A 288,358-nucleotide genomic window follows, 5' to 3' on the forward strand; every position below is an offset into this window, starting at 1 on the left:
TTCATCGTGAGATGTGTGCGGCCGTATTATATATATTTTTTTCAATTTCGCTGTCAGAAACGTCAACTTTTGCGAGCTTCTCGTGGCGAATCCCCTCGCATTTCAAATGTAAAATTTTGTACGGAACCCGCTTTGTATCTGCACTATCTGAAAGTAAACTATCTAACAACTATTTAAGATTTGTTTAAGCTTGACCTTAAACTTTCTATGCTATCATAGAATCCTAAAGACGGCAAGGGAATAAGTCTCCGCGTACGTATACATTCTTTTATTCGCCTATGTTTGCACGCGGCTTAGCCCTGCAACTAAATCAGATGTAAGCATGGAGGCCCGTCTTATGCAACTACGACCACAATGACTTGTGGAATGCTTCGCACGTGGCGCATGATCCATTGCTCATGTAGTCGTCATGGTGGTCATTTTTACAGCGTAAGCTGTTACGGGCTCATTCTAACAGCCGTTGCGGTTGGCGATTGGTTCGCAGCTATCGCCGGGAATGAGAAATAAAAATGCCCAGTTCCCACAGGGATCGAACCCAGACCGGCCACGCGGAAGTTAGCTACTCTACCGCTGAGTCACGCCCCAACAGGCGTCTTAGCGCATAATTAGAGACGCGACGTGAGATGTGCCCCGCGTAGCGCCGATACGTGCACACTTTTCATTGCAGTTGCGTAATATTACACCAGGTGGCGCGCCATGTAGCAGTCGCACATGTAACGGTACAAGGTAGATAGGGAAGTCTTGAGAAAGAAAAGGAAGAATAATTAGACGTAAAAAATGCTAGAATCAAAAGCCTGTATGGCATACCTAATTAAAACAGACTAGGCAACAGCGTTTCAAAGAAATGGCTTTATGTAATAATGATCACTATCGTGTCACTCGTGTCGCTTATCATATATGACTCGTGTCACTGTCATATCGTGTCATCACAACTTGAAATGCGCACCGCATAGCGTCGATACGTGCAAACTGTTCAGTGCAGCTTGGTTATAATTCCACCAAGTCTCCCGACATGGAGCGGTTGCACGCAGCAGTGACATGCAGCAGTTGTACGTTTCATGTAGCTGGACCTGGTCAACTCAAGCAGGCTAGGTGACTATTTGTCACCGCGTCATTTCAAAGGGTATGCAGACAAATGATCATCTTCATCATCAACAGCAGCATCCTATCGTGCCGCATGTCAAGGTATTTGACACCTGTGCCGCGTACACTCGATACCTGTGTTTACTCTTCGGTATACGTTATGGCGCCTCTTCGCAAGGTACGAACCCTCTAGTGCGCGCTGCCAGAAATGGAGCTCCAATGGAGGCGCTCCTCCACCTCACGCTGTGACTATCCCGCGTGAGTGGCGCAGGCCTGTGACTTTTTCACATCGCTGCGTGTATATTAGCGGACAGACTTTGGGTCCCAGGACATGCTTAATTATGGCAAATGTTGCTTTTGCTACGCAATATATTGTCCGGAATGATCAATTTGCGAAGTCACAAAGCGTTTAGAAGCCAGAAGCACCACGTTTTAGCAAATCCATCTTTGAAACCCTCTTTCCAATGCTGACTGGATCTTCATGCTTGCATCTCCCACAGACACTCGCGCCGGATTTACGGCTAGTAAATTTTGTAGGAGGCTACGCCAGCAATTCTGATGTTGCTGTTGCAAGATGTAGGTGACTGGACACGGGCTAAGTGTATGTTGTCTGTATTGCTAGGAAAGGCATTTACCCTCTGTAACATTGAAAAGGCCGACAACCCTAGTTGTGATCACTGCAGCCGCGAGGGTAACCTTCAACTGATTCTGCGTGACCTTCCTCGCTGCAATGCACAGAGACGCTCGATGCACTACAGCTAGCTTTGATCGCATGCCACAGTCGAAGCACGCCATTTTGGGATGCCGAGCTCATAAGTCATCGCAGCGGAAGGCGACGAAAACACGGCCGCAGTTTTTAGTGTCAACGGCCGTGCACAAACGGCTGTAGACTGAATTCGTGTTCGCTGCGGTGCGTCTGATCCTGGGTCGTGATAACCAGGCGGCGATAGGGGCCGCCGGTGATGGTGTGTATGTGTTCTCCGTATCTCTCCACTTGTTTTGATCCTGCTACCACCTCCTCCCCCATATAACAGTCTAGGGTAGCAAACTGAATTTTCTCTCTTCTCCTTTGTCTCACTTCTCTCTCTCTCTCTCTCTCTGTCCCCTATGCCCGCCACGAACCACAACCACGTGACAGCAGCTTACTGTGCAGAAAGAATAGACACGACAGAGGGCACAACGAGTGCACCGGGGCGCAGTTAGGTTCCGACGATGCTGCACCCTTTTAGTTGAAGGGATCGCACAGCGAACGTACTTGTTGCCACTCCGTCGCAGCAGCGTTGCAGAGGACGCGGCCGTAGAGCTGCACTCGCATTCGGGGAGAAACATAGAGACGCCGCTCGCTTCCCTGATGGGCGTAGCGGCGCATTAGCGCGATGAATTTTTTTTTTCTTTCTTTTTCTCGGGCGAAAAGCCGGGTGACGAGCAGAGGGTGAACGCAAAGGCCGCCGCTGGCTGCGGTTATAACATATGCATGGCTTCATCAAGGAGGACAGAGAAGCGGCTTCCCGGATGGCCGCAGAGGAACTATACATGTCTGCGGCGAAATGGAAACAAAGGAAATGCTACTAAACGCAGAGAGCGAAAGCTCTATGATTTACCAGAGGAGAGAAGAAAGTGCGTGGTGTCCCCCTGCTTTTGGTGGTCGCTTCTTGTGGCGTTGCTTGTCTGCTTGTTGCTATGGTGTTCTTCCATTGGTGGTTGCTTTCTTCGGGATTGCTTTTGTGGCCGCATTGGCGTTCGCTTTGTTGGCGGCTGCTCCAGTTTACATACTAGAAAAAAGGAGAAAGAAAAGCCATTCGACGGTAGGTTTTACAACTGCAGCAGTTATAGACTCTTGACTGGTTTTCATAGATCTGAAGTCGTGGCCGTCGGTATTAGTACCCGGCACTGTATTTTTGTGTGTGTTTTAGTGGATGTTTTCAAACAGCGTCTTCTTGGTGCGCTAGAGATTTATGATCATGGCGAACGTTTTACAACGCGAAAAGATGGATGACAGGTTCGGAAAAAAAAGGTGACGCACACCGGGAACTCATGTTACGTGTGTCTATTTCTTGTCTTGTCCTTCGTCTTTTCGCGCAGTGAAAGTTTTCTCTTGAAACCGCGGTGGTTCAGCTAAGATTGTGTGCAGACGTGTATCGGCACATATTACCAGTACGCATATGTTACCACGTATATATGTCACACCAATACATTACCGATAAGTAATAGTACTGCGTAATAATATCGCATCCCGGAAACAATCATTGTTAGTCAGCAGTTATGCCTACGCGTCAGTAACTCATATCGGCCAGAGAGCCATCGCAGTGTATGCATGGTCCCAAAGATATCATGCTGCACGTGTCATTTAGGTAACGCATGCGACCTTTTGCAATGCATGCGCAGAGTAACCTCTCAGCGTTGTTAAAAGCAGGCGGCCACCAAAGCTTGGCTATCACTCCGCGCATGGATTTTGAGATGGAATGGTACACGTAGTTCGTTGCACTTTCCAGTAATTTAGGTACATTACTTAAACGAACTGTTAAGAAATAAGTTCTTTTATATTAGTAGTAATCGAACAGATGATCTGCAATGTGACTCGACATCCACGTGTTGTCGATATATGTCGTGATCCATATAGCACGCCATCCCTGTGTTCTATGGTGCAGTGTGTCCTTGATGACTTTTTTGTTTTGCTTCTTGTGTGTGTCTTCTATCTTTATTTTTTACTCAGTGGGGTTTATTTATGATATTAGGATAACCTTCCCAATGGTCGCTTATTTTCCAAGGATCACATAACTTAAGAAACAGCGATGGCAGCAACAATCTTGGATTACAGGGAAAGTTATAGTTACTGTCAAGTTATCATTAACATATTGTATCTTCTTGTTGGTCGTCTATATTTTAATTTTGATTCAGCCCTAACTAGCCTGTTGCAACGCGTGGCATGCTTTCAAGATAGATCAACTGGATAACTTCCTAACGAATGCATGCATGCACATAACTCGGCTAACGCAGTAACGTGAGAATTGCACGTGGCTTCACAATGTGCCCTTCTCAAATATTAATTCCTTCTGTAGATTTTTTTTACCGCTCGACAAATCATCTTATGCAATTTCACTAACCAAATGGCAAAAGATATACATATTGCTTACTTCACATGCAAGTAAGGGATCAAGGTTTCTGCATGTTCATCGCTTTCGCAATGCCTCCGCAATAGGCGCATTTTTCATACTTTGCTGAACTACCCAAACCGCAAGAAAACACCCTAACGTCGCGGACGTGGGATCGCTGTTACGTATACCTCGAAGAAACAGCATAGGCGAGCTTTCTTGCATAGTGGCGCAATGCAGTGAGCTGTTTAACTTGAAAGGATTACTTTGTGGTAGCTAGAAAGGAAAGAAAGCTAGACAGATGGAAGAGGGCTTGAAAAGGTGATGCAAATAAATGAATACACGTTTCAGCTCTTGGTGACCTTGAACAAATTGTGAAATAGCAGCGTCTAAGGAAGCGTTGTGTCTCCTGTGCTGCTGGTATATAGGTAACAAGCACAAAGTGAAAGGTGCAACTATTTTGTCTTTTAGGAATACTTATAACAATAATAACTAGTACCATAGCAACTCAAGCACAGTAAGATAAGCGGCTGGCTTTAACCCCATAAGTAATTGTATGTTAGCGCAGATATAGTTAGCACACATGTGTGCAACCTCTGTCACGTCACCTGAACGAAACTATACCGTGGGTTTCAGCAACGCGACTACCTCATATTATTAAACTCGAAAGATTCGAGACAATTTTTCCTTCTTTTGAAAGCAAGCATCGTAGCAGCCGCGCACAAAGAAAATTTTGCGATAATTGACAACACTCTAAAATACGTATAGACCCGTTGGCGTTTACCTTAGCGACGAACACTGATCGTCATCTGCCTGGCTTGCTTTCTTTTTTTTTTTCACAACTCCGCACCCGCTACTTTCCTGTCAATAATACCACATCACGCCGTTCGTGGTCCAGCTGGAGGTACCTGGTGCGCAGGGCTAAAGGAAAGCCACAAGGCATAAATTACGTTTATTGTTTTAGAACAAGATAACCTGCAAAAGGGTGCAAGTTCTTGTGGGAGTGAATGCAATTATTGATTGCGAAGAAATTAGTAAACGCTGAATTCATTGTCTTATGCGGCAGGCCTTAATTGAAGAGTTCAGGTTAGCCACTACTCAAACCATAGGTATTAAAGGGCTCTGGCGCAACTTTTTGCCAATAACTTACCGCCTAACATTAGTTTGCAGTAATCGAGAAATGCAGTTTTCATAAATACGAAACCTGCCATAAAATACACTGTCATTACAGTAAATGCTTTTTTTTTAACTTGACACCATGCCAGGTGGCGCCCGCACCTGGCGCCATCTGGCATAGCGCCATGTGCCACTGGCATGTTTGTGGCGTGCACTACCAGGGAGGCCCGTTACTTTGCTCTCGACTGCACATGAACGTTTTCACATTTCACCTTCATCCAAACGTAGTCGCCGTTCCCGACGTCGAACCCGCTACCTCGACCTCGGCTACGCAATGCTACAGCCACTAAGCTATTTTGGCGTGTCAGTTAACGTCTTCATTCTTCTTGTTCTTTTTATTACAATGCGTAACTTGTTCGTGACGAAAATAATCAGAAGAATAAGAATGGGCTGGGGTGCGTTTGGCAGGCATTCTCAGATCATGAACAGCAGCTTGCCATTATCCCTCAAGAGAAACGTGTATAATAGCTGTGTCGTATGAGTACTCACCTACGGGGCAGAAACCTGGCTTACGAAAAGAGTTCTACTTAAATTTAGGATGACACAACGAGCTATGGAAAGAAGAATGATGGGGGTAACGTTAAGGGATAAGAAGAGAGCAGATTGAGTGAGTGAACAAACGCGAGTTACTGAGATCTTAGTTGAAATCAAGAAAAAGTAATGGGGGGCATGGGCAGGGCATGTAATGAGGAGGGAAGATAACCGATGGTCATTAAGGGTTACGGACTGGATTCCAAGGGAAGGGAAGCGTAGCAGGGGATGGCAGAAAGTTAGGTAGGCGGATGATATTAAGAAGTTTGCAGGGACGACATGGCCACAATTAGTACATGACCGGGGTTGCTGGAGAAGTATGGGAGAGGCCTTTGCCCTTCAGTGGGCGTAACCAGGTTGATGATAATAATAACAAAAAACTTGTTCGTGGCAGCGCATTAACCGTACTGCACAGTTGTACAAGCAGATACCTAATTTTATTGATTGCTTTCACTCATTCACGATTTATTTATTTTTTAGCTTTCTTGCTCTCTGCCTCTCTGGGTGTGTGTATAAATGTATTTTCATCTAGATAGTGGCAAAGTTCACCGATGTGGTTTTAAAGCCCCAAAAGTTACCCGAGATGCATGACTTTCCGTCTCACGACAAAATGCGGACTGCCAGAAACGCCGTAATGGAAGGGACCGGATGAATTTTCGCTACCTGCGCGCAACCAATGCTACCAGAAATAGTACGGGCCTTTTTTATGTGCGTACTGTTTGTTCGCACTGTGCTCGTATACTACAGTATACCGGCATATACGAGCATTCTTTATGTTTCATGGACACCGTAAGAGGGTACTGAATCCGGGAATTCAACCCGCAACCTGGTGCTCAACCTCAGAATTACATAACGACTGAGCCAGCTGAACAAGTGACGACGTTTGACTACAACTCGACACAAGCACAACCCCTATTAAAGAAACACACTATCCCATATATCCTATATCCAATAATTCTATATCGTCGTCATATATTACTGTACAGGGTATATTGGTTTGCCTAAATAGTATACAGAAACATTAGACAGTGGGCTAGTTGGCAAAACATAGAAACGTTATGCGTGGCTTTGCTATTGCAAACACCGGACACCAGCGGAGCTGGGGGAAAGCCAGTAACGTAGTACCAAACCACACACAAGACACACGAGCACCGGCAACGCATCGCCACGGCGTCCGCCAAACGCGTCTGCTACGGCATCCGCGATTCGCGTGGCAGACTCCGCAGTGGACGCCGCGGTTGTCTCTAGTCTGTACGGAGACGCGGGCGAGGAGGACATCGAGGCACCCCAGCAGCCGCCGGAGAAGAACGCCCCTCCTGCCTCGCCTGACCCCCCTGCCTCACGCCGCAAGAGAGGGCACTCATCAAGGCCGCGTGCCTCGCTCGCGTGCGTGACGCTATTTGTCCCCCGCTAGGCTCCACCCACCCTCGCCGCATCGCTACGCTGCACCATGCTATATTTATACGCCGCTTTCATTCTCTCCCAGGTCTCCCTCCCCCAGCTCGGCGAAGCTGCGCACGTCAAGAGAAATCCGGTGAGGTTCTAACAGCTCCACGGTAGAAATACGTGCGCAAACACTACGAAAACATCAGACTGAAGTAAGTACACAAACACAGGACGACGTCAGACATCCTGTATTTTTTGTACTTGCTTCAGTCGAGTCTCGTAATAAGCTGGGTGTGAGACCGGGCTAGTTGGTATTTGATGCTGAAGTGACTAGTGCAAGAGTGGACACGGGGCACTAAAAAGGCGAGAAGGACAAGCGCAAACTTCCAATTGGTTTTTATTATAAAAAGGTATGTATATATACTCTCGCGCACTTGATCATAATCAGTTACAATCGTGCAAGGCAACTTGATCATCACAAATAAACAAGAGCGCACCATGGCCGCGCCAAGGCTTAAGGCGGCTTCCCATATACAGACTCCAGGAATGCAAATTCTTTAGCAGTCAATGCTAGGGATGGTTTGCTAACTCAGTTGCCTTCTTCGATAGCCGCTGCCTCAATGATGAGTTTAGTGTTTTCTTGCAGGTTGCTTGCTGTTATTTCTGTTCCCTTGCACGTTACTTGCGATTATTTCTGTTTTTTTTTTCGAGAGTGAATGACATTTGCATTGGGAGCAATGGATCCCAAGGAAACCCTCTCTCCCTTTTTGAACTTTCTGATTATGTTCCTGCAGTCTAACGTTTAGGCACCTTCTCACGTAACGCTGCCCTCAAGAGAGAGGTATGCCATACACTACTCCTCTTGAGCATCCGACGGAATCCTTTCTGTGAGCAATGTTCCATGATTTCGATTGTTTGCTGACAGGACTGGTTTTTGCGCATAACTGAGATAACTTGTGGGGCGCGGAAAGAACGATCGAAACTCCTGCCTTTTGGCCTATTTTATTTAGTTTATGCGAGATAGCGTGAATGTATGGTATCACCGCTAGATTCCTGCGAGCAGTATCACGTGGGCCGATCAAGTGCGCGAGAGTATATATACATGCCTTTTTGTAATAAACACCAGTTGGAAGTTTGCGCTTGTCCTTGTCGCCTTTTTAATATCCCGTGTCCACTCTTGCGCTAGTCACTTCAGCTCGTAATAAGTTTTGCAGCGCACGAATTTTATTGCATGAAATTCATACGCAAAAAAACAAATCAGCGCGAAAAACAAACATGGCAGAACGCCACAGCACCATTGCGTTTAGCAACCTGTGCTTGGGTTTCTCTCGCACTTGGCTTCAGCTGTGCAGTAACGAAACGCCTGAGCTGCCATCTTGTGGGTACATGGATCTTTCTTAAATCTCAAACGTGCACCCCATGACTGCCGCTTTCTTTTATCGTTCTCTTTCTCAGCGCCCGTATTGCAGCCGCGTGTACGCGGCCGATAACACGACACGAGATTCGTTCGCTGCACTCGCTTCCGGTAACAACTTCCGGGCTACTGACAACGCAGCGAGTCGTAGGGAGTCAGGCCCACTCGCCAAGAGACGCCCCGGTACATCGTGTCCACCGCTGCATTCGCGAAGCCCAAGGAACAGCAAAGCACATTCGCGAAGCACAAGGAACAGCAAAGCAATCACCGGGACGGGCATGAAGGCGTCCCCGAATCTTCGGTGAGGCGGAAATGATAGCAGTGTATACATAGACCGGCGCCTAAGATGAAAAGATAAACTTGTCGAGATGCGTAAGATCAAGTGACACAGAGAAGGGAATCCACGACGAAAAAAAAAAAACCTCCTTAATCTCAATCGCCACCCAGAAACGAGTGCTGCTGGACTTTTATTTCGCGTTGGGTTTGGGGGGAAGCAACTCTGGCGTCGCAAAACGCTCTCCCGAGTTCTTTCGATGTCACAGGCCTTTGCTCGGTTTGCCTGCCGCCTCAAGATTGTTAGTGCAGTTTCTTCTTGTTTTCAGCTTGTTATTTTTATACTTACTTTTGTTCTTTTCCTTGTGCGTTGCAATTACCTGCACCATTTTGCGTTTTCCTTCTAATGTTGGCAGTGATTATCTTTTTGGGGGGAGGGAGTAGGCATCCCTGAAAGCTGCTGAGAGCCTTTAGATTGTTCACAAAAGATGTCTGACGGCTATCACTGCATAACAGTGGCATTTCTTATTCTGCGCTTTCGCGGCAAGAGGCACTCGGACACAGACTTTTATTTCTCTCGTTTTCATTTTACTGTGGTTGCCGTTATGGCCACCTTTATTTGGCTCTGGAAGCGTCTACGGAAATATATATGTGCCCCTAAAAGTACACATACACGCACGCACATAAAACAGCGAGAAGCATTCCCGACGACACAATTGTGTACGTCAAGTTTTCTCTGTTTCTGTGCGTCATCTTTGTAGCAGTTACTTCTTTCGGCAAATGATAGCGATGCCAAAGAGCACTTATACAAACCACGTTTCCTGTAGGCCACTTGCGGGCCGTAACCATAGTGATTCGTAAGCTAAAATTGAAAGAATAAAGACCCGTTGGCTTAAAATAAAAGCCCTGTTTATTCGATATTGTTGGGATTATGGCTATGTAGGGTGTTCCAGCTAATGTTAGCTACACTGTTTAAAAAATGAAGATCCAGGAAACACGTGGAAGATACGAAGAAAAAACCTCCGATGTTCGGTCGTCAGACCTTGCTCGAAGACCGTGGGTCCCTTAATCTTATCTTGCGCGGTCTTTTCTTTTTCAACCCATTTTTTTAGCGGTTTGGCTAACGTCGGTTGGCACACGCGGTATGTACTAACAGCGCAGATATACTGGGTAGATATACTATATAGATATAATGTATAGGTCTATTTATACTGAGGAAGGACACGATACAACGCCAGCTTCCAACAAACGGGGCCCATTTTGTCAAAATCATAACTATTTTCGATATAACGCGCCACCAAATTGCCCTGGTCGTTCTCATTACCTTAACTCAATTTTCAAGGCAGCTTCATCTCCGCACTGTAAATTAGTTTCGCGCAATGTTTGGCTCGATAATCAAAGTTCCTCCGCTTTTAGGTAACGGCTTGAAATTGCTGGCCAAGTTGCGGATTGTCTGTGCACGTACGCAAGAGACAGATGCGATAGGCTTGACAGGAAACACAGTTTAACCGCTAACGGAAGCAAAAAAAAAAACATGTTAAACCAAGCTGAAATAGAGCCTTCGCAAAAGCGCACTCGCAGCGCTACACCACTGCAGTGACAAGCAGTGGTCGAACAGAGGATGTCTCAAGTGTTCGCCAAAGTTTCAACTGACGTAGTTCTCTTCGTCCGAGCAATGACCCTGACTACGACAAGTCACCTTGTCGAAGCGTCTCCACCTCCCTGCATGCATACCCATCACCTTGTTTGTATTTGTATTACTATAGTCAGATTTCGCATTCTTACGATGGATGCGCCCTACCATCAGTAGACCCCTTTCTGGTCGCACGCGGACAGCGTCCAACTGGATGAGTTTTCGAAATCGCAAATGCAATTACGTGCAACCCGAAAAAGGAGTTAGCATAACTCGGCATGCTCAATGTATAGGCAAATTGAAGACACATGCAGTTGTCGGTACACATAGGGCCCCTCCCTTCACTAATCTGTGTTGACGGAAGACGAACCAATGCGGCAGCCAGTGGCTCACTTGAGCTCCGTCTACGCCCAGTGACGCGGTATGCCATTAGCATACATGTCACATACATGTCAGTCTCCCGACACATCCGCAGCGAAAGACAAGAAATGGCGCGGTCTAGTTGTCGCTATACCGCTTTCAGGAGTGTGTGTGATAGCGATCCACGGTGGCTCATACGTCTAATGCATGAGATCGGGTAGTTGGCGTCAGCCGCCCTGTCATTTTGACCGGCAGCAGGGGATTAGCGAAAGCGTACCTCTGAGGAAGCGGCTTCGTGGGCAGCGCAATGAAACATGTACGCGACATTGCTTGCGACACGCGCCATCTCGTCGCTGATATACGGAGGAGGATAGCTGACAGCGATACTTTCTTTCGAGACACATGGAGTGAGGGGAAGGGTGAGCTTCGGCCTGCCGATATTGGAAAGCCACAGCGCTTCGTAAAACCGACGCTGCAAATAAACCGACATTTCAGTATATAATGGCACGTCGAGACCAAGGCAAGGAAAAAGACTTGCCCAAACATGCGAGATCCTATTGGCCTCGATGTGAGCTAAAGTACGTATTTACAGTTCGGCAGATGAAAGCAAGTCCTAAAAGACTAAAGGCAGCTTTTATTCCCTGTCCTTGCATTGATTTCGTAAATAAATTAATAAATGCCAAGTGAATGATTATTGATTTATTAGTTGAAAAACACAAGAGCAAGTAACTTCAGCGAGCACACAGGTGCTGCCTTCTAAATTGCTAACAAAGAAAATTACTCAGATGTAGCGAACATGTTTGAACCTTTGTGTAGCGACGCGTCTGTGAAGCGCACAATTAAATGCTATAAAACCAAATGCGTACAATTGCGTTTACTGTAATTCTGTGCGACGAATAACCTCACGAAATGTTTACATTTATGCACAACACAGGTCACAACTTTATATTTCACGCATCGCTTATGTTCATGAATTCACACCACGCGCAAGCAATGCCGAAATTGAAATAGCAGTTCTTGCGAATGCCCGCTCTGACACGGGGACGTAGTGACGTCAGGAGAACGAAGGCGGCGTTTGTTGTTTGTCGAAGGAAGAATGATGAGGAGGACGTGGAAATCGCTGGTGAGGTCAGCTCTTATTCGCTCGCTTTGTTACAGCGTTAGTTGCCACATGCAAACTGGCACGCACACGTGATTTAGCACGCACTTGCAGCATGGTGTCCCACACGCGGCAATCGCCTGAAAGAGCGACTCAGCATGGGTACGAGAATACTGTGGGGCCTAATGGTTAAAGCATCGGAATCTTGTGTCGGAAAACCGAGGTTGAATCTCACCATTAGGCATGTACTTTTTTTATTACTATTTTCTGCTTGTGACCTATTCGGCAAGACGATGGCGGAGACAAGGACAGTAATGGCGCCAGCAGAACCAGCCTCAAAGCCACCGTAGTCAGCAAAGTCGGGGTATGTTCACCAAGAAAGGAATTCGCTTTAAAGAAAATGCAATGAGACATATAAATCCAAGGTCATTCCGCACTGCGAAAGTGGATGACCAGCGGAGCTGTAAACATCGCGGCAAGAAATGTTCGAAATCACTCGTATGTTGTTGTCAAGGCAAAATCGGTCACGCACACGGCAACTGGAGCCAAACGTTTTGTCCACGAAGTCTATGGGGAATCTCACATCCGCACCTCTATAAGCATCAGCCTTCCGAGCGTAGTGCCTCCGTCGTCGCGCAGTATTTATCGCTTCGCAATCTGAGAGGCCTTCCGCCTGAGCCCGCCGCTAACGGGCATCCTCCTCGGCACGCTCCTCGCTGGTTCGGACCACCCGCCGCTCTCGCTCACGATGACGTCTGCGGTCCCGATGTTGGGCCTCGTGAGCAGCTTGTTCTTCGGCGGTGCGCACTACACTCAGCCTCCCCATACGGTAGAACGCTGCATACGAACTGCCAATTCGGTTCTTTGTGCAGGCGCGGAAATGCAACGGATGACGTGTTAGCAACCGCATGTCACACCAAATGATCAAAGCGCGCTGCGGCCACTAGCGTTTCATCGGCGCAGACAAACCGAGCAGCTGGCTAAGTCAGGAGCTGGGGTGACTGTCAAAACCGCATTACGTCCACACTTCGCGGCATCTAGAACATCACCCGTTGCCATCAGATCGATGTCGAACCACAGTCTGTTGCGCACCACACCGCTTTGTGCCTGTCCGAGATATGTTTGTCTTTCGGCGGTCCCTGCGCTGTAGTCGCTTCTGCATGGATTACAATGTAGCCCATTCTCATGCTTTCGCGCTCACTATACCATCTGTGTAGATTAAAACGAGAGCGCAAGATAACTGCTGCTCGGAACATCTTCGCACTTGATTACATGGAAGTATTAGGAGCAATTGTTCTGCCACCGGTTTTCCAACATGGAGTAGTCCCAGGCCAACGTCTCGCTTAAATATTTTCGCTTGTCTTTTTCATAGAATTTATTATGCCAACCCTATTCTCAAAGACAAGTTACTCCTCTCTCCATGTTATATATCATCACGCACTGACCACAACTTCAAGGTAGAAATACCGCTATGCCGAGCTGGCCTTTCTATAAATTCATTTGTTGCTCGAACTGGAAATGACTGGAACCATCTCCATGCCTTCAGTCACCGACGTCAACAAACGTAAGAAAACTGCCACCGATTTTGTATGCCCCAGCTCTCTGTAATGCCTCTGTCCCTGAGAGTACTGAAATAAATAAATAAATAAATAAATAAATATAAACTTGAATTGAGCCCCTGCAAACAGAAAAAAAAATGCATCAGAGTAGTTTCAGAATCGATCGCGTTTGAACTTATAATATAAATGCTTACAGCACGTCCGTCAAAAATATAACTGTAATGTAGCGCCCCCTCTGCAAAAAATAAAACCTAATTTTTTTTTTAACTTAGCGCAGTCTACCGAATCATGGCGCAGCTGGCCGCAACCTCAATTCACCTCTTTCAGCTCCCAAGCCCTGCTCTTCGCAGTTGTTAATGTATGACCTCGGAAAAACACTGCAAGTAATTTATTCTTCCGGAAAGCGCACTTCCACCTCCCCCCCCCCGCCCATCCTCCTCAACGCTTTACCTCCTTGTTCAAGCCGCCTGAAACTCGTCTTCCGGAATCGCAAGCGGCTGCGCCGAAGAGAATGAACCCTTCTTGCGTTCTACTGCAGAAAAGTGTCTACGACTGATCAAATTTTAAAATACATTGTGAACATCCCCGTTGGGAAGCACTGTATTTACTCGTGTAAGGCCGGCCCTTTTCGTAATTTTTACTGGGTGTAAGCCTTACAGGAGGCAAACTTATGACTACTCACTGAAGCCCCTGAGCTGCTCGCTCATTCTACTGTGTAAATTAATGCAACCACTGGCCGCCAAGTAAGAAGTCATTTTCTGCGGCTGACCGGTTTTTCGGACGTGGACTATAGTGTCATCTTGTAGCGGCTTGTCGAAATTAACCAGCACGCGAGTACTAGCGCGACCCTTAGAGAAACTTTTTTTTTACATTTTGGAACTCCGAAGTTGGGGGCGGGCGTTACGCGTGGGTGAGGCTTACATTATTAAATACGGTATGTTAAGTGTAATGTAGTGCCTTCTCTCCATATCTGAAAGTTGCAATGTGGAAAAAAAATTGTTTTGTTCTACGTGCCAAAACCACGATAGAATTATGAGGCACACTGTAATGCAGGGACTCTGGATTAATTTTCACTTCTGGGTTTCTTGAACGTGAACCTATATTTGGGTACACGAGCGTTTTTGCATTTTTTTCCTCCAACGAAAGGCGGTTACCACGGCCGGCAACGAACTCACGACCTTCAGTTGAACAGCGCAACGGCATATGTCTTTACCGTGAACGGTAACTGAACTGTGGTGCATTTCCTGCAAAAAATAATTATTTCGGTATAGGTTGAAGCGTCTACCCAACGCCTACACAGGGTGTTCCAACTATCATGCACCAAGATTTAAAAGTATGCAAATATCACTTAGCTGGACAGAACCAAGGTATACTGTTGGTTGTCGCGTGACTGGCCGATCCAGGCACTTTTCGTGTATTTGCGGGCCTCCATCAAGCTCGGAACAAAACACTTCTTTATAGTGCGTATTGAGCAACAGAAAGCTGTATCAGGAGTTTTTTATGTTGCTCTGCAATTTTCTCATTGACACATTTCATCTAATTATAATATTTGAGAAGTTGATTACTTAATTAAGACTAATTATGTAATGAGGTAGCATGCAAAATATAATCTGAGCACTTCGAAGCGACGTCAAACAACATTACCTTGGTTCTGTCTAGCTACGTGGAATTTACATGTTTTTTCAAACCTTGGTGCATGATCGTTTGGACACCTCGTATAACCACTGTATTCCTTCCTTCGTCAGCCCGCCCACGGTCTGTGGGTTCGAGCGAAACGAGTAGCACATTGCAACACGCTTACGCTGAACTAGGCGTTTCCCTGTTAAAATTTCTCCAACTTGATCGCGTGCTCTATAGTTGCGGTTTGTAAATAAGAACAGCGTTTCTCACAGCCACCAACAAGGCTTCCCTAAACCGATTCCCACAGCGCGTGGGATCCGCACATTCAATGTTTAATATAAAGCCGACTACCCAACAGCTATATAATGATTGCATTCTCTTTGTGCTATCACCTATCCGAAAGCTTCGATAAGGAAACGTGAAAAGGCTGGAGACCCCTTTTGGCATACCACCTAACGCAATTTTCGTACGCGAATTCCGCAGACTACCCCGCTTCGCCATTGATGTATAATCGTCTCCTAATCGAAGCACGTCGAGAAGATTAGTGCAGCGCGAAGGACAAAAATTAGGTGCGCAGGTATTCGCAGACAATGACCTGTGACCCCTAGGGCATCGATTAACCACGCCGCTCTTCTCAAACTGTCGGTAAGCGGCGATGTCATAGATAATTAAGGCAAACTCCGGTAATGGCTTCGCGAGTCATTCCATAATGCGACACGGGGTCAATATTTGACTAGCCAGTCATTCGACTGTGCTAGTTCCATGCTGTGAGCCAGGCACTGTTGTCAATCGCGTCATGGTCGTGGCGGGAAATGTGTTGGCGTTTTCTGGTACCGCCACGTAAATGTGGAATAAAAATGCAGGGAACTAAGGCACCAGCGCACTTGCGGGGCCTCCGTCAGACTTAGCTTGAACACGAATTAAGAGCGTTTTCATACGTCCAACAGAATGAGGCTACATATTTCTGGTTGAACACCTCGAAACTGCTAGCTGAGCTAAACGAAACGGAGGTGGTTCGGGCTATCTGGTAATGCGCGACACCTAAATTCTTCGCGCATAACAGGACAAACGATAACGCAAAACATGCTTGTGCCTGTCGCCTTGCGTTGTCTTCGGCACTATTCCGCGCTGAACAACTATATGTATTACATTATAATGCGGTTTTCTCTCCACAGCTTTGGTTGTTTGCTCCTTAATGATTTGCTCCTGGGTGTCAAACTGCTGGGCATGTGTATGTTTTTCTGAGTAAGCTTGAGGGCACTAATACATAGCGAACCGCATCGGGACCTCCTGTGCCTGTTAAATTCTCCGCCACTCTTTCTAGTAGGTCTAGCTGCTCGTCCTCGCCTTTCTGTCTCTATATACATGCTACCCTGTGTCTACGGTTACACCAGAACCTCATTTACGCTATTGGTCTCCATTCACGATTGCCTTTTTTTTTTCAAGTTGCGACGTTCATCCTTGTGTTATAATAAAGTGCAACTGTCATTCTTGCAAACGAAGACAGGGGAGTGCAATCCGCAAGCCTATCGTGGACAGATTAACTCGACAAATCCAGTTACATTGGGTGATGATATTCGACCTCGCCAAAGCAATCTGGAAAACTTTTGTCTTCGGTGGACGTAGCCCGCTCAATTCGTTCACGAGAAAGACCAGGTCGTCGCGTCCATAGAAACCGACCACGAAAAGCGCGAACGTAAACTCGAGTAGCGGACATCCGCACAGCATCTAATGCTTAAGGTTACTGGGATCTCCTTTTTTCTCTCTCTGTTTATTTTAAGTAAAGACGTTACAAATAAAATCCCTTCGCCGATTTTTGATGCCAATACGCAACTCTCTGAACGTTGAGCGAGTCAGTGGCAATGACCGCGTCAGGGTTCTGTGTAATAAAGCAATAAATTACGGCATGACACCTATACATGTAATGTCGGCTCATAGGTATCCCAAAAGCACAGAAAGTTTTTATTGGAGTAGCACGTGATATTCAGCGGCTTTTTGGTTTTCTTAAAACTAGATGATCGTCCTCTGAGTGAACATGTAGAGAGTACTGGAGCACCGGCCCCACCGATCATCGGCTCAGAAGGCAGAGAAGGCACTTTTGTGCTTTCTCAGAACGTCTGGTTTGCACGAGCGGCTTGGACTCAAGTACTGTCCGTACACGTCTCTATACTCTCTCTCACTCTCTTTTCTCTCTCTTCCCCTTCTCCCTTCGCCCAGCGTAGGGTAGCCAATCGGACTTTTGACTGGTTAACATTCCTGCCTTTCTTATAACCACATCTCTCGCTCTTGGTTTTTCTAAATTACTTGTATTTTTTGAAACAACATTCTTGAGGGGAGGAGGAGGAGGAGGGCACTGTTCATGGGCCCATTCTGCGCCGACCCCCCCGAATATACATTCGCCACTGTAACAAACGGGGCATAAAAGCCTTGAATGTATTTAGACGTGTGTCATACTCCTCGATGTACATACGCCTCTCGTCAAAATTGCTCGCTCGTCTACACAGTACTACATCTTCCTCCTCCTGACGAAGAGAGCTAGCAGCTTCAGGCGACGAGGCCTAGCGCGTGTCGTCCGCTACTGCTGCTATCTCACCAGTGCAAACAAGATTCGCCTCATTTAGATACAAGCACTGGTGTGTACTTGCCTCATTTTGATTGTTTCATTTAATTACTCTCATAAAATGAGCAACAACTATCAGTCTTTATGCTGACTAAAGATCTTTTAGTTTTACTTAAATAAAAAACAAGGCTAGTGCACTAACTACTGCAAGGATTCTATAGATTTGAGAAAAAATAGAGGATAAGTAACACAATAGTGAGTGCCCTAGTTAGAGACTGCCAGAGCCGACTTCCCCCTCCTCCTCCCCACCCCATCGGCGTGCCTCGAATTGAGATAACGGTTTCGCCGAATAAAACGTCGAAACTGAATTTTCCTTTTTGCGTAGCAGCATACAGGATCAACTTCTTAAGAAAAAGTTTAGGCTTTATCAGAAATCGCATTTCACATTCGCCTAACTTTGCACGAACACAGCTGCATGCCAATAAAATAGACCTAAGCAAAACTCGAACGTACATTTCGCTCACATCGTGAAGAGTGAGCAAAATCCCATAAACTGAGACTGTATATAAAATATCAATCCTCGTAGCCAATTAGGTATCTCGAAATTGGTCACGCGGATCTTTACAAAGTAGCATGGATTAGTAGCTTTATGGTGCCCATGAAAAATGCCTTCGAAAATTTTATTCCACGAGGCGAAACTCGAACTCCTCGCCCTCCACAAAATCAGAACGATTCCACTGATCCAGACTTGTGCTGCCATCTACTGGGCTCTTGTTTACCTGAGAAAGTGCGAGTGTGACCTCCGAGATGGTCGGCTTCGTGCGCGATCGATGCCTTGCAGAGCGCTGGGACATCAGACACCATGGCAGAAGCCAGTGCGGCATCTCGTCTTGCTTTTCGAACCACGGACAGAGTTAAATTCATCTATGACCAACATCATTAAAGTACACCTGAAATGCAGTAACTATCTCACGTTCTGAATCGGAATTCTTTTTTTTTTTGTCGACGAACGCTCGGGAAGTTGACAATGTCAAAAGGCTCAACACTTGGATGAACTGAATACTGATTCAATCTTTTCACGCTGCTAGTTGGAGTTACGGAATTAGAAATAGGCAAGTAATAATGCATATTTGATGATATCAGATTTCGGGCGACACATGTCTATTACTCTTATAAAAATTCTTTCCAGCGTCTCGGAGTTGTCACTTGTCCCCGTGGGTAAAGCCATAGCATTTTGGCAAAAGTGTATTTCAGGATCAAATTCCGCATTACTATCAGCAGTGTTCTTAATTAAACACAATTATGGTTTATTGCATGAACATTAGCATACAAGTTCATATTAGGCGTTCGCAGATAACTATATTTATTCTTGTTTAATAACAGCACGCAGATGCTAAGGTAAACTACGTTTATGTCCATCAACAAACTACAAAACAAATCCATAACAGTAGTGATCTGTCAAATTTCGGTATACTGCGGCCGATATCTCATACAAGAACAAATGAAGGATAGGTGAGGGTAATCACATTATAATCGAGTGTAGCACAAGAAATTTCAGAAAAAAATTCAGTTTTTTTCTATTGGTGGCATTGCTGCAGTTACTTGCGTGATTCAGTGCATGAAACGACGTTTTGTTAGCAAATTAACTGCAACGCCAATGTATTTCTCCGCTAAGTTAAGGAATTTGTATGTCGAAACTGGTGTCATCTTGAAAATTCATACCAAGTTAATCCACCTTGCGAACTCCACAGCTATAATTTGTAAATTCCAATGTTGGCCATAATGTAATTAGCTAAAATTTTATTAGTGGTTTTTTATTAATTAATCAATTTTCCATCTGAATTTTTTTCCAAGTATTGTCCGCCGCTTCGAGTAGGCCAGCTCGCAAACTGGAATGGTGATATCTGCTACAGGCAACAACTAAAGATTTTTGAAAGTGTTCGCTGAAACACCCTGTATATACCTATACTACGTTGCCGGGTCACACCCCAGAATCATCACAAAGCGGGACATACGCAAGGCACATGGCTGGAGCACAAAATACATTAACTTTACACATATGGCCATGATTGCTAGTGGTGGCGCCCTGTTGCGATGGTAGCACATTTTGTGAATCAGCATGGCCTCCGTGATCGGATGGCGCTCGCTGGCCCAGTGCGCCACCAGATCCTCAGAGGCCTCAGAAACAACTACGTCATTCTGGTTCCTTATTGTAGATGGCGCCAGAGATCTCGGAACCGCGCCGTTCCCAACCGATAGGCAGCCGTAGCGGTGGCTGCGCGTAGGAATAAATAAAAAAATATGTAGATACAACGCTGGGTGTTGGAATCTTCGTGAAACGAAGCTTTCGTGATGCGGTTACTGAATTGCTTATAAATTTGTTCATTTCAATCGTGTGTCTATAGCGCAAGGAAAACCAGCACGCACATGGGCTCTCTCGAATACGTGTGCTACGCATTGTGACGAATCTCATATTGGCTCTTCTTTCTTGATTTCTTCTTATTGATGTTATATGTATGGGCCGCTTCTTCGCCAATCCCCCGTTGTGGGTTCGTGCCTATAATGTGACAGTCACGAAGGTCAACAACACGTGGCGAAAATCTGAATGAACTGGTTCGCATTGGCACGAGACAAGAAAGCGTGCATTTGGTACCGCCTGTTGTAAGTCGCCTGCAGTTGCCACTTTTACAACTGCAAAAGTTGTACTTTTTCCTGTGGTACATGCTGTGCACGTCGTCATTTATAGGTGCTTTCTAGGTCATCAATATGTGATATGTTGGCCAGTGCTTGCATGTTTCTTGCGTATGGTTGAATCAGTACCAAGTTAGATAGAAAAGACCGTTTGTGGCCTAACAGAGCATCGGACTGATTTGCTGGGAGGCCGAGCTTCGATCCCACGATCAGGCCACGTGATTCAAACTACTTTTTATAAGTATGAGCTGTGCATCATGAGAGCAGCACCCAGCGGCCGCGGTCAGGAAAGCCAAGTACGGCTCGCAAAAAGAAAAAGAAAAGCTTCGCTTTAAAATAATCGACGCTTTGCGACGAATCAGTGAAAGCGCATTGACTCAGCACAGAGACAACAGTTGGAACGCGATTGTATCAATTGAGACATTCAGCACGGAATTCCGGCAGAAACTTCCGAAAATGATTGTCAAGGACAACGTTAGCTTCCTTGAAGGTATTCAAAGGAGCTGACGAAATTCCTTTTTCAAGGAATTCTGTTGAGTTGCGGCTTCGGCAGCCACTTTTCCAAGCTCCCTCGAACTGAAGCGCCAGCGTCTTGTTACGATTCTCTTCATTTTCCATTATTTCTTCCCTTCGTCATTGCCTTTCAATTAACCGCGGCCCCAATATCGCCATCGTTTTCCCCACAGAAAGGCCGATGTTAACAAATGGACGCAATCGTACGGAAAGAATCGTCACAAAATACAGCCCCATATGCTCTTTCTACAAAGATGCCGAACGGGACAATTAAGTTGCGAAATTCCTTCTTTTCTGCAAGTTGCTTTCTTAGAAATTCACCATATCTTTTAAACACCAGTTGCATCAGTCATAAATTCGCCTACTTACGCAGTTCAACCTGCATTGGTTTCTAGTTTTCTTGTTCCATCAGTTAGACAAGCGACTCGATCTAAATGTGTGGCCTGTTTTCCGGTGTCCTCTCTGTCAGCGCTACCGCAGGCTAACCAGTCACGTCTTAAGACCTACTTTGCGTTTGTCTTCGAATGTTTATCTAAACTAGCCCGAGCAGTTCAACCGAGTTGTAGGCGTACTTACATTGCAGGTGTTGCATGTGATGACCGTGATACCATACTTTCTACGGGAGCGAGTAGTCATGCATCCTTGGTAGACAAATCACGTTTACGCGACGAAACGAAATAAAACACCGCCGTAAAGATGGTAATGACCGTAAGGCGTCGATATAGACCCGATGACCGCAGCGCGATGTAGTTGCAAGTCAAACAGATCCATAAAAAAAAAACCACTGCTGCCAAAATTCCAAGCTTAGACAAACAAAATTATGCCGAGACCATCCACTCCACATGAACTGAATCTCAGAGGCCCTGCCCACTGTGACCTTGCCCGCTGCTGTGTTTATCCGCTGTATGTCCGCGAGGTAGCGGACGAGGCATCTGAGATCTAGTACTAAAGAGATTGATTCCGAACAAGTCCAATGTCAATAAAAAAAAATAACTTCCATTCGTTGGGCGGTTCTAGCCGGATAGACAAGAAATCCAAACTTGCATAGCCAAGCCAAGCCTGTGGAGAACGCAGCAGCGGAAGTCCGGATAGTTCTACCCCCGTCTACTACCCACTTTAGGTCAAATGGCGGACGGGCTACAAATTTATTTAGGTCACAAGGGCTTATTTAACATGGACTATCATCAAAGTGGACGAGCACATTTGATTTCCGCCCCACTTGGAATGCGGTCGGCACGGTCGGAAGTCGAACCCACGGCCTCGAGCTCAGCTGCAGAACGCTACAGCAGCTGAGGCTCTCTGCGTGTACTCGGTCGAAGTTTCAAGGCTTTTTTTTTATGAGAATGCTGCTGTCCATACATTGTCTCGTTGGGTTTTTTTTTCGCTTTGCTTCCGAGCGCAACGTTACGTGGGCTCGAGTGACGGCAGCGATGGCCGTGCTAAGCTTTTCTGCGAAGCATTGGGCGCGTGTCACTGTAGTCTGCGTGGTCAAATTTAATCCGGAGTTCTACACACAGCTGTCTCTCATAGACCCTCTGTTGATTTGGGACGCTGAATGCCAGCAATCATTCGGGACGCCACGAAATCCTGGTTGGCGTATCGAACCAGTGACCTCGTATAGGTAGTTTCCACGTCGTGCCACGGACGTCATCATCTGACCTCATTCACAGAATCGTCTGCCACGTTAGCGCTAAGTTTGAAACAAATGGGTCAGATTAAGGATCAGCTTCCCATCCCATTACTACGCAAACGTGTCGGCTGTATGATGTCGTGGCAAACAGAGTTTCAAACAAAAATAATTCTACAAAGCTCAGCCACTAAGGCAATGTTGATCCATACAGGCGGGTTTGTCTCACCTTCGTGTGTGAGGGTTCAAACGTGCTTGTGAAGTTACTTATTACGCTTTATCTTTGTAAATTATGAAGCATTCACTGTACTCTAAAGGCAGCGAGGAAATTAGTATCTGCATATGCGCTCAATCATTGCGATTATTTGCATTCATAAAGCATTCGGTTGTTGAAAGTGATGAAACTGCATGGTCACAAAGCCGGTTAAAGCTTCAGCAATGTAGTTAAGGCACCTCCATCATTCCTGCTTTCGGTGAACCCCTATTTTTGCAGGTCCTATTGACACTAGCGCCACAGATCCCACTAGTTAGAAACTGTATGGTTATGCACTTCATATCTTAACATATGTAGCCCATCTGAATTTAATTGCAGGATGCTTTAGACACTATATAACAGCCGTGGGTGCTTTTCTGGCGTTGTGAAAAAAAAATGGACGAGGAATAAATGCAAACAGTACACATCAGTTTCGTTAAGGTATCTCAGTATATTTATTCTACACATACGAAAGAAAGTAAAGAAAAAAAACAAGGAAAAAACTCGGGGATCTCACACACAACATTCAACATTTTGACAGGCCGCTCGACTCTCAACACGGCAATGGTCTCAACTCCGCCGACATGTGACAGAATGGAGCGAACAGCTGAGGCTGGAACAAGCAGCATTGCACGACTCGTGCCAGTGTGTGGGTTGCTGACAACCCACGCATTCTTCGGGTTGCCTCACGTTAGCAATCGCGGCGAGAATTGTTCGGTTAAGGGCACAGAGCAACCTTGACTTAGGAAAACCGCGAGCGTGCGTACGCTGGCACGAACCTCGTTTAGTGTAAATAATGTTTCGTATTCGCATTTCTATATCTCACACTTACGACTAGACATCGGAGCTAAATAATTTTCCGGCAAAGGCTAGAAATAAATGGAAACACAAGTGTAGCAGATATTTAAGCACGACGGTTAGGGAATATAAAAGTACAAAACGCTCGCGAGAAAGAGCGGCACAAAAAAGGTTGCGCAAGGTCCTTCAATACACCTTGAAAGCACGGATGGTTAGCAAAACTTCGCACGACATATACTGTATGTTACGTCAAAAAGCATTATCGTGATAGTGAGTGACAGTTAATAAATGAAGGCTCAAGAAACGAAATTTCGCTGGAAACAGGTGGCTGCATGTTTGGGGGGGGGGGTGCTTACTAGCACACAACTTCATAGGCGAGGATTCAGCACTGCAGATGAACGTGCGCAATAGCTATGTACACTATATAGAAGAAACAAAAACACACACTCTGTCCATATACAGTTGACTTGTTTGTCTTATGTACAAATGTTATGTATGTATATATTTATATGTAGCTCACAACGGTAACTGACAAACAGACTTTGTGAGAGTTCATCTGCATTGTACAGTTCGTAATGATGCACAGACCAGCTAAGTAATGTAACATACAACACTTTCTTTGTGCTATGTTAGCAAAGCTGTCACAATTGGAGAAACTTGTCCAGACATTCAGCTCGCCAAGAGTGTGTGATAGCACAGAGATGACTAAACAGACAGTGTGAGGTCTTTAGGCCAGTAAAAGAACGAAAATGAAAATGTAGAACATACAATTGCATATTTGTGGATCAGGCTGAAGTTCGCTAAACAATTGTTAGTCCACACTTGCACACTAAGCTCCATTGTTATAGCAAACATTAAATAATTATTTAGGGAGTGGTTAGAGCGTTCGCTTCAACAACGTAGCCGATAATTGTTTTACCGATATAGGCCTTTCGTAGTGTATCGCATAAAAAACTTTTCTGTAGGAGACTGATGATATATTCAAGTCATATTGTTTTGAGAACTAATGAGGAGCGGCGTGTTAAAGTGGGGCATACTGTACACTAGCAGATAACATCCAATGAGAAAGAAAACTTCCTAAAGGCGCGTTAGAATGTGTTAAAACGAACAGCGTAATTATAAGAATTAAAATGTTAAGAGTTACACGATCGCAACAAAGTTTGCTTTAGATGAAAACCCATGACGTAAGATGATCGGTATAAGTAAAACATCATCAAGGCGGTCGCTAAATAGCTGTTATAGACGCCATCTTACTTGCGATACGATGCTTATCTTTTCAAGAAGGACAATCAGAGCACGATATCAACGGCAAGGACAACACGGAATAAGAAAGTATGCAAACGCGTTTACTCGGAAACATTATCTATCAAATTGCACTTCTATTTTGGTGAATACGGCAACACTGGAATGCATTTCGCTTCGATTTCCTTCTTCCTGTTGTACAACGGAGTCACCTTATCACATATGTAGTCGTTATATTCACGTATTTGTGAAACCTGTTGTCTGGTTCAATGCTTTTCTGAAGAAAACAAACTAATTGTAGGTAAAATTACAACACTGAAGTTATCCTAGAGGACATAGTTTACATGATTAGAAAGGCGGCTTTTATTGATCCTTCTACATTTGACCAATACTTTGATCTCGTCATCATATCTGTGCATTTACCCTTAGTTCCTTGCAGATATACGTGACTTATATGTGAATTGTTCGCACATAACTTTAGTTACACAATAAAATACAAAGCTACCTTAGTTGCCAATTACCGCGGTAAATCTATTTAACAGACTCATTTGCGCGCGTTCTCTCATACCGCTAGATTTCGAGTAAAGCCTCCAAATTTTAAATGTGCGTTCACAGAAATTGCCAGAAGCGAACGCATTATCGACAACAGAACGATTATTACATTAGATCAGCACCTTATAACCTTTCCTTGCGGCCGACTCCTATGAGTGACGATGGCTATTCACAAGTTTACGCAAGTAAATTCTTAAGTTCTGGAAACGTCCCGCTCACGTACTCGTAAGTCCAAGCAGGCTTGTCAAAGTCTATAAGCATCCGGATAGACTTTTTACATTAAGATATGTTTATCTGTAATACATTGCCTTTTCGCCTCGCATAGCGAACAGACTGATACAGTCACACAAACACAAATCGACGCAAAATAACAGTCACTGTTTGTGTTTGGATAGGTTACAGTGTCTCACAAGTACGAGAGTCACTGCGGAAGGCCCGAGCAGGAACTGGGCCACATGACACAATTACCATATGTAGCTGCGTGGTGACACTTCTCTATATGGCACTCTTTCTCCTAATCTAGAAATGGATGAGTCTTCACAACTAAAAGACAGACAAGAGGGTGGAACATGTGTCTAAGTACTATAGAAATGCTCACTCACTTGTGTCTACCAAACACACATACGCAACCTGACTGTAAATTTTCAATTACCTGTACAGTTGCGTATGCTGCCGTTTCGTAAACCCATATCAGTAAACAACCAGTACGCGCATGTAGTCACTTGATATTCCGTGCCTACTTCCATCCATCTTTGCTTCAAACGTTTCAGTGCTTCCAGAATCAGAAAAGTTCACCACCCATTATTTTGGACACGCTAGCAAAAGTTGTTTTAGAGGTTATTTACAGCAAGGAGGTTTATCTCCAAAGCTAGAGCTACAAGCTACGTATTAGATAAGTTCACAATGAGCACGGTGCCCCAAACGATAATAATCGAATAGGAAGGTTGCATCGTATCGATAAAAAAAATCGCCAGGCCGGTCGTCCTTGACTACTTCGTTTGTTGCCATCAGCACCTTCATAACGTAAAACTAATGTGCCCAGTTCAGTAAGGAAGCTTTGATAAACAAAATGTAAAACTGCAGTTTCGGTCCTGTTCCGTGTACTGCATTTCTGTTCAAAGTTGAACCGAAATGCCCATTACTCCTGCGACATCTTATCCCCTCAGTGCAATGACCAAGCCTTAACTAGCTTACATTTACACATTTAATAAAAATAATGTAACATCCGCGCTGACAGAAAACGCAAACCCATTGGTTCACCGACCCAACCACTCATGAGCATGTCAGGCAATAGCCATTAGACATTAAGTGGCTTAAGTACTTGTGACAGAAACTGTAACGTTAGCACTGACTACCGCATTGAATTAAAAGCAAGCCCAAAGGTTCATCCTCTACGAACAAAGCAAGCACAAAACTGTAGAAGCAGTCCTATGGACAAGGCTTCACATCAGCCAAACTCTTCGCAACACGTCAAGGCGAAAGTCTGGCGGGGTTGACTTACATGTACTTATAACAGAAGCTGTAACATTAGTATTGACTTCCGCCCTGAAAGGAAAAAACCCAACGGTTCATCCTGTAGAAAGAAAGCAGAAAACAGATGGGGGCATAGTGATTGAGAAGGCCTCATGGACGGCTCAACCACTTTTCAGCACGTTAAGGTGACAGTCATGAGGCCTTAACTAGTGTACGCACTTATGACAAAAGCTGTTAAGCCCGCGCTGACTGCCGTCTTTGAAGAAATCAAGCCCATCGGTCCACCACGTGTGAACAAGGTGCAATACAGGGTAGGAGAGGCAGACTGCTAGACTAGGCCTCATGACTTTAGCTTCCGCGTCACTATGCGGTCCCGAGAGGTGTCGTGCACTGCCGACCCGTTGACGATCACGTGATGCCCGTTCTCGGCCAGCAGCGACGAGGCGTTGTTGGCGGCAGGGCTGCTGCCGCGGCGTCGGTTGCGGCGCGTCTTGGAGAACTCGTCGCCGAACACGTCGCCCGTGCGGAGCGCCGATATGAGGTCGTCGAACTCTCCCTTGTCGTCGGCCGTTGCCCTGCCGTTGAGGGCGGCGGGTCCACCGGCCTTGAGGCTGTTGATGGAGCCGTTGAGCGTCGCCGAACCATTGGCTCGGAGTGCGGCCAGGCCTCTGAGGGTTCCGTCCTTGCGTTCTCGCTTCTGCAAGGACAAAACGGAGGAATAAAAAAAAGAGCGTAATGACTTAAACGGATATTACATACAAACGGTCAGTTTACGCTGATAAAGCGGTCTTTGAAAGCTATTTTCGTGAGTGCCGTGATAATGGGTTGATTCTTATCAGATTAAAATACGGAGAAAGTTCAATTTCTTTAAAACTTCGATATGGAACTCCAGTGCCGGTATGTGTGACGAAAGAGATTTGAAGGTATTTATTTCGCATTTGCGCCTCGTTGGCTCAGTAAAAGCTCGCGAAAGTTCGCAAAGTTCAATTTTCGTCTTTTGTAGAGTACAACGTAGTCCGTTTTTACCAATTAACAAATAACTGGGCCCTAGCAGATGCCGTCAGCTATCTACCATGTCACGTCGAGCTTGTTTGGCCACTTCAAGGCGGCGTCGACACCCGCCTTTCGTTCTTGCGGACTTTTGGTTTACATCAGCGCCTTTTATGGTAAGAGTGGCTTCTTGGTATATTGCTGAACGGTAAATTGTATTACAGGTAAAATTCCTTTTCTCTTTAGTGTCCCTTTAAATCTCTTCGGGCACTGTGTGCACAGTAGTATATGCCATATTAATGCCTCGAAAGCAAAAGCACCGATGAATAGCAATAATACAAAACGCGAGGTACCGCGAAGCCGACGCGTTACGACAACGAAGAGCCGCGGATCCTGAGCTTCGCGTGTACCCCTCTTCAAGGTAATGGAAAGGCGGTCAATTTTTTGTCATGAGCTCACGTAACACTGTATTCTATTGAATTCCTTGACGAATGCTAACCTTGCTCACATTCCTCAAAGATGTTTTCTTGCTTCCTAAAGCACATACTGATTGCAGGGAAATGACAACTTCATTCCGCGCTATTAGAATATGAAATTGTGTTCCTTACCCCATCAAAACATCTTCGCCTCTTTCTATTTTTCAAAATAAATCAAAAACATATTTTTAGTAAATACCCTATTTCACATGCATTCGCATGGGTATGTTTCTACTCCTTTTTTTATTTTCCTAGTGTGGTTTGTAACCAATTTATGACATAACGACGTGCCTTCACTCGTATATTTTCACTGTTGGTTAGAGTTTCTATTTCTGGAATAAATTTCTGGCGTAGTAAATAAGACAATTTTGTCTACTTCGTGTTTCTATAATTAGAGTGAATTGATTAGTTTGCCTTTTCACTTTTTATGTTTCTGCCTATTTCTACAGTTGGTTCAGTTTTCTATCGTCTTACATAAATTTCAGTTTTTCAGCTCGTTTGTAATTTCCTTCTATCAATTACGTATAGAGGGTACCGCTACGTTCACCTGACGATGCGACCCTTTTCTGCATATTTAATTTTGTAATAATGTTTTCATAAACTCAAATAAACTTGAACCTTGGGCAGAGATGAACCGCGGCCTTGTCCTTGGGTTAAATGTCGTGGTTCATATCTCAAAAGGGGGCGTACGGGTATGTTTCTATTCCTTTTTTTATTTTCCTAGTGCGGTTTGTAACCAACTTATGTGATAACGACGCGCCTTCGCTCGTATATTTTCACTGTTGGTTAGAGTTTCTACTTCTGGAATAAATTTCTAGGAGTGGTCTATGAATTTTCTTTGTTCAACCACAGACGGCCTTGTCGTAAAGCTTCCACCGGGGTTGTGCTAGCGGCCGCAAGTACCGAACCTCTAAAATATTTTGGAGGACGCTTAATCTTCGCCTTTGAGAGTGGAAAGCGGTAGCATTCAAAGATCCCTGACTGTTTCTCACGCTTCCAAGCCACGGCGGCTTATGTAACCATAACGTTTACTGGGAAACGCTGACAGTGAACGCTGCGCATGTGGGCGAGCTTTCTGGCAGAAACGCGGCTTCCTGCATGGGCCGCGTATGCACCGAAGCGAGCGCCATCTGGATAGTGTAGCAAGAAGCCGGGCACGCCGCCCTGTGAACAGTACAAACGCTGTAAAAGGGGTTTGCGCTTCGGCGTAACAGATTTATGTTTGCTCGTATATTCAAATTACGATTCGACGCTATCATGTCTGTAGGTTATGTGTAAGTCGCACTTTACGATTTTTCTGACGAATTTTACATTGAGAAATTCAATTAGTTTAGTAATGTCCCTGCGCTACACAGAGAGCCTGCGCGGTTAGGTACGCATAGTTCGGAAATATTTTTCGCTCAAAGACAGTCGGCGCTGGACGCGGGATGCCGACGCCTTATATTCTGGGACACGGGGCCCTTAACGCTGCCGCACTGATAGGTACAGCTCCCTGTCCACCAAGTGCCCGGCCATTATATGACCTAAAAGCGTGGAAAATGTGTTTGTCCTAAACCCTTTGCGTTTTATGGTGCTCATCGTTCAATGTAACATTCGTCACTCTTACCTGGCCTCGTTCTTGAACAAAAAAGCGAAGTTGCCTTCATCTAAGCCTCTCGACGTAAGCTGTACGTTTGGGAAACATGGTCACTTTATGCACACAACACAATCTTCCAGCGCAAGTCAAATCAAAAACATTTTAAGATGTATGCGTTCATCAAACGTCGCCTGTTCTTCGGCTGAACGCACGAAGTGTGGGCCGCTCCAGCTGCCGTTGCTTCAACGCAGCGTTCTCTTCGGCAGAACGAACAAAACGCGGCCTCCCCATCTGACTGGCAGGCCAGAACTGGGGGAAATGGCGGGCGCGAGGCGAGCGAACACACGATCACAACCTTTCCCTCCACCGGAGAGAGAGGACGCCTGTGAGTGGCTCGCGCCTTGCGCTGCGTCTACTTTTCCATGTATATAAAACCCCGCTTTAGTAGGCACGTCTGATGAAGCGACAGCGGCTACATCTGTTAGCTTCGGGGTCTCGCAACCAGGAGGTGGGCGATTCGAATCCGCCGCCCGCCAAGTAATGTTACATTCGCGCGGCTTGTGTTTTTTCGAGCGGCAACACCAACACAAACACCGACACGAGTGGGGCACTAGAAGCTTCGCTTGAAAAGCTGTGCGTTCTCGGTGGCACCGGGATTCAAACCCAGTACCTTCCTAATGCGAGGCAAGTGCTGAACCGGGGAAGGCACCGTTGCTGTAACTTCTTGAGTTGAGAGTTCGTTGAGAGTAAGAAAAGAGCAGCAGCAGCACGAAAACTTCCTTTCTTTTAGATTTTAAGGAGGAAAACCCAGTTCCCTGAACCTAGGCTAACGATGATGAGAATGTCTCGCCAGCTGCGACCCAGTTGTTCTCACCTCGGCCTCTTGCCTGCTGCGCCGCTCCTCGTCCTCCTTCTTCCGCCTGAAGTTTTCGTTGTCGTTCTTGGCCTCATTGAACGAGACCAGGAACGAGTCGAAGATGCTGAAGAACTCATCGGGTGGCACCTGGACCGGGTCTTCCCCAAACCTCCGCGCAGTCTTCTCGTACTGGCAAAATGGAAGAACAGAACAAGGCTCAGGTTACAAAAAAATTCATACGTCGGTTAAAATTTGAGCAAGAAAGAAGCTAACCGGAAGATGAGTTAAGAAGATGTGATTAACAGTGGCGGGACAAGGAATGTCGCTAAAGCCACACGTTTGGACAAGCAGTCTTGCCTTCGCGTTGCTGCCCTGTTGAAGACAAATGCGCTTGTTGAAATGTTTGCTTCAGGGACATTCTTTGTCCTACGAGCATTAATGCGTCGGCTAAGCGCTTAGCATTGCTTTCCTTTCTTTCTCATTCTTTTCTTAGTGGAGACGACACACCTCTGCATATATACGATGCTCGTAAATTTCTTTTCGTGAATGATGCAGAAAGAAAGTATGTTTAAGAGACTACGTACGGACATTTTCCAATATGGCGACCATTCTAGCTCATCGTGTTTATGAGAATTTCCTGGGTGGTAGACTGGGTTTCTAACAAGAGTATATTCACGGCAACGCCCACCGTAGTATCACCGCCTGAGAGTGTTTTATGAAAGCTACGCTTATTTATTGACGCTATGTGCGAAAAACTGTGTCAATATCTCCAGAAGAATAGTGGTACGTAGTTCTAAAATAATAATTGTTGTTGGATGGCCCAACCAAAATTACTAATTTTCCGCCTATGATAAGCACATGTTCTTGTGAGGTATTGCCCCAAGATATGCTCTTGTATATCTCACCTCCTCCCTCTCCTGTTATATTTCAGTAGCTGTAATACCTTATTTCGTTTCTACAGGTTAAAGTATGGTCAGCACTTCTTCATGAGCAATAGGCATAATAACTATCGGGATTTTGAAAAGTTGGAACGTGGCTACTCGCACAATATTAGCCGTACGCTGAAATATATATTTGCATGTATTATTCCTGACAAGCGTCTCGCCGAAGTATTCTACTGTTAACTATGGAAGTCGTACAGCACCCTAAACATCCGTATAGCTAGGCGCAAATGTTCGGCATGGTACGTAACACGCTGCGAACTCTTTTGTCCATACTCACTAAAAACAACCAACATCACGGAGCACCCTGCCTGCCTGCGTGCGTCTCTGTCGGGCAGCGCTAGCTAGATGTCGCAACGATACTGTACCTCGCACGTTTAAGCACAAAGGCGCCAGACTGGCCGCTCGCTCACACACATACCGTCATATTACAGTTCGATTTTTTTGGATGGTCTGTGTCCGAGAATAATGGCATACACCACGCTATAAATCCGAGGAGAGGTTGCAAGGTTCAGGTGTGCAGTTGGCGGGATAATTCGCAGAATAAAGAGGCCGCAGTGAGTGTCATCTGCGCAAACACCACTCATGTCCTCAGAGTCTGTGCCGCACGCCGTTTTTTTAGGCGTTCTTAAAGTACGGAGGCACTCGCTTTCCCTTTTTATTTGGTCTGAGAAGCGTTTCTTTCAGTCTTAACAATCAGGGATGAAGTAACCGAGTACTGCGCGACAATATTCCCGTCAAGAAACTAACCCTGCAGCAGGGTACTACTCACCCTCGATTTCATGTCGAGGAAACTGTCCTCCAGCTCCGAGAATTTGTACGTGGCGCCGGTGATGAACTCTTTCATGACGAGAACGAACTTGTCGCCTGGCTGGGCCGGTTGTCCTCGCAGAAAGTCCAGCTCCTTCTGAACCTCGTTGAGGCCGGTCTTGAGATCCCTGATCTCTCTCTCAAGCTCGCCCAGGCTGCGAAGGAAGTCGTTAAGATTAAGATCGGCACACTGAACCTGTAAATGCGTCTACTTGCAGTCTCCATGCATCATGGTCATTTTGATGATTTGTGAGCTTAAAAGCAGTGTTAAATATGGCTCAGAAGTAGTTGTAGCTATATGCCATTTTATTCAGCTTCTTTATAAGCCCATAAGTGCTTCTAAATGGTCATGGCTGGAGTGGTTCTGATAATAATTCTTGCATTGTTAAAGGATAAGCGAAATTTTGAAGTCTAAGCATATTTTTTTATGGTGGGCGAATATTCGAAAGTTGTAATTCGGTTTGAACATTACACACTAACTAATTGTATTCGAAAATGAACCATTTCGTATTTTCGAATATCCATAACTAACCAGAGATACCGCAACAACCAACTGTTAAACTTCGGTTAGTGTTCTCCGTCTGCTAAAAAAAGTATCATAATTTATCGGAAGTGAAACGAAAACAAAAGCTTTCGAAGAAATTTAGAAAAATAATGGGTAATGCGAAGCTTCGTTTAAGGGTACATTACAAGCTGTAACATTCGTGTTTAGTCTCTCATGTTGTATTTCTTACAGCCTAGTCATGGAGCAGTTACATATTAATGCTACAGCCAATGATATTTTCCTTACCCAGAACGTCTTATGTCTTTTGCAGCCATGCCTTTAACATTTTTATAACTTTTGATACAGCAACTACTCATTCTTGCAAGCGTTGTTTTAGCCAGGCTGTAAAAAAATTTGAAAGGTGATTTGTGTAGTTTATATTAATAACAATTATTAATCTTCTGTTTAAATATCATAATGTCTCCGATAGTTTGCTGTCCTTATTGCGCTACTACATACTGTCGTGGTGCCTAATTATACCTAATGTACTTGCTGTAGATATATGCGCATGCACTGGGATATTCTATATTCGGTACTTAGTGTTCGTATTCAATTCGCACTGAAATAGTTTATATTTGTCCACCTCTAATATTTCGCTTTATTTTACAAGTTATTTAGCAAAACTACCGGAACCTGGACTCAAAAATACTGCTACGAAGATTAATTTTCTCATTAGCTCAATACCTGTTTACATATCTTCATTCGCAATGAAAATATATATAGCACAATAATAAGAATTTCCATTAAAACGCCCAAACTGGGCAAAACTGACATGGCATGTGCTGCTCCGCAAGGTGAATTTCAGTATTGTGAATGAGCTTTTTTAAAAATTCACGCAAACGTTCTAACGACCTCACGTAAGTACTAAACCAACGTAAGCTATCTGTAGCTTTTAAAGTGTAGCAGATAAAGCTTACGGCACAATACATATACTTTTGGTGCAAAATTACAAAGTAGACTTCGTAGTTGTATATTTTGTTACATTCAATGTTCGTTGGAAGCTTCGTGAAACATCTCAGGCTAAACAGTCGGTGGAATTTACCTCTCTGTTTTATCTGCAATATATTTTGTTCAGAGTGGTTTACATGATTTTGACATGCAAAATTGCTATTGGTACCCGGAGGGTGATGCTAGAAAGTGTTCTTATTACGACTAGATTATAAATGAGGACTAATTGCACAATGTTCAAATAAAGTAATATATTGACACTCGCACTTGTTTATCTCTTCACCCACGATCAACCATTACGAAATTAGTGCTCCCCGCCAGAGGCGCTTTTATGTTTCAGATCTTCCTTGAATCTTGTCACCGATACCATAGCAAAATAATCTTGTCCGCAATCAGATTACATGAGGGAGGAGAACAGTGGTGTACATTCTAGATAGTGCACAAGAACCATCAATTACGCTGGAATGGATGATGAGCCACGGTGTAAATATCCGACGCACTTGACCCATAGATCAGGTCTCAACGAAATACAGCTGTGCTCGCCACTATCGTGGTGTCTGAGTGTACCTTGTTTCTGTGGGCATAAGTTCGATCAATAAAGAGTTAGTTTCGTGACACTGAGTCGTGCCATGGTCGGGTCGTTCAGCATCATGACAATTTGACAATATGTCCCCACCACCTTAGCTAATACGCTATGATGGTCATCTTCTGCGCATGAGCAAACAGCTATTTTTAAAGTGTGTTGTTCCTAACAGAAAAAGAGTGAGGCATTCTTAAATATTCAAGAAAATTTCTCTCTCCATGACAAAATCATTTATCCGTTGACAATTTATTCTAAAACAGCTTTATAGATTTACCATAACTACATTGTCACTGCTGTCTAGCTACAGCGCAAATTCTTCAAACATTTTTAAATATTTCTTGGTACTCACTCAGCAGAACAATAACAGGGTAACAAAACTTTGTCAAAAACAAAGATTGTCAGCTTTTTCAGAGAGTAAGCGTTTTTTTTTCTCATATGATAAAAAAAAACGTTTTCTATACTCACTTCACTTTCGCTGCTCTCTTAACGTGGTGTATGTCCTCCTCCAGTTTCAGTGTATCTTTGAACTGCAATTGAAAAAGTTCAATGATATTAATACATTGCGCACAAATTTCTTAAAGTAAGCAAGAATGACAGCATATAATGGCAAGAAAAATTCTGCCAAGTGCTACAAAATGTATCGGGAGCAAGGAATAACTAAAGGTTCTTCCTGTTCATGTTCCATTGGGCTCAGGTTCACTTCCAACGGGGCAACCATATTTGATACTGTGTCCCGTTGAAGACATATTTCACATGACCGGGCTGCTGCACTAAATATATTGCCATTCGAAAATTTGTGCTTACCCTTAGCACCAATAATTTGTTTGTAAATTCTCGAAACCAAATGCCAAATTGACTGGCACTTTGGCTGACCATACTTGCATAAAATTTCAACAGGACTCGAGTACTAAACGGCTATCTATTTTGCAAGTATTTGTCCTTGGTAAGCTAGGAAATACCTCTGGAACTCTGCAGGCTAAGTCAGCAGAGTTACTGAAAGCTTTTAAATTTTTTAAATTATTGAAAACATTTAAAAATGTGTTTATTGATCTAGATGAAGGACTGGTTTTAATTGTCATCGACAGCTGTAGGAATGTCCATCAACAACTGGAGCAGGAAACATTTTACCTATAGGCAGCAGACTTTAATCACATGACCGGCTAAAACACGAAAATAGTGGTTGAAGTAAACTATAGCGAGACCTATATGGTGAATGTTAGTGAACTGAAGAGCTAAGTGGCTTGCTGTTGCGTTAAGACCGCAAGCGTAGAAGTAAACTCCAAGCAACTACTTTGACATCAAACAGAAATCAATTCAACTTTTCCTTGTAACTCAAGCATGAACACTTTTCTGGAAATTGACTACTCACCTTCTTCTCTAGGGTCTCAATTAAGTAGTGAAGCAGGGTGTAGTTCCTGTTGGTACTGGACTTGGTGTCGGCAAGGTGGTTAAGACTGGACAGTTTAAAACCCACTGCATTCCCCCGCTGGCCGCGATTCATGTAGTTACCGAAAGCCAGCACAACCTCCAGGAGTTTCTTGAGCCGTTTGCTCCGTTGTACCTCCTTCGATGCTTCCACAACAGCTGAAACACGAGATGATCGAATGAATCATGTGGACCGTTAGCAGTGCACAACCGTAGGCGTAGGTACCGTGCACTCAAGGCACTCAAAAAATTATGTAGGTCTAAATAGCATGCTGAAACCTATGTCAATCGAAGCTTCGGGGAAGTGGTTCAATATGTGCTGTATACGTTTAAGTGGGAAGCATAAAATTGCATCTGCGCTCTTCTTTTTCAACGAGTGATCTCATGGAACGTTTATGCCCCGCCCAGGTTACAACATTATTGTCAGGCGTTCATTATGTTTATTCACTACAGTGTTCACAAGCTTGACCGAAGTGAAACCACCAGTTCAAGTGGATACACACTGTCCGACAATGGCCATGCTTGATCCTTGACGTAGCATGAATTGTGTGACGAGGTGTATGAAGATAGTAGAACGATACACATCTACATCTCAGATAAACTTATATCACAGCCAAAATGTGCAAGCACATTTAGGACTTTTGAACTCCCTGTGTGAGATTGCCCAGGGATGAGCACATACACAGTGGCCAGACAATGGGGGTTGTATAAATAGTAGAAATTTCAAAGAAACCATTGGAGATCACACTTAGTTTCGTTAAGACGTCTGTGTGCTTTACAGGTACTTATGAAGCGGCACTGCTTGTACATGTTTTATGTCGTTATTTACCACTTGATTATGCACAAAATAAGGTGCATGCACTGACACTACATATCAGGTCAACATGCCATGTCTGTATAATCCGGTATTCATACAATATGTATGTATGAATGTATGTATGTATGTATGTATGTATGTATGTATGTATGTATGTATGTATGTATGTATGTATGTATGTATGTATGTATGTATGTATGTATGTATGTATGTATGTATGTATGTATGTATGTATGTATGTATGTATGTATGTATGTACCCACAAAAAATACTGTGAGATACTGACAGGCAGAAAACCATGGTGGGTTAGGCAAAAAAACTGCTGTAAAACTCGTCTGCCTACAGAATGTATTTGTCAAACTTCCTGGCACCTGTTTGATACGATGCGGCTATTGCAATCAGCCTACTAATTGCTTGATACCTTCAGCCGCTGGAGAATAAGAAACAGCCAAAAGGGCTATAAAAAGTGCTTCATTCTCTTCTGCGATATGAACTGACATCAGCAGAGCTCGTTTTTCCAAATTCTATGCATAACCCAGCATTTTCGTAACACTTTCTTTTACCATGACCAAAGAGAAAAAATATTTATAATCAGTAATAGTAAGAAGGTTTATTTGAGCACATTATACCAAACAAGCTCGTACTCTTGCTCTTTGAACAGCTGTAGTGTGCTCAAACACCAGAAAACACTATTTTAGACTTCTCGTTTAAAAACCGAAGCTGTGGCTCACATCTACATACATTAAGTCAAGCATTTGCGTTTTTGCCAACGTAAATTGTTCAAGCATGAAAAAGTAGTATAGTGTGATAATAATAAGTTCATAGCACTTAAGTAGCTCGGAGAATTAGAACGTTTGTTTCAATAGCATTAGTGTTTCGAAATAAAGTATACACTGTTTCTTTAAATATACCACTGGTAAAGCTGCCTGAAAGATGCACATTGATATGCCAAAAATGAGCGAGCGTAAATTTAATAAACAAGTGTGACGAATGCTGGCCAAACTTTTGCTTTGTCCAAGCTAGCGCTCTGAACTTTCGTATTCATTACGCTATGATAAATGTTGATGGTTCACGTATATTACGCAGGTTCGGGCAGCAAGAATGCTTGCGAAACTCACCAACGATCTTCGGTTTGCAGTCCGAAACTCTTTCCTGGAACTTTTTCTTGTAGTACAGCGTCTTCAACCGCTGTTCGTAGTGAATTATTCTGGAAAAGATCAGCAATACATTGTAATCGTTTAAGTGCCCCCTGCAAATTTAGTTTGCACGAAGTCGAGAGAACAGGTTTGCAACCCTTGGAGAGCAGTTCGTAGGAGCCTCGTGATAGGATCACAAAACGTACCATAAGTGACTCGATCATTTATAATAAACAACCCTGGTGAACGCTAAACTGCAGTTTAATTGTTATCATCAAAATTCGAACTAAGCTGCCCTAGCAGCGACTACAGAAGACACTGCTGTATTTATATATGGGGTCAATCAATATTACCTTAGGACTAATGATATAACAGAGTCCAACATATTTATACCGTTATACCGTGCGTGATGCTTACCTGCTGATTTCATAGAGAAATCTGTCAGCCTTCGCCATGCTTTCCATCTCACTGCTGTGTTCCTCCAACAAAACTTTTTCTTCAGGGCTTGGAAGGAACTTTAGTAGCTGTCACAAAGGGAAATCAAATATTTCAGTTCATTTATTATCTGCCTTCGCTGGCGTACCTTATTAGAATTACAAAAGCTTCAAATGCTGCGCCGTAAACATGGATACATAGCCATCAAATCGACAGTGAAACTTTTCTAGCATTCTTCAGATGTCACCAAAGATACGGTTGAACACCTTATCACCTTCTTCTAAATGATCGCACTAATCTTGAAAAAACAGATCTTGCAGCATGACAGTGGACACAGGGGGAAAACCAGAAGGACAGAGTGGTGACTAACAACTTGATACTTTATTCACGGATGCGGCATATAAGGACATGTGGAGCACAACAACAATTTTGTAAGAGATCCCCATCAACGACAGTCTATATACTTTGTCAATGGTGACAAGGACGCCATGCTGAGACATGTCTCGTCAAGGTAATCGTAACCCGGCGTATATCTTTGGTCAAATTACTCAGCAGAACTACAGCGCGTGGCCGAAAATGAAACCGCACGTTGTCGCATCGAGCCAGTGAAGTATCGTGATGCGTTAGATCTACCAAACACACAATTCTGGCTTTTCTTGTTACGCCCCTGGAGGGCACATTAATGCGATAATGCATTTTGAGTGCTGTAATGCGCAAATACTTGGCTATGGGGCTCACCTGTTCCACCATGTCCTTAGGCAACTGGTCCTTGGAGTCCATCGAGAGGATGGCGCGGCAGATCTCGTCGTTGGTGAGTCTCAGCTTCGAGAGCAGGATGGTACAGTTCTGGGCCCGGCGGCCATCGATGAGCGAGAGCTCCCGGACCCGAGGGCTTCGGCACGTGAGCGCGGGGATGTCCTCCAGCGAACCGTTGGTCTGAAAGTAAATAGGGGTTGGAATCGTGAGGTTGTTTTCGTCGATGCTTAGAAAGTCACAGTCTGTAAAAGGAAGTATCTATAGTAAACGTGTACCTAAGGATGACACGTGAAATACGGCACTACCCATCTCAAAGAGAACTTGCGCAGATACTGTTTTTGAAAGGGCGCCACTACATTGGGAATGTCGCACCATCTGAGCTGTTCATCTCGGCTCAGCTGTCAGGCTGGTTGCACTAGCGTTTGGCTTTACGAGAAAAGCCGCTCGCCGCGCTGCGAAATTGCTTCTATAGCATCTTTTCGTTTTAAATTGTGGCATGTGAGTGTGTACGTTATGTGGTTCTGTTCTCTCGACGATTATGATGTATATTGCTGCCTCTGCTGACAATAATTTCGCAAATTGTTTCGGTTATTGGGGCATCAGCTGTGCCCTACAAATTTCCACAAAGAACTGCGCTGCGGTCTCTCACTATTATAAAGAACATACACATCGCTAGGCAACTACGATGCGCTTGGCACAACACAAAAAACAAACATTTTTCCCTGTGTTCCCACATATATTTCAACTTATTTATGTCGGACATGTGCTGTCGTGCACTGGATAAATAAATCTTACACGTAAGTGTAATCATGTAGCGTATCAGAAGAGTGGCATCCCGATATCTTTGAGCATCATTCAACAAACAAGTTAGAATCACTACTTCACAATGGCCAAATCACAACTGCAAGCTACCGCTGGAAAAGATGCCGGTTCACTCCCCCTCGTAGTTCACACGGCGAAGAGGTGCGCGTCGCGGCGGCGAAATTGCGCTGAGTTTAGGGTTACGTTCCTCCTAGCCCCGAAAATGGTAGGATCGATTACGTTCACACATTTCCATGGCGTCACAGCGAAGGCGTCCTTCTCGACGACTCTCAGAAACTATGTTTTGGAGTGCAGGAGCAGGCAAGCGTAGTGTGGTTTTGTGGGCGAAACGTGAACTGAATTCTTAGGTTGTCACTGAGCATAGTCACTCCATAATGAAATGTATCTTTTACTTTTTACTGTTATGCCAGTACCACTCTGATCCTCCGATAATGTGAGAGGGATTCCACAAAGTCGATTTTTTTCAGTCTTATGGTTGTTGTACATCAGGTTACGGCACTAATAACTGAACTCCTCCCGAGACATGCATTCTCAGCAAAAAATGTCTGTTCATCTGCCATTCCAGCAGAACTAAGGTCAAATTTAGAAGGATTTCTTTTCTTCGTAAGTTCTGTTTGACATCGTCCGGACCCTATTGCTAATAATGTGTCCACTGTCCCGATTGACTAGCACGCGCTTTGAAGAAAAGTACTACAGTAAGAAATTTCTTGCCAATATCAATTTTTCTCTTTCTATAAAAATACCGTTATCCTTCATTTACAAATGTGAGTAGAATGATGTCGAACAAGTTGAGCGGGTACATTACATACCCCGCACCCCTGCTGCTTCTGATATGCTGAGAACGTCCTGTCGATGTCGGCCAGGTCGATGTCCTTGTACAGTTTCGTGTCGTCCAGTTCAGTCCACACGGTGCCGTCAACCCTGGCCTGCAAAAGTGAAACAGGCATATAGATACTAAACCTCACTTCACCTTCAGTTTGGCATAATGAGGTTGGATATAATTGTTACGCTCCTGCAGTACGCCTCGAAGAGCACAGCTCTCGTCAAGTTCAACGAATCAAGGTATTGTTACGGCATTCAAAGCGTTTCCACCACAGAGTTCCTGCAAAATTTGACAGAGAGAACTCTGGCACCAGTGCCAGATTTCATAGGAGGTGCAAGAACGTACGGTGGTTCAGCTAGCACGGGAATAGTGTGGAGTACGTCGATTTCACTAAACGCCGTCATTATGGCTTCAAATTGCTTTGTGGCTTTGTATATACTGTATATACTTTGTAATACTGTGTTATACGTGCAACACTTCGCAATGATTACGAATGTACGCTGAGATTAATTTCCTTGCAGCGCTTATGAAATGTGTTTGTCCAAACCAAACGGCTGTTCGCACAAATAGATGAAGGCTTGAAGTGAATAACACCGCTCGAACAAGCCAGGCTGAGGCTTTCCTGATCCGCACACTATTGATAACTTGTTAACATATTTTTACATAGTTACTCTTACATACTATCTCACATTTTGTGGTGGTTCCGGGCTCGGCGGCCTCGGAAAATATTCGGCCGCTCGCGTTTGCTGGAACACTTGGCAAGGAAACAAAATTTACTTTCCAATTTAATAATTCACATTTTACTATTTTCAGTAATTATTAATTTTCACTTTACAACTTGCTGTTTTCACTTCTAATTATTCACTATTAGTAATATTTTCATTTGCAGAACTACAAGAAGCACTCATGGGTGCCTGAGCGCGACCTAAGACAAGGGCCAAGAATCGCTTCGCATTCCACTCTCGGTTCGTGGGGAGTTTCATACTTCTGGAGCTTAGCAGCTTGGCACTGCTATTTCTTCCCACTAAACTGAGCGGGCTACAAGAAAATGTGGAAGTTGGCAGGCGCCTCCGTAGTATTGTGACACTGGTGTCAAAGGAAAGCTCCTTTGGAAAGCTACAAAAGCTGCAAGCAAGAAGCTATTACAAAACTTACAGGTTCCCCCGAAGGACGAAGAATTGACAGTGATGGTAGGGTGCACTAATGTTCTCTAAAGCTCCTCGCGGTGCGCGAAAGCTCTTCAGCCGATGTTATAACATTACACAGATGCGACATTTCAGCGCGACACTACACGCGAGGCAATCTCTCCTATGCAGCAGAAACAGGGTCCTGGAGGCTACCAGGCGTCTCACAGTGCTGACATAACGAACAGTGCCGACAGTCCTCTGGTATCAGCTGCTGGAGAAGTATAGTCCGGAAGCGATGCGTTGGAACATGCTGCTTCAGCCGTTGGTACGGCAAGAGGTTTTGGGAAAAAGGCTTGTCTACTGCACCGATTTATGTTTGATTCGGCATTCAACCGTATACGCGCAGCGTGTATACAGATCTGCGTCCCCCCTGCCGTATTCATTGCGATGTGAATGAAACACGCGCCATCACATTCTGCTTGCGTGCCCGATCTGCAAGAGTCAAAAGAAAGTAAACGCGGTCGCTGTGGCCGGGAATCGAACCCGGAACAATGTGCTGAGCATCGGAACGCCATTGACACTGAGCCACGGTAGCGGGTACGCTTAAATATGATGCACTTTAAGTCGACACCACTACTTACTTCTGGCAACTTGGACCAGTTGAAGGACTTGAGAGGGTTCGTTGGCTGTGGAATGTTCTTGATCCTCGGCGTCCGCGTCGAAGGCGGAGGACATGGTGGCGGTGGTGGTGCCATGCCCATGCCTGTGAGGGGAAGTAAATAAAAGCAGCACCCCTCCAGTCAACGAGTTGTGATAGTCCGCCAATAAATGCGTCGAAGTTGAATCATTCTATTCCAAGCAACCGCAGAAAAGAAAGTAAAGCTAGTAAGTGAATCCAATTTAAAATTTAGGGGTTCCTCATAATTATCAAAATAATAAAACTGATAGCACGCGTTTAGGGCTAGATGCGCTCGGCTTTTTATGTGAATGCACAGAAAGAGACGACGGCCGTGTGGGGCGAGCACGAGCAACAACAACCGTCTTCTGCCTCTTCGTCTGCTCATGGCTCCCGTAGTTCTCACTACGATCACTCCCCGGCGAAAGAGGAATCATCCTGGCGACATCCACTAAGTGTACAGCAAACAGTGTCCCATTTTATTGCGATAGCAACTATTTAAACACTCTAAGCGAATTTCTGCCGTCGTCGCCGCCTTGAGGTTCAGTACATATTTAGACATATGTATACTGTACGCCTCGTCATGCTGTATGACATGCGATATATGCGGATGATATTGCCACGCGGTTCTATCGCTAAAGTTGCACGTACCAGGTCCTACATTCCTAACAAAATTATTCCTCAGTATACACTCACAGCTCATGCCTTGTTTCTAAAATCTTCTCAGGCTTAGGTATTAAAAGAGCAAAACACCAACATAACTCACACCTGAAAATGATGTAATTTTATTGGCGCAGCTGTGCAGCTACGTCCGGTATCGGTTGGGTAAAGAGGTTCGAAACAAAGCCGTTACGGAAAAGTGGTGGTAAACTCGCTAAGAAAGATGTTGACTTTTTTTTGAATAAATATAAATAAAATTGTCCGATGGTGGAATTCAAGCACACGACCCCTGGTACGACAGCCCGTTTTCATTTCGCTACGTTTACTCCAATTCATGCTGCCGCTACAACTACAAGTATTACAGCTCGCGTAATATTCTAACATGCTGCTATCGCATTCATTGTTTCGCCCTTATGGCAAAACTGTGATATGTATTTTTGTCATATTATAAACAAAATTTAGCTGCCGGCTTCTGGCTCGCGCAAGAGTTATTGGCTAAAGGCATAACAATTAACAAGAAAATAATTCCTTCACCATTGTTACGGGAACGCGGCCCACCCAGCGTCCCGTGAATCATGTTACTGCCTTCTGTGTGGAGGTCACGTGTAGCAGTACTAAGCGCGCTTAATTGAACTGGAGCCGCACTGAATATTCAGAGGGTTCAATTTACCAGGAGAGAAACTTCGGATGTTTTTTACTTGCCACAACTCGACAGAAATGGCAAATACAAGTCGCGCGCACAGATCTGTGCCTTGCGACCGAAGGCAACAGTATTTCTTTTTTTTCAACTGCGAAAGCAACGTTGCCGCACTCTGTCCCACCAACACAGTCAGTCCAGCGAAACACACAGTTCAGCCAGTGAAGGACGATAACCAGAGCACGTGATCCGTGGAATGAAAATATTGAGGATGAAGTGGTGTGCAATGGACGAGCTGATCTCTCTGTCGGACGCACAGCTGATAATCTTTCCTGGTTTGCGGACACGCGGGCATGTGGACGAAGTCCAGAACTGCGCACTTAGTGACACCGGTATATCGTGGCACTGCTTGCCGTGGCTTCATCAGCCAGCCACGAGCCACGATTCAATTCAATGCAATTCAAGTTATTTCTCTCTCATGCAACAAATAGGAGCAAGAGATAAAGGCTATGTGGCCTGACAGAGGCTCTCGCTGCTGTTGACCGTCGGCATACAGTTATATTTCACATTCCATGCAAGCATGTTTACATGCATTGTACGCACGTTAACTCATTTGAAATCGCTCATTTCAAATTAGTAACTATTTCGGAAGACCAGAAGCCCCGTTTTGTAACGCACAGGCTTGCTCAAGTAAGCTGCAACTTTAAGCAACTATCCTTCTCTGAAGCCACAATAGGACAAATCCTAACTGCTCTAGGATGTTCCAGCACTGCGAGGAATGTTTGACCCTTGCGAAGCTAACGCGGTATGACATACGGTCGCAAGTTTAGTCCGGCTATACTCAAAGTGCTAACCAGTGATGTTTGCAGTAATGATGATGATTATGATTATAATGATTTATTGGCAACCCCTTTTACACGGAGCGGTGACACATAGTCACCGGCCCGTTATGATGATATTCATCACGACGACGTGTGTCATTCTAAGTCAACATACACTTCACAAAGTGTTTGAACATCTCAGATAAGTTAGCATTTGTCTTATCGAGGCATCATCATCATGTTACCATCGCGTCAGATACCTTACCTGGAAGCGGCGGTGGAGCCGGCGGTGCTCCATTCGATGGCATTGGTGGTGGAGGTGGTGGCAGCGTGCCCATTGACCCGATGGAGTGCAGAGGGCCACAGGGCAGGCTTCCGCGGTGAATGGACAGGCGCGAGTCCTCGGGCAGACCATTCCTGATCGTGCTCTCGGCATAGCTTCTCTCCCGTCGCTCGGAGTCCAGCTGCAGATGAAGCATCGGCATTAGAGTAAAACCTTCCACAGAAATCATGCAAAGACTTCTTTCTACAATTTTTTTTTCTGAATGCCGGGCAACGGAAAAAGCAGCTCCAAAACACACCCGGCAGAAAGTATTCTCTGCCCCAGCATTTTTAAAAATTTTATTGTCGACGTTGCGTTTCACACATCATGTAGCCTTTGCGCACGTTGTTCAAACTCATTGGGTGCTTAAGACGTCAACCCCGAATAGTGCTTATTAGGTCCTAAAGCTAAATTTTCCCAATAGTCGGATGATTCGAATACTTCGGACAAAACCTAACTTGCATGAACGATTCTATGAACAAAATAATTTATTCAACATTTTGTTAGCACTGAATTGAATACGTTATTACTGGACTAGTTCAACGGATAGCCCAGAGCTGATCGGTAAAGAACTGAGCATAGAATTGACGCAGCGTATCATGAAAAGTACGTACCAGTTATTTCACTAAACATGGTCAAGGTACAGGCAGTATATTGAATACAACAATGCCCATATATTTTCTTAGCAGAAGCAACGACATCGAACAGAGAATAAAGGTAGTAAGTCGTGCGCCTCGTCAATTTACACTACGCATAGAGTGCGCTCTCAGAATACTTTCCACAGTCATTCAAAAATACAGCACGAAAGGCTGTACAGAAATGGTCACCTTTTGTGTCATTTCTCTTATCCTGTACTCGAGTTCTTCGATTTTCTGCTTGTCCTCCAAGTGGCTCACCGTCTCTCGTTCCAACTTGTCCTTTGTCTTTGCCAACGTACTCTGGAGGTCCTCCTGCACAGGCAATTCACAGAAATGTGCCATTTGGAAGCCTAACAACAACCAGCACAAGGAAATACAGCAAAGCATTTGCCATCGGTATTTCCTAGCAGCCCATTCCACGCACGAAGACTAAGTTGGTATGGTCGTGTAAAAGCGCTTCATGCGCATCGCGGGATTAGTGGCCGATCCGATGTAGTCATATTCGAGCTTTCTACAGCAACACTTCTCAAATGGGCGAACGTTTATAGTCAAACCAGCTAAATTTACTTGGGAAGAACGTGCCACGGACTGTTAAACCTCACCATGCCCTAGCGAACTGACAGTGCATTTATGTGGCAAAACAGAGGAAGCAGTGCGAAGGAAGCCGTCTTCGCGATATTACAGCAAAATTTTATTTGTAACCTCAGAGGGATTCTATTACCCTCAAGGAACCTTAAACTCTGCAAATTCTCAACTACTTATGCACGGCAAGTGTCTCTTTAATGAAATTCTATCTGGATGTAGCTAAGCTGTAACTTTGTCATAAGACTTCTGTCTTTATAACATCAATCATAATAATCCTAATAAGAGATTATCCTATGCTATTGAAATTGTAGATTTATTTCCATCAATGGCAATAATTCTAGGTTTAATATTTCACGTTGCCGCACTGGTTTGTTTTTTCATTCTTTCGTTCTCGCAACCTGCGGCGGCAAGAACTATCTACTCGTTCAGCATAGTACTATGTTGTTTGAGTTGGTGCATAGTTATTTCGACGTACTCTGGGGCAAAGCTCCAATATGTCTTGGTTCACAAACTACCCGCTTCATTCTGCAATACATCTACCCTCAGATAAATAACAAAATTAGTGATATTCGTGTTCCCCACCTTTTCTTGCGTACTCTGTTCCAATTCTTGTTCCTTCTTCACAATTTGAGTCGCGAGTTCGATGTTTTCCTTCTCGAACTTCTCGGCGTTCTCCTTCGCAATCCTCAACTCCTCCTCAGTGGCAAGCCTAAGAAAGCACGAAGATTCAATTCATGACGACAAAAATGAAAATGCGCGAGTCTCAACTTTTACAAGCACAAAACAAGCACGCAATGATTACCAATTCTGCATCCAGAGTCGCGAACTCTGCTGCACACAGAATTCTCAAACATATGTTCATGCTTAAGTGCGAACTTAGCAAGGCTCAAGGCACAGAATCGAATGACGCAATTGTCTGCATAAAACTAAAGGGCGTCACGCATGATGTAGAGAAGTTAATTTCAAAACTGCGAAAACTACCGGTGCTGTAACACAGTAATAATACTTACTCCTTGAGTATTTTCTTGACGTTAATCTCAATTGGGGCGAGATCGTAGTTCTCTCCATTTTCTCCCTGAACAACGATTTGCTGGACGATTCTGTCGAACAGTATCCAATGTTCCGCGGAACCTCCAATATCTGGTGCGAAATAACAAAACGAGATATATAAATCTGTCGCATTTTATTGCAACAACAAATTTGTGAGCCCCGCTTCTATTGCAGGGGCAAAACTAAATGTTGAACACAGCGACTGTGTCGTTGCGACAATTGTACACTTTGAATAAGCAAGTAAAAGAGCAAAAAACAAGCAAATCATGTCAACACACAAGCGACTCACATGGACCACAAAAGAATACGGAAGGACCTCAGTTTTCTTGAGTGCAGAAGCTATTCAATAGATACGCTTACAATTCAAAGCACGCTTGATTTGTCGGAAGCTTTGAAGGCACTAAGCGAGTGGCGATATCTGTAGCCGGGTCCTGACAGGACTCAGGTCTTCATCTACAAAAAGTAAAGCTCTAAAGCACAGGAATGTGAGAAGGATAGTCCTTGTGAGTTTCTGAATTTTTTACAAAGCAAACGCTCAAGAAGATATACCCGGAAATTTCGAATGATAATGCCTATAGCGGGGCTCGTAGTGTCTCCGAAACTTTCGCCTTTAGGTAGTGGTTTTCCTTTGCCTATTTCTGATTGTATTGATGACAGCATGTGTGACAGCGGCTGCTCTACCTGGTCGGTGAACCTATGGCATGGGAGTTTCTTTTGTACATTACCAATACGCTGCTTCATTAGAGGACCAGATCACATACTGATTACAGTACCATAAGACATAAAATAATCTTATGGGGATAACACCGCAGGCGAAATTAGCTAAGCGGGGAAATCTGGCAAAACCCTACAAGTGGCTTAGCACTAACTTTCACTGTACGCATGTACGAGTTCCAATTATCTCTTGGAAGCAACTAAAGCACACGCAAAATATCAACAAGGGAGCTCTGTCGCCAGTTTATCAAAAAGTACTCAACATTTTAGTAGTAGTTAAGAGAAGACGATCACTTTAGTGAAATTACGTTTTCTTGAGTCAACAAGCCCTGAATAAATGCTCAACGGGTAATCAAGGTTCAATTTGGTCGAGACGCACATCGTAAAGATAATGATAAAGAAGCTGGTGGTTCGGGTGATATGGTACTGCATACCAGTGCAGCAACACATATAGACCATGGACAAAGAAAAAGACCAATACAAAAGCACCATGATCAAGATTTTTGAAATAGTGCTTGAGTGCTACTTACAGGGTATAAGCAGTGCATGATGAAGTAATGACAGAAAGTGTGGATATGCAGGCGTCATGCAGAGCTTCTTTTTGATGGCTTCCACCATCGCAGTACAGCTTTTAGTGTCTACATGCGCCTGGAAGATGACAATAAAGTCGAGTTGTGAGTCGCAAAAAACGTTTCGTGGAGAGACGCTAGCGCTCCTCGACACGAATCGTTACAATGTCAACACCCACCATGTCAAATTTTCGTGCAAGTTCCTTTTCATCTTCGATCCTGACCATGTCAAAGATGTCAAGATGCCTGAAAAGATAACATTTGAAAAATGTGTAACTCTAATCCTTTACTTTTACTTTTGCGGATATTAAGCAGCTATTAGGCAAGGTAACTGGGACTATTTTTCTTTTAACAAGTGAAGCTGCTTGTTTTCCATGATTCCAATCGTCTGCTTTCTTCGCAGAGCGATAATGCGCTGTCACGCGAACCGCGCGACGTCCATAGACCTTGGCGCAGCATGCTTAGTCATGGTGAACCACTGCCTGGCTTTTTCACTACGATTTTTCCCCTGTCTCTCCCTCTAGTTCTAGCTCTCTTTTCATTTGCGATGGAGCAATAGTTGTTCGCCGGGTCAGTGTATCATCCCTAGGCGAAGAAATCAGACAATGGAGAGGACGGTGGCATGCACATTGCTGAAATTGCGAAACCTTCTTCACGACTTTTTTGTTGTTGTTGTTGCTGTTGTCGTGCTGAAAGCGCCTGACAGCGGCTTCCACGTTAGAGTTTATACTGAACACGACAGTAACAATCCTGCTTACCCTAATCACTTTAGCGTCCATATAACATCCACTTTCCAGTGCTAATTATAGGTATACTAATCTTCAGTGCCACACTGGAGATTTGCTCACCTGTCCAGCGTAGCGTTCTCGTGTCCTCTCAGTTTTTCGATGATGGGCTGGATGCCGAGCATGAGGAACTCGTAGCGCAGGTGCAGCCGGAATTCCAAGTGTTCCTGGCCCGGACCGTAATTCAGGATCGCGTTCACGAAAGACATGATGGCCGTCTTGAGGTTCACCTCATCCTTGTACACGCCTGTGCTCCGGTCCAGGTCATTGAGCACGGTCTGCGCACAAACAGCAAGACGGGTGGTCAGAACATTGACTCGGTAATTGATTGACTGATCACTCAGTGGTCGACAATCTGATGAAATACCGATGTTAATAAAATAATTCGTCAGCCGTTTAATTAGTTTAACATTCCGAAGCAACGTTTTGGATGTGCCATACGTGGGGATTTCTCAAACCTGTAACTTAACGGTGATCACAGACGCAATTGTGTTAGCGTCAATGGAACACATAGTTGTGACCGGGAATCGAACTGCGACCTCATATTTCGCAGCAGAACATCCTAACTATATTGAGCCACCACAACGGGTTAGAGTGAGAATGTCAGTCACTGTTGAACTTTTACGTAATAAGATTTCAAATTGGGCCACTCGGTAACAATTCGCACTCCAACAACCCCACTTACCACAAGGCAGAGCTAGTCGCTGTTAAAAGTGGTGCTCTATCGGAACGGAAACTTGCTTTGCTCAACATATTCTCGGGCACTGAAAATCCACATGGCGGAAGTTTGCGAATTATTTTGGACCTGCTGTCGGTCTTCAGTGTGAACCGAAATCAAGATAAAAAGGACTTTTCTGGGATCATCCTCCATTAAAACAGGCCGCTGCGACAAGCAATCGAGCCAACAGTGCTGCCAGCCCTAGGTAAATTTCTCTAGATTTAGTTATCGTCAGTCTTGTTTGGAGAAAAAGGGAAACATATTTGTCCAAACCTAGGGAAATGTCGCCTTAAGAAGTGGAGGAAAGAAAAACTCCAAGTCGTGAGAAGCTACTGCTGCTATGCCATGTTGACTGAAACGTGTAACTGCTAATGGGACCGCGTGTTTGCAGTTCATTCACCACGAATTTCCAATGCTGCTGCAAGCTAAGCACGAGTTCTTATTGTACTGCTTCGCAGTGAACGCATCTCACATAGTAAATGTGTGTGTAGGTGCCCTGATCGCTAACCAAGCACTGCTACTGCGCTCTTACCGTTCGGACCTCTAGGGGTGATTTTGATATTTCTGCACTTTGAATATAGTAATTATCTCTAAGCAGCTATACAAACGTCTTGCTGCAGCACCAAACAAAGCAGCACAGGCAAATCTCGGCCTAAGCGCACTCATACAGCGGTGAGCACCCGACTCTGTGCGCGTGTACTGAAATTTAGCGGGAACCGCTAACAGGCAGAGCAACCTTGGAATGAGTTCCAGTGGCCACGTGTTTGGGCGAGTTTTTGCATAGAGAAAAGAAAAAAAACAAGTGGCCTCTTATTTGCGTGCTTCGCTGCAAATGACAAGCAAGCGCATAAGCGTGGTAGTGCTACATCAGTACATGACACGCAGGAATTATTTAATGTACATGTTTGACATTGTCCTCGTGAAGGGGCACACTGTTTTTACCCTGTTAAATTCTGTAAAGAAGGTCCAGTGGCCATCTTCCATGTAATTATAATAAGGTGCCATGTCCATCTTGGCGATTTGCTGCTGTTCATTGCTGTTTAGCATGTAGAGCAAAGTATAAATCTGCTGACGTGTTCTGTAAATGTGAGCTTCAAGCACTAGGCTTTATTAGCCTACCTTGCACTGGGACGTAATTTCAGTATGACTGCAGCAATATTTTAAACAACATATTAAGCCGTACGAGCCTAGAAATAAACTTAAACGAGAAAATTGCCAGTCTACTTGCATAACGCTAGTAATAAATTACCTTTAAGAAATCACAATGCCAAAATAAACCACACCGCATCTTCCAGATCTAGAGAACTCTAGATAATTTTTAAATCAAATTTGTCGGTAAACTGACAACTGAAGTTGGCAGCACTGCGAATGGAATAGCTAATGCTAGGCAGCCGACCACCACATTTACCTATCCACCGCAAATGTCGCCTTGCTAAGAAAAGTGCGCGTGAAGCTGTTCTGAAAACTCTATTCACATCATGTAGCTACAAGCAATGCAACACAGCTGGAAACATCAGGGGCAGACAACGCTACACGTCTTCGCCGTCTCGTCTGTTTTGCGCTTTCTGCAGCCATGCATGTGTACAAACCAGTCCCACTGGTTTCGCAGAACGCAGATCGGATCGAACATCTGATTCAGTATACACATTAGTGTAACGCGGCCCAGTGGCACCGAATCACGCTGCACACAAGGGCACTGCACCTCATCAGCCAGGCAGCTCGTTAAAGCAGCCACTTTTTAGCCTCAGTCGATAGTCCTGAACTGTGCAGCTGAAGCAAATATGCCAACTTCACAGAGTGCTCGTCATGCTCATTGTCTCGCCCAACATTCTATGAGACCTTCATCTATCGATGTATTGGTGGTTACAATGGTACATGCAATATTTCCTTCCACTGGATGGGATAGATAAAGAAAATCTCGCTTAATTAGAGGTGACTACGTCCCTGAATGCTCATCAAGAACACATGCTTGATGTTTATAGATGGCGGTTTTAGTAATGCATCATTGAAACTTATCGTAACCATCGCATTATCCGCGAAAGAAAGAAATTCAGTTAATTCCCAGTCTGAAAATCCACGCTGTCTTGGCTTTCCTTTTCATGTTCTATCAGTTTCAAGGACTACAATTTGTTTTGAGGTTAGAAGACATCAGTGAGAGAACGAAGAAACGTTTTAAAGCAATTTTCTTCCATTCTTGACAGTGACTGTGCCACCGGGCTGCACTACTCTACATAAAAAACACTTCCTCATCTCAGATTCTGTCGCTCGTCTGGTAAACTAAATTTGAAAAGTCACGTTACTTAAGAAGCGCTTGGAGTATTGCACTTTGATCAGTTCCCGCAAGAATCACAGGGACAAAGTCACGGTGGCTCACCTGGAATCGCGTACGTTCGTACGCGTGCTTCTGGTAGTGCAGCATGGCCTCGAGCACTTTCCGATGGCCTCCGGGAACGAGGCACATGGCGCCCAGGATCTCAAGGACAGCGATCTTGGTCTTGATGTTCTCGGTGCTCAGGCTTTGCGCTATGGTGTTGATGGCCGTAGGGTGAGCCAGAACGTGGGCCCGGCCGTTCTGCAAAACGAAGAGGACAAAGAGGGTTGAAGCTGAGTAAGTTGTTCGCTCTGATGGCTACGATGAGCTCCACTTCGTGCCATGGTGGCAATGGCGCGAATTTGCTATATCTCTTGTTCCTCCATTAAGCAACTGTGAAATCGTTGAAAGGACGTACAAAATAACAAACTGCACCTTTGCACTTAGTGTCAACTAATGCATAGTATTCCTCTGCTCCGATTCCATTGTACTTGTATCTATTATTCATCTCTCTGTCACTGCGACAGTTCTAGTGTCCGGCACCATGAGTGTTTACACATATCTCTAGAAAAGGAAAATAGAGCGGTTAAAAGCGAATGAGTGAAAGGTAATTTTACCTGCAACATTACTGTGCAAAAACACGAGTCTGCCAAACTTCGTCAATACACCAAAGTCTCGTTGTCGCTTCATTCCATCGATTTAAATAATGAATCGCCATTTCTTATGCTACCCGAAGATAGAGCTTACGCCATTAAGCATCAACGTGCTTCAGTATTCTATTTTATTAGCTCAAATCTACATTAAACACAATGGCAGCGTGTTAAATTTTTCTTATCTACAAGTGCTAAGTGTCAAAATTTAGAAGATTGAAGATGCACTTTATTGCCGTATATTTAGTGTACTGTTGAAGAGTTCTGAACTACAAGGTTAATTCCCGCACGTAAGCTGCTATATAATTAGAAGTTTACATTAGGAAACTTGCTTGCTGCTTTACTCCACCTCAGGCGCCGTAGAATGCTTCGCTCTTACCGAGTTGTTCATCAGTGCCTTCACGCATCCGATGAGAGAGGTGTGGATGGGACTCTGAGCCGTGTTGTAGTCCATGCCGACCAGGAAATTTAAGAGGCAGATAAGGCCATCCTGGTCCAGAAAGCGAGTCACGAAGCTGCAAAGACCAATCACTGAGTTAAGAATACCACGAATACCGCAGCACTCTATATTATTGGAAACGCCATTCATTCATGTGTCATGTGCTAGTAATCAAAGATTTGGGGTGAGATGCAGCATAACAGTCCACGAGTGACTAGGAAAGAATTTATCAACAATGGGACGAACAGGAACATACACAATGCTGATAAAGAAAAGTGTCCTTGTCAAAACGATGACACCAGGTGAGCATAATCTTGCTCGGCCACACTTTAGCATCAAATTTACATCTTACTGTGAACCTTTTATCTCGTTACTTGAAGAACATGAAGTGATTTTGTATATGCTATACCGCCTTGTGCTTCCACCACCATGCTAAGAGAGAAAGTTAATCGAGTACGTTGGTGCACATTAATTTTGATGGTTAACTGAAGTATTGGTTGCAATTCAGTGTTCGCATTTCGTCCATTCATTTCCTTTCTCTTGGCGTTGTCGCGATGTGATGATGGAAATAACGCTTATGACTGGATGAATGAAAGCGAAATAATTTTGTGCGAAAATAATTCGCTAGAGCCCATCTCACGATGAACGTCTACATTAATGCGATTAGCAGTGAATTAACGTAGCAAATCGCTTCACTTTTTCCCGATTAGCAAGAATTGGTGGGGTAGATGACTGTACGCATTTTTCAGTTTGAAGCAAGGAAAACAGCATCGGAAAAGGTACACGAAGAGGACGCTGCAGGCGTTGTACAGACAACTAATTTTGGATGTAGAAAAACAGATTCATTTATTCTAATTGTTGCAAAACATTTGTTAGATTTCTGTCTCACGTCGTGTCGTACGCATAGTCCTAAGAGAACCTTCGAGTGAATGTGCGTTGACCGCCAGTTTACGACACAAATTGAATGTTTATTGAGTCAGTACTTCGGCACGTGTGATTGATTGATTGATTGATTGATTGATTGATTTTAACGTCCCAAAACACTACTGTGGCTATAAGTGAGGCCGCAGTGGAGAACTATTAATTGACAACCTAATTGTGTTTAACGTGCACCTAAATGTAAGTACACGAGTGTTCTTGCAAACTGCCCAATTGGACCACGACCTCATGCTCAGCAATTGAACTCTACTGCTACGGAACAACCGCAGCTGTTGGGATGAACTAATTTGTTGGAGTGTCTAAAGGCGTCACTTTCGTGCACTAAATCTGTTTTAGAGAGGGAATTCGTTTGTACTCTTCTGTGTTGTGCCATGTTTCCCGAGCATGTGCATCATGCTAATGAGAATGTTGCAACAGCGACGCTTTTCTATGATGCATGCTCCTTCAACGACTAACTTGAATTTTGTGGTAGCTATCTTTCGATAGATACAAGCAAGAAAGCGATTTGTGAACAGACCTTCCCAGATGCAGTGCATCTCTTGGGCTCTGCCAAAAGCATCTCTGTGTTTGTACCACTACTATCGCAAAATTTCTGCAGTCTAGTACGAAGAATTCTGTGCATATGTACAGTAACATATGAATTCATCTTTAACCTAGAATGACAAGCATTTGTTGTGCACTTTTATACAGCCTTACCTGTTCGGTTGTGTACGGAGTGCAGTTTTGAGGTTATCTAGAAGTTTGGCACGGGTGTTGACTTCCTCCTCTTCTCGAGGAAACAGTAGCTGCAATAATAAAAGAAATGTCCAGATAATGATCACGCACTTTATACGAAAGAAAAGTTGCAGTATTAATGAGCATAAGAACCAATGTGCCTACAATGTTGAATTAATTTATAATGCTGATAAAGGAGTGTTATATGAGAGCTTTAAGCTTCTCAAAGCTAAACATCACAGAGTTACAGGTGGTTCCAAGATGTACTTCAGGCATAAATGTAGTTGAGGAAATAAATTAATTTGTATGTGAAAAGCACAGTGACGCAAGATCGAAATTCTCACAGAACGATCTTTCTTCAGGCACAAGAATTGTAGGAGGTTGAACGGTGTGCTAAAACCTCGTTAGTGTTTCCTCTACATAAATTTATATAAGACAGAAATCTTTAGGCCAGCAATGATAACCTATCACTGCATGTAACCCAACCTTACCATTTGGATGATTTTGCTTAACTTCCTTTAATATATTTTCATTCGTTTAAGGACACAACCTTACGAAGAGGATATGGTGTGATTCGAAGAATGTGAACTTGTTTAGTATATCTCACATCGTTCAGGCATAGCCGAGTGACCTGTTCGCAAACAATCTAGGATCTACGATGTCGGCCCAGTCCTGTTCGTCTCGGTTTTTGTCCCAAACCACAAAACACTGGTACAAAAATAGTTCTCACTTTCTCTAGTGAAATTCACAATAGAGCCGTCACAAAACACGGTAATTCGTTTCAGAATGTTGGCGAGATCTGCCGCAGCAACCTTGTTTGATTATCTGTGAGAATAAACTGTACAAAATTCATACACACTTAAGCCCTAATACGAACAGAAAATCGCCAGCTGCATAGTGGAGCCAAAATATTAATTGAACGCAGTTCAGCACTAAATTTGCAGAAGATAGAAAAAAAGGCACTGCGTCAATGGTCATATTTCCTTTAACTAATGTGAATTACAGCCAATTTACTTTTTTTTTCTTGCGGACTCTTTAGCAAACAAAACCATCCAATTTCTTCTGCACAGATTACATTATTGCGCCCTTACTAAAACTTGTCGTTGCGTATTATCAACTTCAGTCGTCAAAAGTTTAGCAAATCGTTTAAAACAGCGCATCAGCGTCAGGCCTGACAGCTTCTAGCTCTGCCTCGATTTTCTTGTCAGGTAATGACTTGCCAGGTAAGGACTGAAACACGACAAGGAATTGCGTGTTCGATGCTTACCATGGACATAGCGTTCACTCGTTCAATGTAGTAATCTGGAAAATGGGATGATGTTGTGTCGTGCTGTTCCTGCAATATGGAATTGAAAGAAAATATATAATATGCCCATGTAGAAAGGATGAAACCTTTTCTTTCTCTCCCGAGGTAATTCAGATTACAAACAACGGCCTTCTTGGCGAGCTGGCCAAGCCTGGCAATACAACTTTAAAAGACGTGAATATATTCACAAGTCTACAGTGCCAGAAAAAAGAAGGAGAGGAAATTACGTGAATTTTGACCAATTGGCTACTTTCACAAAGGCAAGAGAATGAAGCAAGGAAAGAGCGAAAGAAAAGGCACAATAGTTTACACAAGCGATGCGCATTGCTCAGGACACTGCGTTTGTATTGTCTGGCACTTAAGTATTCTACAATCCCAAGGATCAATTATCACCGCCACGGCCAAACATTTTTGCGGCTACCGAAGGATTAAGGCATTTCCCAGCATTCAATGATTAACCCTGTCTTGGATCGCTGGAATCCACATTACGCCAGGAGTTTCTCAATCTCATAACACTACGTCGTCATCTGCCGTACGCGACTGCGCTTTCGTTCCCTCGTCACCCATTGTGTAACACTAATACAGAACAGGTACTACGCGTACAGTAATACAAAACAGGGTGTGCGCATTACATTGCTTGCCCAAGTACCCTTATTTATTTGAATCTTCACTAGTATACCAACTTGGCAAGATAAAAGCTTGGGCCAGTTGCAGGCCATCCTAAATATGCTTGCAACGTGATGTGGTGCTTAAGTGTGCCGTAAATTGCTCTCATCGATAGAGTTAGTTAATTTTAACATAAACGTGCTTTTCAGGTGAGGTAGAAGCGACAGCGTTTCCACCTGGTAGGATTGCATGGCAACGGTGCTTCAGTACTATTTTTTTTTTCATTGCACAAACCTATGTGAGTGGTATTTCTGCGAATAAAATCAATTAGAAGTCACTGATGTCCGTTTTTATTGTCTCGTGTGTCTGCCAACGTTTAACGTTGCGTTGGTAGCAAACTTAAGATATCAGCTACATTAATTTGCTTTCTGATCACTACTGCCGTTTAACTTTATCTTGACGTTACATCTAACAAAATGGTATACCCGGCTAGACAATCTGTGCTGAACTGGCTTAGATGTCAAGCCATTTAACGACAGCGAATGACGTGACACATTTCTTACCGTTTTCTTGCTGAGATAAAGCTGCCACTTCTTCTCCGACGGCAAGTTGAACATGACCTCTTTCTTGGCGGCCGTAAGGTCAAGTTCATCCTGTAACAGAGAAAACGGGCTATCTTACAACACATTGGTACATCTTAGCGTCCACCGATCTCTGACTACTCACACATCATTGAAAATTTTACAACAGTGTTCGTTCACAGTAAGCTACTCATATCTGACAACTGAGAGGAATGAATAAGTGGTGTCTAAATCCACGTCCAAGTGACGGCCCTCTGTGGGCAACATAAATATAACCCGAAGGTTATGCTTTTGATATTTGCAAGCACCGGGCGTAATTGAGAAGCCGAGAGCATTTCATAGACAACATTTGTGGACCTCACTTATAGTAATGTCAGGTTATAGATACTCTTTAAAAAAACTTTTCCGACAGAGCTCGATTGGCGTCGCCATGATGTCCGGTGGACTGTTGCGAAACCAAGTTGATCCCGCGTTGCTCGCGCTCAAAAAACACTGCACCAGCAGAAGCACGTGCGCTTTTTTTTTTTGTCTACTCACATAGTCGGCAAATTGTGTCATTGGCATTGCTGACACTCTCGCTTTTCTGAAAATAGCTTTTATTCTCCATATCAGATATTCCTTGCAAAATATTATGAGATCTGCAGAAATCACTGGACCCGATAGGACTAATTGGTCCGCTCTTGGGTATTTCGCCTGTGTGCGAAGTCATGTAACTCAGGACTTACGAACCCAGCGCTTCATGCTACTACGCCAGACGTGTAGCATCGCGCGGCACAACGACATGTTCTGAGAGTATACTTAATAAACGCTGTTTAGCTATGTACTTCGCGCATTTTCGAAGGCCCGGACAATATTAGGTGCTATAGATGGGGTGCAAGTCCGCACCCATGCGAAGGCTCCATCTAAGTAGCAGACCCAGATCTAGATGGCCATAATTTTGCAGGTTGCATGCGCCGGAAATTATTGGGGAGCCGTAAACACTCCAACTGGCGCTTACTGATGAAACAGCGCAAGCTTTATGCACTGCAGATATCACCAATGCGCAAACTTCCCTGCAGGGACACATTCTTTAAACAGAAATCTTGTCTGTGAAACAGTCAGTCTCAGTCTTCAAAGGTCCTGTGAAGCGTTTATCGGCTACGAGACCAGTGACAAAGATTGTGCTTATGTGCTTGGCGTCCGAGATCCGACTGCGCTCTGGCAACCGTTGCATCCCATAAAGAATGTAGACCTATTGCATATTGCCCACACTGGATTACCGCCACAATGCTGAAGGATGGACGTGCTGGCGATCGCAGGACGTGCGTATAAAGTTACGGACCACGTGCGCTCTACTACGAATCCCGTTTAGTTTGCTGCGCTGCTCTGGCATACAGATAGCGTGTTCGCCGCATACGATGGTGTAGCAAACGAAGACTTAATTCCTCACAATGGGATAAGTGAAATTTCTTGGCATTCTCCTGCAATGCACCACGATTGTGCAATCGACTACTACAAAGCGAAAGCGGCAACGGGGACAGGCCTTGACGGCAGGCGCTGCAGTTTCTTTGTCCAGTCTTACAACACTATGGATTCCGCTAGACCAAGCTACAGGAAAAAGAGGGATGCAGACAAAGAAGTGCTGCATGCAGCTACATCTTATGCAGTAAGTGGCAATCCCACTTAGTCGACCTATAGCACAGCCGATGTAGCCTCGCAAGCGTTAGAGTATTCGGCCACACAGTCGGGGTCAGCTTGTCGCAGTCAACGTTGCCCGGCATATGCTTGGCTCAAGCGAACTTCGCTGCTGTGGCCTAACGCAGCTTTAGGCGAGTGACGTAGCTCAGCAAGACGATTGTGTAGCTCACAACTGTGTAAAACGGATAACTAGCCATATGTGCACTGTACACATTTCTCCAAATATAGCGTTTGACTGGAGAATTGGCTCCACTGTTAACTTTACTGTTACTATAAGTGTGACATACTGACGAACGGTCGGCAAGGTGACGAAGCTGCCTATTTCCCAAGTGAAGTCGTTGCATTAAATGCCGCATTAAATTTTGCGCACTTCCGTATACGTCGCTACCACGGGGTCTGCACACGCTGACACTGATTGCATAGCGACACGCAGTTGTGTGTTGGCATGTCGACTATCAACGAAGGAACGCTGGAGAAACCTGCAATTGGAGCCTGCCCGCGTCCATCCCTCGCAATGGCGCTCGAAAACCAGCTTCGCCTGAGTTAAAACTCGTTGGCGGGCTAGTTTGTTAGAATCCATGATAGAGTGTATAAGCGCGACTGAACGAGGACGTAGAAAGAAACAGATACACAGGAGAGCGCTTCACTTGCAACTATAGATTTTATTTTCGCACGCATCGATATATATGTATACCGTACGAGCGGAAACAAACGTGGCAGTCTATGTTTTCATCACCATGCCTTGCACACGTGTACGGTTCATCGATATGCACCGCTGAATGTTGTTTTTTCCTCTCACGTTTGTTTCCGCTCGTACGATATATGTATATATATATATATATATATATATATATATATATATATATATATATATCGATGCGTGCGAATAAAATCCATAGTTGAAAGTGAAGCGCCGTCTCTGTGTATCTGTTTCTTTTTTCTTTTTACGTCCTCGTTCAGTCGCGCTCATGCACTCTATCATGGATTTGCCTCAGTGCAGCACAGGGTTGTCCACATTATACAAGTTCCCTGTACAAAAGGGGAACTCCAGTTCGATTGTTCCGCGAATACAGAAATGACGGTAATACGTAGATTTCTCAACCAGCATGCTTCTCGCTTGAGACGTTCTTGTGGAGTTGTTTATTACGCTTCATCTTTCTGAATTTCGAAAAACTCGATTATCTTTAACTCAGCAAGATAGTACGGTTCTGAAAACATGCATTATCACTGCGATTTCCTCCACCTGTAACGGAATCTTTTGTTGAAAATTATCAATTCGAAAAGTCAGTCACATTGCTGTTTCCAGCCATAATGGCGTAAGGTTTAAGTTCACCCTGCGCAACTCCAGATATTTCCACACTGACCGAACCACCGTACTTGCTGCTCTCGCAGACCTCTAGCGCAAGATATCCCCGCTATCAATTTTTCTAAGAAGCTCAACGCAAACATGTGATACCGAGATCCGCGACCATGCTTTAAAACAGCGCCGGCAATCTCGGAAGCCACGCTGCGTGGGCGTTCACGTACCACCAGCTCGGCGAACTTGGCGTTGAGCTCGGCCTCGTCCGGCATCGGGTGCGTCGGGGTGAGCAGCGGTGGCGGGGGCAGGGTGACGACGCCGTTCTCGACCACGTGATAGGTGATCTCCGGAGGCTCGTCGGGCCCCGATGAGAAGCAGGAGCACAGGCTCGCCGCCGCGCCACCACCGCCATTGGCCTTTCCTCCTCCCGCGCCTCCTGCTCCCCCGACTGCACTCGCCCGATTGCTGGCGACCCCCCGCCGGCGTCGAGCGGGCATGGCCGGCAGTCCTCCGGGAAGCGAGAGTACTAGTTGCTGCAAGAGAGAGAAAGAAGAAAGAAAGGTGAGAAAAGTGATGCTCGTTTGGTTGTCTGTAGGCCGGAAGAACAAACCTGACACTCGCAATCACTCGCCGATATTTTAGCAGGCTATGTACACACACTCCCTCGCCACTCATACTCCCCGACACTCACACGCGTACGCAGAGTCACTCCATCTATGGTGGGACTCTGCGTAAGTACGAAGTGTAACTCTGTGTAACTACTACACACCCGTTCACACTTACCGGTACTTGCGCTGCGCTAGTACTTGAGTCCGCTAACCCACTCACGGGCAATCACCCGCACACAAACTCACGCTCGGTCACGCTCGCCGACAGCCATCTACGTTCATACTCACGTACACTCAATATCACCCTTAGTTGACTTTCCGTTGATACTCAAGGTACCAAGCACTCACTCCCGTTAACGCTCACGTCCGCTCACACCGATTTTATTATTTAATTTTATTTTTTGCAATAGATTGTTACACTCTGTATGTATAACTGGTCTTCTCTTTATTGACTACAACTATTGTATGTGTGTCTGATTTCTGTACCACTCGTGTGCTACTGCTTGTAGGTGTTTTCTGGGCACAATCAAGCTGCTCATGCAGCTTTTTGCCAGAAAACCCTCCAGTTGAACCTGGAAAATAAACTTACTTACTTACTATCTCGAGCTTGTGGAATGAGTATGGAGTGGGTGTAGGCCAGTGCACTCGAGAGGATGCATGCCGGCCTATGGATTGTTCGTATTAAAGGAGCGGTAACACGAAGGTCTATAGACTTCACATAATCATCAACGCGCGAACAAGGGATTCCTTTAGCGTGGAGCCAACGCTTCGACGAGGGGACAGTACGCAGTGTCTGAACGGACACTGACGAGAAAGAACAAATTAGTTTACTCTGTTTAAGTATTCGTTCGCAACTATTTTCCTTACTTTCTCAGCAAGTGATTCATTATTAAAAGACAAAATGCAAACCAAATTTTCATTTTGTTTTTCAGTCATTCAACCGAAACTTCAGCGCCAGTCCGTCCGAGTTACGTCATACATTTTGAATGGCTAAGTAAAACTTCTCGAAACTTGCCGAGTTCCGAATTTGGCGCTTTTAAAACGGAGCGTCGTTAATATTTACTTATGAATAACTAATTGGGCCCGAGCAGATAGCCGTCAAAATTTATGACGTCACGGTGAGACGGTGCGGAAACGTCACGGCGGCGTCGCCACCTGTCTTTCGCTTTTGCGCCTTTTATTGCATGACTAAGGCTTTCGTGGTATGTAATGGGCTGGGATAGTTTAATAACAAAGCTCATATTATTTTTCACTTTTGTGTCCCAAGTTGCTACCGGTCGTTGCAGGTGGCCTGCAAATAGATTAAAAATTATGCTTTCATGTAGAATGCCCATTACCCATTCGTCATATTTGACTGAGGTTCACGTGTGGTACTGACTTCCATGCAGAAAGCTCTTCAATTCCAGTATGGAAATCCCCGTGATCGTTCCAGCGTTATGCAAGAAATTGCTCAGTACGCTAATACATGCGTACTCGAGTCAACGCATCCGCACCGTGCGAGCGACGAGGCGTACAATGCAACCCGATAAAAAACCGTGCGAATTCTTCACGTGATCACAGGGCGCTGAGGCCCAAACCTGTTTTTTAGGTTTAGAAGTTATCGTACGTCATCCATGACGACGTAAGAAGTCGAACGGAAAGAAAACGATGGCGAGTTTTGCAGTGAACCGTGGTTCAAGGATGCGACGTTTCGCATAGGAGTAACACAATCATTCAAGATTTGCCGTTTGCGCCACGGCTCGGAAAAATAGTCGAAGCGTTTCGGTGCAACAGTTATTTCTCTTTCGTATTTTCTGTTTTCTGGTATTCCGACTGCCACAGTACCGTGCTTTAACGTACCGCTTCACGAAACAAACCTTCCGGTCAGCAGACATTAGGCCAGTTGCACTTTTTGCGTCGTTCAATTCCGAGCTTGTATTCAACCATCACTTATAACCATGGCCTAACGCTGAGTCTTTTACATTTCTGGGCGACCGCAGTTAGTCACTGTAAGTAAATGTGCCATGTCCCAGTTAAATACTAGTCTACGTGCCCTCAGCTATTTCGCAACCATAAGTTTAGTCAGCACGTATTAAAGATCAGTATGTACTCTGCACTTTACGGAACACATCTGCATCGGCCAGTCACACGACGCCTACCAGATCCGATTCATTGCGAACTTTGCGCTGAATATTTCGCACCAGTACATCACCCAGCAAGTGAGGTGACTTTGGTGCAGGATGCATTCTATTCCGTGTAATTCAGTGAGCTCGTGATCTTCCTTTAGGTAGCAGCGTTTAAAACCCTCACGAAGGATACTTTCTGGTCATATATAGCTGACATATCTTGTGGCATGCTACCTGATCACTTTCTCACATACATTTTCCGTTCACCAAAACCTTCCGCGTAGCCATGGTATTGTCGTCTTCGCTCCTTGTTTAAATTGGCCACTGATTTAGAAAGCTGAGCCGATGACATCGAGATCAGCATATGAAATCGACCCCGAAAGCACGCCCCAACTACCAAAGCCTCTCACCCCCCCCCCCCTAAACTATTTAAAAATATTTAGGCAGAACGCATCAGATAATGAGTGACAGTCAAGCGATAGCTACCCGGTAGACTTGCCTTATTGGTTAGCTATACTGGTTTAATGCTATCAAGCGCGCGAATTCAGTGAAGTAGCACTGGCCCCCCCCCCCATGATCGGCGCTCGTTACAAACCACATTAAAACGTAGTATCACCATCGGCCCAGTAAGTCACCGTCTTTCATGGCTCTGACTACGGGATCGGACATGTTTGCTCAGCCAGACCGTCTCCCGAGCAAAGTGGGCGGAAGAGCTGTGAGCACTGTCAAACTGTAAGCACTGGGGCGTGTCTTTACATAAAGTCGTTGATTCACCAAGCATTTACCTCTCGCGACGGATCGTCGACGTGTGTCCGGGAAGCTCGGGTCGCCACGGCTGCGCATCTTTTCGCCATCGCGTTCACTCGACGTCGTCACATCACACGCGGTACCGCGGCAGATCAAACCAGAAGCGGCGCCACCGCTGACGATGGCTTCATCACCGTCGACCAGCTTGCGACACATTCGCTGAGGAAAGCCCACTCGATGAACATAGCGTCACCAGGAAAGCGTGCGTAAGGAGCGTCGAACGTTTCACCCTCGGCACCAACCAACAAAAAATTATTTCGAACAAGCTTTTGTCTCGTCCTACAATCAGCACCGAAGCAGTATCGGAAAAGCGAAGTAGCGCGCCGTACGAGACAGGAAAGGTCAGGGGGCCACTCTGGCCACTCTGCGCGTTACAAGGTTCGCGAAGCTGGAAGGAGGATGGCGGCACGTAAGGAAAAGGACGGCGAATGTGACAGCACGTGACTACCTCGTCACAACTATGCGATCCTACGACTCTCTAGAAAGCAGACGCTGATCCCTCGGTGAGATAAGGGCTTCGACGATAGCGCCGAAGTTGCCGAGTCTCCGTTGCGGCTGTTGATAATTAACCTTGCCGAGTCATGTGCGGGCAGGCAGTCAGACTCGAACTTGTGACTAGTACACGACTAAATGAGAAGTCTTCAGCGAATTGCATTTCTAATAACGGTGATGCAACCACCACATCTGGAAACATCCGACGCTTATGCGTCCATACAGTTTATTCACACAGGCAGAAATATCATTTTAACAGACATATAGCTGGTTATTTTCACCTCTTCAACGGGGTACACGATGGGCCGATGCTTCTCATATTGTCCTTGTCATATTCAAGCATCGAAATAAGAAACTACTTAGTCCCTCACTGCGGAAATTGACATTTTGCTAATGAAGTCGTTTAGCATATCACACGTTCCCAGCATGACACCGTTTTTCATGTCTGAACGAATCGTTGACCACAATGGTAGCTTGAGTTAATTTTTTTTTTCCTACAACCCCTACCCTCGCTTTTTCACTGCTTAATATGGGCCGATGACAATACCTCTTGTAAATGTTTAACACCGCTTTTCTTTAGGCGGGCCGAGAATTGCTATCTATGTCCATTGAAGAGCTTCCTTGCAAGCTTTAGCTATCAATAGCTTGAACTATGCCTTTAACTATCATTTTAACTATGCGAAAGGAGGTGCCGTAATTGCAGTAACTAACTGGCCAAAAGAATCACAGCACTAGGACAGCGCACTTGAATATGCATTTTCTCGCTGCTCGCTCCGGCAGTGTAAAATAGTGTTACTGTATATGCTATCACAGGTAGCATCTTTGGTAGCATATACAGTAACTCTAGCGTTAAACGAATATTAACTCCATCTATCAATAGGTTCGCTCCTCTGCCTCTCACAACGAATTGCCCTATACTGCAGTATATAGTTTGAAGCCCAGCACGTGATGAATCAACAACAAATATGTGCTTTCTTTAGTTACATTTAAACATGTCACACATTTCGCATTGCTCCTTAATTCAATAATTTGGCTCTGACCTTTTTCTCTAGTGTAAAGTTGTATATCTGAGCACAATTTTACGAGAGAAAAAAAAAGCACGTTATTTTCCGAAACAGTAAACCTCTGCACCTTCCTGACCCCTTATCCCTTACTGTGTGCAATCTGCGTCAAAAGCTTGCGGTATGCAGGCTCCGTGAAACAGCCGAATTTATTCCCAATACTTTGCCTACTACAATTAAAAGAGTACAAGGACATAAATTGCTAGCGTACACTGGTTGAGATCAAGCAAATCTTAATTAGGCGTTGCGTGCCTTGTCTAATGAAGTTTTCAGTTCTTTCTCACAATGGGATGCGCTTGGTAAACTTTCGACCCCAAGTCTACACACCTTTCGGCCGTTACCAGCACACATCCCTGTCTACTGCGAGTACGTGACGGCGAGGCACGTTGGCTTGAGCCTTTACCTGCTTTTCGCTGATTAAAGATTGTTATCGATGCATGCAAGCGCGTTAATTACGCACATCGAGTAACTCCGATCAGCGCCCTAATTGGGCCCAGCTCGGCCTCTTAATTCGCGATCTTTATCGGAGCATGCTTCTGATTCCGGCCACAACGTAGCCGTCTCAGCGACCCACCGTTTCTTCGAATGGTTATCGTGGCGGTCGTTGCACGACGTAATACATTGTAGGCCACTCATGACTTCTCCGCCATCCGGACGAGCGGCGTGTTGCAACACCACGTGACCTGCATTGCAACGGCAGATGATCGGTGCATGTATAACGTACAGTAAACGGTTGTGGCACGACGACGGATTCATCGAAACGAGTGACATTGTTATCCCCTAACCCCGGAAGCTCGCATCGCGGAATGGGGCCAGAATGGCCTGTCGTGATGGGCCACAGGGTTGTTCGCACCAGACGTTCTCCAAGGATGAAGTCGAAACGCCGCGAACTCGGATGACAGGAACCGCGCCGTGGTTGCTTAGTGGCTTTGGTGTTGCGCTGCTAAGCACGAGGTCGCCGGACCAAATCCCAGCCACGGTCGGAGGTCGCATTTCCACGGGGGCGAAATGCAAGAACACCCGTGTACTTAGATTTAGGTGCGCGTTCAAGCACCCCATGTGGTCAAGACAAATCCGGAGTCCCCCCTCAATCAGATCCTGGTTTTGGTGCTTAAAAACCCGTAATTTTTTTTTCTCGGATGAAAGAAGAAGACGTTCGTTTTTATTCTCGCGGCGTCTTATCGCCTGATTATCTCACAACTCATCTTGCGCACACCTCCCCGTACGTCACCACCTCATAACATCGATGCTCGCCTTGTATATATCTCTAAGCCCTACATCGCCTCATGATCTCGCGACTCGCCTTGCGTATACACTTGTAAGCACAATGTAACCTGATGAATGACAGACGTAGCTGTCACCGCTCGTTGTGTACCTAACGAGGCGTGGCGCGTGCAATATGAAAGAGCAATACGAGCACATGGATGACTGACGTAGAAAATGTACTCAAGCCTTGCTATTATCCACTTGCCCTCTGATCCACGAGTCCAAATATCGTTTATTAACACGCGCTATTGCACGGCATATTTCGTTTGAACGCGTGGCGCCTCGCCTTCAGGTCTTCGTTAGTTTTGCGCATTTTCCTAGTCGCTGTTCTTCCTTTCTCCTTTTATTGCTTGCTTCCTTGTTTGCTGGTTGCGCGCTTGGTCAAGAACTGCGCAGTGTAGTAAAGTAAGGCTAATGGGGGCCTTTCATGCAAAGCTTCCGAGTCCCACAGTGCACTTTGCAACGCCACGCGTGAAGCGCTTCGAACCGCGACGTCAGAAAAGTGTGTCGATGCCTCCTGGGAGGTTACTGAGTTACGAAAGCGTGAAGGTTATCAGCGCCGTGGTTCACCTGTTGCAGCTTCCGTTAAATTACATTAATAGCCTCCGCCATGACAAGCGTCGCTTCTGCCAGACCTTCATGCTTATCGATCTCGGAGGCCACGTTGAAAGCGCTCACTCGGATCAGCGGTGCGAGGTCGCGATCTCAAACGTACCGGCCCTTACAGATAGCGTTGATCCGTGCTGATGACGAGAAACACGCGGAAATTCTCAGCATCCCTAGCATTGTCGCGTGAGTGTTGGTGCGGCCGGCGCTTGCGCGGTCTCCCCACCGAGCTCGCCCCAGCCGCCGGTGTCCGACGCCAGATGTCGACACGGATAAGGCGCGCGCGCGCGGCGCGCTGTCGATTTGGTCGCGCCCTGTTGTTGTTGGCCGCGACGTTTCGGCGCAGGCGCGTGCTAGTCGGCTCGAGCCTCTCTCGCGGCCGACCGCCGGTCGAAAGGGGTCAACGGCCATCGCGTTTCGCCAGTCGATCACGCGTCGAAGACAAGTGCCATTGTTTGTGGCCCGTCGACTCTGCCTGGCGCGCCGCGGCGGTGGGCGGTAACCCTTAAAGCCTGTTTCAGAGGAAGTAACAAAACGATGTGCGGACAAGGAAGAGAATTGAAATGAAAAGGCAACGAAAGACGGGGCGCCACGACTGCGCGCATGCGCAGAAGCAGCCCCGCGACACCGAAAGTGCAGAGAAAGGAAGCCGAGTGGCCGGTGCCGCGTGCCGAGGAGCAGGATGAAAGCAACCAGACCATAGAATGTGCGAGCTCGTGGCCGCTGCAGTACAACGGCGGCGATGCAATGGTGACGCAATGCGGCGCCGTCCCTGTGCGTACGGCTTCCTCCGCGGTGAAGCCTCGAGACGGTATTATGCGAACGGCGGTGGTTGCATACGTGTAAGGCACGCGAGCGCAAGCATTTTGCGGTCGTACGCGCGCTTCTTTGATGCGCAGTACTCGCGCAACCGGTACGACGCACGAGGAATTCCGCGGTTGCGCTTACGCGTCGAATAATGATGGACTCGCGCTCCGTATACGTGCTAGCCCTGAAGCGAAGACATGCGCTCGCATGGTTTATACGCATTCGCGTGGCCCATCAACGACCTCGCCGCTTGTAATGGCGCAGACCATTCCTTTGAAGACGTGTATGCGCATACGTGGTGGCACGCTTGCGTGAGTCTGTCGAGCCCGCAGGTGTCTGCAGGTTTACTATACAGTGAATCTTTTCGCGGTGCTTGGACACGTGCGGGTGCAACCGAGTGATTTCGAGAACGATAACGCTATTTCGTGGTGCGAGAGATGACGGGGTGGGGGGGGGGGGTGCGTTGAGCAGCCACTTCATTAACGGCGAGAGGGGATAATCGATTAAGCTCGGCGCGCTGTGGCGCTTGGGGTCATAAGCGAAGGTAGAGCTGGTCCCGCTTTCAATTTGTCCAGATCGAGCGCCGCTCGATGTGTTGACGAGTGCGCGTGGCTGTGATGTAACGCTCATCAGGAACTCGCGGAAGACATTCGGCTTCTCCGTCGTTGAAAGCGCACCCTTCTCCTTACCGGTTTATACGTAATTCTAGGTCGTCTTCGCGAAAGCGAATGTGTAGGAAATTATGTAATGAAAAACAAGTTTTGCGGAAGCATTTAACGTCTTGCACAGTGTCTTGGAGGAAAGTGAATTATACTTTCAGATGTACGGAGTCCGCGAAACTAGAGAAAATCACGTCGCATAGCTCTGCTTTGTAGATTCGGGTATACACTGGCATTTGTGCTCGAGCTGCAGTTTCTTGGACGCTGTCTGATAGAAAGGTCGCCCTGACGGTCTGACACGGTACCTCCTATTGAACTAACAGCATATGTGAATATGAGACTCTTATTTCAGGTGCTCAGTGGCTATGGTGTTTGGCTGCTGAGCATGAGGTCGCGGGATCGAATCCCGGACATAGCGGCCGCATTTCGATGGGGGCGAAATGCGAAAACACCCGTGTGCTTAGATTTAGGTGCACGTTAAAGAACCCCAGGTGGTCAAAATTTCCGGAGTCCTCCACTACGGCGTGCCTCGTAATCAGAAAGTGGTTTTGGCACGTATAACCCCAAATATTATTATTATTATTTCAGACTGTTTCAATAAACCAAACCAACCAAATTTCTGCTAAAGTAAGAGGACCAAGACGGGATGGCGCAGGGTAGAGGCGATTGGACATCTATGATAAATTCATTTGCTCTGTTAACAGATATAATTGTGGGTTCGCCCTGATAATTATTATGATGATAGTTCATGATGATGCCCTGACCATCCTAAAGCGACCATGACGTCGAGGGTGCGACAGTTTGGGCGCGGCAATAGCTATAATAAAATTCGCCTCTCTTTTTTGTTTGCCTGTTTGATCTACCTTTTATTGTCGCTGAATGATTTGTATTCTTTTAAAAGAATACTATGGCAATCGCATTTGCGATCGCCATAGTGATATAGTACTATTGCACTTCATGAAGGTCCTTTAGGTCTTTCAATGGTCAGCTATCGTTTATACGTTTCACGATTCATTCTCACGAACAGGATGACCTCGTTCCGACTCAAGAAGCTCCCTTTCTAGAACTGAAAAAATAAAATAAGGAAAGAATGGAATTCGCAAGAGAAATTGACACGCATTGTTTGCTTTACTCCACGCCTTTTTGCGAGCGCAGATTTCGCGACTTTTCCCAAGCCATTCATTGGGCAGAGACTCATACACTAAGCGCGTTTAAAGGCGTCTGCAGCAAAGGCATACCCATCGAGTCAAGGGGATTAGCCTCGTCGTGATGTTTGTCGCCATTTTTATGCTTGTGGACGAAAACTTTCTACTCCGTGTCAAGACAGCAGGCGACAAACGCGCAAAGGACGTATAGAGCGTAGCGGTCAGTTCATGTTCTATTTCTACAGCTCCCTTCAACACCCTCCCCCCGCCCCTACTCTTTTCTTCCCTTGCTATAATACTGCCATCTATGCCGTTTTATTTGTGTATTCTCAGTCGTTATCGGTCTTTTACAGTATGTTTCAAGTTAACAGCCAGCGAAGTGTAGAAAATGAGTTTCCTGAGCTTTTTCAACATTTTGTTTTCTGTCCGAGCTCTTTATTTCATTATTGGCTTCTTCCCACTTTACTGCCTTGCTGCTTTTCTTTCGTAGGGCGTTCTGTCTGCTTATTCCTAACAGTGTCCCCAAACCTCCCCCTGCAGGCACTGCTTGAGAGCGTATTTGCTCTATATTTTGCCTCGCTCGACGAGAGCAGCTCGGAAAGACGGCACTAGCCACCCTGAGGAGCCACTGTAGGCATTGGAGCAACGAAGAACAAACACCTGGTGATCGTCTTGCCACGGTGCGCACGAAGACTGTGAACCAAACGGCCGTGAAAAAAATAAAAAATAACGATATTTCTTTGTGTCTTTTGTTTACTCTATCCCAGATTGTTTGTCTGTTTCTGACCGGTGCACCACTTCAAATGTTCCTTCGTGCTTGTTTTCTTAACGCTCAAGTTCGCGGGAAACGAACCGTTTCGAGCGAAGCGTCAGTGCCGAACTTCGCAACACATAGCCGATCGTCAGGCGTGGCACGCTTCGAAAGACGTCTGCCGTCGATCGGGAGTGCTGCCGCTTGCCTACGGAAACGCTCCGGAGATACTAGCGGCGCTTTCAGGCGCTGCCAAGCGAGCGCAGTAAACGATTAACGGAAGCGACTACTTCGGCTTTTCGAGGGCTGCGACGATACATTATGCGTGCTTGAGTAGCCTATAGTGGTTTCTAAACGGTAGTACCGTTACAAAAGGACTGTGCAGGTAGCCATGCACACACGTGCCTTAAAGACAGGGCGTTTGTGTTTAGGAGGGCTCCCGGGAATGTTGTGGGGGTGGTGGTGATGATGATGATATCGATGTCACCTTCTCTCAACCGGAGTGATCGCAACAGCTGCTAGCTTGCTTGAGCTACTTGCGTATCACCGTATAGTAATCTAGCATCCTGCCTATGTCTGATTGATCTCATAATATACACCTACATGCCAGCGATGAATACTGTCGCCATCTGTCCTCCACTCTTATTGCGATGGATACTCAAGACAAATTTTAGCCTTCGTCATCGCCATGAGGTTGCGTGTAAAGTCTAAGTGCGATAAACGACGAAAACCTAAATGACACCTGGTGGGAGCGCGCCCGCGACGCTCATTGTGTTTCCTTCAGTTCATTCACGACAGGCGTCGTTCTGATTAAGTCAAGCATGGGCTTCAATTTGGAATGTATTTTCGAATACGGGGGTAAGTGACCATTTGTGACCACCCCATTTTAAAAGCATGCCAAGGAGCCTTCATCATCACGAGAAGCAGGCCAACCGGGTTGATGAAGCAGGGAGAGCGGAGAGCCGAGCCACGCGAGTTTTATATTAGACGTTGAAATGCAGATTGATTATCATGTGAAGGGATGTGTTACGTGTATACAATCGCAATAACATATAAGGCAAAGAAAAGAAAGGCTCAACAAAGCGTCGACGCTAAACAAGATAAGGTCGACGTAATATAGGAAATTAAAGTCAAGCGCCATCCACTGACTGGCCGCAAAGCAGCGTCCACCATCTTGATAATGGCGCGTCAAAATTAAACTGCTGGCCTGATAGCACAGCTGCTGCTATCACCCTCGTACTATGATGTTCCACCCCTGCTGTTCACTGCTATAAGCGAAGTAAACGATCCGTGGAGAGATACCGGCCACAAACTAAGGTTGCTTATTCTCAGTTGTGGGCACAACAAAACGACATCCGCTTGCTAAGGACCGATACGACGGCGCCAATGGAGAGGATGTTGCATACTGGGTGCTGCTGTGAGCAGGCAAGAGTAACATTTCTCTTACGCCTTATTCGATCTCTTGCGTCATTACTGTTATTCGCAAAATACTACTCCTCCCCTCCGCCTCCCCCCTGCACCTCAGAAAAAAAATTATTTCTGTTACTTTTTCGCCCCCTCATGCAGCTTTGTTTAAGTTTTAGCTCAATGGCAAACTACCTTCCGTACTAAAAATTGTTTAAAAATGTCGTTTAGTATGTGACCGCGACATTTTTTTGTGCTTTTCGTAACAATGCACTGTGAAATTTTAAAAATTTTGGCTGCTAAAGTACTTGATGCAAATAGAAAGAAATTACCGACGAATACGTTACTTCCTAATGCGAAATTTGAGCGCAGCAAATAAGCTGTTTCACCTTTTCGATAGATTGAGGCAAAGAAATCGAGCAACACATGTATGCGCTATCACAGAATTTTTTTTTATTTTTCACACGTATTCCTTTAACAAAGACTCCACTAGGTAAGCTTCTGCTTCGGCGGCACGCACCTCTGCATTCTGACGGCGACGGCGCTGGGCCTCTGCTCTAGCAGCTCGTTTAGCAGCAGCAGCAGCAGCAGCAGACGGAGGACTTCCATCGGTCGTCTCGCTCATGGCTCAGAAAGAACTGGCAGATAATTTCGCAGTGGCGAACGGCAGCGGCAATTTCGGCTCGGGCGGTGCACATATACAGATCCGCCGCCACCGATCTGGCTCTCTGATTGCCACCGCACAGGGCGAACGGCAGCGGCAATTTCGGCTCGGGCGGTGCACATATACAGATCCGCCGCCACCGATCTGGCTCTCTGATTGCCACCGCACAGGGCGAACGGCAGCGGCAATTTCGGCTCGGGCGGTGCACATATACAGATCCGCCGCCACCGATCTGGCTCTCTGATTGCCACCGCACAGGGGTTGCATTGGAGGAGGAGCGAAGAAAGGAATTAAGTTCGAGCCGGCGCTTTGACAACCGGAGACTCGCAGGAAGAGGGGGGAGGGGGGCCGCGTGTACACCCAGCGGCAAACGATGGGGGCAGAAGCGCGCGCAGCAAGCGGACAACACGATAAAGGGAGGAGGGAAGAGATAGCAGCGACTGACTGATGCCGCTGACGCCGATAGTGAGTCAACCCCAGCTGCGGAGTCGGTTTCAGGGACAACGCCGCCGATGCCGACACAAACAATATGATACCCTCGCTTCCGCAGCGCTAAGAACCAGGTCTAGCCGTGGGAAGGTGGTCACGTATTCGTCGACGTGCCGGGGCCTACGTGAAATAACCGGCGCGTCGGCAACTGAAGAGCACCCTATCCGCCACACAAGAACAGGGGGGGGGGACCCTTTCCTCCTCTTTCTGCATGGCGGCGACGGTGTTCTATGCAGTCACGTTATCTTGACTCTCTAGCGGCGTCAGCGGCATCCAGCGGTATCAGTCGGTCGCTGCTAGCGCTGGGGGGATGAAAGGGGGGCGGAGCTGGTTACGAGGCCGACGACAACGCCGACGACGACGCGAAACCCAGGAACGGACGCCAAAGAGCTGCGCTCTAAAAAAGAACACATCGCGGAATGTTGCCGCATACATACCGCAGTAATTTTTTTGCCATGCCGAGTGAAAAACGACGAACTTTCTATAAATGAGCACGATGTTCACGAAAATTGCATTTCAATTCATGTTGAAAAAAAAAACATCCGCTTTGACACAATAGTATGAGCGTGTTGTAGAGCTTTTATTATTGCCATTTATTCACTGAGCATTTCAAACAGCTCAGCAAGGTTCATTAAAACAGAATTACTTTTGGCAAGCCGGTAAAATTCAAAGTTGGTTATTAAGCCTGTGGCACATTGCTACTGTACATCATAAGAGCAGTGCACTAATGGTAGAGATAGACAAGACACGCGCACTCTATCCCCAAGCTGTCTTTTCTTTTTTAGCCTCGGCATGCATTTGGTTTACCCTTTCTTCTTTGTCTACAAATGAATTAGTACTAAAACCTCAACATCGCAGCGCCTCTTCCGAATATCTTTGACCCGCAACTATTTCAAGGCCACAGTTTCAGGTGTGCTTTTCTCGTATTCGAAGATGTTAACTTAAAGGACATTACGGAATCTTATAAATTCTTATCAACAAATATTTATGTTAAAGTCGCCCGTAGCGTTAAATATACCTGGGGACAATACTTCCACACAAACCAGAGCTAGCACGGAGGCTTTTCAAGACAGCATGCGTTAACAGCACCTGCAAACATTTGGCTTCTTTGGCACTGAATTATCGTGATCTTAAAGCGGTCATAACCTCTCTGTTGTAACCTGTCTGATGCTATCGGCACCACCAATGAAATTCCTTATTCACACACAGTCCCTACAATATACAACCTCGGCCGGGTGTAAGTGCAAAGCGGAAAACCACGACTCCGACGCTTGTACGACCTTGCAGCGAGTTGGCGCTACGGCAGTTATTCAAGAAGGATAGCGGGGAACCCACGAACGCTGAAGATGTCTAGGGAAAGGGGAATGTTCGTTACAGTGCGCTCAGAAAAAAAACCTCTCTTCGTTTGCTCCTCTCAGCCAAGTGTCGCCTACCAACGGGTGATTTTTTCCCGAGTCCCCTTCCACAGTACATGTTCTTTCAAAGACTTCGCTTGTCCGAGCTCGTTGCTCAGTTTTTTCGCCTTCGTGCAGTCTTCAATGAAGGGGCTGATCCCCGGGATGGTGCAGTCTACAGTGTCCATGCGTATGTGTCACTTGTTATGTCGCCGTGCCACTGGGTATGTCCCATTGCGGTGATCGTCATGCTGCTATCGCCACGTCATCGTTATCATACACTCGTCACATCGCCTCCGTCGTTCCATCGACGAATGCGTCCAGACATCACTTGGACTTTCGGATCATTTTGGGAGCGGCCCAAACATCACTTTGTGAGTGTGTTCGTGGGGGGAGGGGGGGAAGCCGAACGCCAGGCCGGGGTACACTTGTGCCCATTTGAGCCAGTGGGTGCCCGGCGGCGGTGGAAATCGAACCCACACCCTCCCGCAGCCGATGCGAGTGCTCTACAATTAGACTACGGCTGCAGTAAATGAGGCTGTCGGCATTCGATCGCAGTTGTACAGGTCTTGTCAAGTCGTTGTCGCCATATAGTCATCGTCATGCAATTTATGTTTTCGTGCTCGTTCCATTGTCATAATTCAAGCTTCGCGAAACGTTTCTCGTCATACCGTCGTTGACAAGCTTTCGTCATATAGTCATCGTCATGCAGCCTTCGTCACGTTGTCGTCATCACACACTTGTCATCATCCCATTGTTCTCGCCGTCATTCCGTCCTCGTCATTACGCCTTTGGCTGCACCAGTGTGTACACAGAAAGCCGGAGAGCGTTGGAGAACCGTAGAAGAACGTCGAATCGAAAATGCTATAAAACGTCTTTTAGACTGAAAGGTCATGCAAGAAGCGAGACTTTCAAACCCTCACGCGATTCGGCCTGTCAAGCGCACACCACCAGTTGACGCTTAAACATTCGTCTTTTGCACACTCGTAACCGTCATTTGAGCTTCTTTAGAGCGAAAAGCTTTTTTTGCCTATTTCTCGCGTTCACTGGTTGGTGGGACTTTCGACTTTTCCCCGTCGATGCAAAGGGCAGTCATGCTCGCGTAACCGAGGTACGCTGCGCGTTCACCACCGAGTGAAAACGAACTTTTTGCGACCTACACGCGCTCCCGTGTGAGAGCATTGTGGCGACTAAAAGTGGCGGGGAAACGCCACACTGAAGATTCGGGCAGCGGTGCTCGACCGGCATTGTGCTGTTCTTTTCCTACATGCCGCCCAATGTCACCGGGGCTGTCCTAAGGGTTCCCCGCTATCCTTCTTCATTAACTGCCGTAGCGCCAACTCGCTTCAAGGTCGGACAAGCGTCGGAGTCATGGTTTTCTGCTTTGCACTTACACCCGGCCGAGGTTGTATATTCGACGGACTGTGTGTATGCCACAGAGTATGGTGAATAAGGAATTTCATTGGTGGTGCCGATAGCATCAGACAGGTTACAACAGAGAGGTTATGACCGCTCTAAGATCGCCGATATTTCAGTGCCAATGAAGCCAAATGTTTGCAGGTGCTGTTAACGCATGCTGTCTTGAAAAGCCTCCGTGTTAGCTCTGGTTTGTGTGGAAGTATTGTCCCCAGGTATATTTAACGCTATGGGCGACTTTAAAATAAATATTTGCTGATAAGAATTTCTAAGATTCCGTAATGTCGTTTAAGTTAACATCTTCGAATACGAGAAAAGTACACCTGAAACTGTGGCCTTGAAATAGTTGCGGGTCAAAGATATTCGGAAGAGGCGCTGCGATGTCGAGGTTTTAGTACTAATTCATTTGTAGACAAAGAAGAAGGGGTAAACCAAATGCATGCCGAGGCTAAAAAAGAAACGACAGCTTGGGGATCGAGTGCGCGTGTCTTGTCTATCTCTACCATTAGTGCACTGCTCTTAAGATGTACAGTAGCAATGTGCCACAGGCTTTAAAGCCAATTTTGAATTTTACCGGCTTGGCAAAAGTAATTCTGCTTTAATTCTGCGATGAACTGTCGCGATGGTGCGGCTTACAACTTCAAACGGTATAGTGAAGCGTTCGGGAAAGGTAGCCCTTGGCGTCTCCCCCCCCCCCTCCCTCTAACACAGTGGCGGCTGCAAGAGATGGCTCCCATTGTGCGAGAGAAGCTCGGCAGTCACTATCCGCGCCCGCGCCGCTGGGGACAAGACACGGCTTGTACTCGATATACCGTGTCGCAGAAAATCTGGCGTCCCATGTCGGACGTCGCATCGACATAAAGATTTTCGAACCACGTATACCCAGACCTTCCATGGGATGCAAGGAATTGACTGAACCAATTGAATTTCTCAAGCTAGAATACGCGGAAACATCGTAAACTACGATTGCACACAACCTACAGACACGATGGCTCTCGGATTGTAGTTTGACTACACGAGAAAACTCAAGGAAATCCCTTCACACACGCAAACCGGCTGCGGCGGCCGCCATCTTGCGCGCGCTGCCGCGATGGGCGTCTTGGGGACCACGGAGCGGCCCACCCGGTTCCTTGCATTAACTCCAGCTGGCGCTCGCCTCCGCCGCAGCGCAGCCCACGCAAGAGGACGTGGTCCCACCGCAAAGCTCGCCTTGATGCATAGCGTTCGCGGCAAGCGTTTTCAGGTAAACATTACGGTTATATGCTCTCCAGTTGCCGGAAGCGTGAGAAGCAGTCAGGGATCTTTGATTGATATTAAGTTCCACTCTTGAAGGCGAAGCTTAAGTGTCCTCCCAAATTTTACTTCCTTTGCTACGGCTACAGATGTCCTGGTTAATGACACTGTTCTGTAGGGAATTACGCGAAGGCAAATTAGTTCTGTGGAAGCCTGCAAGATTTAGGAAGGTTCACGAAAGGAGAGCTTCCAGTCCACCCGGGATTTATGCAATAAAACAGCAAACGCTGCTCAAATATCTAAAGTGCAATATGCGCGCCCTCAAGCACATCATTCATTTAATAAAACAAATAGCTTTCTAGAAGCGTCTGGCTACTCACTTACATAGCCAATCATCGCGGATGGTTTCTGCATAATGACAATGCCATAGCAATTAGGCTAATGCTCGTGGCCCGTTTTGCCTATCGCTGTCGGTGAAGTAAACACAAAAATCCAGACTTGAAGGCATAGCTAACTGACAGGTAACTCTAGAGGGATGCTGACTGTATTGATTAGGACCTTAAGTCACTGAATTGCTTAAACCAATTTTGCTCGTAGCATTTGCAGAGCTTTGTGCAACGTTACCACTTCAGAGACTCTCGGTTCTGGAGTGATAGCTGGTCTTCCCAATATATAGGTGATGCCAGGTGCGAACATAGCGTTGAGCACAGAAAACAAAGAAGAAGGAAAAGAAGTTTGAATTCGTCAAAGCAAACCGACATAACTATTTTGCCTCACGAGCCATTTCCGCCACAGCGCGCAGTCACTGTGTTAAAAATAGGACTAAGCCATCAAATCTTCATTCAGCCACCGCTATTGCGGGAATCGCTATTCGATAGATTCCATCGACAGTACTCACGACTGCTATCCAAGCCGCCTGCATAGACTCCATTCGAAGATTCAACGTGTCCACAGTGTCAGCGGCGTCCGCCGTTCATCGCCTGATAGTTACAATCACCGTTAAATCGATTCGCCATGCTTCCGGAGTCCATCGGAGGAACATCTGGGTCAGTGTACGCCGAAGCCCAGGCGCAATCGTCAGCGTAAGAAAGACACGCGGGTTCAATGACCCTAACGCAACGTGCCAGAGTTACGAAGGAAGGAATAGCCCCACGGAGTTTCCTACAGCATACTGAGATTGCAATGATTGTGACGTTTCAGCAACTTGGCGCGCGTGCGTCGCGGGCGACCTTTCTCGTTGTCGTCAAAGTGACTTTTCTGCACCTCGCATCTTTTACAAACTTGCGATTTCGTGCACACTGTGATGTGCTCGCGTGCGCCTACCGCACGTCGAGTTTTCTGTGAGGTACATCTAAATTATAGTTTAACTCCGGCCATAGTGATATCGCATTAAAATTTACTTTGAGGGAACTCCCGCGATGATGTCCGCAGAAGCTGCATGCATGACTATATGTATGCATGTATGTAGCCAGCATGGGAATGATCGGTTGATTTACAGTGCGCTGATTAGCCCATACTTCATGCTTCTGGCGTTTTAAAATGAATTTGTGACTTTGCCAATAGATCATCTTTCAGAAAAATATGCGGCGTTTAAATTGCGACAACGCGGTTATGATTATGTATGTACGCTAAGAATAATTGTACTGCTGCCCATGAGTGCATCGAAATTTATTAAATAGAAACCGTAATAAATGGCATCCCAAGAACGTATGAAGCCACTACAAGCGCGAATGTCGGACAACTCCATGCACTACTCATAATTCCCATCGTTGCTGAACGATTCGCCGTGCCACAGTTTTGCCTAGTAAATTACGTTTGAAAGCCTTTATGGGTTCGCTGACCCCGATGCAACATCCCACAGTGACCAAGGAATGGGCCTAGACGAGCCTCTTGCAGACCTCCTGCCGTCTTCGCCATTATCATGCAGAGGCTGGCTCGCATGCCAGCCTCATCGTTGTGTCGCATACTCATTGTCGCGTTGCATACTATAGCGTGCTTCGAAATTGCCGGAAAGGGTGGCGGAGGGAAGAGGGAGAAGGCGGGTCGCCGGAGGTCACGTTCGCCGCCGCCAGTGAAAGTGCTTCCCCGCTGATGACCGGTCATCCGTGACCGGTCGCCCGGAACGCGGCCGTGTCGGCGATGCGCTCAGTCGAGCGACCATCGGCCAACGATAGCCAAGCCACTTCCGACGGACTCGTCGCCTGGCGCATGTAAGCGCAGTGCGCGTGTGTTCTTGCGGCTGTCTTTGTTTGTTTCCGGTTCCAGCCGCACTGTGACGTCCGATGCCCGGGGTCGAGCGGCCGTGTCGGAAAGACGGAGTGGCGACATTGTCCTCTAGTCGCTGGCCTTGTCGGGAGAGACGCCGATGAAGCGTGCATGGCAGGGGAACTCGAGCAGTCACCGTCTGTACAGGGGCCCGTATTCTGAAACGATCCACTTCGGCGATACTATCGCCTCGGACATGCCTTCGCCATGCGCGCGCACTGATTGGCTGTTTTAGCAAAATCGGATGAGCAACGTCATCCGATTTCGCTCGACCAGCCAATCAGCGCGCGCCTGACGGTGATACTATCGAAGTGGATCATTTCGGAATACGGGCTCAGGTTGCGTCCAGCACCGCTCACGTGTATATCCGCTCGAACCAAGTAGCCACCGCCAGGCGTCGCCCTCGTTCACTGAAGCTCCTTCATAAAGTGCGCTCTAAAGAGCCGCGAACGGACAGCCACCGTGCATCATTGGAGTGTTTTAACGTAGCCGCGGACCCACAAGGGACGCCAATTTGAAATGAAACACGTAATCGATAGCCAGCCCACTATTCGTACAGAAGTGCAGAAGTACGGCAGTGCAAAAGTATGCTCTGGTAAAAGTCAGACATCACTTAATGATTTCTGGGGTTTCACATTCCGATACATTACCTGGCCTAGACAAACACTTTAGTGGTAGCCCCCTGATTCCGATTACATGAGATCCTTTAACTTGCCCCGAAATGTTCCTCTCCATATCTCGCCATCCCCTCATTTGTGGCGAAGGTAAAGCAGACCCGACAAGTACGTAGGAACCGGAACCTACAGGTGGGCTAAGCTCCGCCATAGTGTAGTGGGCTGCAACTCATTTAATTGCTTCATTCATCGTCTGCACATTTAACAGAATAGGGTTTCTGCCTCTTCTATGCTACGAAGGCAATAGTACGGACGCTCGCCACGCATTCCCGCCGTCGGCGCCGCCGCCGTCACGACTTCCCGCTATCGTCGCAACGGCTCGCCAATGCAGGGTAGCGTGTCCAGAGAAACACGAAATGCGTTTGGCTGGAAACAAAAACTTTGAAGTGGACACGTGGTCAACATCCCGCTCAATCTGCTTGGTGGTGGAGCCGGGACAGCATTCCACTGGCGGGCATGAGCCCTGGGCGCGCGCAAATTATTGAGTACAGATGCGTTCCTGCTGAGCTGCTGTATGTATGCAATGGTCTCAGCGGGACGGCATAGTAAACTGACTAGCGTAAGCAAACTACCCTTATCTCGCATTTCACTGTGCGCAGACCAACGCCGGCGGTTTCCCGTCAGTCCCGTCTCGTGCACCCTCCAGGTATATACGACGTACGCCTGCAACTCCACTGGCTCCGCTCCTCCTCGCGAGAGCGTTGTGAGACGCCTGGTAGTGGCCAGGGTGATGTTCCTTCTGCAAAGCACGCAAGGTAACTGCCGCTGAGAGTCATGTGTACAGAATTAGGTGTCATTTCCTCCTATATAGATCACCATCAGTGGTGGTTGCCTTGTGCGCTGCGTCACGCCAACACATGGCACACTCCCGTATTCGTTTATAACACTGTCCGAGTGAGTTCTCGCGCAACGCTAAACCTAGATAACGCTGTAAATGCTTCTCGCGCTTCGAGTGAAACCCCCAAGCATATATCCTTTGTTACATGTTTCCGAGTAATGTCTTTCCCATAGCTTTAAGGGCTGTAGTGTTACACGATATTCATTTCACTCTCATATGCTACTTTTTTTCGCGGAAACAGCGCAAATTCATTAAACTCCTCTTTAATGCCTTTTAAGCCATTAGGTCAATAATGAAAACTTACTTCTCTATTATTAGAAAAAACACAACTCCCCGGCGATGCAAGGCGCCGCAGCACAGATGGCTTGGGATCAGTCTATTCCGTTCGAATTTCTTTAAAGTGGGGTGAAATCATTATGCCCTCCATTTGTCCCAGATATAAGCAGACGTTAGTGCCTACATGAGGCCGCCGGTTCCTCCTCTTCTCTGACATAATAAACGTGCTCATAATGGTCATAACAGGAACAAAGACGATAAAAAGGAAAGAGACAGGAACATCACTTCTAAAGTTCGCGCACATAGAATATAAACGTTAAACAAACATAAATGCTGACAAAAATACGAATGTTCTTATGCAGTTGCCGGTGAGGCCCGTCCTGAATGCCACGTACCCCAAGCACTCCCCAAGGCATTCAGAAGAGCTATAGCCACAGAAATGAGAAAACGCAAAATTAGGTATACATCGTGTTTGAATGAGAGAAAACAAACAATAACAAAATGCGAGCGAGAAGAACGAGGCTCCGTCTCCACCAAAATGCGACTCGGGAGTCGAACCCACGACCGCGTGTTCAGCAGCGTCACATCAACTTGGCCGAACCCGCGCAGATGGAAATGAGTAAGCACACAATTCGAAGCCAGTAGAACACATCTGGCAAACTGCTCAACCGTAACGTCACCGTGGTAATCAGTCGGTAAAGCGGTGACGTCACTGCTCAACGGTGACGTCACCGCACTAGCACTGCGAGCAGCGGGGAAAAACACGGATCGATACGGAATCCGCCTTGGAAAGCCGCTTTCTTTCGGCGCTGGGAGGCAAGCAACTGCCGACGCAGTGCGAAGCCTTTTCGAAGAAAAGGAAGCCGCGACGCAGAGGGGATTGTGTTTTCGCATCTCGCCGCGACAGTGTAAGAAGTGGTCGTGGTGGCTATATGTCCCGTTTCCTGTTGTGCCGGGCTGCGCGGACCCAGCTAGACGAAGGGGGGGGGGGCGGATTTTCTCCGCTTCGCTTGGGGGCTTCAGCCACCCCGGATAATCCCCCACCAAGATCACGTTGCAACAGCATTCGCGCGAGGCAAAACCGTGGTGCGGGTTTTTTTTTCGCCAAGCCGTTGGGATTTACTCGCGAAATAAAGTTACCCAAAGAGGAACAACTGCTTCGGACTTGCGAGAAAGATTGGTCTGCCGTGATAACCTAATCGGTTAATTGCTTGCGATACTGAATTTGTATATTTTGCATTGTGTCGTGGGAACGTGAATGAAGAAATGGAGCATGAACGCGATCCGCACGAGGTGACCGAGGTTACAATCCACCTGTACGTAATAGGGAAAAAAAAGGATAGCAGACTACATTGCTTGATCTGGCTCTGAGCTTATTTACTGTGACAGCAGCATCATTCCACTACTAAAATTTTTCGCTACTACTAAAATTTTTTATTTTCGCTTGCCTACTGTTTTCCTCAAATAACTGCCTTAATTCACCGCTACGAGGAACTATAGAGATGAACCCAGCGGTTAAAGGTGCACCTTAACCATGGTTTGTGCAGGTAAGAGTGCCGCCGCATAAGAATGCATCAGTTTAAAGAATTTCAAGGAAATCAACATTTCGATGCTATTTAAAAGGCTATTTTAATCGTTCGATAGTACAGAAAAAAAATAAGAATTTCGATTAGACAAATCGATTCTGACATTACTCCTTCGTGATGTAAGCAACGCCCACTCCGTGTGACATTGTAATGCACTTTGTGGAGCTCTAACTGCGTGCATATGCAGACTTTAGCACTCTTCGACTTCCCCGGTGAGTAGGCTAGAATTATTTGGCTAAACTATGGAGCTTTAAGAAGATTTTATTCGCAGTTGTTTGACCAAATGCCGAATTTGCGTAATTCGCTGTGCATCAATTTCCCGTGGATTAATTTCGGCCACCACGGTTTCCTTAATGCGCAACCAAAGCCCAGCACTCGATACCGTTTCCGGATAAAGCGCTTCATCGTTTTTGTATATACTGCTACAGGTTCTCTTGAGTACTTCGCAAGACTTGTAACTAGACGCAGCGCCTACAGGTCGATAACTGCACCATATACCTTTCCTTTTACAGCAAAACTGTTAAAGGCTAGTTCCCCTAGGATCGTGCCAGTGGATAGACACAAAGATTTCCATGCATGGGCCGATCCCGAAGATAGTGCAATGTCGGGCCGATCCGCGGCGGAGGTGCAGTTCACTATGAAGGTTCGCCATACACAGCTTTTTCTTTTTCATATAGGAGGTTCTGGCCAAGTACTGCACCAGGGTGGCCAATCCTGCTTTGGTGAGGGAGTGCGCGTTACCGGTTCTGGTCACCGGGATCAGGCTGCACTCCAGGCCTGTTTATGCAATTTTATCAACGCGCAGATTTTTTTAATCCGGTGGAAAATTTCGCGGCACCGGGATTCTAACCGCGGTCCTCTGCCTCTACGCCACCGCTGCACTTTTGTGTATAACGGCTGTGTCTTACCAGTATTCACGTACGGGGCAGAAACCTGGAGGCTTACGAAAGGGGTTCTACCTAAATTGAGGACGACGCAACGTTGTACTAATGATAATGATGTAATAATTCCGTTGTAATAATGATAGATGTAACGTTAAGGATAAGAAAAGAGCAGATTGGGTGAGGGAACAAACGCGAGTTATTGACGTCTTAGTTGAAATCAAGAAAAATGAATAGGCATGGGCAGGACACGTATATTGAGGGAAGATGAAACGATGGTCATTAAGTGTTACGGACTGGATTCGAAGGGAAGGGAAGCGTAGCAGGGGGCGGCAGAAAGTTAGGTGGGCGGATGAGATTAAGAAGTTTGCAGGGACAACATGGTCACAATTAGTACATGACCGGGGTGGTTGGAGAAGTATGAGAGAGGCCTTTGCCCTGCAGTGGGCGTAACCAGGCTGACGATGATGATGACGATGACACACAGCTTCGCTATCCTTCTTCACAGAGTCGAAGGCCATTGAGTTTTCTTTTTCCTTTTAGGGTACTATTCACCGCGATGTTCACGATACGTTGTGCCATTTGCCTGCTCGACAATTTTTCACCCGTGATAAAAGAAACATCAGCGAGTCAGAAGCTTTCCTCATACATATGACAGGCATGCCCCACACTGAGCCTCGTGAGTAGGAAGTTCCCCAGTTTCGTCAAACCGCGTGCGGCACAAGCCGCAGCCGTTCTGACAAAAGCGAAGCCTGCCACGATGGCAATTTTCGCAGCTGTCATTCGAACTTACTTTACCACGTCATCAGCCAGTGCTCAGTGAAGCTTGCAGCCAGATAGGGGCTGCGTCGTTCTTTTTTTTCTTTCACGGTTATCGACGACGAGGTCCAATCATTACCGTTCATCGCTAAGAGGCGAAACACGAGTGTTGCAACCCGTCTGCCCTGCGTAGCGTCGTCTGCTTGCACAGACGGAAATTTCCGGTGCCGAGGCGCCGTCCATCTTTCAACGCCGGAAAAAATCTTTGTCTCGTGCACCGACTGTCTCGTCTTCACCGGGGCGTCTTATTTCCGGTCATGCACACGGAACGCAGTTTTTGCTGTACTGTGCTAGCGCTCCATGGCAGGAGGGGGGGGGGGGAGGAGGGGTGTTGAAGCGATTCGCGCCTGGCTCGGAAACTTCCTGCCTACCTTGTCTTGCGGCTACGGCATTGACGCGGAAGTGTTGCGCGTGCGTTACAAGCCAACTTCCGGGCTGGTTCCGGAGCGAGATTTGCTCTTGACTGTGGCGCTGCTCGGAAGTGCCAAGGTCGAAGGTCGTAGCGCCGAGCATGCGGCTTGAGAAGCGTGTCCGCTTGATTATTAAGTAGCGGCGTGTTAAGCGACCTGTTCGCAGACTGGATTCCCATTATTGAATATGTGACAGCTGCGCGGTCACGAATTAAAAGACTAGCGCCTCTTGCAATTCTCTTGCTGTTCTTTGTGCGGTGGCGTTTTGTTTTGCCTGTAACTGAACAATTGTTCGAGGCGTGTAGGAAAATTAAATGTGAAAGGCCGTAATTTGAGGACACGTTCTCTGCAAACGAGGTAACGCTGCCTGCTAAATTTTTTGTTTTGTTTTTTTTTTCCTTGCAAATCTTGAAATTGGTTTGTGCAGTCAGCAGGGCTGAATAAAGAGTGAGTGAATATTGTTGACCTTAAGAGGCTCGTGTTATAATGTTGCTTGGTCTTCTTGACTAAAATGCAGTGGTCGAAGTTCTTCAACGCTACCTGCTTTCTGAGATGCTGATGCTGAATATCTTATTAATTGCAGCTTTTTCTTTCTTTTTGCATTGTTGGCAAACTGGCCCTGTGCAGGAAGTCGGTATTCTGGGGTTCATTGCTGCTATTCACGCTAATCAACTTTGCGCTATTATTATTAATATTATTATTACAACTTCTCTTTTACTGAGTTTATTTCAGGCTGTTGGTCGTACTGGCTACACGCAGATGGATATCAAAGATGGATTGAAATGTGGATATCGTCCTCGTATCCGACTAGAGAAGACGGCAACGAATCTCAATTTCCGCACGAAAGCCTATACACGCGAAAAAAATATTCCATAACTACTGCATCCACAAAGGACAGGAGAGCCTACGGCTGTGACGTTCTTTCGCAATAATTTTCCAAACACACCATGTGGCGTCAAATCCACGGCCTACGACAAACAGTCCGTGTAGGAGATGTGCGATACCCCGCAAGCAGGCTTTCCCGCGCACTTGGTGTGAGATAGCCTTGATGGCGGACTTCAGGCTAGAGTCGCCATTAGGGTGTCAGCGTGCTTGCTGCTCACACCATTCCTGCTGTCCTCTCTCCTTCGCACCATTCGAGCTTTGAAAGCGCCTGTCTCACGTTGAACAGTGCTACAAGCGGGGACGCGACCATCGTGGCTAGGGCATGTTAGAGGTGTGGGATAGCCTGCTCACGAAATTTTGCATATTTTCTGTGGAGCCCGCTAGATGACGCGATTGCTCCTTCGCACCCAAGAGCTTTGACGTCTACTTTCCAAGTCGCGTGCTTCCCTCTCGGTTACGCCAACTCTTTTCTTCTCAACTACAATGTACTTCTTGCGACTTGACAATACGCTCCAAGCTGCGTAAAGAGATTCCCGCTATTAAGCCTCTCCGGGGATAAACCAGCAGGTTTCTCCGTCGTGTAGCAGTAACGACGACAGCGTCGTTTGTTTCTGGCTTACCAAATCCTAGAACAATCCCCATCCCCACTTCTCCCCCACCCCCACTTTCTGAGCACCCAGTGGAAATATACACGTAAGCGCTGCCACGATGAGGTCACGCAATTGCGAATTCAGCTCATTACGTCCCGTTACAACATCGCAGTAGAGAACTCCAATTACTCGGTGAAGCCGGGAGAGGGGGAGAGGTCAGAACTCTCCACGAGTCATGGTCGTCGCTTGGCAATACTTTGCGGCTTCCGGTTGGTTGTATTTTTTTTCTCGCGCACTTATTTCCTTCTCGCGATCGTTACGGTCGTAGCTCCTTATGGTTTCGTGCTCTGTTAAGCATGGAGAGCCCCGTCGCGTGTCGCTTGTTTCCGAGACGATTAGCGTACCGCCGCTATCTGGTGGGACTTGGCGTCCTTGCGGGGTTGAAAGTTCGTGTAAAGTGCGCCGTCGGTCTCCCGTCGCCAGTCGCGTTCCTTCCTTGTGCTTACATTGTATAAAGCTGGGCCAGTTTTTGTGTGGACGCATTGATGTTCCTGGCGATATCCCTTTCGTAGGAATTCCTTGCGCGTGCTGTTAGCTTGAGGAGCGCCACTGTGGAAGTCAAAAGCCGACAAGCCGCTGCCTCTGGACAATCGCTTAAGGTTTCTGAGGGAGAGAGAGAGACAGATGAATAAAAAAAAAGAAGTGAAGGCAGGGATGTTCACCAGGTCGCACTTGGTTTACTACCCTACACTCTCCCCACTGTGGTGCCGAGGAAGCCATCAGCCAAATTCTGCACAAGTGTCTGCAGTATTGTACACAGAGAGGTGCACTTACTGCCGGGCTCAACAACTTCGACAACCTCGGTCAGAAGGGACAATCCTCCAACGCAGACGTCGCTCTGTGTTCCAATCAGAAGACTGCAAAAGCATTACTGTGCGTTTTGCGATCTACAAGATTCAGTGAACGCCTCTAGTAGTTGGCGCATTTCTTCCTGTCTCTTTCTCCTCCTTCTCCCCCTCCCTTCTTCAAAACCCCTCTTTCCTCTAACCACGTGCGAGGCAGCAAAGCGAATATTGGCTCCTGATTAACCTCCCTGCCGTTCTTTTCTATCTCACCCTCTCTCTATCTCTATCTCTCTCTCTCTGTCTCTCTCTGCACTGGGGTAAAGTGAAGTGCCCGGAAAATTAGAAACGAAAGAGAGTAAGAAAGGAAGACCACGTGACGCGCGCGCGGACACGTACGTCAGCGACCACCGCGCAATCGCAGGCCGGCGCAGAGCTCAGTCGTCTTCAAAAATTGCAGCAGCGCCCTTGCAGCCCGCACCGCGGTTGACTGTCGAAGTCCATGGTCACAGTATTTTTTCGACAACGAAAGGCATAGGTTGCGTGAAACATTAAGCCGACCGGACGACAGACGATTCGCAGAAGAAAAGGGATTCAGTTTTCTGAACTGTAAACGTTCAGAAATTCAACGTGGCTCTTTGTGAATTTCGAGCTGTGAATTCGGAGTTAGTATCGGGCATGGGGTGGTGATCCGAAACAACAGCTGACATGCACAAAAAATTCGAGAATAAATATTTTGGGAGAAAGAAATCGCGTGAGCAAGAGAACATCTTGAAATACCATCGCCTTCACTGTACTCTCCAGCGGAAGCCTCGGGAGTGAACATTTTCTTTATTTCTTTCTCTTTCTTTCTGTCTGTATGTTTGTCTCTCACTGCAGCTTTCATATACAAGAAAATTAGCTGTCGCGGATATTTCTATATTTTTTATTTCCCTTAAGAGTCCCACGAATACTGACGCTCGCAATGCAAACGGCAAACACTCTACCAGGACTCAAGCTGCTGCTTGCATTGCGTTCATCGATATGGTGCAAGGGAAACCAGACAGAGAGCGCACAAATCGAAAGGAAAACAAAGAACGAAATGCCAGCATTGATACAGAACGTCGAAAGCAAAGAAGCAATTTGTGCTTCGAACGGGAGTGCGTCTCCACTGGAGCACGCAGCTTGCAATTTCCCTCTCCAGACCCGATTCCTCGAAATTTCGACCAAGAGTCGTACGACGTTTGCGCGAAATTTCTGCCCCGTTCCTGCTTTTTTTTTTTTCTCGGCGAACTGAGCACGCTGACGCAGCGACCCGTGACAAAGCGTGCCGCCTAACAATGCGAAACAAGTACAGCACGACTCGATCACTACCAAATTTCTTCGAGCATAACCAGCGCGTTTCATTTGTTCGTTACTGCTCACAGGGCTTAACGGTTACCGCGATTTATCCAGTGCGATCAAGGAAGTACGGTAGTTGGTAGCCGTTGCAGATGCCTAATGAAGATTATCGCCGTGTCTTGACAGAGGTAACTCCACTTTTGAGTTTGTTTGATGTAACGAGTAGACTATCAGAACGCACGATCCGAGTTTTTCAAGAAGGAAATCCCGAGAAAGAACCTCCAGAGGGAATATTCAAAGAATAAATGTACTTTTTTCGCTCGCAGTAATCCCGATTTATACGGTCCGGCTATATACGGCTCTCCGGAGACGTCAGTGCCGGTGCGTTTTGGGGGACAGTAATGATTCGCTACCATCAATAAAGTACGATTGAGTATAAGTATGTGAGAATCGAGCAAGAAAGCAACACATTTCGAAAAAACAAACAAAAGAAAACACGGAAATAGACACAAACAGACACAAACTACAAGGCAAGAGGAATACATTAAATGCAATGTGAAAATAATGTACAAAAGTGACAACCCAATGTTACAACTTAATAGAAACTGTAAATGCTCTTACACAACATTGTACGACTAGCCATCACTAAAGCAGAAGTTTGAATGAACCCATCCATTAACTTTTCAAAACGAATCCGCTCACAGTTTTGTAACCTGTGCCCACTTTAACAATGTATTTTTGTAAATTTAGCAGTATGATTGTGGTCTTCAGATGTTTACTGAGCACAATACACGGCCCTAGCAACTATCGAGACGAGTACCCATCAGTTTCAGCAAATGTTCACCCAATACGTGACCTCGTTTACGTGAGGCGATAATTTTTAAAAATTGATTTCAGGCTGCTCTTTCACAAGCACGATTGAGTTTTGTTAGCAGCGGAGTCAATTTCGCGAACGTTTCTTCTTATTTTTTTTTTGCCTACTTTTCTTGGCTTTTGCCATACGCTTCCTGTATTCAATATTTTCCTCTCTAGAATAAAGGATCTGAAAATTAAACGAAGATAGCCGCTTTCGGCACTGGCTTCAACATCATTAGGGAGTTTTAGAATAGCGTATGCAAGCGGCTTAACGTACTCGATCCCAAACTGAGCTTGCGTTCTTTTCAGAACCTTTTGCGTTGCTTTGTCCATCTGACCGTTACCGTCCGCAAACATTGGGTCCTTATTTATAAAGCTCCCTATTTCTAAATCTTCCTAATTACGGAACCTAGGGCGCTTCAGAGATGAGATGCGCAGGCGGCTTAATATACGCAAGAAAACAAATCCCGCTTGGGTCATCTCGTACGCGCTTTACTTTTTTTTTACTTACACGGTTGATAGCAACCCATAACTTTGATTTGCCTGTTTCTAAACCTCCCTATTCCCTGGTCTCATATGCATTAGAATACAGGAAAGTTGGGGGGGGGGGGGGGGGGAGGCCACCGCGGGCCTCAGTCTGAGTTCCTATAAAGGTGGACGCTTATATGCGAAGAAACACGGCGGTCTTTTTTTTCGCTCGCAGTAATCCCGATTTATATGGTCCGGCTATATAGGGCTCTCCGGAGACGTCAGTGCCGGTGTGTTTTTGGGGACAGTAATGATTCGCTACCATCAATAAAGTACGATTGAGTATAAGTATGTGAGGAGCAAGCAAGCAAGCAACACATTTCGAACAAACAAAAGAAAACACGGAAATAGACACAAACACCAGCTGCGCAGCGGGACAACAACGCGAGCGTGGTATCGATCCCCGGACCTACGCGCGCCCATGCCGTAACCCCGGGAGTTTTCGGTGCGAGGGAGCGGCCAACAACGAGGCTACTGCGCATGCTCAGATCAATACGTAATGCCGACTTTTTTTCCCTCTTTCCCCTTTTCCCTCCTCTGCTGTTCTTTTCCCTTCGTTCACCGCAGGGGAAACCGGAACGCCCCCATAGCACTCACGCTGTAGAACACATCTACCCTCCCTTCCACACGGTTTGGAGTTTGTTCACCTCTCCAGGTACCACGTGTCCAGTATACCGAGGGGAGCTGTCCATCTGCAAGGGTCGTCGCGAGATGTGCATCTATACCTGGCAGCTCCGTCATGGACTATCCCCAAGATTTTTGTTTTCTTTTATTCTGTTTTACTTCTTTCAGCGAATCAATGACGATGAACTCTGCCCCGCAAGGATGTTTGCGCAGGCAGATTGGTACATCGAAAATGAACTCGGTCGAATAAAGTACTATGTCGTCTTTTATTTAGCGCGATAAGACTGCAAGCGAGCTCATCAGACCCGGGGAAAAAGATAGCTTTATGTGTAGCGTCTCCATCATCGTGTTTCTTACAGTTCACCATTTTGTTGAATCGAAAAACGCTAGAAAACAGTGGTGTGCATGGAACGTGCATTACCAAAAAGTGCCGTGGGGAGCCTAGGGGGAGGGCTATGGGGGGCAAGGAAGAAGTGGCGATTGTATTAAAACAGGTGGGGTTAGCATGGCGCATTCGGCTGACACGTATTCCGCATGAGTATATGTGGCGTTTTAATACGAGGTTTCACCAAGAGTGGGTACATAACCTGTCAAGCGAATTTTGTGCATTTTTTCTCTCTACTCCTGACGACTGTATGTAGCGTTGTCAAATACACTTTCAATTATAGATGCGAATTTCTGATATGTAAGTAAATGAAGCCATGTCCAAATTATTTCGTTTCGGCGCGCAATTACGCCGCCTCAGGCCACGAGAAGATTCGCGGATGAACAGCATAGTAGGAAGCGTGCTGCTTCCGAAGGATACATATCGGTCCGTAGTCTCAAATGGCTACTTCTTACGCTATAGAATCGTTCGTAAGAGGAAATTCTAGCTAATCCTCAGCGAATGTGCCCGGGCTGTTGCAGAGAGCACTTAGAGCTAAATACTTCGAGGATTCCGCGTCTCACTTCCTGCAGACAAACACGATTATTTAGACATGCGTTTCCAGCAAGGCGCTGTTTTGATGAACTAAGCAGTGAGAGTGCGTGCGTTTTTACTTTCGAAGTTGGTGTCGTTGTTTAAACCTCCCAAACAACCTTCCGTTCATTCTTGAAGTTTAACTCCCGAAAGAGAACACAAGGTCTGCGAGAGACGCAAAAGTGAAGAAGTCCCGATTCATTTTGACCACCTGGGTTTAGCGGCCGCTAAAACACGGCCGCCGGAATTCGAACCCGCTACCTCTTGTTCAGCAGCCGAACGCCGCACTGCACTGAACAACCGCGCCCTGCCAACCCAAACATAGAAGCTCTTCCGCCGTGAGCTCTGCTTCGGAAGTTTTCGCACAATACGGCGAGAATCGCCGTTTGCGAGGGTTACGATGATAGTTACACACCAATACAGGACGTTCGCTGGCTACATCCCAGCTTTCTCAACACTGGCTGACCGCAATCTGCAAACCTCACGCTACCACAGAATCAAAGCCGGGTGTGTTTGCTTTGTGAGCTGGCCGCCGATTCCCATGGTATTGTGTCTGCGATCGCACTTTATCAAAAGCCCCAAACCGACGTCAGACGACCGCTACGCGAGTCGGGTAACGAAGGCGCGGCTTATCACCTTGCGTGGTGTACCGCTCGCGACAGCAACGTTTCGGCGTTGGACGGAGAATAGCGTGACCAGCGCTCGCCCGCTGCTAAGCGGTGTAGATAAGTGAGATACACCGTGCAGACACACCTTTTCCCGCGCTCCAGTCTAGCGCAGCGGTGGTCGCCGCATATACGCTAGCAAACTTGAGACAGCCCTCACGTGACGTCAGCAGTGGGAATACACGACCCGTGATTTCCCGGCGTTCCAGTTTAAGCTTTCGGCATATGACGGACATGTTTTATAGGGCAGAGGTTCAGGTATTACACACACGAATAAATAGTTTGAAACACACTCCCTGGCAAAGACAACGCAAGCGAAAAAGAAAACGTACAAAAAAGTGCAGACAGCGGAGATAGCCACGTGCGTTCCGAGATGTTTATCAAGTTTTACGTCTTCAGGGGACAACATTAAGCAGTTAACAAGAACTTTAAGGGAGCCCGTTAACGAACTCAAATTCGTAGGCGTCTTGGCTGATTTGTGTCAGCTGTGGCTGCTTCATGTAGTCCCAGCACAGTGGTAATCCTTCCGAAACAAGGCTAAGGTTAAACGATACCTTATGGAAACAAAACACGTCCTTAAAAATGTTCGTGATTGCATACCCGCTGTTCTCTAGTTGCGTTATCCACTAAGGAGAAAACGTTTGTGTTCTTGCATTCTCTCGCTACCCGCTAACCGCTCGGGCTATTAACTACACTTCGCGCCACTAGAAGCGTGCAGTGGCATTCTAGATTCCACGGGCCGTTTAAGAGGGTAACAATGGTAAGGGCCCGGGACGCAAGACTTTGTTCCGAAAACCCGCATTCCTTGTGACACCGCGAATGCGCTGACGTGACCCGTTTGCATCTGAAAAAGATATCGACAAAAGAAAATCAAAGCAGAGACAAAGACAGGTTAGTTTCCCATTGTGGCGCCAAAGCAACGGAGTCTCCAAGCCGAAACACAAAGCGACAGTGGTTTGACGCCTACCACGTAATAGTGAGGACTGCTTGAAATAAAAAAAAAAAGAAATTGGGTTGGATGTGGGGTCACAGCGGCAGTGTTGCAAACCTTGCAACCAGTCGGTAAGGGAGCGAGAGGAAGGGGGAGGGAGGGGGCGGGGCAGTGCCTGCCATAATCTCGTCACGACGCAAGAGTCTGAGCGCGCCATTCATGACCCCGCTGCCGAAACCGAATGCCCCGGGGAGCGCAGTGTGCTGGGAACGTTTCGTAATATCCGATCCAGCACACTACAGTTCCACAACAGGCTCTTGTCCGGCATCACCGACTCCTGTCTTTTTTTTTTCTCCCTCTTTTTTTTTATTTTCTAGCGTAGCTATATCTTTCGAGGACGTGCGGCAGTTTTATGAGACTCGGCGTAATCGCAAGGGGAAGGAAATAAAAAAAAAAGCATGTACTGGTACGCTATGTAGAAGAGTGGACTACGAGAAAATGCGTAACGTACAAGAAAGGAATGGTGCGTATTCACAAAAAAAAAGAGTTCTTACATTAAAAGTTTTCGTAAGACGAGATGCGAGAGAATTAGGATTCGGGGCATATATTTTGCAGGAAGATCAGCCAGTCAATGACAAACAGGCTTCACGAACGGAAATCTTTATGAATTCGGCCCCAGTTTTAATGCAAAATGAGATGGGGCAGACACAAACTTAGTCCACGTAAGGAAACAAAGTGATCTTTTTATTTATATCTCACCGCAGTGTACAGACGAACGCGCCCAGAGTTATAGAGACGATGCCGATCTATTTCTTAGAGCGGAAGTATTTCGTACTTTGAACTAGAACATGAAAGCAAGATTTTCCTTCCTGATTACAGTGTCACTGGCGCTCTGCTGTGAACTCAATTGTTTCAGCTTGTCTAAATGCTATATAGTGATCCCTGTCACAGGTCATGCTCTGCCTCTTCTATACAGTATGCAATACATTACTTACGCTATGCATACATTCACGAGATTTCCTTGCACAGAATATTTCTTTGTATTCACAGTTGAATTCTGCGAGTCTTCTTATATTTCATTTCTGTCGAAATTTGTTTCGGGTTTCATCAATAGCCACGATCTTTGTATAGCAGGCTGCAAGCAAAGCTTCCCATTTTATTGAGCATAATAAACACGAAAAACATTTCTATTTATTTGTCGTTTTGCCACTCGGGAACACTCCAACCACAATACGAAGAAAGGAAGCTTCAAGAGAAACGCCCATTTCTTATGGAAGGAGCCGCAAAAGTGGAAAAATAAATAAAAATATCGTTCCTTGAACATGGTTGCTTGGCGGACACAAAACTAGTATTCTGAGGAAGCTACCAAAGTGATATTTGTGGAAGTGCATAAGCATCCGCCATACGAGGAGGAAAACGCGATTTCTGAGATAAGCCCAAAAATAACTAAATGGAGATCTATTATTTTCCGGCAGAGTAGAAGTAAGTAAAAAACAAGAAAGTGCATCCTACCGCAGAAACGCGAAATATTTCCTTGACGTGTTTCGAGTTACTCCAGCTTCATCGCGCCGCGTTTTACTGCTCCCGTTAGTGCCCGATGACTCACGTCCGACGGACGGGGCGCCATTAAAGGCACGACAAGCGAGAGCGAAGTATGACGCAAAATGGGCTCGACTCGACTTCGCGCTTACGTTTGGCTTCAAGTACGTACTTGAATGTCACAAGCGCTGTAGTGGCGAGATTCCCGGTATACTGGCGTCTATAGCGCTTACGAGGACCGGTCTGCTGACTCGACGAACTCAAAACCCGTCTGCTACCGACCATTCCCGACACGGTCGGTAAAGGAGGCAAGAAAAGTTAGACTTCAGAAAGAAAAAAATAATAATGCACCACGTTTATGAGGTCTCCCGTTTATTAGTATCTTTATTTTTATAGTTGTAGTTATACTCTGAGTGTATCAAGTTTACGCAAAGCAGAAATGTAATCACGTGGTATGCCTCGGGTTCAGCGTGACACGACAATCCGCAGGTTCCGAATACGCTTCGAAGCATTCAGTGCGAGGCTCAATAACTCCGCACCCCGTAACTATGGCAGTTACGTAAAGAAAGAAACAGGTTCAATCAGATAGTCTTAAGGAAGTCTTCGTGTGCCTGGGCCAGCAATCTACAACGAAGCGAATACACGTGAAGTGAGGAGCCCCATCTGGCGGGAACCAATAAAACAGGACACGAACTGAGGTAACGAGACGAACGAAAGAGTGTGCAGAACCCATCAGCCGGGCTACGTGCCCCATGAGCGTTCATTAGCCAGCAGATAGTAAACGCTGATGCGAAGCCATGCGGGGCATTGCGCAGTGAACTTCCGGTTCTGCCTTGAGGTCGGCCCCTTCGCTTCCCATCGAATCGTCAGCGGCCAATCACCGCTTGACACGCATCATGCGCCTGCGTTTAATCATCACCGAAACACTGTCTCTTTTCTTTTAAGCTCCACCTGACCAGTTCTATGCAGTGCAGCGAAGCGTACGCGGCGCTTTGACGTCCAAACAGGAATGAAAACCAGCCGAAGGACTGGCCCATTTCCCGCCTTTGATGCCAGTGTTTGTCACACTGGTTTAGTGGAAACATCATGGAACAATCGATCGGCAGCGAACAATGGGCAAGTCCTCTGTAATTTGTTGAGGTTGTTTGCAGTAGGTTAAGTCTAGTTCACTTCCTGGAACTAATCCCAGTACGTGTGGCATCGGCTGAGCAGAAGGATCACAGTGCCCAAGCCCCCCTCCTTCGTGTCTTTCGTATTCTTTCCTTTTTTGCTGGTTTGTTTGTTTGAAATATGTTTCAGAGATATTAGTTAAAGTAACAGGATAGTTACGTTACTACAATAAAGATGTAAACAATGTTGACAATTATTCGACGCAATTTCTGCATTTCCATGTAAAGCCGGCACACGAACGCATCAGGTGCATGATCAACATGTAGTAGGCAAGACACGCCCTTGCTCAACACATAGGTGCAGTTAGCACATCAGGATGCCATCTCCAGCTTCAATAAAGTCAGAATCTCTCTCTCTCGCTCTCCATGTCAAGGTCCGAAATTATCATTGAGTGATAATATGAAAGCCTGATAAACCATGCAAAAGCGCGTTGCATGTTAACTCAAGCTTTATTGAACTACACAACACCCCAGATATGTGCGTCACGTTCAGTTGGGTCTCTGTGCCAGCATAGCAGCATAAGCACAGAAGCACACAATCTTTGCCGATAGTCCTCAGCGATTCTATTGTTTTTTGGCTCTGCTAGAAAGGTCTTCTGGGCAGTAATTAAGCACATTTGAAGCCCATAAGCGGACCAGGGACTGGGGATGTTTCCTATACACTGTATAACCAGCTTCCAGATAGGTTTCATAAAGTAAGTCCAAGATGTTTTGAAGTCTGCTCCGCTTACTATGTAGAACTCACGCAGAACAAATATGCTTGAGCACCGTATCTATCTTCGGTCCAGCTTCTTGCCTATTTTTTACTGTCTATAACGCTTAACATCGACCCACGTCAGTTTCACTAAGTGAAACATGTTAATGTGTTTTGTTGACTACGATGAAAGCAATTGTAAAAATGTTCCCCTTGCGTTGTGGAACTTCTGCGTAACGATATTCAGATTGCAGTGACAACGTCTCCCAGACACGCGCTGCATTCTAGCTCCTTATTGGCTGAAATGAGCCATACCTTTTCCCCCTAGTGCATAGAACTGCTGAGGAGGCCCTCTCAAATGCCCCTTCCTTCGCAGAATCACTATAGGGTTTCCGTGGACAAAACCAACGCCGTATGCGATCTGCCAGCCATTTCCTGACCCCGGCGGTAGATGAAGCGGGAAGCTTCGGCGACTAAACACTGATGGACACATCCTCATTTCGAGTGGCGACCGATTCGGGGCCGCATGGGTCTTCGGGGGCTTCTCGCAGTTACGGGCAACGGCGACTGCGCTGCTGGACGGATGTCGACGGCAGATTGACATCCATCTTGTTCGCGCAGAGCTGTCGATGACCCGTTTCCCCTTTGTTTTTGAATATCACTAGCTCAACGGACAGTCCTAAGCCTTGCCGACGCTGAATCTTGCGTGGACAACGTCCACTGTATAGGTGTAGCAAAAAAAAAAAATGACACAAGACAAGCGTCATCCCTTTGAATGGAAATAGAATAAGTGTTCACAAAAAGCAGCACCATATCGCTTTTTAGAAGGTGCAAGCTACGCGCACGAGAGGAATATATATATATATATATATATATATATATATATATATATATATATATATATATATATATATGTATGTATGTATGTATATATATATATATATATATATATATATATATATATATATATATATATATATATATATATGCATATTGAAGGGGCACATGTTCGCTCTCTAGCAATTGAAGCTTTAGTATAGTGGTTTACTTGGTGCTATGTGCCACTAAATGTCGCACGTAGCTGTGCTTAGTTTTCATGCTGTGAAACGCGTAATCTCATGCAATGTTTATGTTTATGCACTACACATCTTTTGACAAGCTGCGCAGGAATGAAAACAGCAGTCGATGCGGATGCACAATGTGAGACTTCGGCACATGCAGCGATGTCACGTGGACGATGCACAGTGCCGGTGAGGAAAGAATTGTGACGAGGTGTGTGTGGCACAGGGAAGTATAGGCCACGTACCTAAACGCATTTGAGAAGTGTACTACGTAACTCCTGTGTCACATATAGTGATGCATACGCATGCTGGAGGATTGGTCGAGAATGGGCACGTGACCTACGCGGCCCGAGAATGGGGTAGCCAAAATATAAGAAAACAACATACGAAAATCAATAAATCCGTTTGAATGTCATGCGCCAATTCAATATGAAGAATGCGTGCTTTAGAGTTATCTATTAGTCGACATTATGTGTAGAAGTCTTGTACTAGATATATTCTTACGCCGATCAAGAGCGCGCTAACTAGCAGTAGTTTTTAAGTCCTAACACCGCACACCGTCATAGCATGCCATTCGGGAGCACAAACCAGCGGTTGCACAACAATCTGATAGCCCATGTTAACAAAGTAAAAGAGACCGTTCAAAATAAAGAAACACAAAAGGGAAGGACAGACAGGGAAGACCGTTCAATAGTTTGTGCTATTCCATAACGAGGTTTGGTTCATGTAGAGATAACTCTCAGCCGACATTATATGTACAGTTATGCATCGCTCTTCTTTTTTTTCAGAAAAGAAGAGCTTTCATCGGCACTTATGTCGCTCATAAATACCGTGCTATATAGACCGCCTACTCCTGCCGACAGGCAAAGAACGCACGAAACCCGGGCAGAGTGGCAAATAAAGCTTCGATTTAATACGCAACAGCCAAAAGGCAGAACATGCACAACACCCAACGTAATCCAACGAAGACTGCGGGGATAAAATGTACTACGTTACGCCAAACCACAACTGAGGCCTGGATGAAGCAGAGCACATCGTGAATGGCGATATTGTGCACTTGAATGGCTTCTCTGGTATCTGTTTGGGGAGTATAGGTATGAAACGGTGCGTGCGGTGTTTCACTGATTATTATACTCATTTTATATTGTACTGAATATAATACTGATTTTTCTGTATATTATTCAGCGGCACTTCAATGAAGTTTCAACCGTTATTGCAGCTAGAGCTTGTCGAAATTCTGATGCCTCTTCTGTCCGCATTTTTTTCTCCGCTATTTTCCACTTGATCCGTGAAATTACGGCGCTAAAACAGATGAAGACATTAGTATACGAGGACGCAAGACGAACGTTGTGTTCTAGGCAGTCCATGTGAACCTCTCGCGTTGATGTCGCAGCGGTCTAATTAAGTGAGGACGGCGTGAAGGCTTTTTTTTTCTTCCTCCATTTCTCTTTTTATTTTTTATGCTTCGCAAGCACTCTTACACTTCCGTCAGGCGAGCGTGTCTTATGTTCCGCGGCGCCTTGCCACGAGGGGCCGATTCATCAAGCTGCGCTACGATTTGACAGCCGCGAGGAGATCAAAGACGCCGTATGGGTTGAACCGGCCGGCGAGACCATAGCGCTCCCGCTTTTTTCCATTGCCTTGCTACTTTTTGAGCTATCCTAGGGAGAAAATATAAGATCGTGGTAGTCAATAGTGAAAACTACTACAGCGCATAAACCGACCAACGGCGAGTTACAGGCTGAGACGCCAGCACTTGGAAGTTAGTTCTGTAAGTCGATTGTGCTTGTACCCGTTATTTGTTCTTTGTTTCTGTGCTATAACCACTTCACTTTCGTGGGTAATTACTGAGCCAATACGAAGAAAGCCACACCACACAAGAAGATTCACAAAAAGAGCAGTAGTATACTTTGCACTGACGCTGTCTTCATTCGTTTCTGCTTGTGCGGTGTCCTCGACTTTAGTCCCTCAAGATTGTCTTCTCGGCTGCTTTTTGTCAGAAAGCTAAGTCCATTGACGGTTTAATTCTGCTGGCATTAAACGCTAACTCCTGCGCGGCCGCCTCTTGAAAGCGAACACATACTCAGCATAACCTTGCGCGTAATACTAGCAGTTCAGTAGCACCCAGTAGAGGCCGACTACATTTCAAATATAAATTCAAGCATGCTGTCCGCTGAAGCTACTATACCATCATCTACAGCATCTACCTTGCAATGAACTAGTGCGAAACATTTCTTTGTCCACTGTGCTATAAGCAACTACACAGTGTCTTTCCCTGCTGCTCCATCGCACCTTGTGCCGGTTTACATATGGTCTCCTTAGACATATATTTTGAGCAGCAGTGTAAAATTTTATTTTGTTACAGATTCTCATTGTATACACTGGAAACCTAGGACTGGTGTTGCGTACTTTATTGTGTATTTTGATCACGATGCCTGTTTATCTGAAATATTTTAATGATTCGTAGCGTTTTAGCGCTCACATTTCAAGGTGGCACGTCATCTTAGGCGTTGGGTTATCAATTCCATCTGCAAACGATGTAAAACAGCAATAATTAGGCATCCAATGTTTCCCCTTGTATGTTACCTGTACCTATCACACAATATTTATTGAAGGCTTGGAAGTGCGAGCTACATGTCCTCGGTCTGAGAAAGGTTCGGCAGCAATCCGAGGGTTCCGCCATCGGGATCCGGCTCGGCGCCGAGCGGGCCAATGGGGTGACGTTCTTGAGCTCCTCCGCACATCTTCGCGCACCCGGCGTATAAAGCGCGAGAAGAAAACTCAAAATGGCGGCGTAGGCTACGTAAATAGCAACACGGGGGCTCAACCCCGTCTTATGAGGGTGCCGACCCTACGGGCTGCATTCCTCCGTAGACTCTCGTGCGGCCAAATCAGGGCTCACGAGGCAAGGGCTTGACGACAGCCTCCGCAACCTCCCCCGTCCAATCTATTTGGTGTCCATGCAATGTATGAACAAGGGGAGCTCTGTCGTCAAGTCTCCGGCTCTAAGAAAGAAGAAAAGTGCTGCAGTGATGTCGCATCTTAAAAGATAGGTCAACGTTAAAGGGGCATGAAAAAGGAAGAATAAGGTATCATTTGTCAGTTAAATTTACTTCTGGAATAGCGAAACGCTCGCCCTTACCGTTGGGAGATGCTTAGCTAGCTTGGAAAAAAAGAAAAAGTAAAAATGGGAGAAGGGTGTTAACACCGGCCAGCTTTTCCCGTACCAGCATGTCGTGACATCAGTGATTTCTGACAGCGCTTACTCGCGTTTGGTTTAGTGATTGTCACTGAAGAACCACCACATCGGTGAAGCACCAGCGGCAATAGCAGTTGGTTGCCCACGTTGCGTTGCGTCAGTCGTCGTTGTTGTAGTGATTTACATGGTCTTGTTCACTTCTCACGAGTTCGCCAGAAGAAGAAAGCTCGTTCTTACCGTCTCCACCAACGGTGCCATTCTGGACCCTCTCTAATTCCGCCATGTTGGCAATTCGAGCCAATCAGGGCTGACAGAATGGAGAATTCAACAACATGGCGGAACCTGGCCGTGCGCACAACGGCACCCCAGCAATCACATTATGGCCCGCCACGTGCGGGCCGTCACGCCCTCTTCGAAGTTGTGATCGCGAAGTTGCCATCGTCGTCGGCAGTCATCATTATCATTTGGTCATCGCTGCTCGTGTCTAGGGTGAGTTTAACAGCTGAACATAAGACACTGAACAGAAAGGAGACAAAACTCCCGCTCGTCCCATGTGTCAACTTCGGCTGTTAAACTGGCCTTAGCCGTGAACCAGCTAAGTTGAATACCACGTTCTGCCACGTCGCCGTCGTCGCGTTTTCGTCGCCATATTCCCCCACGTTGTCATTGTTGTTATTGCATCGCTATTGTCGTCCTTGCATCATCTTCGTGGAGTACAACACCCGCTCTTTGCGCGACACTTTAGCCTTTCCTAGTAGCCCCACTTTAAATGTGTCGTTTATATTTTACGTGCTCGTGGAAGTACTAAGAGGGCTCATATAGTACAGACGGTTAAGCTTGTCCCATTAGGCGGCCACAATGGACTGTCACGATGCCAAGTGCGTGTCAGAACAAAAAAAAGCGAAAGTTGCATCAGCGAGCTTTCCAGATGGGCCGGGACTCTGCTCAAATCCTTCGCGCTCCTATTACCATAAACAGCACGGATCTTATTAAATCTGGAAACACGTACCTTCCCTTCTCCGGTTCTGCCGTGGCTTTTCGTGATGGAGATCCCGTCGCAATCCCGTCGGGGCGCCTAAAGCATCCATTCCAGGCCTCCCTGGTGCGTATTACGCCGTCTAGCCGTAAAGAACGCGACAGCGTAAGAGCGACAACGTTTAGCCCCTCTGGAGCGCCGCGCGCGGTTATGCAAGTGCCTTTCCTCTACTCGCATCTCGAAACAACTGCACGTACGCATCGCTATACGCAACAAAACTACGGAGACCTTCCGTTTCTTTTTTCTCTTTCGCAGAATCGGACGCCAGCGACGGCGACACGCACACCTCATTTGTATGCAGGCGTAACGTTACCGCTACTTCTTTCGGAGAATAGCTCGCGCTGGGCACGGTTGTTGTCGGAACAATCCTTGGCAAGACAAGGATTGTTCCAACAACACAGCCAGCACCATGTTGGAACCGGTCAACATGGCCGTTTCCAACATACGTCCTATACAATGTACGGCCTGTATCGTACATCGTATAGGGAGTATCCGCCTTACGTTAGGTACGTCATTTATTTTCTGTCTTATTCGCAGGCACAGCTGATCTACCGGATATATGCGCGATAAGATCTTCTCAATAGGAAGTAAAGATACACATGAGTCACGGAAATTGCAATGAATTTAAGTAGGTTTGCTTAGAAAGCGCTGCGGTGATCAATACACCATTAAAGGAAGGGCACGCGAGAAACCTGCTGTAGGGGAGAAACCAGCCTCGGCTTCGCGTTTTCTGATATTAATAATATTACGCAGTCTATAAATTGCTTACGTACTTTGTGCTCTTTCAAGTAGATTGACGGCTACATAATGCTCTTTGTGCCCTGCCAACAAAATTCGTAAATAAAGAGTATTTTCGAACTTTCTTTCGACGAAAAGAGTGTTACGCAGCAGTTTTACATGTGGTCTATATACACGATCTATAACACTCAGAGAGATTTTTTATGGTTCTTCCGTGGACAATATAAATAAATTTTCATGAAGCCATTCTTAGAGCGATTCATCTTGGATTCACGGTACCAACCGAGATGGACATACTACAGTAACTGTACGAATCGTGCGATAACTTCTACAAGAAACAGGACTAGCCTCAATACTTTGCATATGCTGCGGTGCTGACGACTAAACTCCCCCCGCACCACTATCCTTGTCGTTATCGTCATCAACATCATCATCCATTGATCCATCCCTCTTTCGTTCCCTCTTTTTCCTTCGCCAGTACAGAGTAACAGGTTAGACCGCAGAAGCTCTGGCCAATCTCTCTGCCTTTCTATAAATAAAGTCTACCATTAGTAATTTGTGAGATTTAGGAGAAGAGAGCATAGCAATTAAACTCTACTACTACTGACCTGTGAGGGTTAGGAGAAGGCGAGAGGATAGCGATCGTGGCTTTCGCAAGGAAGATTATGCAAGGAACGCAGCGGGAACTGGACGGAAACACTTTCATTTGTAGTGTCCACCTTAGCAGTACGTCCCGCATGTATACCGGCGTGGGACGTCCTGCGGCCACTCCGACCGATGACGACGACGAACAAGGCAAGTTTGACGCGTGTTCGTAAAGTGCGTGCGTGCGTTGCCTCACTCCTAGCGAAGGCTTGCTATCGCGGTCGCCGTCACTTCAAGGGCGCATTCCTCTTGCGCTGTAGTCGAACGCCTTGAGACGCCCACGGCGGGCATCGCCGTCTCCTGCCGCGTATATTCGTGCGCCGGGTTATTTCCAGATCCACTGAGATGTGTTACGGGTATGCACAGATGCATATACGCTTGCACAGACGTGCCTGTGCGTGACTTGGTCACGTCAAAGAGCGAGGTAATTGGTTATGCATGGTTCATTATTACTTTGAACCTGTTAGGGCGAGTTGTATGCATGTGTGTGTGTGTGTGCGTGTGTGTTTGCGTGTGCTAGCGTGAGTGCCGTGTATGGTGCCCAAGTTTCCGAATGAGCTCGACGCCACCGCTGTGTTTACCACGAAGATTTAGATGACCGGGATTCAATCTCATTCAATGTCCCGAATGAGTGACACGTGTAGCTATGCACGGTACCGCGGAGGAGCGCGCCGGGTTAATTTACTATCTAAGAAACCGATCGTTCTTTTTTTTTTTGCGATCCACCGCTATAATAAATAAGGTAGCCGCTGCCGATGATCGAAACCGATACCTCGCGCTCCCTCTCCCAAGACCGTAAGCACCCAGCCACCCCGGCGGACTATCCTCAGGGTTACGGGGTGTGCAAGATGATATCTTCGACTTGACGTACACACGAAGACGTTTAGGCGACGGCACAAAGTACTTTGCATTTCCGTTGTCGCCTTCACATTTTTTTCCCACTATGTAACTTCACAGATGCCATGTTGTACAATTTGCCTTAGTTCGCCCAACAAGGTGTATATAAGCGACGCCTCTACACACGGCTTCTTATCCGCCAATATCCTCGGGTGACTCCCACGGAAGTCCTCGAACTGCACCGCGAGATCGGAACCCACGCAATCACCGGCGTCGTCAACCACCGGACTCGCCTGACGCCGCAAAGAAACTCGGAAGCCGCACGGCCACTTAAGAAAACCGTGTTAATGTGTTCTCGAAAATCCACTCGAGCTTATTTGCCTTGGATGCTTAGCTCCTGTTGCGTTTCGCCTGCGACACGTGGTTTTGCCGGCGCGACTGCGGCGGGGCGGCAGACATTTTGGCCCGATCGTCGTCGCCGCAACACTCATCGGCAGGTGTTTCCAGGCGCGACTGCGGCGATGCGACCGCAAAGGATCACCCTCTCATTCCAGTCATTGTGCCCGAAACAGGCGATGCCAAAGCAGGGATCATCCTCTCATTCCAGTCATTGTGCCCGAAACAGGCGATGCCAAAGCAGGGATCATCCTCTCATTCCAGTCATTGTGCCCGAAACAGGCGATGCCAAAGCAGGGATCATCCTCTCATTCCAGTCATTGTGCCCGAAACAGGCGATGCCAAAGCAGGGATCATCCTCTCATTACAGTCATGGTGCTACGGCAGCGCTACAACAGGGTGCTACGAGATCGTGCTCGACAGGGTGCTACGAGATCGTGCTCAACATGGTGCTACGGCAGCGCTACGACAGTGTGCGTCACCATTAGCCCATTGTACATTCACGTGCTCGTCTTTTGAGGGGTTCCTTCTTGCCCTCAACTGCGAGAGTATAAAAACAGCTGCCCCCGGACGCCAAAAGGAGGGCTCCGATTTCTTCTGTTGAGTGAAGTGCTCTCCCGTCTCTCTACTTCGGTCAAACCTGACCGCCAACTCTTTGCGATGTTAAAATAAACAAGTTGTTTCGTTGTTACCAGTCGACTCATGCTTTGCCGGGACCTTCGGATGCTTCCAGTTGTACCCCAGGCCGCCAGGCCAACGCTACCCTTGGGGCTTGCGACCCAGGTACAACCACGGGCGTCAGCGCCGAGTCCCCAACAGATCGTACCAGCGGTCGGATCCAAACAACTGGTTGGCAGCGGTGAGATCGCCTCCGACTTCAAACAACTGTCTGCCAGCGGTGAGATCGCGACAACGGAGGCCAGCAGCGAAGAGATGCAGTTGACTGTATGCTGAGCAGCTCATCGACGATCCGGGAGCAGTGCAACGAGCCCTGTGTGATGACTGGTTGCCTGCAGCGGAACGACTGCGCTGGACTCTTGCCTGCGAGGTTTGGTGAGTGCGGGACTTTCTTCTTCTGAGCTTTGCCAGGCTTTTTGTTAGTGTCAGAAACAGAGCTGGTAATTGTGGTTGTCGTTGCTGCCGGGTTAGTTTGCGGCAAGACAATAGTAAGCAGTAGAGAAAGCAGCATTCAGAGCAGCCATGGATTTGAAGTCGTTGCGCAAACCGAAATTGTTGGAGCTTGCAAGAGAGTTGGGTCTGGATGTCTCAGACAAACTAAGAAAACCTGAACTGCTAAAGGCTATTCTTGAGTTAGAGGCTGAGGATGACGAGCTGTCGGAATGCCTTGAGACCATTGAAGAGAGGGAGACTGCAAAAAGACAGGAGCGCGAACTTAAAGAGCAAAAAGAAAAAGAAGAGCGTGAACGTAAAGAACAGAAAGAAAAAGAAGAGCGGGAACGTAAAGAACAGAAAGAGCGAGAGCAACAAGAGCGTGACCGTCAACACGCTTTGGAAATGAAGCGTCTTGAGGTAGAGATGGAACGCGCTCGTAATGGAAGTCAGGCACACGGTGCAGGAGAACGCGTATTGTTCAAAATGACTGACCTGATGCGGCCGTTTAAGCTTGGAGAGGACATTGGTTTGTTCCTGGTTAACTTTGAGCGAACGTGCGAGAAGCAGGGGTTCTCTCGGGAAACGTGGCCACAGCGCTTGCTCACTTTGTTACCCGGCGAGGCGGCCGACGTAGTCGCTCGCTTGGATAGAGAGGAGGCAGAGGATTTCGACACAGTGAAATCGAGTCTTCTAAAAAAGTACCGGCTGTCTGCGGAGGCGTTCCGTCGGAAGTTTCGGGAAAATGAGAAAGGCAGAAGTGAGTCATATACAGAGTTTGCGTATAGGCTTATGTCGAACATGCAGGAGTGGCTCAAAGAAGAGAAAGCGTTTGGTGACCACGATAAAGTTCTGCAGTGTTTCGGGCTAGAACAGTTTTATAGTCGGTTACCGGAGAACGTGCGATACTGGGTCTTGGATAGGCCAGACGTTTGTACGGTGGCTAGAGCCGCTGAGCTAGCCGAGGAGTTTGTGACGCGTCGAGCTCGCGGAGCTAAGGACGGTCAAAAGGGTGAATTTGGCTCGAAGTTTGAGAGGCCGAAGTTCACACCCATGAGAGCAAAGGGGAACACGCGTAGTGAGGATGCAAGTGAAAGCAGTCCGACCAAACGTAAAGAGACGGCGGCAGCCGAAGCCGAACGCAGAAAGCGGTTCGAGATGAGGCGAGCGGGCGTTTGTTATACGTGCCAGAAGCCGGGTCACTTTTCGGCGCAGTGTCCGGAAACAACACCAAAAGTTGTGTTTTTTTCAATAGGCAGCACTGACGAGAACATGAAGCTTCTCGAGCCTTACATGCGAGACCTCCTCGTGAACGGGAAAGAGTGCCGAGTGCTTCGCGATTCCGCAGCTACGATGGATGTAGTTCACCCGTCTTACGTAGAACCCCATATGTTCACGGGCGAGTGCGCATGGATCAAGCAAGCCGTGGAAGCTCATAGCGTGTGTCTGCCAGTAGCAAGGGTGCTTATTGAAGGACCTTTCGGAGCGCTTGAGACAGAGGCGGCAGTGTCATCTATGCTGCCCCCCCAGTACCCGTACCTATTTTCAAACAGGTCCGATCACCTCCTGCGCGAGAAGGGGCTTTTGTTTGGTGAAGCTAGTGTTCAGGCCTTAACCAGATCGAAGGTTCGGGAGCTCGCTGCAAAGGCGGTAGTTGCGGGGCCGACGTTATCAAACAACGAAAAAGGGTCAGAGGCGCAGCAAGCTGATATTCAGAGCACGCCCGAACTGAATAAACTTGAGTCTGTAACGTTAAAGGCACCAGATACCGGAGAGGAAAATCCCGATGCGGGAAAGTTAGAAGAGCTATCTACTGATTTGCTCATCGCGCCTACGTCAGACGGACTTGATAGGTTGCTAAAAGTCAGCCGGTCGGCTTTGATAGCCGAGCAAAAGAAGGATGGTAGCCTAGAAAACATACGCTGCAATGTCAAAGAAGGTATCGCCAGGAAAACTGCGCGTTTTGTGGAAAGAGGTGGAGTCCTGTACCGGAAGTATCTAGACCGCCGAGGAGTGGAGTTCGATCAGCTGGTCGTGCCTCAATGCTATCGTCAGGATCTGTTGCGCTTGTCACACGGGGGTTCGTGGTCCGGACACCTAGGAGTTAAGAAAACTAAGGACCGTCTCTTGCAAGAGTACTATTGGCCAGGGTGTTTTCGGGACGCAGACCATTTCGTGAGGACATGTGACACTTGTCAGCGGGTGGGCAAACCAGGGGACAAATCGAGGGCGCCGTTGAAATTGGTACCTATCATTACGGAGCCTTTTAGACGGCTCGTTATTGATACAGTGGGACCTCTGCCGGTAACAGCCACGGGGTACAGACACATTTTGACTGTGATCTGCCCAGCGACAAAGTTCCCTGAAGCAGTGCCGCTTAAAGAACTCAGCTCAGTTGAGATAGTCAATGCACTGCTGTCCATATTTGCGCGAGTTGGTTTTCCTGCGGAAATCCAATCAGATCAGGGCACAGTGTTTACTAGCGCTTTGACGACAACTTTTCTCGAAAGGTGTGGGGTAAAGCTGCTACACAGCTCAGTGTACCACCCACAGTCGAATTCCGTTGAGAAGCTCCACTCCGTCATGAAGCGCGTGTTGAGAGCGTTGTGTTTTGAACATCGAACTGACTGGGAGCTGTGTCTGCCTGGGTTGATGTTTGTTTTAAGGACCGCGCCGCATGCGGCTACGGGGTTTTCGCCAGCTGAACTGGTGTACGGTCGCTCGCTTCGATCTCCGCTTCGCATGCTTCGAGAATCATGGGAAGGCAGGGGTGACGACCCAGTCGTGGTGGAGTACGTACTTAAGCTCCTCGAACGCTTAAGAAGGGCACAGGAGTTGTCAGGTGAAGCAATGGCAAAGGCCCAGCAGAGGGCCAAGGTTTATTATGATCGGACAGCCAGGGCCCGTCGTTTTGAGGTTGGCGATGAGGTCATGATATTGCGCACATCGCTAAACAACAAACTAGACGTGCAGTGGGAGGGCCCAGCACGAATTGTTCAGAAACTGTCGGACGTTAACTACGTGGTAAGTCTGCCAGGAAAGCGGAAAGCACAGCAAGTTTACCACTGTAATCTGCTCAAACCTTATAGACAAAGGGAAGCAGTGGTGTGCATGATGGTAAACGTTCCTGAAGAGCTTCCGGTCGAGCTTCCGGGACTAGGCTCAGTGACGAACAGGGAAGACACCGGTCAAGTCATTAGTGACCTTATCAGTAGAGCACCGCTGTCGCCCGAGCAGAAAACCGAACTACACCAGCTATTACAGCAGTTTCAAGGTCTGTTCTCTGAGAGGCCTGGTAAAACTTCTGTACTTACTCATGATATAGAACTTACCTCCACAGAGCCAGTACGATCCAAGGCGTATCGGGTGTCACCCCGCCAGAGGGATATTATGGAGGCTGAGGTAAAGAAAATGCTACAGCTCGGTGTTATTGAGGCAGGTGAGAGTGATTATACCTCCCCTTTGATTTTAGTTGAGGTACCGGGCAAGGAACCTCGTCCTTGCGTCGACTACCGCAGGCTTAATTCCATCACTAAGGATCAAATTTATCCGATCCCTAACATCGAGGAGCGCCTTGAGAAAGTTAGTAGCGCTCAGTTTATTTCCACCCTAGATCTTGTCAGGGGTTATTGGCAGGTTCCACTTACAGAAGAGGCTAGTAGGTATGCGGCGTTCATTTCACCAATGGGAACATTCCGTCCTAAAGTGTTGAGTTTTGGTTTGAAGAACGCGCCATACTGTTTTTCAAGCCTCATGGATAAAGTGTTGCGGGGACAGCAAGAATTCGCTTTACCGTATCTAGACGACGTAGCGATATTCTCCGCATCCTGGTCTGAGCATATGACACACTTGCGGGCAGTGCTAACCCGCCTGCGCGAAGCGGGCTTGACAGTCAAGGCTCCTAAGTGCCAGTTAGCACAGGCCGAGGTTGTCTACCTCGGTCACGTGATTGGTCAGGGTCGTCGCCGCCCTTCTGAAATAAAAGTGGCCGCTGTGCGAGACTTTCCGCAACCGCGCACCAAGACCGATATTCGGTCGTTCTTGGGTGTCGCCGGCTACTATCAGAGGTACATCCCTAGGTACTCTGATATCGCGGCTCCCCTGACGGATGCTCTAAGAAAAACAGAGCCTCAAACAGTCGTCTGGGACGAGACACAGGAAAGAGCTTTTAGCGCCCTAAAGAGTGCCCTAACAAGCCAGCCTGTGCTACGATCGCCAGACTATACAAAAGGGTTCATTGTTCAGTGCGATGCTAGTGAGCGAGGCATGGGCGTTGTACTGTGCCAACGGGAAAATGGAGAAGTAGAACACCCCGTCCTGTATGCTAGTCGTAAGCTGACCAGTCGTGAGCAGGCGTATAGCGCCACCGAGAAAGAGTGTGCGTGTCTCGTGTGGGCCGTTCAGAAATTGTCATGCTATCTAGCCGGCTCGAGGTTTATCATTGAGACGGATCACTGCCCTCTCCAATGGCTGCAGACCATCTCTCCCAAAAATGGCCGCCTCCTGCGCTGGAGCCTCGCTTTACAACAATATTCCTTTGAGGTGCGTTACAAAAAGGGGAGTCTCAACGGTAACGCCGATGGCTTAAGTCGAAGCCCCTAACGTAGGAATCAGCCTCAAAATTGTTTGTTACTGATGTTTTTCTTCCTGAGGCAGGATTTTTTTTTAACATATTGCTTTTGTTTAGTGTTTCAAAGTGATGATATGCTTTCTAGTGCAATTTTTCAATTTGTGGACGCGTTCTGAGTGATGCTAGACTACTGTAAGGAACTAGGCAGTGGTATAAAAAGGGGAAAGAGCCTGGCAGGGCTTAGTGAGGGTTGTGCCGTGCTTGCTGACTGAGCGGTTGAGTTTCAGCGTAGTTCTAACGCTTGCCGGGAACGAGAACAAAAATGTGAACTCTCCCGAAGTCACTTTGCAGTGTCCCGTGCGAACCTGAACGAGAGAACGAGGCCTTCTCTGTGCGCTGCGCTCAAGAAACGTCGAAGGACGCCCGACTTCGGTTATGAGCATCATCGAGCGACATCCCTCCGGCCAGCGGATGCAGTCCCCTGTCCATCGGGATCTCCTTCCCCCGGCGGGGCGGTCTGTTGCGTTTCGCCTGCGACACGTGGTTTTGCCGGCGCGACTGCGGCGGGGCGGCAGACATTTTGGCCCGATCGTCGTCGCCGCAACACTCATCGGCAGGTGTTTCCAGGCGCGACTGCGGCGATGCGACCGCAAAGGATCACCCTCTCATTCCAGTCATTGTGCCCGAAACAGGCGATGCCAAAGCAGGGATCATCCTCTCATTCCAGTCATTGTGCCCGAAACAGGCGATGCCAAAGCAGGGATCATCCTCTCATTCCAGTCATTGTGCCCGAAACAGGCGATGCCAAAGCAGGGATCATCCTCTCATTCCAGTCATTGTGCCCGAAACAGGCGATGCCAAAGCAGGGATCATCCTCTCATTACAGTCATGGTGCTACGGCAGCGCTACAACAGGGTGCTACGAGATCGTGCTCGACAGGGTGCTACGAGATCGTGCTCAACATGGTGCTACGGCAGCGCTACGACAGTGTGCGTCACCATTAGCCCATTGTACATTCACGTGCTCGTCTTTTGAGGGGTTCCTTCTTGCCCTCAACTGCGAGAGTATAAAAACAGCTGCCCCCGGACGCCAAAAGGAGGGCTCCGATTTCTTCTGTTGAGTGAAGTGCTCTCCCGTCTCTCTACTTCGGTCAAACCTGACCGCCAACTCTTTGCGATGTTAAAATAAACAAGTTGTTTCGTTGTTACCAGTCGACTCATGCTTTGCCGGGACCTTCGGATGCTTCCAGTTGTACCCCAGGCCGCCAGGCCAACGCTACCCTTGGGGCTTGCGACCCAGGTACAACCACGGGCGTCAGCGCCGAGTTCCCAACAGATCGTACCAGCGGTGCGATCAAAACACTCCACTAAGCTCCCACCCGTATCGGCGCACAGGACAACGCTGCGTTTCAAACTGCCCCGTGCGGAGTGTTTGAGAAGCACTTTCGCTTTGATCGAAAGGAGAACGACTTTGTGGAGCTAGTCACTCCCTGGGACGACAGCCCTTTTTCCGTTCCGGTTTGCGGCTTTGTTAAGCCTCGCCGTCTTTCCCCCCCGCCCCCCCGCGCCCCACCTTATACTAAGCTTCTGCTCCCCTGCTGCGCAGCTCGAAGACGCTTACACTTGTGTTTTATCAGCACCGAGTGTTCCGCTGTGGATGTGTACTCTGTCCTGGTGCGCAGCCGAGACTTTCCTTTGGATAGCCCTACTTTGATCGTGCTGATTCGGCGTTTTGATAGAACAGCCGCCTCTTCGTAGCCACACCTAAAATTTCGGCTCCGTTGCTTTGTCGGTCGGTCGGCTCTTGTCAGCGTTCATCAGCGCCAGTCCTACCGCTGGGAAAGTGCTGGAAGCAGCTGGCTATATCGAAAGTGGAACTTACAGTAGCGGTTTAGCTCTTCAAATGGTACTTGATAAGTGCCTGCGGAATGTTTGGAATGTCAGTTTTAGAGCAAAGCAACCTAATAATTACGCAGAACATATATCCTTTATAGAGTTTAGGCAATAGAAGCAGCCAAAGAAGCCGGCGATTATTACTAATCACATAGAATAAGGTACGGGCTTTTAAGATGGTAGTTCTCAGGTGACCAAACGCTTTTTTTTTCTTCAATCTCCTCTCTCTTTTTTTGCCAATAAAACTAGCCGGGAAGCCAGTAGATGACAGTACGAGCACAAACTGATCGACTAACCTGAGTGACTGAAGCTCAATACATATCCATCGACGAAATCACGCGCGTGGAAGGGGTCCAGGTAGGCGTTATTCACAACCGGGTAGTCCACATCATTTGTTGGCAACAACATGCGACTCGGCCGCTAGCGGTTGCGGACGCCCCGTTCTACAGTCACGTAGCGAAAAGCTGCAGCATGCCGTGCGACTTATGCAAGTCCGCTCGCGTACCTTCTTGCTTTTGTATACCCGGCCACCCTCACGTAAGCAAACACATAAACGGTAACGCATAAAACGAACGTAAACGGTTCATGGATGACACTGTGACCCCACGTGGGAAGATCACTCAAGAGGCTTATCAAATGCTATGTGGTGTGCCATTTAATGACACCCGAGATATCTCGTACAGGAAAGAAAAACAACCACTGTAATATAGCGCCGTCGGAAAGGAAACCCCGGGAATTATGACGACAAAAAAATAATAAATGGCGTTCCGGAGGCGCTTATCGCACGACGCGGATGAAGGCCGATCGCTTGTTCTCTTTCTTTTTCCAGCTTTTTTTTCTCTTTTTTTCCGACTCCGGATAATGGCTCTGCGTCGGTGGTTTTCTCTCACGACGTCTACAAGAACGAGCCTTGTCTGTTCCACAGAAGGAGGCGCTCTACGTTGCTTGGACTCGGGAAAGCTTCCGATCCCATATTTTTTTTACTTCATCTTTTTTATGATTAGAGATTGTCTGCTGGCTCCTCCTCGATTGAGAGTCTACGCCCTGGTCGGACAGTGTTTTCTCGCGAGAAATGTTCCGGCAAGTTACGGTCACGCAAAGCAAGAAGGAACATTCGTGAGAATATGGCAAGAGACATTCCTCGCCCGTACGTTGAGGCCGTGGCTTGCGAAACTGATAATCGAAAAAGTTACTAGAGGACGGGAACAAATATAGCAGAGTGACCTCTTCGTTAATGTTTTAACACAAATGAGAACAAAAACAAAACAGCACTCGATCCTGCTGCAGACGAAGGATTCCGATAATTTTCTGGAGCAATTTACGTTTGGTGCCCTCCGTCAAGTAGTATCACCGCGCAATTCTGCAACGGAAAGCTTGTCGTTCGTTTTTTACTGGCTCATCTTTCAATATGCATCTATAAGTTTCATTTCCAACCTCCTCCACTTTTCCGTAAAGAAAGAAAGAAAGAAAGAAAGAAAGAAAGAAAGAAAGAAAGAAAGCGTCAATGGCTACGTCTAGCCACGCACCGACTACGGTCCCGGACGTATGCAGTGTAAACTGTAAACACGGCCGCTTCCCGCTGACCGTGAGACGCGGCAGCGGATGGGGCGCGGGCAGGAGACGCCGCAATGCGCGTAGGAAGAGAACGTCGGCTCCCCGTTGCTTCAGTGAAAAGAGCCGCGGCGCGGTTCCCGGACGAGCGAGACGGGAAGTCCCAGCAACCACGCAGCCCAAACGTACACAAACAAAAACGCAATAAAGAAAGAAAGAAAGAAGAAACCGTATACGGCGTTGTTTTCCTATACGGCCGTGCGTGCCCATTGGTTCCCATACGTTGCCTAGTACACCGGGGTTACTCCACCCTCGCTCTTCGTCACATGGGTTGGATTTGACCAACGTGACGAAGAATGCGAACTTCGGTGCAACCCGCATGGTGTGGGAACCAATAGCCATCATAGCCATCACGATGGCGTAGAGAAAGAACGCGTGTTCGTTCCTTCTTTTTTTTGTCATCATTTTTTTGTTGCGTGTTTGGGTTGCGTGATTGCTGCGGCTTCCGCGACGAGATCGCAGATTTCTCGTTCACCCCGGGAACCACCGTGCATGCGGTGGTTTTCGCTGAAGCAGCTAGCAGCGCATCCTCTGCAGAAATGCCGATTTACCACCGAACACACGGACAGAAGAAAGAAAGTGTCAGATAAAAAAAAAGCTAAAAGAAGAAACAATGAGTTTCCTTTGTAGCTCGCACACAAGACAATATAAGACAATAGTCATCACGAGCCGCAGCAGCAACAGATTATTTTATGTCCACTGCAGGGCCAAGGCTTCTCCTAAACGATCTCCTGTTCCCTCTGTCTTGACACCATTACAGGGCAAAGTAGCCGAGGCACTTGATATTACCGTCATAACGAGAGAAAGAGTAAGATGTTTATTGTGGCGGTGAGAGGGGGTCAGCCTGATTCTAAGTACGAAGGCTAATCGAAGTAGAATTGTAAATACTAGAAAAAAAACCCAGAAAAGTCGAGATGACGAGGATGAAAATGGTGGTCTAAATGAACGTGAACACCTAAACGTACGTGGTGATCTTTCTTTAGGTTTTACGGAATTTTTACAAACATCGCCCGTTGCAGACGACTTAACTCTAGTCCTTGAGCTGGATTGTTCAGACAGCCAGACAATACTTGCCCGAGAAACTTAATTAAAAAACTTAAAAACTTAAAATTAACAATCTTGTGCAAGTTAACTTTTTTATTTAATTACTTTAGGGCACATCTTGCAATTTACGAATTGTGGCTGGTGAGCTTGCAAGGCATAACCACTTGGATGGAATTTCCAGAATGACACAATTTTTTAGACATGCGCCATCGAATTCGCCGTAAAGGTTCACTGTTGTTCCACCTACTTTTTTGACAAAACGGCTTTTATGCATTGAAGCACAAAAGTAACTGGAACGCCCATGTATTCTGCCCCACGCCTTGGGAAATACGATCTCGAAACTGGTGTCATCCAGTATGTTGATTACAAGTAGATAGGTATTGCAAACCCAACGGCTACAATTCGTAAATTGCAGTATATATGTGCCGTAATGTAAATAATTAGGGAGCAAGGCAGTGAATTTTCGTTAATTACTTGAATATGTGTTTCGATTTCTCGTGCTAGTAATGTCCACCTATTCGATTATTCCAGCTCAATGACAAAAATTATGCTGCCACAGGCGATTTCTAAAAGGTTCCGCAAAACTTAAACATGATCATCCCGCATATTCAAAATCTCAAATGAAGACCACTCTCTTGCAGAAATTTGACAGCAACCTTTAGGACAGCCCACCTTCGTCAACAGTTCAGCCAAGGCCTGAAGAGAGAGCACTCTCCGGTAAAGGTTGATGATCCTAATTCGAGAGATGCTCTGCCTGTGATCGTCTACTCACCATGTGGGCAACAGTGAAAAAAAAACCTAACACCAGTGCATATAGGAGCGTAAAATTTATTTTCAAATCAATGAGATTCGAGTCCGGCGTCTCTTTAGTGGGTCTGGGCACCCGCCGCGGACGCGGTTCCTAGACTTTGTCTCGAGGCGGCTTCCTCGGCTCACTGGACGGCGCGTATCAAGATTTCTTTATTCATTCATATTGCCCACAGCGCTTAAGTGTCAATATAGTGGGGGGGGGGGGGGTAGAGCACATACATATTATATTATAGTATGCATATTATAAGATAGAGTACGTGTTGCTTTATTTTCCTACCGTTGTTGTGGTTCTTCGCAATCTTCGAGCACGCGGCGACCTTGAGAAGTTACCGCTCTCCAGATCGGAATAACAACCGCTTCATTTCACGGCCACGAACGGTCACCGCTGTCGGCGCATTTCTCCATCGCTTCCACAGTGTAAACATTGTCAACGCCATAGTCGCCCGGTAACCTATAACGACGTCAAGGACATCGCCAACCGCCGATACTTATCTTCGACGGCCTCGGCAGGATGAAGGTAAAGGCCTTTTGTTCGACGCGGTGTATAATTTGGATGGTGATGAATTAAGCCACTCAGCGGAGCACAACAGTTGTGACACGACATAATTGATAAAGTCAACGGCAAACGATATTGTGTCGTGCATCGGCAATCCAGCAGCGACTGCTGTTGCTCTCACAAATGCGCGCACTGCAGGCACAACAAAGCAGGCCTGTGTCTCTCTCGGAAGGTCGAGTGGTCAGCATCATTGTCATCGCCACCATCTACTGTGCGAACTGCCGCTGTTAATCCTCCTACTTAGCTGTTTCTGTTTGTTTTATGGCCATCCAGACCTTACTCGATATTTATTAAGAAGCACGGGCCAGGACTGTAGGTTTAAGTAGTCTAAATAGCTTACTATATGCTTTAGACCATTCCTGATCATCGCCACCCATCATGCGCCTTTTTCTTCCCTCTTTCTTTCCCTCTTCCCCTTCCCCCAACGCAGAGTAGCTGACTAGAGGAATGTGCCGCAGGCCGACTTCTCTGCATTTCGTATCATTAAACCTATCTCTAACTCTCTCTTGTGCGTCAGCGCTGCCATGTGACGTCACTCCAACAACCGCTTAACACTCAAATGCCCGGGTTACCAGGAATACCTCTGACCAGGATAGGTGCACCCGTCCAAACGTCGGCCAGCCTGTCTCCGGCACTTTGCCCCGGATCATCAAGCTTTTATATAGTCCGGTCTTTCCATCTGTCGGCCTTCATTTTGACTTCAAATCTCCAAGGCTCCCATGCCCGAGCAAACAGCCCAGCAACGCTTCTTCTGACCACCGCTGGACGGTGCTATGGTCTAAGCGAGTACAGCCGGAGGTATATGAGCCATTACCGACCGGAGTGCCGACAAAGACGGAGCGCCTAATGAGCCATGCATAGCCGTTCACCATACTAGAGGCAAAGCACGTCAGCTTCGTGGCCGACGCACCGCACCTCACTTGGCCTCAGAGATTCCTCCCTCCTTTCCCGCGTGACAGGCGGCACGAGCCGGGGCAACGTATAGTTGTAACCGGGGCGTTGCCAAGGTCGCCAGATGGTGCGGCGAGATGCGCCACATCCTGGCCCCCCCGAGCTGCGCTGACCCGTCCTTCTAAACTGAAGCCCCCTCCCCTCAACTACCCCTCCTGCTCACAACACCATCACTCATCCCTCCCCTTTCCCGCCAGTGAACCGTCCTCCTCTACTTGTTAACGAGTTCAAGATGTAGCCCGGCATTGCTTCGAGCTGCAGAAAGAAGCGGGAAAGAGGAGGTGGGTGTAAGGGTGCAGTTCCTTTGTTTTGCAGCCCCCAATTGCGGTCGTAAGTTCTCGCTCTCTCTCTCTCTCGCTTTTTTTTTTGCTTGCCTCCCACTTGTAGCTGACCACGCTCTGTGCCACCACGTCTGTTGTGGCACGCGCAAAAATCGGAGACCGAGTTTCTCGATGGGAAATAAACGCTGTGACCTGCCGGTGCTTGGCAGTGAGAATAACGACACGTGTTGTTTGGCGTCTTGCTCGGCCGTCCCGCGTTGCCGTTTCTATCTAGCACTCCTGACCTCTTAACGAACGCCTGGGAACGGAATCTAGAACGTTATTTCAGTAGGAGAAGGCAGGGGCAACTTAAGATGCGGGAAATAAGTCTTCCCAACCAAGACAGCAACAACTAGAGTTCGAAAGAAAGAAAGAAAGAAAGAAAGAAAGAAAGAAAGAAAGAAAGAAAGAAAGAAAGAAAGAAAGAAAGAAAGGAAGAAAGAAGAAAGAAAGAAAGCCGGACACGTAGATAGATAGATAGATAGATAGATAGATAGATAGATAGATAGATAGATAGATAGATAGATAGATAGATAGATAGATAGATAGATAGATAGATAGATAGGAATATAAACAGCAATAAAGTTTAATTGGTGATGTAGCCACAGCTGGGTGAAACCATGCAGACGAAACCAAATGTGAAATCTTACTTGCAGTTCGCAATGTGCGGGAGTGCCTTGCGCTAGACCAAGCATTAAACGTTTGTAAACACATTGAGGCATCACCCAAAAGAACTGATGCGAACAATCAGGAATCCTCAGTGATTCCTCACGTGCTGTACTCGTTTTAACTGCGTCAGCAGCATGCTCTCTCTACTGACACCGATGACGATGAGGGTGATAATGATGATGACGCACCGCCTTCCTCATGGAGACGACTTCGTGCGCTGTGGTATATTATTTACGGTGGCCTCCAAAATACTCGCACAGGTGCTACCTCCGTCGAAGTTCGTGTGACGCACACCCCCGCCCCCCTCACCGCAGAGGAAAAGGAGGGAAAAGGTTAACAAAATCTAAACTCAGGAAACGAAGCTGCGAAATCCATCCAAGCTGGCAAAGGCAAGCCAAAGACCGAAGCAAGTCGCGAAGAAACCGCCAAGACAACGAAGCGCGGGAAATTTTCGTTACGTCCTCTGACGCCACAGCGTCACGCTCGTTGTCACCGACACTCGTGTGTCTCGCACAGCTAGCGAGACGCGAGTCCCCGGTCATACGGAAACGACGAGGACAGCGACAGCGGCAGCAGCGGCAGCAACAAAAATGGCCGCCGTTGTTCCGTGCAGCAAACCTTCCGTCGTCGCTTGCCCCCACCAAGCGTCTCGTCAGTCAGCGCTCGTCTGAAAGGGCGTTTTGTGAGACCGTTCCAGCTGGAGGCCCCGACTCTTGAAAGATTCCCCTTTACCTCGCCAACAGTCCGTGACGTACCCTTTATCATTTCTTTCTTTCTTTCTTTCTTTCTTTCTTTCACGTGCGCGCTTCCTAGCGGGACTCTTAGCGTCGGTGGGCTGTATGCAAGCAGTCAGCGGCGCATCGCTACGCGTTACAATCACAGGGCTGACCGTAAATGAGAGGCTAGCGCGCAGCGAGGCATTCTCCGGCGGCGATGTGGGACACCTTGATTGCGGGGTCACCACTTCGGGCATGGCGACGATTCGGGGGCGGGCGAGGGGTCGAATGAAGGTGAGTGGTCACGTGTCGTGTACGCGTCTGGGACACGTGTCCTGGGTGACTCGAAAAGCCACGCGCGCGCGACTTCCGAAAAAAAAAATGTTACGGCTACGCAGTGTAGGCAAACAAAGCGCTCACAGGTCATACGGGAAGTTGTTAGCGAGATAACTTGGACTGTGGGCGGTGAGCTGACGACCCGAGTCAGGTGAGAGACGGCATCAGGTGATTCGGTCCCGTGTCATGCGCGTGTCCCTGGCACGTGTCTTCGGTGACTTATAAGGTCATGCGCCGCTTCCGAAAATTTGTAGTCTGTGGGCACACGTTGAACGCGGGGGGCGGGGGGGGAGGGGTTCCAGTGTGACGCGTGTGCATTATTGCAATTATTGGTACGTCAGACAGGAAGCCTGGGCTCCTGGACAAGAACGAGCTGATGATAATGATGATAATGAAGCCCCTCTGTGTGCACACGTTGAAGGCGGGGGGCGGGGAGGGGGGAGGGGAGGGGTTCCAGAGTGACGCGTGTGCATTATTGCAATTATTGGTACGTCAGACAGGAAGCCTGGGCTCCTGGACAAGAACAAGCTGGTGATAATGATGATAATGGAGCCCCTCCGCAGGTGCGTTGGGTTACTGAGTCTGAGTTATGTCGCATGAGCGTGTAGAATATCCACGGCACAGATTCCTGCAAGTTGTGCACAATATGAGCTATCATGTGGACGAACTTTGTAAATTCTGAGATTTACCATTTCGAACAACGAGTTAAGAGGGATGTCGTAATGGAGTACTCCGTTTTAACTTATAAACTACCTGGATTTCACCTGGGCACCTCCGCAGTACCAAATCTGCCTGAAGTAAGGCTCAATCATTGCCCAAGAGTCGGTGACAACATCAATCGCGAGTGCTTTTTTCCTCCAAACTAAAAAAAAAAAACGAAAGAGACGCCTTGGTATCGATGCTTACTATAATAATAGCTTTTTAAAATTTATTAAGACTATTGCGGTTTTACGTCCCAAATCAACATTCTGACTCTGACAGACTCCTCGTCACACAACTCACGGCAGCTGCCTGCCGGCGCATTCACGATTCGGAACACTGCAAGCAAACGTAGAAGCTGGATATCCACGCTATATCGTATGACACGACGTGCGTTCCTAGTGCTAGAACGTTCCCGCAAACGTTCTCGAGCGAAGTAACGTTATCCGTGGTGTCATTGTACCACAACAAAAGCAAAAAAGCCGCCATCTATCGTAACACGGACGCAAGGCTCACGGGAAGACCGACAAAGACGACGGAGAATATTTGAAGCTGTCATCGCGCGAGTCGCACCACCTGTTCGTTCGGATGACACAACAAAGGATCCTCGTCGCATTCTTACGTCATTGTTTTTTTGTCATTCTTTCTTTCCTTTCTTTCTTGCACATAATACCAAATGTTCTGTTATGGGAAACCTGGAACTCGCCAGGAGACACGCTGTCTGGTAAGGTGACGCGGTACAGTGTCTGTCTCACTGACTTCCTGGGAATGCAGTTTTCATTCGTTTGTATATATATATATATATATATATATATATATATATATATATATGTATATATATCCTCTTTGTGTCTCAGTTATACCGTGCAGCATAGTGCTGCCATTCAAAAACGAGAGTTTTCCATTGCACACGTGCACTTTTTTTCACCGTAGTGATTACGAAGCCCCAATTTGTGCCTTTCTTGTGCGTCTGAAAATTACAAGCTATGTGTGCAACGCTACCTGCAGGTGATGCCGTGAAACCTTCAGAAAGAAAGAAAAATGCACCGAGGCTTCATGAGCGCAGTGTTTTTATGTTTGGCTCCAAGTTTTCTAAGCACAAAGAGAGTGAGCGTATCCCGTGAGCGAGCACCAATACCTGGGGAAATGGAGTAATCAAGGAAAACGATATTTACATACCAAATCAACTTGGCAAATACCTACAAAGACTTGACAGCTGTGTCAGTTCTCCATAAGAAAAGCGGAAAAGCTTGCATCAAGAAAAACGTACGGAAAAGCGACACAATCTGCATGCTTAGAAGTATTCAAGCCATTAGACTGGAAAGCAGTGGGAGTGAGGATCAACGGCAAATATGTCTGTAATCTGTTGCCTGCCAATGACATTGGACTGTTCAGCAACACTGGAAACGGCTTGCAAAAACTGATTGGAGGCCTTATCCGAGAAAGTGTAAAGAGAGGATTGAAGGTTATATGCACGAGGTAAAGGTTATGGTCAGTAGCCTGGCAAGAGAACAAGCAGTCGTGATTCGCAGTCGGCCTCTGGAATCCGCGCAAGAGTACATTTACCTAGGCTAATTTTTCCTCACATGAGACCTTGATCATGAGAAGGAAATTTGTAGAACGAATGAATGAATCGTTTAGTTTATGGGAGAGGCTCATAAAAACAGCTTAAAGCGCATACGGCAGGCATTACCAAATCACGACCGGCAACTTACTACCGCTATTCTTTAAAATAGAAGTCTACAATTACTACATTTTACTGGTACACACTCAGGGAAATTACTCCTTCGAGGGTGGAGTGCATGTCGGAACACACTTTGTGCACGCTTTCATTAATTTCGAGCTGCTAATAGGGTGTTTTGTGCGAAAGATACACTTGGTAGACCTGAAGGATGCTCGGGCACTTCACCATTCTAAGCAATTATAAAGCCATAATTGTCTATTTCCCAGCGGTTTACATCACGTCATCGTTGGAGCACGTCGTATCATCGCAGTAGGATATATATGGATGTCAACATACATGGCGTCCGCGGTGGTGAAGTGACATGATATAGCTTTTTCTTTTATCTCCTACCTTGCCTTTCGCTTTCTACCACTGAATTTACTTATGTTGCTTCAGCTCGGTGTTTTATAGATGAGCTGCCAATCATCAGCCAATCAAAGCGCGACGGCCAATCATAGTCATTAAGACGCATGTTATCTCCGGCGTAGCACCGTGGGTGGCGCAGTATCGTGCGCAGTAAGCCTCGGGCTGTTTCATGCAGTATGGGTTGAAATAAACACTCACAGATGCTTAAGCTGCAATCTACTATGAACAAGAACGAAACATTTATTGTGGAAGAGACGCACCCTGATAGCAAAGTGGAAATACACAGCTACTTTGTCCTCTTCTCTCCTTCCTGTCTTTCGCATCTTGCTGCTTAATTCGCTTAAATTGTGTCACCTTGGTGCTGGTTTATAGAAAAACTGAGGCACTGAAGAGCGCGGTGTCAGCCTATCAGAGCAGCTAGAGGAACTACTGCGCTCTTAAGGGGCTATATAAGTCATGTGGTTCTGCCGGCGGAGTGGCAGAGAGGTGAACAAAGAAAGTAAAAAAAAGAGCTCAGTCGTCGAGAGGTAATACTTCCGACTGGCAAGATCTAGGTCCACAGTTCGAATCCAGGATGCGCGCGGCTGTGGTTTTTTATTTATTATTCAGCGCTTTATTTCTTAACAAACGTATTGGAAAGCACTTCGGGATTACTTCGCCACTCGTACGAAAAAGTAGGCTACCGGGAGAATAAAATATATTGCTGTAAAAATAAAATATAGCGTGCATTTCGCGAAAGACACATTGGGGGAAACGGTGCAATTACGAAAAAATACCCTGTCGAATGGGCGGGTCAGTTAGCTTAAGCACCCTTTTCTATGGGTGTAAGGGCATGGATAATATGCAAAAGAAAAAAACGCCCCTAAAGATAAAATTTTCCTTAGCGTGTACTACATATGAGGCAGAAACTCGGAGGCTAACAAATAAGCTTGAGAAAATTTACACGACCACGCAGCGTGCGAAGAGACGAAAAAAGATAGGCGCACAGCGTCGAGAGAGAGGAGTACAGCGGTGTGGATAATAAAGCAAACGGGGTATAGTCGATATTTTAAAGTATATTACGAGAAAAAAAAATTAGCTAGCAGCAGGCCACGTAACGCGTAGGACGGGTAACTGGTGTTCTATTAGAGTTGCAGAATGGGTGTCAAGAGAAGGGAAGCGCAGTCGAAGATTGCAGAAAAGTAGGCGGTAATATTAACGTAGGAAATTTGCAGGCACAAGATGTGGTTAGCAGGCGCAAGACAGAGGTAACTGGCGATCGCTGGGAGAGACCGTCCGTCTGCAGCGGACATAAATGGGCTGACCAATATCATGCCGATGACAATGATAATGTTGACCAACTCGCCTAAAATTGTTTTCGTTCTTAAGCTTACTTGGGGCGCCATTCGTGCCACTTGGAAACTAAAAGGTAAATATATGCACCCTCGATGTAATGCGAAAGCACTCATAAACGAAGTAGCGTAAATGGCATATTCTTTCTTCATACACCGGACAAATAACGCGCCAAGTATAACACTGAAGGAGTAGGAACATAAACGCCGACCTTGCTACGAAATATGTACAATGTCAATGTAAGGGTAAGCTCAGAACTTTGATCTTCAGGATGAAACTTAACGCGCGAGTCACCGCATTCAAAGCGTATTTTAATTACAAGCAGCATCGACACCCTAAAGGTGCCTACACGACAGCCTCCACAGCGCTGCAGTCTATTGGTGGCACAGAAGCGGCGTTCGTTCTGCGTCGCGACTCTCCTGTCGGTTCGTCCTTCTCGTCGCCGAAGTCGTGAGTAGCGGAGGATCACGCGGCGCCGGCATTGTCTCCTTCCTCGTGCCGTCTCGGTTGCCGCGTACTCCGACCCCACCGCGACTCTATACGGCGAGGAATCCGAGGTCGGCGTTTCCCGAAAATATTTTGCCAGCGGCTCTCTTTCTCGTACCTCTTGCGAGCGCGTGACAGTGAAGAAGGCACTTCTGTTTCGAGAAAGTCAGGCGCACCTCCCCCCCCCTCCCCCCCGTGTGCTTGCTGTCGGAGGCGCCATTGTTTTGCAGGAGTGAGGTATACTGGTGCGTCAAGGACCTCGCACGCTGTCTGCCGTCGAACCCAGACGAATTCCACTGGTTGCCAGTTTCGCCTGCTTTGCAAAACGAGAAAGGCCGGCCGTTACAAAGCTCCCTGGCATCGAGCGTCTTGCGAAAAATTTCCCGCGACGAAAACCGATACGCCAAGCTATCGCAAAGGGACGCGCGTATTTCCGGAGTCTCCGAAGTCTACAGTTCTCAGTGACCAACTCTGATGGTCCATGTGCGCCTCCAGATGAAGTGGCACTCTGAAATCTCTCTCTCTCTTTTCCTTGTACCCTCAACCGCTCTTCCCTCAGCGTAGGTTAACCCCTTCCCAGTGCTTAACCCCATTCCCTCTTCAAACCTTCGAACGACAACAAAGTGCAGCCGCTTTTGAATATACCCGAGCGCTGTTCCAGCGGCCTTCTCTAAAAATTCTCTAATTGTTGGGTGTAGGAAGAAATGCATTGGGCTGTAAAGAACTCATGCGGAGGTGTAACGGTCCACTTAGTGGCACTTGTGTGGAGCGAAAATCAAGTTTGGAATTCCCGACGAACGTTCTACGTACCAGCCTGAAACTTCAAGATGGCGAACGCAGCAAAGTGTCGTGTCTCTGCTGAGCACGCGTCGCTAAGTTCCTCAGCTCTTGCTTTCTTTAAGGAGGCAAGCGAAGCGCAATGAAATCCGGCCTCGCCTCCATGCCTCACCCTCCCCCCCCCCCCCCCCCCGCGCGCGAAGGAGTGGCTACGCGGAAGGTCGCGGTTCGGTTGTGTTGGCCGCAGAAAGCCCGCAAGCATTTATTCCATTTAGTCGTGTGTATAGTACGCGGGGCGGCACGAAAGGTTTCTCGAGTGGTCGTTGCTCCGTGGTAGCGCGTAGCAAAGCCTACAACTTCGCGCGCGGAGTCGTATACGCTTATTATTTGGAGTTACTTTTCTCATTTTTTTTTTCTCTCGTGCGAGACAGCTCCCATTCACCCAAAAGGAGTTCGCGTTCACTGCGGGTTTATCCGCGTTGCCCATCTCGTTGGCCTTCTCGTGTCTGAAAAATGCTTGCTATCCATCTTGAAGTTTCAGGGCATGAAGAAAGACCGCAGTCAGCTGCGGAGCTCACGCATGCACTGGTGTCTCGCAACAGGATATCATTGAATATTTGCCCGTTTTGCTACTGCAGTGATAGATAGCAAATGCATAGATAGATAGATAGATAGATAGATAGATAGATAGATAGATAGATAGATAGATAGATAGATAGATAGATAGATAGATAGATAGATAGATAGATAGATAGATAGATAGATAGATAGATAGATAGATAGATAGATAGATAGATAGATAGATAGATAGATAGATAGATAGATAGATAGATAGATAGATAGATAGATAGATAGATAGATAGATAGATAGATAGATAGATAGATAGATAGATAGATAGATAGATAGATATCGCGAAACAGCCACTTCCACGAGCATCAACTGCCTTAGAATTGTTCTGCAGTGTGTGACAAGCATCTTTATATTATTCTCTATATCATTTTCCTTTATAACATTAAAGATCATCTCTGCGGCTTGCATGACACAAACGGTGCGTCATATCAATGCAATGTTGACACATTCAATGCTATGCAAGCACATCAATGCGCAATCAGTAAATGCCAAGAATATAAGTACATTTCCATGTCCACAGCGAAGTAAAGAAAGCGAACAAAGACCTTCAACTAGAAAATAAGCGCAATCAATAAATCATAAGCACATTAATGAAATGAAACCATAGTAATATACATTAAAACCAGGCACTCAAACGCATAACTGTACAGTGACAACGATGCCACGTGGACCACCAAATATAACTTGGGATACAGCGGTGGTTATCGATCACCTGCTTCCGCGAGAAAACGCCAGGTCGAATTCAATAAATACTCAAACGTTTGTCCTTAATCACCTTCGCTTCATGTAGCGTGTCTTCTTCCTTTCTCGACGACTGCGAAGGAATAAAACGCTTCTGTTCTTTCCGCGTTGCAAATCGAGCGACACCTATAGTAACAGTCGTCACAACAGCAGTAGGTGCTTCGGCAGTGAGCACATTATTGTCTCCGCGTGAAGAAACGTTGAAACGCCTATTTCCTGATTTTCGATCATGCCCGCTCAGCACTTGACAGTTGAGGTCTGGGTATCTCGTCTATTTCAGGTAGCTCCGACGCTCCGCGTACAGCCATCTGGAGCCCGCTTTCTTCCTCAATCGCGAATCTGGAACATCAGCGCGTTAAACTCTACGTCAAAAAGATTAACTATGAAATGGAAGACCGCCATCCGCCAGAGGGCATCAGGAATCGATCGAAGTAAACGCGTACGCACTCTCTCAAACCACGTCTCTCATTGGGTACGGTCATCGAACCCGGGACCAAAAACGCCTTTCCAGGGAGCTCGGTCTACCGTTCTTCGCGTTGCACATTTCCGCACCTCTCCTAGCGAAGATTATTGTCACCAATATTTCTCTATTTTCTTTCTTTCTTTCGTCTAAGTTGTAAAGCGTAGCTATACAACGACGTCGACGCCTCTTTATTTGTTTCTTTTATATATTTCTTTTTATATTTATCTCAATAACTTTATTTCTTTATTTTTAGTTTGTTCTTTCTTCTTTTGCCACTTCCTCGCAGTAGGATGGTCTTGACAGAGTGCCATTTAAAAACCTTGCGATATATTTAGCACCGTGTATCATAACCACGGTGCTTCTTCGCGGTTTCGGCTGTGTGACGTCCTATTGTTTCTTGCGCCCGTGCAGCTTTCGGCGTCCTAAACGCGAACATCCTATAAATATTCGGAATGCGTGCCTTGCGAAGCCGCGGGATCGTCGACGCGGCAGAAAGCAGCAATGAGTGTCGAGTATAGACATGGGAGACGACCTCCCTCGCGACTCTGCGCTCTGGAAGGCGAGGCGCTTCGGCAGTGACCGACCGCTCAATCACTGAAGACTCGAAGAAGAGAGAGCGCAACTCGGGTGAGCTCTCACGAAGAACTGCTCGGTCCTTCCGCTCATTGTCAGGGATAGACGCTAGTGGGGCGTCCTGCAGCGCGCATTTCCTGTTCCTATACGTCGCGTTTCTAAATTTAGACCAGTCGTGTAGAGTCGCGAAAATAGGAAGGTTTAGAAGCGCTTTCTGTAGTCGCCTTCACCAAAGAGGGGAAGACAATTTTCTCAGTCCCGATCCGGAAATTACAAAAGAAGAAACTTAAAAAAAACAAGAAAGAAGTGGTTTCACCTTGTTGTCGCGAAGCCGCAGTGCAAGACAGCAGTTTTGGCTTTGCAACTGCGCTTTTATTCGTCAACTTCGAGTTATGGGCCCCTGAGTTGCCTGTTTTTCCTTAATTTCTAGCTACCCGCCGTGGAAGCACATTGGCCACGCATGTCATTGCGCTGCTGAGCGCCAGGCCGCGGGTTCGAATCCCGCCCGCGACGGCTGTATTTGGATGGAGGCAGAATGCAACAACGCTCGTGTGTACCTGGCTTTGAAAGCAGGGTAAGTGTGCCCTGAGCCTCAAATTACGCGTGTTGGTATTTTTTTCTTTTGTACTCCACGTTTGCTTACTATGGGACTTGGCGATGCCTCCAGCGTGGGTGAAAGCCAGAGCATCTTATATATTTAATTCTTTTCTGAAATCAGTTTCCGCACCGACTGCAGCAGTGTATATACGTCAACAATTTCTGGCATCAGGTGCGACGAAACCTCCCGTCACTTACACCATTTCATGTAGCACGTGCATATGAACAGTGTATAAAATTCATTCTGTATGTTTTTTCACAAACATCCCATGGCTATTTATAAAATTTACTCCGTGCAAGGTGCGTTTGCAGGCGCGTTGACTAGATGACGTCACCACATGGAGTGAGGCTACGTAGGGAAGACTTCCGGTACCACGTGATGTATGCCGCGTTTACGTTGGAGGCAGCATAAGTCCTCGATGAGTGAGCGGAATGCGATAGGGTATGCCCGAGGAAGTCAAAGAAAAATTGCTTGTCTTTAGCCTCCTTGGGTATGCCTCTCTCTGTCACATGCTTCTATTCTGAATTTATAAGTTGAATAACTTTTGTTTGGCCGCGTCAATGTTCGTAATTCCTTTTTGCGTTGACTTCGCGATAACATAATATACGCATTGTGACACCGAACTTGGCGGGCATAAAGTAGTGGCGGGGCCCCTTTAAGGAAATCCGAACTGGTCGAAATCAATCCGGAGTCAACCAAGACATCGTGCTTCATAATCAGATGGTAGTTTGATCATGCAAACCCCCAAATTTCATAATGTTGTAGTCATGTCAAATCACTTGGCTGCATCTTAAGCCGTCTTGCTTTTTTTGTTTGTTTGTTTGTTTGTTTGTTTGTTTGTTCGTTTGTTTGTTTGTTTGCTTGCTTTGTTTTGCTGTGGCAGTGCTTCGACTGTCAATCTTTCGAGCTTGATAGATATATTTGGGCTCGTCGTTGCGAAGTGCCACACAGACTTTTAAAGACACCGTAAAAAAATTTAAAAAAAACGGAGGGGTGGGGGGGGGGGGAGGGCAGCTTCAGTTTCATTTTGATCATCTATGACTCTTTATTGTGCACATAAAGCTTGGTAAACGAGTGACAGCAACGACGTCATGTTCAGCGCTAGAATACTCTAGCCACAAAGCCACCTCGATGAGTTGGGTTTACTCCCAAACACAAAAAATTAAAAGAAAAAACACTTTTCTATTTGATTTCGTTTGTTTGCCGTGCTCACTGATCGGTGAATGTCACAGCGAGCTTATAAACAATTTCGGCGTTTCCTTTCTTTTTCAGACTACTTTTTAAATTTGTTGCTGATGCTTCAACTCCTGACGCGGCAATGGTGGTGACCAAACGCGCAGTAATCAAACGTCACACCCAGCGAAGCAAGCGTCCAGTGCCGAAGATCACCAGAAGGGGTCGCTACCTAGCAAGCGGCCGGCTTCCCCACATCTTTGAGGCCTGCGCTTAGGCCTCGCCCTCCGCTTAAAGCGCGAGCACGAGAAGCTGCATAAGAGGCGAGCAAGTCCGCGCAGGGATTAGGCCGGAGCTGTCCCGTCCAGATGTGGCCGGCGTTCGTTTGACGAGAAAATTGCGGTACGCGGTCAAGAGCGGCGTGTGTTAGGGGCTCTTCAGTCACGTAGAGCAAACCACCCCGATCTTGTTTCCTGGGCGAGTTTCGTGTGCACTCTGCAAGCCTGGCTTTCAACTCTTCTTTTTTGTTTGTTTTCTTTCCTGCGTAGCTTTTAAACCGAGCACGTGTTCTTCTCTCCAGTGGGAGTTGAAACGTGGTCCCGAAGAATGCCGTCAAAGCTAGCCCATCCGGAACGTCCATCGATCATTCAAGAAAGTTCAAACTGGGTGCCGTGATAGAAGCGATAAGAAATGAAAAAAAAAGCAAAGCTTGAACGAGGAAGAGAGGAGGTGGTAGAAGCACTCAGTGAGGTTGGCTAGACTATCTGCTCTTTCATGACGCAACGACGAAGTGTTGCGCAAAGCGACAGGAAGCCTGAACATGAACGCCACGAAGAATACCAACGATGAACGTAGACGTTGATCATATGGGCCGCCTATTTTGCGAGAACCGGTTTGATGCGCTCCAACTTCAAGTTCAGGGGCCCCTCAAATGACTGGACCAACGGACGTCACTGTGTTTGTCGTTATTCGACTCGAAATGCCAGTGTTAAAATAAATTATTGACCTAAAAATGTTCTCTATTTAACACCTGCAATAGTCCCAATATATCTAATTGCACGCTTTTACGACTCGGCGGAGTTTGCAAGACACCTTCAAACTACCGTTCGCGTTATTCTTGAGCGATACGAATGTCGCAGAGCTCTCAACAAAAACAACGGCTGGAGCGGGGTACGTAACAACAGAGAACGAAATATGCAACTTCGTTTCCTAACTGTTGCAAACTTACATGTAGGCAAATGTAACATACTTAGATGAAATTTAGCATGCACAGGCTTACTTTAACTTGTTCGAATATTTTTTTAACTTTTTCATGGTATACTGATTTGTTCCTGCTACAGAAACGGGAGCAAGAGGGGGCGAAATGAGGCTCATGCTCCGGCAGACGTTTAGTCCCCGGTTAACGTAATATATAACACATTGATCTGCACATTCAAGTCACACAATGAAAGAATGGTACGTAAGAGAAGAACGTACTACTAACTAACTATTAATACTGATTAATACTACTAATTAACTGTAATTCTGGAGAACATTGTCCCAACCAGAAAAACGAAGCAACAACGTTGTGCATGAAACAGGCAATGCCCTATCCAACTTCGATTCATCACTTGGCTCGCGTGTCTTAGCTCGTGGTCTAAGTAGCCTGCGAGCCCACGACTGCGCTTAGTAAACCTCACCGCTTCCGCCAAGGAACGCTGCGCTAACATCTGGGTTGGTGCTGGAAACCGAACGCGCCCACGCATGTGTACGGGGAAGCGGCCATCAATCAAAGCTACTCCACACTTCACGTACGGCAACCTTGCCAACAACACACCCTACTTCTCCGTCCAAACCACCCGCAACTCCCGACCTGCTTCCCGGACACTGGTTTCTCCATTTCTGCCCTAGAATACAAGTTTAGCTGCTGGGCAGTTGTCGGTGGCCCGCCTCGTCTCGTCAACACTTCCTCTTCGAAGCCGTGGCCAGACGTCTGAAACCTTATAGCTGCGGACACGCGATTCCACCTCGGCAATTTTGAACCCCCCCACCCCTCCTCCTCGAATCGCGTTGTTAGCCCTCGTCGAGAAACCTGCCTCCTAAACGCGGCCGTACCAGACCTTTCTTTACGCACTGGCCGTTTTCAAGAAGATTTTCTTTTATTTATGCCAGCACCCAAACACGAACTATCAACGGCCACCTTCTTGACGCACTATCTGCCTTCTCTTCACCCGATTTCTCCCCGTTTCCGCGTTTGTTTGCTTCAATTTTTTTTTCTCGCACTTTCTCGTATAGATCTTCCGGCACGGTGCTCTCACGTAGAGGATATAAGCCGCGAGTGCAATCGTTCAGGGTAAGGCGAGAGCAGCGTAAGAAAAAGAAAGAGGAAGCCTCGAAAGACAAGGCTTGTTTCTCGCAGATTTAACCTGGTTCTCCCATGCCGAAATAGCTCCAACTATGTCTTTATTTACTGCTGCTTTGTCGTATCGCGTATTCTTTTTCTCTATCAGGCAACTGCCACGCGGGAAATGGTCTTCAGAGAGTGATGACGACAGGCTTCAAATCTTTTGGCAGTTTCTGTTTTTTTTTTCTCTCACCCGGCCGCCGTCGAAAGCGGTTGTGAAGGTTGTTCTCAGTGAGTTAGTGCCAGCTTCGATCTTGAAGAACACGTTTTCTGGAAAGGTGGACAGTGTGAACGCTCTGCACAGTGGCCATTTTCTTTTTCTTATGTTTCTTTTTATTTTTTGCGCTTATAAGATCATGACTCGAGACATTCTCTATAGAGCGAGTGAGTAAGACTACCCTGGGTGACAGTGTTGGAGTTCTAACGCATTTAACTGAACCATGACGAACAAATTATTATAATTATTATGACGGCAACGCGATACCAACTCGCCCAATTTTACAACCCGTTGAAATAACTATACCCGCTGAGATTTCCAGCTAGAACCAAGCGAACTTCAAATGCGGTATGTTTTTTTCATAATAACCATTACGATCACTGCCTCAGGCTTAGCAAAGGCGTGCCATTGAAGACATTACATTCAGGTTATTTCATTTCGATGCTCATACCAAGGCTATTTTGATTCTATTCGGGTGCTATGTACCAGTGCACTATCATAAACCGCAGCATCTGCCTCCTGGTAAAGTGACGCAGTGCTGCATGCTAAACCGTTTATCCAGGTATACAATCTGCATACTTTATTCCAGCCTGCCCTTTTCTCTGTGTTTACCTTGATTCGATTTGCATAACGAACGCTGACAATACCAACAGTAGTAGCAACTGTAGTACGCTTCAGCACTTACCTAAAGAACGAAGCTTAGCCACTGGCATTCTTTCTCCGCAAGCCCTGATGTGGCCTGTTGGCCCGACAATAACCGCCCCGAATACGCATTGCTGCCCCAGCTATTTGGAACCCCCTGTCACAAACAATTCTAAGAAGCCTCGCTAGTAACCGTCACAACTAACTGGGAAAACATCCAGCGCTGCTTACATGGAGGTCATCAAAAGCACAGCGCAGCTTCGGTTAGCTCTGTGCGCCATCTCTTCTTCTCTTGAAGATGCAGATGCTGTTTCGGTAGCACTTGAGGCCATCGCCCTGTTCCCAACCTTGTACAATCACCGTCAGACTTAACCAACAATGTACTTGCATCGATAACGATTTAACTTTAAAATGCACGGGCTGTGAGGAGCAAGCATCAAATGCTTTGGAAGTGGAACGCATTAAGCTGCAAAATATTCCAAGCACGCCAACCGAAAATCCTCAAGAGCCTCCGCAGGCGCAGCAAAATAAAGAAAGCCTTTCGAGGCACGTTCTCGTTAAACATGACTGTAACTGTACGCCTCGCACACTGCCACAATGTGTCCCATATTGTGTCACACCAGCGCCATAAAGTGTATACCACCGTCGCTATCTCTGCTCCTCATCGGGCTTGTCCTACACTGCAACGTTATAGGCGGACGCTTCCAAACAGTCGCTGAATATGCCGTTTCTTTTGGTTCATACTGTATGCATAACGAATTCACCTGGAACACGTCGCACGGGCGCATCAAACTAGCCGCGGGCCGCATATCCTACGCGCGTTCCTCTAGCACGATGCACTTACGCGAAGCGCGCACGCGTCAACTGCGTTTCTCTTTCTAAACTAATGAGTAGCTCCTGCACCCACCCCGACTGCAGACACCTCCACCTTCGAGGGGCTACCTACATCTTCTAAGTGCTCCCCCCTCACACCCCAATCTCCGAGCTGCCCCGAGTCCTCCGAGAGACAACCTTGATAGAAAACAGTAACAGCAATAACAATAAATGGCAACGGGGGGAGCTGGGGGAGGGGGGGGGGGACAGCTCCCGATGAGATGCGCTCCATTAGAAGTGCAGAGCGGTCCGCCCAATAACCACCCCTCGCCTCTCGAAGATGCGGAGCAGTTACACCTCCCACCCCCCCTCCCGCTCGGCGGGCAATGGCGGTTCAGGACAGGAACCATCACCCCTGCACACAGCGCCCCGCTCCGTCGTTCGCCTGCTTTTCGACGGGTCAGTGGGTCAGTGGACGCTCGCGCCGGTCCGGGACCCATCGAGGATCATTGAAAGCGGCCTCGCTCTTCTACGAGCATCGATGGCGAAATAAGAACAACGCCGCTGTGTACCAATGAAGGGAGCGTACACACTACACAGTACATCGGCCGGCGCAGGCCGTAGGCGCAGCAGCCGTGTATTACGATACAAAGGAGACGCCGTTAAGACAAGGCACGCTCCGTGCGGAGGGGTCCACTATGGACCGCCACTATTACACCGCCCCCCCCCCTCCCACTTCCACAACGCAACTCCTGTTTGCAAATGTGTAGCAGCATCTCGGCATGGCTATACAGCGGCCTCCGCTTCACGTCGTGGGGTCGGTCGTTATAGAAGCGGAGCGCTTCTTCTATAGCTGCTTCTTCGGCGCGGTCTCTTTTTGACGATCGACGTTTTGGCTCGGCCTGGCTGCGCACGGCCGGATTAGTCCGAGGTGCACCCTCTAAGCCTTTGGAAAAGGTGGCGCGGAAGCGCCAGAGCAGTCGGGCAGAGTCAGTTATAGCCGAAGGCCCGCCGCTACGCATTCATTTGTTTTCATACTCGTGGCTGCTGTGCCTTTTGACGCCGCAGGAGCTGAATACAAAGGGCAAAGCTTTTCGTTCGGAAGCTCTCTTTAGTAGTATAATGGACGGCATTGAAATTTTCTGGGAAGTGCTCTTACGAACTGCTCTAAGCGTAAGAAGTTATTTTTTTCTTGGGGGAGGGGGAATAAAGGTCCAGCTTAACACGTGCGTTTGGTATCGATTGCCCATAAAGGAAACACCTAACTGGTGATTAAGGCAATGCGACTGAAGCGTTTCTTCAACCCTGTCAGAAAAATGTGACTTATGGGAAGCGTGAAGCACGACATAGACGCGAGAAAAAAAAGAAAAATCTGCAAGTCTTTGCATTATATCCAAACTGTGATCGATGGCAGAGTACAGATGAGATGTTCCCTTTAAATGTGTACCGTACTGTATATCGGACAAGTGAACAACAAACGACTGTAAGCCCATGTTCCCATGAATGGACGAGCCAAATAATTCGATGTAAATCAAGGATAGTGATTTTGACAGTTCAGTAGCTTGACATTCGAGTTCCCGCCATAATGGTACGTGCGCGCATTCGTCTCTCTCGTCTGTTCCAACGCTGCCTGTAGAGACAGTTTTACGTAACCATCCGAGTGTCTCCATGATGGACTGCTAACACGGTCGTTTCCTGACTCTGGAAAACATTGCACGACGCCCTACTGTCGATGTGCTTGCGTGGATACAGTTGCAGAGACCTATTTGGTGGCCCACTACCATGTGAGCTCGACATCAAAGCGCACCAAGTTGACAAATTTTTGCTATAACAGCCCCGAGATATCAACCAAACTGGTTCTGGCTGGTGGCTGTACTATAGTAGACGGAATGCGGCCCTTCAATGAAGGCTTCTCTCCGGCTATCTTAATTTTCTTTTTCTATTTAGGCCAACAAAGTCACGCTCCTTTCAGTTGTCACGTGGTAAGAAAGCGCAGACAAAGACGAAGCCATAGCTGAGACGACAGGCGAGGACGAACGCGACCGTCTTTTGAAGTGCGTGATCCCGCCTCTTTCTTTCACTGGAGGCGATGCAACTGTGTGTCCCGGTATGCCCACGGCGGGGAAAGCGGAGATGACGGAAGCGTCACGTAAACCTTATAAACGATTGCGACGCATCTATGCTGGTCGATATCTTGCGTATCTTTATTTTTCGTTAAGGCAACGTACGAGAACTCTTCGAGAGAGCGCTATGAGACGAGCTTGCCTTGAACGAGGCCAAGTATAACGTGGCTGTGGGTGAGCGAAGTTTGACGTATGAAGTATGGCATGACGCAGGTGAAGTATAGCGAGTGGCATGAACAGGGTGGCAAGAGTGAATAGTAATGGGGACGACGAGGTAACATTGTTTTGTGTTTGCCTTTGTTTTGTTGATTCTTTTCCCCCTCTCTTTATACAATGTGTATATTCCGGTAGCGCATCGGGTACTACATCTGTCGGGGAAGAGGCGGGCGGGGGGGGGGGGGGGATCAACGCTGGCTCATGTCTGCTATTACAACGGTAACTGTTGAATGTGGGCAAGCTTCCCAGAGTCTAGGTCTACGAGATATATACGTCGAGATCTAGAGCACACCGTATCAGTCTATTACTCCACCTACAATTTGTCAGTCTGTCTTCTAGAAGATAAGGTTATAAATATACATTATATTCTGTATTATATCTGTATTATCTAAATCAACACTCTTTATCATCACCACCAACTTTTTACGGCAGCAGGAAGTCCCCGAAGGGAACACAATTTCCCTTCCAAGTGGACGCAATCACCGGCTTGCGACACGGGAGACAGCCATCGTGACGTTGTCGCGTCCTGATCTTGAGGCACTATTGCAGAGGCACGTGCGTGGCCAGCTCGAGTTTATCTGCAACATGAGCCATTGCGAGTGCATCTAAGGGTACTGACTAGACACAGGAACCATCCACTCACGAACGTCACAAGCGTACGGCCTGTGTCCGCCTACTCAGAAGCCGTGTTGTCGCAGCAAGACTTATTGCCGTCGGACTTCGAACCGTATGACATACCCGAAGTTCCACTCTGGACAATGGCAAAGCCAACGGTGAGGCTCTCAATCCCTGGAATACCGAAGAAGTCGAAGATGCCGCTTGCTGGCCTCAAGCATTTCGCGCTATCATACATTACTTCCATGTATGGATATTACGAACATATTTTTACAGATGGTTCTGTGACACTGACCTCTTCCGCGGCGGCCTACACTGTGCCAGGAATGGGGATCGCACAACGGTTCAAGATAGGACACAGGACGTCGTCTACAGCAGCTGAGTTGACCGGAGTTCGAGAAGCAGTTCGCTGCATACTGCAACAAAGTCTCGAGAAGTGGACAGTGTTCTGCGACTCAAAACCAGCACTGCAACTCATCAGCAATTATATGAGTGACAGAACCGCATATATTCCCCTGGTTTATGACATCATGTATCTGCTTGCTGAGGCGTCTCATTCCGGACATACCATCGTGCTGCAGTGGATTCCTGGCCATTGAGGAATAGCTGGAAACGAACAGGCTGACGCAGAAGCAAAACAGGCGCACACTGACGGAACTATTATACAAATTCATTTTTCCCGGTATGACATTAACGCCTTGCTCCATACCTCCCTTAAAACTTCTACGGCGCAACATTGGGACAACCCGAACATCGACAAGAGCGCCTCCATAGACTTGACGCTGGATTACAATTCCGGCATCCACTTCGGTTGCGGAGAAGCCAGGAAACGCTCATTCATCGATTACGGCTGGGTGTGGCATACACCAATCGATACCTTCACAAGATTGGACAAACACGGGACCCTGAATGTAGCGTCTGTCACACTCTCGGGACAATAGCTCACGTACTTTGCGTGTGCCCTCAATATGCGGCCGAACGAATAAAACTCAAATCTACAGTTGACAGCTTGGACTCCCGCCCCTTTTCAGAAGAAAAGCTTTTGGGCGCGTGGAGGAGTGTTGACTGTGCCCAACGTGCCATAAAAGCACTTTTGAACTTTTTAAGTGAGACTGGTTTAGACGATCGCCTCTAGAAGCTGTGAGACGTGTAGTCAGTGCGAAATGTGTTTGCGCAAAAACTTTTTGTGGCAAGATTACTTTTTGTATGGACAAGATTACTCTTAGTGTATTGCGTCTCCAGTGCGCATCCGCATATTGGACAACGTGTATATAGTATCTCATTGTACCATATCATAATCATCCGCCACCTACCTTTCCCTGTATTTCCCACTTCCCCATTCCCCAGTGAGGAGTAGCAGGCTAGAGACACGCTCTCCAGGCCGACCTCTCCTCCTTTCTCTCCATTAAAATCTACTCCTCCTCCTCCTTATCGTCGTTGTCGTCAGCCGTCAACGTTTTGGATGGCATTTAAAGACTTCCTTTTCAGTAGTCTACAATTCTTTCTCTTTCTTTCCGCCAGCCCATTTTCAGCGCTGTTGTTCTAACAAGAAACTATACCGGCAAGTTCAAGTTCGCACGCTCTTCGCCGAGAAGAAGGTCTCCAGGACGTCAAAAGGGGGCGAAGAACGGCGACCAGCACGACGTCTACACACACGACCGCTTTCAAAGAACGGCCGAACAGGGGACACTTGTCAAGACGAAACGCCGCGTTTACGCGGGAATGACTCGGCGTCAATATAGGTCGCCTCCGCCTGTATTCGGCACGGCTGCGAATGAAAGAAGCAAGAGAGCTTGTCGCTGCGCGTTTGCTCGACCTGACTCGCACGTCAGCCTGCAGGGCCTATAGCCTCGTTCCAAACGGTCGTTTTTGGAAAATGAGGCCGCCCCCTGAGTTTGCGTTGCAGAGTTGGCGTCACCACGGAAGGCAAACCAACCTGACGTGTATGTACACACCTTCAAAAGTTCCGAGGCTGCCGAGTCTCCGACGTTATGTGTGACGCCGGGCTGTTCGTTAAAAGTACGCAAAAAAAATATATGGGCACTTTGCTGAGCTAAAGTGCGATAGGCGAAAGCCTATCTTGCCTATGCTGTTGTCTATACTGTTCTGCGAACGGACGCCGCCGTGGCCGCGGGCATGGTACGCAATCACAGCCACACCATCGGCTCCAAGGTTTGCTGCCGATGTGCGCGCACCCCCACGCGCATGTCCGCGCTCTCGCACAGCGCTACTGGCATGGCGCCTCCTCTCCTTGCTCCCCTCACCGGTGATCACTGCTTTCCTGCGTCCACAACGGATTGCGCACAGACACTCATGAGCCACTAAAGGCTTACGCCTTAAACAGTAGGCTCAGGTAGCCAACTAATAGAAGAGATTATAGCTATGTACGTGAAGCGAAAGACGCGTGATTCAGAGGTGGCGGGAGAGAACACATGGCGACGTTGATGAAATGGTGGTCAGACAATATTGTAGAAGCTGGCGAATATTGAAAGATTAAGAGAAAGTGGGCAAATATAATCGACCACGCCATACGAAGGCACCGAAGTTGAAGTATTGTGCGTCTTTAGATGGCCCCCAATGATTCATTAAATATAACTGCTTGAGAAACCCGCACAAACGATTGAGCGCATCCATGCAACCTCTGACGATGACATTCTCTGCATTGAACTCCCTGTCCAAGATAGCTTCAAAAAACTGTGTTATGTCTCTTACTCTATTTCTATTTATTATTTCTTTAGAAGTTACGCAGGTATAAGTTCATGAACTACGCTGTAAAATTGTGGAATACCTGTATCCTTTTACAAAATTTTGGCGATCATAACTCCAAACTGTGCGGCTATTAGTCAATACATGGCCTTCCTTCCTGTCCCCCCCCCCCCCTTGAAAGTATTGATTTTATATAAATATTTTTATTGGTAGCCTAAAACGAGCACTGCTTTGTCTCAAATGTGTCTAAACGGGAACCGCGCGAGCTGGGGCCTTCTTTTCGATTTCGATTTCACAAACACAAAAGTGATAGTTAGCATATATTGATAGCGTCAGTGAATAGCTCCCAGCTGAGCAGCACAATCCTTAAAAATTTCTTATCACTTAGAAATTTCAGGAAATAAAATGCACCCTCGCCTGGCTTCTTCAACTGTTCAATGTCATTGAACAGTTGCACCCTAAAAGACAGTTCAGTGTTAAATAAGGTTTAAGAAAACGCACGTAGCTTCAAGGGCTTGTTGACAGTGTTCTGGCGCGTTGAATAGTTTACAATTCTCGCATCTGCACTCGCACACCATGTGTGCCGTTACCACGGTGGCCGTTGAATGCCATATGGCAAACACACCAGATGGCGCGTATACTCGCGTATACATAACACATGGGGCAATCTCGCGAGACCTTACTTGACAGCAAATACTCAGCAGCTCGTGCGTGAAAGATCTTCGGCTGCAATCAAATCCCGCCGAACCCCATGATCATACCTCAGAATGGCTTCTTGGGCAGCATCTGTAGGCTTACTCAGCGTGATGGCCTTCAATATGCAGCCGCTCCGAGGAGCAGGGTGATGCGAGACGAATGTGACAGGCGAGAGAAAGCGGCGGTGTTTGAGAAATGGAGATTCGCAAATGCGCTGTTCGCGCTTCGTGAGGTTATTAGTCGCGTGGGCACCGGTTAAGCGTAGAGGCGTGCTATTCCTTCGGTCAGCTCACCCGCACCGTCTGGCTGGAGTGGAAAAAGGAGACACGGACCCGCTCTGGAACATTTCTATTTTGTGAAATCTGAGGGAACCTTCGTTTTCCACACGAACTCCAGATAGAATGGAACATTACTTTTCACTTCAAATTTAAAAATTATGTCTCTGTATATATTTTTCTTAACGTTTCTCCTACAATCGTAATCGCTTTGAGCGGAATTACTATGCCAGAGAACAAACAGTAGCTACCTACAGGCACCAGCACATCATTTGATACTATTAAAGGAGAAAGCTTCCTCTATTTGTTAAACCCAAGAAAATCAAATACAATTGCATCCAGCGAAATTAGAAAAAGCTTGATCTCTTTTCTTGGTATGAAGAGTACATTGTAACTGAAAAAAAAATTAATGAAGTGCTTTTTAAGGTACAGAATAGTTAGTATAGTAATTATTTAATTAGTGACTAGTTTGATGACGTATCTACAGCTCAAACTCCGCTCCAGCGTGTTATAGACGCTATAAGGTGAGTTTTGTTTTATGTTTCCCGCTCGTAAATAAACATTTCGAAGTGTCAAACTTAGTGAATCAAAAGGGATACATCGGACTTTGAGGCGTCAAAGGAGTACTGAAACGTATCTTCGAAGTTGTAGCACCATTTGGCGGAATCATTAACATGTCGCAAAGCTTGGCTCACACTGCTTGAGCTTTTGAGCGCTCGCTTGGTTGTAGAAGTCGCCTGATTCGCGCCAACCACTTTAACCACGAACCACCCCTCATCGTATGTCCTTAACGTCATCAACTTGCTTTAAATCGCGACGGTTCAAGGCTATAGCTGCTACAACAAAAGGGACTACAGAATTTATCCGCCATGGTCGAGAATAGCCTTGCGGCATAACAGATATTAACGTCCCAACAAAATCTAGTGGAGAACGGATAGCCTGGTTTAGTTAAGGAAGAAGGCTGACGTAGTAGGGCCGTAGTATGTGATCCTAAAGCCTCAACATCCTCAACCGAGGAAAGGGGATTCAGGCTACGCAATAACTCCGAACTTGAGTAGTTGATTTGAATTTGTGAATCAAAAAGGAGTGGAGAGATCACAAGAAGAGAAAAAAATCTGGAGATGCGCCTTTATGCCACTACCGTCTTCTCACATGTCTACAAATTTGTCGGTTAAAATTGGTTTCCATCCTTGCAGCAAACGGCTCAGCTTTGCGGATAAATTTCGCGCACGCAATGCACTTGTTGAAGCCTCAACTTTCAATTAAGAATGTTCCGAATATCTGCAGAAACACCTTGATCGGTATCGGCTGTATCGTAATATTTAAAAAAAAGAACATTGTAATGTGATGCACATTCAAGTGCATCTGCGATCGAGTGCAGATGCACTTGAATGTCCTTAATGGTGATTCAGGCGCATTCGCTACATGCCAATGTTTCAATTGTGGACTTGCTGAACATTTGTAAAAGCACCTGGACGATAGCGCAGCTCTAATGAAACATCTCGGGGCGGCAGCGTTGGAATGTCGCAGTACTTCCTTACGGTCGTGAGAGGGAGGAAAAATGTTCTCGCTCCGAAAGTTAAGCGTTGTTGGGACTCACGCGTGCAATCTGTGGGCTTGTGCACGCGCTGAAATGAGACGTGCTGGCCGGGTTCCAAATCGACCACGCGAACGCGGGCTGCTTCCTGCTCTCACTAGACAGTGCGCACTCCCGCGTGCCACCAGTGCTGCCCCAGTGCAAAACCTTATCGAACCTGGGTCTAATACTGCCTATATAGACGGCAGAAGAAAGCTCTTCTGCGTATTTTCAGTCATAACGGGCTTTTGGGGGTCAGCGCTGCTAAAGGACGCGGGGTCAGAAAGTCCTCGCAGCGTGCGTTGTTGGGCGAGTTGGTACGTATTTAGGAGGTAGTAACGAGCACGCAGAAACGAGGGAGGACGCAGGACGGGTGCTCACTTTAGAACTGGCATTTACTGAAAGCAGCAGCTCAAAGGACACATTCTCCCGGGTTGTGAGGCATGCGCAAAGGGAAGACAAGCATCCGCTGAAGATTGCAAAAAAAAAAGCTGATTGAACATATTAAATTCAGTTTTCCTAATCAAGGCAGAGGTGTCACTAATACGCGTATCACCATTACGGTGAATGTTTGACACCTGTGTTGAGCTTTCAATTGCACATATGTGGGCGTCTGGCACCTGACGTGCGGCGTTGTTACACTTTTCCTAGCACCCTATGCAAAACCCGAACAACGGCTCACGCGAGCACTCCACGCAGTGGCGGATGCTAGTCTCCAATGTGCACAAGTTTGAAAAATCCTGGGCAATGTTTCTTTTGACTTGCTAGTTTCAATAAACATCACTTGTAAAGTCGGAAGTTGTTTTGTGCCCTCCCTCGTTAACAATCCTCCCGTACCAACAATTCATAACGTGCCCAGATTTCAAGTGGCTATCAAAAACTTACGACCCACAGCCATATTGTACTTTTCAAGAACAAACACAAGCTCTTGATTTGAATTGCTTATGGCCTCATCGATTGTGTATCTTACCTCGGAAAGAGCAGTAATGCAGTTCTGCGCATGCTCGCTACGCGCACGTTCGTATACGTTGGTCTTGCGGCAGAACAAAGAAAGAATAGCGCGTTCTGTTCTGTTTCCTTTTGTGGCATTGGCAGGCTTCGCAAAAAGAAAGGAAAGGAAAACGCTCGGCTCCCCGTATTACACGTCACACTTCGTGCCGGCTTCTACATTTAGCAGATGCCGCGTGGGCCCCAGAGCATATGGCTGGCGACGCGGTGCCGGTGAGTCGGGGTGTAGGCCGCCGCCTGTCTGTTATTTTTTGTTCTTTCCTTTTCCTTTTTTTTTTTGTGTGTGTGGAGCCGGTGGTGGAGCCCAGTCGCTATTATAGCATTGCCGATGGCACATTCCGAAAAAAAGCTCCGATGAGCCCTGCCGATTATTGGCAATCTGCTTATCGCCCCCTCCGAGCAGACGAGGAAGACCAGAAGACGGTGTGTTCGACGCTCACGGGCCAGGAGAATGGACTCTCTCTCTCTCTCTCGAGTTCCTTGTCTTACCAGCCTTATCACGCGTGCCTTGTTTAGGTTTTCGTCGCTTTTCGCGTCTTCATCTCTATGGCCGTGCCAACGAGCCTTTTCCTTAACCTTTCTGTTGTTTTTCCCAATTTTCGATCGCTTCGTGTAGAATTTACCAACTCCGGCCGTTATCATTGCCTTCTTTGTTCCTTTGAGCTTCTTCTCTATACCCTTCTTCCTTTCTTTCTTTCTTCTTTTGTGTTCGTCCCAGAAAAGCAGCGGTGTCTATCTTGATATCTTGCAGTTGGCTTTGCCATCGTCTGCTGTCCTTGTTTAGCTCTAACTCGATTGACTTAGACGCTTCACTTTCCTATTCGCATGGTGGCATCGCCTTAGGAAGCCGTATTTGAGAAGGGATGCGTAAATATAGAAAGCGCGCTTGGCGAGTTATCGCGTTGAAACAAAAGAAAGTAAAAAAGTAAAAAAGTGAAAAGTAAAAAGGTAAAAAAGTAAGAAAAGTAAAGCCCCGGTGGTGCTATGCAGTGTTATCTCGGCAAAGTGAAGGAAGTGATACGAAAAATATACAAAAATAACTCTGAGCCTGGGAAAACTGGTCCCTCAGCTACATCGGACGCGGGGACGGCGGTCGCCATGTATAGGCTGGTTGGTCAGTCGATCACGTTGATTCGCAATGAAGTGAGCACGGTACCACCTGTTAATGCAATCAGTATTGAAACGTAGGTTGCAATGTACGTGTCTGCGGTATGAATGCAGCTAGTCCCAAAATAAAATTTTGTCGTCGATAGAAGGTGCCCCGTCTGTCGTTCCTTTTTTGTGCCTGCTGAATTGAACTTAATTCTGGTGTTTTACGTGCCAAAACCACAATTTGCTTATGAGACACGCCCTAGTGGGCGGGGGGGAGGAGGGAAGGGGAGGGAGGCTCATGATTAGTTTTGACCACCAGGAGATATTTAACGCACATGGACCCAATGCGCGGCGCAGGGGCGTGGCTGCATTTTGCCCCCACTGAAATGCGGCCCATGCGACTAGGATTCGATCCCGCTACCTCGTGATTAGCAGCGCAAAACCATAGCCGCTAAGCCACCGCGGCTGCTTTTATCGTGCCCATGTCCTATATTGTCGTCCTACGCTTCGTCTCACTTTGCCTTGCTCCCTTCAGTTGATAGTTGTCCACTTCTCTGCTCTTGTGTCCTGTCTGCACGCCTCACCCCCCTTTTTTTTGCATAATGAATCCTTACCAACTAGCTCAGCTTTCTGTCGTTCTATACATAAGAACCGTGGAACCACAAACATCGATTATGGCAGAAGCACACGCACCTTCAAAAGAGCTCCCCCAACTTACACGAGCGACAAAACAGTGGCTCGCTCAAGTATTAAAGTCGCATGATCGTGCTTTTCAAGTGTTGTTCTACCGACCAAATCTCTCGTCAAATTTCATCATCATCATCATCATCAGCCTAGTTACGCCCACTGCAGGGCAAAGGCCTCTCCCATACTTCTCCAACAACCCCGGTCATGTACTGTAAATGTAAATTTACATTGGTCATGTAAATTTACATTAATGCATATGCGAGTTAGGCCCTCGTCGACGTAATGCATGTAATGTCGGCTGACGGGTGTGTCTGGAAAGCACACAGACCTCACTATAGAATAGCGCACGATATTCTACGGCTTCCTCGAAGTTATAAAATTTCTTATGTTTAGCTTGCCTTCTTGGGTTAGTCTCCTAGGCTGCCGCATTCTTGGGTTACTCTGCACGTACCACTACGCAAGATGGTAATGTGACACTGCGGCAAAAGGTACCGACAAGCGGCAAGCGCATTTACTCGAGATAGCACTTCTCCCCTGCTTGCACGTCTGCTCACGGTTCTACCATCGACACTCAGTAAATATCGCCTTCGTCCTATTGACATCGCAGCGTCCACGTTTCACAGTGTCCATTCGCTTGGACTACCGTTATCATTTCGGCAGTACTTGTGCGCGGTTTAGTGCACAGATGTCAGCATTGCGTAACATTAAAGATGCGACCTTTTCTGTGGCTGAACACCAATAGCGCGTGAGATTACACGCGGCATAAAATAAAATAGAAAAAAAATATGGCCGATTGTTTCGTCATCGCTTTTAGTTGCATTGCACTCAATTCACCCAGCACCTGAAGGAGCATGTAAGGCGAACAGCCGGGCTCACATCTCCAGCATATCATTAAAGATTCTCTCTCTCTCTCTCTCTTGAGATCTTCGTTTCACGTAGATTCCAACTTGTACGGTGATGCATGCCTTACTTTTCTTGCGTTTTACGCCACCAAAAAACGCATCAGTAGTAAGTAATAACGAATTGCTTAACGCGTGTTTCTGCAAGCTTCCAAGCTGACAGCGTCTCCTGCTGCCGTCCTTCACATCTTGGCAGGGGCATGCGACTCCATCGCTGTATTAGCGCAAAAACGTGGAAACATATGGCGAAAGCATCGCAACATCTCCGTGCAAAACCTGGCAAAAGGCGTGACAGTGACGTGAAAATGCATAAAAATAAAACTCCTGGCTGCGTCAACCTTCCCCCCGGTCACGGTCGTTGTCAAATTCTCCTTCCGAGCTTCTTGGCAAGAACGGCTGGTTTATAGCGACGTTGGAACGCAAAAAACTGTCGCCTCTGTTTCCGACCTTGGAGCATCGACAACCGTTTCCAATCGAGCTATCACAAGCTGCAGGCGTTTTGCAGCTGGCGTGGTTAACGTGTGCATCGTGTATCACTGGCCCCCCTTTGGTTTCTACCCACGTCCTACATACTTTCTCTCGCGTGGGTGCACTGTTTCTTTTCTCTTCTTTTTTTTTCTTTTTTATACAAGCCACCTGCAATATCTGCTGTTGGCCTGTGCACTCCTAATCTCCTCCGACCTTGAAGAATCGGCTCGACAAAAACAACTTTCACTGCTCTTCGAAAGCTTGCGACGCACTTGGCATCATTACTTGTGGGAAACGGCGGCCCCAGTGAATGTTATATTCTGGACGGGCCGTCGAAGAGGAAAAACTAATTTTTCGCATGGAATAGAGCTTCGCCAAAAAGAAATACATAGTTACGTATTCGACAACGTTGTTGGGTACACCTATCCTAGCTGCTCGGCTGAATATCTTTGCATGATTTTACGACAGATCTTCTGGTGGTTAGCAACATTTGTGAAATTATTTCTCTGCATTCTTCGTTTGCATTATCAGGCACTATTTTTGAATAAATATACAACTACGACTGTATACTAGAGTGTACTAAATAACTTGATTGAACCTGTATCTGTTGCTTGAATGGCAGCCCTTAGGTTTTATCAATATTATCCACATCCCCTTCCGCCTTTAAATAAGGTAACATTTTATTGCGGTTTTCAAATAGATTCTCACGTTATTTCGTTACGCTTTTTCTTTGTTTTGCTTACTGATATGCTTGTATCAGTTTGTGGTATCTTCTTTTGTGTGTATTGGCTATATAACTATCTTTCATTTACTTTTGTTCGCTGGTATTTTCGTCGCTTTTTGTAGTGTCAGTGTTTAAATGAGATCTGGGCGGTACGGCTGTAAGTTTACTGCCTTATGAACTATACACAGTGGGCCTTTACTGGCCTTCGGCTATTGGTCCAGCAGTTTTCCCACACATGTCATAGTAGTTCTACCTCGCAATAAAAGAGTAAATAAACAATACAGGTGCGCTATTCCCTAGCAAACAACACTGGGAGATTGCACGCGTACATAAATACCAGGGACAAAGGACGGGGTAAAACGGTGTCGCGGTAGCTCACTTGGCAAGGTCGTTGCTATTGGTAAGAGAATAGGTATCCCACCTGCGGCCAGTTGTTTCTTCGTCCACTATCATTTTTATTTATTCATAATTTCTACATTTCCATCATATAACAGAAGTAATTACCCCTATTCTTTCCTTGTTACCCCTTTCTGTTGGCGTTACGAGGCTATGACTTACAAGAAACGGGGCCCCACACCATACGCAAGGCTGATTAAGCCCTCGCCGCCACTTTCTTTTAAGAAAAAGTTTACAAGGAAACAGCGATGTCACTGCACACGCAATTGCATTGCTTTTTTGTCAATTCCCTGGCTCGATTAAACCAGTTCTAAGATGCTAGAAGGCCGCAGGAAATACAAAAAAAAGTTACGCGTCATTAGCAGACGCCGATATGAATGAACGTGACCGGAAAACGTTTCACACCTCAAGGTCACAAACGCCGCTCGCCCGCAAAGGTGTGTGCTCCCGCAGCTGCTTTAACGTGCGTGTAGCGAGCGGGCTGGAGCAATAGTTGCGCCATATTGCACGCGCCGAGCCAAGTTACTCAAGTTTCTTTTTTTCTTTGCACGGGGAGGAGCACCCAAGGTCACGTCGGGGAAAGCAACGTAATACGTGTACGTACATTCCCGCACGTATGGTATTACACTTTGCTACCGTGTCGCAAGAATTCGATCCGCCGAGCTATAAGACGTTTTAATTTCGTTTCGCATCCGAGACGGGGGGCATGCGCTGAATGAAACTCTGGAGAGACGCTTTTGAGGCGGTAAGTCGCGTAGGGTCAAGTTGAATCCCAGTTTCAAAGGTCGAGATCGCCGTTCTGGTGTCGCGCCGCATTCCCGTACGAAGTGCTTCATCTCTTCCCTGATTGTCGAAAGTGTTGTACTTAAACACTTCTGTAATATTAATCTTAAAACACTATCCGCCTGTCCGCTCCTTAAGACCGCAGGAACCCTACGTCATCCCCAAGACTGCGACAAAGTACGGAAGGAGAACGCGGCAATATTATGTCCCAGCCGTATTTTATAAATTACCAACGCCTATGTCAGCAGCAAACACAAGACGTGGGATTAAGAAACTACTGAGCATTTTCGAAGTTTAAAGTAACATTTTGTGTAACTATTCGATATTTTGCGCCGAACCGCTAATAGCTAACTCCGCTATTAACCCTGTGTAATTTTCTGTGACCTGACTGTCAGGCATTGCCAGTCAAGCCCTCCGAGGCTTTGATAGGCCTGCTATCTGTACTTTGTTTTCCTGTATTGTATTGTATTGTATTGTATTGTATTGTGTTGTATTGTGTTGTATTGTGAAGAAAGTGGTTGCGTCGTCGTCGTTGGAAATGAAGGCCCTAAAGAAATGTGGGAGGCGCTGTTTTGGCTATTCGACAGATGCAGCGTTTTCGTTCCCAGCAATCTTCCGCACGTGATAATGCGTCATCATCATCATCATCATCAGCCTGGTTACGCCCACTGCAGGGCAAAGGCCTCTCCCATACTTCTCCAAGCACCCCGGTCATGTACTAATTGTGGCCATGTTGTCCCTGCAAACTTCTTAATCTCATCCGCCCACCTAACTTTCTGCCGCCCTCTGCTACGCTTCCCTTCCCTTGGAATCCATTCCGTAACTTTTAATGACCATCGGTTATCTTCCCTCCTCATTACATGTCCTGCCCATGCCCCCATTTCTTTTTCTTGATTTCAACTAAGATGTCATTAACTCGCGTTTGTTTGCTCAACCAATCTGCTCTTTTCTTATCCCTTAAGAAAAGGAAGCACATTGGGAAGCACATTGGGAAGCACATTAAGGGAAGCACATTGTTAATTGGCATTAAAAATAGACGATGTTAAAGGCGGCCTTCCAAACCACCACCACATAAGCACCACGTAAATGTGGGACAAGATGGGTCTAGTACAGAGGCACAGTTAAGCGTTTCTTACAAGTGCCACATATATCGCGTTATCTCGATCGAACGCCCATATCTAATCGGCAAAAATCCAAACGATAATATGGTTTAGCAGCGGGCAGCATTTGTGGATTGTCTTCGAGGGCGCCTATTTCTTGTCGTCTTCATTTCAAACGAAAACTAAAAAAAATGTAACTGCGACTCCCCATTGCTTCCTAGTAATAACTAAAAAAACGAAGAAAAACTAACAACGCATCTACCGTGCATATTACCCCTAACTGGAGCGGTAACTACATATGAAGACTAGGTGGCATTAATTACATTAAAAAGTCACTGCAGTAAAACACTGCTTACTGAGAGGCACAAAAGCTCCGGCTTCCAATTGCTGTATTGCCAGTTACGTCATTTCAGAAGAGAAGAAAACACAAACGAAACTGTATTGCCCTTATAACTGGTTGCAAGCTCGTTACGTAAATGTAAGCCAACCGGTTCGCAATCCTCTCGAGCTCCATATAAGGTCGGGAAAAACCACGGCGACCTCGCAGGAGTCTAATGTCACGAACGTTGGCGCTTTATAAATAAACATGACCGGAAAACCGTACGCGTGCAGTATGCGGACCATCGCAGACGCGCACTGGGACCCCGAGTCTCAGCGAAGAGAAACGTCTGTCTGGTGCACAAAGTGAGAGGTCAAGCGATGCCTCATGCATAAACAAATGGAGCGATGGTCTCCGGTACACGATACCCTCCAGTAGAGCTATAGCCCCAGGCCTGTCCGCAACATTATTCAGGGTCGACACCGGACGCGTTCTCCCGGTGCAATTACACCGACGTAAAGATGTAGTTTGTGGATCTTAAGTGTGCGCCCGAAATGGATCTTGGCTGGATCGATACCTAAAGCCAGTCCTGCGAACCATAGAGATAAGGGTCAGCGAAGTTAGGCATTGGCCGAGCTGTTATGGATAGATTTGCTTTAAATTAGGCGGAATTGATCACTTCTCTAGTGATCATTCACATCGTCATGGACTATCTATCTGCGCCTATCTAAATATACGCCGACCTTTATCCAGAATGACATTAGCTTCTCTCTTGGAATGCAGATTTGAAGGCTACTTTTGAAGAATACTCTCAAGGCTGTGCCGAAAACGGCTCCGTACCTCAAGAAAGAAAGAAAGAAAAAAAGAAAAAAGGAAAGGAAATATTAACAACGGAATTCCTATTTCTTTCTAGTGTTGTGACACGCGTTCCAGAAGGGACGCACCCCGAATGCATTTTTTTTCACTTAGGGCACCAGTGGGTGGTAACGAGCCCAACGAGAAGGCAATGATACCTTCACTCTCCTTCCCTCTCTCGACCTCGCCGCTTCAAGGCTTCCGAAGAACTGCGCGCGTTCCACTACGCTGCAGGCCCGGCGCTGCTGCTATACGCCACCCGTACAACATGACGCGACAAATTGTCGTCTGCGTGCGGCACACGCTCGGCCTCCCTGCTGCCGGCGACTCCGCGTTTGATGCGCCAAGAAAGCGCCCATCCTCCATGCGCAGCACGTCTGCATGACGTGGGCGTACGGGGCACTTGCAACCCGCTTATCTCAAGCCGGTTATCTCGAGCTTCAAGGCGGGGGGGGGGGGGGGGGGGGGCACGGCTTGCTACACATGCGATGCGCGCGCCACCTACACCAATTTCAACATACACGCTGCTGCTGCTGTATACAAATGGCGCTGTACAAAGGCAACAGACGTGCTGTTTCCAATGTAAGTCAAGGCACGGTGGTGTTTTATAAATACGACTGTTTAGTATTCGCATTTTCTACCTCGCCGAGCGCGCCCTTGACTCTGAGAGCTTGGCCCGAGAAAGAAGACCTCGACTTTGGAGTCACGTGACTCCGCCCCGCATTAATCGCGGAGCTTCGCTTTCACGAGCGAATCGCGCTGCTCGCGCGTAATTTGTTTTTGTTTTGTTTTTGTTTTCTTCTTGCGCGGCGTTGAACTCGGTTTAGTCGCGAGAATGTTTCCAGGCATCGTGAGTCGGCACTTGCCGAAAGAAAGACAAAAACGAGATCACGCAAAAGGCGTAGCGCGTGCCACCAGTGGAGGCTGAAAAAGTGCGCGCGAAATATTACTCTTGGGTGTGTGGGTGGTGTGGCGTGTTCGCAAATTAGCATGATCTGCAACAGCACAATGCTATTAGTAAACGACGGGTATGAACAACGCGAATCATCATATTTTGCGTGGTACCGTTTCTTTCTTTTTGGACCGCAGACAAAACTTTACGATTAGCACGCTAAATTGGTAATGACCTTTCATGCGTAAAAACAGAAACTGGTTTTTATTTATTGTTGATTACAACAGAGGCATATGGTCACGTGGACCGTTCGTTTTGATCCGAAAAATATCAGTGTGGCTATCTCCTTGCCATAGTACAGTATATAGCAACGCCAACAGAAAAAAGGAGATCATCAATTTGAAACCATCCTACTCTATTTTTCTTTTTCTTAACAAATACGTTGGTATTGCGAGCGCAATATGCGGATTCTATCTTTCTCATCGGTCCTCATCTTCTAGCGTTAGATTAAAATTCTATTTTCTTCGCCTGTAGACATAATCATCAGCGGGGTTCGCGTCTTCTTCGTTGCCAATGTTATAGAATAAAAATGGTTCATTGTACCGTAAAGCCGGGACTAGCTTAAGCTAATTTACTGTTGCCGCAGAAACCGGATTAGGTACACTCGCAAAACTATCGCTGTAATAAACAAAAAAAGCTCAACTATCACATATCCGAAAGCAATCAAGATTTTATCCTCACCACACTTAAACTGGAAAACAAGAGTTATCAATGGGATTAGCGTTCTCGGAATGCGTCACGCACTTTCCGGTGTCTGTCTATGTGCAGATCAAACCATTCTTCTTTCCTGCCTACTTGTTTCACTGCGCATGCGCAACTGGCTGCGCGTCGCTCTTCAATGAGCCTCTTCAACGCCGACTTTCAATTCAGACAACGTCATTCTTTGTCTTTCGTCTACCACGTTAAGTTTACCACTGTTCACAAATTGCCAAGTGAACTTCTACATTCATTAGGCCTTATTACAGCGGAGCTGTTTATGGCTATGGTTCCGTGGATTTTTCTCTTGCGTCAACAAATGAGCGTGCGCAGAAACTGAGCTCTAGAAATTGATGCGAAATCGCATCATTCTATGAAAAAGCTTATACATCTCATCAGTTGGGTTTGCATTTTCAATTGATTAGTTATCAATAGGCACCATTTTTAAGATCGGTAGGCTCTCAGGTATACATAGATAATAATTTTTTTTTGCTTGCTTACGGGGGTATGAGCCATTCAGTGTCTTACGTGACGGAAAATTTCTCCTTGGGTAGGCATAGAGATGATTATGCATTTAATAACAGAGGTGAGAAGATAATGTGTGTGCGTACCTATATTGAATCTTGTTTTATATAAACTATCCTTAAAAAGATATACGGCAATAGACCGCTAAGGCAACTCTATCATTACGCCTGGTTTCATTTACATTTACTAATTAGGTGACGTCGTAAAAGTTATGAAATTCTCGTCTGCTGTCAATACATGGCACTCTACGGTATGCAAACAGACATCCCCATGTTCTTCCGCTACGATAAAACTCTAGTCATTCCAAGTTTCATTAAGCTAATAACCTAAGAAGTATGCACAGTCGCAAATTACAAACAAACGTGTTTTGTTTCGTGCACTCCTTTGAATGGCGCCTCGGTCAATCGTATTTTGTTTCGTGCACTCATTTGGCCTTGCTGTCCAACCACGCACACACCGTTGATTGGGGGGGGGGGGGCGTGAATTCGAGAGCATGACGACAGCTTCGCTGGCATTCCACCTTCACAGAGTGGATTGACCCCCAATTTTTTTCTACCGAGTCATGGCCAATTGGTACTACTGATTGGTACTACTACTACTAATTGGTACATACTGTTGGTATGGGCCATATTGTATGAGCACAACAACACAAACACTACGAAGGGTCACTGGAAATGCGTTGCTCTTCCGTGAATCTCTTTGACTAGTGTCACTGGATACGTGCCACCGGGTATGGCCCGCTCTTCATATCCAGGAAAGTGCGAGAGCGGAGCCCGGATGCAGTACGCGCCTCATGCATGACGCGCTACAGCGGTGGTGATAGGGTGCGTCGCTACACTGCTTCAATGCTAATCGCATTCACGTCCAAAGCAATGCCCAATGATTCGTGCTGGAATTTTAACTCAGGCGGGCGAATTCACACACAAAGCAAATCCATCGCCACTACCGCGACAACGATTCGCTCGCAGACGTGTCGGTAAACAACGGCAACCGTCCTTCCCAGCCGCGTCGATCGTTTGTCCTTCTCGGCGGGTATTTAGAGCGTGGGTTCAATGTCAAGAGCTGCCGCAGCTGCCGCCACGCACTTTCGAACGCAGCTCGCTAATGCGCTATACGCAAATGAGGCGGCTGCAGCCGTTGCTGTTTTAGTGAGCCCGCTTTTCGGGGCTGCGCCGCCAGCGGCGTGTGTGTGTGCGTCGTGACCACGTCCAAACAGGGAGCTGCTCTCTGTCGGCTCGCCGCCGTTGCTGCTGTGCTGTCGATGAGTGGAGAGGGGATGCTAAAGCCAACAAGGTCAGGAAGAAAAAGAGAGAGAGACGAACGAAGGCAAGAGACGGAGAGGCGTGAGCCCAACGTCCTCTCCCACCGTGCCTCTTCCTTATAACTCTGGAGGAATGTGGGACGCACTCGGCTCGGCGACAGCGACCGTGCGCACTGAGCTTATTACGGGAACGACTCCTTGAGATGATGACTATGATGGTGGTGGTTATGGTGGTGGTGGTGGAGGTGGTGGTGATGATGATGATGCCTTAAACAACGGGACGAACCCACCGCAGGGGGATAAGGCACCAACTGATCGATATTATGATATTTTTAATGTAAACGAGGAGTTGAAGGAAAGAGATCATAAATCAAATAATATAGTGTACAATAGATTAGTCTATCTCGAACAGACGAGAAGAAATAAAAGTAACTTCATTACAGAAATAGTACTTCAGGAAAACTCAAGAAACCAAGGCCGTCGCCCTTTTATTCCTTATATTTTTCTGAAACAGCGATAGCGTTTGAAGATCCTTCTTCATTTCTTTTTAAAGCAATAGCCATAACGGCACATACGGTTTTTAAAGCCATAGCTGGTAAGGGTCCCTCTTCATTTTCATAGGATTAATGACCGCTGACAGGGATTTCATGTTCTATGACTCAAGTTTTTCTGGCCATGGAATAGCTTCGTGGCTATGAAGTTGGCTTTCGAGCTCGCGAGGTCGTGGGGTCGGTCGCGGCTGTGGCGGCCAGGTTTCAATGGGGGTGAAATGCAAAAAGTGCTCGTGAACATATGTTTAGGTGTGCGGTAATTAACCTCAGGGCGGCAAAAATTATTCCGCAGTCCCATACTCCGGCGTTCCGCATAAACAAGGTTGTGCTTCTGGCACGTAAATCTGCGGAATTCAGTTCATATTTATGCGAGTCATTATATGGGAAGCTCTCAGCAAGGTCACTCAAGGTCATTTTTAATTTTTCGGTTCACTTTAAAAATCAGTTTTCCGCACGGAAATCTGACAAAGGAATGCTACAGTCCAAAACTATACCTAATGATGTCGATAACAATCATGAAGATATAAGTAGTAGTTAATGCCAATTAAAATAAGCTATCATTCTATCATATCGTCGATGTGGTCGTATTCTCCCCCCGCCCCCCACCAATGGCCCTTACCCGCTACAGGGAACTGGCCAAGGAACACGAGAATTTTCCCGCGTTTTTACTGTAATTATAAGCCAACTTAAGCTAAAAATTTGTCAGAGCGGGGATGAGATAAAAACAAAGTGCAGCGCAAAGGTCATTCTCATTGTCGCCACCGGGCCAGCTATCGCTGTTCCTTCCTTAGCTGCTCTCTTTTGTATTTGTTGTTCTCCTCATCATCATCGTTGTCGTTCCTGCTGTGGTTGCCGTCATCAATCTTATCTACGTACGTCCATCTATCCTCGCTCTCTCAACAATCAACACCTTTTCTCCCCGCCTGTTTAGGCAGCGTCCTGGTGATGCGAGGCCTTCGCGGAGCAAACGAGTGTCTGCCGACAACGGTGGAAAGCAGTGCCATCACCTTCTTTCCATTAACCCGGCTACTTCTAGTTTCTTTCTTTCTTTATTTCTTTCCTTCTTTCGTTCTTTCTTTCTTTTTCGTTTCTTTCCCTTACAATGTTATTCACGTTCTACATTTTCTCCTATCTCTTGCCACAGACTCGCCAGCCGTCGGCATGGGAGGCTTCCTGAAGAGAGTGAGTGTCACTGCAGGCTGGCGCAAAAACAAAAACAAACGAAGGCGATTCCCTCGCCATCCTTACCTTTCACTCTCCGTCTCTTTACTTTTCGTTATTGCAGTCATTTCGCTATTCGCGTTCTACCTCCTCTGCCGTCTCTGGCCACAGTCTGGGTACCTTACGGGGATGAGAGGACTACGTGAAAACAAAGTCGCCTCCTCTTCCTTCGCCACCACTCTCTTCTTGTTCTCCCTCTTCTTTCTCTTTCGTTATAACAGCTACTACGCTATTCCCGTTCTGCGTGTCTCCTCCCCTGCCTGAGCCCTGAGAAGCCATGCGCGATGAGAGGCTTCTCGGGGAAAGGAAACCGTCCCCTCCGCGCTGCTTTGTAGAAGCAAAACGTTGGCCTCTTTGTTTTTAGTTTCTTTTCCCTATACTTTTTTTTCGTTATTGTCGTCGCTTCGCTATTCGCGAACTTAATCTCCCACGCCGTCCTCCACAACCTTCAGTGATGACGAGGGGGAAGCTTCCTCAGGAAGGCGAGTCTTTGAGGTACTTCGTTTTCTTTCTTTATTCGTTTAATGCGAAAGGGGGTAATGTCGTTGCTGCTTATACGCGGTCCCTAGATTGCATTCCCGTGTCATTTTCTCTCCCGCATAATTCTAGCACCCGATGTGGAAAATGAAGCCACGGAGTGGAGAAGGCTTTCGTGCACTGTATTTACGAAGCGCATTCTTCCAAGCTGGAACGGGGTGGCTGTGCAAATAATTATTATCATTGCTTGGTATGATGAGCAACAAATATACAGATGGAAAGTAGGAGATGCAAGCGAACGTTCACTCGAATCGCCGTCATGTTTATATCAATAGTACCGGGTGTTAATCGATTACCAATCTCTATATCATGATCAATTGCTAAGCGATGTCGATAACTGTGAAAGTAATAGAGATAAGAGACGACTTAAGGGAGGCCTTCCTCTTACATTGTGAGATAGGATGGATTATTTGGCGTCACTCGTTATCGGTTTATTGATTAGTCGTAAGCTATTCCTATATAATGGGGTGACATCATTTATGCAATGCCTGGCTCGGCGGCCACGAAAAAGGGGCGAGGCATCGATCGGTATTGGCGTCGGTCACCGCGAGTCGCGCGCTGCACTTTCCGCATGAAGCGCCAAGCCAACACAGTGTTCAGCGGCATTGAGGAGAAAGAGAACGGCAATGATCACAGTTAATTATGCCGAGTAACGCCTGGGGCAGTTAGTGTCGAAGCGCGCGGACGCGTAATCATGCGACTGTTTTCACCATTTCGCGATTTTATTTTATAACGCGAAAAAAAAGTAATTACGCGAGACACAGCACACTGAAAACAACAACGCCGAATGCTTTAATACGCACTTATTACTTTTGCTATGGAGATTCTTGCCCTCAATTTAGTAATTAAATACACGTTAATTAATCTAATTATCGATACTTCAGTTATGCAAAAAGAAATAATCCTGGTGCGTTACGTCACTGATGATACAATGCCATTGGTTGCGTACTTGTATATGCTGCATTTCGTTTTTAAGAGCGTGGCTAACGTTAGCTGGGATACCCTGTATATATCGCATGCATTTATATACCAGCTACATTTTTACGGCAACAACTGGTTCAACGCAAAAGAAAGGCGAAAACAATAGCATATCACATTTCAGATAACTCATAAATACACGGGTAACAAGTGCAGGTAAGCGCAAGAGCTAGATATCTCAAAGCATCTTGGTGCAAAATCTTGCTCTATCGAAATATCGATAGACGCTGCGCAGTATCGTCGATGCCACTGTAGTGGTTTGTACGAGTATTTGCAGCGTCGGCCGTTCGACCTTCACACGGAGCTGCCAGCTGCACGGAAGTAGACGGCTGTTGCTAGCGCACGCGGAAATATCGCCGCAAAAAGGGTCTTTTACGCCGCAAACAACTCTCGGCTGTTTGTTTGCCATCCACTTCATGCACGCATCCCATATCGCCGGCTCCATCGAGGCCTTCACACAAAGACCTTCCGATGCTAGAGAGAAAGCTATACCCTTCGGCCATGATAGTTAAAGATAGCGATAACAAACGCTTCGACGTACTTCAGCATTTGCTTTAGCATTGGTTATCGGTGCTTGCGTGCTAGAGACCCGGTCGAAGCTTGAACGGACGGGGTATTTGAGAAAAAAAAATAAAGCTTCATATTTTCTGTTCCTTGGCAGGGAAGCCTGGATTTCGTATGTACCACGCGTGTGACATCTTGACTTTCTCGCAATATTTGCGTCCCGCGAACTTCAGACACCGCCCATGCGTGCTTCGAATTCAAACCGTGCACAACTGCGTAGCGTCTGAACAGAAGCGGCATATGTGCTGCTACAAAGCATCGTGCCGGGTCGGGTGAAACGCACCAGCTTCGAGTGAGAACTCCGCAACTGATGCAACGAGAACTAAAAAGAATGCCTCTGTCGTTTCTGTGCCTTCATTTTCTCTACGTCTCGTGTGCGCGTAGTTTTTAACCTGAATTCTAAGCAGATCGTATGATACATAGGCGAGACTTTCTCAGGGCAAAGGAGGGAGTCTTGCCAGCCAGGACGGCGACCGGCGTATGCATCTTGAAACCAACACTTGTGGAAAAAAAAAAAAATGAGCCAGTATCACTCTAAAACACAGTGAAAGCAAAAGAATCGCGCTTGTAAATAAAAGTAATTTAGACGGCCTAAAAAAGGTGATTGCATACCAAAGAGGCTAAACAGTAGAGCTCCACGGAAATACGCAAAGACTTTCCGAAAGTTGCGGCCTGATATACTGTCAGACGCAAGCATATGTTCCATTCCTGAAACTGGTTCAGCAACCAGAAGTAGCTGCTACACTCCGACAGACGCATAGAAATTATGCATGGAAGAACGCTCACGCGCTTAGGTTTAAGTAGACGGGAAAGAAACCCAGGTTGCCAAAATTTATTTGGAGTCGTTCACTTCAACGTGTTTCATAGCACTCGTGTTGCTCCTGGAATTAAGCAACCGGTTCAGTTTCTCTTTCTCAAAGTGTGCGCTCTTCGTAAAAGCTGCCTCCTACAATAGCTTAGGAAATTTATCTACCGTTTTGCACATGTATAGCATAGGCCCATGTTCAAAGTTTCACGCGTCGCGTGTGAAACGTTATACGGGCTACGTTGTCTGTACTGTGGCGTTGTCCATTCCATTTCTTCGAAGCCGCAGTAGCCTTTCAAGCTCAAAGCAAGCTTCCTCATAACCGTAAGATAGCGATCACCATTTCAGCACAACACGATGGGGACAAAAACTTTTGCGCCATTCCGCGCTGACCTACTCCAATTTTTTTTTTCGGCTCAGAACAACAACAAAAAAAAACACAAACTGCGTTGAGTAACACGCGAAGAACATTATCGGCTATGAACGACCAGCACACTGTTACATAACGCTCGCGACCTTGGCGGTACCGCTCCATTCTGGCGCACTTCGGCACTTGGCGACTCAGTGTCTCACGTGTCCATTCACATTCCAACTTAGATGCGAAACAGTAGGACCGAAAGAGAGAGAGAGAGAGAAAAGGTTTGGAAACTTCGCGTTTTCCATCAAAGCACCAGCGCGCGCTTTGGCGCAGCCAAACGGTTCCGAACGACCCCCCTCAAACCGGAGAGAAAGAGTGAAAAACGCTGCAGGCGGTGGTGTCCAGCGTTGTCCTGCGCTGACACGACCACTGCCCCGCCACCAACGACCTGGACGCGGACAGCACAGTCATCGAAGGTGAAGCCGGCGTCGTTACAACCTGCCGACAGAACTGGGGTGTGCATTTCGAGACAAACCCAGCCGAACACCTCTTCCCCTCCCCTTCCTCCTCAAGAACGTGCAAGCCATATACCGCAGATGGTACACGTGTATACCGTACGCGCTCCCGCATTATCCGCACCCTGCAATCGCTTGGATAACTTTTCTGAAAAAAAAAAGTTTCACCGATGATTAGGTTTAGAGCGCATGACGTTCGGTATGAGCTTCGTCGCTGAACGTGGCAAAGAGGCTGGAATACACAAATGTACCGACGGCACACAGGCCGACCACATTTGGACGTGTGCCAATCGGGCGGTACGCTCCGGAGATGACGGCAGCGACAGAGATGTCGGGAGCGATAACGAATTAAGTGGAACTTAGTCTGTGCTTCCGAATCTCGAATGAATGTGTGTCTAGCGTCTAGCAGGTGTTTGCATTATTACGCACGTGATTCGCGACGTCGTCTACGGTTCGAGCAGGCAGCGCAAATCTTGTGCCCGAATCGCGTACGAGTTGCACCCCGCCAAGATTGCGCGGAAACACCGAAAAGCGAGTAGGGCTTTTACACCAGTAAAACGCGGTATTCCTTCTGCGCACCTCCAGACCTGCTTCGGGGCATATAGCCGAGGGGAGGTTTCGCTGTGTAATTTGGCAAGCTCCAAATTGTCCACCGACCCGGCGCGCATAACGCGTGCGCGTTCTCCTCGCACAACACAAGAGACCGGGGCAGACCTGCTGCCGCCGCTGCAGCAACAACAACACAACGACCGTTTCTTTAGTCGAGAAGGAAACGGCGCCATTGTTCTGCGAGCGGGCACCCCGGCGCTGATGTTTCTTGCGAGCCGCCGGCGCAGCATATAGAAACAAAGGCAGCCAGAACGCCCTTGCAGAGGAAATAGGGTTTGGCACCGATGGACAGGAGTCATGCATAAACCCTGGCCGGCGAAAGAGAGAAAGGGCGGGTGAATAAAGGGGGAGGGGAGGGTTATCCTCAGCGCAGGCCACGGTACTTTGGAGAGAGACATACAAGGAAGGTCTTTTTATAACAATGGAAATGAAGGTGTTTAACATCCGAAATGAGCTCCGAGATGTATGAGGCATTGCCCAGGACGTAGACTCGATCTCAGTCGGCGCGCAGTTCTGGATTGGCAACAGGCAGGCGTTGCCTGCTTGCTTGCTGACTAGTGTAAGGGGGCGGGGGGGGGGGGGGGAGGGCTGTTTTGTATATTGCTGCCAATGATATGCGGGCGTGATATCTGGGAACCTAATGTCGAAGCTTGGGGCTTGTACTGCGCGGCCTATGTATAAAAAAAACGATATGCGAACAGAGCGTTTGGCCTTCGAGCGAGCGTTTAACGCATAAGAATATGGTTTGGAATCTAATTATTGCTTTGTTATTATATAGGGCACACCGGATTTTCACGTCAGTGCGAATACGACGTGCAAGCACGGATGTACCGCGGTATAAGGAAATTTTGAGTGAAGAAACAAAGTCTTTGTAAACAGCTTTGCCCATAGAAAGCCGGGGTAACTGTGTACGCGAGAACGCAGGGCCATGTTTACAAGTTTTCTTGGTGTTCAAAGTACTTTCGATTGCCAGATACTGTGAATGAATGAATGAATGAATGAATGAATGAATGAGCTCAGAACGCCTAAGTAGCATAAGAACGTGTGGGAGCGTTTAAAAGTGTGAGCGTTATGGGTTTGTTTTTGTGAGAAGTGCGTTCCCACGCGCACATTAATAAATATCTCAGGATTATCACACAACTAGTAAGGCCTTCCTCCCCGCTGCCCTTGTATAGACTATAACGCAATACGCCACATAACGTAAGAAGACGCAGAAGAGTATATCCGTAAATAAAATTTTCATAACATATCGCGAACACGCAGCGTAAGAAATTGACAATGTTTAAATATCCAACGATGTGCGTATACTCACGACACTGATAATGCCAAGAGAAGGAAAACTACGCTTACCACGAAGGCGTCAATAAATATCAGACGTTTCGGCTTCGCGCGAAAGCCAAAACGGCTATTTCGCCGGCGTCTTACTGGGCTTTCTTTATTATTTTATTATTATGTTTCGCATGAATTTATCGTCCTATAAAATACGCCATGTCCTGAAATCATAGATTTGGTTTCTTTTTTTGCGTGACACTACGTGACGTAGATTTTGTTCCCGCTAGTCGATGCGCACGCACTCGTGAGGCCTGGTTACTACGCATGACTCCGGAGGTTCGGAAGCCCTCCAGCTATGGGCACCAAATTGTCGTGAATAATATTTGGGGTTTTACGTGCCAAAACCACTTTCTGATTATGAGGCACGCCGTAGTGGAGGACTCCGGAAATTTTGACCACCTGGGGTTCTTTAACGTGCGCCTAAATCTAAGCACACGGGTGTTTTCGCATTTCGCCCCCATCGAAATGCGGCCGCCGTGGCCGGGATTCGATCCCGCGACCTCGTGCTCAGCAGCCCAACACCATAGCCACTGAGCAACCACGGCGGGTAATTTTCGTGAAGACTCGGAAGGAGAGGCGCTCTCTCAAACCCACATCTCGATTCCAGACCGACCCATTTCCCAACATCCGCCTGCATGTAAGCTAACCGTGTACGTGCGCATGCGCGCAGTATACAATCGCGCTCATGCTATAACACCGATGGGAAAACCCAGGAATACGCGAGGGAAGCGAATTTTCCGCGTCGCCGACACGATGGTGTTTACGCGTAACGTTCAGTGCACGCGCCTGTCCGTTAGGCTATATAGTTTTTTAATCGCGTCGCTGCGCCCCAACTTCTTGCCGCTGAGAAACGCGGGAAATAACGAAACTAAGGGCGTGACAGTTTAGCTCGGTTTGCGCGTCTTGTGTGTATCCGTGTATATATATATATATGCCGACTTGCTAGTGAATCGCGTGGGATGGCGCGTCAGCGAGGTTATTTTGGGGAGCGTTCGCCCAAGTTCCGCCTGTGGGTATAGGCCGCCCTATACCACTCTCGCTATCTTCCTATTGCGTGCCAAGGAGTGATGGAACGTGAGAGTTGCCGGATCCCTTTCGTACAGAAACGCCCGCTGTAATAAAGAAATGCCGGGTCGAAAGAAAAAACCTGTAGCAAGCTCGACGCATCTCGAAAGACGTCTCGCCGGGAGCCGACGGATAATGAAGCCGAGGGAAGTGCCGACAAAAAAACTAGCGCGCATTTTTTTAATGAAATGCAGGATTAATAAAGAAAAAGGGAAGTGTGAGCTTAAAGAATTTTCCCGCCGGCGGGAACCGATGCCACATCTTCCGCATTGTATGGATGCGATGCTCTACTGGATGCGATGCTCAACTGGATGCAATGCTCTACCAGTTGGGTTACAGCAGCCACTTTGTATCAACGTTCCTCGGTGTAAGATGTGTAGTTGGGCTATAGCTGGTATTGCGTTCTGGGAAGAACCTAGAGCGCGCTGCTAGGTTTTCTTCTTTTTACCGTTTCCAAGGTGTTTGTGGACGTGTAGTAGAGCTGGCGCTGCGGGAGTGTTAGCCAGCGCCACTTAAAGCCACAGCGGCGGGTGTGAATTCAATCACAGGGCGTCACCAGTTTTTCCGAAGTTACCTGCGTTCATCGCCTAGGACGCTTACTCTGCTGTCGATTAGATTTGAACACGTGCACAGTTCTGTTTTTATTTCTCTATTCTTCTGCCAACGCTCCTTCAGGGCACTATCTTCTCCCCGTCCCATTACCTGCGAAGTAACAAGTAGACGAAAAAACACCGGTTGATTCAATAAAAAGTTTTCACTCTCTATTGAGAGATAGGAGGGATGGACTTCCCTTCAATACAGAACAAGGAGGGCTTAGGGCTTATTCGACTTTTTTGTCCTTATTTGAGGAGGGAGGGGCGGTTATCAAACAATTAACTACTTGCGAAACACATCTCGACTGACTGGCGCTATCGGCTAAGTCACGACGTGGGACACCAAACCTACGAAGGCGTCCTTCAATTGACATGCCAAGTTTTGAACCACACTGCAAGACACTTTTCAGTACGATCTGTTGTCCCAAATTTGCGGCACTGGTGAATGGTTTGCTGCTAGAAGCATTCATTTTAGTCTGAAGAAGGCAGAAAGATTGACTCAAAGCGATTCATTTTTAAGAAAGGGAGGAGCCACATGGCCTTTTTGGTGGAGTACACCTATGATAGATTCAAAATTTGACGTACTATATCTAGTCCTCTCTATGACTATCAGTCCCACTTTAAAGAATTTCTAAAGAATCTCTAAACAGGGGTTAACGTGAAGGGGCGGAGGAAGCCTTATACTTTCTTACATTTCTTCTTCTTCTTCTTCTGCTTCCTTGCTACCTTCCTCCACCGTTCTACTTTTTTTAGAGAGCGACTCGAGCTTCGCAAGAATGTCGCCGTCCTTCCAATCTTTTCTCTTCCCTTCATATTCCGCTTCATTTCTTCCTCACGCCGGTCTTTTCCTCCGCGTCCACCTTTTATTACGTTCCTCCCGCAGTGTCTCCACTTCTGCGCGCCTCGACAAGCAAGGGCGCCTAGCTGACCTGGAAAGGCTAGGTACCACTCTACCTGCCTCCTCACACTATAAAAGTTCACTCTCTCCGTATATATCCATCTCTCTCTCGTTGCATCTCGCCCGGAATGTTGGCATCCAGCGAGCCTCCGAGATGAATCCTCCATTCTTACCGCCTCACCCTCTTGCCCTTCTCCCTCTCCCTTCTCTCCCGACACCTCTGACCCTGAAGGCGAGAGGCCACGTCGCAGCAAAAAAGAAAGAAAGAAAGAAAGAAAGAAAGCCGAGCGCAAGCACTTTTGTCCTCAGCGCCAGACGTCGCTCTGTCGGAGAAAGGGCTGACCCGAAAATATTTGAGTCAACGCGGTTTCGTTATTGCTTTTCTGATTACTTCTTCCGTCTTTCTTTCTTTCTTTACGCTCTTGTTCGCTCTCTGCATCTTGTAATCCCCGGTGAATTGAAGTCGCGCGCGCACCATCTTTGCCCCGGTTGGTTCGTTCCTCCGGTTACCGCGCTGACTGACTCCCGGACGAACTCGTTTGCCTTGCGTAATGGCCCTGCCCTCGTGCGCGATCCAGCCTCGCGTATAGATAGACGCGCGGGGCTGCTGGTATGTGTGCGAGTGTCGGGGACACCTGGAAGGCAGTCGGAAAGACCAGGCGGGACAGCGGCTTACGAGTCGCCGGGGCACGGGTCACCAGTGTCGGTGAGCAAAGTTCGCGTATTATGCGAGAGTATGTATTATGCGTGGGGTAGGTGCAGGCGCTGCGGACCTGTAGGCGATGGTTTGCCCAAAGCGATCGGAAGGTAATGGGAAATCAGATAAGGAAAAAGGGGGAAAGTGTAATCGCGCGCGTCTAGTGGTGTAGGCAATTCTCGTGGTTTTAGCTTCCGCGTTGTGAATACTCAACGCTATCTCGTGGTTTCGCTTTCGACGAGACTGCGATTAGGGTGACACAGTACGATGCTTTGTGATTCTAGCTGCCGAGCAGCTGTGGCGACCTACCTTCGGGTCAGTGAAAAGGACCCTTCAAGGTGCGGCTGTTGATGGTCGCTAGTTCTGAATTATTCGGAAGAGCTCTGGAATGCTTAGATAACCTGGGCTTGCCGAAATGACGCTAGCGTTCTTCGTGCTACTATGCGATTTGTATTCGCATCTTTTTCTTCAATATGCAATGAATCATTGAGTCACTTCCCCAAGTCTGTTGTTACTACAGATGATGTCTGCGCTTTTGAACATGCTGTGTATATGTATTAGCACGAATGGTAACATGTGTATTTATTACCATGAATGTGATGCTACATTTTTCTTATCCATTGACTGTTTTGTATAGGTAAATGTTTCTTTAACTGTGTTTAGCTTTATTTTTATTTTGCCCTCCCTGCGATAACCCGCAATCAGCGGTTGACCGTAGTCAATAAACAAATGAATAAAGATATAAAAAAGTCTCTATCGCGTGTTTGATTTTCCTTCTATTGAGGCACGAGTCTCAAAGTGTAGATAGATAGATAGATAGATAGATAGATAGATAGATAGATAGATAGATAGATAGATAGATAGATAGATAGATAGATAGATAGATAGATAGGTAGATAGGTAGATAGATAGATAGATAGATAGATAGATAGATAGATAGATAGATAGATAGATAGATAGATAGATAGATAGATAGATAGATAGATCCAGCTAAGCCAAGAACGAAGCCACCTGAGGCTACATTTGCTGGACCTTGGCCACGTTCATAACGCTTCGCGTAATTCCCTCACAGGTGATCAGAGATGACGAGGCACCGGAACCAGGGGGCAACCGCGAAACATGTTTCCGCTTTCCGAAACAAACACAATCAGCATCTCGTTCGCAAAGTTTTGTTCCACTCGCCCAGATATTCGTTACCGGCTCGCGTGCAGGCGCCTTTTTTTCTCTCGCAGATGAATCGCACCGGACGAAAGATTTAAATGTTCCAGCCAGCTGCCGCCACGAAGCGTGCTCTAGGTTAGCTTTGCGAAACGAACGTGGCTGGCACGTTCTTCGTACGTGTTTCCTCGAAGTTTGCCCGCGTTTCCCCGAAAACAGGCGGTCGCGTCGCATACAGATACTCGGCGATTGGTATAGTCACGTGATGCTAACGTCCCCCCCCCCTCGCCTTCCCTCTCGCTGTTAACTGGAGCAACATAAGGCGCGAGACACCTGACCGAAGGCGTGATACGCGAGAGCGAGCGCATAAAGGCGTCACACGATGCGGCGACCGCGTGCGATGTAGTCGTGACAGACACCCGAGCTGTGCTGAGAAGCGGACTTTGGCTTCTGTACCGAGACAGGTACATAAACACTCTCGCCAAGTGTTGGAACCGGTGGTTCCTGGAACGAGCGGTCGAGGCGTCAGAGACTGTGACGTATAGCATACGCGCTGTCAGCTGCGTGCTACCTGCTGCAGCTTATTGAATGATGGGGGCTCTTGAGAAAGCTCCGAAAACGCGCTCGCTTTGGTCTAGATTTGTTTGATTGTGCCTCAGTGTCGAGTGTTCTCTCTTTTTTAAGTTTCGCAAGGTTTTTCGTGTTTTCGTAGCGATCAGTGTAATGTGAATATACCGGCTTGAAAGATGGACGCAAGCCATATCCTGCAATTGTTGTGTGTGCGTTCCTTTCTTTCCCTTTGTTCTTGCCTTCTCGTCAGGCCTCTCCTACAGTTTAGTTTAGCTTAGTTGACCTTACTTTATTTAGTCACAGCGTTGTTTTTTCCGAGATCTTGCATTCACTCCTCTCAAGCCAAATCATAATAATAATATATAATAATAAACCAGCCATATTATTATACTTTTCTACTTCACGTTCTTTCTATTTTCATTTTGATACATCTACTGAATGCAGTTATAACAGTACTGCCATATTTTCGGCGTTTTTTAAGCTCTACCATAGATGCCTCAGACCTAAAGTAATAGCACCTGACAAGCATTAACATTTGAAAACGTTTACGAGATGTTTTAATTTCATGCTAAAGCTGATCACGAAATGCCATACCTAGCGTCATCCGCAATAAAGTGTTAAATGGACGTCATGGCACACAGCAATATTTGATGACATCGTGCCTCAATAATGCCAGGTTTGATGGCGTTACTCATTAAGAAGATGAACAAGGGTGTGCGATGGGCATTTCTCCTAGCTGCGCTGACGTCGGGCAATCACAACAATTGCAGGAACTGAAGCGATTCGGCGTACTATGACGTCACTACGTGTCCGCCTCCTGGTCCTAGGTACCGCTATCGAAAGCGGTTTGTAGACACAACTATTCGTAAATTAAATAGGGCACTTTGACTTTTGTCAGTACCTTTCCCGGGGTTTAGAGGGTTTTAACCATCATCTAATGCGAAAAAAGGACAAGTCGAATATAATAGGCCAATACGCCTTTGAAGGGCCCTAAACCTCATCTTACATTTACATTTTGAAAAAAATTTAGAAAGACACGCACCGTGTACAGAAAACTGCGATGATCGTATTTATCTGAACGTGGCAGCCACGAATTTAAAAAAAAAATAATCCTGCGCCCCTCTTCGGGCTTTTCCGGTCCCTTATTCGCATGTCGTGACGCCAGCAGCTTCCTGCACATGATGCCATCAGGTTTAAAGCTTTTGGTTGGTTGGTCGAGAAACGGCGGCCGGCTATGCGTTCTGAGACAACTCGAAATATCGTGTGAACTTGACAATTCGAAAACGCCACGTCCGTGCTCTACCTTTCAGGATAGCTTAGCCGCTAAACTTGAGCTTATTTTAGCATAGCTCCCAGCGCACACGTCACAGCTTCCGACATTCCGACAGCACGAAGTAACGGGCAAACAAAGCAACGCTCGGCTAACGTGTCTAAGAGCGGTGAAGGGTTTGTGACGTTCATGAGCCGTGACGTTCGAAAGCCGTGACATTCACTCACTGTTGCGGTGACGCTATATACATGACGGCTCACAGTGCACGAGTGCTGAATGAATGTGAAGATGACGTCTGGAGAGATAACCTAATAAATGCCCCAACAGATGCAATCGACTGAATTGTAAAAACTTGCCAAGATGGAGGCTTGAACTGAGTAACAGTGGCACGACGAGGAATGTAAAATTAAAAATTAAATTATGGTCTTTTACGTGCCAAAACCACGATCTGATTACGAGGTACGCCATGGTGTGGGAGGGACTCCGGAAATTTGGACCACTTGGGCACCTTTAACCTGCACCTAAATCTAAGTGCACAAGTGTTTTCGCATTTCGCCCCCATCGCAATGCGGCCGCCGTGGTTCGGGATTCGATCCGACATGAAATGTAGCCGGAGCCAATGCGTCGAGCCTTGTTTTACCACTGTTTGTGACTTCGCAGTAACAGGTATCTCGGGGTCTCTTCAACGAACCATGCCGCAGACGACATTCTCGCTGGGAATTCTCCCAATAAATTTAATGGGTTAGCGCCCGATGCGTACTGGTCCCAACCTCTCCAGTTGGACGCCATTTAACCTAAAAACGGTCGAGTTTCGCTACAACGAACGCCTTATGCAAGGAAATGACCTGTGTAACGAAGAACTAATTCTGTCCCGTTTCTATTGTGAGCTGCGCGGCGCGCTACTTTTACAACGAAGTTACCTATATAACGAATAATTTCGGATGCCCCCAGGCACTTCGTTATAAAAGGAGATTCTGAAAGAGGTGAAAGGGGGATCAAGTGCAACGCAGTAACTGTCTCTCATTAGAGGACACCTAAGGCGTTCGACTGTACGGCTACACCCAGAGAGAGGAAGCGTCGCCAGCGGGACTCCGAACCCACAATCCTTCTCGAGTCGCGAGCGCTGCGTTCAAAGAAGAAGCTACGGCTGTATAGCTGTGCGTTGCGACAGACGTAGACCCGTGTGTTACCTGCGTAATATACCTGCGTCGCCTATCACCAGACTGCGCTGCAATCGTCTCCGTTTATATCTCGCACACGTACTCCGCACTCGTTCGCCGGCATTCCGTCTCGCAGACCCCGAGTGCAGCTGGGACACGCTTCCTTGTTTGCGAAAGAAGCTTCAAATTAGTTTCTCGGGCTTCCTGTCTTCTCCTTCTCTGTTCTTTCTTTTTTTTGAGTTGTTACATTTCTAATGTATCTTTCTTTCTTTGTACCTTGCCTTTACTTGCAACAAGTAGATGGCATTAAATTACCACCTCACAAGCATCGCAATCTCGGCATCGGCACAAGAGAAAGACGATTTCCTCTGCTAGCCTATTAGCCCAAGGGCTCGAGGCCGTCATCTAGGTAGAAAGGCCTAGGTCTCAAATCTGCTGTCCTGAAATAATGTATATTCCTCCTCATCCTCTATTGGCGCGTACAAAACGGGAGCTGGTGCTACGCGGTATAGTCGCACAAAAAAAATGTTTATTGATCATGTGTTTAACCAGCCATGGTTGCTTAGCACTGCGAAGCACAAAGTCGCAGGAACAGTCCAATCCTGGCTACGGCGGCCGCGTTTAGGGTAGGGGGTTGGGGTGGGGAGCGAAATGAAAGAGAAACGACCGTGTTGGGTGCACGTTAAAGAAACCCAGGCAGTCGAAATTAATGCAGAGTCCCCCACTACGGCGCGCCTCATAATCAGAACGTGGTGCTATGGCGCATAAAACCCTAGAATTTAATTTTCATTGTGTTTAGTTAGTGTGCTGGTATTTATCTGTAATATATGTAGGGCGTAGCTAGACGAATTATATAGGCATTCATTGAGAATGAAGACAACGGTGAATAAGTGCAAAGCGATTAAATAACACGCACATTTCACCTTGTCACTTGCTCCTTGATTCAGGGTCGTCTGATCAGGTGTGAGGCGTCTGTTATGAGGTGACACTGCTGTTCGGTCAAGTTTCAGAATGTGAATCGATTGAAACGTTGAAGTAAAATATAATCAGTTTATCAAGCTTATACTGCAGAAAACAAAAGAATAAAACTCTCCGAGAGCATTTAGAGGGCTACTATCTTCTTTTTTTACCCCGAAAATGGGACGTCTTTTCGAGAAGTATCTGCGCACGCGACAACCTCTGATAATCAGATGTGGCCGCGGAAACAAATAAGTCAATTGACAGTTAAAGAAGATACTTCGGCCGGCCGACTGGCATTTACTTAAGCAAAACATTCAGTGTTGTTTCTCACGTCCGAGGCTTTGTCAAATACATCTGCGTGGACAATATGTCACCAGCCATAAGCGCGCACTTTCAGAGTTTATAGACGTATATGTGTAATATGCAAATCGCATCAGCTAGACCACGAAAGCTGCTTAGGGCTCTGCAGCTGAGGTAAAATGTATTTATTTCTTTTTTCTGGCAGCGCATCGTTGCTGGATGCGGGAGAATGCGTGACCAGTGCGAATTAACCAAATTAGATACGGTATCTAACAAGCATTTGCAAATGAGCCAGGTTCAATTTTAAAGTCGCACTGACGTAAATAAAGTCCTACAGTGTTTAACGCACGCCCATCGCCAGCTTTAGCAGGCACCACGAATTTAGCAATCAAGCTGCGAAATGAATTCGCAAATCTGCCAAGTGTTATCTCAAAGTGCATCAGGAATGATTCCGAGAAAACAATGCATGCAGCGTCAATGCTGTTTACAGACAACGTACCTTCAAGGCCGAGTATCTAAAAGCTAGTTCTCTAAGCGGACCAGCATTAAGGATTGATAGGCTTCGATAGCGCAGGTGCATCACGTGGCCTACTTATTGGCGACGTAGTAAGCGGTGAACATTAGTTGAATAAATATCTTGTAATCCGCACCTCACGGTTTCTTAAGTGCACTACCATGAGTAACACACTGCCGGAAGAATCGATTCATTATCCCTCTGACGTGCCTCACTTTCAAACTTCGCGCAAGCAAGCTGTGTTACACAAACGATAGAGCCACGTTCTGCTAAGAAAGGGCAGGGTTCATTTTTAAATCATTAACGCACTGTTCAGAAAGACATTTGTGGAGCAACACTCTGTGAGCAAGCAAATCTTATTTTTGCACTCATTGCTACTACACATGTTTACAGTAAGGACGGAGCCATGTTTATATATTAATAATGAAATTAATAAATAAGTTGTTGTTCGAACTCTGTAATCCGTAGAAATTACGCGTATACTTTTTCACTCGCTATCAATGTTTATCAGATAAACAAGACGATATTCACGCAATGCACGTAAAATGTCTGGAATAAGTTATCGTTAACATAACTAGTACAGAAGAATCTTAACATTATCATTATGAAATATTATCAGCGTCGATAAAGCTTGGCCTTAACGAGTGAGCCACTGACAAAATTACAGTATCGGTGCTGTGGTGGTACAGTACAGCAGTCCGGTAAAAATGAGTCCTTAATATTCAGTATTTTTGAGAAATGTTATACATCGATATTGGTTTTCGGTGATGGGACAGAAAAGCCCGTTCAAGAACCTCGCTCGAACCTTTTATGTTAGCTTGGCAAAGAAAAAAAGAATACAAACCAGTAAAACATGATATTAAGGTTCCTTTCAGACATCTTTCCACAGCGATAAAAATGAAACACTATGCTTAAAAAACGCTTTGAGAGCTTCAGTCTTTTCATCTGATTTTCCCAATACACTCACATTCACGGTTTATAAAGCGTTATCACTCATGTCGTCGTCGTCATCGAGTTCATTAAACCTGCAACATGGGTTAAACAGTTTATCATAGAAGGACAAAAATTATACCTCCATGTAATTTATATAGTTTAGTTTATTAACCTTATGTTATTGAAAAAAAACATCTACTGGAGGTCGATAGAAACACTGCTAGCGCGATCTGGAAGAACTTTCTTCGTTGACCTTTATCTTACAATGCTACTGCATGTTTTCGATGCTCAAGATGAAAACGATAAATGTGAAATAAAGATTTTGACTACAGCTGTGGCGAGCGCGTCTCAACGTCTTGTAGAAAAGAAGTTCACGACCGCTCCTAGTAGAGAGAATTTTTGTTCCGTGACACTCTAGCATGATGAAATTCCTAATTGAAATGCACGGTTCAACCAACTCAAAGCAAAGCCGCATTGCTTTCAATTTCCGTATGGAAATCATCGTTGTGATACGCTATTCAGCCAGCTCACTGCATAGCTTACATTCAGCGTCATTCCTGCGTTCAGAAAAGGCGAAGCCATGTCGGCAATGGCGCACAGCTGACCATTGATCGGTATCAGTACTCGCACTAATTCCAGTAGCGTAAGAATGAAATGAAAGTTAATGTGTACGCAGTATCCGCGTATGAAGGTCTTTAATGTTGTTGTAGTGAATTAAAATATGAAAAAGAAAAAAAGAACATTACGCAGCATTCTAGGAATTCCGGATGCTCTTTTCAATAGTGAGCGATCAGTTTTAGTCGAAAGGCACCGCAGTTTTTGAAAATAAGTCAAATATCAACAGCCTTTCCCTTTCATAAGTCGAATACTTACGGCTTGCTGCTATGACGTACGTAATATGAATGTCGAAAATAGTTGTCGACGTCTCGTTTAGTGAGAATATCAATATCGTTATACGACCAGGCAAAGCGCAGTCTATGATATTCTTCATACTTTCATCATGTTTTCTCTTGGACAATTTATTCAAAAATACGACTTATAGAAGAAGAAAAATAACCTCTTCCCATATGCCTGTGGTAGCTCTTTCGAACATTACTCACCTTCATCGTGGAGGTCTTTCCGTTGGATGATGCGTTATCCATAGCGGCTATTTCTTCTCCGATTCGCTCTTTAGAGATTCACCCCTCACTTCTTCGGGCCGAAGAGAACAAACAGCTCACACCAGAGTCACTCGGCGGGAAACACTCAACGACACCCCTGTTCCCATCCCATCGGCGCCCAACTAGAAGCCACACACACTCGGTTATCCAGCAAAGCAGATGGATGCGAACCACGTATAAACACAAGAAACGCGTCTCTCCAGACGTCGCTGGCCAAAAAGAAACACTCTGGCACACGATAGAGAGCAGACGACGCACGCGCTACGACGGTTTGGGAAAGCGCCGTCGCGTAGCAGACGGCACCCGGCACAGCTGCTGCACTCCGCTACCGCTGGAGTGCACGAGTCATCGCCGAGCACTGAAGCCGGGCGGGATTTCGTCGTCTGCTCCGAGCGTCGCCGCGCTTCGGCGGCGGTGGCGGCGCTGCTATCGCTCTGGCACGTACGTGGCGTGACGTAGAAAGAAGGGGAGCACCGGGGGGAGTAAAAGCGGTGCGCGTGCGGACGCCGGAGGGAGAGCACCGCGTAGAGAAGGGTGTGTTTTGACGCTGTCAGTATGATCCTTTTTGGCGCGCTACTTTGGCTGGCGCGCAGGATAAAGAGACGCGGGTACAGCGGCGGAGTTGCGAACGCGCGCGCGCGCGCGGCTGTGTGCGCGCTTGTGGGGGCGGGATGGTTGGACGAAGCAAGGGACTATGCGTGGCGCTTTACAGTTCATTGATTTGTTTGACCCTGCGTTATCTCTTTTCCTTTCTACTTCACGTGTTTGCTTTGTAGAGATGAGGGAAGTGGCGCACATCTGTGGACGGTTCCGGGGGCTGAGGCCAATCTCCACGCTCTTGGAGAGGGAGATTAGTCGTCGGTTTTTCCGCGGGGAGGATGTAACCCTCGGTTTCCGGTATGCTATAGAGTGGCGCGCGCCAGACACGTGGTTCTCTGGGTCTAGTACGATTTTTGACTCATCAGCGCTAAAAGAGCGGGGGCTGAAGAAGGGGGAGGAGGGGGGTTGCCCTAAGCTCGTTTTCTGTCCAGCTGTTTGGTCGCTCACGGCTACGCTTCAAAGGCGTCCACTGCTGCTCAGCTGAACAAAGCAGGCGCAGCTGTCCGAGTACGGGCAGCTCAACACTTGTGGAAGTGCGTGTCGTTTTGTGCTTTTATTCAGCGCTGTGGGGAAGGCGAGAGCAGCAGTTCTCTCTCTGCCGACGTGGTTTCGGCCAACATCTTTTTGTGTTTTCTTTATTTAACGTTTAACAGGGATGAGGAGGGTGCGTGCTCGCCAACATGTTGATTTGCCTCTCAGGATTTCTTTTTATTCGCTGGCTAGAGCAAACTAAACCGCATGGTCTTGAAGTTCGAGATAAGTTGAGAAATGATTTTCGTGGTGACTCGCGACCCAATCAAGAGGTCAAATAGCGGACAGCTTCAGCGCTTCTTCCTGCAAAGTAAAATTAGGCATAGGCCAAGTAATCGAGCGGAAGTGTCATGGTATGGAAGACAAAAGCTATCAAACTGTCTGATATACCGCGAAAGTTTTGAGATATCCCTGGTAGCAATGCGCGCATCGCGTAACTACGGACAAAAGCTGCCGTAAAGCTTCTGCAGTTAGAAAAGTTCATGACGAGAGTTCCTTGCTAGACTGAAATTAAAGCAAGCTGCACAAATAAGCTTTGGTTGTGCGATTTATTTCTATGGACACGCCACTGAGACTGCGTTGCAAGGTATATTGGGTTTTCATAAAAAATTTGTAAACTGAATAGATTTCCTGCCTTTTATCTACGGAGTGTCTCGTTGGCCTCATTCATGCATGAGCATAACACAAAACCGGCCATTTTCTAATAACCTCCTAATTGTTTTCTTGTTAGCGCCCGCACTGTGGAGAAAGAAGTTAAACACATCTGTTTTCTGTATATATTTTTTCAATCTCTTCACTATTGTAGTTTTAATCATTACCTTGTTTTATAACTGTCAAACAATAGATGTGGTTATTACAGTTTGTTTTATGAAATGAGGAGAGTTAGACCCTTCAATGACGAATTATAATCGGCTGTCGATAAATGTATTGAAATTGCATAATAATCTGCCAATGGTTGGATATCTTACTGAAAGCCAGTCATGGTGGTAGAATTGCTCTTTCTGCACTTCATGACGAGTCTTAGTAAAGAGAGTAATATACTATATATTTATTGCACAGCTCATCATACTACGTTTCTTGGAAAAAATATTGAATTGCCCTCTCGAATTACATGAACAAGTTATTTATTGTGTGTATGCATGACTAGAAAGAAAAACAATTATTTCAGTAATAACACCGAAACGCGCCACGTCAAACACCTCATTGAACACGGTAGTGCCAAAACCAGAGCGGTCGTAGTAAAATCAGTGCACTTTATGAAAGCGAAATGTTCAATTTCCTAAGCAATGCTTGTGGTTTCTTGCGTTGCTACACATGCACAGAAATGGCAAAAATAGGTCGCCTACACAAACGTGTGCCCTGTGACCGAAGGGGTTTGAAGCTTACTGCTCAATAAATGCAGGCGTATTTTTAGATCTGCGCGTATCTGGCTTCCTTGGTGCGGCTGACAAAATGTAACTGATCAGAAAAAAAACCTGTTATATCATCGTGTTGTTCACTGAAAGACAAATCAACCAATTTTCCAGTCCAATGAGCAACAGACAGGACCAAATATTTATTTTATTTTTCTCAAAAAACATATATTGTTTCAATTTTAAACTGCAACTTAACACCCCATGTTGACGCCGAACGCTTAACGCTTATCCTCTTCCGCAAATCTTACGCTTGCTGCATGGCATAAACTCAATTCGAAGCCCATCTATAAATTTAGCGTAGACATCATGGAACCAAAAATACCACGTATCTTCATCTAAACGTCCACGACAGTATAAGGAGGACATACACTAAGGCACTGCCTTATCCGCTCCAAAGCAAAGTAAACTTGGTGCTTGGCACACCAGGAAGAGGCTGCAGGTTCGATGGCATCTCGCAAATGAAACAGATTATCCTCCAAAGGCGAACGTCAACAGTCCCAGCATGGCTCGTTTTTATTTCTCAGCAGCAGCCATAGTAGGTGAACGAATATAGCCCGATAAACGTCGTGTGACTGCGCGCAGTCTCACTAAATCGGTGCACCATTGAGAATGCTAGAGCTTGCACCACTCAAAACATGGAGAACCATGCGGTTCGAACCACGCTCTCCCACCTAGTCGCCTGCTTTGTGCGCGGTTACCAGGCAATTTTTGGAGAACTAGCCGCATGAAAAGGTGTGCGGCTAAACTTAAACGGACAGTTTTGAGAAACCCTAAATTATTTTTCACTTGCAGAGCATTTCATATATACCCTAATCGTGTTCCCTCGGCGTTAAAGGAAAGGCAGCCATTGGCGAAATAAGCGACACATAAAGCTTCTATCTTTATTTACTTCCTGCAGAATAAGGCAGCTTATGACGTCGCTCATGGTGTCAGAGTATTTCACGTTACTTTCGCGAACATAGCGCATTCTTGCACAGATCAAGAAAGGACCAAGAACTCCCAGACAAATCATTTGGTTTCTTTGTGCAGGGGTAAATGTCTATGGGCAAGATATTCAATTGAACACGAGCTGACATTACTGGAATTTCTGGCGTTATGTTGAGCCTGCCTGAAAATTTCCGAGTGTTATAAATACCTGCCCTTCGCTTTTCCCTCGTCTCCGGCTTGCACACACTCCACTTACGTGGTATACTGGCCTACTTAGTGTCCCGCAGCGGTGTCTCTCTATACAAACTAACCTAGTAGTTTTCTTTAGGGTGCTCTCAAGGTGCGAACAACATCACGTCTTCATTTTAAACTCTCGCGTAATTACACGGTAACTCTCGAGCAGCCCAATCGCTGCATGGTTGTTTCAACGCCTCGGCACCACTATAATGAGACAAGGCACAGACCGTGCTCCATAATCCGATAGACATCGAAGCCCGCGAGATTCCTCCTCTTCGGTCATTTCTTCCGCGGCGTAAGGCAAAAGCCGACACGACCCTAAATCATAGAGCGAAGAAGAAGCTGAACCGTGAAAATAAATCTCCTCGCTGTCGCTTCCATCTCGCTTCGCCTGTTGATAAAGTGGGTTGCGAAAAACCCCGAGGCAGGAGCGCTTAAGATCCTCCGATCTCGCCAGCGTCGAGGTGTCGCGAGAAGCACGGTAAATGGTAAACGGTGTGCCACGAAAGAAGAAAAAATAAAGACCTGGTTGGCTGGTAGGAAAAAGAAAAAAAAACAATCACTTCGCGGTGCCTCCAAACCTTTCCTCGAACATATATATCCGCGCTGCAATGAGCTCACTGTTCGATCGGAGAGAAGACAGGCGTTGTCAAAGCAGAAGGGCTCCGTAGATTCGGTGTAGCAGCGTTAGTTAATGCAGTAAGCTGGGACTTAGTTGATTTCCTGAATGGCGAGCGTACATAGTTGCAACGCTAAACGCAGAATGAAACACCGAGTAGGCGCACAATAATGATGCAGAAGGCACGGGCAGTGGACGTCAGCTCGTTTGATACATTCGGGTGATCTCGTAGAAACGTACACAAAAAAATAACAGGTACGAGGGAACCACACAAGACATGTGCGTGTTTATAATCACGCAAATATGTATCCAGCTATACCAACAGCGCAGATTGTTAATATGGTCTATTACAGGAGAATCAGTGCATCAACAGGGCTTTGAGCTGCAACCAAAAGCGGCACATCCACCCATCGGGCGTTTTCACGAAGCAGCGTTTGACTTGACTAAGTTAATGGGATTGCTTTTTCTGAACGTTGTCTTCTTCTTCTTCAAACAAAACAATAGCAATAGCATTGGATTCGTCTCCGTCCAAGAAGAGTTCCTGCAGTTCTTTTTGAGTACCTAAGGCTTCAAATGTTATTCCGTTTTTTTAATGACAACAGGCAATCAAAAGTTTGTTGTCGAAACCTGGAGCGCACGCGCATCTTCTTCAGACTGCTGTATGCATTCGCATGTTGGCACACGATGGACGGAATTTGTCGTATATAATATCATGCTGTCTAAGGGGAAACGCCACTATAATATTCAATCTGATATAAGTTCAACGTTTCTTATACGTTCTGGGAAATAAAAAGCAGTCGCGCTCACACCTAATACGAGCATATTTTCATGGAGATAACTGAAAGCCTTCATTTCAAATTTAAGCTGCTATCAGTCATTGAATAGTAATTGCCTGTTAACTCTGACAATGGACAACTACGTGCGTGGGATTCATATTTTCTGGCATTCTTAAAAGTTCGTCGAACCCATGGATTGGATGACGTCATCAGGCGGTGTTCCGCAGTTTCCGTGCTCGACAACTGCCAAGATTCACTGCAATTAGACATAAAACCTTGATGAATGCGCTCTTGTTGCTCAATAAGAAGGCGCCTGTGCCAAAATGTTTAGTCAGCACAGCAGCCTAGACCTATGCTGTTCATAAAATGTGAACATGAGATGATTAGGACTAGGGGTGAGCATAAAGTTTGACTGACATTGACAAAGCATAGCCTTATGAGACTAGTACATATATAAAGGACAGAGGGAAAAGTAGGTACACGTCATCAAATGAGAACCTTGGTAAATTACTGGAAGGAAAGACTGCATTGCGTTGAGCGCCCGTGTGCAGCTCAAACAATCCTTGAGTGATGCGTGGTCCTTAATTATTCACTGCGAATAATTTTTGAGGACCATTTGTTTAAGGAGGAATCAAGCATTCACAAAAGCTTACTGAGCGACAAAGCACGCTGTACCTTTTCATACAAAAACTTCATTACAGTAGTTATGAATAGTATGATCTACTGTTAAGGGAATACATGATTTTACCCTTTTTTGCCCTTCTGGCAAGCATCGAATAGGGTACATTTTTAGCAGGTGAGACGTTGTTAGTGGCGCTGACACCGTCTATACTATTGTGCAGTGTATTTACATAGCTTCAGCTGGTACTTGCAGGCGGGGTGCCAGCGAAGTGAAAACCGCACAACGGATATGTTTCCCCTAACGCTGGACTGTACTGTACTCGGTCTGGTGCTACTGAACTCCCACTTAAAGTTCACTGCTAGGCTGTGTAATGTGTGGAACATACAACTAGTGCCTGTCACTAGTGCACCAAGTGCGCACAATGTGACAGTGGATGCCGGGGGAGGGAAAGTGCATTCGGGGCTGGCCGAGAATTAGACGCAATGCGGAGAGATCGATCACGCAACTCGTGAGCAATTAAGTTCGGCCCAAGCAGGACAGGCATAGGTGAAAAACTTTGGAACAGTCATTTCTTGCAGTAGGCTTCATTAAGCTATGCTGACAGAATAAAAACGCATCACTTTAGCGCAGTTGCACTGGAATCTGAAGGCATTGTTTCGCGTTTTTAGATCGGCCCATTTCAATAAGTGGGGTAATCACCATCTCCACGTGAGCAGGTCACGCCCTATGCTTCTTCAGCATCACGTCGACGTAACGCCAGACTCAGGTATTATCCCGTTGATTTTTATACGGCCCGTTAACGTACCTTTTCTTGCCTACATATTTACATTTCTGAGTGGCAACTGGGGAAAAAAGGTCAAGCATGGATACAGACTAAATAAAGGTAACGGCGAACACAATACGTGCTGCGAACTACTGCAAACGAGATAAACGACGCGCCTCGATGAGTTCGTAGAAACGAAATAAAAAATAATTTCCAGACTCCGTGACGGGGATGCAAATTAGGCATAAAGATCTATGGTTCAGTACTCAAGTGTGTGCTCAAGGGCTGATAGCAAGCAAAATAGAAATCGCGGCTTAAGGAGAACAGTTCCCTAACGATCGCTGCACATAACCTGTGTGGCGTGAGTAAGCGGCGCTCCTTGATGAACTGCGTGTAGGCTGCAGGTAACGCTCGCTTAATGCGCGCGCAGCTCGTAAGGAAGAACTTGTGCCAATGTGCGAACGAAAGGGGGCAGTGCAGACAGCGAGCGTGTGGGCAAGGTGCTAGAAAGCAGGTAGCGTACAGCAAGAAAGGCACGGTGGGAAGGCGTTGCAGAGAGGGGTCACTGATCCAGCGACGCACACCCCGTTAGCGTGCTCGTGGGGGACAATTGACACCATTCCTGATGGAATACCCACCCCTTGCCCGGTCGGCCCGCGTCGTCGTCACAACTGGCCGCCAAACGACGTGTTTCGTGTGCTGCGCTCCGAGCAGACGACGGCCCGTAGCCCGTCGGCTGTACGTCTGGTCAGCTGGGGGTCAGCTTCGCTGGGAGGTGATGATCACGACTCCGCTAACTGTTTCGACACACATAAAAAAAGTGGTGGCTGTTGCGCAGCTTGGTCGTTCGACCAAGAGGTACTGCGTCCTCTTCAACTACACCTCGATCATGGCGGAACTTCGTGCTCGTAACGCGCCGACAGAACGACGTTCGTCAAAAAATACGCGCGTCACTCAGGTAACGACCGGAACAGCCTACATGATGCCGAGGGATGGCGCAGTAGTAGCATTTCGTTTCCGCATCACGGCCAAGGCAGGCAGAGCCAGCGGTTCTAATCTGGACACTGTCTAATTCCGCCGCATCGTCGAATTCCTCATCCTGTCATCCCTGATTGGTTCACAGCATGGCGACGCCCTATCTGTTTTGCTCAAAGCGTGAACACTGTGGAATTTGACAATATGGAAAAATCTGAGTGTTCAGAATAGCAACCCGTGAAAAATCTTCTTGCGAAAAGCGATCATCTTGTACATAACCAATTCCGGAAACTTTCTTTCATGAAACAGCAGAGGGAAACTAAGACATGATCAGAACGTTAGCAGAAATTGACAAGTGAGTGGGCTATTCGGTGAAATAGTCAATGCACGAGTAGCTGAAACTTGGAAAAGTTAGGGAACGTTAGGTTTCTTACATGGTTATAACGTGTCATTTGTCATCCATCAACATTAGCGGCAATCTCCTGAAACGTTGCTGATTCCAGGTGGTAAGAATAAGGATGATAAGTCCCCTCACCACGGCGTGCTTCATAATCAAATCGTGGTCTTGACACGTAAAACCCTAGAATTTAATTTTTCAATAGGGGAGGGGAGGGAGTGTTCCCAGTTATAGAGATGACGGCAGAGCTCGCTCGTCTGTCTTATGCTTTGTTCTCATGTCAAAACTCCTACGGACGTGGTTTTTAATACCAGGGCATGTGTGGTCACTGGAGTGTAATCAAATGGCTAACCTCTTCTCTCGAGAGGCATTTACAAGATCTCCCTGCTTCACCGACTCCAACCGGCCGCTAACGAATACAGATACCCTCAAATCACGTCAGTCGTACAAGATGAGACTTTCCACCTATCACCGCGCAGTTGGCCAGATGAGAAGGTACGTATGTCTGCCAAACGTGAACGAATACCTTATCAACGCCAATCAGGGATCATCTCATATGGTTGTTGGTAACGGGTCTCTCACTTAAATGCAAACACTGCAACGAGCGCCCTAACAATGAATAGGTCCTATGGGAATATGAAGCATGTTCGCAATCACTTCTCTCCAAAACCTAGACTATACCCCATCTGCCGAGTGGCCGATTCAGGCCCCAACCACGCAGCATATAGAGGGTACCTGGTCGCTTACATCGAATCGGCAATGATACAAGGAGCCTCTTAAAGAGTTGATCACTCATGCCTGAATATACTCTATATGATGTTAAGGAATACCTCGAGGTACGCATTTTCGCAGTCAACGTATACTGGCGATGGTGCATTGTCGTATGGCTAAACTGTATTTACAAACATTCGTAGCACCAGAAAAAATTGTGCGTGGCCCTGTTGTCAAAAATTACTGACCGATACAGGAAGTGCAAAGAACACAGCTCCAAATCAATACGCGGACGGTACAAACGCCATACTGTCAACTAGGCTTAACTCAGTTTGTTATCTCTTGGTAGCATTCTTGATGCCTGCTTACGTCCATCTGCTTGAAGCAACGAAAGGCGTTCTTTAGCATTAGAAGTTGCATCGCGGGGGCTCACCTTAGCGACGAACTACGTTAGCTTCCATCGAGAATAAAAACACAGAATCTCTCAGCCCGAGAAGCCATCAGTGAAAGTCAGTGCGTCCCCCCCCCCGTACAATGCTATTAATATGTATCTCACGCATGCAAGCAACCGCCAGGCCTTCCTCCTTCATAGCCACAAAAGGACATAAAAGCGTCTACATCATCGCCTGCTTCTCGAACGAACGCTCACATAGTCCGTGACTGGACTTCAATGCGACAAGACACTCGACAAACGACCGGCTGTCAACAGGCGAAGGCCATCGGCACATGGCAGGAGACGAAGTCGAGACACTGCGCCGCACTGTAGACAACAGGAGACACCACCACCCCGCGTCAATGCGTCGACCTCATTTCTGACGCACGGTTCGGCTCGATTGAATTATACTTATAAGTGCAAGATCGTGACGCGTGTACGTCACGTGCACTTTCTCCAACCAGGCAACGCCGCCGTCGTTCGCGCACACTTTTCAACGGTACGTCTGCAAACACTGTCGTCTGCTGTGACTTGTGGCAATAAAGCTGTGCAGCGAACCGGAATCCACGTAGCTGGCGCCGATGAATAGGAATTGTTGACCGGTTCGCTGCACGGTATACTTCAACGCCGTCCTGAAGTCGCCAGTCGGTCGTCTGTCGAGATTCCGTCATTTACTTTTTCATGCGCGCAGACGACAGCCTCCTGGACTCCCCGTCGTTTCGACATGGATGCGCAGTTTTAATTAGGTGTACCATGGGGCAACTAGTTGCTCCAGCAATCACACTTCAACGGTGGGGGCCGGGTCGACGTTTTTTTTTTTAAGTGTAGCGCAGACATCGTGAACGCCAAGTACATATAGCTCTCGTTTTTCTTTTTTTAATCTAAATCTCCGTTAGCTACGATCTTTGATAACACGCTCGGATGCTTTAGATAGTTCTCAGAGCATGTAACATTTTCACTAAGTATGGGCGTTGGGAATCGATTATAGTGTAATCTCTACATTATCATTAAGATATTCATGTCCTCCTGTGAAGGCGGTAAAAATGTCGTACGTGGTAAATCAAACGTAACTTGAAATGCCTTTACAACGCAGTGATTGTGTTCTTTGAAAGATAATGCTACTCGCGGGAGACTGCCGAAGAAAAATGCAGAGGTGAGGGATGAATATGAGTAAGGGAGTTCGCCATTAGCTTCCTAATCCAAAGAATAATAATTTGATTTTGAAAATGGCAGATGGTGATAGTTGTATGCTTTTCATCATTATACATGTTCTCATACATCATGTGATTGCTTCCGTGTGTCCTCTGGTTTGCTCTTTTCGCCTGTTCTCCTTGTTTCTGTGCGTATCAAATCAAATTGTCGGACGTTCCACGTCCGATAGAAGTCAGTGCTTACCCGCCGTGGTTGCTTAGTGGTTTTGATGTAGCGCTCCTAAGCACGAGGTCGCGGGATCGAATCCCCAACCACGGCGGCCACATTTCGATGCAGCATAAGTGCAAAAAACCCGTATAGTTAGATTTAAGTGTACGTTAGAAAACCCCAAGTGGCCTGAATTATTTCCGAGTCTACCACTACGGCGTGTCTCATAATCATATCGTGGTTGTGGCACGTAAAACCCCATAATTAGATGAGATTAAGAAGTTAGTGGTTGTGCAAGCCGTCTTGCGTTTTTGCCGTCTGTCCTATTCCGCTCAAAACATACAAGTGTTCACTTGGCATAGTCATACAGGGGCTGTCACACTACCTGGAATTTTTCCTTGCACACTCGGCATACTGCCGCCTAGTGGCTGTCACACAGCCTACATGACATATCACCTGGCGAGCTTGGTCCCACATGTCGCCTTTTCTGCGTCCTAATTCAGTAACGCTATGCCTGCTTTTGAGAGTAACATCCTCTTGCCGGTGGAAGATTCAACTCCCGCATACGGGACTTCCGGTTCGTTGGCTTCAGGTGATGTTGTCCAAAGGAAGACCTCCGCATCCATGTTTCACTATGTAAGCCAGCAAAGTAATCGTACGCCTCCCCCCCCCCGTTCCCCGTCCATTCCTTTTTCCAAGAACAAAAAATCAAAGCGAAGAAAGAAAATGCAGCTGAACCAAAGAGCATACTCTAATGAAAAACTTAAGAGAACAGCATAGGAAATGGTCTCGTGTGCAATGTCTGTCACCTTGTCCACTTCCTCAAATGTGTGCTAAACCTGTGTGGCGAACTATGTTTCCCTGCCTGTATCACTTTCCTTGTACTGAGTTTTAAAAGTTACACGAGGAAAGTGAAAGAAAGCTTTGAGCCAACGTGCAGTTTTACGAGCTGACATACCAGTGGAAGAAGAGTTGCAGAGAATTCAAGCGAAACGACCTGCATCCCATTTATACGTCGTATCTCTTTGCGAGGCTCGAGAATTTCAAGCAGGCCATATAAGTGCTACACTTTGAACACTTTCGAGGAAGACGCGTTTTGCACGCCTTGTCGGTTCCTTAACTGGTTTTCGGGGACACGTTACACGCTTAGGCTATCCGGCTTCACTTTCTTTTTCTTCCTTCCTTCTATCTTTCTTTCTTTATCTCCATCACTCTTCTTGAAGGGAAGTTTTATTCGAGGCAACGGTTGCTGTGAACGGTATCGACAGCGTTCAAGACCTGCTGGCAGCTACAGCCGCATAACGTGCTCCCAAAGACGTAAGGCCTGTTTTCCAGTGTTGATGAAAAAGCTCGCACTGCTCCTTTCTATGTGAACGTAGTCGTCATCATCATTATCATAACTGGTCCATTCGATGTCCAATGCAGGACACTGAAACATCGATAGAGTTACATATGAAAAGTATAGACATGATACCATCCACGCAGTGATGTCTATAAATGGCGCTAAGCCTGTTTGACTGAGGGAAGCAGAAACAATAGTGGATGGCTCTAGCACAGTCTTGTTTCCTATAGCTGTTAGCTATCTTCGTCAGGAGGACGAAGTCGATGTATGATTCTCCTTGAGGGATGAATGTTGATACGATGTGCGTGCGTGGAGAAGTACGACACATATCTTCGGTCCATGGCCATCAGAAAAATTGCAACGCCATTGCTGAACGCGAAATGATACGATTCTTTGTATGACTGATAAACATCAGAAAGTAACTAAACCATTTAACGATTCCATTCTTCTTTTAGTCTTTTCTTTGTTCTTCGTCCATCTCGCATTATTGTTGTCGTTTATTTATTTATTTATTTATTTGTTTATTTATTTATTTATTTATTTATTTATAACAGACATATCCTTGTTGGTTCCTTGTATTTTCGTGTTTCTGTGGCTCCCATCTATAGTTGTGTCCGAGTAAGCGAATGTTGTGCTTGGAATGCGGCACTCAAGAGAGCCCTCCTGTGCAACTGCCCAAGGAGATTTATATTTTCTCTACAATAATGTTGTGTTAACATTTATATTGTGCGAACATTTATATTTTCCTTCGCGTACTTTGTGAATGAACATTAAGAGCAAGGCCGGCACGTCAGAGAAGAGGAATAGTCGGTGCCACATATAGTATGGTGCAACTTCTCCGTAAATACACTTAATAAAAAGATATCGAAAGCCTGTCGCCAATCATTTTTGAATGAACTTTGACTTAGATAATTTCTTCCGCGAAGGTTATGCCGTCTTTCGCCATCAAGACTGCCTTGAAGTTTTTTCAAACAAATGTCGTTTCTCACGGGACCGAATCAGCACGTCGCATTAACATTCTGTGTCGAACGCACCTAAGGTAGCTCTGACGTCACTTTGTACATGTGCAAAGTGCATGTGGCGGACTCGAACTGCGTGTAGTGCAATGTAGGTAGCTTTATGAAAAATTGTCTTCCCTTATAAAAAAAAAATTTCGAAGTATGGCGATTCCTCTAAAGACAACGCCGTTTAAACAGCTACAGTTTAAACATGTCCCATTGTCCTAAAACACTGAGGTCTCTTCGTTGGGGCCAAGCTTTCGTCACACCACACACGTCATCGACGAACATGTCGCGGTGCTGTAGGTTATTGATGAATTTTTCAAAACCGAGTTCCCTTGGCGCTAGCAGCGTCGACTCAACCCTGAAAATACCGACAAAAAAGAGGGATAAGATGTAAATATATTGCGAACGTCACAGCTTGTTACATGTTTTCTTCAAATTACCTGGGACGTCTAAATTCTACCAAGACCATCCGGGGACGATCAGTTTAAGTTGGCAACACATCGACTACTACACTGTCTTGTATCAGGCCAAGTATAATCGCTGTAATATGATCATAGCAGTTATAGTGCGTTGCGCGGTCAGCAGACACCATCCAACCTCGGTATTGAGCAACGCATTTCGACTTGTGTAGCCCATGCTTGGTCGTCGGCGGTGATGATGATGACTGTGAGAGTGCTGGCGTCTGTGCCTGTGCTTTGGAAAGCAAAGCAATTAACAACTTAGAGAGAACGACGACGATATTGTGTGCCTCGCAAATAAGGCAAGTGGCATTAGAATAAACATTCGAAGTGGAAAAGTCTGTGAGAGTGCATGGAACACCTTGTATTCCTCGCGCGATCTCCAGAAATATATTACGAAAAACTGCCTTACAACCTGAAGCCACAGTGGCGGTTTTGAAGATTGTAGCCCGCACACTCATGTTAAAGATTGCCGCTACGGCGTAATCTTTAGCTAGTTCGAGTCTCAAGAGCTGAATTTTCGTCCAGCCTGGTTCTTGTAGCCAGACCATCACAAGTATTCATTTAATACACATAGAATGCAGGTGCCCGTGATTTCTGTGTGTGTGTCCTCTCGTATACATGATCATTTTTGTATATACAAATCTCGTGCACATCACTTCAAAATTGTGTAAAGTGTTCTATCACATCATCATTGTACATAACCATTGTGTACGCTGTATATATTGAAAATCATTTTGTAAATGTGGCATTTAGTTTATGTGTAACTGTGCCTTTCCGTGGCTATACGTGTTTATATGTTGGTGCGTGAGGACTCGGACATTACTTACGTTGAAAACGTGCTGTGTTTCGTTTCTTACATGTTATCGTCCCGGTGGAATTGTGCCGTGAATATGACTCAGTGTTCGTATCGTCTCTTGTCGAAATAAACTTTTTCTAAACACAAGAGTTTTATATACATATATGTGTTAAGATTATGTGTGTACCGAAGGCTGGTACCAGCGAACGGGCTTATATAATCCTTGTACATGCTTGTACGCTGACCGATAAAGTAGGCTGAGAAAGCGCACCCGTGTTCTACCTAACAAAAAAAAAGGGAAGGCCATTCTGCCCTGCGAAGGTCAATGACCAGCGGAGCTGTACCCATCGGGATAAGGAAACTTGTAGTAAAGACTTTATTGCATCACTCATTGTCACTTAGTAACGACGCTCACAATGGTTTTGTGGTCTCTGCGATATACACTGATCGGCATAGTCCGAAATGCCAACACATTCTTTGACCATGTCATGTCAACGCACGTACATGCCGCTGGGTGGTCGGTTGGGCCGGATCGGTGTGGCATATTGCAACCGATACGTTGAGTGGAGGAACGTTCTGGAACACGGGGTTATGACTGTCCCGCTTCACTTTCCATTCACGTCCTGCCCCTTTTTCTATCTTCATAAGCACTTAATCTCCGTTAGCCTTGAAAGAGCGTCTCGACGCAAACAGCACTCACTGCTTCTCGGGAGCTTATCGGGAGCACTAGACACCAGCGAAACAGTTTTTTTTTCTTAAAAACTGTATGAATTTCAAGTTTCCCGATGTAAGTTTAGTCCGATTCAACGTCGGCGCAACGGCACGAACGTTGCAATGCGCCGATGCAACGACCGCCACTGTTTCCCGCTCCCCACTGAAGGCCACTTTCACCGGCCTGCGCCAAAAATTACTCACGCCACTGCCACGGTCGAAACCGCGGTGACTAAACTACGACCCCACACACTCACACCACACACAGCCCCTCTCCTTCCCGCTCCAAGCACTTAGGTCAGCGCATATGCGGTCGCCGCGTGTGTAATCAAAGGGCTCCAGGACCGGGCGCTCGCGCTACGTGTGCGGCGCACGCCCCAAAGCGTCCCAGGTTTTCCTTCTCGAACGGGAACGTGAGCATCGCCGGCTTGTACTTAACCGGGAGCGCCGAAAAAAGAAAACGGCTTGGGAGGGCCGCGTCGGTTCTGACTCTGTCGACGGTTGACCCACCCCGATATAGTCTGCGACTAATGAGAGATGTCTCAGGAATGGCGGTCATGACGTCACTGGTCCTTTTGACCGCCCAAAGTACGGTAAGAGCTTAGCATGGTTTCCATTACTCGAAGTGAGCCGCCGCTCGAGGCCAAAGAGAGGGGGGGATATTGCGACGTGGGCGCCAACTATATATTGCGCATCCTTAGGTACACGTTAGGTGCTAGACGGTACAGTTCAGACTCCCAGGAAGAAAAGCGGCACGAATGAAAGAAGAACGGACGCGTAAGATCGCTGAATTCCGAGTAAGAGTGATTTTTTTTAGCCTCGCAGTATGCCTCAAATCAAAAAAGGTCAGTTGAAATTGAGTGCTTTTTGCAGCATCTTTTTATAATTTTCTCCGATACCTTAATTCTGGGCCGTGTGAACATGGTGCTGGGTCGTGACCAGCTCGCCCGAACACAAAGTCGACTGATGCCGACAAGAACTCACTAGGCAGACAACTAGACATCACTAATTATTTTCGTAATGAATAAGAGGACTTGGCAGCTACCCAATAATTGCTTTGGATAATCACGGCGGCCTACGTGGGCTATCGTGCGCTGTCACGGCTGGCGAGAGCTCTTCCGGCCGTCGACAATTTCTGAATGGCGACGAGGGATTTGTAGTGGGGCACTTGGGTAGCTCTGGCTTCCACAGTACACTGCCCTGCATTAGCGTGGCGAAATACGTGCCCCCGTCACCACTTGTTTCCCGCTCTTTGGCGAGCCCACTAAGATGCCTTTTGGCCTGAGCGTAGCCTTCATAATTATATGGCTTAACTATGGCTTACTCACAATTCACACTTAAGATCTACCTCAGCAAGCCCTAAGAGCGGCACGCGACCGTTCGGCATTCGAGAAAGCTTACAACCTTCCGCGAAAGTGTTAGGTAGAGGAAGTGAGTCAACTACGATAACGGGGTGTCTGTCCCTGCGTGAGCTGTACACATCGGCTTATGGCCGCTGGCAACTCCTCCCATCGCGCAAGAACAAACTTCCTGTGTTTACCTAAGGCCACGGGGTTTTCCCCGCATTCTGCCTTCTCAAAGAGACAGTAAAGGTGAATCCTAAGTTATACTGTTAAACTACGCATCTGGAAATGACAAAACGGCCACCCATACGGCAACGGTAGGCCTGGTACAGAGGCAGCATTTGAAGAAAAAAAAGAAAAAAAAGAAACACAGCTAGCGACGCTGCCTGGGACTTTTCACACCACCTCCTTCTGAAGTAATAGATTGTGACAACATCAGCACGGGTCCAGTGAATTCTTTATCGGCTAAGGGGAATTGAATTTAGTTGTACTGGAACTGAAGACTCAACGTAGAAGTTTTCGGAAAGAGTTCTCGCACCACGGACAACTCGTATAAGTCATAAATGATATTTTGAAATCCGTGACATCACACTGAAGTACCGGTGCTGAGGCTCCGGTGGGAAATTTTAAAAAAAGACACGTTGTTTTGATTTCTTTTTCAGCGCTAGTAACAAGCCCTTCGTTTCTGGCAAGTGAATGGTAAGATGATTTTGAAAGAACACCTCCCTTTAGTTGGTGACAACCTAAGAATACAGTGACATACGCACCGCTGTTGTTTCACAGAGAATTGTTATAGTCACGCAAGCCGATTGCATTCGCTTATTTTCATGACGTGATATTGGCAATGCCGATGAAGAAAGAATCGGGCGCTAGAGCGGACAGCATGTTAAAAACATTTCACTTTATTCCAAAAATAAGGTTTATATTGCGTATACGCATTATGTTTTTAACTACATGGGTATGGGTTGGTCCATAAACACTTCGAGTGATGCTCTGAAATCTTTATTTTTGAAAACATTTCATCCGCTCTTTTACACTTTTCGATATGCTCCCTAGTAAGTGAAATGCACTCGTCCGACCCTTTCTACCATGCCTAGATAACACGAGTGAAGCCGTCTTTCTACACCTTGCTAAAAATCGCCTCCACTATGTTAGCTACGCCCTGGTTTCATATATTGTATCAAGTCAATGACCTTTACAGTGAACTAAACAATCACAACCATCCCCTTACCTGTCCTACAGTCGAGATGCGGCACTCTCCGGCTTCTTCAATTACCTCACAGTAAAAGAAGGGCATTTGCTTTATCACGGAACAAGGTGTTAATACATGGGGATAGGAGGTTATTTTTGTAGCTCTTAAATGATGTCTTCACTCATGCTATGTAGTCTTGGTAGAAACGTTTGGACACGTGCATTTAGTTTACTGGAAACCATATAAAAAGGAATAAAGGCGTCGATGACTAAATTTCAGAGTAACGGTATTAAAGCAAGTCTCAGGTCTTTATTAAAGAACCATAATATTGCCTGCTGCATTGCTTATGTCACAAAGATCTCCTTCCTGTGGCTGTTCCTAAGGGGCTGACAGTGTTCAATAGCAAACAAATAACTAACCAAATAAATGAACCCTTCTATCTATTATTTTTCGTGTGCGAGTTAGCGTATTATTTCCAAGAACACTGGCCATTTCGTTGTGTATTCTACTACTTCAATACAATGTCCGTAGCTGTACTAAGCATTACATCACCGACGACGCATTAACATTCAGTAGCTTCGCATTACTTCTTAAGCTACATCAAGCCGAGTTACCTAAAGAGAGTAAATAAAGCCCTCATGGTAGGAAAGCCCTAGACATGCGGGCGCATGCAAGTCGCACCGCACACCAGACGAAGTATAAACACATACAGGAGTAAAATGAGCGCCGAATAGGCATACATCGAGGCCGTGATGTGGTCCGAGATCAACAGGCGTACAGAGGAAGGAAACACGCGGATGACCTAGGCATGTTTTTCAATCTGTGTTGCGAAAAGATCGGCCCGCGGACGACCCACTTGTTTTTTCAGCATGCTCTCGTCGCCGCGTTTGCGCGTAGCACAGCGGCCTCAACATGCGCTTCAGATCGGAGGCTATAATTCGGAGACGTGGTGTCGCAATGTAACAGAGTGAGCGGAGCGGGAAACGGACGCACGTCGAAGCGTGGCGGAAGGTCTCAGCGCAATTTCTGCACCCGCGTAACCTGCAATGCCGAGAGTGTTTTTTTTGTGTGTGTGTGCGAATCCTCGATTACACGTTTCAAGTCGCTCGCAAGTCTCGGCACGGTAGATCGCGTCCAGCCGTGTAATTTGGCGCGAGTGAATCGACAAGCGGCCCCTCGCGGGTCCTCACCTCGTGGTGCCAATGATAGGTTGACGAAACAGGGTGTGTGAAGATTGACACGAATTTGTACGTATATGGTCGCATGTCGGCGTTTCTACGTAGTTAATTTTTTTAGTGCATTCACATTTACAAATTCTCAGGTGTTTGCACACGAGCAGTGCGAGCTTTTTCGAGGAACTATGCCAAAACCGACCTATAGGGCCAGCTTTTACACTTAAAGGTGTCCAAGGCTCCTATTCTGAACACTGTCAAATTCCACCATACCGTGCAATTCTCCATCTCCTCTGCTCTGATTGGTCGACGGGGCTGCTACGACCTCTCCGATTGGCTCAGAGCGCCAACGAGACGAAATACGACAATGTTCAGAGAGCACCTTATAGATTGCGTCTGAGTAGTACAGTCTCTTCTTGACTTGTCTTGGTTTTCTTTATGGACATAATAACGTGTCACGCGAACTGTGCGGTCTACTTCTTGCCTGATGAACAGAAAGTGTTACACAGAGACGCTGTGTTACGCTTCCTCAGTCAACCTGCTGCGGTTGCCCAGTGGCTATGGATTTGCGGCGGTGAGCTCGTGCTTGCAGGTTCTACCGCGGCTGTGGCAACTGCATTTCGATGGGGGCGGAATGCAAGAACGCTCGTGTACCGTGCAGTGGGCGTTTGTCAGAGAACCGCAGTTTGTGAAAAAATTAATCGGCAGCCCTTCTACGGCGTGCCCCATAATGAAACTGGTTTTGGCATGCGAAACCACCGAATTTAATTCAATTACATGCTTAGTTACTCATTTCATTATATAGATATATATACATGCGTGTGTGCTTGCGTGCGTGTGTGTGTGTGTGTGTGTGTGTGTGTGTGTGTGTGTGTGTGTGTGTGTGTGTGTGTGTGTGTGTGTGTGTGTGTGTGTGTGTTTCAGTGCGATGGTCCTGTAGGTCCGGTATTACCCTAGTTTAGAAAGGAGGAGGACACATGCGAAAAATCCGTGCTTACTTTCTTACGTTTCGCCTAAAAAAAGAAAGAAAATGCGTGCAGTAGCACGTGACGATACGTTGAGCGGAAATACAGCGTTCTGTTCTTTTTTTTTGTACGTTCCAAATGTTTCTTTCGTTTCTTTTTTTTTAGTATGTGTATATACTGCGCTGAAAGCTACCAGGGAGCAAGCTTCCCCGGGGAAACAAACGCCGCCACTCGCACAGTCGCTGGTCAACGCAATCCCGAAGCAAAACTATAGCTTAGGGTACGGAACTGAACGAATGAAAGAGGAGTGCCCAACGGAGCATCGCTGCACAGAGTACGTGGCGCGACTTCCTCCAAGTCGCTGCTCCGATTTTTCTGGTCGCCCTTTAACGACCACTCACAAACACGGACACGCGCAAAGAAATGCCCGGGGCGCCGCATTGGCCCCGAACTGCTTTACCGTACGACGTCGCGCCGAAGACCACGCCCCCCCCCCCCCCCACTACCCTCCCCTGCGTCCCCCCATCGCAACTCCTTAGAGAGCGTCGATCGTACAAACGCATCCTTCGCGTTTAAGGTCCACAATGTGTACAAGCGGGCCTGCCGTATTGTCTGGGCTATAGCTTCTCTCGTTGGTCAGGGTGGCGCAGTACTACCGCATGTTTCCCGCTACAGTCAATTTCAATTAGGATTGCACGCCCGATTTTTTTTTAAAGAGCACGCCTGTCTTCAAGCTTCCCGCGCAACTAGCCTGCTACGCCATGCTACGCTTTCATGCTACGCCATGAAAATATGAAATATGCTACGCTATCCATTCACTGCCATACCAAGAGTTATTACACCGAGAGCATTCGTGACTCGAAGGGTTGTCAAGAGGCAAGGGGAGGGGGAGGGGAGGAAGGGGGCTGGAAACCTAGCTGCTGGTGCTGCAGCAGCAGCAGGCAGGGTTAGCCCGACATGCTCACCCGGCAGTCGTTCCACTTAAAGTTGGCACACGACCAAAAATTATCTCTCTCTCTCTCTCTCTAAAGCGAGCCTTCCTTGTGGCTATGCACAACCAATTCGCGCAGAACCACAAATATTCTCTCTCTAAAGCGAATATTCCTTTTCTCTGCACGGAACAGTTCGTACAGTACCACACGTCGGGCTGCGGAGTACACTCCGTAAAATTCGGTACTGCAGCAGGACAAGCACAACACGGCGAAGCGCGCGAAGAACGCGCTCGCGTCAGCCCGCTCTCGGAGTGACCAAAACGAGCGGTGTGGAAACTAGGTTTCCATTCGGCCCACAGGAGCGCGCGTGGTAGTAGTTTCGAGGTGGGGGGGGGGGGGGGGGGGGGGGAGTTGTCGTTGCGGGGAGGCCGAGCGGCAAGGCGCTTGTCCCTCACCGAAAACCCTATGAACGATGAGGGTGTGGCACGGAGCCGCAGTGCCCGAACGGAGTGTTATTCGTGTATGCGCAGCGGCGTTGCCCAGCGCGTTCGGTGCATAGTTTCTTTCCTGGTGAGTCGGCGTCCGTGTATACAGAGCACTGTGTCTTTTACACGGAGAATATCATTGGCACGAGAGAGGTTGCTGCGCGGTCGAGAATTAGGAAACGTGGAATCGGCCAAGATGCTATAAGAGGCTGGATCGGGACCACGCTCAAATGCGCACACCCTGTAGGTTTGTGTCTGCGCACGAGCTTCCGCGCGCGCTCTTGGAGAAACCAAGGCGGAAAGGAATATAGCCTAGGTGTAGAAAGAGACGCGGCTATTAGTATTAATGCGACGTGCTCTCTTTCGCCAACCCGTTGCGCTAATTCAGTGCGGAGCTATTTTCGACGAGCAGTCCGGCCGGGGTAGCTAAGTGGATTCGCATGTCTGGTTGTCGTTGTGTGAATCGCTATATTAGTAACCATTAGCCTGCATCTGCGGGTGCCGTTCTGGGTATGCCGGTGAGGTTGCCGACTATTTTGTTCTGCTGGTTCGTTAACGGACCGACCGACCGACCGACCGACCGACCGACCGACCGACCGATTGATTGATTGATTGATTGATTGATTGATTGATTGATTGATTGATTGATTGATTTTAATGTGCCAGAGGTATGGGAGAGTCCGCTGTGCAAAGCTTCGGGACAACTTTGACTTCAACTACATGCGAATCACGCTACACGAGCGTTCTTGCTGTTGTTGTTGTTTCTTTTTTTGCACACTGCACCCATTGAAGTGCGGCCGCGACGACTTGAGAATCGAGCACTTGACCTGTCGCTTCGTAATATAACAACATCACTAGTACCACCTCGATTCGCCGGAAACATTTTGTCCACCTCTTAATCACTCCTATCGCACAACAAACCTGTGGCAAGTTGGATGTGTAAGTCAGCTGTCGACATAAGCGTCTCAGTCATAGGCACAGCTTCGAGGTCAAGTCCATGCAAGACAAAGCTACCCTCCACTTTTATTGAAGTAACAGGCACGGACCTTCTGCTTGCGGGTCCAAAGGTGAACAGGATTTAGTATGCCGGATGCTCCAAGGAACGCGCAAAACAAGCAAAATCGCTGCCAGACAAAGAAGTTGAACTCTCACGTGAGCTCCGGCGATGTCATGTGGTTTAATCAGTGCGCTTGATTAAACTGACAGGTCTAACGCTTCACTCAAGTGACTGTATAAGGCGACAGCACCACCATATATTTCACTTTACAACCGTGCAAGCATCAATATGACCACCTCAAACCACCGGAAACATAAATTCAAGCGCATAAAACATATACAACAAACGTAAATACAACATTCAAACCCGGACTTTTGTTACTATATTAATGACAAATCCGTGTGTAATTTTCAAATATCTAGGCGTAGCCTTAACATCTAACCTTTCTTGGTGTACCCATATCGCTAATATCTGCAGCAACGCCTTTCGGTCCTTGGGCTATTTACTCTGGAACCTGAGAAAGCCGCCGACTAATGTACGCCTGCTCCAGCCTAACATTTCCTCGCTCCCAACTTGAATTTGCTTCTTCAGTGGGGTCCCGTCATTACACGTATTCGATTAATGTGCTAGAATCAATTGAAAATAGAGCCGCTAGGTTTATCTCACAAAATTACAACAACTCAAGCATAACGCAGAATAGAAAACAACACATCGATCTCTCCTTTGAACATCCGTCCTGATATAGCCCCCCTATTCTTGTTTCATGAGTACGTGCACGAATCGAGGCCATTACCGATAACTTTGCAAGCCTCTTTATTCGCGTAACGACGATTACATAACCATCTTTCCTTCGAGCGCATCTATGGGAAAACAGACACGTTTAACTCATCTCATCGGCGAAGCCATCAAAGCTGTTGGTATATCTTTCCAGTGAACATTCGTGACGTAAAGGGAAAACGAAATCGTACACGCCAACCCTTCTAGGCGCAAGCTCTTGTAATATGAGCAGTAGAGTATATTTGCACTTCCACGCGTCTTGCGTTTGTGGAACGACCGCACAGATGTCATAGCAGCTGAACGTAACAAAGAAAAATTTCGTCGCCACCTCAACAAGCATTTCTTTCTTTATTTATTTATCTCCATTTCTTTCTCGTCATGCTTTTATGCGTTAAAATAGAACTTGTAGTGACTACAGTTGTTCTCATACTTGTTAATACTAGCGCAGACTTCTTTTCTACAATTCTTAACAATGTTCATTTTTTATTATTTGTATGACTGTATGCAGTTTGGAATTGATACATTTTTATAGCTTTTTTTATATATAGCGCTTTATGACCTTGCGTGTTCGATCTTCCGTGCACTTGTTCTTCATTATTAACAATGTTCTATCTATAATACTATATTTGTAACTATTACTATGTTCTATTTATATCATTTTTATATAACTGTAGCTGTGTAATACCCGTGTCACACGGGCGTTTGGAAGGCCTTCCAACCGATAGTCATTTGACTCAAAGGTCAAGTTCGAGCTGCTACAAGGGCGGTTTTGAAAGCCGCCGAGTCAATAGTCTATCGAGTCAACGGAGCACCCTACAACTCTATCGAAATCTCGATGGCCTTTGAGCAACGGAAGCGGAAACAGCGCGAACATGCCCTCTCGTTCACAGTGTGCTCGTGCTCACAGTTAGAAAGAACAAATCAAACTAAATGCTCTAAAAATACTATATCTGAGTGTTATTCATTATTCAATAAAGTGTTTTTGCCACTTGACATGTGCGAACACACACCGAAACGGCAGGCGCATCGAGCGGCGTAAACGTTGCCGCAGTTTCGCTATTCAACAACTTAAAAACTAAACATATATGTATGGCAATGTATAAACTAATTTTCTTTAATGTGTAAACAAACATAAAAGAAATTAGAGTGCTTTTGATTGGTTTTAATGTTGTTTAACTTTTCGTGACATGAAAACTAAAATAAAGATCCGCAGCGCCACACAAACTTGCGAGGAACGCCTGAACCACTCAACGGCTTTTCAAAAGTGCCGTGTGGCAGCGCAACTACTCCTTTGAGTCGATACAGTTGTGGCGTTTAAAAGGCCGTTGACTGGAAGGCCTTCCAAATATGCTCGCGTGACACAGGTATAAGCCTTGTTACATTTAGTGAAGCCCCCATTACCCAATGCCCTTTTTGGGCCTGTAAGGTATTTTGAATGAATAAATGACACATTTCATAATAAAGAGTGTCACACAATCTATTGTTAATGCATCTTTCTCTTCTTTCATTGGAAATCGTACTGTATGCAACTTTTCGTCAGTGCGCTCGCAAGAAAAATATTGCAATAAATATGCTTTATGGTATGCGTAATATTTATTTATTTATTTTATTGACTGACTGACTGACTGACTGACTGACTGACTGACTGACTGACTGACTGACTGACTGAGTGATTGATTGATTGATATTACAGAAGACGTGACCCCTAAGTCCCGGAGCGCTCCTCGTCTTCGTCCCCAGTTGCGACTGCCATGTAGGGCAGCTCACGGCAGCAGTTCCCACACAATATATGTACAGCCGCCCTGATTTTTAATAATATAGCGCGAGCGTCGACTGAACTGCTGGTGAGCGCCTTATAACGGCGATAAGCGTGCAACAAGGCGAGAGTTCGCGCACGAGCCTTGTTGCCTTGTTGCACTCGCCTTGTTGCACGCTCTTGTTGCACGCTTATCGCCGTTATAAGGCGCTCACCAGCAGTTCAGTCGACGCTCGCGCTATATTATTAAAAATCAGGGCGGCTGTACGCGTGTGTGTGCGTGTGTTTCCGGCGAAGCCATCAAAGCTGTCGGTATATCTTTCCAGTGAACTTTCGTGACGTAAATGGAAAACGAAATCATACACGCCGACCCTTGTACACGCAAGCTTTTGTAATAGGAGCACTGTAGTATATCTTCGAACATCGCGCAATGCTTATTGCGACCACGTCGTACGTTCATTCTCGTGTTGCAACGGGCTGTCGGACAACGGGCAGAAGCTAAAACTGTCCCGTCTGACTCATCGCGTGCTGAGTCTGCGCAACACCGCAGGACGACAGGGCGGTTCTTCGATCGGGACAGGCCTGACCGAATAACGGCACTTTCCCTCTCCAATGTCAGGGTCACGAGAAAGGGGTTGCCAGCCACCGCTGCCTGGGACAGACACAGCGGCGCCATCTGTGGGCAAGACACAGTGGCGCCGTCGGCCCTCCTTTCCGGGAAGCGCCAGCCGAAACCACGCGTTGGCCGCCGAAAACTCTTTCTCTGTTTTTTCGATAGAGGGCGCAGTGCACCGCCCACTGCGTCGTCATCTGTTTCGTTTTCGCGTGCCTTCTGTCTAGAGTCATCAGTGACTCTCCCACCCTAGCGTCTGGAAAGCTTCGCCTGGACGCACACACACTTCCTGTCCGTCGTCTGCTCGGCCCCCAGACGCGATAAAGGGGGAAAAAAATACGCGGCCTGACGTCACTCTGCTAGATCACCGCGCATTTCCGGTCTGACAATACCCAAGAGCATTATTCAGCGAGCCAAACACGCAACGTCTCTTGCGGCTTCTGGATTTGTATTTACTTTTTCTTCTGGATGTTTTCCTTCTGCTTCGCTTTCTCCTAATAAAACAAACCCAGGGACCGCATTATCGATCCCTCTTGGACTTCATTAGGTCAGCAAATCTTTCTTCATTCATTTAATCATCCTTATTTACCCCCATCCCATACCCCTGTACGCCCTGAGACATTTACCCTCGCATTAAAAAAAAAACCATTACCTCAATACACATCTTACGTGTTAACGTTGCTCGATGCTGCTAACATCTGGCTTATCTATATGTGAATTCGGATATTAGTGTACCGTACTGCAATATTCTTTACTTGTAGTTTATGCTCACATTATCTGATCCCCAATTCATATATGCTATTACATCCTGTTTTGCTGTGATAGCTTCATGAATTTTTTTCTTTTACCTGCTGCATTCAAGAGTTGAATATTGCTTGTTCTAGCTGTGTGTTCTGCAAAAACCGTTCCGGTAATGACTTCCGCGTATATCGGAGACACGTATGAACTGTAAACGAAGAAATGGCTTCGAGGAACAGAGTAACGCTATCCGACGTGAAAAACACGGCTCTTTTGACTTGGAAGCTACGTTAATCAAGCTACATCTCTTGGTAATGTTGGTAAAAGCAAATTTCTTACGGATATTTGCTTTTATATAAGGCCTTAAGAGCTTTTCAATTGGTATATTGTTTCTAGTAATTTTTGTTAAACTCTAATCTTGTATCAGCTGTACAAATTCTTGCATTGTGTCGCCTTGAATATCCATACCGATAGTACTACTTTCCTTTTGTCATTGCTATATTTGTCGTTCATAGGAGATACCTTGAACATCAAGAACCAGCTATCACGCTAGTCCAGAACTTAAAATATAAATGTTGGTCGCAAATTGTAGGCGAAAATTCGTCAGACGGGTACGTACTACCAACTTTGAAAAAGTACAGTTTCGCCTCCCTTCCTTTGTGCATAAAGCAAGAACTCGCTGAAGCTCGAACCGTGTAGTCTCAGTGTTCCTCATTACGAGATTCATTCAAAGGTTCATTTTCAACTTTTTTTCTATTTTTTACTGTCACCTTTTTTTTTTGCTTTTATTGCGCTGGGAAAGCTGAACTCATGGATGCACAGTACCATAGGAATAGCCAATCAACGCCGTCTGAAAGCGGTGACGTAACGAGAATCTTCGCCCCGTTTCTTTTATTTTTCGTTCTTTTTTCAAAGGAAATATAAATGGCGGAATAGCGCCATTTATATTTCCTAGGTTTCACAGCATATTTCTTTATCACCTGAAATGTAAAAAGAAAGCTAGACGGAAGCGCAGCTGAATTCTGTTCGCATTGTCACGACAGACGGTGTGATCTTGTGTTTCGACCCGTTTCCTTCTTTGCACAGTTATTGCCTCCATTGCACTACTATTTAATTTTTTTTTTTCGATTTCCTTCTCTATGTTGTCTCCTCATATTTCTTGTTCTTGTATTTCCCTAGCTTCAGCATCGGCTATTTGCGTTCTCATTTTTATTTCTGTACTATATATGTATGTATATCTTCATTTTTTTTGTGCTTAGCCTTCGCTCACTTCAACGTCACCGTTCCTTTTACCTCCCCTCTTTTTGCGCCCCACGCGAGGGTGGGTTCTCCGCACCAACTGGTGCGTGACGGCTAAGCCATTTGCACGGGGAGAATAGAGAGAGCTTTGCGGGGAAACTCGCTGCATGAACGCTCTTTATGGACACGGCGGTGCGAGCACGACTTGCTACATTTCCTCGCAGTTTCTGGTGGTGTTTGCTTTCCACGGGAGGCGGGGCCTGGATCTAGGTGTCCCGGGAATTGAATACCGCGAAGCTAGCGTTTATTCTGTGAGCAAGCTTTTGTCGGGTCTTCATCGGTGCCTTGTAGCCGAAAATTTTTTCGAGGTTTTCTGCTCACAATTTTAATGAAAGGAGGAACTTTAAGAATGTGCGTGCGTGTGTGTGTGTGTGTGTGTGTGTGTTTGGTGTGATTCGATATGTATGTAAGTTTGCGTTTGTGTGTCAATGTGTGTACGTATGTCCTAGTTTGTGACTGTGCGTAGATTTGCGTGTAACATGAGTGTGCATGTGTGATTGTGCCTGTGTGCATGTGTTTGCGTGTGATTGTGCTCGTTCTTGTGTTATCGTGTTTGTGTGAAATCGTGTATGAACATGTATGTGTTTATGTGTAATTGAATGTGCCCATGTGTGTGTCTGTGTATTATCGGGGGAGTGATGGGATACTTGTACGAGCGTGTGCTTGTGCGCGTGTTTCCAGAAGTACGTGCTTGTGTTGGGCCTTCACGCGCTGTTCTTGCGATTAAAGCACTAAATTACCTCAGCGACTGGGTTACGTCATTGTCTCAAATTTGCATCAGCCACATCTTCCTCATCTTCTTCAATTGTAACTCAATAATAACGTCAGTCGTGGCCATGGTAACACGCAAGAAATTACACTTCTTTCAGCACTACGAAACCCAACATTCACCAGCAATTTCTTCCAATGCATGTAACACACTACTCTTTACTATTGCCGGTACATACATTTGCCATCGGTGGAACGAGATGAGGTCATTTTTTTTTATTCTTGAAGCTACGACAAAGGCAGCTGTCTTTCAGAAGCAGCGACACGCGTTGAATGTAGTAATTCTCGTAGAGAATGCGTACTTTTAAAGCACCCTCTTACCTTGGTATTTTAATTGGTTCTTAACGGCAGCAGCCCTATTGACGTACATTTTTCTGTAGTATAGTCACGCAATGCATCTATTTCTTTTGCATACGTTTCACGAGTGGCCTCCATCACATACTTGTGTTTTTTTAAACTAACTTACTTCAACGCCTTTCTCTGGTGTGTGAAACTTAAGAAAGACAAAGTAGAGATATCGGAGAAGGTTAAATTCTTTAATTAGAAGGTTTTCTAACATATTTTGCTACGGCGCACCTAAATTATCAAAAGCAACCCGCAAAGGTGTCTTTCTCCACAATAATATGCGATTGCCTAATGTTTCGGTTTCTATGTCACATGCACAGAAAAAGAGCTCAGAGAGGCGAGGGGTAGGGAGAAACCAGAGCTAACGAAACGAGTATGGCTTCGCATAGCCAATCATTTTTACTAACCACTTTTTTTTATTATTCGGACGGCTTGCTGAAAGCCGTATGCATAGAAACGACAAAAAATGAACACCCGGTAAACGCACGCAGCCCTGTGTGATGCAGGTATGTCATCGACCACTCCTTTAGTTTCCTGTGGCTTCAGTGTGATTTTGTAGCAACCCTTGCGAAATAAAAAAAGAAGAGTAAACCACGTGATAGTCATTTAGGCGCATATTCGCGGTCCCTTCTTCTCTAAATACAACATACGTATGTATTATGACACCTTCATCGCCATAGCAATCGAAATTCTTTTGGAGGCGTCGTTAAACATGACCATAGCAGTCCGTCTCTTCCGGAGCTTTATTACAGACAAGCGGGCAGGGCGAGTTTCAACGTTCATTTCCTGTTCCTACTCCCCAATTTTAATTACGCCGAACACGGCGACGGGATAGACCATTTGCTTGTGGAAGATGTAGCTTTTTTCTGCGTTCCTTATCGCTTACTTGCACGTTCGTATCTATACTACTGTTGCTTTTTCGCATGAATCAATATTCCTGCAAAACTCAATATTTCTGCCTTCCTTCCGAGGGTGCGCAATGCGCAGTCATTAAAGCTTTACCTAATGCACCAAAAAAGTAATAAAACATGGCTGCGAAATAACAATCGCTGTAACATTGCACGAAGTTTTCAATTTGGGCTTCACTTTTCCTTCGTCAGCTTATCAGCAGAATAATTACACAGAAGTGAAAAATTCAATATTTGCACTCCCTTATACGAAAGTACAGAACGTACAATCATTGCAGCTCTGCCTAATGCGTCGAAGGAAAAGAAACGTATGTAAAGAAAAAAGGGAATGCACTCAATCACTGTCAAATTTCATAGATAAGAGTTAATTTTGGACACAATATTTCTTCGTCTGCTTCTGAGCAGAACAACTCTATCTGCAAAACTCAATATTTCTGCTTCATTTGGAAGGTACAGAAAGTACTCAAAGACAAGGCTACTTAAGGCTACACCAAAAAACACACACAAAGTGATAAAGAGCAGCAGCAGTCGTTATTACTCTGCGTAGATTGTTAAGTTTGTGTGAATAAGTTTATTACTTTATAGCATTTATTACGTGGAAAGCAATCGTCATCGTCACCTTAAACGAGGAAGGCCAAGTTGTTCGGCGGCATCTAAAGAAAGTAAATATGAAAAAGGCTAGGCAATGGTCACAGTGAACAAGTACAAACAGAAGTACGATAAATGCGCTAATCCCTTACAAATAAATGGAGAGAAATGGAACGCGCGAATCCCAGAACAAGAAAAAAAATGAATACGTAAGTGCATCAGCTTCCAAAGCAATGGTTTAAAAGAGGGGTTTCTCTTCCGCCACTTTTTATAACAGAAGTTGAATACTCAGTTAGCATTAAAACTAATAAAACTAATTGACTCTGACATTACAGCAAGAGTAATCAACTCCGACCGAGCCTGGCTGCTCCGTTCAGAAGGGATTCAGTCTAATTTGCATGGCGGGCGCCAGCCCTGACTGTGTCCCGGGAGAACAAGCCCGGGCTAACGAAACACGAGCGTAGGCTCGTGTTTGAATCAACGAGAAAAAGGTTGTACAAATATTGATTTCGTGTTGTGCTGCCTTCACTAAAATGCGCTCCCGCTGGTTACAGCATTGCCCAATGATTTCCCATTTCCCATCTCCTGTTCAAGATATTCGTATTTACAGAATTTCTGCTTTACGAAAGCAACTGTCTTGCTCATCCAAATGCCCATCCTAGTTGAACCATATGCACATGAACATTCTTTCCAGTCTTTATCCGTCTAAACCATCAGCTCTACCATAAATATTAACAACTGCTTACCCTATTTGACTACTGAACAAGCGTTATAACCTTGGGATTTGAAAACCGGTGGGCTTCATTCTTTCAGTGAATCCAAGTTCAACGTCCACTTTCTTCAAAATTATTTCAGCTTCTTTTCCAAAAGAATAAACAGAATTTTACAAACACTACTTAACTAGTCTAAACCAATTGAACCTCGCACTGCAGAGTTCACGCGGCGCGCATCGCGTACGATCTCGTGACGTTCATCGTCTGCCCCGAATGACATGACGTAAACATGGGGAAGCGTGTTATTTCAGCGCAGAAGTCGTAGTGTCACGTGCTGGCATTGCTCCAATTACTGCGTGAATTGTGTAGCCTCATTCGAGAGTCCCGCCGGTGTTTCCAAAGTCGCGTCGTCGTTCCCTTCCACGCCTCTTCACGTAGGCGTTCTATAGCAAACCAGTGTTAGGGAACTCAGCAGCCGCCTAAGACACAAAGAAAGCGTTTCTATCTCAACTCTGAGCAGTCAGTGAGGGCGCTCTTTTCATTACTTGCCATCAACGAAGGCATCGTTAATGATTGCAAGCTGACGTTCATAAGCATACGATTCGAAGTGGACTACTATAAACAGACCAACACACTAAAGAACTTCAGTTAAAAACCCGTAGTAAAGAAAATAAACGATACTAAACAGTACTGTCGCCCAGAGCAATCAGTGTTCCCGGGATACTCTCGGCCAATCAAATCACGTGCCTGCAATCTGCGCGTCTCGGGAAGTTGTAAGAAACTCATCCGAATACTTCGCCGTTACCACGTTCCAGGAGATAAACATAGACGGCGTGCGCCGCTCACGCGGAAGTCAGAAATGCCGCCGCACTTCCTCTCTCTCTCGATCCTACGCGATTTTTAAAAAGCCCGTGCCTTACGCGCCAGTAATCGGCGTCCTTCAAAAGTTCCGCAACTTTCGCGCCGAAGATGGTTCCTCAAAAGCCCATCACTTCCCGTTCTCATAAGCGAGTCCAAAGAAACGCTGCGCCGGGATTCCTGGAAACCCAATTCCCTCCCGAATGGGGAACGCTAGCGGCCGTGCACCGCTCTGGCTTCCCTCTTCCCGGGGCGATGCCCTCGCCTCGCACCGGCTGCGGCCCAGCCGCTGGCCTGGCCTTGACTCGACCGGGTCGTAGTAGCGTCGCGCTTCATACAGCTGCAGACGCCACCGCGTTTTCTGAGGCTCTTGCAAAAGCAACCGTCTTGCGCAAAGCCCAGACCGACTGGCCTTCGGAACAGTCGCGCATGAGGAGAACGCTTGCTCAATCGCGCGGGAAGTAAAAGGGAAAGCAGCCGAGCACTACTCACCGGAATCTTGGAGCCTGCGTCGGGCCGACGTCTCTCCACACAACGGCCGCCATGACTGGAGCTCCCCGTCTGTCGTCATGGCAACCGGGGGAGGCGCGAGAGCACGGGGGAAAAAAGGGGGTTGTTGGGGAGAACTCGCGCGTCTCTCTTTCCCCATCCTGGTTACTATTCCTTGCTCTCTCCCGACTTGTGGAAAAATTCGATCGAGAGCACTGAAGGAGCGTCGCGTTCCTCTTTCCCTGTATGCGTCGCTCCCGTCTCAGCTGCTGAGTGGCTTTTCCTGGGGGAGGGAGACAGGTACAAAGAAATCGGTGCGCACAAATTCCAAGACAGGTGCAAATTTGCAAAGACCTCGTAGACACGTCTGCTTTTGGCGGTGTTATTGCGTCGCGAAAACATGGGCGCAGGCTGGGAAGCACCTTTCATGCGGTCGGCTGCAGCCTAGTGGGTCCAACTGCTTCAAATGAACGCAGGTGTATACCTATTTTCACTGAGTGTTTGCAAGGTGAATAGACAGGACACGCAGGCACACGAATGACGTAAGCGGGTACTGACTTCGAGTGGTTTTGTTGTGGTGTAGTAGGACGCTCAACAACAAGAAGAACAGAACACGAAGGAGGGTCACTCGCAACTAAGCCTATTCGTAGCAGACGGTTTCACTTTTCGCAGGGAATATGGCAGGGTGCGATAACACATTTGGCGCTATTCCACCGCAACAAGTATTTTGGTGCGCGTACATTTCTCAACCTTCCTCCGGCGACCCACTCTTTAAGCTTCTAACAACTGCAGGAGTTATCGTTCGGCTGAAGGGGAGCCCGCATGTCGTCGTCGATTTTTGCGGTTACATATGCTGTCGGTCGAACCTTGTGCAAACAGACTTCGTGCGAGACGCGAGTTCTGGAAGTCGCGCGAGCGACACCCATTACGCTGGAATCTTCGACGAGTCGCGCATAAGTAGCCGACGCGCTAGGCTTGCAGAATCCGATTCCTACGATCGGCGAATGTTCTCGCCGCTATCGCTGTCTTTGGTTGTTGCTTGTATTTCCTGGGCACAAGTTCACCCAATGACGAGCTAGTTTTCGTTACTCACAATTTTGGCGACTGTCTCGGGCCTCACCGTCACCCGACAACGTGGCAATATATACGAACTGACTAGGCCAGCAACAAGTACTGATTCGCTACATCCGAACTGTTTATTTGGAACCATCAAGGGGCTAACGTTGCAGACAAGCGTTAAAATCCGTTCGCATAGTAATAATCATCAAGCAAATGCAATTATTCATCATTGATATTTACAGCAGGTAAACGTGAAGGCTACGGAATAAACCTTTGAAAGTCTGCGTCCGCGTACGTCGTGTGTGTGTGTGCTTTCACGTTCTGTCTAGGGTTCGTACAGTCGTATTTAAAACACTTCAAAACTCCTGAACGTGAAAGTGCCGGTTAGAGTGTTAGGAAGCCCGTGAGTAGGGCTTTCGGCTAAACAAAGTGAATTTTACTTGTGTAACTGAGCACGTGGTTTATGGAAGCCAAGATTCAAGTGAATCCAATCCGATTAGCATATTTCTGGTATGGAGCCATCTTATTTCTGCTGTCTGCTGATGACGGTTTACGCGAGGAAGGCGCGAGCACTTTAATGTTTCGTGTGATAAAACAATATAAACGTTTGCTCGTTAAAATAGCGTCCTGCTTTTGAGGTGTCACGCATCAGGATGTTTTTAATCCTTGAAGATACGCTGGCAAAGCCTCGAAAGTCCTTCGAAAACCCTTTGTTCTTTTTTTCACCGCAAAGTTGCTACGAACCGCCACTTTATTCGGGCTGAAAATGGTTAGCTTTCAAGAGCAAATCACCCAGGAAATAATTCTTTTCAAACATCACGCCTGCGATAGCGCGGCGTTTCGTCCAGAACAAAGACAACGTATTTCATCGACAAACTATCTACAAGATCGTGGCTGCGTACACCACTCACTTCGTGCTACTGCGAACTGAACAAAGCCACAACACTCCCACGGGAAGTGTTCGAACCATGACTGCCGGTTTTTCGAAGCCCAGTACATACGAGTGATAAGCTGCTATATATGTATTCAATTCTGCGGCTTGACGTGCCAAACCAACACGTAGTTATGAAGCACGCCGTAGTGGTGCGGATTCCCTATTAATTTTAACCACCTGGCATTCTTTAACCTGTACCGAAATCTGAGCACGCGAGCCTCTTCTTCTTTGCATTTCGTCCTCGTTGCAATGCGGCCGTCGGGAACGGGTCGAACCTCCGACCTGAAGCTCAGCTGCGCAATGCCATAGCCACACGGCTACTGCGGTGGGTAGCGAAACTGCCTATAAGGGTTGATGGCTGTGCGAGCCAGGTCGATGAATAAGGACGATAGAATGTTGCCGAAAGGCTTCTCGTTCACCCAACCATTAAACCAAGGAGCCCACTCATACAATTGACACCATATAAGGAGCCGTTTATGCTTGCATGGAATGGTTCCTTTCTTGCGCAATAGACAGGACAACCGAATATACAAGACAAGACAGAGCGCTGGCTAATCTCTAGGCCCGTTTTTCTTCCGGTATGGAGGAAATCGTCAAATTTTAAGGAGGTGCACGAGAACTGGTGTCCTTATCTCTTCGTAAGAAGTTATAGTACTTATCTGATTGACTGATGGAAGATTCTTAATTTACTACAAAGGGTTAAAGAGAAATTGAATCATCTTACCTCTTTCACTTGTAAGCTGCTGTCGACAACGTCCAGTGAAAAGCACTTAACGTGAAGCGACCCAATACGAGCCGTAATTTATGTCTTCGATAAGTCCTGGGCCGTGGCGAATACCACAGCTGTTTCCGACAACTTAGCACAAGGTCTAAAAAGTTGGGCGTACAGAAAACGCGGATGCAAAGAGAGTGACAAGGACAGCGCAAACACCGATTATCAACTTAAATGTCGTACTGCGACGGAAAAGAAGGAAAACGACAAAACAAAGATATCTGCGCATGCTCTGGGAACACATCAGCCCGCCAAACATAAGCACGCATGTGCATTTTAGGCAAATATCGTTATCAGACACAACTCTTCTGTATGAAGAATAATATACCATGCGGCGCTTCATTCCCAGCACGTTTGTGCGGCACATTGTATTGTCTTGAGCGCAAAGCATTTGCACAGTACCTTATGAATACAAGACGAATGCTGCCCCCACCTTCAATTACCCCTGCCGTGTGTCAGCTGCATATATATATATATATATATATCGTGCGTATACTAGAGATGCCAAGCCACTACTGTCGGTGAACAGCGTTCACTTACGTGCGCTTTTTCCGTGTACCGCAAGGTCGTCTGAGCGTATGTAGTTCAATAGTTATGAGGTACACGCTTGCTTCTGACAAAACCAGTGATATCCTATACTTCTATGTGCCCTAACCACGAGAGAGAAGGGGGAATATAAGGTAGGCAGGGATGTTAGTCAGTCAAAATCCGGTTGCCTACCCTAGGAACTTTATTCAGGTAAAAACTAGAACAAACTACGGCAATCAGCTTTTACAGTGGCAGATTCCTAATTTACTTAATGATGAACATGTTTTATTTCATATCATGCAAGATTCCTCAACTATTTCAATATTCAGAAAGAAATCAAAAGTGTATTTTTCCAACAACTGACACCCGTTTTTCGTAATTGATTTTCTGTTTTTCGACTGATATGCAATTTCATGCGTTGCAAGACTTTTTTGTTCCCATTTGGCTTTTGGCCTTTCTGTATCTTTCTGTACGTACTTTATTTCTTCATTTGCAATGCTTATACTTATATTGTTGCATTGACTTATTGTATGTATAATTGTGTCATTCGTATATATACATGTATATATAAGTATGTATATATGTGTGTATTATGTGTATATATGTATACATTATTTTGCACTGTTGTCCGCTGTGCTTGTGGCGCCAGGGGCCTAGTCAGGCGTGTATAGTCTCGCCTTTTGCTCCGGCGCCATGACAATCTTGTATTGTCAAAATTATAATAAACTTCAAATGCTGGGGGAAGGGAGAAGGAAAAGAGAGAGAATGGAGGCAGAGAGGGTATAAAGACGTGCACTGACAGTACTTGAGTCAAAGCCGCTCGTCCAAACCAGACGTTCTCAGAAAGCACAAAAGTGCTTTCACTGCCTTCTCAGGCGATGATCGGTGGGGACGGTGCTCTAGTACTGACTGCTCACTCAGAGGACGATCATCTAGTTTCCTCAATGTGTTGAACAAAGATTGCCTTTGTGCTTGAAATTGAGGACAGTGGCACAATAAGTTGTCAATGTTCTCGCATCCGCAAACATCACGTGCAGGACTATCAGTCATTCCAATTAGTGCTGAATAAGCTTTCGTGAAGGCAACTCCCAGCCAGAACCGATACAGAAGAGACACTTCGCGCTGATGCAGTCCGAGCATAGGTCTGACTTGCAGTGAAACGTTTAGTCTTTGCAGTCTTGTGCGCCTTGTGTGTGCGATATCCACCACCGTTAAGGAGAGCGTGCGAGCTAGAATGCGAAGTTGTCTCTCATCGTCGGCCCTGGAGAGCAGAATGGGGACGCAGCGGTCTTCTTTGTTTGACGTCCGAGCTGCCTTATCTGTGTCATCATTTCCAATGATACTGCAATGACCTGGTAGCCACGAGGCGTCGAAAAAAAAAGATCGAGAGCCAGCCTGCGTGGTATTCAATACCGCATCGCAAAACATGCTTGCGACGTTTCTCCATAGATGGCGCTGCGATTCCACAAAGTTTAGGGTGCCTTGATATCAGCGCCGGAGAAGCGAGGTATCGAGGCACAGTAACAAACTTCTTTCGCATGACTGGAAATGCGCTTAGTATTAACGCGTAAGTGCTGCGTACACATCGCTACCAGGGGGAATGCACACGACTACGGTATAATTTCAAATGCCAGATCAATACTTTGCCTACCCCTAATTGTTTTGTTGAATCTGAGCTTCTGAAGTCTCGGCGATACTAGGGCCCCATAGGTGGTACCATAGTGCCGTCTGATGTGCGGGGCCTCGATGCCCTCCACAGGGCGACGGGGACATCGAGTCACTTTAGTCTGATGCGCACTCAATGCTTGCATCAGAGTAACATAACACGATGACACTGCGCTATAATAGCCGTGACCATTATGATTCTATAATGTAAAGGATTATGACGAAGCTCATTACCTCCCATGACAGGGACATCATGACGATACTGATTCCCATCATTATGTTCTTGGAGATCGTGCCCATGGTACTGGTGAGGCTGTGAGAGAGAAAAAAGCTTTATTTTGATTGAACACGGAGAGAAGTGAATCGCCGTGGTGGGCGGTGCCTTCAGTCCAGGGCCCCAGCTCCTGTGGCCGCACTGGTGACGAGGAGAATGATAATTCTTCGGAAGAGTCTTTATCAAAATTATCTCACACGAACTTAAACAGTCATCAGCAGTTGGGTTCTATCTGTAGTTTTTGCTTACCAAACGGGCTCTCAAATTCAAAGCGTGGGACTACGGTCTAAAACGCATTGGATTTCTTACAAAGATATAGTCTCCAGCCATGCAGTGCTGAATTCGCTCAAGTTGAGCATTTGCAGGTCAAGTCGCCGATGTTTCTGTGAAACATTCTTACATTTCGGTTCACGTATGCACTTAATTCCCAATATTCTTTGAACGGTTTTCAAACGACGCTGCGCTTTTCAGAAACGCTGGGTATGAATTGCAACAAATAATGACCACCTTAGACGAGAAAGTCTGTCAGAAGTAATGAAGCTGGGCGGACCATGTAATGCGTAATACAGATAACCGGTGATCTAGTTCAAGGGAAGGTAAGCATGTACAGTCGAGGATGCCAGAGATTGCTTGATGAAATTAGAAATTTGCAGGCATAATTGGAATCAGCTAGGGCAAGGCAGTGGTAATCGGAGATAGCTGGGAGATGGCTTCGCCCTGCAGTGGACATAAAGATAGGATGATGATCATGACGACGATGATGATGAAGGTCTTCGAATCACTGGTACCCTCCCTCAAAGTGAATGAACAACACAGGAAAGATTTTTTAAATGTTTTAATGAGTTTGATGAAGTCATTCTCGGAGGGTGCGTCTGCTGTGCATAAGAGTACCGGGTGAAGAAGAGAACAAGTGCACGGCTGCCGCCCCGGTTGTTCCAGCGTCGTGGTATAGGGGGCGCGGCGGTCGTGCGGCTTTCGCGAATGCTATAAATAATCGTGGGTGGCGCGGACAGGCAAAACTGAGGCTTGCAGGAAGGAGTAAAAAAAAGAAGAACACACACACACACGGGGGCGCTCGTGGCGGTGGTGGTGGATGATGGGAACGATGATAACCGGTACCGGCCGGTGACGGATGCGTGTGATTGTCCCTCAGTCGGTCTCGTTGCATGCGCTGTAGAGGTTGAAACAGTCCTCGCCGCTGCGGCCGCTCCGGGTGGCGTTGTAGCTGCGTGTCATCGGAGCCGCCTTCTGGGCCTGCAGTGCGTAACTTGCCGCGTACCTGAGAAAAGCAGACGTAGGATATGAATTAGAACGAGCGTGTTTCGAGGAAGAACTCGGCGTGTTTTATAGTGACACGCGCGAATGTGCAGCTCACACTCAAAGCAAATGTGGTTCAATCTAAGCAGTTCAATTACTGTTCTACAGTCATGGCAGCGCTTGCTCTGTGGCCGGAAATGACTTATTTCATGAATGAATAAAGTATCCCATTTTTTGTTGCATTTCAAGCCACCCGCGATGAAGGGGCTGACAGAAACTCCCACGTATTATGCTTCCCTCTCTGCAGCCACTGTCTGCCGTGTGCAGTCGACGCAAACTCAGTGAACGAAGGTCAGCTTTGTCATGCGAAACATTCTTACGGCACTAGTGAAAGAACTTATTCCTATAGGGGCAAAAAGGATTGAAGCACGAACATTCAGTGTTGTGTAGAACGATACATTCCCCCCCCCCCCAATCTTACTAAACATTAGGTAATGAAAGTTCAAATATTCCACAGCCTTTATGCGTGTCCCTGACTTCGCGCACGTGTGCTGTGCCCGACGTTGCGCTAATATGGTAACATTGCGACCCGCATCCGGATGCATATTTAAGCCCAAATCGGCCTTTAATTGCTGTAGTACCTGTTTTATTCGTCTTATCGGCTCAGACGACCGTGGCATATGACGCAATCATGTACATTCCCTACACGACAGCCGTCGTTCGACCTCCGCAAGTAGAGCTTCGCGCGCTGCGATGTCTCGAGCCAGAAAAGCCACGCCGAGCCTGCAGTGAACAGCTAAAATTACCTCGCCTGCGGAAGCAACACCTGGAGGCGCCACTGGAAGACCACGTCACCCCTACGTTGCTTCGCAGATTGATTTCAATAACCCTCATTATCGCAATGCAACAAGACGTCTTACGATGGCCGGCTACTGCCCGCAGGCTTGGGCCAATGACAAGACGCACAGAAAGGGTCGACGACAGCCACTGCGCCTTCCTTGGTGATTGCGTCAGGGGCTGCGCAGACTCTCTGAGTTCCGGGATCGAGGTACTCACCCTCCGAACTGCGCCACGAGGTAGCCGACCTCGTGCGCTTCTTTGACGGCGTCCCGGCTGGCTTCGCACAGGTATCGCTGCATGCAGTTGTCGTCCTTGGTCATGACGGACTTGACGAAGCCCTTGAGCATGGTCGTCCCCGCAAGCGCCGCGTCGTCCAGCGCACCGCGGAATCCCCGCGCCGTGGACGACCGCGCGCGGTTGCCAAACGTCGTCTTCAGCATGTCCAGCACGGTCACCAGCAGGTTCAGGATCTGCCTGAAGGCGGCGCAGAGGGATCGCGGAGCAAATTAAAGCAAACGCTCGTGCAGTTTGATCTTGGATTTTAGCGCGAAGTGACACGGACAGAGACTAGAAGCCGACGGGACAGTTTCTGTCCGTGTCGCTTCGCGCTACAATCCAAGATCATGTTACCGTTCCAACTGGCCCAACTTTCTATCCTTTTGCTTATGTAGTTGCTTCGTCAGATGCGATTTCAGGTGGCCAAAGTTCATTGGAAATTGCTGCCCTGCGTAACTGCGTATTACCACTACAGAGCTTTAGATTGGAATACTGCTCTTTATGAAATACGAGGTTACCGGAGATCTGCGTGGCAGTAGCGACCCTCTAGCGACGCATCGTTATGCTTTCTTCAACCGCAATGCGCTTCAAACATTCTTGTGTTGAAGGAAAATTAAGAAAGGTGTGCGTGTTAGCGATTATCTCGCTATGTACTGACGATTTACACCAGAAATTAATAAAAACTTAGTTCGCAACCAAAATAACAGCTTTATGTCATCTCGAGTTAAATTTTACGCCACAAGGTCACTCTGCCAACGTGGTTTCACGTGCGCTTCTCTAGGGTGTCTCGGTGCCAGTTCCGCTTCCCCACTCCCACCTAACCCAACCTAACCAAAACGTACTATCCAGGCACCCTAAGCTTCCCACGTATGCGTACCTGGTAACCTGGTATTTCGTGAAGGGTAATACGTTATACGGACAAGCTAAAGAGTTAACAGATACGTAAACGTGAGCGGTAGCGCTGGTGACTCCATCTCGTGCAGTTGAGACATCTCGTGCACAGTGTGCTCATTTATTAATGCAAGGACAGGCTACGGGCTACTAAATTTATTATGTAAGGGCATCGGCGAAGGCATAACTATGAATGTACCTATAGTAGCGTTCTTTTTTTTTCTTATGAAGAGAACGGCTTCAAATTAAAAGAGTGTTTCGCGCGTTGGAGTTGCACAAACAGCCACAAGACGTCGTTACGAATGCTGCTGCTGCCATCGGCATCGTCGGTGTTTAGGCATTCCGTGCATTGTATTCGTTTGCAGGTAAGTTCAAGCTGCCCAATAAAGTTTTTGCAGAATCATCGGTGCTTTGCGGCAGCTGTCTGGCCGCGACAAATTTCGAATACCGGAGCTTGGGCCCACATTTTCTCCTGCTGATTTGGATTATTCAGAACAATTCCCGCGCACAAAACCACATGAACCCAACGCCTCCGCGCTTCAAGACACAATTCTCGAAATGACGTTGATATCAAAAGAAGTTTGCCTCCACCGAAGAAGTTTGCCTCACAGGAAAGAGTGAAAAAATGAACCCTTCCATAAAAAGGTAAGCTCAAGTAAGGTCTTGAAAGAACACTAGTGCTCGTTTTCTGCGCCTTGCTTAAATCCTATGAATCAATCAAAAGCCGAGAGCACCCTTGCCTGGACGTGGCCGCACTCTCTTCGTCACTGCCGAAGACGAGTTTGACGAGCGTCTTGACCAGGTTCTTGGTGTTCATGAACTGCGTCAGCTCCTTCTTGGGGTCCGCGTCGTACTTGAACTTGCGCTCGTCGAGGCGAGGTGCTCTCCGAGAGGCCGGCGGCGCCCCACCGATGACCGGCGCGGCCACGGACTCGCTGGCCGTGACGCCAGGCTTCGAGCCTGTCTCATTGGGCAGCGCGCTCACGCACAAGCAGGCCAGCCACAGCGTGACTCCGGCTACCACCAGGAGGCGTCTGCTCGACGATGACGTCATCTGTAGGAGAGGAACGAGAAGTTGCAGGTTGTGGTTACATTCTCGATCAGCGTCGTTTCACATAAGTTGCGCTAAAAAGAAGTGAACAAAAATTTTTTTTGACAATGTGCTCAACTTGCTTCGTGGAACCTGTGCTCTCAGTGTCTTTCCACGTAGGTTTCATTAAGCGGAACTTGAGCGTCGGCTGTTCCTGCAGTCGAGCTTCTTGTCACTATGACTGTACTTGTACCTTAATATCGTTATGCATTATTTTGAGTAAGCGGAACATTTTAATATCATTTCACATAGGGTCCGCGCCAACTAAATGGAACACAGTGGCAAAAAAAGTGTTCGCTCACTTAGCGGAAGCTATGGGTAACAAAATTTACAGTGACGTACAATAACAGCGGCATAAAACTCGACTGTTGGAAGAGCCGACGCTCAAGGAAATCTGTCCTACGTAGGTACCATTTAGTAAGCGGAACAGCTTTGCAAATATGTTGGATTTACTGGGACCTGTTCAGAACTAGTTCTAAGAGGGAAAAATGAGAAGGTAAAGTCAGGGACCCGATTTTCGTTAATTACGACCACGTGAAGTCAGCAGACACACAAACCAAGGAAAGCATTGGGAAAATTAACTGACGTCTTTAATTCAAGTGAAGAGGTAAGGAAACGGGAAATCAAGTGGGCGAAATGATAACTCGCCGCCAGTGTGAGACGAGTCCACATCTTCCACATTAAACGATCAATGCTCTACCTCTTGAGGAACGATGGAGAGTAGCATTCCGCCCACTTTCTGTGGTATTTGTGCGTGTCTGCTAGATGTGGCGCTTAGAGAGTAAGCCAGCATACCTCATGACCATAGCGGTTGATGCCTGTTCTCTGCTGGTTTCACATGAAGGTCGTGGTTAGAGTTACCCATACTTACTTCCCCATTCATCATCATTATTATCGTTGTATTCATCGTTGCATTCAGCCTAGCTTGAATGTCTACCATGAAGGAAGCTTCGTTGCAAACTCCTATTCTGGTACCCCTTACACCACCGATGGTCCGTTCTTAACCATCACGTGATATGTTCAAGTCCGCTTTTACAATTCCTCTCTACAATACCAACCAAGCACTACAGGGCGTTGTGCCAGTTACACAGCCCGTCTGAAGCGGATTGAAACAATAATATCAGATCGCCCAAGCGAGCATCAAGTTCACACGCCTCCCATACCGGACTGCAATGTCAAAGTGCCCGAAGCTCAGTAATCCTTTCAAGCAAGGGCAGTGTCCCTCACCATCATCGTAGCCCTTATAATATAAGTCCCGCTGCGGGAGACCCGGACACCGTCGTTTTGTCGCCCGTGACCCACTTTTCCACGGACCAGGGATCCCTTTCACGCCGGCGACACGGCGTTTCTCATGCGTGCGACGCATATACCACACTGTCACCCGATAGAATGCCTAGTGTCCCCGCCAGGTTGCGCGGCTATTCCTCTGCGCTCGCCCGCGCACGTAGCCCAACTCCGTGTCGCGCTCTTGAAGAAGTTGCGAGCACTTAGGTTACTATACTGCGCCGTTCTCCGGGTGCCTTCGCTCCAGAGAACTCGGCGCACGCGAACCTCCGTGACAATGGAATCGCAACATACTCAAGCGAACGTTCCTCACGGTGTTTGCAAGAACCATCGAACACACTTGTAATGCGAAGCCAGTGCTGTAATATTATACTGGCTTTAAATTGGCAATGCACTGGCACTTAGCTGCTAGCTCACTGGTGATGCACTGGTAATGCATCGGCAGTGCACTGCGCCAATGGTTTCGGCTCACCTTAGCTTCTTTCTGCCTTTAAATTCTGTATAGCAAAGTAACCGAGTGAACGTTCCCGTGCAACTTGTCGATGAACCAAATAGCGAAATGATAATGCAATAAATGTGTGCTAGCAATATTCTAGTAGTATATCGCGATGTAATGGTCACTCGCTCTTAATTTACTGCCTCTACGGTGGTATTTTGTGTGCGTAGCACTACTTTCGGAGAATCGGCGCGTGTTAACATCTACACATGTGCACATTGTTTCAAAATCGGTATACTTGGGCTAACGATAATCGGTACTTTTGGTAGAACTAAAGCTCGCACTGGTAATGCGATTATGACGTGCTGACAAGGTTCTCGCAGTATAGTGGAACCCACGATTCACTGATAATTCTTGGCACAACATGGATAAGGTACTCGCGTCGAGTATTCACTATCGCACGTCGATTGAAAATGGCCGAACAATCATCAACACTTTATAATAAAATATTACGACATCAAAATGACAAAGCGGTCGCGTTGCTGTGCAGTCGTTGTCAGGAAAAACGCGAAGACAGAAAAACGGCAGAAGAACACAAGACGAACGTTTCATACAGAACGATCATATGTCCTCTCTGTTCCTTCGCGCTTTTACTAACGAAAATTACGTGAACGGAATGGCACCTAAACCACCTACTACGCAGAAGCTAAGTCGCAGGGCTATATTCCAAATACTTCCAAAAGTAGCGTACAGCGCGAAGGACAAGGACAGCGATAGACGACATACACAGCGCTGCGTATGTCGTCTATCGCTGTCCTTGTCCTTCGCGCTGTGCGTTATTTTTGATCATGAATTACCTACTAGCCCAAGCAACCACCCTAGTTCACTTCCGAAAAGTCTTTCAGCTTGGCCACTTCTGCGTCGGACGCTAAGAAGCGCCTGATCGCCTTCTGTTGTGACGAGCGTATCAGCCGCGGCAGACAACCCGCAACTCGAAATGTCTGTGTCCTGTGTTTCTTGACATGATAACCGGGCTTCATGAACCCCTTAGTAACTTTCAACACTCAATACAGCATGCACGACCATCTTCAAACACCGTACTGATACCAAGAAACTGAGTGTCATTATCGGTCGGTTCCAAATGTGTAAGCATTGCTATGCTTACCCAACGAGGAAAAACATACCTCCGGCACGTAAGACAATCGCTGTCAAAATAAATCGTGCGACAGCGAGGGAATTGACCTTCGTGCTGCCTCTGGCTTCAACGCGAACAAAGCGGCGAGAACACAGCGTGCGCGCGCGACGCTATCAGCCCTCGCCGCACCGTGTCCCCATCTCAAATCGCTTTCAAGATAGGGGCCCGCATGGTCGTTCCATACGTAGCCTCCGCTGGAGAACGGTTGGTCGCGGTTGATAATGGTTTGACGCGGATTGATAAGACGCTAAAGAGCGATAATGGCTTATAATGATCGGAACTTCGTCAGTACACCTGGCACCGCCTCCTGTGGTACTTTGCTTACCTCATCAATTCACCTTGCGCCACCTGCTATAGCAGTTCGTGTTCATGCAGGTCGAATCAAGCTTCATAACCTTGATAGTGACACCGGGCTGCGTTGAAGTGTGCAAGTGACACAATGCACGCATATTTAGACACCTCGCAGAGTAGTTTGTGCGTGAATTGTTTTTCAAGTCTTACCCCATATCTCTCACATTTTTAATCCAATTTCTTCTTATATATAGTCGGCAGTTGTGTCGATCAGCCTCTTGTGTCTGTGTCCTAACTTTCGCGCTCATTTAAATCAAAGCTTTTTTTTAGATATTCTACAAGGATTGCTTGGCGGTGGTTGCCTGGCGTCTCGAGCACTTCCCACACAACGCATGCATCGCGCAAAACGCTATGCCAAACACAATGGACTCAAGTATCGAGGCATAAATTCAGGCAACGCGGTTCGCATGGAAGTGTTTACGTGAAATCCTGTGGTGTAAATTCAAATGGCGGTGAAATAAGACCATTAGGCGTGCCTATAGGAAGACCTCCGACGAAGAGAAGCAACGGAAAGCCGAAAGAGGACGTCTGCGCTGCGGGCCCACTTACTCTGAAACCGCACGCCACACCGCACGTCTGCCGCACGCGTGCGGTCGTGCGAAAAAGAACTGCACGTGTTGCTCACAGCTGCACAAATTACGATATGCACTGGGTCTGCACAAGCGTAATAAACTGAAATGTGTGCACCTGTGTGCGACTCGTGCAATTTTCCGAACAACCGCACGCGTGCGGTTCGAAGTCGATCCTGCAGGAAACGACGAGAGGGGTCAGCCACAGGTAATGACTTCCACGCAAACACCTCGAAAGCTTCGCGTTTTAATGATACCGACGCAGGTGTCGGGCCTGCACGATATTTCTTTAACGCGATAGCATTATAGTCCGACCTCACCCACTTGGTAGGTCCGACAAAAAAACAATGTGGGCCAATCCCGAAAGCAGTGGAGTCTAACATAGCGTCTCAAATCACTCGCTGCCACGAAGGAAGAATACGGTCACGTGCCAGATGTTTCAAACAGCGCCTTTGGCACGAACGAAGCATACGTGCCATCACGGTCTAATTGTTGGAACGTTGGGATGCCGCGCTGGAAGACAAAAGGTCTGGTCCCATGATCGGTCACGCATTTCTGTGTAGCATTATAAGCGTGTCTTCACCTACTTTGTAGGTATCTAAAAGAAAACTCGAGGTGGTGTTCAGCTCACGCGAGCGCGTCCCTAGGGTGCACGAAATCGCAATTTTATTAAGAAATATGTTGTAGGGAAACGCCACTTCAAAAACTGAGAACAGTGCGTGATCGCCTGTAATGCACGCGCGCGCAGCTGCTGATACGTCACTATCATCGCATTCTAGTTCACTCTCTAACATGTTTGGAGGATTAGCGGTGCTAAAACTTCTGGCCTATTCTTTTCCAGCAACGGTCCTTAGCAACCCGCTCAGCTGTCAGTATTAGTAGAAAACGAGTACATAAACATGTCTCTTGTCTTGCCGCCAGGATGGCGCTCGAAAGTCCCCCTGACGAATGCATTATGCTTATACGTACGCCATGGTACCCGCACACCTCCCATTAGCCAATACTGCTAACCAACATAAGTTAGCAGTGTATATGCCTCAATTTGTCCTCTAGGAAACTATCGATGGACATTGGTCAACATCCTCCTACGGTTTTTTGCCGTTCTTTATCGAAATTAAAGCAAAATTAATTTTTAGTCTCCTTGGACTGGTTACTCCTTCTCACAAGGCACAAGCAGAAAGAAATAACGTTATAAGGAGGAGCTTCGCAAGTCACCAGGAAACGAAACATGAAAAGAGAAAAAGACACCAAACGACGTGCCAACGTAGTCCAAGATGCACAGCATCATATGAAAAATGAAAAGCGGGATCGCACTTTTCCGTAAACTTTCCACTGAGTCCCGAAGACCTGAACGGGCACATGAGGTTGCAATGCAATTCGAGACGAACAGGATTGGAACGATACGCACGTGAGATATTACACGCATACAGATACCATATGATCGGTGCAATCGGGCTGCGTGTCAAACACACATCTGAGGATTATTCACACGTTGGATAACACAAGCATGCCAGTAGAAAGGCCAAAGCGGGAGCTGCAGTCATAGACAACGTCCCCTGGTGTTGCGTGCGGTGTCGCCACGGCGCTGTGCACTGTTTGCCATTATTGTTTGCATCGCCATACGTGAGGGTGAAAGTGACTGTGTTATTAACAACAGAATGGCGTTTATTTATTTTGATTGATTGATTGATTGATTGATTGATTGATTGATTGATTGATTGATTGATTGATTGATTGATTGATTGATTGATTGATTGATTGATTGATTGATTGATTGATTGATTGATTGAGTGATGAAGTGATTGGAGTTCCCAAGAACCACTGTTTGGCACCGACGGACGCCGTTGTGAGAAACTCCAGAGGAATTTGGCAACCTGGTGTTAACAGTCACCCAACGACGAAAGTTACCGCAGCCTGGCATACGGGAGACGTTCGTCAAAGTCAGGGCGTCCGCCCAAGAAATGAAAACATGAGTGTGCGTATTTTTCCGTGCGACCACCACATTGGAACCGCTTTTTCAACTCCCCCCAACACATAAAAACTAACAAACAAAATGAATATATTTTTTCCGCTATTCATAATGATAATGACCAAGGATTCCATTACGAATTGGTATACTTGTCTATACTAGCAAGCAGTAGTGTCCATTACTCGCTTTAACTGCTGTTTGTATATTTCAATTGAACTAAAGTAAAAGTAAATTTTCTGCTACTGCTTTCTTTTTCTCTTCTTGTTTTGTTGTCTCTGCAGACCATGTTGTTTTTGCACCTTACCACTATCCGCCTGCTCATGTCTTGCATGAAACTGGCCCTACTGAAGAATAATAAGAAATAAAATATTAAGCAAATAAATTCTGGGGTGAGTTGTGAAGTCCCGACAAAATATCACGTTTTTTTTTTTCTTTCAGGTGCTCCGAATACTATTTCCGATTGGAGGCACAGCTCCGCTCAAGGACGCCAGAGCCAGAAATCGATCGCAAGACGCGTCCGAGCAGTGGTAGGCCGCGGTCAGGGGGCCAACCTCAGCGCCTAATCAGACACAACACGAAATTCGGCACCTGCAGCTCCCGTACATAGCCGAAGGTCGACTTCAAGTAAAAAAAAAAAAGCCCACCACGTCGTGGTTTGACCCAAATACCCGGACTCCCGGACGCGCTTCACGACACGTTGACACATTTCTTGAAACGCTCCGTCAACGCCGTCGCGAAGCTACAGGAAATCCGGGTGGGCCCGAAGAGGCGCGATCGTTATGCGAAATCCTGCCCGAAATCCGGCACTACACACTGGCTGCCGATATCTTTTTTTTAATTATTTCCCCGTTTGTTATTGTTTTTGTTTGTTTTTTGACACCGCTCGGTCGCGGAATCTAGTCCGGACAAAACGGCATCCGCGTAACTGACCTTTTGGGCCTGTTCTTCAAGACACCGTGACGCCCGTTCCGGATCGGCGCGTGGCTACAGAGTGCAAAAAGATAAAAAAAAAAAACGAGCGTCTTCTCCAACGAGTACAAGAATTTGCAAAGGAAGGAATACGCATAAATAAGAAGGTCACCGGCGCTAAAGGGCCTGTACGTAGCGGTTTACAGGCAGAAGAAGCGTAGCACGGAAAAACGTCAAGCTCTGTGAGCACATCCTCTATAGGCATGCAACGAGGTGTTTTAGGAGAACCGTTCGCTCGGTCGGTTCACGTTTTCTCTTTCTGTTTTCTTCTTCTTTTATGTTTGGTACGACATGCCGTGTAAGTGCCAATGCGTAACTTTGTCGATCGCTCTGAACATGCACACATCTCATCGCTCGGCTCTTCGAGAGCATCAGGCGCACGCGAGGTCCTGAAGCTACCCTTTCCTTCGCCTCTTTTCCAACGAATGGCAGTCGTGGTTTCGCCACCATATATATATATATATATATATATATATATATATATATATATATATATATACACGAAGCTTCTACGTGCTACGAATGCAAGAAGCAGCAAACTGCTTTGATAAACTCTGTACGTTGACTGTCAACGTAGTGAGAGGAAGCGTACCTGTACTCGGCGCATCATCAAAAAAAAATAATTAGCGTATGAGTACTGTGCACAGAGTGTCAGCTCATACAGGTACCTCCAAGGCACACCAACGTGTTCATGTAATAGCGCGTTATATTCCGCAGCTTTGCTCGATTTACTCGATTTTCTGTTATTTAGCAGTTCGATTGGGGTCACTGGACCTGCACCCGTCTCTGGCTAATTAATCCTCCAGAATGGGTGTGTGCCACTGGAACAACTTGTGACTTTCAGGATGCGTATACGCGTAACCACCCACTGCACGAAATTATGCACCACACGGGAAGGAAGTAAACACAACTGCACGCATCGCCATTACTTGCGTAGTGTTTACGTAAACGCTCAACGAAAGATTCGCTTCGCATTAACTCCGACATTTTCGCGTTGGACCTGCATGATATTTTACGAGGCAACCGCCCTAAGGAACGCAAGATCAACGTGCTGGATAAAATACTCGCCATTTCGCGCTACCGAAACGGAAGCTGTCGTCACGGTATGGTCGAAAGCGTTAGAGCGAAATCGCATCTCCCTCGTTATAGGGTCCCTTTTGGGCCCCATGTGAAAAGGAGCGGCAGCACAACCATGCAAATTAGCTGTATTCATTAGGTGATTAAGCGGTTCTGCCAGAATATTGCAGACTTCCCACAAGGTATAAAAACCATGCAAAATTTCCTAAAATAAATGAAATTGATTATGTATAGTTCGTTTCGCGAATTCCGCGCAGTACAACGAAGGTTAGGGCTCTTGTCAGGCAATCAGCAACGAGAGCCAGCTTCGTGCTCCATGCGAGGCAGAGTTGTGCCTAACGAATTACGTGTAATTAATTACTTGTCATCAATTGGATTTTCTGGCACTCTTGCAATTTGGCGATCACATTCTTTGCTCGCTAACGCTCACTGTAATTCAATTACGTTTTAAATAACCAATAACATGTAATTTGTTACTTTGTTGGCGAGGCAAGCTATAACCGCTGACGCAATTTAGGGAACCAGAATTTGGCCGGAACGACGTTACAACGGCCCGAGATCGTGCCATGCTGCTGCCAATTCCGGCAGGCAAAAACTGGGAGCTCAATATCTGTGTTCCTCGTGTTAAAGCTCCTCCAGAGTAGGCCGACGGATTTAAGCGGTGCTGGTATGTCTCGATATAAACCAGCACTCAAGACGTTATTGCCAGGATACTACCTACGCAGACTATTTTTACAGATTTTCATTGGCCCCACCGGGAGCGCGTCTTCTTCAAGTTCCAGTAGCAATGAGGGGCTGCGCTTCAAAGAGGAGCCATATATGCTGAGTAACGGCAAGGATTGCGCGTGACATATCCGTACGTTCCGACACTGCGCTAGTGCCAAGCGCGTGCATCCGTGAGTTTTCAGTGTCATCACATTGTAGCGCAAAAAAAAATATCCCGTAAACAATTACGAACCAGCAGCGCCGTCTGTCTTTCTGATCTGTCTGTCCCCATTTATATTTCATTTCGGGATTTTTGCGCTACAGTATCATTTCGTTCAGCAAGCGCCAACTCGCCTAAGAAAACGTTAGTAAAAAGTGTCACATGCTGATATTTTCACGACAAAAACGAGCGCAAATGACCAAATAAATTTTCGTAAAGCAATTGTTAGTTAAACGTTAGATAGACGTTAGATAAAAATGTTAGATAAACGATGTACGAAGGGCTGCAGGGAGGTCGCACCGAATGTGCCAGGCCAGCTCTTTATCTTTACGATATCTGTGCATTGTTACTAAATGTGTGGAGGAGATTAACGCAGAAGTAATCGATTACTTTAGAGTATTTCCTCAATTACTTTCACTGGGCAGAGATTGGTAACTGTAACCAACTAAATTTTGTGAGTGAAGTAACTGTAATTGGATATTTTCTTCTGTAACGTGTACAAGCCTGATAGTACTGATGGTCTGACAGTCTGGAGTACTTGTCCATTGTACGCCGCTAATCGTTCCGTGAACCTTCTGTTCTGGCAGTGTCGCGCAGAGAACGATCAAAGGCGCACGATGGAGGAACCCTTCTTGAAGTCCTCTTTGGTTGGCTGAAGCGACCCTTAGCTTTATCGGCACCACATGGAGCTAATGAGATGGATTATAGATCTCTCTTGTCTAGCCGCTTACAGGTGTTGGGTATCACCTTGTTTTCGATTCTTATGTTATTTCGTATAAAAAGTGGAAATTTCCTAACTTCAGAAGGACACGTACTGCCTCAAAAGTGAGGGGAAGTGGGCAATAAGGCGTCAAGGTCATTTTATTTGCTCACGTGTATGTTGCCTTTTTTCTTCTCGAATATGCTACTGAGGCTGCATCACACATATCATGAACGCGATTCATGGGGAAATTGTTCCATTCCAAACCAAAGACAGCGATAAAAACGACGAATATATCATCGTCAATCTGTGTGATGGTAACTGAACTTAGGAATTGGGTGCCGCGCTAAAGCATAACCTCCACAAAGTAGCAACCCTCTGCGTTACAGGACGCGAAGTCACATGATTACGGCTATGAAATTCCGTCATCTACGTTTGCTTTCTTTTCTGATCCGCATAACAGTGTGATATGAATTTCGTTTATGATATTGCTGCAAATGTATGAGAAACTGGACTTCTTCTAATCTTACAAAACACGTTTTTCGTGTTGTTTTCGTGTTTTTTCGTGTTTTTCATGTTTAACGTGTTAATGCACTGAGACATTTTTTGTTAGAACGTTTAGCACTGAATCGCAACAGACTAAGAGATCGCTAGGGCCCAGTGAAGCAGTCAAGGACAAGTCAGTGTCAATGAGGTAAGTATGTCAGCGAAGTCAGTCAGTCAGTGAAGTATAGTGAAGTGAAACGTCTCTAACTTCCTCGCATAACACTAAGCCCAAGAAGTGAAGGAAACGCTGTCACAGTTCTTTGGTAAAGCATCGTCAAACAGATTAATATGGTTACAAGATGTCATGTCGGTGACATGGCCATCCATTTGTTTTGACTGTGATGCTTGTCAAAAGAATGGCATCCTGACATAAATCACTGCCCTGTGTTTTAATGTTCGTTTGCCACATTAATAACATATCCGACCAGGTGTTTTCAGAAACTGTTTCAGCGGATCTTGCGAGTGCAGGTTTCAAATGTTGCTAAATCTATTGTCGTAAAGGTAACGAAGCCATAAGACGCAGACCGTGAGACGCCCTATGGTGGAAGGTTGATCTTGGCAGAGGGTATGACGCACTGATGAACGGTATTGGGGAGTTAGAATGTTTAGGTTGGAACCGCTGGACGGTACCAGAGAAAACTGGAAATTCTTGGGATAGGACTTGGTCCCGCAATGAACTTCGAAGATGATAGTTATGGTTAAATATAATATGCGCATGATGATGTTCTGAATGTGTCTCGAATGATTCCAATCACATATAAACCTGTGATCTCTAAACTCTTTCTCGCCAAACCAACAGTTATCATGTGGGGCATAACGGGGCTTTCAAGGCTGCTACGTGCGGCTTTTCCTCGCGTCCTCTCTCTTGTAACCACAAAGAGAAGAGTAAACATTCATTTCACGATCACTGCGGCATGATGATGATGATTACGACTAAGCATGAAATCAGTGAATTTGTAAGAATGTGTTTGGTTGACGATGTAGAGGGGCAACTGGAAGTTTCAGTTAGAGGACTCGTTTATTCATGACTTAAAAGACGACGATGACGACGACGACGACGACGACGACGACGATGATGATGATGATGATGATGTTGGTGGTGGGAGTGGCGTGGCGATAACGACGAATGAATGACTTGTCTGTTAGCCAAAACGCGTATCTAATAAATACAAACTGGCAGCGCATGCCATCTCGGAGTAACTATGCCGCGAGGCGCTCTCCAACATCCGCAAGAACCAGTAAGAGGTCATGTCTTAACCGCTTGCGTTATTGTTACTCAAGGGACCATAAAAAAAACAGTGCACCAAACGACCGCCGCTGCAAGAGGACAACCGCTTGTTCCTGTCCTGGGGAGAGGAAGAGCCGGGCCGGCGTTTCTTCTTATTTTTTATTTTTTTTTCGTGCGATCTTAGTCTTCAGTCTTGCTTTGAGCCCGCCATCTCTCCCTCTCCTCGCTTCCTCTCATTCCGTCGTCTTCTGTGCCGTAGCCGTAGCCAGTGCGCAAGCCCTCTCACCTACGGTGACCTGCATTCCGTTCCGATGAGGGGAAGAACTTCGTGCGAATCTGGCCGAGCGAGCTTCCATTGCCGAGCGCCTAAGCAAGACCGCGGACCGGTCTTTCGGAAGCAAGTAACTGGGAGGGGGAAGGGGGGAGGGGTGAGACACGGTGTTTTGATGTTGTTGCTGCCTGTTCCTGCCGTCCCTGCTGAAGTCGGTGCCGATGCGGCTTCTTAAGAGAACGCGAGCACAGACAGGAAGAGGGGGTTGAGCCGATCAAGGAATGAAAAAAGATATGAGGGACACGGTGCGGCGCCAGAGTCATCCGACTTGCCATGCCTTACTGCTCCCCTCTCTCTCTCTCTCTCTCTCTCTCTCTCTCTCTTTCTTTCTCTCCTTCAAACCGATCTTATTCTGCCGCTGCGTCTGCAACAAGAAGGCGCCGCTCCTTCTGGGCGCACCGTTATGTCGGTGACGCGGTAAGGAGGGGGAGGGAGTGGTTCGCAGACGACGTCGTCTTCAGCGCAAAAGCACAACTAGGAACCTCCGAGGAAAAAAAAACAAAGGAAACGAGGTGCGCAGAGGCAGCGAAATAAAAAGGAAGGTAACGGGAAGCTGGTGGAAAGGAGAACGAAGATGGCTGCCGCGACGGCGGTCAAGGTCAGCGCAGTCCGCGCCTTCGGGATCGGGGTCGCCGAGCGATGACCCGGTTTTGTGTTTGCTTTGGTCTTTCCTTCGCGGTTCTTCGACTGCGTCTCTTTTCTTCTTTTTATAGGCACGTGCTCGTGGCCTTGCGTCGCCTCTAACGTCGCCCTTCGTTCAAAATAGCACAAAGTAATGAACTAGCAAAAACGAAAAGGTCGCAGACGATACCCGAAAGGACTTAACGTTTCATTCTCTTTGTAAAACCTGTACGCTGTCTGCACGGAGCGGCCTGCAACCTTAGCAGACGACGTCTGATCTTCGCCGCTCTTTTTTTTATTATTTCTTGCTTGGGCTGCAGGCGACCACCATGCCCGCCATTTCTTTCGATCGTGGGTACTCACGTATCGGTGTCTGTGCGCGTCCTGGGTAATTCCTGTTTTTTAAAGCACTAAACGAACAAAAAGGGAGAGAGAGGGCACTCTAAAGTCTCCCACGTGTATGTGCCAGTTCTATTATCTCGGTGACTACCCAATTTTGACAGTATCTTGCTAGCAGAACCGCGAACCCATTCAATATCTGCAGTGTCTTAGACGCCGCCAAGTCGTTCAAAGTTCGTCATGAAGTACGAACGCAAATCTGTCGCCCTTATCAGTGCTCATATTTGCCGGTTCCTACGCGTTCCATTTCTAACAGGAAGATGGAATATTACATCCTGGGTTGTTAGGGTACTGTGCTTGACCTTGTTTCTCGAGGAAAAGGCCACCGTCATATTCTGCGACGCGCTTTCGATCAGGAATGAAGATGCGCGAACATTAGACGCCTCGATACAACGGAATTTGAACTCAACATCGCAGATTCGCGGCTCCCGTCACATCAGATTGTTTACCTTTTACTCACTGTTCATGAATGAAAAGTCTCTCCCAATTTTGCTCGGTGAACTTTAGTTAAACTTCCCGGTTTGAATACGTGATGTCTTTGCAGCCAGGAATACCGAACGTACAAGTTTCTAGCATAACAACTCCCCCTAGGGTCTTTCGATAACACAAGGCACAGTCTCGCTCACAGATCGTTTCCTGTCTTCTACATGTTCCGGTTTGAACCGCAACCGATCCATATTGATATCGAGTTTGCTTGATCTAGGTAAAGGTCCCAACCAAATTTTGAGAAAGCTTTGGGACCTGAAACATCAAACGTGTTTCTAGACCTAAATATCATTGCAACATTTATCGCGTCCTTGTAACGCACGCGACTCAAGATAATTGTATATCAATTTGTAATTCTTTCTGAGGTGATGAAGAAGACGTAGATATTGAGATTAAGTTTGCGAGAGATCGCTGCGAAGTCCGCGATCTTGCTCTTTTCTTTCCATTGGACATAAGTAACGGGCCGCTAAGCTTACAGCTAAGATAAAGTTCCTACATAACAGTTCATATTCATCGCGCAAGAGGGCTACCAGATTCAGCAGCCCTCAAACATGGCGCTGCCAGCAGCGAGTCTGTGTTAAGCGTGGCCTTTTGATTAATCCAGGCGAACGACCCATTAGGCATGAACCTTGCTTGTTCATGCCACATGTGACGTTGTGCGATTCAGGTTGATGCAGCACTGCATGAGCCTGGACAGTGCCTTCAAGTCAAACTTGCATATTGGATTTCAAACCTGTTTTTCAACATTTATCACTACTGACCAGTGACGTGCCCTGCCAGTGGTGGTTCGAACAGGAAGCGGGACACGCGATCGAAACAGGCTTTATTGAGGCACAGGTCAGGACGGCATTCCAACAAAGAGCATAAATCCACGATTATAGTAAGCCTCTTAACGCGAACAGGTCATCATTTCCAGGATGTCTCAGGGGCTTACTCCTGTGTATATCCTGCCAGGCGGTTTAAGATAAACGGGTATATGCAAACGATAGCAGACCCAAGAAATAAAAATAAACAGTCAAAGCGTTGTCTGGCAGCTTACTTAAACCTAACCTGTTTATGTAGATTATACATAGAGCAGAGAAGATGTCATTCCGGCCCAATAGAAAACCATGGTCTGATCAAGGAAAGGATTCTTCGAACGCCTTTGTTGGCGAATACTTAATCAAGCTGTGCTAACTTCGTTCCGCCGTAACGCGAACAATGGGTTCATTCCTATACTGGATATTTTGCCTAACAAGCTCTGTTTATTTCAGTGAAACGATTGCAATAGTTTTTTTTCCTTGCCTGTCCGGCCATTTTATTCTATCATCGATCTTCCACCTGACAGCCATATCTAAAGAGTAGTTAATCCCGCTGAGTATATTGCGGCAGGACTTAACTTTTGTTATCAGTACTTTGAGAAAATTTTCAGATATCGTTCGTTTCCTAGTAAGCAGGTTAGAGCAGTGAAAAACTGAGTGCCAGGAGACGTAGTTACACAGCTTTCTGATTACGTTACATGCAACAAAATCGAAGCTGTTTTTTTTCTTTAGCAAACTGCATGCACCTCTTATTTACGATAGTAGACAAAACGTCTGCAATCATAGTTTTAGTAAATGGTTCGAGAAAGTTCATCCGGTCAGGTAACGTCATGAAGTTGCGGTCACTTGACTATGTCAGTGAACTTTGATGTTGCCAATTACCGGAACTACTTCAACAGTATCCTAGTTTTACACGCTCAACCGTATGATTGCGCAAACTTTGTGTAATAACCCCAATCGCGACTTGACGCGATCCAAGTCACTGCACGAAACTTATGCTCCTATCATAATTTTGGGCATGCGACCTTATTGTGATTCTGATCGATCTTTTCACTCTCTACATTGTTCTGATATCGGGTTTCATAAAAAAAACACTTACGTGAAAGATTTCTCATATTGCTGATTTGGAACAAATATTTTTCAAGTTTGCTTGCAACGTGACAAGAACACTGCAATGTTATTTTATTCAGTAACCGAATCCATTTCTATCATTCATTGCTCCAAGCGAAAATCTAAGACGCAATTTATTTCTGCCATTCAAAGGTTTTCCTGAAAGCTAATAACAGTTGTACGCATCTGACCGTCAAACAAAGCAGACATGACCCATCAGCAAAGGCAGAACATCATGCAATACCTTGCTGAATTTATTTCATTACAGTTTCTGGGTGCTGCCCTTTCACATTTACATTTGGTTTCCAGTCCGTTACAACATACATTTAGCATGGAGCTTCGATGTTACAACGCAGTCACAGCATCTGAAATGCAAATGCTTGGTCTTCTGTTTGTTTTTTATGAGCTGCAGATATTTTTTGGTTAAATCGTTCGTAATGTTGTCTTCCTGGTGCTCGCTTTCGTCGGCACAGTCCCTACTGAAGACCGCTGCCATCTCGAGCAAATACATCATGAAACGTTTTAACTAAACGCTTTTAGGTGCAGCCTGCTCGTTCTAATGTTGTATTTCTGATCTAACACGTGATCTTACTCAAATACGTGGCGCCGTCGTTCATGGAAATTATTTCTGAGCGAAAAGTTAAATAAATTACTTAGTAGTTGAAACTAAATTCTGTACTCAGAAAACTCGGCGGAACAATAAATCATAGAACGAAAATGTATTTATATTGTTATGAATTACATGCGATGACTTCTACAGCTCCGAACGATTCCACTGAAGAACTCATGCGCGAAGAGCAGTAATCAATTGTCCTTTAGCATTTATATATATTTCCTCTCGTGAAGCGATGACGCTTGTCAACTTACTATCATGATCTCTCTTTTCACTTGCATCTTGGACACCTGTTTCATCTCATCGCTTTCTTGTTAGAGTTTTAATAGCTGGTGAGAATGAAAGAAATCTCTAAGCCCATTGTCCCTCAGCATCAGTGCCAACACGTGCGTTTCTAACAGAAGTAATCTTCAACTGTTGATAAAGTGATACGCGCAGTTTTTAACAGTGCTATAAGAAAAACATGTGAGCTGATTGCTTACAATCTTAAGTGTAACATCAGATTCATCTGTTTAAGTGAGCCTGCGTGACGACATTGTATTTCATTTCAACGATAGCCACACTCACGCAACACCTTAAAACCAGACGGCAGCAGCTTTCATGTCTGCCTTTCAGGTGCGCGACTAACACGGCCTTTCATATCTTCAGAACTACAGAACCGAATGCGCGCACCGGAAATGTATGCTTTCTTCCTGTGACACAAAACTACATGTGTACCATAAAAGCATGTTGCTTAGTTCAGCTGTTTCACAGAGATCTCTCCCCAGAGCTTCGTAAAGACCAATGCGTGCGCAAACAGCGATGTCTTCCTCATGGCTTGACTCTACGTCGGGAGTGCACTGCGAAACTTTTAGTTGTTCGCAAAAAAAAAATGCCGCCTCGAAATGCACGGAACCTCCGTTTGGCACCGCCAGTGTTTCGAAGTGTGTTGGTCTAATCCAGGTGGAAGCATTTGATCTAACTCTGTTAATTAGAAGGTATATTAGCAAATGGTAGACTAACCACAAAGAGAGCAGTGCAAGGTTCTTGTCCTTAACAAAAGCTGCGGCACACGCCACCGGCTGCGAATAGTTACGAAGGTATAGTAATGTGTGGATGAGCTCGTGAGAAGCTGCTGCATAGGGTTCCTTGTGCTAGCAGTTAGGAAAGTGCTTATGAAAATATTAATTTTCAGCTTGCTATTGTAATGCTCTTCAACCCATAAATTTCGTTTCCTAGGATGTGTTTCAGTGGCATGTTTATGGGTTTGGATATAGATTTTAATTTTTATCGTGAGTTATTGGGTAAAACGAATGTGTTCGATGATCTAATTTCTTTGTTTTTCTTCTTCTTTCACGTGCGCAACAAAAAGGACCTGTCAAAGTAGCAGTATCGAACATCACTTGTGGTATCTCTATTTCAATCGGCATATCACATTATTTCCAATACAAACGTTCAAAAGCCTGCCGTTGAACGAAAATGCATCTCACTATAATTCCCGCTACTTAGCATGACTTGTACCTTTTAGCCATGACAGAGCTCCGAATACCGCGATGTGACATTGATTGCCTGCGCTACGGCATGTTAGCCTGATAGCGAAATCAATCAGCGATGAGCCCAAGGACAGGTTGTGTGCGAACGTTGACAAACACCCAGTGACATTACCATCCGGCATGTGCAATTAATGAACACAGCAGGCAAAGCATGCAAGCAAAACGTATCATCTTTTTCTTGTACAGATATAACATCATTTTGGCAATTAATTTATACAAAAGAGTTTGCACAAGCATACAGACCGATCCAAAGTTTCTACGGAATGTGTAGCTTAAGTTTCTGACTCATTTTGTCCGAACATATTTGCGGCTCATTCTTAGTACTTATTCCTCTCTAACGGCAGTGAACAAAAGTGAGGCAACCATGATTTAACAAGAATCCTGCCGATAATAGTAAAGCACACAGCAATCTTTTTTCTGCCTTCCATGGGTGTTAGCGGCAGTTCTGGCATTACTGTAGGTCTAGGATTACAGTGTTCGTTCTTGGATGATATGCGGCAGGTCCTGCACGATCAGTGTTGTTTTGTTTACAAGTTTATTTCTGCAGTCCTCCTTTTCAACCAGCTCTAATTTTCGATACTATCGTCTTCAATAAATAACTGAAGATGAGTGCCGCTGGCATTATTTCTAGTGGCTCGAGTGATCTCAGAGGCATATCAGAAATTGCAGTTCATGAGCAGCCGAGTGATTACGGACACTTGATGCCAGTATACGCTTGCCGTAAGGGCCCTGGGGACACTAAAATAATGTACTGCACGGTCAGTGATACCATCCTACACACAAGCTCACTGGTTCTCTCCTTTTTTTCAAATGAGTTGACATTTCTTTCAGTATTTCACGACGGTGGTTACAAACGTTGCCTTTTGTTACTGTGGCAAAGGAAATCTTGTCAAAATGTTCATCACTGGAAATTGATTCGAAAGCTGAAATTCATTTTATATGCAACACTATTGCGAGAAGCAAGGCCAATGTTAATCCCATTTCGCAGGTGTTAAAGAAGAACTGACAACGTTTGCATGCCGTAGTACTGTGCAGAGCCATTCTCACCATCTTTGAACCATTTTTTAAAGGCTGCATAGAAAACCATCTGAGCATCTCTCCCCTCTAAATCTAGGTTGTTGCTCGTCAGCCCCAGAGACCACTCTAACCGTTAACGGAATCGTGTGTCTTGCAAACTCCCCGAAGTCCAAGCACAGATCTGTGGTCAACCGGCCCAGTGCCATCCGAGGGGCAACCAATCCACCACCATGACTGACGTCCGCGGGCATCAAGCCTTTCGCCATTAGAGACAACGGCGATAAGATCCCAGTGTCACCGTAAGCCATAATCCACCAACGAGGACCGTCCAGAAGTACTCTCTGATATCGGCGAGGCTGATGCTGAAGATAACGTCATCCAGTGTGCCGGTAATTTCAACCGATACTCGCAATACATGGTCAAGGTCACTCACCTCCACACTTGTACAGGGTCTGCGAGTCCCGAGATCTGAAGTCGGTGGGGTGGAGGCGGCGGGAATGTCGGGGTGTCCTCTCGTTCGCGCGATCAGGTACCGGGCTAGTCAGGAAGACCCTGGGAGGACCACCTCGAGCGGTGTGAAAGAAAGGGACCCCCGGGGGTGGTTCGCTATGGCACGGCAGTGACTGTTGCTGTGCTGGTTGCTGGTTCTTTGGGTCGTGCTCGAGGTTGCGGCTGTTGTGCGGGGCAGCGCCACTGGTCCGAATGCTTTTATAGGGCGAGAGGCGAAGCAACGGACCCCCCTCCCCCTTGCTATTCCTCCTCCTCCGCCTGCCGCATCGCGTCCCCCTCGCGGCGCGGTCGTCCTCGAACTTGAAGTCGTCATCCACTGCAGGGTTGGGTACGTAGCGGTTGTGGAGGTGGTGGTGGTGGTACGCAGGGAAGGGAGCAAGGCAGACGCGCCTCTCTCTCTTTCTCTCTCCCTCTTCGGGCCGCACCAGACCCGGAAACCTACAAGTCAGGTCACGCCGCCGAAAAGCTCGCCCGCCTTCCCCTCTCCCTCCGCTAGCGGTTGCTCTGTACAGCGGATGCCAGTAAGCGCGAGCAAGCATGCTTCTTTTCTTCATCGGCGTCCCGCGCGCGCCACGGCTGCACGCACTGCTGCTCTCTCGGTGCGCCGATAGAAACCAATGTGTGCGTATGTCTGTGCATGCGCGGAGTGCGTGTGAAAATGCTTGTTGCAATTAGAGAGTGGCCGCCGGCAGTGTCGCTTCCCATCGGAAATTGGCTCGGAGGCGAAGGGTTTAGACACGCCTCTTCGGTTGCGCAGATTTCGGGGTTTAGAAAAGGAGCTACAGAGATTGGCTAGCTTTGTTGTTTCGGCGGTGGCGGCGTAATTTCGGCTGGGGAATTAGTTACGCGGAGACGAGCAAGCTTAACCGCAGGTAAAAAGCCGATGTCCGCACGCTGACGTGCGCCGAGAAATGCCGCGAACGTTGGCAAGTGGTGGAAGTGAGCACCAAAGGAGTTGGAGCGCCCCGGGCAGTTCAACTTGTCGAGGTCTCGCTTCCAGGGTGAGACTTCCGTCGCTTGCATCTTATATCGCAAGCGCGTGTATCAGTACGAGATTTACAGAACACGTTCGTTCGATACAGGCATAAGGCTACCGGAGATACAAGAACCTACCTTTAAATGTCGTTGGGTGTGGGGCTGTGTGCCTTTGAGTTGCCGAATAGCCTAGTATGGCTGTGAAGTAATTGTCGTGCAAGGTCAAACACAGAGACGACGAACTCTGAACCTCTGGAGTATCGAGATACAAACAGCCGCTCACTACTGCTGCCGACAGACGAACTCATTCATGGTTGCGTTGGTGATTCAACAAGTGTACGTTTGCCTTACTACGCTGAAAGTTCAAGGTCCTCATCGAGCATGTCAAAGCAGCACTTAGACAAGGGCATCGAAGCGCATACATTGTGCCAGTAGCTTCTCGTGGGTCATCAAGTCCAATCTGACATGTTCAGGCAAACGCTAGTGATTGTCCAAGAAGTATAGCCGACGGCTACGTGGGGCCGGAACAGTACGCAAGAAATAAGAAAACGAATAAGAATAAAAAAAAATATGCGAAAAACTCGAAATATTTACTGTTTCTCACACGACTGCCTTCGATATCGACAAAAATGGACCTCATTTCAGGCCAAGCCCAAATAGCCCAAGCAGTCACATTGTTATTTTTCACTTCAAGCAGAACCAAAGATAGCTCACTTGGTGATAAAAATAACTTTTCCTGCTTTGACCGATACCCACATGTTTAAAAACTACTTGTTAGTCTCTTGAATATGTTGATGGTAGTTGCACTATGTGCCCTTTTTTTCGGCGTTCGGTGCTCTTTACCTTTACACCTTCACGCGCTAGGGTAGGAGACCGCGTCACTGGCTGGTTGACCTCCGTATCTTTCCTCATTTTGCTTTCTTTTTCTCTTACAAATACCACAACGTTTTGAATTACAACAAGGAAGTAATTTGCAGAACCAATCGAAACCGTTCAAAATGATTCACTGAATATGATGTCAGTCCATGCAGGAATCAAGTACCCATAAGCATTCCAGATATATCGGGTATACAACCTTTCAAAGCTGCAAGTCCCTTCAGCATTTTCAAGTCAACGTCATTAAAATTTACACTTTATAGAAAAATGTAGGTTTCGGAGCAAGATCGACAGTGTGGAGGGGAAATCAGCACCATCTCCTTTGTGTTTGTCTGGATGGTAAAATTTTATAATTTTGCTGAGCGTAGACGCGTCGTAATAAACTCACACGAGCAAGAGGGACCTTTGTTTGCAATGACAGTTGATAAGGGAGAGGAAGAGAGAGGACAGAAAATGAAACATGAGTGGGAGGGATTACAAAGGGGATCTCACCGGTTAGCGGCCCTGTAATGAGGAAAAATAAAATAGATAGGGAAGATGAGAGAAAGGAAGAAAAGGACAATTACTGCAGAGTGCGTAAGTATTATCATGCATATGCTGTCGAAATCCAACTAAGACAAATGGCAAAAGGAAAGGCGGTAACTTGAACTGATCAAATCTTGACGGACAAGAAAAGCCCCAGAAAGAGCGAATTTGTTTCATTTTAAGTGTGCGTTGCTTACTAATTTCCAGACCCCGAAAGGAATGACTTCTATAGAGCAAGCGCATCGTTGCGGAAATACCGCATTAACTCAGCGTGAAAGGTCGCTTAACAAAAATAGACCTTTGTGTTTCCTGCCTGGACACTGTGGTCAGTGTGGGGGCAGGCCTATGTTTGATAAAAAAAATTGTACTGCAGTAAGAGTAGGCCCACTATAGAAAAGATAATACAGACAATAGTATCAGCAGAACGTCGATCATATTTCACGACAATGAGGTTTTGTGCCTCGAACGATGATGATTACCCTACACTTAAATTGTCTTTGTTTTTATGTTATTTTTTCACCGCCTAGCGCATGCGGGTTGTCATTGTATATGATGTTTTCTTTTATACTAATAGCATTTCTTGGGAACTTCGCCCAGTTTGCGATGTGTCTCCATGCACATATCCGTGTACGCATGTCTGTGTCTAACCTCTTTCCCGCCAACCTGGGTTTCTGAGTAGTCCATGGTCATATATATATAGAACGTCGGGGTGCTTTGCTTTGTGCAAAACCAACCGATGGAAGCGCTTCGGTCACTGGGTATGCAACACTAGGTATGTGAAGCGCTTCAATGACTCTCTTCGTTGTCAGCTTGGGTCACTAGGTATGTGTCACTGAGTATATGCAGCCAATCATAGCAATCATCATATAAAACGTAGCCTAAACAATTACGCACGAACCATAAGATAGATTGCTAATAGCATTAATGTCTCCATTCATCTCCAAAGGATGGACGCACCGGCAATTTTTTTCAAGTAAAAATTCAGCCGCGAGTCGGAGCCCGTGTTGTGTTTTCATTGTCCCTTGTACGCTGTTTCTAGTCTACCAAATAGAAAGCGGAGGTTGGTGCCAATGTTTTCAAGGATAGACTAGTCTTGGTCAGTACAACTCCTTTACTGTAACAACTGCGTCAGGTGAAGCAGTTGTCGCCCTGACAACGACAGGTCCCACTGTCGAAACGTCGACTCCAGCCTGAGGCTTCCATAGTTCACCCACTGCCGATCACAAGGTTGTGAATTGTCACGCAGTGTCACAGACAGAGATGTGCCGGATACTTCATAGTAAGGGCACTCCATGCAATGTTTGTGGCGTGTGTCACGCCGCCGAGTGATCGCGCACGAGGGCATACGAGACTAGTTCCCAAAACTGCCATTTCCGCGGTGCAGAAGAAAGAGGGGGAACGATAGAAAATTATCTCACGAACAAAATTAGGTATCGAAAGCAACTTGTCGTTATACATACCCAAGCCCCACTGGAGCATTCTGGTGAAATTACAGTACCGTGCCGCAAAGCACGTAGGTTCCCGGACAATATACAAATTTTCCAGCACAGACTAACATTTTTAAAGGCTGTGTTGTAAAATGTTCAAATGTCCCAGGAGCCTACGTACCTTTTGTGGCATGCTGCTGGAATTTCACCACAATGCTTCCCTGGGCTTTAATTATTTATAACCGCTAGTCATTTTCTCAACCTGATTTTGTTCGTCAGGTATTATTTATTTAAGGCATAAGCATTTCTATGCCTAATTAACAAGAAAAACCCGTCTGTCCGTCCGTCCATCCTTTTGTTTGACACGTAAGACAATCGCTTTCAAAATATGGCCCGCAACAGCAAACGAATTGACCGTCGTGCTGCCTCTCACTTCAACGCGAACTAAATGGCGAGAACACAGCACACACGAAGCTATCACCACTCGACGCACCCTGTCCCCGTCGCAGATCGCTTTCAAGAAAGGGCACGCGTGGCTGCGCCATACGCAGCCACTGTCGGAATACGGTTGACCATGGTTGATAATGATTTAATTCGAGAGGAGGCAGCGTGATCGACTACGTCTACGTACGATGTCTACCAAAGGGGACACTGTTTAATTACGTGACCTACTGCAATACGCATCGGCCAGTACTCATCTTCCACGAAGCAGCGACGTCATTCAAACGCACCATCATACAATTTGAAGATACAATAGAAACGCAACACGATCCAAAGAAGATACATCGTACATAATTAATTTTGTGTCTATTTGCTTCATTTACAAGATCTCTCTAGTCATTTCACCCCACATCCACATCCTTCCTCTTGGAGCTATCTATAGCACGATTGAGCATTTCTACTACTCGCCTCTTCGTCTATTCATCGTTAAGCAAGGTGCTCCGCCATATAAACATGGACGAGAAGAGCACAAGGACGGGCACAGACTAGTGACTGAGATTTATTGAGAAAACGCATATGTATATATTCATGTCTGCAAAATCATCGCCTACGCGCATGCTGGAAACCAGCTTTCATTCGGATGCAGTTTGATCAAGGCATTACTGACACATTCATCACCCTCCTTCCTTATGAAAAAAGCCTCAGCAAGCTCAAGTGCCATATGGTCACGACTGCGTCTCAAAATTTTTGTTCTTGCCAGCAAAGGCCAGCACGATTATTACCCGTAGCCAAAGGGCATGCGCTGCAGCCCGATGTCACATCAGACCCTTTTTCCGGTCTTTATCAAAAGCTGGTGCTCTCTTAGTCGTTCATTTATACAACGTCCCGTTTGACCGATGTAAGCCTTCCCACAGGTCAGCGGCATTTCGTATACAACCCCAGCCGAGCACCCGACGAACTGAGTGACGTGATGCTTAGTGCAGCCTCGCAGGCTCATTTATACGGAGGCGATCCGGGGGCCCAGTGAGGCCAACATGCTTGAGGCGGAGAATACCACTGACACACCGTAGCGATTGGCTACATTCTTCAGGTTGTGAGACACCCCGTGCGTATAGGAGACAACCACCGGTCAGACCGGCGGTGGTCCTGGATCGCCTCCTGAGTAGTAGTAACAAATGCTTACGCATCATTTAGAGATTCTGCATGATTTCCTTTTTCTTCTGTTCTCCACTCAGTTACGGCGAGGCGCGCGGTCGTCACTGAAAGATTGCGCGACATGTACATGTCAGAAAATCCTGGAGATAAGTTATCGTATTTCCCGCCCTTATCATTTCCGGGCAGAAGTTCAATGTACAGCACAATATATGTATCTCTCTCCGACCATAGTTCGCTAGGAGAAGCGTAAGGCACGGGTCATTGTATCGACGTCGTTCTGTCGTCATCGCCGACGTTACCTTTGTCGTCGTGCCGTAATCGCCCTTGTCGACGTCGGTTCTGTCCTGCTACCCCGTTTTTCGCCGCACCTAACCCTTTCCTTATGGCGCTTCTCTGAAATATTTCCATTTACTTCAACGTCTAACCCTCTTTTTTCACTGCATCGTTATACAGTTTTGCAACTCCGTAAACGCTGAGCATTCGTCGCCACAAACCAGTAGCGTTTCTGATCTAACGCAAGCAGTCGTAACTGCCGATGAGCTAAAATAGCGCATCGAGTCCCTAAGGATTCTGTTTTTCAACGCACCAACACGAGAGCGTAGCAGAGGCGTGTTCCTCTTGAAAAATACAACTTCACGAAGTCGCAAACAAACTTTACCTCTGTTTCAAGGTCGGTTGGGCCTAGCCCAGCACAAGCGCAATGTGCATACGAAAGTGCCGCAATTAACCCTCTCCTCCCGTTTTGTTCCGTCATGGGATGGAGAATGAAGTCCTACGTTCCTGACCTCATTTCCGACCCTAAATAACGAAAAGAAGGTCGGGGGGACACGGGCACACAGCTCTCCATCTCGTGGCACGTTCTTCGATACAGTGTGACATAAACAAAGGCCACCCACAGCCCACCACCGACATTTGTCACGTGATCACACCCCTTCAAAGCTGCGTACGCTAGGCCTAGCCAAACAGAAAGCGAAGATGGTTTATTTGCTTGTCCAAAACGCAGGAGAGGTCCTTTCTTGTTTCTTTCTCTCTTCGTTTCTTTCTTGCTCTCTTTTTTGTCGCCTTTTCGGCACCATGCCTATGCCCGATAGCACTGAGGCCGCAGTGCCCAGACACGAAAAGACTCAGGCGTAACTCTTACCACGAGATAGCAGGGGAGCGTCTCACGTGTACGTGTGTATTCACGAGCCCGCCGTCTTTGTGCTCGGAGTGAGCGTTGCTCTCGTCTGCCGCGGTATACCCGGCGCTGCTCTGTTTGACTCGACAAGAAGCCACGCAGCGTTCGCCTTCAACGCGGCGAAACGACACGTGCGGTCGCCTCCCTCCACGCACCCCTTAGCGCGGACCCCTCCACGTCACGTGTCGAGCACCTCCCGAGACCAGCCGCCACGCGGCGCCCTCTGTCTTCGTTAACAATGCCGCCCGACCTTAATGGTTCTCATCTGGCGTCCTAGATTAAGGTTATCAACACACGCCGCTTTCGGTACTCCCGAAAGTATTCAAGAAACCGTTGCTGCGGCACGGACTGATGGACGAGCGTGGAGAGCCACTGCTTGATGTGCTGCTCGGTGCGACGCGAAAAAGCCAAGACGTTTTTTTTTGGCTCACCGTCACCATCAAGTTTGCGCCGTGAACCAGAGTGGGTGCTGGCGTCGGCGAGCCAAAGCACAAGGGGCGCTCAGGGCGTGAGAACGAACGGCGAGCGGGAGATCGGTGACTCGTGGAACATCGTCGTCCAGACGTACGGGAAGTAGACTAGCAGAAGGACAGGCAACCTCGCGCAAGTCACGTGTGCGAGATTTGAAAATATCTTACGCGAATCTCAGCCTTTGAATGAACATTTCGGCCATTCCTGCGATTCAATATTTGCGTGCATTATGACGCGCGCCTTTTAGCTTATATAGATATTTGTGCACGCTTCACCACATTGTCAACGGCCTAGTGGCACTTGGCACCACGCCGTCTCCCTGCCTCGGATGCTCGACCACCCGTTCACTTCGGGTCCAGTGTAGGCCTGCGGATAGAGCAGACTAGTCGTAGTTCCTGTCTCGGTAATAGGGACTTTCTCGGGCCTTCAAGCAACGCAGCTTGCGTATCACACGCACAGATAATGCTATTAATTTTCCTTAATGTCGCCGCAAGCAAACTGTTGTTCCCTGCACATTGTTCGATCAAAAAAGAGCTAAGATTCAATCCGTTTATTGAAATACAGTCTATGGCTATACTCGCGGACAACTTTATCTGCCTATGAAGGGGAAACTAAGGGGGCGTGGTTGCTGCACATATGTTATCGCGCAAAGTAGTCCGGCAGCGTTTGACAGCGATTTTTGTTGCTCGAAAGAGACGCTGAGTCGACGCAGCTTCCACGTGCAGTGGTTTCGCGTTTCCCCAGACGCGGAAGGGAAAAGGCGCAAAATGAGTAAACTTCTACACTCAGTGGCGCGTTTTGTCTTATTTGCCTGTTGCTAATAAGATGTTTCTCTTCCACAGCCTAAACAAACGAGGATTCAAACGTGGAAACCTTTTCAGAATCGCCTTTACTTCTGCGTGCTTTGCCTCCGTAGCTTTCTTTTCATAGCCACAGAAAGTTGTCCGCAAGTATGAAGCAAAGTTCAATGCTCAGGCAGTCACGCTACAAAAATATTACAGTGAGAGTTCATACACAGCTTCTGCTACAACCACTAACTTTACTGAGCAATTCTCTAAGGACGTCTGGTAAATGGTAATCCTTGCCGTCACCAGAATCTGCTATACTGAACACTGGTATTTGCTCCAATGAGATGTAGGAGAGGAATCATATAAGCTTTCGCAAACAACTATGACCGCCTTTACTGAACACTGGCACTTGCTAAGTACGTCCGGTATAGAGGCTTCACATGCCATTTACACAGCTCCGATCATTTTCATTCAGCACAAGTAGCTCATTCAAGCATTCGAGAACATTCAACCGAGGATATTCATATGAGAATTTGCCACAAGAATAGGCTCAACAACTAAACATTGCTATTTGCCAAGGACATCCGGCAGCAATATTATATGTCATTTCCACAACGAGGTTTTTTTTCAATGATCATTAGCATTTGCTCGTGGCACGTCCGACTTTTTCTGCCCGACGTCCAACAAGCAATGAGCCTCTCCGAGGAACGAGCAGTGGGTCCAACGAGCCTCTCCTACAACCATAACCTCCCCTGCAGTTGCACAAGGACATCCGGCAGAAAGCTCGTATGTTATTGTCAAAACCATGAACTCCTTTAGTGAGCATTGGTAACTACTCCTTGGACTTCCAGCAGAAGTTTCTCATAGCCTTTCCCATGCCCACCGTATTCTTTACTGAACCCTGGTAGTTGCCAAGGTCATCCGGCAGAGGGTTTATGTCATTGTCCCAACCATGATTTTCTTTATTAACGAGCGTCTGCATCTGCTCCGATGACGTCCACCAAACTTTTCGTACCATACCCGTGACTGGGACGCTGCCTATACTGAACACTGCCCGAGTTTACACGTGGTTCAAGAAAAAAAAAAGAATAATGAGACGTGCACGGGCTAGCATTCCTTTCTTTGTTTCGCAATGGGTCTCCTCCGACCAGCGCGCACGGAGGCCTCATCAAGAACTTGGTTGCGATGCTCGGCACCCGGACAGTCACATACGCAGCACACACACAGCATACAGGACGCTTCTGGTAAAAAAAATCAAAAGAACAAAAAAAAAAAAGAAACAGTCACCGGTAGATGCGACCTTGCTCCGCTCATTACCTCTCTCCCTTTCCGTTCTTTCTTTTCTTCCTTCCTCTTCCTCGGAAATGGTGCGGCTGACCCAGACTCGCGACGATGGCGCTGTTACCTCCGCGGCGGCAATACGCCGCCGGACGTCTTGCCCGACCGTGAATCTACGGGCTAGGCTGGTGGGATGAGAGAGAGGGAGAGAGATAAGGAGAGACAGGGGGCGGGGGTGAGGAGGAGGAGGTGCTCCTGCTTCCGCCGCGGCTGCTGCGACCGGATCTGCCGCGATGCCCACCCGCTGCAAGACAACGATGACGAGGACTCGGACGACGCGAGAGCAAACGTGACAGTAGAAAAGAAGCCCCGGCCCGCTTTCACGCTACGCTCCCCCTTCCGTGCAGAGGCCTCTGTTCTTGGTTACAGCCGCCATATGTGTTTATAAACCTTTCTTAACACGTACACCGAGAGGTCCCGGAAAACTTCCGGTTTCACCCTCTGGAACATCCCGCCAAATTTAGCGGGTAACGAATAGAACAGAAAGGTCTGTTGAGGTTCATGTCGACTCAATTAGGTCACAACCTCGTGGTCACAACCACAATAAGCCGCCACTATTACAACAGACGAGGGAACACGAAACCCCGCAAACTATACGTTTGAAAGAGCGTAGGTTAGGGCGTGTTGGTATTCCATAACTGAGGCTTTTTAGCGCACAAAAAGGGACGAAAGACAGTGGCAAGACGCGCTTTCGACGCGAACAATCATCGCTTGGAAATTGATTTTTGCGCCACCCATCAGAAGAGAGGCGCAGCTTGACATACTGTACATACACATACGCGTAGAAGGACCAACAAGAGGAGCGCTAGTCTTGCGTCTATTTCTCTGTGTAGATGTGTAAACTTGCGAACATCTTTTAATAGAATAGCTATGCCCCCAGGACTAGCCCAGCAAGAGAAACATCTTCCTTGTGAAGCACGCAACGTCATCCTCGTCAACCACTGTACTTATTGTCTGTCCTGGCCTCCGAAATCACATTTCAAGACGTCACCACTCACGGAGTCTCTTGGGGTGCGCACAACACCGCACAAATGGCGAAGCCCTAGAGCTGTGCGTGAGCGCGAGCTATGTTTTATTAATTATCAGATACTGCCAGCCACCCTTTCGCAGCGGCAAGAGTGGGTCCCTCAGAATAAAACAGGAGAAAATAACAGAATTATTGATGCCGACAGCATTGACTGAGCAATCATCAAGAACATTCAAAATGATTTATACAATTCATTGTTTCTTGTCTCGTTGTTTTTATAACCATTGTACTTGCCTATTTTTGTGTGTGTGTTTTTTTACCATGCTTTCTACATAACACTGATTTATGTGCTTGCTGCAGTAGGTTAGTGTGCGTTTCTTCTAATTTGTGCACTCGGCCATCCTTCGTGTCAGAACCAACCCACTACTTGAGGTATAGCAAATAAAGAAACAAACACGCACGCGTCATAGCGCTGTGTCCGCGTCTTGCCACTGTCTTTCGTCCCTTTTCGTGCGCTAAAAAACCTCAGTTATACGTTTGAGCGGGCGTTATGACTCGGGAGTTCTTCCTTCCTTGCTTGTTTGCATACAAGGAAAACCACCGCGTCGTGACCGCCTAGACTTGGCGTTCCCCTGTTGACCGCAAGGTGTGGGTTGAGCGCAAGCTGCGGGCGTCATAGGCTACCGGCAAGCGCGAGAACACAGAACCACACTACAATGGCTTTAGAACGACTCAATTATTAGCAGTAGACAGCGAGTGCGGTTCAAATTGTCATAGGAGCATGACTGCGAATCCCGGTAGCAGTGGTGGGCAAATTGTCCTTATTCGCCATGGCGCGATAACGAAACTGTCCTCTTAACCTCGTTCTACGTAAGTTTCGATAAATAACTGGTACACTTTTGCAAATGCGTTCTTAGTGGAAACTATTTAGAGTGCGAGGATGAGGAAGTAGCCTAATGACAACGACACGATGACGACGAAGGCCATCATCGTAGGCGAAATCTACAGGACTGCTCGACACAGCGAACCCAGAAATAACAACAAAACAAAAAGCAAGCAGCGTGATACAAACAAAATTACTCGCAATATAGCACAGTTAGTTACAGTGAAAAAATTCAAATAAGGATTGTTTGAACAAAGCATGATCCGTGATGGAAACATTGGCAGGAAGGTAGTTCCAGTGACGTGAGGTGTTTGGTATGAAAGAGTGTTGTGCATATTATATATATATATATATATATATATATATATATATATATATATATATATATATATATGTGTGTGTGTGTGTGTGTGTGTGCGCGCGCGTGTGTGTGTGTGTGTGTGTGTGTGTGTGTGTGTGTGTGTGTGTGTGTGTGTGTGTGTGTGTGTGTTTGTGCTTGTGCGAGAGGATGCACACCCTACTTTACTAATGTGGTCAACCTGCGATGAAAGATACGTAGGTGGAGAGATGTGGAGGGATGAGCTCAGCGTGTAGATGATGATGATGGTAGACTTTCTGAACTAAACATAAGGGAAAACGTTTCCGCGTAGTGATAACTGAGACAACACTAAACTGGCTTTCATTGCTATTATGCTGGATGTACGAAAATAATTGGCTAGTATGAAACGTGTGGCGTTATTCTGAATCCGTTCAAGTGCATTAATAAGGTTATCACGCTCAGGATCCCAAACACCAGCGTATATTCTAATTTTGGGCGCACAAGGGTTTTATAAAGAAGTCCTTTTAGTTCTGTTGGCGACTTACTGAAATTTCGACGTAAGTATCCTAGCATTCGCTTTGCGATAATAATTATCACGGTGATGTGAGTTTTCCATGTTAGATCATATGTTATATTCATTCCGAGATAACGCTAGCATGAAACTTCTTCAAGCGTACTACTTTTAAGTTTATAAATTGGGCGGCATTAGTATGTGAGATATACATGCAGTAATTTGCATTTATTAATGTTTAATTCCATAAGCCACTCATCGCACCTGCCCATTATGGAAGCTAAGTCATATTGTAATACGTGCTCATCGTGCTCAGTGCTAATTTCGCGACATATAACGCAATCTTCGGCGTAAAGATGAATATTAGAAGGAAGGCAAGTTGGTAGATAAATAATTTAAATTAAGAAAAGCAATGGGCCTAAATTTGAGCCATAAGGCAGGCCATATGGAACATATGATTGTGAAAAATTCTGATCGTTAACAGGGACATACTGAAGTCGATTGGTAAGGGAGTATTCTAGCCATGTTAGTAAGTTATGACCTAAGTTCATTGCTGCTTTATCGAACGCTTTGGCAAAGTCTAAATATATGCAGTCAGCTTGGGAATTTCTGTCTAGTATAACTCAGCTTTCTCTCGCAAATGCAACAAATTGCATTCAAATGGACAGTCGGCTCTCTAAATACAGTGTTTATTCGTTTTTCATGGGTTTTATGTGGTGTACTGCCTCACCTGTACGCGGGTGCAGGAACCTCTGCGAGCCCCTCATTAGTACATTTGAAAATTAAAAATGAATGTACTAACAGGACTGTTACGAGTGAGAAACGTGAATGTTTAAACGTTAGCTGTGGTTTGGGCTGGGCGTCTTTGCTCCCGATCTCGAGCTCGCCGAATCGCTTGTGGGTCTGAAGGTCCCACTTCCTCCATGACGTTACAGTGTAAAAAATGTTTTACAGCGTTCGCGTAGCCCAACGCCACGTACACTCCAAGCCACCAAAATTGCAGTCTGCCTTCCCTGTCCACCAGAAAAAAAACTTGCTCCAGATAAGCCGTCACTTCACTTTTAATCTCTTTGCACTTAGTTTCCGGATGTAAGTGGAAAATTTTCGCAGGCATGTTCCACATATCTACCTAGAAAGAGGGTTCACATAAAATAGCTAAATATTCATAACGTCGTTTCGTATACCAAAATGTTTCTCTGTTTAGTTACACATCACAATAAATACATGGAACTGTGTTTAAACGAAATAGCCATTGTTACAACAAGGAATGGTGTCACTGTTGATTCGAAGGCGTCACCGGTAAAACCGGCAAAGTTGCATACCTGTAACCTCTATTCGGAACATTGTTTCAGATACCTCTACCAGGAACCACGTTTATCTATTGAGCACCTCAGTCGAACAGAATTAAGGGACTACAGATCTATATCCCGTCATAGCATCACGCTTCGTTCACAGCGCAAACGACGTCGTGAAACAACAACAACAACAACAACAACAAAAAGACCTCCCTTCGCACCGCCCTCTCGCAAACCTGACGTCGTTCACTCGTGCCACGACGTCACTTCCTTCGTCCTCCGAAGACATCGGAGGTGGAGGAAGGAGAACGAGGGCGGAAGCATAGTTCCGGAATCAACCGGACCTTCCTTCGGCCTCGCGTGCGTGCAGGCGCGCGAAGGATAGAGGCGGCCCTTAGAAATAGAAACAAAAAACAAAAGGAAGAAAGAAAAAAAGTAGGACTCGTTCCACATCATGCAGATTGGTGTGTAAACACGTGATATAGCGGATCACGGGCGCGAAAGGCGAGCACGAAAAGTTGGAGGACTCGGTCGCGTTTATGCGCCTCCCGCGAACGTACGCGTACTACCGCCACACTCACCGGCATCACTTCGACTCCCGCGGCAGTTCATTACTATACGGACGCACGCGCCGGCCGCGCGTACCGTATCTTCTCGTACATAGGCGCACGAGGTGGAGTTCCGGGACTAGAGAGTACGACGAGCGTGCCGCTTGCGTCTCGTGGTCAGATCAAGGAGAGACTGCACAGATCCATAACGCACACGTTGGAGTGTGCGTAAAGCGAAGCTTCAGCGAAGCGCTTAAATAAGTGCCACACAAATAATGGCCCCCATGCGTATACGATTCCCATCTACTTTCAACCTAGGCAACGTGCAATCGATATGCTTATGTACCGCAGCGGTCACATCTTCTGTATTTATGGAGTCACAGTGGCACAGAAGTGTCATCAAATTCAAGGCTTCTGGGTGTGTACACCTTGGTCAAACTGGCACATACCCTTTCTGGACGGTTAGCCAAGAATAATGAGTGCACGCCCGGTGCTACATATCGAATGCCTGAATCATAGGAAATCAAGTACATCAAAGAAGCTGCTGAATATAACGCACCATTCCATCAAGAAGTCGACGTGCTTCAGCTATTGACGCATATGAGAAGACATTTTGTGTTCAGGTTTTATGTAGAAATTTATTACTTTTCACTACGCCTAACGGATGTGCGCTTGTTCGCGTTACTTTGACGCCCAGCAATACAGAGGTTACACGAGCCCGTCTGCAGCTACGTGCATACTAAAGAACATATGAGCTTCTCATAGACAGCCACAAATATATCCGGCGAGGTTATTTGTGGCCTCAATGAGGTTAGAACTGGTAATGCTTATACAGTTCTTTGCTACAATTCTATTCTACAGTTCTTTGCTACCGAGGTCATCTAGGTAAGAGAGAATACTGGGTGGGGTTCCTCATTCGTAAGGGCATAGCAAGCAACACTGACGAGGAAACCGCATGCGCCAAAAGTTCGGGGAAGAGGCAACGAAAACTTAGCTTTAAAATTTCGGGCCATAGCCGCACGTAGAGAAAAAAAAAGTCCTATCCGCACACAAAGAAAGCATCGCATCAAGAAGAGAGTGGACGCTTAGGTTCGAGTGAGTGCGGTATCCGGGCCGACGCCGCTGGTAGTTCCGCAGGCGGCGATGCGTCCTTGCTGGAGGTCGCCTCGCCGCCCCGTCTTCCCCGCATCCCCGTGCGATTCCACCACTCCCGCCGGCCCTTCCTCGTACACCGCCCGAGGCTGCACCATACGCGGGCGGGGGGTGACCAGGCGACGGGTGGGACGCCATCTTCTCGCTTCTCTGGCTGTGCCCACTGTACGTTATAGAGCAGCGCGCGCGGGCGACGGAGCTATAGGTGCGGCGGCAGCGTTCTTTCTGGGTCAGACCGATGATCGGCCGGCCTTGGCCTTCGCAGTCCTCCCTGCAGCTACGGTGGCGGGCCTCCACGTTCGCCTGTCTCTCTTCTTTTGCCTCTTTTGCTTCTTCGGTGGTGCTCGAATGGCCTCTTCTTTACATAGGTGTGCGTGTGTGCGCGCGGGGGGCGGGAGGGGGAGGCTGCATGCGTGCGTGCGTTTGACTTCTGGCCAAAGTGGTCGTAATTATGCTCGCGTCGCTTTTTTTTTTTGAAGCACCAACAAACTACGGGTCTGCATGTCTTAGCGTTAACATACCGTGTTACTGGTGGTTCTACCGGAGCTGGAAGTATGACGGTTCAGCCAGCGTGGTAATATTGTGCTTAGTACTTGGATAGGTAGTACTTAGTACTTCGCCCTTATGGCTTTGGACGGCTTTGTGAGTTTGCAAATTGCGTCTTCGTCGTTGTCCTCGTCTTGTCTTACGCCACCTCACGCATAATGAATCATTACCAACTAGCGTGGTTGGAGTGTACATATAAGTGAAACAACTGGCAATAAATAGACATGTGCGTAGTGACTTATTGCCTTTCTGAGTTTAGAAAAATATGCTGGCGCTAAATTTAGTCAGATGAAGCTTGATAAGTAACGCCGCAGGAACGCTTCAAGCCACATTTACGAAGATTAGACAAATTCATGTAGTACCCATGTTTCATTAGCAAATAGGAAGGCGAATCAGGAAGTGTTTGCCCATATTTTTTATTATTCAAGGTAAGGTACATACAGGTAATCACAAATATACGTACTATTCTACGTACCTTACACTATATTTCCCCACATTACCCACACCGGTTCAGACATTTGTCCTATCGCAGCACTAAATTTGAGATTCCCCTGTGGTACAATTTGTCCGACTGACTGTCATGCATGTCCGGCTGTCATGCTAGTCTTCACGGTGTTTTGCGAACTCGCCACACCATCACCTCACAGTTCTCAAAGCGAGGCACCTTTCTCCATACGTGGGCTGCATTTTCCTGTAGATTTCTATGGGTGTTCGTCTCTCGCCCCACAAAAAACGAATCACACTTCGTTTGCTCGTACGCCGTGGACGTGTGAAGCACAACCGCCATCTTCAACTACTGACTGCGGAGCTACCGGCAGATGAAGCCGGGCCGGTCCACGAAAGGTCCACCGATGGGAAGGGATATGTTGACTTGGCATTTACAGCCGTAATTTGGCTTAAAAGAAAGGGGCAAATGCTCTCTGATTCGCCCTTGTATACTTATTTATTTCAATGCCAACAGCGCCAATCGGCATTACCAAGGGAGAAAGCAGGGTGGGTGGGGTGGGTTAGGACTAACAATTCAAACCAAGAAATACAATGCAATGAAGGTATATACATATTAGTCATGAAATTATACAATGTAAACGTCGAAAACACAGGTAAACATGAAGAAGATGTCACCATTCAACATTGAAGCAACCCATAATATGTTACCTAAAGGTATGTTGCTACTGTATCGCTCTATCCAGCGATCTGAACATCATCGGACTGTTTGTTCCACTCCGATATTGCAGGTGGGAAGAAGGACATTCGAAAAAAACTACTTTGTACAGCAAGCTTTTATAATGTGGTTTGCGTCATCGTCTGTGTAGAGGGACACATAATCTGGTTGTAATAAATACTGGTCGCTGTTTACGCACGCTTTGGACGAGCTCATGCCGTCGCTTTCGTCTCAGTTCAAGGCAAGAGAATCTTATGGCACGCCAGCCTAGCCCTTACTCGTCGCTGGCTACCGAGAGGATTGCGACACGCATGGCAGAACCGCTCACGCGCCAGGGAGAAGACAGTGAACCACGAAGAGCACCTTTGCTGCTTACAACCTTTGCACCGCTTGCGATCGCCCGCGTTCGCGTCGAAGGCGCAGGCGGTGGGTATTTCGGGACGACTCAGAAGAAAAAGCGAAGAAGTAAACTTGTCACGCGGAAAACCAGAAAACGTCTCGCTCGCGAACGACCTGGAAGGCGGCGAAGAAGACATCGTCGCGAAACTCAAAACGTCGCGGTGAAAAAAAAAGAAAGTCAAAGAAAATAGAGAGAAGCAGAGTTCATGGGTGGTAGAACAACACAGTCTCGCTCAAAAAAAAAAAAGATCCTGCTTTTTTTTTTTGTCTCTCTCTCTTGTTTTATTTTCCACGCGGTTCAGTGGTTGACCCCGAACGCGCATCGAATTAAATGACTAGTATACGAAGGATTGTTCAGCGCCGAGTATCCAAAGAGGAAGGGGTGAAAGAGAGAGAGAGCTAGAGAGAGGGAAGTGGTCAGACCTACCCCCGCATGCACCCACAGGCGCATGCCACTCGTTCGCTGATCATAGCAATAGTGTCACGTTTGCCAAGGAAGCTCTGCGCGATGTGCACTAGCGCAAGCTCTCCCGTGTGTTATACACCGTCGTCGTTGGATCGAAGCTTCGCTTTGGAAATGCATTGAAGCGAGCGCACGACAACTTTCGATGCCTTCCGATACACGCCGTTTCTAGGCGAACCCATGTTCTATATAGGCTTTATACGCTGGCGAAGGAGCGAAGCTTTCACCGTCTAAACAAGTATACATTCTGAAACAGTCTTGCACGCTACGCGGCTTATCTTGCCACCGAACTTCATTCGCCATCTGTGTTGCGTGAATATATATTTTCTTCTGTAGAAATCTGTGCTCACTGGTACTTTCCCGTCAGGAACGCTATGTCACGCTACATAACGGGTGTTCCTTTCGTGACCTGAAAGTACCGGGAAAGAAAGGAAATTCACGCAAGATTGATGACGATTATCGCGTAGAGAGACAAGGTGTAAGCGCCACAGAGTATAAACTTTTTCCTTACACTGCAATGCGTCATCCGTCATACTCACGCCAGCAGCAATCCACGTCTCATTTTAGAGAGTTTTAGTGCGCCCGTAGAGGGTTTCAGCTCGTGCGTGACCTTATTACAGCTTAAATTCGCAATGTGGAGGAAGTTTCACTGATACGAGGGGAAAGGCATCTCATGAGTAGCCCGAAAGAAGGAAAACCCATACGGCTTCCTGAAACAGGAAGCATCCCAACGGGGAAAAAAATGTGCGATAGTCCGGACATCGAACCTGGGACCCGAGTTTTCTTTGTAGCTTTGTGCTATCTTCTCCGATGGATGACAATTTTTCCCTTTCAGTTGAGGGAGTACCGCAGCTCCGGCCACGTGGATGGCTGCATCAGAGCCGGTAGCTTCGTCCGGAGGCGCTTTCCTAACCACAACACGTTAGGAAGATTTTGTGTTGTGCTTTTGTGTAGCGCCAGCTTTCAGTTAGAAAATAGAGCCGAATTGCTTTTTGATCTAGGCTGAATAGAAAGTGCCGCTTTCACTTCCAGCGTATAGCTCACATTTTCTCTGTATCGTTGTCTCCTACGCGATTTAAATCGCTTTATTTTCTGCTGTATTTGCCGTGTGTTTGGTATAATTTCCCGACCACTTCCTGTGCAATGTTTACTGCATTGGTGTACATACAAGCATGTGCACATACGCCGTGCAGTTTATCCGATCACTGAAATTCTCTTGTTCCGTTTTGCAGACTCACTGAAGTGTGACCCATGACCTGGTATAGGCCTCGTCAGGCGGCTGGCTTTGGCTGCTTCTCTTGGTTACACCTCGTTAGCTTGTTGCAATGCACTTATACATATATGAATAAAGTTCAAAGTGAAATCAAGCCATTGCTTTCGCAGGAGGAAAAGAAAGAAAAAGGCATTCACCATACGCTAATAACCCTATCTACCGTCGCCTCTGAATCAGAAGACGGGCAGAACACGGTTGTTGAAATTGCAGTTCTGTGTGCTCTCGTTCACATAAGCTTTACAAGATATGGCACCGTCAGTGCAACTGCACCCGTCTGGGCCTGCGACATTTATGTATTCGATAAACTGTGACACGTTTAGAAACAGGCTAAAACGCTCTGTTACCACTTGCACAATACTCGACAGAGTGAGAGAGAGAGAGTTTCTCTCTCTCGGATCGCTGGCGCCACCGTTTAGTGACGCTGACCTGAACTGGAGCACACCAAAGTATACTTGCAATGACCATCTTCTGCTTCACTGCAGATGCAAAGCGCCGGCAGCCACAATCATTTCTGTACGGCGACATTTTTACAGCGAACATTTTTCGTGTCCATCCGTGGACAAAGATTATCATCATCAGCAATAGATCATACCCTCCTAAGCAAGAGAAAATGCAATGGTTCTTCCCCTCGTAATGAAGAGGCTACAAGCACTCGGCAAAGAGAAGCGAACAGTGCATACATTCATTGCAATCACGCATACAATGTACAGTGAAGCGTACGCTTCAATGAAGAACACGCTCGAAACAAGCATCTATCATCATCAACAATAGCTCATACCCCCGTGGGCAGGAAAAAATGCAATGGCTTATGAGGCAGATGCTCCAAATGCTCAGCAAAGTGAAGTGAACAGTGCATATACATTCATTGAAATCACCCATACAATACCCAGAGCAACATACGTTTCAATAAAGATCAAGCTCAAAACAACCATCCGAGCCATCAATAAAGCATCGCACACCACCTCAGCAGTTGCAGTGGTGGTTCTGCAACAGCTTCGCTGAACATCCGCTTTCGCAGGGCCAGGATGGCGAGTAAATTTTGAAGGCAAAAGCTTTAAGTGACTCATACCCCCGATGGCCTTGACAGAAACGTGTCGTCCGGTCCAATGGTACAAAAACATCACCAGCAGCAATGGCTCATACCCCCTAAGCAAGCAAAAAATGTAATGGTGCGTCCCTCTTATAATACAGAAGCTACGAGCTCTCATCAAAATGAAGCGTACAGTGCATACATTCATTGTAATCACGCATACAACGTACAGAAACGTGGAGTCTAGTCGAATGCTGAAAAAAACGACCTGAAATACTCATGGCCCATACCCCCGTAAGCAAGCAAAAGATTCAATAGCTCCTACCTCCGAAAGGCTGAGGCTACAAGCGCTCAGCAAAGTGAAGCGAACAGTGCATGCACTCATCACTGAAATCACTCATACAGCACACAGAACAGCATACGTCTCCATCCTCTGCTGAGAGGATGCAGCGTAAAGTCGAAGAGAAACGTCGTTGGCGTGAGTCTGACCCCGCCATACGAGCGCGCGAAGCCACGTATAAGCGTCAATGAACGAGGCAAAGAAGCCGAGCTGCGAATGCAGCAACGCGGCGATGCGAGACGAAGCATTACCGAGTGTGCAGCAAGCTTTCGCCTTCACGTGTTACAGTAGTGTTACATGCTGCCGATTTTTTTTAATGCGAAAGCATTATATGTCCCATTACGGGAAAATCAGGCGGCGGCGGCGGCGTGACCGAGCGCTGGTACCAAAGATTGGCGACGGCGCAAAGACTAAAAACACGTCAAAACTGCTCGGATTGACGTCGAATTTCTCGGAGAGGTTCCTGTAAACAAAGTAAATTAATGACTTTTAAAAGAAAATTTGGTACATTCCGGTCTGAGTGGGTATGTAGCCCTGGCCTCCGGGGTTCGAGACAAGCACGCTTCCCCGACGCCTCAGCGGCTCCACGGATCTGGCTCACTAAAGGTGTGCCTAAAGCGTGCGTCATTGGACACGTGACGGAGCAGCCAATGGGCAGGAGGTGGAGCCACGCCACGTGTGCATAAAATGAGTGCGCTGCCTCCTACGCGTCATTCGCTCTTCGAACTTCATCCGTCAGGGTTTACTATGGTCAGCAATACCTGGTCATGGATCATGCCAAAGCGACTATAATGCTTTCGCATTCTCACACATAAGCAGCCTGAAGCGCTTGTGTCGATTTTGTTTTCCTTTCCGTGACGACACACATGCAACACTCTACCGTTCATAGTACATTGTGGTTGAACAAAGCGTTGCGAGATGTCGCCACCAGCACTGTGGTCATCCGCTCTTCCGCTCGTCTGTAAAATATAATTGTATACGGGTGAGCTACAACTCTCCATTAGGGATTACTTCCTTTTTGTACTTCTCTCTGTAATAAGCTCATGAAGGAAGGACATGTGTCCCTGTCGAACCGATGAATCTATATCCCACACATGTATTCGATGTTGTCTTATCGTTCCTTATGCGATTGCATCTTTGCCAGCGCGTCTCTAATTGAATGATTCGTGAGGATTTAGCGTCTCAAGGCCACACATGGGCCGTGAAACACACCACAGCTGGGTAAGTGGAGGTTGTCCTGTGTGCATCTTTTTCTGTGTCAGTTGACTCTTTTTCACTTGTGTTCTGTAATGCCGTTGCGGGTGCATCAACTGCTACAAACCCGTTATGATACACACACTATGTCCATAAGTTCATAAGACTATATGTGTACTGGGCTGCCTGATCACTAGGAAATGAATAGTTGTTCGCGAGCCGGATTCATGCACCAAGATTTGCAGAAATTTATGCCTTTGTGCGCCCAGAAAAAAATGTGATTGCCTAAAATAAAGACACAGCTTTGTGAACAAAAGCCACAAGAACGTCCGAAGCCACGAGCACGCAGGTGAGACAAATCCATGCACCACCAATCATTTCCCGTGCCAGCAGAGCGGTCGCCACGCCAGAGCTCCTCCGGGTAGCTTTTGTGCGAAACTCGCATGGCCGAAGAGGGCGTGTTGGCGATGCCGGCATTGATTAACTCGCCGAACCCCTTTGAGGCCCTTGGAAGGAGACTCCCGTGCACCTCTTATCGCTAGTGTCATCGGATGGCGGAGGCGTGCGCTTGTATTTTCCCGGTTTGCGAAGCTAAAGTGTAGTACAAGTTGAAACAGGCTGTGTATGTGAGCTCCTGGTACAGCGTATATGGTGGACAAACACCGAACGGCGTTTGATCGTGCTGCGCGGGATCGGGAAGCGTTTAGGAATGAAAAGACACATAGCGTAAAATACTCTCGGGGGAGTACGCTGTGTTCCTGGTGGCTGTGAGGACGTTTGTTTCAGGAATCGAAAAGCAGAAGGAAGGACTCGTTTTGACGCCAGCCGTTTGAGGAAGAGGCGCGAGGAAGAGTTCGTTCGGAGTTGGGTGTATATGTGTGCGTTTATACATGCGACCCCGAAAAGAGATCAGGGGTTCCGTGTGCGCGCCTATACGATGTGAAAACGCCAAGCCACAATCTCGAATGCCTTTCTTGATACAAAAAAAAAATGCATTGATTCAATGCACCGGAATCTCGGACCCGAAGGGTTGGTGCTCTTTCGCCGTGTGTGGCCCTTGCGCCTTTAAACGATGTACATCATCATCAAGCCAGAAGCTAGTTGGGGACTCACTTAAGTATGAACGAGAAAAATTGCATATAACATGCTAAAAAGGTTGAACATATAACCAAATTTACATGGAAACGCGAAGAAAACTGAGCCAGAACACAACGAACAACTTAACGTGTTTACTGCTTCACACAAACGACTTAATTATTTAAATAGTGCATGATACATTGAACGCAAGGTCAATATTATATTAATAATGCAAATAACAAGAAAAGGACTTCCAACACAGCTAACCAGTCAAATTCTGCAGCCACTTGTCTCACAAGCATGCCACTTGTCTCACAAGCGTATGCGAAGAAAGCCGGATACCTCGGCCTCCTGGTCGCATCCAGCTTTTCTGGACATCAGGATTTAGTTCGCGGGAGTGCCACCACGTGGCGTAGTGACTTTAAACTTTTCAAACTTCCCGTGGGGACGTATGATGACGTCAACGAAACGAAAATTAAAGAATTAAAAGCTAGACTTGCGCATTGAACTTCACCACAAAGCTTGTCCCGCCGAGGTTATCAGTGTTCTTGATAAAGAGTGGCCGCTCATGGGCTGAAAACTGTCATCCTAAGAACGTTTAGTCGTGACGAGGAAAACCCAGCGGTGATTGATTCCGGCCTTTCAGAGGCTTGACGCAAGGCAGCTACGGCTTCTTTTTTCTTTATTTTCTGTTTTTTTTTATGATATGAGGAGTCAACGGGCTAGGATAATCGTCGGAAGCATTTCACGGCAACTTTAGCTGGGGCCTGACTCCGAGGTCACCTATTTAAATACATGTAAAACGCAAAAACGGTTTTCTGAGATAACCACTGGGCCGAATGTAACGAAATTTGTTGCACTTGAAAGATGAAGCTAGATTCTAGTGAACGTCAGAAGTAGAATTTCGAATTAGTTCTGTATGTATTAAAATAAATTTTCAAAAATTGGTAAGCTTGAAAAAATAGAAGCACGAAGCTTAGAAAACGCAGTTCTGCATCTAAAATAGAAATCGCAGCTTTGTAAACTGCATCTATAAGAGCATTCAAAGCGAACAAATTGGATATGTCGATTTATATTTTACGTGAATTTGTTACATTGTTTACAAGAATTTCGCAAAAGTCTTACTCACAAATTAGTCCTATTATTGAGAGTCATGAATGATATATCAATTTTGTCCGCTTTAGATGTACTTTTAGGCACAATTGACAAAATGGTGATATCCTTTTCGATTGGTGAGTTAGAGATAGCTTCGTCTTTTGAAAATATGTATTTTTACCAATTTTTATGGGATTGACGACCTCAATCAAGACTTCGCAACCAACAGTAGCTATATATTAAATTTTTGTTTTAAATGCAACAAACCTCACGAAATTTGGCCCTTTGGTTGCCGAGGAAAGGGATTCCTCAATTTCCATGTATTTAGATAGGAGGCCCGAGCTAAACCTTTCTCAGTGTCGCGCAGCGCCTACGAGAGACGCCTTCGTGGACGGCTTTTGATTTTCACCTATCAGTTTCGTTAAGGCACTCCCTATTATTTCCCTAGCAATTTTGTTTTCCGCACTGATTGCCTGCCGCAGCAGCTGCAAATTGAGAAAAGATGTGCTTAGGTATTTGGATGGACGCATGAATAAGTTGGTTCTGCACCTTGGTATGACACAACAATTGCGCGAACTGTTTCTTTGTCGTCGTCCGAAGTGAGCCATATTGTGAGCCGAAGCTGCTCACAATATCACGCCACATTTACTGGTCACCGGGCCAGGTACACCTTTGGGCATGACATATACAGTACTGGGATTTAGTTGTCGAAGCATTCCCCTGCCACGGTTATTCACGTGCGTGAAAGATACCACTATTTAAGATTATTGCACACTGATACATGCAGTATTTGTATGTTCTTTATATAATCTACCATGTTGCTGTTCTGCCTTTATAATATAGCCACCATGAGAACTTGTAGGTATCGAACGCCAAAAAGGCTGTCCACGTACTCAAAGGCCTCGCGCACAACTCCTCACGCTTGCATTCAAGAACTGTGCGACTGTCCAGGTCATCATTAAGGAATGTTGGCAGTTCGAGAAAGGTGACAGTCGGCACATGAAACAATTTGTTCGCATACTCATTGCGCGAAAATTGGTGTCAACCTTCGAAGAATGACACCATAGAGTGCAGTGTAATTAATGTGATGGAGTCCACGTCCCAAATTTCAGACCCATGCCTCACCCTACAAGGACTCACCCCGTAAGACTGACGACTAAGCACCTCGCTTATATGTGTAGTGATCCGATAGTTGCCAGGCGCTGGCGTCGGCCATATATGAACTACTGGACCTCTCTTCAACACTTGCCGACATTCTCACCTTATTTCGTACCATCGGGTTTTTGTTGAACTCTTTCAACGAGCAATTTATTTATCCCGAAATTTGGCCTAAGTGGCCAAAGAACGTTATTGTTTTCGATCTTTAAGTTATCCTTATATATAAGCTTGTGCTGTCCAGAGAATTCCATCGGCTTCATCTTGCCCAAGGTGACCCCATTTTCGTCGGCCTCTGTTCACATCTTGAGAAATTTTTGATAAACTTTGAAACCATAACCTGGCCCCCGTGCCAAGCTGCTCAAAAAGTAATTTTATTTTCCTGAGGCCTTCTGCAAGCTTCTGCCTTCTTGCCGTTCACCAACTTTCTGAATTCACTATCAAATGTAGCCCATTTTGACGGCTACATTACCACGGAAGTCGGCAATCATGCAACCGCCGTTGGATTGAAGCCATTCAAGTCAAATTTACCGCGGACACGACAGCCTCTTTTTCCCACTGCGAATATAGCTATTCCCTTAATGAGCGCGATTCTAAAGTGGATAACTCCACAGTCTACAAAATTATGTGGATCCCACGCACTGTGGGAATCGACATAAGCGAAGCTCTCTGTGCTGTTTGCTTTGACTGGCGATATTCAACTGTGCTGATGACCGCAAATATTTCATTTCTTCAATACGAGAGCAGTGAGTTGATGCTACGTGTTACCTTGCGTGCATCACTGTTGTTTGTCTGCGTAGTACGCAGAACATACAGGGAGACGTGTTTGCTCGAGACGTTGTTGTGCGCTATTCTTTATAACCTATGAGAAGGTTGAGCATTGTCATTGCCTTACATGGCACATCGCATCGCGGCAGAAGTGTTGGTAGACTTATGGGGCTGTATGTGCCAAAATAACCATCTGATTATGAGGCACGCCGTAGTGAGGGACTCCGGAAATTTGGACCACCTGGGGATCCTTAATGTGCACCTAAATGTAAGTACATGGGTGTTTTCGTATTTCGCCCCCATCGAAATGCGGCCACCATGGCCCAGATTCGATCACGCAACTCCATGCTTAGCAGTCCCCCAACACCACAGCCACTAAGCAACCAAACACACACACAGAAACACGACACACGTTCGCCCGTATACATATTTACGCGCACCCACGCATGCGCACATGGACGAAAATGTACGCACGTGCGCACACGGCAATGCGCGCACACACAAACGCACGTATGCTCGCACGCGCATGCAATCACTCATGCTCACGAAGATTCAAATACGGAAACACAAACACGCGCGCATGCGCAAATGCAAGCACACACGCACGCACGCTCAAGGCGTGCATACGCTTATACCGTCCCTCTTCTGCCCTGCTGCCTCACAAACGCATACGATCGGTGCGTCTAATTAAACCACTCGGCCACGCCTTCCGAGTTTTCCGCAATTATACGCTCGGGTTTATCAAGATACCATGTGAATTCGCACGACGGTGTTTCAAAAATCGCTTTTTGGGAAAGCGATCAGAAAGTGGCAGCCATATACCTAGATCCCACGAACCCTAACTCGATCTGAAAGTCTACGATGAAGACCTTGTCTTCAAACGATTTCTCGAACGAAAAATCACGGCCACCAAGTAACGTTCACCTCATTAAGCAATCCGCTTGGACAGGCAAAATGAAGCTATCTTTTTGAAAAAACGCCAGCATCGATTCGATTTGGCTCTCAAAACATCGATTCCTTTGGCTCTCAATTCAAATAACTATGCTTTCGCACTACGGAGTAATGATCGAGCAGACAGCGGTTATAGGATGGTATTTGTGCATGTTTCCTAGCCTTTGGAATGTTCGTGGGCGCCACTCACGCCCATGACCGTGTATGTGAAGCGTTCTTTCATCCCATGGTAACAGACCAACAGCACAGTGGAAAGACAAAGACAAAGAAGCCGACAGGAACGGCGCTTTGTGTTTTGGTCCTTGCCTTTTTACTTGCGCTGTTATTCTGTTGCCATTCTGTGACCAAGACCGAAACTATACTCATCCTTTCAACCTAACACGTCACGTAGTAAGTTAACGTGGTATCAAGGAAGTGTCCAATGGACCTTCATATGCTACCATTCGGCATCACAGCTGCCAATCAAAGTCGAGATCGTCGCTATACAGCGAGCAAGAAGAAGAAGCTTGAAAGCGATACCTTTCTTGGGATCTTCCTCCCGCGTTGTGGTTTGCGTATTTCTGGCCGTTTATGGGATGGAAGTCCAGTTGGGCCACCCGGTATGTGTTGACTGCTGCCTCGCCGAATAGACAGCACGGGCCCCTGCGTATGCAGCCGAAAAGACCACTTGCTGCTATCTGCTATCTGACCTATAATAGACGACTTCGGTAACTAGCTATGTGCCCGAACAGATCACTTGCTGCTGTCTGCTATCTGACCTATGGTAGATGACTTCGGTCACTAGATATGTGCCCAAATAGATCACTTGCTGCTGCCTGCTATCTAACCTATAGTAGACGACTTCGCTCACTAGCTATGCGTCCGAACAGACAACTTTGGCCTTGAGTGTGTGACATTGGCATGGGTCCCATTCTTGGCAAATCCCGCGTAATGAATGCGCCAAGGTGAACAAGGGGTACTCAGCCATAAGCATATTAAAGCGATAGGGCCGAATACACGACAGACACCTCAGCGTTGAGCGTGGCCGTATGGCGGATAGCCTTTACAGCGACGTTGCGGCCAGGATAATAGGGATAGTGGGGGTTGCTAGAGTTTCAGCTGGGGTACCGTTATTACTACAATATACACTACGGATTGAAATAATTCGGTATTGTGGTTGCCACGTCGTGCGTCCGCTGATGCACATAAGCTTTTGTTATTCACGTATGACACAAAGCTGCATGCGAGGAAGCTATAGCTGGTTTTGACTGTCGTCTTCGATGTCTTCTGCCACATTTTTTTTTCTAATGAGACTTTAATGGTCATGGGTGTGAGTGAAACAGTAATTCAGTTACATCGACTGAACATTTTTCACCTGAGCTAAGATACGTATGCCCTCCTATTTTCCGAGAATGTCCCCATGCTGAAGTATTTGTGGCAGATGACATATTGCGTACCGCGAGTGCAAATATCTTCACACCCACGAATATTTTTAACTCAAGCGCGTATTTACTACACTACGTTTGTTCTGTTGGTTGCTTATAGTTTTTATCAATATTTGTCACGCATCCTTACTTTGTCGGTATGTCGACCAGGTAAGAACTCTTGTAATTAGTTTAGCTACCGTGCCACTTATTACAACGTAATTAATGCAGCTATAGCAAACCTGTTTCTTCTCCGCAGGCTATTTACAATAATTCTTTTGTGTATATATCGCCCGTTAGCTGTTCAGTAAAAATATTTTCATCGCGAGCAGTGCGTGTAAAATGCTTTCGCTTTTCTCACTTAAAGTTTTCGCTCTCAGAGCCCCGGTCAACCCCCTTTCTTCTCGCTGTCAGAAAAGTCACTTCCCGTAAAAGTCCTTTGTACGCGTCTCGACATGCTTGTGATGCTCAACAAATTTTTCTTCGATTGGGTAACATTTGACATGAAGCTGTTTCATCGTTGCATACGAGCAACACCAAGTTTACGCAGGACTCTGAGTGTCGGAAGAAAAAAATACGTAAAATGATACAAGATGCTCAGGTTTTCTTACAAAATGACGGGGCATGTGGGAAACGAAATTCGCGGCAGCTCAATTCTTGGCTTATGTATCAAATCATTGTTTCTGTCTCTTCTTTCCTTCTTTCTATCTTTCCCTCTTTCTTTCGTTCTCTCTGTTACGAATTTGTTCTATTTTTCGTCGCCTTCCTTCCACCTTCTACCGTTGTCCACCAGACGGCTCCCCGCTACGAACGCTCGGGCCCAAATCGCAACAGCATTACGGCATTCGATTCGTCGCCGGCTCACTTATTATAGTATCGTCGCCTTCCGCGCACGCGCATTCAAGATCAGGTGCCGCGCGCAGACACTATACTAAACACACAAACAAAACACACCACCGAGACGCACGCACACACACGAGAACCGTGAGCCTCGAACTGTGCGGCACTCGGTAGGCACTATACGCCCAGAGACCGCGACCCATTGTGTCTGGGCACGATTCGAATCTCGTCTCTTTTTTGACGGTGCATTTGTGTTTCTGCGCTTGTTTTCTTTGCGTGTCTTGTTTTTTTCTTTCTCTTCTTTGTCGGCAGGGGGCGCTGCGTCGTCACGTGCGTGACCCCGATTTCGAAGATGACTGGCGAAGACGAGGCGCCTCCCGTAACGTCTTCGCCGTGGGGGTTTCATGCTGGACGATCAAGCCTTCGGGGGCTGGTGCGCGCGCGCACTCTGGGTCCGTGGGAGAGGCGAGAAGCCCCTGGCATTGTTGCGTTTAATCGTCTTGCCTCTTCCACTGGAATGCTTCTTCTTTCGGCCATCTTGCAGTGCAGATATCTTTGGTTTCGTTTCCTTTTTTTTTGTTATTTTTTATCTTTGCTCACGTTCTGATTCGACGCCCGTTCGGCGCGGGCTGCGTACGTTTTTTCTTGTGTACGTGCCTTCAACTGTTGCACACGGTGCGCGAATTTCGAAAGGTTGTTTGGAAATCGGAGAGGAATTGATCTGCGGAACGGTGTATAGCTTACAAAGCACTCCGTCTGTTCGGTGTAATCGCCGTGCTGCTGAGGACACCGTTCTTTTGGAAACCTGGTTACACGCACCTAATGTCACTTCAGAGAAGAATGTGAAGTGTAAAGGAGTGTGAACATTAAAAATTTTGAACACTATGTGAATATTCTTTGCTCTTCTATTCCTATTCAATTCGAGAATTCGCTATGGGAAACAGTCGAGTAACCCTTTCGATTCGATTAAGAGATGACAACACTTACTGTGTCATGTTACACCAAATATCGAATAAACTTGTATCTGTATTATATTATATTGCAATGTATTTCATCGTATTTTGTTTTATTGTATTGCATTATAATTTATTGTAGTATATTGTGGACCCGCCGCGCTTGCTTAGTGGCTATGGTGTTGGGCTGCTAAGCACGAGCTAGCGGGATCGAATCCCAGCCACGGCGGCAGCATTTCAATGGGGGCGAAATGGGAAAAGACCCTTGTACTTAGATTAGGGTGCATGTTAAAGAACCCCTGGTGGTACATATTATTCCGGAGTCACCCACTACGGCGTGTCTCATCGTGAAGTCGTGGTTTTGGCATGTAAAACCGCATATTTATTTAGGATATTGTATTGTAGTATATTGTACTAGAGCTTTGGAGGAGAAACCGTAGTGGAAGTAGGAACTGTTCGCAGTTGTTCTTTAGCTTGACAGCCGCCGCTGTAGCGCAGAGGAACCAGTTCGGTAGCAAAATTCTGCGCAACATTTTACCGCCATTTAAACAAAGTTGTCTAGTTTCTAGGCAGCGTAAAATTTTGTTGCCTCGGTTTATCAAACCAATCTATTTGGCCCATGTCTCGCCCTGTTTGCATTATTTATAATATTATACACAGCGCTGCTGTATCCCACTTGTCTTCTTCAACGAATGCAACCCTCTATGCATATATATGCTGACGTGCTGTTCTGTTGTTGCATTACTGACAGTGGCACCGTGTGCTGCAGATAACTGAAAGTCGCTGTTTCTCATTTCCAAGAGCCTCACTTGACAACACGTCCAGTTGTGAACGGCATTACGTGCATGTATAAAATGTTGTACATTATCTTTTTTTAACAGACCTACTGCCACACAAAATTTGTATTTCACTTAATTTAAGAATTAGTAAATATTCTTTATTTGGTTCGGTATTCGAAGGCCATTTTTTCTCAAAAGTGCGTGTTCTATTCCATTGGGAATTTTACTATTTGAATACCACTAATACAAGTTTTACCATGCGGAAAGATTCTAGTTTAACATATACTGGTAAAAAACTCTTGGGGGATATAAGAAAGGTCAGTCACATGTCATATGCATGCAGTATTGGTGCGTAATAAAACGCAGAAGCAAAAGATGGGTTCGATAAACATTGTAGACTCTCGGACAGCAGCAGGCATATGACAGCTTAACGTCAGCCTAACGTCATAACTTATCGATGGCCATGAGTTAGAAGTTATGCTGATGTCGGTTGATGATAACCAAACGACAGCATCTCATAATGCTATCGCATTAAAGTCACTTGAGTTAATCATGATGAGCTGTTAGTTTTAATGCGATTAGCAATCTTCGGATACTTCGCGTATTTAACGTGTACACTGTCTGTCTGTCTGTCTGTCTGTCTGTCTGTCTGTCTGTCCGTCTGTCTGTCTGTCTGTCTGTCTGTCTGTCTGTCTGTCTGCCTGTCTGCCTGTCTGCCTGTCTGTCTGTCTGTCTGTCTGTCTGTCTGTCTGTCTGTCTGTCTGTCTGTCTGTCTGTCTGTCTGTCGCTAGATCACACAGCGTGTCAAGAGGGAAGCGCGACAAGTGAGTCCTGCTGCACACACGCCTCATACATGTCATGCATCTAGTGTTTCCGCAGTGGAAATACGGTGTCGGTACATGGCTTCTATTCTAATCGCATTAAAGTCGACGTTAATCATGTGATGAGTTCTGTCGGACTTTTTTAGTTACGTGGTAGCTGTAGCATAAGGGTGTGTTTTATCTGTATTGTGTGTTCAATGGTTCAATTTCGCATTCGCGAAAACGCGAAGGTGCATAGCGAAAAATAAAATTTATATTTAACATTGAGCGGTGTATTTTATATTTTATTTTACTATAAGCGCCGTGGTGAGTAAGATGTTCAGGCTTTATGTTCCCCAGTTAAAAACAAACATGAAATGAGACTGTGGCACTAGTTTCACCAGTGCTGTCACGCTTCGCATTCGAAAACAAGCGCATATTTTAGACAAGTACGAAAGAGAGTGCGCCGACATTTGGGATAGCTGCTTTGATGCAGTTACAGTGACTACAGGACGAAGTGGACAAGGAAGAGCGATAGGACGGGGGCTACCTGTTTGTCTCACAGTTTAAACCATCAAGAGTGCGTTTAGAGCCCTTTCGTGTAATTGGAATTCATGTACACGCACTCACATCTTGAAATTTGTCCGTGAGTCCAATCAAGACGAGCTGCGTAACCCGCGAAAACGATCAGGGACACGATTTTCTTTGAAAATAAGATTCCACATGGTTCATCATCATCATCATCATCATCATCCTATTTTATGTTCATTGCAGGACGAAGGCTTCTCTCTGCGATCCCCAATTAGCCCTGTCCGGCGCCAACCGATTCCAACTAGCTAATTTCGTCGCACCACGTAGACTTCTGCTGTTCTCTACTGCGCTTTCCTTCTCTCGGTACCCATTCTGTCACCCTAATGGTCCAACGGTTATCTAATCTGCGCATTACATGACCAGCTCACCGCCATTCTTTCTCTTAATGTCTCTTAGAATATCGTCTATATCCGTTTGCTCTTTGATCCAAACCGCTCTCTTTCTGTCTCTTAAAGTTATGCCTAGCATTCTTCGTTCAATAGCTCTTTGCGCGGTCCTTAAGTTGTTCTCAAGCTTCTATGTCAGTCTCCAAGTCTCTGCCCAATATGTCATCACCGATAAAATGCACTGATCGTATGCTTTCTTTTTCAATGATAATAGTAAACTCCCAGTCAGGAGCTCAAGATGTCTGCCGTATGCTATACAACCGATTTTTATACTTCTGCGAATTTCCTTCTCATGGTCATGGTTCCCTGTGATTAGTTGACCTAGGTAAACGTGCTCCTTCACAGACTCTATAAAGTACTATAAAGGCTGACTTGCGATCTTGAACTCTTCTACCCTTGCCCAGTTATTTATCATTATCTTTGTCTTCTGCCCATTAATCTTCAACCCCACTCTTACACTCTCCCTGTTAAGGTCATTAATGACTTCTTGTAACTCACCCGCAGTGTTGCTGAATAGAACAATGTCATCGGCAAACCGAAGGCTGCTGAGGTATTCGCCATCGATCCTTACTCCTAAACCTTCCCAGTTTAATAGATTGGATCCTTCTTCCTAACATACAGTGAATAGCATTGGAGAGATTGTCTCCTTGTCTGACCCCTTTCTTTATAGGTAACTTCCTACTTTGCTCGTGTTGAATTAAGGTGGCTGTGGAATCTCTGTAGATATTTTCTAGGGTACTTACATAAGCGGTCTGTACTCCTTGATTATACAATGTCTCTATGACTGCTGGTATCTCTACTGAATCAAATGCTTTTTCGTAATCTATGAAAGCCATATAGAGAGGCTTATTGTACCCTGCGGATTTCTCGATAACCTGATTAATGACATGGATGCGATACGTTGTAGAGTATCCCTTCCTAAAGCCAGCCTGTTCCCTTGGCTGACTAAAGTCCAGTATTTTCCTTATTCTATTGGAGATTGTTTTGGTAAATATTTTATATAATACTGGGAGTAAGCTAATGGGCCTAAAATTCTTCAATTCTTTAACGTCTCCCTTTTTGTGGATTAGTATAATGTTTGCATTCTTCCAGTTTTCAGGAACCCTTGCAGTCGATAGACACTTCGTATAGAGAGCCGCCAGTTTTCCTAGCATTATGTCTCCTCCATAATTGATTAAATCGACTGTTATTCCATCCTCTCCTGCCGCTTTTCCCCGTTTCATGCCTTGCAAGGCCATTCTGATCTCATCTCTAGTTATAGGAAGAGTTTCTCTGTGCTGTTCATTATTGTTTCGAATAGAGTACTCCTGAGTCCTCTGGGTACTGTACAGATCAGTATAGAATTCTTCCGCTGCTTTTATTATACCTTCGAGATTGCTGATGATCGTACCCTGCTTATAGTTCAGTGCATACATCTTGTTCTGTGCTATGCCAAGCTGCTATGCCGATCAGCTTACTGTCCGTTGCCTACAAAGTATTTACTGAGGTAATTGCAAATAAAATCAGGAACACCTTAGACTTCCGTCAACCAAAGGACCAGGCAGGATTCCGTAAAGGCTACTCAACAATAGACCATATTCACACTATCAATCCGGTGATATAAAAATGTGCGGAGTATAACCAACCTTTATATATAGCTTTCATTGATCACGAGAAAGCGTTTGATTCAGTCGAAACCTCAGCAGTCATGGAGGCATTGCGGAATCAGGGTGTAGACGAGCTGTATGTAAAAATACTGAAAGATATCTATAGCGGCTCCACAGCCACCGTAGTCCTCCATAAAGAAAGCAACAAAATCCCGATAAAGAAAGGCGTCAGGCAGGGAGATACGATCTCTCTAATGCAATTCACAGCCTGTTTACAGGAGGTATTCAGAGACCTGGATAGGGAAGAATTGGGATAAGAGTTATTGGAGAATACCTTAGTAACTTACGATTCACTGATGATATTGCCTTGCTTAGTAACTCAGGGGACCAACTGCAATGCATGCTCACTGACCTGGAGAGGCAAAGCCGAAGGGTGGGTCTAAAAATTAATCTGCAGAAAACTAAAGTAATGTTTAACAGTCTCGAAAGAGAACAGCAGTTAACGATAGGTAGTGAGGCACTGGAAGTGGTAAGAGAATACATCTATTTAGGACAGATAGTGACTGCGGATCCGGATCATGAGACTGAAATAATCAGAAGAATAAGAACGGGCTGGGGCGCGTTTGGCAGGCATTCTCAGATCATGAACAGCAGGTTGCCATTATCCCTCCAGAGAAAAGTTTATAACAGCTGTGTCTTACCAGTACTCACGTATGGGGCAGAAACCTGGAGGCTTACGAAAAGGGTTCTACTTAAATTGAGAACGACGCAACGAGCTATGGAAAGAAGAATGGTAGGTGTAACGCTAAGGGACAAGAAAAGAGTAGATTGGGTGAGGCAACAAACGCGAGTTAATGATATCTTAGTTGAAATCAAGAAAAAGAAATGGGGGCATGGGCAGGACACGTAATGAGGAGGGAAGATAACCGATGGTCATCAAGAGTTACGGAATGGATTCCAAGGGAAGGGAAGCGTAGCAGAGGACGGCAGAAAGTTAGGTGGGCGGATGAGATTCAGAAGTTTGCAGGGACAACATGACCACGATTAGCACATGACCGGGGTAGTTGGAGAAGTATGGGAGAGGCCTTTGCCCTGCAGTGGGTATAAGCAGGCTAATGATGATGATGATGATGATGACGACGATGATGATGATGATAATGATGATGCCAAGTTTCCTTTTCACTGATTTCAGGCTGTGTCCATTTTTTACGGCTTCTTCAGTCTTTCTCACGTTATAATTTCGAATCTCAATTATTTTCGTTTTGTTGATCAGTTTTGACAGTTCTGCAAATTCTATCTTATCTCTTGAGTTCGACACTTTCATTCTTTGTCGTTTCTTTATTAGGCTCTTTGTTACTTAGGAGAGCTTGCCTACTGGTTGCCTAGGTGCCTTGCCTTCCACTTCAGTTGCTGCCTCTGAAGCCAGCCTAGTTACGGTTTCATTCACTACCTCTATGTCATCATCATCATCATCTCTCTGTTCTAAGGCTGCATATTTATTTGCAAGTACCAGCCTGAATGTGTCTGCTTTTACCCTTACTGCCTCTAGGTTGACCTGTTTTTTCTTGACCAATTTAGCTCTTTCTCTCTTGAAATTGAGGTGAATGCTAGCCCTGTCTAACCTAAGATCACTGCAATTTACCCTATTCATCACTTCTACATCCTGCACTATGCTGGGATCAGCAAAAAGTATGAAGGCAATTTCATTTCTTGTTTCACCATTAGGGCTTTTCCAGGTTCACTTTCTGTTGCTACGTTTCCCGAAAAAGGTGTTCATTATTCTCAGCTTATTCCTTTCTGCGAATTCTACCAGCATCTTTCCTCTAGCGTTTGTAGAATCGACGCCGTAGTTGCCAATTGCCTGCTCACCCACCTGCATTTTCCCCACTTTCGAATTGGAGTCACCCATTACTACTGTATACCGAGTTTGCACTTTTCTCATCGCTAATTCCACGTCTTGATAAAACTGATCTACTTCCTCATCGTCGTGACTGGATGTTGGAGCGTAGGCTTGTACTACCTGTAATCTATACCTCTTATTAAGTTTGATTACGACTACTGTTACCATTTCGTTAATGCTGTAGAATTCCTCAATGTTGCCCGCTATGTTCTTATAGATTAGGAATCCTACCCCGTATTGCTTCTTATCAGGGAGACCTCTATAGCAGAGGGCATGACCGTTATTTAGCCTCACCAGTTCTTATAATATCCATATTCTAACATCCCATACAATGTCTGATAGTTCCTCAGAGTCCTGCTAAGCTAGCCTCACTCGAGAGGGTTCGGGTGTTAAACGTTGCGAAGGTCAGTTTCCATTGGCGGCCTGTCCGTACCCAGAGATTCTTAGCACTCTATGCTGCGTTACAGGTCTGACCGCCGCCTTGGTCAGGTGCTCCGCAGCTGCTGGGGACTGAGGGCCATTGGTTAATTGTAGATATCATCAGGGAGGTTGTGGCCGAATACTGCACCAGGGAGGCCAATTCCTTTTCTGGTGAGAGAGTGTCATTGTTCAATCTTAGTGGGACTTTCTAATTTGGTTGTACCTGGATTAGTATAGCCCCACTCGCTCTCGGCATCTTTCGCCGGTGCCAGGCGTCACTCCAAGCCTGCAGATGTAGTGCTCAAGTGAATGTTGAAAAAAAACCGGGGGGGGGGGGGAGAGAGATTTCAGCTTCTGCCCACCGTACCATAGCTCAATAAGATAATCCCGCGGGCGGCTAGGCTACCTTGTCGCCGAAAAGTACAGCCCAGAGGGCCCTGCATGCCTGAGTGACCACATGATTAGAATACCTTAAATAAGGGACTCCTGTGTGGTTTGATAGGTGTAGGCTTAGCACTGTTCTGTCTTTGGATTGCATTACGGGCGAGGGGCGGGGGTGCGAGCACGCACCCCCATCCCCTCACTACCAAAAATTGCACGCCCCCACCGCCCCAGTTTGGGGCAGTGGCGAGCTTCAGTACGGGCCCGCAGTGCAATGGCACCGCACCTCCACCCGGGGAGGCCGTCTTCGTGATCACGACCTTCCCGACGCCAAGTAAGTATGTCTTGAGCCGGCACCGCGCCTTCCCTATATGCAAAAGTTCAGGCAATACTTTTGATGGTGTGCGGGCCGTCGTCGTCATCGTCTTCTATCACGTGCTCACGCTCCATGAATACGAAAGGACACGACGCCAGCACGCGCAGAGGCAGCGGGCTCAATGCAGCGCTCGAAGCCGTGAAAACTTAGGACCCACAGAGTTTTTCTACGATAATTACTAGAGGAGATTATGATCGTTCAGCTTCCATGGAAACGACGAGCTAGGGGATTTATTTATCTACAGTCGTACTTGTGGCTTACAAGTGGCTCCTTGGGGGCTTCGCGCGTTTTTGTAACTTTATTTATATCGCTTTATCTCTCTAGCGTTTCAAACACACGTAGTTCGGAAAGGCTACTTGCCGACGTCGTGGAGGTGTTAGAGAATGGCCTTTTGGCTAAGATCAAAGTGTGTGGATCAGGTGCTTTTCATGTGCGTATCATCAGCCTGGGCACAACGCATTGCGTCGTGGTTGCTTAGGTGAATCAGCCATGGAGAGACCAGCGCCTGCCCAACGCCCAACGAAAGCCCAGTGCTTTATCTTCAATGTACCGGTTTCGACGCCGGTTGACGCCATCATCGACTCCATCGAAGAAGTCGTAGGTGCCGGAGGGTTGCAGTATCTGCAACATCACGGCGGCAACAAGTTCTTGGCAGCTGTCCGTTCCGCGGCTCAGGCAGCCAAGATGGCGGCAAAAGGTTCCCTGCTGCTCGCCAACAAGGTCGTACCGCTGGAACGCATGGGCACTCCAGTGGTTTATGTGACGGTCTATCGTCTCCCACCCTGTGTCAGTGACGACGCACTGATTGCTGCACTTGCACCATATGGGAAGTGCCGAGGCATTTCCGACGTCGTTTTCAAGGACAGGACGGACATCAGCAATGGCAGCCGACTGGTCAAGCTCGAGATGGTGAAACCTCCACCGAATTTCATCATGGTGACTGGCTTTCGGGTAATGCTGGAATACAAAGGAATGAAGAGAGTGTGCTCCAAGTGCGGAGCAGAAGGTCATTTTGGGGCCACCTGCACATCAGCTCGATGCGCCCGATGTGCCATTTTCGGCCATGCGACTGCAACGTGCAACGCACCATGCAGACGTTGTAATCGCGAGCACGCCACTGTTGACTGTGTGTTGCCACGTTCGTATGCTGCTGCAGTGACACCAGTGACGCCCGCCCAGCCAGGACTGGGCGAGAATACTTCTGAAGAGGCAGCACAGACGCAAGCCACAGATCAACCAGGAAAAGAACGTGCCCCAGAGGCGTCGACGCCAGCGTCCCCCGATGCCAGCGACGCTGCGTCTTCTCCCTCTACTGACGAAGAGAGTAACGAGACGCCACATGCCACAATGGCGTCGTCTGCCACGGAAGACGATGAAGAGCCTACGTTAGACGCCCAGTCTACGCTATCACAGCGGGAACGGCTCCTTGCATGTGCTCCAACACCGAACGCTAGCGGGAACGCGGCTGGACGCCATCGCGGCCTCCCCGAAGTCGCGGCCGGTCCGTCGAGGATCACACCAGTTGGCAAGACAACGACCGCGCTTGCGAGTGGTGCTAGTACAGCGGTGAATGAGAGACGCACGCGCTCGCAAATAGTGTCTGAATAAGCCAAGAGAGTGCTCTCTTCAGAGAGCTCTACGTCATCAGAAGCAATGGCGACACCCTCCAAGAAATGCAAGAAAATGCCACGAGACACCACTACCATGGACGTTGTCTCCGATTCGGAGACGTACTAACAATGGCGCCTTACACTGCATCTGCTGCCCGTAAGGGCTGCTTTTCCTTTACTTCCCGCTACGAAGCTCAGGCAGCGTTGACGGAACGGTGTTTGGCGCAGACATCGCGTTTCCGTCCCTGTGCGAGCGTCTGCAACCTCGGTATTTTAGTAATCAGCTTGCTTCCGGCTAACTTGTGTGAATAACGTGAACAGTGCCCGTTTCGCTTTCGCCGCTGTGATACTCCTAAGTCATTGCTGACTTTGCCGTGTTCTGGCTGTTGCACTGATGTACGACGCCGATTCAGTTCGCAACTAGCTTGTGGTAAGCCATTTGTCTTAGTCTATTTCTGTACGCAACCAACTCACCATGTATTTGCACATAATAACACTTAACGCACAAGGATTTCGTAGCATAGATAAGCAGAGGGAAGTAATCCATTTCGCTCGCGAGAAAAAAGTCGACCTCCTGTTTCTTCAGGAGTGTAACTTGAGAAACAAGCAGGAAGTTAAAAGATTTTGCGATGAATTTTCTGTTAAAGCTTATTTTTCGTATAGCCCCGGGAGATGTCGCGGTGTAGGAGTGGTGGTTTTTTCGTAGGGTGCTTTTACATGGAAGTCACCGCCTTTTTGACTTGGAAGGTCGTGTAATAGCTTTTGATTTTTTCTGGGGTGAGAGGAAAGTTCGGGCATTGAATGTCTATGGACCCGCCGTATGGTCAGACCGCAATGATTTCTTTGCGAGACTCTCGCCATTTTTGTTAGACAACCACCCATTCTTTATCGTTGGTGATTTTAACTGTGTGCTCACCCCATGCGCGACTCACGAGGGCCACGACAATACGCTTCCAATGCGCACGCAACTGAATTATCTCGTATAGTGAAAGACTACAATTTATCGGATGCCTGGGTCCATATATGCATGGCGGAAGCTTTGGCGCCACATGGCAGCAAAGGCAATCACAATGTCATCTAGATCGAATGTATTTCCCCCCTGAATTAACAACGCAAATTGTCCAGTGCAGCATCCTCGATCTCCCCGCGGACGCCGGGCACATTTCAGATCATCGCCCTTTCGCTGTCATATTGAACCTCGAGGGAAGGCCAGGTGAACGCACTGACATGTGGAGACTCGACATTGCTTTTTTGCGTGACCAGGCGACTCTAACCGAACTAAAAGCGTCAGTAGCTACAGCAGTTTGCGATTATGAATGCAATATCGAAGCGTGGGATACTTTAAAGAAAAGGTGGAGGTCAGTATGCATAGCAGCTAGCAGGAAAAGAAAAAGAAAAGAGACCGAGCAGCTTTGTTAGTGCCTGAGAAGGATAAGAATAGTACGAGACGGTACCTCCCAAACACAGTTAATCCGCGAATACCTAGATCTTCAGCGTGAACGCTACCATAGACTTATGAGCTTGTACTCTCGCACCTCTGCACAGGCGTGGATGACCAACAGGCCAATTTCCGACCCTGAGGTACTGCGGCTGGCTCGTGTGTCCAGCAGGAGGCAGAATGGCAGCTCTTTCATTGAAAGAGTTATTATAGAAGATGGCACAGAGAGTGGTGCGAGGCGAGATATCGAAAGAATTTTTTGGAACTGGTTCTCAGACGCATTTTCATCGGAAAAGATTTATAATGCAGAGCTATTGAGTGAAGAAATTTTAGACTTTTGCTCTGACCTACCTCAAGTAGAAGATACAGAAGGCCAGAATTTATTGTCTCCAACAAATTTGCAAGAAGTTTTTGATGTCATACGATCTATGAACAGTGGATCAACACCCGGTCCAGATGGCTTACCAGTCGAATTTTACCGATCTTGCTGGGAGGAAGTTGGCACTGCCTTAGTGTCGCTCCTTAACGGCATTCTTGCACGGGAAGGTATTCCTAAATCGTTTAATCGGGGTCGCGTAATGCTCTTGCCAAAGCCAGACTCCAACCTTGCAGAACCCTCATCCTGGAGGCCTATAACGCTGCTCAACACAGACTATAAAATATTGACAACCCTTCTTGTAAATCGCATGAAGATATTATTGCCGAAAATAGTCAGTGTACATCAAACATGTTCCGTGCCGGGTCGGAGTATATTTTCGTCTCTGAACTTAACACGTGATATCATACAATACACAACAGCGCGTGAAGCTTCAGGAGTATTAGTAAGCTTGGACCAAGCCAAAGCGTTCGACCGCTTAGAACACCAGTACTTATTTGCGGTTTTACGATGCTATAACTTCCCTGAAGAGTTTGTAGACATCCTGCGGATGTTGTATTCGCGAACAACAGCTGAGCTACTGCTTAACAGCATTTTAACACCTAGATTTGATGTGACAAGGGGAGTGCGGCAGGGTTGTCCTTTGTCACCCATATTGTTTGTGCTTGCGATTGACCCGTTGTTGAGGCGGTTTAGCGAGAGCCCGCTCATAAGAGGTCTTCCTATGCCGGGATCCGGGTGCATAAAAGTATCGGCGTATGCGGATGACATCACTTTGTTTTTACGGGATGGGGACAGTCTTGTAGAGGTACTTCGTATTTATAATCAATATGCTTCAATGTCAGGGGGCAAAATAAATATGAGAAAATGTGAAGCATTAAATTTAGGTCGCGACGAAATAACGCTACCAGGGGACATTAAACAGACCGAGCATATGCAAATACTAGGTATCAAATTTTGTACAAGTGGTGTTTCACCTCCCACGTGGCGAGAAATTGTCAGCTCCATTAAAGAACAGTCAGAAGCAGTGACTGCGTCGCCACTGCCGCTGGCAGAAAGGGCTTTCTTCATTAAGAACGTATTGTGCAGTAAACTATGGTTTGCTGCAAGGGTAGCTCACCCGCCGTCAGCAACAGTTCGAGTAGTAAACTCACTTATTTTCTCATGGTTCTGGCTAAACAAGTCGCAATACGTAGCGCAGCAATTTTTGCGTCTGCCAAAATCCAGCGGAGGATGGAGCTTGCCGTGCATAGTTACATATCGGTAGGCTGTTGTGCACTAAGTGTACATGTGATCTACTTGATGATGATGAGTACCCTGGTAGGCCACTGCTCCTTTATTGGCTGGGCCATTACCGTCGAACGCTTATGCCGCAGAGTACAGGCAACTTGCTTCCGACGGCAGTAACGCCAGCACCGCAGTATGCGGCGGCTGCGCGCTTGCAAAGCCAGCTTGTACAACTAAGAATTACAAAGTGGCGTGCGACACCAGTTTCCAGGCTTTGTGAAATGTTGTGTGAGACAGCTGTACCTCCACGGACAGCTACTACACAAACATGGACAGCTGTGCTTTCACCTGATTTGCCCTCTCAAGTTAAGGACTTTCATTGGCAATATCAGTGGGGCATTCTACCTACAAAAGACAGGCTTGAACGCTGGCATATGGTAGCGAATGATAAGTGCATATATTGCGCACAAACAGAGACCAACGCGCATGTAGTAAAGGACTGCGTTGTAGGACGCACCTTCTGGAAGCTAGTTGCAAGAATGTTCGGAATATCCATCGTGCGGCCACCACAGCGCCGAGATCGGTTTGCGAGTCTCGTCTACTACAGCGCTAGCTACATTTTGTGGTGCTTCCGTAACATCGCAGAACGATCTCGACAGACAAATAGAGCAATGTACCCCAGAATGCGGAAACTACGGGTGTTAATATGGGGTCATCTTGAAGAACAGTTGTTCAAACTCGGTGAAGTCGAGTTTCTTCGCCGCTGGTCTACGCGGTACATAACCGTCTCCCGAGGCAAAGTCTTTCTACAGCCAGAATAATGCTCAATTCGGTTGCCCGAGTTCAGACTGTGTCTGTATGTGCCCCGAGTACCTTTCATAAATTCGAGGCCGACAATAATGCTTTTGCGTGGATGCGGTAATGAGTTTTGTTGTTGTTGTTGTGTGTGGCAAAGCCAGTGTCAAGAAGACACCATTTATTATTTCATTTGTTAATCTTTTTTGTTTACATCAAGTATGATGTATTACATGTGATGTACCTCATATTGTACTTTTCGTTCCTACCACAGCTGTAAGTGTGCCTACGGGTGAATAAATTTCCTTGTCAATCTAGCCTGGTTCTTGTAGCCAGACCATCACAGGTATTCATTTAATACACATAGAATGCAGGTGCCCGTGATTTATGTGTGTGTGTCCTCTCGTATACATGATCATTTTTGTATATACACATCTCGTGCACATCACTTCAAAATTGTGTACAGTGTTCTATCACATCATCATTGTACATAACCATTGTGTACACTGTGTATATTGAAAATCATTTGTACATGTGGCATTTAGTCTATGTGTAACTGTGCCTTTCCGTGGGTATATGTGTTTATATGTTGGTGCGTGAGGACTCGGACATTATTTACGTTGAAAACGTGCTGTGTTTCGTTTCTTACATGTTATCGTCCCGGTGGAATTGTGCCGTGATTATGACTCAGTGTTCGTATCGTCTCTTGTCGAAATAAACTTTTTCTAAACACCTAGGGCCATCAGTCTTGATTGTATCTGTAGGTCCAACTGGCGGAGAGAAGGGTCGGAATGGTCGCAACGGAGACTGAGTATGGAGAACCCTAAGAAACATCTCGACGCTATTCGGTGCCCATATCGATCGAATTAATCACAAGAAGCACACAAGAATCGGCATTGTAATGTCGCAGAAGCCAGCATGTATATAGGGTCAACTGGAAGGCCAGAGGGACATTGTGTGGGTCAGTTTTAATGGGTCTGGCTCGCCGCTGCGCTAAAGTATCGCAGGAAGAGTGAGTCGGCGTCCCAATGGCAACTGGCCAGACTGGTACGTTAATAAAAAGGAACGCTGTAGCAACCGGAGAGCGAAGCAACCAAGGCGGCTACTCGAGTCATTGAGTCAAGATAGACAGCAGAGAGCGCGTTGGTCCGTAATGACTGACAATGAACGTGTGGAACTTTTGAGGCAGTCCAGACAACCATGGTCCAGACGAACGCAAGGCACTCGCGCTGAATCATCGAATAGGTCTGTTCAGAAGTTCGGAAGGGGAAAGAAGGCGGTTGGCGTATGCAGTAACAAGTGTCAGGCTGCGCTGGTGTTGGACGAGGACAACGCCGATATCCTGTTCACTGGCGAACTCGAGTGTTGAATGAGTGCTCGGGTGCTGAGTGCGTGCTGAAGTTCTCACCGGCAAACTTCATTGCGTAGAGATGGGTCGAAGTGGACCAGTATAGGTGATGAGGTCAGCAAGTTGATCAGCGTAAAGAATGCGGCGGCTTGTTCGCAGCTTCATGAGAGAAAAGGAGTATGTACTTTATTCAAATTAGAAATATACACTGACAGTTATGTACAATGCATCTGGATCCCTAGCTCAACGCTAGTTGGGATCCTGCGCTCGTGCTACTGGCAAGTTTCTGCCGTCTACTTAGATCGCGAAAGAACGGCGCTTTTTTATGCGCCCGACAGCCTGTATTAGTACAAAGTGATGCCTTTTGGATTGTGTAACGCTTCGCGATGCAAGAAAGCATGATAAACTCTTTAATTCGTGGCTTTATTTGTAGACCTGCGTCTGTGACCTCGACGACGCCATTGTGCTTTCGCCAATGTTTGCGAGTCCCTTTCCTAGCCTATCGATCATTTTATGTCTTTCACTTACAACGCTCCTGGCAAAACGGCAAAAAAAATAATCATGGCAGAAACCACCTCGCGGTGAATGTCGAGGTTAATGCGATTAGCATTGAAGCAATGTAGCGACACACCGTATTGGCCACCACGGAAACGCGTCATAAATGAAGCATGTATGCAGTCAGGCTCCTCCTTCGTGCATCCGTCTGGACACGCTGCGCCACGTAGCGACGCCGCAGCGAAGTCCTCACATGGCGCGTGTCTGAATAAAGTCAAACCTCGTTGCAACAAAACGTGACATAACTAAATATTGGCTTTAACTAAATGAAATTACCCTTGAAATCCCCATGGATATTCATGTACTTACAAGTTCATTTTAACGAAGTTCAGTTGTTCTGTCAGTGAATATAACAAACTGTAGTCGGGTACAACTTTGGAAAAAAGGTGGAGTCTCCGCCCAGAGGATTTACGTGTGACAGCCGATTGCCTCCGCGACTAAAATACTCCGGCTCAAGACACTGTCCTTCTAAAACGCGTAATTTTCGGTATAAATAAAGTATTTTGTGTTTTGATGACTGGTTCTGTAGAGCTCTCGTGATTGGAATGTAACAGCACATGCCGGATCGCGAGAGAAAAATAACCCCGCGTCTTCTACAACGCCGCGCATCATCTGCTTTTTAGCTTCATTGCAAGGCACAAAAGTAGAAAGAGCAGCTCTGCATGGCTTTTGCGCATGGCTTTTGCGCATGGCTTTTGCGCATGGCTTTTGTGCATGGCTTTTGTGCATGGCTTTTACATGTACACGGAACATCTACTACTCGTTTTCCGAACTTAATATGAATCAGCTGCCCTATTACAAACAAAAAAACAATGCATTTATCGAAACCATTACAAATCTGGGGCGAGAAGACGATCTAGGCAGGAAAGGTGCAAACATGCTTAATTCATCGTTTTAAATAAATACTATTGGTTTTAAATAGTATAAGACTTATACGTATGTTTTTATTTTGTGTTTTCACAAACTTATTTTGAAGAATGTGATAGTTTATTTTTCGTTCCCTTTCACGTTTTCTTTTTTTTTTGCGAGCCTGCAATCTCGCCATCGCGTAGCGTCAGCGATGCTCGCTGCAATCTTTCATCGCCGGATCACGGCTCAGAAAAAACGCATGCGGCACCACTGGTGCATCGTAAGCTCGCAACAATATTTTCCGCATGATAGACCACCAGGAACAGTTTGGGAATTCACTCTGACGAGGGGCAGACGCACACAAGTGACACGACTCGGCCCAGTTCGAAGCGCGGGCGGCCATCTCCACCGCAGGGGTCACCGGCCGTCCGGCTCGTGACGTCAGTCTAGATTGCGCACCCATTGGTGGATACTCGTGTGCATCCGTCTTGGAGGAGTAAGCACCCCTTTCTTTTTCTGAAATTGTACCCGACTAAAGATTTGGCTTCGAAACCAAAATAACCCCGACCCTTGCACGCCGGGTGTATTGCTTTCCGCGGAGTTCGGCCCTCGTTCGGGGCAGAAGTTCACACAGTTGAGCCATGTGATAACGGCAGATCAGCTTGGATTAGAGGTACAGTGGGCGAACCGTGTTGGCACCACGTGCTGCTCGACCACGACGAATTTCGCTCGCGTTTCGGTATGCAAGCTGTTTTTTTTTTCAAGCGTGTCACCGTTTCATAGGCTTTACGACGCTGTAAACGAGCCAAGAGGAAAGCGGAAACTGAAGACCATCACACTGGAACAGAAGGCCGCTATGGTAAAATCCAAGGTCGCATGGACAGACAGGAGGAGCAATGGTGGAGTACGTTCTGCGAATCACTTGACCCTCGCAAGCCATTGTGCATCATATGGAGGACGGTGCGGGGTCTTGGTTCGTCTCAACAGCAGCGACGTTCATTCTGCGCCCTAGTCCTCCATCAAGGCCATTCGCAGGTTGATATAGCCGAAGATTTCTGTGTGAAGATTGCGGGTACTGGGGTCACCATCAATGGCGAAATTCTGGGCGAGGTTCCTGCGACACGCTACCAAGGATTAGATGGGTCCTTCTCACTTGAGGAGCTGGACGCTGTTCTGGCCACATGCAGGTGCTCATCGTTGCCAGGCCAGAAGGCATCACCTACGCTGATTTATGTCACGTAGGTAAACATGGCCGAGGTCGACTTCTGGAATGTTACAACAAGTCATGGAATGATGGCGTCGTTTCTGAACGGCGGAAGTCCAGCCGCTTGATACCACTCCTGAAGCCTGGAAAGTCGCCACTTGACCTAGCAACGTATCAACCCTTTGCGCTGTCCAGCTGCGTTGGGAAGGTAATGGAAGGAATGGGTTTCACAAGCCAAGAGTGGTATCTTGAGCACCACATAATGTACTCTGAGGCCATGGCTGGGTTTAAAAGAGGCCGCTCCTCTGTAGACGTCATCAACCTCGGGATGTCTGCAGAACAAGAAAAACACCTCAAACGTATATCGGTTGCGCTTTTCCTCGACGCGAAAGGCACCTATGATAGTATAACCACGAAGCCATCCTTGATACCCTAGAAAATAAAGGAATTCGTGGACAAATGTTTCAGTGGATTCGGAGTTATCTATTCAAAAGATTCTCTTTTGTGCAAAGTGGGGATGGCCGAACCGCTGACCATCACACTTTCCGTGGCGTCCCGCAGGGCGGGATTCTCAACCCCACTTTTTTCAACTTTGTAATCATTGGGCTTGTCGAGGTTCTACCACATACAGTCAACATTTCCATATCTGCTGACGACATATGTATCTGAGCCTCGGCAGTTACACGTCTCCAGGTACGTGCACTGCGCCAGCAAGCAGTGACCCTGACATCGTCGTACCTGCGTGCTGAAGACGTCAGCATTTCGACCGAGAAGTGTGCCTTAGTCGCTTTTACCCAAAATTTCATGACCTGGTACCCCATTTTTATTGTCCATCAAACAATTTCATACGCGAAATGTCGTCGATTCCTAAGCGTTATTATTGACAAAGACCTTTCATGGAGCCCCCCCCCCCCCTGTATCATACTTGAAGAAGAGGCTTACCTCTATCGCCCAAATAAGAAGGTTTCTTGCAGTAAAACGTGGAGCACATCAGTGGCATCTATGCTTCAACGAGACAGGACGCCCTTCCTAGGATGCTTGCGATATAGCACACCCGTGCTTACCAATGCTAACAAAACTTACATCCGCGTCCTACAGAGCATTCAGGGTGAAGCCCTTGGTACATATCTGGGGGTGCCTCGATGTGCTCAACCGTAGAAACAATTGCCATCGCGCGAGACCACCTGGTGACGACTTATGTAGCTGTCGACACACTCCGGGCGCATGTTCGCCATATATCCAGAGTTCCTGACCACCATCTAGCTCGCTTGCCTGAGAAAAGACCCAAGGCAGTTTTTTGCAGATCAGTAGCAGCTAAACAGCACTCTTTGTCCTTGAGCTACTCGCCCGCAATAAGAACGCCAACCCCTCTATGATGCCTGAAAAAGCCTCCTGCGTACCTTGCTCTTCCAGGAATCGCGAAGAAGGCTAGCCTGACCACCGCGGCTCACAAGTAGATCACATAGGAATTTTTGCATTGTTCGCACGCTAACCCAATCCACGTTTACACGGACGGCTCGGTCTCGGAAAATTCGACGAGCGCCATTGCTATACTATCTCAATCAGTCGTCATAAAGTTTAAGACTTGACACGTAACGACATCAGCAGGTTCCGAACTGGCCGCTCTTCGTGCTGCTGTGGAATACATTGAAAAAGAACTACCTAGCAAATGGACAATACTTTGTGACTCGAAAGCAGCCCTCCAAAGCGTGCGAGGTTTACTACGTGGAAATTACGACCGACTTGTGTCCGAAATCAACGAAATTTGCAATTGCGTTCCTGAATGAGGACATGGTATACTCTTTCAGCGGCTGCCGAGACATTGTGGCATCGTTGGTAATCACCTCGCCGATGACGCTGCCGGCGTGTACCGGCACTGCTTATATCTTTATCGAGAGTAGATACTTCAAGAGCGCTACGCAATTTCGTGCGTACCATTGCGCTGACTTACTGGCCTCCTCCGCAAAACTATAGCCATCGGTTATACAGCCTCAATCCATCACTGAAATTACTATTACCGACAAACGTTTCATGACAGTGACGCAACACTGCTGCGTCGGCTGTGGGTAGGAGTAGCCTTCACTAGCTCCTGCAACTATCGTATTGGAATGGCCGACTCACCTATGTGCGCTAAGTGCAAGTGTGAAGAGACCATCGATTCTCATCTGTGCCACTGTTCTCGCACCGATAAACAACGCCAGACCATCCAGTGTGCCTTGAATAGACAGAACCATAGGCCATTTACAGAAGCAAAGGTGTTGGGAGCTTGGCCACTGCCATGCCGGGCGGTCCTTCAGAGCGGGGGATGCCCCACCAGCGACATGCAGTTGTCACGGTTGGTTTTTACGCCTCATCATTTACTTCACTTCAAGACAGCAACGTCGCCCTCCTGACCGTCACGAAGTGGCCCACTATCGATGAAAGGGTCGTTCCTGGGGGAAAGCATCGGCGACAGGCGGTTGCCTCTCATTGTGACACGTTGAAGACAGGTGCACCATGTACACGACTAGCTAATCGGGGACATGAGCACCGCGAGCAGCTTATAGAAGACAGCACCTGAGCTGCACGCTGGCGACCAGTGAGGGGCGATGGAGGTGAACGATTTGGCTTTGTGATTGGCCAGTGAATTCCCTCAACGAGGGAAAACAGGGAAGAAAATGGCATAAAAAGCATATCCAGATCGACGGCTGCGAGGGCAGAGACGCTCGGACATGCATGGGGAGACGCTCCGACATGCAGGAAGAGACGCTTGGACATGCAAAGGCGCTACTATAGTGTGCTTTGGTAGTTGGAGCCGTGTTTGAAAACTTGATCATATACCTTCTTTTTAATATAATCTTTTCTTTCATTCTCTTCAAAGTCCCTCGGAACCCTTCTTTCTCCCGGCACCTGGAACGGTACCACCAATCGAACCTTCGTTGGCCGCAGGGACCCCCAACTTCACAACACCATACAGTTCATCAGCACAGAAAGCTATTCGAGCTCTTCTACAGTACCTGAAGGCGGCAGACTTGAGTGCCCGAGTTTAGACATGCAACACCTTAGTGCATGTTAAAGTGCGATCAAGACTCATGTTTTCTCTCTCTCTTTCGTTCAGTCCCCCATCCCCTTCCCATCATGTGGTGTAGCAAACTCGACAAAGTCTGGTTAACCTTCCAGCCTTTCCTTCGTCCCTTCTCTCTCTCTCTCTCTCTATCGTAAAGGCAGTCGGTTCAGGTGCTGAGAAGTCGTGTGTTGCTCACGCCGAAGGTTCTTTTGCTGGCTTGTTAAAATTCCATAGCATACGTGGCCGTGTAGCGGTTCCGTGGGCCACAAAGTATTCTTCTATGCATATTTAAAGTTGTGGACCTCAGTGGGCATAAATTGCAGTATAGGTCAATAAATGATGTAACGAAGTAATGTATATAATTAGGCAATTTCGGCTTCCATTTCAACTTCGTTATAACGACGTTTTACTGTATATAGTCATACAACATTCTCTGGTAAGTACCCAGTGGCTCATACACAGTGATACAAGTTGGCGTGAAACAGGTTCATGCAAGAGCGGCATATACCGAGTGTCACCTTTAGTGACACAAGTTGGTCCAACGGTTGGTTTCGAACAGAGTTACCTCAGCACAGCAGCCTATAACACATTAGACCATGGACTACCCAGTCACATAAGTTGGCGGGAAAACTGTAAGAGAAATACAGAAACATCCCGAAAGGTGCGTGAAGTATCCTAAGAATGTTCCAATCACGTTAAAAATTAATAGATCACGTATATAGAAGGGCATGTCCTTCTTTAGAAGGTCGTTAAGGGTACGAGCGTTGTTTGCAATATGCCGTGTGGGGTGTCAGATGTGAGACATAATCCAACGAAGCTCCGAGAGAAAGAGAGAGAGAGACAACTTCATTTAGTCGCCTGCAGGACGGCACCATGACTAAATGGCGCCGTGACGTGGGCCCTGACGTCTTCTCAGCGGGTGGTCTCTACTCAACTCCAGCGCGTTACTCCCGTGGTCGGTCGCCCTGAGGGGCAACGTTCCGTCGTTTTCACTCGGCCTTTGTCTTTCAAGAGCCGCCGAGACCTGCTGGACGGCCCAGGTTTGACTTTTGTGGTCGTAGCATTCCGCCGCAGCCACGAGTCGCGGCGGAATCGTTGTACTTGTCGAAGCCTCATTGGGGAACTTGGTGCAATCCCATAGGATGTGCGTCAGGGTAGCCCTCTCCCGCTGGCACACGCGGCACACATCACTCACATATAATTTAGTGTATAGATGAGTCATTAACACTGGGGTGGGTAAAGAACCAGTTTGCAATTGTCTGAACAGCACCGCCTCCGCTCGGCTCAGCCCCGGGTGCGGGGGTGGGAAAGTCCTTCGAGCCAGGCGGTGGAACTGTGCAAGTTCATTGAACGTCGTCATGCGGTCCTTTGCACTACACCACGTTGGACGGTCGGTTGCAGCGGCGCGGTTGGTTAGCGCTCGCGCCACTGCGTGTGCCGTCTCGTTGTGGTTCGTGCTTCTCGGACGCATCGTTGCCCGCGTGCGCCGGGAACCACTTGATTCTAACATACCGATTCTGTCGTTGCAGGTCAGCCGAGCACAGAATGCGCACAGCCTCACCACACACTTTGCCCTTTGCATAATTCCGCACTGCACTTCGCGAATTGCACAACACCGTCTGGCACCCGGGATCGGCAATGGCCAGGGCAATGGCCACCTCCTCCGCGTGACACGCCTCGCGGACCCGTAAGCTCGCCGCTGCCCTCGTCGCGCCGGATGACGCCTCGATGACGGTAGCTACGAACGCCGCGCAGTCTCCCTGGTATTCTGCCGCATCCACGGACCTTGCGTGCTCGTCCTTGGCGTGAAAGTCGATGAGGGCCTTGGCCCTCGCCGCTCTTCTCTCCTTGTTATACTCCGGGCTCATGTTTCTCGGGATTAGGTCCACCCGAATCCGGCGCCGGGTTCCGTCCGGGACAGCTCCGAACATTTTTAGTGGAACGGCACAGGGAAGATCTTGGCAGCGCTAGTCTTGTCTCAGGTTGGACATGTCGATCATGGCAACACGAGGCACCTCGTCAAATAATTGTACCGAGATTCTCGGTGAATGCCTACTGTGGCGGTGCGAAGATCGGTAACATCACCGCCGATGAATGTTAGCGTGGTAGACCAACCCGCGAGATTCTCTATTTACGGGGTGATCATTTTTAAGTTTAACGGGATTGTTAAAAGTCGTCTGTGGTAGATTGCGTAATTATTGTCCTTGAGCTGGATTATTCGAAGAGGCGGGTATTACTGGGTACACAGCTCCAGTAATGATTCAGGCTGCAGCATACAGCATGCTTAGTGCACTAAGTAGGCACTAAGCATGTCCATTAACCATTAACTATTGTCATGGTTAATGGACATCTAGAGGCATTTCCCTGTCGTGACGCATACACTTATGTTTGGCCGTTCACGCTCCGTCGCACTGGAGCTGTCTCTATTCGCCGCTACCAACACAACTACGTAGATATCTTGTGTCGATACCGGTGTGACTTAGAGTTACCTTATATGCTACCAAAAGCTACATTTGGTAGTACATATACATTAACCCTTGTGTCACTAGCACCCACGAGTCCTCCAGCGGTGGCACCCACCAACCGGAATCGCTCGTATCAAGCTCGCTCGCTCGTTGGCGTATCTGTTGTCTCGTGGGAGTAGTTTCGTTTTGGTCCAACACGTTGCCTGCTCAAGATGATGTTCACATTTTGGTACCTTGCATAAAGCTATGCTATGCATTTTTGTGTTGTTATATATTTCTTGATACATAGTGGTAATATTTTAATTGGGTTGTTTAAGGCTTCTCCGTGTCTATTGTGCTTAGTTTTTGTTTTTTTTTGTCTCGTGCATAATGATAATGTACTTAGTTTTGAAAACGCCTGCACTTTGTTCTATCAAGACTTGTAGATTAAAAACTTGCTTTACTTTGTTCTGCGTAGAAAAAAATAAACTTTGTGCAATCAAATGAAGTCTAAACGCTGTTCCGTTCCTTATGCCCTTGCAATTTTCAAACGTGGTGGCAGAATGCCATGGGTGTTTAAATATAGCATTGAACTTATAATACCGTAATACGAGGCACACATTATGGCCTTCTATACAGCGTTCGTTCGTGTCCGCCTGTATGTGCACACCTTCGTTGTAGCATTTTTTGCGCAGCAATATCAGCTCGACATGCACCGACAAGGACGAACTCCCTTGTAACATGTGGTTTGATATCCTTGCTTAAAGTCGCAATGAGTGTCATCATCATCATCAGCACCAGCAGCAGCAGCAGCAGCAGCCTGGTTACGCCCACTGCAGTTCAAAGGCCACTCCCATACTTCTCCAACTACCCCGGTCATGTACTAGCTGTGGCCATGTTGTCCCTGCGAACTTATTAATCTCATCCGCCCACCTAACTTTCTGCCGCCCCCTGCTACGCTTCCCTTCCCTAGGAATACAGCCCGTAACCCTTAATGACCATCGGTTATCTTCCCTCCTCATTACATGTCCTGCCCATGCCTATTTCTTTTTCTTGATTTCAACTAAGATGTCATTAACTCGCGTTTGTTCCCTCACCCAATCTGCTCTTTTCTTATCCCTTAACGTTACACCCACCATTCTTCTTTTCATAGCTCTTTGCGTCGTCCTCAACCTTTTTTGTAAGTATCCAGGTTTCTGCCCCGTGGGTTAGTACTGGTAAGACACAGCTGCTTTATACTTTGCTCTTGAAGGATGAGGGCAACCTGCTGTTCATTATCTGAGAATGTCTGCCAAACGCACCCCAGCCCATTCTTATTCTTCTGATTATTTCTGTTTCATGATCCGGATCCGCGGTCACTACCTGCCCTAAGCAGATGTATTCCCTTACCACTTCCAGTGCCTCGCTACCTATTGTAAACTGCTGTTCTCTTCCGAGACTGTTAAACAGTATTTTAGTTTCCAGCAGATAAATTTTTAGACCCACCCTTCTGCTTTGCCTCTCCAGGTCAGTGAGCATGCATTGCAATTGGTCCCCTGAGTTACTAAGCAAGGCAATATAATCAGCGAATCGCAAGTTACTAAGGTATTCTCCATTAACTCTTATTCCCAATTCTTCCCACTACAGGTCTCTGAATACCTCCTGTAAACACGCTGTGAATAGCATTGGAGAGATCGTACCTCCCAAAATTTTGTTGCTTTCTTTATGGAGGACTACGGTGGCTGTGGAGCGGCTGTAGATATCTTTCAGCATTAGTGTACTTCTGCTATTAGTGGCTTTTTTATCACCATTTGTTGAAAAAAGTGTTCAGTCATAATGAAATAAAACAACGTGGTAAAAAGAACGCTAAACCCTAGAACCTCTCCCCTTGCCCCGCCCACTATCCCTCAATAAAGATGTAACCAATAACTTCGTATCCCCCCCCCCACGTTCTGGTAACACCCCCCCCCTCCCAAAACAGAAATTCTGGATAAACCCCTGCCTAGCGAGCACGCAGATATAAATAAACGGAAAGACTCGCACGATAAACGACGGTTATAGTTGTGGGTCAAAGATAACCCTACAAAGCGTGTAAATTGGTTTTAGGGTGAAACGCTGCCATTGTTCTTATATAGTTCCAGAGAAATATTTCTGCTGCTGCCAGCATAAAGGATGGGCAGGAAATGACGCAGTCGGTGCATGTAGTTCAGTATTTTCAGAGAAGCTTCGCATCATCGGCGTCGTAAAATGGTCACTAAGCATGGTTTCTTCTGCAACAAAACTGAATAAATGGTGTCCAAACCCACGCCCCTGCGATGGTTCTAAGTATCAGAAGCCGATATCGAAGGCCGCGCTTTTGCTTTTTTTATGAGCTAGAGGCGATCAAATTGAATTTAGTGCTCAAGTCCCATTTCAGACGCTTCAGAAGCTAAAAAGCATCCGTCGAAATAACGTTGCAAGACGGTGGTTACCGAAAATGACCAAAAACAGAAGATCTGTGGTTTCAGCGTGAAGCGTGGTATGAAGCCAGGCCCAGCCAAGCCAAAGTCGCCTGCACGTCGGCTGCGCGACAATCCGTGAAAGTATTTCGCATGTGCTTCGCGTGTCGTCTGTGCGTCCCTAAACATGTTTGCTAATAAGATTGCGTCACCATTGAGAGCGCGCTTCCTTTAACGTCCTTACTCATCACTCGGTCATCTTAAAGCAGTAATTATGGCCAGGAATACCGACGATATCGATGATCCACCCCGAAAACCGGTAAGCGTAGATGAAAGCAAGTCCGGCGTGAATACATCAAACAGCAATATAGTAACACTACGGGAGAACCTTTGTGACTCATTTAGTTTTCCACGGTTTTGGAGACTGGGCCTGAACGAGCATGTGATCTTCAAGGTCGAAATATGTGACCGTGTGTTCCTTTGTATCCAGGTTATGTTCATGGGCCGCAACATAGAAGAAATACCTTGCTTCAGGCAAGTTCTCATCACTGGCATTCTCAGCGGCCTTGGCATAGGATTTGGCACGTTCATGCTGACAAGTGAGTGATCACTGTTTCACCGGTATTCCTTCGCTACCAGGGCAAAAATCCCGAACTACGTTTTTCAGTTATCCAACGTCACTTGCCCTGATAAACTAATTTCAAGCCGGGATGTTCGAAATTTCTTAATCGTATCTAACACGAAAGTTCAGTAAAAACAACCTTCGAGTATCAAATTAAATACCGAATATCTGCTAATTTCTTAAAGTAAAATGTAAAGGTTATGTGAAGCCCGACTGGCTTAAAAGAAGAGACTTATTTATGTCATTCGACACATGGAATGCCTTTCAGAACTTGACTTCCGGTCAGCAGAGGAGCTTCGGTGATAAACAACCTAAGAGTGATCGTAACTGGCACAACCACAATGACACTGAAACGCAGGAACAGCGCAACACCAAATGCCCAAAGAGTGATTTGTTCACTGAGAAGGCAAAGTGTAATGCTACAGCACTGCGCATTGTTTTAAAGAGATGCAAGCATAGTGATATTATCCAGATAACACATTCATTTGCCTAAATCGAGTAAAAGAAATGTAAGCTGCCTAAAGGCAAATGAATGACTGGAAATTATTCAGCGGAAATTGGTTGTTCCTGCAGTTACTCAGCAACTGGCACCTCCGTGCAGGAACTGCGGCTCCCCTGTAGACTCCAGTAACTGTTGTTATCCCTTATATTTGAACATAAATTGTTGTTATGTCAGTGTTGGACACCCCTAATCTTCAGCAGTGCTCAACACTGACCTACTAGTGAACATTGAAAGACAGCGTTAAATGTCAACTACGAAAATTGCGGAGAAGCACTTAAGTGTCATTGACATGTGGACATTTAACAATAACTTGCGAATGTAAGACTGGCTGTCTTGCTAGTGATCGGGCTGGCATTCTAACTAGGGATACAGTAACACAAAATATACTGCAACAGACTTGGATGAAACTTTCTAACAGCTGTTTAATAGCAGAACGCCACCCACTAATAGGTGTTCTGCGTGGAGTAACACGCACCAGCCAAACCATTGTGTCACTCCACAAAAAGAACCAGGATGTAAGAAAATTTGTGCAAGTCAAAGGACAGCATTCATGAGCTCACACTCGGCAGTATGCAAACTCGGTTATCGCTCGTCGTTAAACAGTTGTTGCAGTAATTTGCGCTATCCTACTGCTAGATGGAATATTAAAATCTCTTCAGGAAATGCGCTCCGTGAAATTTTCGTCAGCATGTTGCTAACAAAAATCTCTCGAAAGATTTGCTTAATGACGTGCAAGCTGTGTTCCTTTTCGTGCATTTACTTTTCTTTTTTTGACCACATGACATGCCTTATTTTCTTTGACAGGCAGGCCTCGGCGAGCCACAGACGCAGCCGTGTATTCATTTGTCGGCATTACGATGTTCTACTGGTAAGCCTGTCACTCCAGACATCACCATAATGCACCCAGCTGTTCTTGCGCCACAACTTGTGCCACTGGGTATGCAAACATTCCAGAATGGGTATGTGCCAAATAGAAAACCACAAGAAGAGACAAGAAGCAAAGAAGCCGGCAACAGAAAATCAAAGAAATTGGCATCAAAAGCAGCCGAGCGTGGAGAAAGAAGTTAAAAAAGATAAGACCAAAGCAGGCATTGAATGAGCAGCATGGCACTAAACGGAGGTGAAGACATTTCAGTAAACAACAAAGCTTCTCTCATAACCGATTGTCACATGTGTGGGACGTGCCAAGTTTTTATTCAAACCTGAATCTTTAATGTAACATAGGATGCCAGGAAACTTAAATTAAATTAAAAGCGTGAAGGAAGACATGGAAAAATTTGACAATTAGAAATTGCAATGTGGTAGGGCACCCTAATCTCGTGAGCTTCATTACTACTTTACTGCTGTCACAACGCATGCCAGTAGTAGTAGTCCTTCGCAAGCTGAAGGGAGCAACCATGGTAAGAAGCGTGTGGTGTTTGTACCTTGGGAAAACCACTTGGCCCTCATGATCAAGAGCCAGAGAGAGGAGAATAAATAGATTCAATAAGATTGGGGTTGGTAAAGACCCCCCATCTTCTCCCTAAAATACACTGGAAAGGTTCGCATCG

At 46.7% G+C, this 288,358-nt stretch overlaps 4 protein-coding genes and 1 pseudogene across 6 annotated transcripts in view; 2 read left to right on the plus strand and 3 right to left on the minus strand.

Moving 5' to 3' along the window:
* Window positions 1-23,301: 23,301 nt before the first annotated feature.
* DAAM (disheveled-associated activator of morphogenesis-like protein) lies at window positions 23,302-172,159 on the minus strand. 3 transcript variants are annotated; one of them, XM_075674992.1, is made up of 24 exons: window positions 171,729-172,159; window positions 60,926-61,231; window positions 57,704-57,793; window positions 56,496-56,564; window positions 55,211-55,299; window positions 53,516-53,651; window positions 52,550-52,747; window positions 49,521-49,735; window positions 48,852-48,918; window positions 48,634-48,751; window positions 47,350-47,479; window positions 46,922-47,048; window positions 45,944-46,066; window positions 45,060-45,258; window positions 42,642-42,763; window positions 40,860-40,976; window positions 39,211-39,408; window positions 38,455-38,561; window positions 38,020-38,108; window positions 36,029-36,243; window positions 35,125-35,186; window positions 32,547-32,739; window positions 30,852-31,022; window positions 23,302-27,632 (listed from the first exon to the last, which is right to left on the minus strand). In XM_075674992.1, the coding sequence occupies exons 1-24, from the start codon at window positions 171,768-171,770 to the stop codon at window positions 27,276-27,278; spliced, it is 3,540 nt and encodes a 1,179-aa protein (XP_075531107.1). In that variant the 5' UTR covers window positions 171,771-172,159; the 3' UTR covers window positions 23,302-27,275. The 3 variants fall into 3 exon arrangements, with proteins under 3 accessions (XP_075531107.1, XP_075531108.1, XP_075531106.1); XM_075674993.1 differs by lacking the exon at window positions 171,729-172,159 and adding an exon at window positions 102,224-102,247; XM_075674991.1 differs by lacking the exon at window positions 171,729-172,159 and adding an exon at window positions 64,197-64,541.
* Window positions 172,160-209,474: 37,315 nt separating this feature from the next.
* On the minus strand, window positions 209,475-232,682 carry LOC142563215 (uncharacterized). Its single transcript, XM_075673765.1, has 6 exons — window positions 232,582-232,682; window positions 231,583-232,097; window positions 217,414-217,469; window positions 212,642-212,955; window positions 210,951-211,208; window positions 209,475-209,916 (listed from the first exon to the last, which is right to left on the minus strand). The coding sequence occupies exons 1-6, from the start codon at window positions 232,680-232,682 to the stop codon at window positions 209,787-209,789; spliced, it is 1,374 nt and encodes a 457-aa protein (XP_075529880.1). The 3' UTR covers window positions 209,475-209,786.
* A 35,481-nt stretch (window positions 232,683-268,163) lies between these two features.
* On the minus strand, window positions 268,164-268,341 carry LOC142565204 (U1 spliceosomal RNA; annotated as a pseudogene).
* Window positions 268,342-268,864: 523 nt separating this feature from the next.
* On the plus strand, window positions 268,865-269,983 carry LOC142563216 (uncharacterized). Its single transcript, XM_075673766.1, has one exon. It carries the CDS (start codon window positions 268,865-268,867, stop codon window positions 269,981-269,983), a length of 1,119 nt encoding a protein of 372 aa, XP_075529881.1.
* Window positions 269,984-285,782: 15,799 nt separating this feature from the next.
* Window positions 285,783-288,358, plus strand: part of l(3)87Df (cytochrome c oxidase assembly factor COX20 lethal (3) 87Df) — a 4,129-nt gene continuing 1,553 nt past the window's right edge. Inside the window, exons 1-3 of the mRNA XM_075674822.1 lie at window positions 285,783-286,003; window positions 286,175-286,283; window positions 287,613-287,676. Coding sequence (XP_075530937.1) covers window positions 285,959-286,003; window positions 286,175-286,283; window positions 287,613-287,676 — 218 coding nt within the window. The 5' untranslated portion in view covers window positions 285,783-285,958. The remainder of the gene's footprint in view (window positions 286,004-286,174; window positions 286,284-287,612; window positions 287,677-288,358) is intronic.

The sequence above is a fragment of the Dermacentor variabilis genome, chromosome 11, assembly GCF_050947875.1.
Source record: "Dermacentor variabilis isolate Ectoservices chromosome 11, ASM5094787v1, whole genome shotgun sequence".
Classification (NCBI taxonomy): Eukaryota; Metazoa; Arthropoda; class Arachnida; order Ixodida; family Ixodidae; genus Dermacentor; species Dermacentor variabilis.

Coding starts and splice junctions, on each gene's coding strand:
- LOC142563216 (XM_075673766.1), top strand. CDS start 268,865: ATGGAGAGACCAGCGCCTGCCCAACGCCCAACGAAAGCCCAGTGCTTT.
- DAAM (XM_075674991.1), bottom strand. CDS start 64,265: ATGGCGAAAAGATGCGCAGCCGTGGCGACCCGAGCTTCCCGGACACAC. Junction 42,764..45,059: donor GGCTCCACCGCCGCTTCCAG/GTAAGGTATCTG, acceptor TTCCCCTCACAG/GCATGGGCATGGCACCACCA. Junction 36,244..38,019: donor CTGCAAACCGAAGATCGTTG/GTGAGTTTCGCA, acceptor CTCGTGTTTCAG/CTGTTGTGGAAGCATCGAAG.
- LOC142563215 (XM_075673765.1), bottom strand. CDS start 232,682: ATGCAAGCGACGGAAGTCTCACCCTGGAAGCGAGACCTCGACAAGTTG. Junction 212,956..217,413: donor TTCTTTTAGATACCTACAAA/GTAGGTGAAGAC, acceptor CCTCTCCTACAG/ATGACGTCATCGTCGAGCAG. Junction 209,917..210,950: donor CTCGTGGCGCAGTTCGGAGG/GTGAGTACCTCG, acceptor TGCTTTTCTCAG/GTACGCGGCAAGTTACGCAC.